Consider the following 245,630-nt stretch of genomic DNA (forward strand, 5'->3'; position numbering starts at 1 on the left):
AAGGCCTAATTTCCAGGGAAAACAAGCTTTACCACAGCTTTATCCCATCTGGGGATGGGCTTTTTCCTGACTCCGACCCTTCTAGCCTTCCTGTATCACATACGGGGCACAATAAAACTAAAAAACACTTGTGAAGATCGCAGCCCAGGTCCACTAATAGACTGAAATTTAATCATAAGATTGCATGTATATGCCCATGAAACCATTCTTTATACAACCAAGATAATGAATATATCCATCACCCTCCCAAAGTTTTTTGTGCCCCTCTGAAATTCCTTCCTCCCAGGCTACCTTCCCCTCCTCCCCAGGTAATCTGTGGTCTGCTTTCTGCCACCATAGAGTTTGTATTTTCTGTAATTTCATATAAATGGAATTATAACAGTATATTCTTTTATGTCTGGCTTCTTTCACTCAGTATAATTATTTTGAGAATTATCCACATTGTAGTATGTTTATCAACAGTTCGTTCCTCATTATTGCTGAGCATGAATTCCACTTGTGGGTATCTCATAATTTGTTTACAGTTTGGGGCTATAGTGAGTAAAGCAACTGTGAACATTCACGTAAAAGTCTTTTTGTACATACTTATTTTCATTTCTCTTTTTTAAATACCTAGTAGTGAAATAGATGGACTATGCAGTACGTGTATGTTTAACTATTTGAGAAACTGCCAAACAGTGTTACAAATTGTTAATACCATTTTTATTTCCACAAGCAATGTATGAAAGTTAAATTCCTCCACTTCCTCGTCAACATTTTGTATGGTCAGTGTTTTTAATTTTAGCCATTTTAATAGGTGGATAGTGCTATCTCATGGTTTTAATTCGCATTTCCCTGATGACGATAAAGGAATATTAAGCATCTTTTCATGTGCTTATTTACTACCACCCATTTTCTTTGTTGATGTATTTGATCAAATGCTCCATCTATTTTTGTTTTCTAATTTAGTTTAGAGCATTCTTTATATAGTCTTGATACAAGTCTTTTATCAGATATATGATTTGCAAATAATATCTCCCAGTCTGTTACTTACCTTTTCATTCCCTTAAGAGTGTCTCTCAAAGAGTTTTTAACTTTGATAATGTTCAACTTATCAATTCTGTCTTTCATGGATCATACTTTCAGTGTCATACCTAAAAGTCCTTTGCCTATTTCAAATTTAGATTATCACTCACTGAGATTCCAGATTATCAGAAAGAGACTTGCACCTGCTGTCAGGCACATGCACACACTTGTGTGTGCATTTACCTACACCGCCAGCTTCTCTCGTGTTCCCTAAAACAGGCACAGGTTTTAGTCTCCCTTACTAACATTCAATGAAAATTTTATGTTTCTCTAGAATTAATAAAAGCAAGTAAGTCTAGTACATAGATGGGGTTCAGGACAAGCTACCCCAAAGTAACCACCATGGCATAATTGAGTATTTTAAGGGAAGGAGCTTAAGAAAACAGGAAAAACACAGTCTATTTGACCTCCCCCCACAATCTTCTCCTCTGACACAGGTCATAAAAGCCTCATGGGAAAGGTGCCCTCCTATACCTGGAAGAAAGGGGCATCCTTATCTCTATAGACCAAGAAGAATCCCAGCCTTGCCTAGGTTCCCTCCTGTTGCTATAATCTTGCCTCTTCCATCCCTAAGCCCTTCTTTTGTTTCACCGTTTCCAGCTTTAATAAACATACTCTCAATATCACAGGGACTCATGTCATGAAATCTTTCCTGCACGAAGTCAAGAACCCACACATTCTGGACTACGCCAGGGCAGACCTGCTTTAGTCCTGGTCCCACTCTGGTGACAAACCTAGCAGAAAAGACTCAGGAGTGTTTCTTTGAGTCTCTATTTCCTTAATGAAGGCTTCATGTCACATAAAACTTGTATCAAATGTTTGCTTTTCTCCTGATAATCTTGGTCAGTTTAATATTCACACCCAGTCAGAGACCGTAAGAAGGTCAAGTAAAACTTCCCTACCCTACAATATACAAATAAAGGTGATGCAATTGAAAGGCATTGATACTCAGCAGGTATAGGTAACTGAGGGCCCACTCATCCCCACTGATTTAAAAAAAAAAAAAAGTCTGTGAAAATGGCCATCTTCTGTGAACGGTGACTGAATGTAAGTCCGATTTTACACATTCAGAGCACTTTGTTGGATGGTGATGGTGTCTTTCTCCTTCAAAACGCAGGGGAAACTCTCCATGAGCACAGCTGCATCTCTATAATGGAAGGCCTGCTTTGTAACGGAGTCATCTGGCTGAGGGCTGAGTAAGAGAAAATGCTCCTTCTTTCCCGTCTGTATTAAAGTGCTGCTCCTTGACTCAGTTATTAAAATGAGGGAGCAAATAGCTCCTTGTTCTAATTTCCCTTATCAGCCTCCACAGGGCCCATTTCAAGCTGCCTGTGAAGCGCTAGAATGCAATTGTGTGCTTGAATGAAAAGGAGAGACTGAATTAGAGCCTCTTAAGACCATTATACTGTCTTATTTAGTGACACTGTTTGCCTCGCCACTGCTAAGCAATGACCTAAGTGTTCTTCCTGAGTAATAATAATAATACCCATGTTTAACTAGCACTTTACACTTCGCAAAGCACTTTCACATGCGTCACCCCTTTTGATTCCTGCAACAACGCTGGAGCAGATCAGCGGTGTGTGCTGATCATCAATTTACAAAGGAGGGGACTGAATCATGCATGGTTAAGTTATCACTTCCAAACTTCAAAGCCAGGGTTTGAAAGCAGATGAGCCTGGTTGCAGCAGAGCTGTGCTGCCTTTGGTGGGAGCCACAGACGGCCCTTAGGACCTCAATGTTGAGACTCTCTGCAACCTCTGGGTAGAGGCCTCTGGACCCTAACTTCAAGGATTAGTCCTTGAGAGGACAGAGGACAGAAATGAGGCAACTCAGAAGCCCTTCATGTGAGCGGGCATAAACATGAACAGTTGTTATAAATCCATACATTATGGAGAACAGGTCATTTTTTAAAATTTATCTTTATTGTTGAAAGTATTACAGATTTCCTCGTTTTTCCCCCTTTGGCCCCTTCTACCTCGCACCCGAGCACCCCCGCCCAGCCCTTCACCACACTACTGTCTGTGTCCAGGGGTCATGCATAGATGCACATAAGTTCTTTGGTTAATCTCTTCCCCCACCCACCCAACCACCCTGCTTTCCCTCTGAGATTCCTCAGTCTGTTCCATGTTTCTATGTCTCTGAATCTATTTTGTTCATCAGTTTATTTTGTTCTTTAGATTCTATGTATGAGTAAGATCACGTGACACTTGTCTTTCTCTGACTGGCCTATCATTTTTAAAGGGTTTAAGTGTTTGAACAGCTATTTTAATGTGCTTTTTTTAAAAATTGACTTCAGAGAGAGAGAGGGAGAAAAAGAAACATCAATGTTCCTGCACCCCCCCTCCCCCACTAGGGATGGAGCAGAAACCCAGGCATGTGCCCTGACCAGAAATCAAACCGCGACCTCCTGGTTCATAGGTCGAGGCTCAACCACTGAGCCACGTCAGCTGGGCTTAATGTGTCTTTATGTGAATATTTTCATAATCTGTTTAGATATTGTCATATGTTAAGAAAAGTCCATGTTTTATAAAACATTTCAATGTTGTCACAAATGATATTTGATTGTGAACAACTCTAGCAGGTATATATGCTCTTTTAGAAATAAACATAATCCTGGAAATATTTGTATAAACCAATTTCATGACAAACTAAATTTTATGAGTTTTTCTTATTTTATATAATTCCTTAAAGATGCTATTTAAATGATGCAAATAATCTCTACTTGACCCACTTCACCGATCAATTTGCATGTTGAGTAAGTATAAGATTCTCTTCCAAGAGGAATGCAATATATGACTGTTAAATATTTCAGTTGTTCAGTTTAAATCAGGGATAGCATTTGTTGAGCCCCTACTACATACCAGGACTCTGCTAGAGACTGGGAATTCAAATATAAAAACACAAACCTTGTGCTCATGTTACTCACAACCCAAGGTGGGGGAAAAAATTAATTAGGAAAATGATCTACTCCATTTGATGGTTTGCAAGTCCCCAGAGATTTCTAAAAATATTTTTGTCATTACTAAAAATAGCATCTTACTGTACTTAGCCTGGGGGCTCTAGAAAGTAGAGCCTTGTCAAGGATCAAGATGGTCATACATTTGTTAGAGGTTGAAAGGCCAAGGCAGAGGGTAAGAGGAAAGGGAAGGGGGGCGAGGAAAGATGCGATGAGATACAGTAACGCACACTGTGTGGGCTCTCACTTCATACTGAGCCAGCAAGTTGTTGAGCAGGTGTTAAAAGATAAACAGGGCATATTAAAAATTGTAAGAGTTTATTTGAGCAAATATTGATTGGAAATCAGGCAGAACCACACTGGGAGTTATTAGGAGCATTCCGACAGGAGCCAGGGGAAAGACTATTCTAGAAAAGTGGAAGCAAAGCAAGGAAATCATTTGCTTGGCTATAGCTTATGCGTTGCCTTATCTGGGAAAGCCTCTTTCGCTGTTTGTGAAGGGTTGTCCTTAGGTTTTGATTTCTTAACCTTGAGGCATTGGCTTATGTTTGTTTAGTAGGCTACTAAGGTATTACAGCCACCTCAGTCTAATGGCCCCCTTGTTCAGTTAATTTAACACAGGCCTGTTTATACAGAGACTTCCTTGGAAAGGTTATAAGAAGGAACTATCCCTCAAAGTAGTCCCTGGAAGAGAGAAAGGAAGGGGAGTTTATGTTTCAGGCTCCCTTAAAAAAAAAAAAAGCTGATCAAGGTTCACCCCATGGAGAGCTAGATGGTGCAAATCAGGCCCTTCTGTTCACTCAGGAAGCCAGTCACCACTCCCAGGGGATGGTGTGTGAGTTGAGTCCAAGCATGGATGGAAAATTTTATGAGGGTGAGGCACCAAAAGAGTGAGAGTGAGAGTAAGAGAAAGAGGGAGGGAGGGAGGGAGGGAGGGAGGGAGGGAGGGAGGGAGGGAGGAAGGAAGGAAGGAAGGAAGGAAGGAAGGAAGGAAGGAAGGAAGGAAGGAAGGAAGGAAGGAACTTTGAGATAACCATTTATCTTTGATCCCAATGCAGTATCCTTTCTTCATTTCTGTTTCAGACTCAATACATAAAATAATTACACATCTGGTTTTTATCTCCATCATGTCTTCAGTAGCTGGCACTTAGTAGTTGCTCAGCAGACACTGGATGGATGGATGAATGAATGGATGGATGAGATGAGTGTGCTTAAGACTTTGTCATTGAGTTCTTAGCATTCAGCGACACCTCGGCTAGCTCTCTGGTGGTGCTATTGTATAGATTTATAATATTTTTATTCTTTGTCATACTTTTGAATAGTCTTTTCTCAGTGTGTATAAACATTAAATCGTCTTTCTTTGTGTGTTTTTAAAGTCTTCCTCTCCTCTTCTATTTCTATCTCTTGGGGTTTTTGAACAAGGGAAAGGAATTAGAAGGGGAAAAAGTGTATTTTTAACTATGGATGCTGCTATGGTCTCCCAAAGACATGAATGCCCTCTGGTGTCCCAATGCTGGCTCCCTCACGAAGCACATGTGTGCTTCCTTTGGCAGGGGGAGAGGGGGAGTCCTGCCAAGGCCTCTGCTCTGCAGAGTTCCTTGATGTAGATATGCTCCAGCTCGACTTCCCCCAGCACCCCCTAAGCTCCCACTTCTGGTGGCCCAACCCTCAGGCTCATTCTCCTGGGGTCCCCTCACTGGCAACCAGCCTCTTAGGCAGATGAGGGGAAAGCATTGTCCACACCGCTCAAGCCAAGCTTCCTCTAAAGTATCCAGTTGTAAGGAGGCTTCCTTCACACTGTGATGCAGTGAGAAGGGGTCAGCGATTCCTCTCCACAAAAATAAAGGGGAGGGGAGGGGAGTGGGAGGGGAGGGGAGGGGAGGGGAGGGGAGGGGAGGGGAGGGGAGGGGAGGGGAGGGAAAACATAAAACTGGACAAGGTTATCAAAAGCAACAGTTTCAGGGCCTTAGACCTCCTCACTCCCAGCTATCGATCTTTGCTAACCCTCCCCTCCATCTGATTTTCTGGCCTTTGTCCTTTGTGCTCAAATCACTGCCAGGTGATTGACGACTAAGCTAATCTAACTGCCGTTGTGGTGGTATTGATAAGCATGAGTGATCCCATGGTTTAGTCTATCTGGATAACACATTTGCAGTTCGCTGGGTCCTTCAAAGTCTTACCTATAAGGAAGAGGGGGAAATGATAATTCTGAGCACTCTTGCAAACCAATGAGGGGGATATTTTAGAGAGGAAAGTAACGAGTTCTTCTTAAATCTGTCATGTACCTAAGTTGCCGCTTCCTCTCCTTCCTAAAACCATTAAAATCTGTATTTGTACTTAAAGAGGATTATAACAATTTCACAAGATTTTTGTGACACATTTTGAGGTAACCAAAGATCTCCTGGTGTGACATAAACCCGAGATTAAAATTCCCTGCACTAAATGCCATGGTAGTTTGTGAAAAGCTTATACTTCCCAAACGAGACCAGATTTTCAAGTTCTCCCTCCAGAGCCTTGGATCTAATTCTTAAATTATTCTGCTTCACTTTCACAGAATACATGTGACAGCCGAGCTGCAATTGCGAGAGGTACTATAGATGACGTGGTGTGCGGCCGTCTCCTGGACAGTGAAACGCCCCCTAAGTCAGGAGCTGACTGCGGGTTCAGAGCACCACCTGCTGGTACAACATGTAAGGGCATGCAACTTCCCTGATAGCCAGTACTCTGGGCAGATTTCTATCACCAAAAGCAAAAGGATAAAATTTAGTTTCAGAACAAAGGGAACTAATATATGTAAAAATATGTGTCTCCTTCTCCTGAGATTATTTGAGAACTCCTAAGGGAAAAAAATCACTGAACTGGAGTTAGAAAACCGGACTTGGCTCTTCAATTTTTAGCCAGGGGGCAATGAGCACATTTTTAATATCACTGAGCCTCAGGTTCTGAATCTGTAAAATATGGGTTAAAAACACTGTTCTGGGTGAAATAAGCTACCTCACTGAGCATGCTGAGGAAGGATGGCAAAGCGCTGAGGCTGTGGAGTCAATGCAGAATGAGGAATTTACTTAAGCATTGAGCCCAAGCCCTGTAAGATGAGATTTGTAGTTTATGGGAAAATAAGAGAAGGTCCTGATAACAGAACAAAAGACACTGTTCAAAGATGTAGCCTGGTAAGGAAAAAAGTAAAAGCGAGACTTGGAAAAAAAAAAGGCAAGAGACGATGAGGTGAGAGAAAAGGTGAACTGTAACTAGGGAAGGGAGAGGCCCAGAAGAACGGGTGACAGAGTGCAGATGCTAAAGACACGAGAGTGGATAAAGGTAAATCTCACAGGGGCAGAGGTGCCACGAGGCTGGGGGGCGGCTAAACCACCCAATGAGCACTGAACGGCCCATGGCAGCAGAGAGAAAAGGCCATCAGCAGGAGTCAAAGTCTTTACAAAATATAAGAGAGAGGCCGATACAACACAAAGGGATACAGGGCGGGGTAGGCAGGTGGCATCAGTGTCAAAGCGGGTGGGATTTTTGCATGAAGACTGCAGCTTCCTCCATCTCTCTCTACAGATGATGATGATAGATGATAGATGATATAGACAGATGATGATAGGTGATAGGTACATGATAGATAGATGATAGATGATAGATAGATAGATAGATAGATAGATAGATAGATAGATAGATAGATAGATAGATGATAGATAGATGATAGATAGAGAGATGATAGATGATAGATAGATAGATAGATGATAGATAGATAGATGATAGATAGATAGATAGATATAGATGATAGATGATAGATAGATAGATAGATAGATAGATGATAGATATATAGATAGATAGATAGATAGATAGATAGATAGATAGATAGATAGATGATAGATAGATAGATGATAGATAGATATAGAGGATAGATAGATTAGATAGATGATAGATGATAGATAGATAGATAGATAGATAGATAGATAGATGATAGATAGATAGATAGATAGATAGATAGATAGATAGATAGATAGATAGATAGATAGATGATAGATAGATGATAGATAGGTAGATGATAGATATAGTTATCCCAAAAGTCTTAGTGCAGTTTCAAGCTTTAATAACTCCAAAATTAGCCTGGCCGGGTGTGGCTCAGCGGTTGAGCATCGACCTAGGATCCAGGCAATCAGGGTTCGATTCCCAGTCAGGGCACATGCCCGGGTTGCGGGCTAGGCAGCTGATCAATGACTCTCTCATCATTGATGTTTTTTTTTCTCTCTCTCTCCCCCTCCTTTCCTCTCTCTAAAATCAATAAAGATATGTTTAAAAAATAATAACTCCAAAATTATAAATGCCACCAACTTCCAAAACACATCATTTGATGGTTTAACTATTTAAATATTATTCACTCTTATTTACTTTTTGGCTTTCTAAAGATAAATTTCCAAATTTAATTTGTAGTTTCAGTCAACATTTGCCATCTTCAATCAGAGGGACAGGATGTATTTATTCAGTCAAGACTGGTTAAGACCATCCAACCTACTAAGATTCACAAGTGCCACCCCCACCCCACCCCCAGCAACAGTGGAGGCAGTTTTGATTCCTATTTCATAGAAATAATTATTTGATACAAGAAGGCTGAGTCTCCTTTCCTTCTCAGTGTGACCAAGCTCACTCAGAAACACATATTTTCATATTCACACATACACAGATCTATACAGAGACCAATTCAAAAGCTCTGAACTTGGGAAAGCTTCCAAGTTTGTTGCTGGAGGTACACAAAATAGCTGGTCAACTATTAAGATGTAGCATCATTTCAATTTAAAAAATAAGGTCTTACTCCTGGGAAATTTTGCTAAATGGCCCAAGGAATAGCTTAGATTCCCTGTGTTTTACCTTGTCCTTTCTCTCTTGTAAAAAGAAGTAAATTATATCAAAAACATACTTTAATAAAACTGCAATTTTATTACCTATATGGTATACATTATATATGACGTTGTATCTGTATGTTATTATATTTTATGCTATGCATGAAACATATTTTCTTTAGCATGTGTTCAGGGGTGATAGAGTAGAATTAAAGGCAAGGACTCAGGTTACCTGGGTTCAAAATGTGATTCTACTACTCAGCCACTTTGGTTAGTTAACCACTTCTTTCTACTATGGGATGGGGATGGTAACCCCGTGGCTCAACCCGAAGGATCGTGGGGAGGATTTAAAGAAATAACACCAGGGAGAGAAACAAGCTGGTGGCACAGGTAACAGCGGCACCCCCGCCTCCCGCAACCACACAGAATGACAACCAAACACACAACCACGGTCACTCAGAGCCTCCTGAGAGCCGGCTGCACAGAAGCCCCACAGCCAGGGAGCTGAGGAAGCACCGAGACCGGGAGGAGGGGGGAAACGCAGGCGGGGGGGGGGCTGGATCCCGGAGACTCAGCCTCGGGCCCACACCCGGTGCCGCGGAGTAAACCTGGGAGGACATCTTGGTGGAGGAGGTTTCCCAGAGGAGTGAGGGGTCCCAGCCCCACAGCAGGCCCCCAGCCGAGGGCTCCAGGCTGGGAAGAGACATCCCCACAACTCTGGGCTGTGAAACCAGCGGGGACTGTCCCTGAGGGTCGTGGAGGCCGCGGGAGCCCCAGCAGCTCCTCTCAAGGGCCCGGCGCGGACTCACTCGGACGCTCCCTCTGAGCCCAGCGCCGGGCAGCAGCCTGAAAGGACCCGGGACACTTGGGGGGAACTGACCTGCCTGAGATCCGGGCGAGAGGCGGAGGGCGGCTTCCTCCCAGGCAGAAGGGCTGGCGGAGGCCATGGCTCCTTGGCGAGTCCTCCCCGCACACAGCCCGCAGGCAGGCGCCATGTTTGAATCGCCAGCACCTGACTCACACCTTTGGCCCCGCCCCGTGATTCCCGGAGGCCCCGCCCCTCCCCACCTGCAGCTCATCCAGGCCATTTCCAGGGGCTTTTCTGTGCAAGTGGCCTCTGGAGCCTCATGCTTAGGACTTTCCTAAAATCTCTCAAACAAGCAGCAGCGGGCCCCATACGGCTTGATAAGCGGCCCCAGGCCTGGCACTAGCGGCAGCTGCATCGGCTCATAGCTGGGCCTCTCCTGGGCACCTCTAAGCCCAGCACAAGTAGCAGCAACTACAGTTTGCGTGCAGCTCATGCTGGGGGGCCCTGGGCAAGGCACTGGCACAGGCTGACTTTGCACCTCCCGGCAGGCACCAGAGACAGTGCACCTGGTGGTCAGACTCGACCACGCTGGATTACAACCCTAACATAGCCACGAGTGACACACTCAAGGGGCTCATTGGTGAACACCAAAGCCCCACTGAAGTAAATCCTGCTCCATAGGGGTGTCTCCAGCACAGCAGCTCTCTGGCTGTAGTTGCAGCTGGTCCTCACAGCTGACTGGCCTTGGGGCCAGTTCCTCCCAGTGACACCAACAGCAACCAAGGCTCAACTACAACAGACAGTGCACACAGCCCACACAGGGGAGCACCTAGCAGGCCCAGCTCAGGGGACTGGGGAGGCTGAGCCACTGGACCCTACAGGACACCTACTACACAAAGCCACTCTACCAATTCCAGGAGACATAGCAGCTCTACCTAATACATAGAAACAAACGCCTGGAAGCAGCCAAAATGTGGAGACAAAGAAACGAGTCACAAAGGAAAGAACAGAAGGAATCTCTAGAAGAGGAACTAAATGAAATAGATCCAAGCAAGCTAACAGATACAGAGTTCAGAATTTTGTTTATAAGGACGTTTAAGCAGACTATTAGGGAAATAACTGAGAAACTCGATAACATAATAAAGTACCAATTTCAAATGAAGGCTTCACAAACTGAAATGAAGAATAATTTATAGGGAATCAACAGTAGAGGAGAGGACACTGAGAATCAAATCAGCAATTTGGAACATGAGGAAACAAAAAACACCCAACCAGAAGAGCAAAAAGAAAAAAGAATCCAGAAATATGAAGATAGTATAAGGAGCCTCTGTGACAACTTCAAGAGGCCCAACATTTGTATAATTGGGGTGCAAGAAGGGGAAGAAAGAGATTAAGAAATTGAAAACCTATTCGAAAAAATTACAGAAAACTTCCCCTACCTGGGGAAAGAAATAGACTTACAAGTCCAGGAAATACAGAAGGTCCCAAACAAGAGGAACCCAAAGAGGCCCACAGGAAGATATATCAGAATTAAAATGCCAAAGGTTAAAGACAAAGAATCTAAAAAGCAGCAAGAGAAAAGCAATTAGTTACCTACAAGGGAGCACCCATACGACTGTCAGGTGATTTCTCAACAGAAACTTTACAGGCCAGAAGGGAGTGGCAAGAAATATTCAAAGTGATGAAAAACACGGAACTACAACCAAGATTGCTCTACCCAGCAAAGCTATCGTTTAGAATTGAAGGTCAGATAAAGAGCTTCTCAGACAAGGAAAAGCTAAAGGAGTTCATCACCACCAGACCAGCACTACAGGAAAAGCTGAAGGGTCTTCTTTAAGAAGCTAATGAACAAAAGAATCTGACCAACTAAATAGATTCAGAGACATTGACGCATGCAACAGACGATCGTATTTCAGAGGGAAGAAGGAAGGGGGTGGAGGATGGGAAGAGATTGACCAAAGAAGTTATATGCATATAAGCATAACACATGGGCACAGTCAATAATGGGGTGAAGGCCTGGGGACGGGGTGGGAGCGAAGTGGAGGAAGTCAATTGGGGGGGAAAACGGGACACCTGTAATACTCTCAACAATAAAGATAAATTTAAAAAATTAAATGAAAATAAAGAAATAGCGTACAGAAAGCCATAGCAATACATCAGAAAGGTCATCTTTTACTGTAGAAGCTCAATCTTCTTTCCATCACCCGTCTCCGTCTCCTTTCCCTCTCCTCCTCCACATATTAACCTAGACTGCCTCTGAAATACTAGGAAGTGAGAAGTTAAACCTAACAAAACACCCTGAATTTTCTTTTTGCAAATTTGCTGTAGAAAACAGTGCTCCCTTTTCTCTGTTCTCCCCTCCCTACGCAAGAATTTAGGACCAAACAGCAAAACAATTAACTTCATCTGAATTTCAGTGAAATCTTAGCATATTTGAGCTGTGTCTACTCATTGTAATCGACTTTAAATGTTAAATTCTAGTTCTTAAACCAAAGAGAAACAGGGATTTATTCTTGGCAAACCAAATTCTGTATTTTGGTGTTCCCTGAACACAAATGAAATGAAGAATATTAAAAGTTTAAAATATTTTTGAAAACCATACTATTATGCCTAGCTTAAATAATTTATTAACCCTTCCATTGAATTAATAATGGGGTTAATTAGCTCAAATGGGATGCATCATGTACTTTGGAGGAAAGCAGCCTTGGAGATTAGTCTTTCTCTTGCCATCTCGTGGTTTCAGTCCCACACTGCAGTGTGTTAACTAGATGTCTATAAAAGCTGGATAGATGCATTGCTCATGTAAGTAAGTTTAGTATATCTCAGCATGGTATTTAAAGCTGCCACTTAAAACTACCAGAGGATTGCATTTGGTCTTTTTTTTTTAATGCCAGGTACTAAAATATTGTCTTGATTAAAAGGGAGAATGTTTTCATATATGGCTGTCAATAAATGAGACAAGATGATGTGAGGAACAGCTGAGTTCACAAAGGCGGGCTGAAACTTGCACAGTTCTCTGGGATTCTGATGTACGAGGTACTTTCTCTGTAAGGGTATCATTCCTACTTTTTATCAGGACAACTAATGATATCCCTGAAAGGCACCATCAACGCAATTCAGACTACTCAAGTTGGGGACAAAATATTGTGTTATGCTGTTGTTTTTGTTAACTTTCTATTCTCATACTCAGCCATTCCCTTCACCTCCCTCACTTCATTCAAACTGCTGACAAAGAGAACTTGAAAGTTACCCTCGTGTGCAGAGCCCTCTGCACTGGTGAGGAAGACACAGCGTCAGGATATCAGCGACAAGTTTCAGAAAACTTTAAGTTCTCTAATTCCTGGTTTACTTTTATTTCCACCACAGGCTTAAAATGTAATCTTATTTACATAGCACATATAAAACAAAAATTCTCCTGTTTCCATTGCTCCGAAAAAGCATTACCAGAGATAACCTTTGAAGCTAAAATAGAACCCAAAACTAAAACAAGCAAGTCCATAATGTTCCAACTGAAACTCTAACTGAACATTGGACTACAGGTATATCCATCCTTAAATAATGCCCTGCTTTGCCTCAGAGATAGCGTTACATACAAATTCACTAGAAAAAAATTCCTAACCTGGATCCGTTAGGTAGTATAGCAAGTGGTTAGCTGAGTAATCTGTATCAGTTAGCTGCATAACAAACCATGCCAAAGTTTAGTGGCTTAAAATCCTAATTCTGCAGATCAACAATTTGGACTGGGCTCAGCTGGGTGATTCTTCTGGTCTCCCCTGGCCTCATCTATGCATCTGTGCTTATTGGCTGGTTTGGCCAAAATGTGGTTGGTCCAGGATGGCCTTGGCTGGTACACCTTCTCTCTGCTGTCCATGGTCTCTCAGCCCCCAGCTAGCTTATTCTCAGTGTCTTGGGTAGGTTTCCAAGGCTTGTTAGAGGTGAAACTTAGAACTCGGTTGAGAACCATTTAAGGACTCTTGAAGCCTAGGTTTCAATTTGGAGCACTGTCACTCTGTTGCATTCTGTTAGCAAAAGTGAGTCACAAGGCCAACAGGGTCCCATTGTAAAGGGCATATATTCAGGGAGGAGTGAAGGATGATTGTGGCTTTTTTTTTTTCCCCAATCTGCTGTTTTTATACTGAACATATAAAATTGCATCATCCTTATTTGAATACTTCCAAATTTGCTCCCATTCAGTCTAGGACGGTGATGTAATACAGCAGACTCCCAATATTACCAAGAAGCTAATAATTTTCCATGGAGACTTACTCAAGTCATTTTCACAAATTTTCTATTCAATACCAAACCTGTTTTAACCTGACCGTATGTACATTAACTCCATAAGTTGTAACTGGGAGTTGATAGTTAATTTCAATGCCAAACAGAAAAATAGTGCATTCCAGTGGGGAAAGCAGTGAACTAGGAAGCAGATAAAACAGTTGTATTTTGGTTGCACCCATTACTCTCTAGGTGGTGTCTTCATGATTAAACCTAAGGACCATGTAGTTACCTGAATTCATAAACTCCAAAGTAAAACAAACGAACGAAGTTAGAGGTGGTGACGGAGAGGAAGGAGGCAAATGATTTTCCTGAAATATTCTTATTGGGAGGTAGCCTGATAGATTAGAAAGATTACTGGCTTGAGAAATAGAAAACCTAGGCTCTACTCCCAGATCTACCACTTACTTGTTGGTGACCTTGGGAAAGAACCTGATATCTTTAGGGCTGTGTTTGCTCATTTCCATAAATTAAGGCAATGGATCTCCGAAATCCTTGTCAGTGCTTAAAAAGTGTGCTGACCATGGAGCTCAGCATATAATTACTATGCCTAATTCCTATCCTTTCTTACCCTCCCACTCACTCCCACTTCCCACTCATGCTGGGGGAAAAAATTCCAGAAATATATATGAAGAATGGCCTCAATCTAGTTGGGCTAAGAGGACTTGCAATGCAAACAGAATTCAGTATGCTCGAGTTGGCAGTGGGTGAAACTTGCTTGACATCAGATTAAATGACAAGACAATGCTGCTAGCAGCATCCTTTGTGTGAGACTGGGAGTGGGGGGCTGGGAAGAATGACAGAGACATGAAGGAAATAAAGGTTTTTCTCAGAAAATAGGTGACCCAAAAGAGTAAATATGAAGCCATTTTGAAGAAGGTAGATAAAAAAAGACTTCTAGATAAACTCCTCAAACAGCTACCAGGATTGGTTAGAAAAGGTTTAAAAGCCAAAGTCAAACTAGGACAGTGTATATACAGCTCAGGGGAGCTGAACTGGGATGTGAGCCAGAAAAGAGAGATTCAGGTAGATTTCCAGGAATGGAGGTACAGCCAAGAACCAGTACATTGGTACCTCGGTTTTTTAATGGAATCCGTTCCAGAAGACAGAGTTCTGAAACGTTGGAAACCCGAGGGATCCACAGCCGACAGCTAGGCCTCAGGATCTTGCCCTCAGTGGGAGCCCTGTGGCACATCCAACTTTCCAAATGCTTCGAAAACAGAAGCATTTCCTTCCGAGTTTACGGCGTTCATAAACCAAAATGTCTGTCAATGGAAACGTTCGAGGTACCACTGTACTCAATTTAACTCAATAATGTCATCAAATGTGTATTGAGAGCCTACTTTATACCAAGCAATATTCTTGCAGTGAAAGAAAAATTTTAAATACATATTCTTGTCTTCATCAAGCATGTTAGTAAGGGCAGACCACAAGCAATATAAATATATATGAATTAGAAAGTGCTAAGTGTTATGGGGATAAATAAAGTAGGAAAGGGGTCCCTGGTCAGGCAGGTTGCAATTTTAAACAGGGCAGTCAGGGAATGTTTTAAGAAGGTGGCACTTTGAACAAAGACGAGGAGGAGGTGAGGGGGTTATGTGGCGAACGTCTAGGGAAAGATGTTCCAAGCAGAGCCTGCTTTATATAGTTGAAGACCTGCAAAGAGACCAATGTAGCCGGAATGGAGGGGGCAGAGCAAGAGCTGTAGGAGATCAAAGAGAAGAGCTGCTGTGAGGGAAGGCTGGACGGCCATCGTAAGGCTTCGAACTTTTACTCGGAGCATTCCTCCAGGAAGCCAGGGGACGGCTTTAGAAGGAAGTCCGACTTGATTGCCATGGGGCTTTGGACTCAACCTGGTCTAGTTGGTTACAAAAACTTGTTTGTATAAAAGGGCAAATATTAAACAAAACCAAGATTTCCCAATCAATTTGTTCTTCATTCAATGAACAAATATCTACTGAGTGACCAAACATAAGCCTAAATTCTAGGGATACAACATTGAGTATAACACAGGCCTACCACAGGAACAAAGACTTAGCGGGAGAGAGAAATATAAAAAAGTCACAACTCAGATGTAATTTTCTTTATTCTTTTATGGATAAACCTAACTTGCTCATAGGCCTCCACTTCTACACAAATCTCCCATGTGGGACTGATAAATGCCCTGAAATAGCCTGTACTCTCCCTATTCAATACCGAGGTCTCAGGATCCCTTTACACTCTTTAAAAAATTGAGGGCTTCAAAAAGCTTTTGTATGGGTAGCATATATTAATGTTTAATGTATTAGATATTATAATGGATAATTTAAAATCATTTATTTCCAAATTATTTTTAAAATAACAATAAACATATTAACATATTTCAGGGGGAAAAATATTACATTTTTTAAAACAAAGAACTTAGTGGAAAAGTAGCACTGTTTTAAATTTTTGCGAATCTGTTTAATATCTGATTATAGACTAGGTGACTTAAAAAAGAGAAATTTATTCCTCAGTCTGGAGGCTGGGAAGTCCAAAATTAAGGCATTGGCTGATTCATTGTCTAGTGACTTAGTCCTGCTTTCCAGGCGGACACTGGCTTGCTCTGTCCTCATGTGGTAGGAAGGGAAAGAGAGAAAAAGGGAGCAAGCTCTCTCCTGTCTTTTCTTGTAAGGGCAGTAATCCCAGCATGGACTCCCAAAGACTCCATCTGCACATACCATCACATTTGGGATTAGGGTTTCAACATACAATTTTGACCACAAAGATAGTCTACAGCAATAGAAGATACCTGCTTCTGTATTCAATGTATTGTAATATGTTGTTTTGGTTGAAATAATATGAAGAAAATCTGATCACATAGATATGTAGTTGGATATCCTTTTAATAGCCTTTTCAAATTATAGGGTATATTCTTTAATACTATGACAAAGCTTGGTAAGTGGTAGTGTCTTGAAGATTAGTTGCAATGTTACATCTGAAAAATCGTATTAGTGAGCCTTTTTAATTCCATTGTTAAAATCCATTGTTCTCTTACACTTTGACTGGATCTTTTACCCATACATGATTTTGTTTCACAAATGGCTCATTTGAAAATACTGGTTCACTGGCGACATTGCAGATCTTTCACTGGTTACCAAAAAAATTGCTTTAACTTTCTTGTCCAATTGCAATTTATTGTTCTGATGCAAAAACACAACTAGAAAAATGAGATACTAATTCACATGTACTTGAATGGCAATAATATAAATAGAGTACAGAAAATAACAAATGTTGGCAAGGATATAAACAAACCGGAACCCCAAGGCACAGCTGGTGGGAATATAAAATAGTGTATCTGCTGTGGAAAACAATCTCAATAAATGTTAAAACATTAAAAGTTGTATGTTTTCTGTCTACATCAAGGGCTGACAAATCACACCCACAAGCTGAATCCAGCTCACTGAATTTTGTATATAAAGTTTTATTGAAACATTACCATACACAGTCACTTGCCTACTGTCTATGACTGCCATGAAGTTTCAACAGCAGAACTGAGTAGTTGCAATAGAAACCATATAGCAGGCAATGGCTAAAACTGCAGAAAAACTTAGCAAATCCCTAACTTAATAATCAATGCACAAAAACAAATTTGAAAAATTCTAAAATATTTGGAATTTATCAGAGACACTTCCAAATAACCCACTGGTCAAAGAGGACATCACAAAAAAATTAGAAAATGTCGAACTAACTAAAATAAAAACAACTTTAAATAAAACTTTAAACATTGCTTGAAATGGTTGAATTAGAGAAGAAAATTCTAAAACAATCTAGCCATTTACCTTAAGCAGCTACAGAATAAAAGAACAAATCAAGTCCAATTTAAGTGGTATGCGGTAAGTTATAAAGATCAACAATCGATGAAAAAGAAACAAGAGAGAAAAATCAATGAAACAAAAGTTAATTATTTTGAAAGAGCAACAAAACTGATAAAAGCTTAGCAAAACTAACCAAGAAAAGAATGAAAATTAACAATTAGATAGCATAATTTGTGCTCGAGATGTACTAAGCACATTTATATCAATTTGAGCATAAGACTATTTAAGTCAAATCTAGAGAAAGCTGTTGAAAGAGAAAAATATTATAAAATATATACAAATCAAGTGGAAAATTTAGGCAGATAAAGGCAAATTCTTCAAAAAACAAATTTACCAAAACTAGAGAGAGAGAAAAATCTGAATATTTTGATACTTATTGAAGAAGTTCGAGTCATAATTTAAAATCTTCCCATAAAGAAAACTCAAGGTGTGGACAGTTTTACTGGTAATTCTTTCTAACATTTGAGAAGAAAATATTACTGATCTTGTGTAAACTCTATACCAGACATTACAAAAAGAAGAAACCATTTCCAGTTCATTTTATAATGCCTGTAACCCTTGATACCAACACTTGACAATGTCATTAAAACCACACCCACACCCACACCCACAACCACACAGATCACTACTCCCTTAAGGACCTACACACATACAAAAAACTGAATATATAAACAAACTAGTACATCATATCCAAGTCGCTGTATCCCAAAATGCAAGATCAAAATTTTTTAAAAAATTAAAAACGTAATTCACCAAGTGGTGTATTACAAATGAGAAAAACATATGATTATTTCAATAGATAGATTCTGAGTTAAAAAAAAAAATCTCAGCAAACTAGAAATGCAAAGAACTTCCTCAATTTAAAAAAATCTGTAAAAAGTTTATACCAACATTATATTTTAAGGTGAAATACTGAATGCTGTTAAGATTGGGCACAAGATGGGATGGCTGTTCTATTTCTAGTCAACACTCTGCTGGAGGTCCTAGCCAGAACAGTAGGTTAAGAAAAAGAAACCTATTCCTAGAAGTGAGATTATGGGGCCAAATAGCAGTTCCATTTTTAATCTTTTGAGGAAACTCCACAGTTTTCCATAGTGGCTGCACCAGTCTGCACTCCCACCAGCAATGTACTAGGGTTCCCCTTTCTCCACACCCTCGCCAGCACTTGTTGATTTATTGATGGCAGCCATTCTGACAGGTGTGAGGTGATATCTCACTGTCATTTAAATTTGCATCTCTCTGATGATTAGTTACATTGAGCATTTTTTCATGTCTCTTGGCCATCTGTATGTCCTCTTTAGAGAAGTGTCTATTCAGGTCCTCTGCCCATTTTTTAATTGGATTGTCTTCCTTTTGCTGAATTGTATTGAGTACTTTATATATTTTGGAAATTAACCCCTTATCAGATGTATAATTGGCAAGTATGTTCTTCCATACAGTGGGTTCCCTTTTCATTTTGATGCTGGTTTTTTTGTTATGCAGAAGCTTTTTAGTTTGAAATATAAGGCACAAAGATTGAAAAGAAAGAAATCCAGAAGTCTTTATCTATAGATGTGACAATATATATAGAATACATTCAGAGAAAATCCTAAGCAATCTTTAAAGAAAAAAAAAGAACTAATGACTGAATTTAGCAAGGTCACAAGAATATAAATCGAGTACACTCATTCACCACTTCATGATGGAGAGAGGCGCCACAGGGTGGTTTCATCATCGTGTGACCATCACAGGGTGCACTCACACAAACCTAGGTGGCACAGCCTACCACACTCCTAGGCTGCATTGCTTCTAGGCCACGCGCCTGTACAGATGCTACTATATAAAGCAACATGAGATCAGATCTAAGCCCAAGCGAAAATAATGCAATCGAGATGTGGTAAACAGGAGATGAAGCTTCTACCTGTGTAACAAGTCATACTGTTTTATAGCAAACTTTTTTACAAGTAGAAAAAGTAAAACATTTAAAAAAAAGTATAGTAAATACGTAAGTAACATGGTCACTTATCATTATCTAGTATTATGTACTGTAGATAATTGCATGTGCTATACTTTTATATGACCAGCAACACAGTAGGTTTACACCAACATCATCACAAACACATGAATAATGTACTTCATTACGTTAAGATTGCTACATCAGCACTAGCTGACGGGAAATTTTCAGTTCCATTACAATCTTATGGGACTACACTGTAGTATATACAGTCCATCATTGACCAAAAACATCATTATGTGGCAGCACATGATAATATATAAAATGCAATTGTACTTCTGTTTGTTAGCAACAAAAACTTGAAAAATGAAATTAGAGAAACAAGAGCATCAAAACATTGCAATGCCTAGCAATAAGCTTTTTTTTAAATTAGCAACATCTCTACTTTGAAGTTATAAAATAACATCAAGAGAAATTAAGATCTAAATAAATGGAGAGATATGTCATTTGTTGAAGAGTATATAATATGGTTCAGATGACAATTCTTACCAAATTGATCTACAGTCAATGCAACCCCAATGCAAGCTTTGTAGTACATATTGAGAAGCTAATTTTAGAATTTATATGCAAATACAAAGGACTACAAGTGCCAAAATGATCTAGAAAACTTACAGAACTTGGAAAACTTTTCTACAAAGACAAATGGATATCCACATAAGAAAAAAAATTGACCTTGACCCCTACCTGACACTACACAAAAGAAATTAATTTGAGTTGGAACACAAAACATAAAACTTAAATATAACATAAAATTTCTATCTTCCTGTCATGGCCAGTGTGGTGCAGTTGATTGGAGCATTGTCCCATGCACTGAAGGGCAGCAGGTTAGATTCCGGTCAGAGCACATACCCAGGTTGCAGGTTCAATTCCCAGTCGGGACATATATGGGAGGCAAGTGATTGAGGTTTCTCTCTCATATAGATGTTTCTCTCTCTCCCCCTTCCTCTTTCTCTAAAATCAATAAAACCATATCCTCAAGTGAGGATTAAAAAAAAATTGTATCTTCCTACTAATGAGATACCATTTCAAACCCACTGGAATGACTAAAATTAAAGACTGATAATACCAAATGCTGCCAAAGATGGGAAGCAACTTCAATTTGCATAATTTGCTGGTGGGAGTGTAAAAATCATACAATCACTTTGGAAGTGTTTGGCAGTTTCTCATAACATTAACCATACACATATACTTTAACCTAGCAATTCCATCATAGATATCAATCCAAGAGAAACGAAAACATATGTCCACTAAATAACTTGACAAAAATATCCATAGCAGCTTTATTCATAATAGTTCAAAACAGGAAACAACCCAAATGTCCATCAAGAGGAAAATAAAGTGGTATATTCATATGGAATTCCACTCAGCAATAAAACATAAATGACTGATACACACATCACAGTGGATGAATCTTAGATATTTACTGATTTAAAGTGTATTTTATGAGTCCATTTATACAAACTTCTAGAACAAGTAAAACCTACCTACAGTGATAAAATAGAATAGTGCTCCAAGAGGTGAAAGTGGGGTTGGCAGGAACTGACTTAGAAGAGGAAGGAACTTACTGGAGTGACAGAAATTTTGTGGGTTACTTAGGTGTAAGATGTGCTCATCAAAAACTCATTAAACTGTAATTAAGATCTACAAATTTGACTTTATGTAAATTATATCATTAAAATAAATGCTTCCCTTATGCCCGGTTGGGCGTGGCTCAGCGGCTGAGCATCGACCTAGGATCCAGGCAATCAGGGTTCGATTCCCAGTCAAGGTACATGCCCGGGTTGCAGGCTCGATCCCCAGTCGGGGGCGTGCAGAAGGCAGCCAATCAATGACTCTCTCATCATTGATGTTTCTCTCTCTCTCTCTCTCTCTTTCCTTTCCTCTCTCTGAAATCAATAAAGATATATTTTTTAAAATAAATAAATAAAATAAAATGAAATAAATGCTTCCCTTAAGAAAAAATAAATCAAGCCATTAGAAGTGACAGACCAAATTTTGGCCAGTCTAGGTAAACATGGAAACACATATAGTCATATAACTCTTGACTTGGGAAAGCAAGTACACCAGTTTCTCTAGTGATAAAAGGTTTATTCACATATCAAACTGAAACTTCTTATAGAGATACTAGGAAATACAATAGTAAAAACATGCTAGCAAGCTTCACATGAAAAGTGATACATCTACACTGATTTTTTTTTAAATAAAAGTTAAAGCACACTGTTGAATTATAATTCTGACAAACAGAACTAAGATTTTAAGATTAGTATGAGAATATTTAAATTCAGGAATAGCTGCTAGCAATTTGTTTCTAACATTTAACCACCACCCCCCGCCCCAATCTCTTCAGAGTTCCACATATCTTTAGTGCATGGTAATATTAAGAAGAAAGCCTGAGTCATTCTGTAAGGATTTTTCATACTGACTCTCCTGTTAATACAAAGACAGTCTAAGCAGAGGCATTATTATGTAACATACAGGTTTCAAGAGAGCATGGTCCTGCCAACATAGATTTCAAACTTCTAGCCTCCTAGACTGTGAGACAATAATATTTTGTTTTAGGCCACCCAGTTTGTACTATTTTGTTATGAAAGCCCTAGGAAAATAATACAGATGTACCATTTACCACAGTTCTCTATTATTATATTATTTTCATTAGTGACTTAAGACTAATAATTGGAAAAGATTTTTAAATGAATGGACACATTAATCAGATCTCTTCTGACAAATGTCCTATATTTCATTGTGGGAAGTGTGATTATGTTATTAAAATACTAAGAATATAGGCATCCCTACAGGCTTTGTGTATATTTGTGGAGAAATTAGAAGATACATACAGGAGTTTGAAAACTAAATAAAATTTTTATTTTAAAACATCACAAATAATTACAAGTTAAATGTCCCAACTACACAAACTATTACATATGTATATACATGTATGCATATATATATATATGTGTATATATATATACACACAAACATATTTAAACTCATCTTTTTATCTGAGTAAAAAGAAGAACACTTTCTTCATTCAGGAGATTTTTGATGTTGTAATAATTACCTAGAAGTAAGTGACAAGAAAATAAAATTAAAAATTATTTCCATAAGATCATTTCCTTTTAATTAAATGTTTAGCCATCACTAAGGCAGTTAAAGTATATAGTACCAAAATTCAATTTATCTAACTCAAAGAACCTCTTATTTAACTCCATTAATTAAAAAAACCCAACAGTGATTCACATAAGGCTTGAAAGAATGTAAGTTCCACATCATTTTGAAACTGAACACAAAGATAAATTAGACAAGGGTTCAAGAAAAGAAAATCTCTCTGAACCCAGTGGTTATTAGGGTCTTTGGAACAACTGTGGATTCCCCTAAAACAGACATATGTATACATAGGTAAGTATAAAATGTAAAATATTAAGTAAAATAAAATCTCAAAGTTAAAAAAAAGGCAAATGTAACTCTTAAAATAAATTAGATAACAGCAAAAGTGAAATACAAATTAACAAACAGCACACAAATGCAGATTTATAGCACTCAGTACAATACTGCGACTTTCTATATATTAGAAATTGATACATATTAAGATTAACTGAGTTAATAAATGTAAAATGTTCATAATAGTTCTTACACACACAAAAGACTATACAAATATAGCTACTATTATTGTCTCCTTTCATTAGAATGTAAGGTCGATGAGGGCAGGGATTTTTGCCTGTTTTGTTATATATCCACATTCTTAGAGCAATGCTTGATAGACTCTCAGTCACACTTGTTGAATAAGTGAATGAACAAATAAATTAAAATTCCTATTCCCAAAGACTTGTGTTCTTCAATAACCGACGAAGCATACTATTCCATATGTTTAAAATAACCTACTAAAAATTGTTAGACTACATAATGTCTTAGAAATAACACAAGGAAAATAATTTTCCCTCTACCCTGGATGCAACGTATTTTCTAACTAGATATTTTTATATTCAGCAATAAACTAAACAACTCTTGCTCAATTTTCATGTATCAAAACACTAATACACTTACCTAATGATAAAATTAAAGGAAAATATGTACCAACCTCTTTAGCATCAGTCACATCAGCTTCATTTTGACACTGTAGCTTCCATTTTTACTGTACTCATGAGCAACTATATAAATATTTAACCACGTGAAAAAAAAGTCTTTAATTATTCTTACCTGAAGGAACATAGAATGAATCTCCAGTTGTTATTACATAAGGTGTTTCATGTAAGGTACATAAAAGGTCACCAAAATTAACATAAAAAACCTGTAAAATTAAAAATTAAAATCTCATTTCAGTTTGAACCATATCACAACTGTACTCCAAAGAAACTTACAAGAAAAGTGGTAAGCAGAGTAACTGCCTTCGAAAGATGTCCATATGCTAATCTCTGTAATTTGTTATAGTATATAGCAAAAAGGAGCATGAGGTGGGGAGATTACCCTGAATTATCTAGATGGGCCCAATCTAATAACATAAGCCCTTAAAAATGGAAAATTTCTCCTGCTGGAAGCAGAAGAGAGATGAAAGCAGAGGAGAAGTCAAAGAAATGTGAAGCATGAGAAGGCTCTGTGGTGTTGCCAGAACTGAAGATAAGAGGACCATGAGCCAAGGAATGTAGGCTACTTCTAAAAACAGAATGATATTCTGGCCAGCCAGTGAGGAAAAGGGAACCACAGTCCTACAACCACATGGAACTGAATTCTGCCAATAACCTGAGTGAACTTGAAAGCAGATTCATCCTAAGAGCCTCTGGAGAGAAATACAGATGCCCCAACATCTTGATTCCAGCCTTGTAATACACTACAGAGTACTCAGCCAAGCCCACCAGACTTCTCACCTACATTTTAAGTCACTAAATTTGTGGTAATTTGTTAAAGCCGCAAAAGAAAACACAGTAAAAATTTTGTTCTTCCTTATTATTTGTTAGCTTATGGAAGTTTAGAACTACTATAAAGAATACCACTTACCTATACTAGAAAAATAGCTAGGTATTATGTAACTTCTTTAAAAGTTATACGCTTGAGACATGAAGCTAAATCTAATGAATCAAAGGAAGAACAAAAAGCAAAAAAATAAAAATAAAAATAAATAAAATCATACATTTAGATAAGCATCAAGATTAAGAAAGTAAAAAAGGAAAAATCTAACTTTTGGTCATCAGGCTTCCATATTCAAACAGCAAATTTTATATTTCATACACAGAAAGCATTTGGTAATGATGTTTTGGGGGGCAAATAAAAAACCTAAGGCCTTCAAACACTGAGGTTCAAATTTTGACACTTAGCCATCAAGAATTTTTCCACAGAAAATTATTCCTCCTCCTTTTCCTTCTATTTTTTTTCTTACCATTTTGTAAAATGAGCCTAAAATACCAGAAAAATAGCAGCTAGTAGCTAGCACCTATACAGCACTTACTCCACACCAGCCACTGCTCTGAGCATTTTACTTTTATTCATTTAATGTGAGACCAGTACTATTTTATAGCTTTTCAAAGAAAAAAATGAGGCTCAGAGGGGTTAACTTTCCAAGGTCACAATGTAAACGGTAGAGCTGGAATTTGAACTCAGGCACTTTCCTAAATTTATGTTCTTAACCACTATATATACTAATTCCCTAAGTAGGAAAAGAGCTCTTGTAGTGGTTCTAAAGGTATTTTAAAATTTAATAAAGCAAATATATTTTTTTATCTAAAAATATTTTGCCTCAATTTAAAAGACAAAATGTAGTAACACTACCCAGAAAGTCAAGCACATACAGGGTGTCCCAAAAAAATGTATACACACTTTAACAGCTGAAAGCTCAATTTTGAAAATGAAATGTATTTTAAAAATCACTTCCTTTATAATTATTCAGTGTGTGTATACATTTTTGGGGGACACCCTATATTTCTAGGTGGTTTTGTTTTGAAATATATCTTTATTGATTCAGAGAGAGGAAGGGGAGGGAGAGTTGAAACATCAATGATGAGAGTCGTGATTGATAGGCTGCCTCATACATGCCCCCCATTGGGGATCAAGCCCACAACCTGGACATGACTGGGAATCGAACCGTGATCTCATGGATCCTAGGTCGATGCTCAACCACTGAGCCACACCCAGCCAGGCTAGGTGTTTTTATTTTATTTATTCAGTTTGGCTCTCAAAGCACACCACATTTTTGCAATCAGTTTACTAAGAAGGCTTTTGAAATACCTAATGGAATGATAACTCCCATGAATATCTAACACTAACAACCAGCCATATTCAGAGTCTCTTTACTTCCCCCATTCCACATTACTTTGAAGTGCCCATCAACATAAATCATCTGTAAATATCCCAGTGTATAGTGAAAGATCAGGTGCTCTTATAAAATATGACCACAACACTGCCATCACACCTAAAAATAAATATTTAATATCAAATACCCAGTCACTATTCAAATTTCTAATTATCTCTTAAATGTCACATTTTTAAGGGTTTGCTTAAATTGGGATCCAATTTAAAAAATAAAGATATTTCTTAGAGATTTTTAGAGAAGGGGGAAGGAGAGGGAAAGAGAGAAACATTGATGTGAGAGTAAAACATCAATCGGCTTCCTCCATCAATCGGCACACACTATACTGGGGATCGAGCCAGGAATCCGGGCATGTGCCTTTCGGTGCACAGGATGGTGCCCAACCAACTGAGCCAAACTGGCCTGGGCTATTTCCCTTTACGTACCATACTTGTCAAAAGGAGTTGGATTCCTAGATTTCTCCAACAGTGAAATAAAGAAACTTCACTTTTCACCTCTACCTATTCGATTCTAGTAGTATTCCTCTAGTTTTTCTTTTTGTAGTAGTCTTACAAATTCATGGATTTGGATAATTGATGTGTATCAATCCATTGAAGTTGTTTTTTAAAAATTTAAATCATTTTTAAGTTTTCAATTACATATAATATCATGCTAGTTTCAGGGGTACACCCCAGTGGTTATAGAACTAAGTTATTCTTACTGAAATTCAAGTTTTTGAAAATCATTTTTATTTTTCAATTACAGTTGACATGCATTATTAGTTTCGGGTGTACACTGCAGCTATTAGACATTACATAACTAAGTGAGCATCCCGATAAATCCTGCACCCATCTGACATATAGACAGTTATTAAAATATTGACTATATTCCCTATGCTTTACTTTACATCCCCATGACTATGTCTATAACTACCAATTTGTACTTCTTAATCCCTTTACCTTTTTCACCCATCCCCCCAACCCCCTCCCACCTGGCTACTGTCAAAATGTTCTCTGTATCTATGAATCTGTTTCTATTCTGCTTGTTCATTTGTTTTTTTAGATTCAAATGTTGATAGAGATGCATTTATTGTTCATATTTTTACATATATATTTTTTCCTCCCCCTCCTCCTCCTTCTTCAAGAGGACCCTTTAACATTTATGTAATACTGGTTTGGTGGTGATGAACTCCTTTAGCCTTTTCTTGACTGGGAAGTTCTGTATCTGTTCTTTGACTCTAAAAGGCAGCTTTGCTGATTACATTAATCCTGGTTGTAGGTCCTTCTTTTTCATCACACTAAATATTTCCTGCAAATCCATTCTGGCCTATAAAGTCTCTGTTGAGAAATCAGCTTGCAGTCCATGGGAGCTCCCTTGTAAGTAAATAACTGCTTTTCTCTTGCTGCTTTTAATATTGTTTTTAAACTTTTGCATTTTAATTATGATGTGTCTTGGCCTCTTTTGGTTCATCTTGTTTTCGACTCTCTGCACTTCCCAGACTTGTATGTCTATTTCCTTCACTAGGTTAGGGAAGTTTTGTGTCATTATTTTTTCAAATAGGTTTTCAATTTCTTGCTCTCTCTTGTCTGCTTCCGGCACCCCCATGATGCAAATGTTGGTACCCTTAAGTTGTCCCAGAGGCTCATTACACTATCCTAATTTTTTTTCCTGTTCTGATAGGGTATTTTTGCTTCCTAATATTCCAAATTGCTGATATGATTCTTGGCACCATCTACTGTAAAGTTGATTCTCTGTGATGTATTCTTTATTTCAGTTACTGTATTCTTCTTTTCAAACTGGTCCTTTTTATGCTGCTGAAGCTCTGAGTTCACTGAGCACCCTCATAACCAGTGTTTTGAACTGTGCATCTAGTAGGTTGCTTGTCTCCATCTTGCTCAGTTCTTTTCTGGAGTTTTGTTCTGTTCTTTCATTTGGGACATGTTTCACTCCTCATTTTTGTCTATTTGTTTCCATGTACTAGGTAGAGCTGCTACCTCTCCCAGGCTTGGAAGAGTGGCCTGATGTAGTCCAGTGGCACGGCCTTACCCATCACCCAAGCTGGGCACTCAAGGTGCACCCCCATGGGCTATAGTTGTGCCTTGATTGCTGTGGGTACATCAGTGGAATGGATTTACTGCCATACTGATCAGCTGTAAAGACTGGCTGTGACCTCTGACCACCATGGATCAGCTGTGTAGGGGAAACCACACAGAGCAGGACTTACTTCAGTGGGCTGTGGTGCCCGCTGAGTCCACCCCCTTGAGTGTGTTGCTTATGGAGGTGGTTGGGTGGCGATGCTTCAACATGGTCTGACATTGTCCACTGGGCCATAGTCTGAAGCTCTAGGGCTTCCCAGGAGGTGCAAGCCAAGGTCAGCCACCGCCTGTGTCTGCCTGGGGCCACCTGGCATGGCTACTACTTGTGCTGGACTTGGAGGTACCAGGCCAGGCCAAGCTGTGAACCAAGACCAGCTGCTGTTAGTGCTGGGCCTGAAGCCACTTAGCAAGAGGTATAGATACTCCAGTCAAAATGTCAAAATTACAACTAAACTACCATCATTCAAAACTGCCTGAGATTTGGCTGAATGGAAGTCCTACAACGAGAGAATTAAGGAAGCCACATCAAGACTGGTAGGAAGTACAGGGATGCACAACAGGCTATTCCCAAATCCATGTGTGGCTGATAAAACTCAGGAGGAATATCTCAGTTGCAGAGTCCTACCTGAGGAGTGAAGGGTCCCAACCCCACACCAGGAACCCCAGCCAAGGATTACAGTTTCAGGAAGAGAAGTCCCCATAACTTCTGGCTGTAAAAACAAGTGGGGATTGAGGCTGAGGGACATGGAGGGCTGCTGAAGTCCCAGGCAGTTCCTCTTAAAGGGCCCAAACAGGGACTTACTTTGACTCACTCCCTCTGAGCTCCAGAGCTGGAGCAGCAACTTGAAAAGCACCAGAGACCTATGGGGTGGAACTGAAGTATCCTGCATTAGGGCAAGCAGCATTCTCCCAGGCAGAAGTGCTGGCAGAGACCATTGTTCCTTTGATGAGCCCTCCTGCCAAAGAGCTGACAGGTGGGTACCGTATCTGATACTCCACCCACCTGGTTCACACTGGTGAGTCCATGATGCCTTGCTCCACCCAACATACAGGCAACCCAAACTGCTTCCAGTAGCTTTTCCATCGAATGGCTTGTCTCAGCTCATGCTTCAGATTTTCCTAAAATCTCTCAAACAAGTAGCATCTGGCCTTAGCATGCCCAGTACTTCCCAATTTTTATCCACCATATATGGGTGTGGGACCAGCAGTTCACTGTCTCCATTCAGTCAGATTTCAGGCGGTTCTGAATGATGGTTGTTCTGTAGTTATTTGTAATTGTGATGGGGTGAATATTCAAGTTTTCATATCTTTGTCCAGTGAGAACATCAAGTTGGATCCTGAGTCCTTATGACCCAATCATAAAGGTCTTTGATAGTTTTCTACCAGGTAGAATAAAAATATTCCAAGCTCAGTTGAAGGCCTGGAATCAGATATTTCTTTAAGAAATTCTGGTTCTGTCCGGCTGGCGTGGCTCAGCGGTTGAGAATCAACCTATGATCCAGAGGATCGCGGATCGATTCACGCGGATCGAGTCAGGGCACATGGGTTTCGGGCTCAATCCCCAGCACGGGGCGTACAGGAGGCAGCGGATCAATGATGATTCTCACATCATTGATGTTTCAACTCTCCCTCCCTCTCCCTTCCCCTCTCTCTGAGATCAATAAAAATAGTTTTTTAAAAAGCTTGGAAACTTAAAGAAAAAAATCTGGTTCTTCTAAGCGAGTTGCTGTCATTTTTTTGGTTTTGTTTTTTAGTTCTGTGAACATTTATTGTCGTTTTCAAATATTTCTATGCTTTGCTCATTTGTGTTTTTCCCCCTCTTCTCCTGCTTTTTTTCTGTTCTTCACACATCACTTAACTTTTATATTTTACTACTTCTTAATCTCTTCTTGTCTTCTGGGAAATCTCCCATAGTTAATTTGTTAGTTCTTGTGTGAATTTTGCTAATCTACTACTGCTTCCCTCTCTCTTTCTCTCTCTACCATACAGATTCTCTAGCACTAAGTTTGAAGGGATATTTAATGACCTATGCTAGTTCTCCATCTTATCCCTTTTTAATTTGTTCCTCCAAAACCTATATTTAGGCACTGGCTGGGTGGCTCAGGTGGTTGGGGTATTATTCTGTACACCAAAAGGTTGCAGATTTGATTCCCAGTCAGGGCATGTGAGGGAGCCAACCAATAATGTTTCTCTTTCACATCAATGTCTCTATCTCTCTCTCCCTCTCTCCCCCCCCGCCTTCCTCTCTTTCTAAAATTCAATTAATATATCCTCAGGTGACGATAAAAAAAACAAAAACAAAAACAAAAAAAACCCCTATATTTAAAAGTGTGCTTCATATTTAAGAAATGTAAAATTACTCCCCTTATTATTAAAAAAGACTTCAACTAATAAAAAGTTAAAGCAATATTTAGAAGAAATAAAAATCAATGATAATCACAGTAACACATTATTTTGCTATAGTTCCTTCAAGTTTCTGTCATTCCATTTTTAAATTGTAGTCAGAAAAAAATAGAATATTTTACTTTGCACAGTTTACTTAAATGTCATTCTCAAGGTCTTCTTATATGGCTATTCTTCAAAATAATATATACTTAAACTCATATAAAAATGCTTCGTACAGTACCTGGAACATGTAAGTGCTAAATAACTGCTTATTATCATATAATGGTTTAATTAATTACTAAGTCAAATGTAAATATAACCGTTTTCTTCCTGTAGCACACAACAGTTTCTAAGTATTACAATTGCTGTCAATGTTAGAATGAATGCCTACATAGGCTCAGCTTCCCTAACTTTTCCTTTATTTTCCTAGGAACTATTTCTGAGCTGAGATTTAGGTCAATGGGTACAAATATGTTTCCAATAATTTCCACTAATTCAGTAATTACAAAGTATCCTGTGTTTTTAATATGGATTCCTTTGAATATTAGCCATACACTTTCAAAGTACTTTCAAAGCACTTACAATTCAAATTTCCTTTTGTATAATAAAGGCATTAAAGTTTAATAAGTTACTGCTATTAGCTCAATGATGACATTTCATAATGCTTTATCTTCATTAATTGTTCCTTAATGATTACACAGGAATCATTTATTACTTGAGTTAAATGTGTTATTTTTACTTTTAATTAAAACACTTGGAGAACTATAACATCTTAAGATTGGATTAAAGAGTGTTTTAAAATATTTTAAATCTAGATTCTAGTTATACTGATGTAGTAATGTTACTCTTTGACTCTCATGTGCACCTTTTCCTTTCCTTGCCTTCCTTCACCGTTAAACTCAAGAGTCTTTCTTTTTCTCCTTTTTCAACTTGCTTTAATTTTTTCAGTAAAAAGAACTGTTTTGAATGTGATACCCCAGTAACCCATGATTTCAAAGGTTCCTAAAATGTTACTTACTGAAAAATATGCCTTAGATGTAATATTTTTTAAATGCTGGCATAATATTAAACATTTTAAAAATTTGGTGATTTTCAAATTCTATAATTTTCAAATTCAAAATGCAGAAATATCATATATATATCAGACCAATATTGCAGGTGTATGTATCTCCAATGAGAGACACAGAGAGACAGAGACTCACTCACCTTGAATCTCATTACATCTTCAGCCAGTAATACTACTATATACAGTAATATAATATTTAATACTTATTGAAGCAACTAGCTCCCAATTCTCAGTCTACTGCTAACTACTTACATGATTTGGAAGAAGTCTTTTAACCTCTTTATTGCTAAACTGCATGATCGAAGAAGTGAGATTTAGACCAAATCTAATAAGCCCCTCCAGCTCTAAAATTCTAATGACTTCTGTGCAAACCAATATTCTAAGATCCTTTTAAGTCAAGACCGTTCCTTAAACTTCTGAATCTCAAGGTTACAGTGCTATACACTGAAAAGGAACTATTAAATAACTATTGGTTGACTAACTCTAAACAGATATAACAAAAAAATTACCTGTGCACTATAAGATGATATCATTTCTAAGGAAATAGCATTTTTAATGCCTCATCATGTCCAATAAAATAGAAATGTACCAATAGCAAAACAGAAATATATGGAGAAATATACTCACCAAGGTATCTAGTCCAACATGCTGTTTTCCCTTTTCTTGATGTGGCCCTAATACCAATTTTCCAGTAGAAAAAAGGGGTGTATCCAATGTTTTATATACTTTCAACTCATCATGCTCAACTGAAAATGTATATGTATCTCGTGGCTTTAAAAGCTCTAAGGAAAAAATATTAATATAAATATAAAGCAATACAATGAAATTGCTAAATAATATAACATATACACACATAATTAAAATAGTCATTTTGAGATATAAACCTGCCTTAGACAAAAGTGATTAAGATCACTGACTCTGGAGCTAGAATGCCAGATGTCAAATTCTGTCTGTCTTACAAGCTGTGTAACCTTAGCCAAGTTGCTCACCCTCTCTCTATGCCTACATTTCCTTTTCTATAAAACAATAGTTCATCTATGTTAGAGTTATAAGTATCAAATGAATTAATTTGTGTAAAGTATTTAAAGCACTGGCACAAAGTAAATATTAAAATCTTAGCTATTAATAATAATAATAATAATGGCACTATTATTGTTATTTTCATTATAGCACAAATGAAAAACAAAAGTAGCTAAAAAACAAAAAAGACACATATATTTAAAAAGTTTAACATAACCCATAATACAAATATATCATCATCATGCCAATAGAGTCCTTTGCATTTGCTTCACTGATTATTAAATAACAAAATTTTTATTTATCGGGTAAAGACTCTAAGTAACCAGAGTTCTAACTGTTGCCCACAAATTACTATCTTCCTTTTGAGTTTTTTTACTTATAAAACTTTCCAGTTATGATTAATACAATCTTCTATCGTCTTCCAACTATTTCCTTGGATATTTGGGAATGTTAGTAATCCCTCATTATAGGATACAGGAAATACATGGACTCAACAACCAGACAAAAGTGATGAACGCCTAACAACACTCACAACTTTTCTAACCTGGTATAGTACAGCAATGTTTTCAATTAAGACACTACACTAAACAAAATTCTCCGTACTTCTACCTCTGCTACCCAATAATCTGAATACAGAAACAACTTTGTTACTTAAGTCAAATGCAACCTATTTCACAGCCAAAATTTTAAGTGTGAGTACTGATAGCCTTTCTAGTTGGACCTATTTGTCCTATGACTTAGGAAAAATAGTCCTTGGTACTCACTGAGACAGTCATAACAGCTGTTAAAACATTTAAATATTTCCTATATATAACTACTGCCCAGTTGGTAAATACCTTACTGTCCCCTACCTTACTCCCACCACACTATGAACATCCCTTGGGATCTCCCATGGTCATCCAAGACACTAACTGTGTAATGCCTATTCAGTACAACAGAAGGTTTCTATGACCTGTGTCAACCCTAAGGTTAAGCGTGGCATCTGTTGGCTGACTGATACACTTCTTAATCTTCCAATGAAAGGTTTTATGTCCCAGGTACCATTATTGGAATTGCACTGCCAAAAAGGCTATCTAAATCCTGCCCGCAATCTCTTCCTGGTCTCATAGTAAGAATGTATCCTAGTGTCTGCCAGCTAACTTGCTACAGTTCCCCATTACCTGCCCTTGTCCCCATGTGTCCTGGTCAAAGGCCTGGACCTACTGGGGAAGACAACACTCTTGATGGTAGCACTTGTATTCCAGATGACAAATGCTCCCTGAAAGTTGTTTACTATCAATGCTCCCCCAGAGTACTCCTCATATGAACTGCTTACTGGAATTAGACCCTCTACTGGACTTTGGCTCTGAAAGAGCTAGAAAGAGAAAGGAGACAGGCCAGTCATCAAGCCAGTAGAGTTCGTACTTATTAGCTATTAAATTAAGCATTTTCAATATTCCTGATCTTACCCATCAGAATCATCTTTCTTGTTTCCGGATCCTTTACCCTCGTTGGTTGCAAAGGATCTCCCAGAGGTATATTCAGATCTACAACTAATTCTTTCTCTGCAAAAGAACACAATTGAAATACAAACTGCTTACTTAAAATTCTTTTCAATTTAAAAAATCTGGTATGAGCCCAACCGGGCATGGCTCAGCGGTTGAACACTGACCTAGGATCCAGGAGATCAAGGTTCGATTCCCGGTCAGGGCACATGCCTGGTTGCAGGCTCCATCCCCAGTTGGGGGCGTGCAGGAGGCAGCCGATCAATGATGACTCTCATCATTGATGATTTTATCTCTCTCGCCCTCTCCCTTCCTCTCTCTGAAATCAATAAAGATACACACACACACACACACACACACACACACACATATATATTTTTTTAATCTGGTATGAAATACAGTTGTAGACAAGTTGTAAAGGAAAATTGCCAGAGGCATAACACTCTCTGTCTATTTATAAATGACCATTCTGATAAACAGTAACTCCAAAACAATAATGATTTAATATAGAAGCAAACATCCTAAATTTCTTATTTTCTGTATGCCTGTTGTAACATGACAACTCTTGAACAAATCAAGAAGTTAAATGGTTTTGCATATTCTCTAAGAGAGCTGGAACTATGCAATACACTTTAGAAAAAATTCACCAAAAAGTCTATTTTAACCATACCTGGGCATTGAAAAGGTAAGTTTCATTTGACAAGGCTATTTACCAGTGTGGAAATATTTTACACTATGCTATTAATGATTTTTGTTTTTAAGAATAAAATCAGTTTAGATTTTCAGTCGAGATGGCAGAGTAGATAAGTGCTGTGCTCTCCAACCCTGAAGCACACATCAAAATTATAACTAAATTATAGAACAGCCACCCTGGAGGACCACCTGAAGACAAGCTGAACAGAAATTTCTATAACTTAGGATATGAAAAGAAGCCATATGGAGGCTGGTAGGAGGAATGGAGACACAAAACAGGCGGGTCCCATATCCACATGTGGTATTTAAAAATGGGGAGGTATATCTCAGCTGTGGAGGTACCCCTGAGAAGTGAGAGGACCCAGACCCACACTAGGCTTGCTAGTCTAGAGCACCAGTGCCAGGAAAGTGAGTTCCCACAATATCTATCTATGAACATCAGTTGGGATTCTGTCTGGGTGAGACAGAGGGCTACTGGAGACCCATGCAAACCCAAACATGCATTCACTTATTTACAAACACTTTCCCTAAGCTCCAGAGTAAAGATAGCAATGCAAAAAGTGCCCAGGACATTAGAGAAGAAAATCAATTGTCTGGCTTCAGGGCAAGGACTGGAGGGGCAACTCTCTCTGGACAAAAGTCCCATTGTTCCTTTGTTGAGCCCACCCTACACACAGCCCACAGGAGCAGGTAGATGCCAAGTCTGAGTTTCCATTAACCTGGCTAACACTACTCCTCCCACCCTGGTGATTCCCTGAAAACCTAACCCACCCAACTCCTGCGCCAGGCGGAAACCTTTTCAGCAGTTGTTCAACGCAAGTTAACTGGTCTCAGTCAGTGCTGGGGACTTCTCTAAAATCTCTCAAAGGTCCAAAAACCACAAACAAGCAGTGGCTGGCCTTGGCATGCCCTGCACCAGTGACAGCTGGCTCGAAGCCTAGCACCAGTAACAGCTGGCCTTGATTTGCAGCATAGCCTCTCCCTGGTGTCTCCAAGCTCAGCATAAGCAGCTACCAATTACAGATCACACTATAGCTCTTTCCAAGCAGGGCACAGGTAACAGCTGACCTGGACCTGCACCAGAATACCTCTCGAGAGGTTCGAGAACCAACACACCCAGTGGCTGGTTTCAGACAACACCAGAGCACCACACAATTAGTTCCATAAACAACACACCCAAAGGGTAGATTCAGCAGGCACCAGAGCCCTGCTACACTGAATCCCACTTTGTGGGGTCAGACCCCACACAACACCTTGTCAGCTATAGTCAAGGTCATTCCTCACAGCCGGTCAGCCAGAGCGTCAATCCCACCAACTGACAAGCCAAGAGCAATCTAGGTTCAACTACAATATAAAGGCACATAAACACACACAAGGCACATACCTGGAGCAACCAGCTAAGGTGAGCAGGGAGACTGCGCCACTGGGCCCCACAGAATACCTACTATATAATACCACCTAGCCAAGACTAGGAAACTTAGAGGATCTACCTGATATATAGGGAAAAAAAGGGTGGGTGTGGGGTAGAAGGGGTCAATGGGGAAAAATGGGAGACATCTGTAATACTTTCAACAATAAAGAAAAAAAGAAAAAGAAAAAAAAAGCAAAAAAAAAAGCAGGAGGCAGCCAGAATGAAGAGACAAAGAAACATGTCCTAAATGAAGTAACAGGCCCAGCCGGGCATGGCTCAGCGGTTGAGCATCGACCTAGGATCCAGGCGATCGGGGTTCGATTCCCAGTCAGGGCACATGCCCGGGTTGCGGGCTCGATCAATGACTTTCTCATCATTGATGTTTCTATCTCTCTCTCTCCCTCCCTCCTTTCTTCTCTCTGAAATCAATAAAGATATATTTTGATAGATGATAGATAGATAGATAGATAGATAGATAGATAGATAGATAGATAGATAGATGGATGATAGGTAATAGGACAAAACTCCAGAAAAAGAATTAAATAAAATAGGGGAAAAAAGATAAAATCAGTGAGAATTTACACAAAGAGACAGAAACCATAAAAAAGAATCAGTCAGAAATGAAGAATACACCAACTGAAATGAAGAATACATTTTACTTAGATGGAATCAACAACATATTAGATGAATCAGAGGGTCAAATCAGTGATTTGGAACACAAAGTAGTAGAAAATACCCAATCAGAACAGCAAAAAGAAAAATAAATAAATAAATAAATAAATAAATAAATAAATAAAAAGGTGACAGTTTAAGAGACCTCTGGGACAACATCAAGCATCACCAGGGTACCAGAAGGAGAAGAGAGAGAACAAAAGACTGAAAACCTATTTCAGAAATAATGACTTAAGCTCGGCCAGGCATGGCTCAGCAGTTGAGCATCAGCCTAGGATCCAGGCAATCAGGGTTCGATTTCCAGCCAGGGCACATGCCCAGGTTGTGGGCTCAATCCCCAGTAAGGGGCGTGCAGGAGACGGCCGATCAACGATTCTCTCATCATTGATGTTTCTATCTCTCTCTCTCTCCTTTCCTCTCTCTGAAATCAATAAAGATATATTTAAAAAAAAAAAAAAAAAGACTGAAAACTTCCCTAACTTGGCGAAGGAAACAGACATACAAATCTAGGAAGTACAGAGTCCCAAACAAGATAAACCCAAAAAGGCCCACACCAAGACACATAATTAAAATGCCAAAAGTTAAAGACAAAAAGAGAATCTAAAAAGCAGCAAGAAGAAAGCACATAGTTACATACAAGTAAGCTCCCATATGACTGTCAGCTGATTTCTCAACAGAAACAATTAGCATGAAATATTCAAAGTGATGGAAAAGCAAAAACCAACAACCAAGACTACTCTACCCAGTAATTCTTTCATTTAGAATTTAAGGAGAAATAAAGAGCTTCCGAAACAAGTAAAAGCTAAAGGAATTCATTACCAGCAATCCAGTTTTACAAGAAATGTTAAAGGGATTTCTTATCAATTTTTTTAATAAAAAATATGAATAAAAATATAAAAAAGAAAAAATCCTCACTGACAGAAACACACATATAATAAATGCAATGAATCAACCAACTATAAAGCTAGTGCAAAAGTTAAAAGGCAAAAGTTGGAAGACCATGTATAATTACAATAACAAATTGAGAAACACACGCAAACATACACAAAAAAGAAATAAAAATAATAAGAAACATAAATGTGGAGGGAGCAAATTAAAAATAGTAGTGATTTTAGAATGTGTTCATACTTATGCAACTATTAACTTAAAATAAGACTGCTATAAACATAGCTTGGTATACACAATCCAAAAATCCACAGGAGATATACAAGAAATAAAAAGAAAAGAATATAAACAAAACCCCAGAAAGTCGTCAACATACAAGAGATGAGAGCAAGAGAAAAAGAAGAAAGAAACAGGGAAAAAACTACAAAAATAATCAGAAAACAATTAATAAAATGGAAATAACTACATACCTATCAATAATTACTTTAAATGAAAATGAATTATATTCTCTAATCAAAAGACAGGGTGGTTAAATAGATAAATAAATAAGACCCATACATATGCTGCCTACAGGAGACCCATTTCAGATGGAAAGACACACATGAACTAAAAGTAAAGGGACAGAAAAAGACATTTCATACAAATAAAAATGAAAAGAAAGCTAGGATGGCAATGCTTATATCAGACAAAGTAGACTTTAAAACAAAGGATATAACAAAAGACAAAGAGGACATTTCATAATGATAAAGGGATCAATCTAACAAGAGGATATAACCCTTGTAAACATATACCCACCCAATGTAAAAGCACCTAAATATATAAACCAAATATTCATAGATATAAGGGGAGAGATCAACAGTAATACAGTAATAGTAGGAGACTTTAACATCCCATTGACATCAATGGATAGATCATTCAGACAGAAAATCAACAAGGAAACAGTGGTCTTAAATGACACATTAGATGGAATAGATATAATTCATATTTTTAGAACATTTGACCTGAAAGAAGCAGAATACACATTCTTTTCAAGTAAACATTGTAAAATTTTCCTATATCAACCACATCATAGGCCACAAAACAAGTCTCAATAAATTTAAGAAGACTGAAACCATATCAAATCAAGCACCTTATCTGATCACAGTGGTATGAAACTAGAAATCAATTATAAGAAGAAAACTTAAAAACATACAAACACATGAAGACTCTATAACATGCTACTAAATAATGAATGGGTTAACAATGAGTTTATGGGAGAAATCAAAAGATACCTGAGACAAATAAAAATACAATTACCTCAAATCTATGGGACACAGTCAAAGCAGTTCTAAGAGGGGAATTCACAACAATATAGGCTTACTTCAAGAAACAAAATCTCAAATAAGCAATCTAACCTTACACCTAAAAAAAACAAGAAGAACAAGCAAAGCCCAAAGTGAATAGAAGAAAGGAAATAATAAAAATCAGAGTGGAAATAAACAAAACAGAGTCTAAAAAAACAACTGGTTTTTTGAAAAGATAAACAAGATTGAGAAACCTTTAACTAGATTCATTAAAAAAAAAAAAAAGACCGAAATAAATAAAATTAGAAATGCTAGAAATGAAAGCAAAGTGACGACTGACGCCACAAAAATACAAAGGATTATAAGAAAATACTACAAATAATAATATGCCAACAAACTGGACAACCTAGAAGAAATGTATAAATTCCTAGAAACATACAATCTTCCAAAACTAAATCAAGAACTATCAATAATTAACCAAAAAAACAAATAATTAACCAAAATTAACAAAAAAACTCCCAACAAACAAGTCCCGAACCAGATGACTTCACAGATGAATTTTATCACACATTTGAAAAGGAATTAACATCTATCCTCAAACTGTTCCAAAAAATTCGAGGAGGAAAGGTTCATAAGCTCTTTCAACAAGGGCAGTATTACCCTGATGCCAAAATGGAAATGGAAATAGAAATGGAAATGGAAAAGGAAGAAACGAAGAGAAAGAAAGAGAAGGGAGGAAGAGAGGGAGGGAGAGAGAGAAAAGGAAGGAGAAAGGGGAAGGGGAAGAGGAAGGGAAGGAAGGAGAAAGAAAGAAAAAGAATGAAAAGAAGGAAGGAAGGAAGGAAGGAAGGAAGGAAGGAAGGAAGGAAGGAAGGAAGGAAGGAAGGAAGGAAGGAAGGAAGGAAGGAAGGGGGAAGGAAGGAAGGGAGGGAGAGAGAAAGAGAGAGAGAAAGAGAGAGAGAGGGAAAGAAAGAGGGGAAAGGGGAAGAGGAGAGGGGAAAGGGGAAGAGGAGAGGGGAAGGGAGGGGAAGAAGGGAGGAAGGAAGGAAATTATAGGCCAATATCCATGATGAATCCATGATGAACATAGATTTTAAAAAACCCTCAACAAAATATTAGCAAACTGAATTCAGAAATATATTAAGATCATATACTCTGATCAAGTGAGTTTATTCTTAGGATGCTAGGTTGATTCAATATCTGCAAATCAATTAATGTGATACACCACATAAACAAAATATAAGATAAAAATCATATGATTATATGAATAGATGCAGAATAAGCATTTGACAAAATCTAGCATCCATTTATGACAAAAACTCTCAGTAAAGTGATAATAGAGGAAACATACCTCAACACAATAAAGACCATATGTGACAAACCCACAGCTAACATCATATTCCACAGTGAAAAGCTAAAAGGCATTTTCCTTAAAATCAGATAAGGATGTCCACTTTCACCACTTTTATTCAACATAGTACTAAAAGTCCTAACCACAGCATTCAGACAAAAAGAGATAAAAGGCATCCAAATTCAAAAGGAAGTAAAACTATCATTATTTGAAGATGACATGATACTATATATAGAGGAATCTACAGATTCTACCAAAAAACTTTTAGAATGATAAATGAATTTAGTAAATTAGTAGGATACAAAAATAATATTCAAAAATCAGTTGCATTTTTAGACACCAATAATGAACTATCTGAAAGAGAAATTCTTTTAAATTTACAATTGCATCAAAAAAAATAAAGTACCTAGGAATAAATTTAACAAAGGAGTTGAAAGACCTGGACTCAAAAAACTGTAAGACATTGAAGAAAAAAATTAAAACACATACAAATAAATGGAAGCATATACTGTGCTCACAAACAGGAAGAATTAACATCTTTAAAAAGTCCATACTACCCAAAGCAACCTACAGATTCATTGTAATCCCTATCAAAAAGCCAATGTCATTTTTCACAGACTAGGACAAACAATCCTAAAATATATATACAACCATAAAAGATCCCTAACAGCCAAAACAATCTTGAAAAAGAACAACAAAATTGGAGATATGACAATACCTGATATCAAACTACACTACAAGGCTATAGTGATCAAAACAGCATGCTACTGGCATAAAAACAGACACACAGATCAATGGAACAGAGTACAGTCTTCAAAAATAACCCATGCCTCTATGGCCAATTAATCTATGACAAAGAAGGCAAGAATACACAACGGAGTAAAGACAGTCTCTTCAAAAAATAATGTTGGGAAAGCTAGACAGATACATGCAAAAAAAGGAAACCAGACCACTTTCTTACACCATGTACAAGAACAAATTCAAACTGGATTAAAGACTTAAACATAAGATACAAAATTATAAAACTCTTAGAAGAAAATATAGGCAGTAAACTCTTAGACTTCCTCCTTAGTAACAACTTTTTGGGTATGTCTCCTCAAGTAGGCAAAACAAAACAAAAAATAAGCCAATGGGTCTACATCAAACTAAAGTTTTTGCACAGCCAAGGAAACCATTAACCAAACGAAAAGACAACTTACTGAATAAAAGATACCAGCCAATGATACTTCCAATGGCTTAGTACCCAAAATTTATAAAGAACTCATACAATTTAATAGCAAAACACAAGAAATCCAATATAAAAATGACCAGAGAATCAGACAGATAGGGCCAACAGACACATGAAAAGATGCTCAACACCACTAATCATCAAAGAAATGCAAATTAAAACCACAATTAGGCATGCTCTCCTTGGGGCACACCCACTCAAATCTCCTTTTCAAGTAAATTTTCTTTCTCTTAAACTCTAAGGGTTCCCAGGAGCCTTGCAACCATGGGAACAATGGGCAGTGTCAGCTTGTCCAGGGCTAGCCTCCTGAACCAGTCTCTAAGGCCTCCTTTTCTCTGGCTTTCCAGTGAGCTGAGAGCAGCTCCGTCTTGGCACAGTTCTTTCTCATAACGTTCCTAGAGAGCCAAAGCAGCCCTGCCTAGTTTCCTGTTGCTTCTTCTATCCTAGGCATTTCCTTGTTTCACTGTCTCCAGCTTTAATAAATGTACTCTCAAAATCAAATAAATAAATAAATAAAACCACAATGATACCACCTCACTCCTGTCAGAATGGCTATCATCAATAAATCAACAAACAAGAAGTATTGGGAAGACCATAGAGAAAAGAGAACATTCATGTATTGTTGGTGGAATTGCAAACTGGTGCAGCCACTATGAAACACAGTATGGGAGATTCTCAAAAAATACAAATCAGAACTACGTTATGACCCAGCAATTTTACCTCTAGGTATTTAGTCAAAAAAATCCAAAACACCAATTTGAAAAGATATATGTGCCCCTATAGTACTGTGGCATTATTTACAATAGTCAAGATATGGAAGCAACCTAAATGTCCATTGATAGGCCAATGGATAAAAAAGATGTGATACATATATACAATCAAATATTACTTGGCCATAAAAAAAAGAATGAAATCTCACCATTTGTGACAACCATGGATGTACCTAGAGGATATTATGCTAAGTAAAATAAGTTAGATAGAGATAAAGACAAATACCGTATGATTTCACTTACATGTGGAATCTAAAAAAAATGAACAAAACAGAAAGAGACTCACAGATACAGAGAACAAACTGTTACCATGTTAGGGGTGAAGGGGGGTATTGAGGGGATGGGTGAAAAAGGTGAGGGGATTAAGAAGTACAAATTAGTCACAGGAGGTAAAGTACAGCATAAGGAATATAGTCAATAAAATTGTAATAACTATATATGGTGCCAGGTGAACATTAGACTTATCAGGGGGATCATTTCTTAAGTCATATAAATGTCCAACCACTATGCTGTTGACCTGAAACCAATATAATATTGAATGTCAACTGTAATTGAAAAAATACATTAAAGCCCTGCCATAAAGTGGCTCAGTGGTTGAGCATCAACCTAGGATCCAGGAGACTGCAGTTCAAATCCCAGTTAGGGCACATGCCCGGGTTTTGGGCTCGATCCCCAGTGTGGGACATGCAGGAGGCAGCCAATCAATGGCTCTTTCATCATTGATGTTTCTCTCTCTCTCTCTCTCTCTCCCCTCCCTTCCTCTCTCTGAAATCAATAAAAATATATTTATAAAAAATAAAAATTTTTAAAAATTAAAGAATCTAAAAATTAAAAGAAAAAAAATTAGTTTACTTTCAAAATTTGGGAGGGAAAAAGTGGACATTAAAAAGTGAATTTACCCCCCAGCCGGCGTGGCTCAGCGGCTGAGCGTAGACCTAGGATCCAGGAGGTCATGGTTCAATTCCCCGTCAGTGCACATGCCCAAGTTTCGGGCTCAATCTCCAGTTGGGGGAGTGAAGGAGGCAGCCAATCAATGACTCTCATCATTGATGTTTCTATCTCTCTTTCCCGCTCTGAAATCAATAAAGCTATATTTTTTAAAAAAAAAAAAAAGTGAATTTACCCACCCTGGCCAGTGTGATTTGGTTGGGCATCGTCTGCACAGAAAGGTTGCTGGTTCAATTCCCAATCAGGGCACATTTCCAGGTTGCAGGTTCAATCCCCGGTAGGGGGCATGCAGGAGGCTGCCGATCAATGTTTCACTGTCACATTGATGTCTCTGTCTCTCTCTCTCTCTCTTCCCCTTCCTCCCTCTATGTGAATTTAATCTAACACCTTAAGTTTTCATAGGTAAATCTCAAGATTAGCAAAAAGCTACTTTTCAAAGCAGTTATTTATAAAATAATCTAAACGTTACTTTCAAAAATAAGCTCATACTTCTTTCATTGTTATCAAGACAGATCCTTTTCCTATTAACTGTTTGCTTGACTTTTTTCGTTTCTCCTTTGGCCTTCCTTTTAGATGATACTCTTTCTGGGGAAAGTATTCCACCAATCACAAATCCTCCTGAAATTAACAACAAAAAAGACAAAGTATCATACCTGGGAAAGTGAAAACTTTAAAGCAGAACTCTTTAAATTATTACATCAATTTCCTTACAAAGTACAAAAGAATACATTACTATATTCTACAGCTACTACTTCAAATAACACAAAATACCAGCCCATTTCACTAATGTCTCTACTATCGTAAACCTAGAAGCATTGATTAAGTGCTTAAATGGAAAAAAAATGATAAAATGACCTCTGTTGCTTGAAAGCAACAGTCATTGGTGGAGGTTTATAATAAACAAACAAACAAAAGGAAAGCAATGAAATGTTTATAGTAATCTACATCTGAGTTTAGTCCTTTGACTTAGATTTATCCATCAAAGAGAAGAAGTAACTTCAAGATAACACTGACTACTTTCTTGCCCACCCTCTACCATTTCTGTAGAAATATATGATGACAAAATGGAATGAGACTAATAATGAGGAATACTTAATGTTTGCCTGTTATAATTTTCTCATGTTCTGATTTATGCTTAATTTTATGCAATTAGAAATCTTGTTACATAGTATTGAAATAGTAACACTCTATAAAGCCCCACACCTCAAATTACTACCAAAAAGAAAAAGAAATTAGCATCTCCATAATAATTAGAGAAATCTGGATTTCAATCTATTCTTGTTACATTTAGGGGAGATGATGATTAAATCAGATAATGATGTAAATATGTAGGACAGTGCTTAGCACATAATATATACAAGTAAACTGTAGAAATCCTCATGATTATTTTTTAGTCTCAGACATTAAAGAGTAAATTTTACCTGATTCCCTTTCTTGGTAATGTACTCGCTCCCCCCGCCAGTATTCCAAAGGTTTCAATCGTGTTCTCTTGGTCCTGCGCACATTTGGTGTGTTGGAGGGCAATACTGTATAAAAATATTAGACAAAAATGTAGACATATAAATGTTTAGTTGAATGATACTTTGCAGTGGAAAGATTGATATTACCTTCTAGAACACGAATAATGCTTCTAGACAAAACGCTAGAAAAACAAAATGTTAAGACATATTTGTGCTAATAGAGAAATGCCAATGAAAAACTAGGCTACTAGATTGCCAAAGATTTAAAAACTTGATAATACCTAGGGTTAATAATGGTAAAGGTACACAGGAACTCTCATATATTTAGGTAGAAATGTAAAGTAATTGAAGACAATTTGACAATACCTATAATACTCTTTGACTCAAATTTCATTTCTAGAAAATGAGTTTTTTCACAAAAATATTCACAGTTTATAATAGAAATAGAAAACAAAAAATTAAACTGAAAACCATCTAAATGCTTCAGAATAGGAAATGTGTAAACGTGTGCATGTTTGTGCATGTAACACATATATCCACTCATTTTATTTGAACAATTCAAAGTTCTATATACTAAGTTGGCTATATAATCACATTCCTATGTTATTATTTTTTTGTTTGCTAGAGTTGTCCAATTTTAAAAATGGTTTATCAAAGTCTCCGTCTAACTGTATTGTTTAAAAGAAAATCTCCTTGCTTTTTCTTAATTTTTCTTTATATATTTTAGTTGATAAGTCGTTTGACTTTTCTTTCTTCAAAAATTATTCATATTATCATTGTATGTTCTTCTATCCACTGCTCAACACTTTTATTTTAACCTTAAATTCTACTTTGCCTAATATTAAAATTGCACTACTATTTTATTTTTGTTTACATTAACCTACCTAATTCTTTGACAACTTTTTCTATTAAAACTTATTTTAAGTGTTTCTTACAAACATATAGGTTGTTTTGTATTATTTAACTAAATCTGAGTATCTTATGAGAGAAATTCAATTCATTAATATTTATTTAGTGTAACAAGCTTTCTTTTATTCCATCTTACTTTATATTTACAAGTTATATTAGTGATTCTTCTAATTTTTATTGGTTTGATCAAATGACCATTTCTTCCCTCTCTCCTGGTTACTTCAAAGTTGTACTGTGCTTTTTCACACTAATATTGATTACCTTCCCATTCCTGACACTTGAAAATCAAACTCTTATTTTTTTCGTGGTTATATAAAAACTATATTCCTTACAAAGATATGCTATCCTCTCTTTTTTCTCATTTGATAAAATGAAACTTTTAAACTACAGTAGTCCCCTCTTTTCCACTGGGTAGTTTCCAAGACCCCTAGTGGATGCCTGAAACCATGAATAGTACCAAACACCATATATACTATGTTTTTCCCTATACATACACACCTTTTCACTTAAAGGAAGCCCTTTACAGCTTCTCTTTTGATTATCCGAATTGCCAGCATCACCATCCTTGCACTTTGGAGCCATTATTAAGTAAAATAAGGGTTACTTGAACACAAGCACTGCAAAGCCACAACAGTAGATCTGATAACGCAGACAGCTACTAAGTGAATAATAGGCAGGTAATGTATACATCATGGATACCCTGAACAAAAGTGATGACTCACATCCTGGATGCGGAAGCAGGACAGCACAAGATTTCATCAAACTACTCAGAATGGCAGGCAATTTAAAACTTATGAGTTCTTTATTTCTGAAATTTTCCATGTAATATTTTCAGACCATGGTTGACCACAGATAACTGAAACTGTGGATAAGAATGGACTACTACATTTTAAAATATATATATATCTTTATTGATTTCAGAGAGAGGAAAGGAGAGGGAGAGACAGAGATAGAAACATCAATGATGAGAGAGTCATGGATCGGCTGCCTCCTGCACGCCCCCCACTGGGGATCAAGCCCGTAACCCGGGCACGTGCCCTGACAGGGAATCAAACCCCGATCACCTGGATCCTAGGTTGACGCTCAACTGCTGAGCCACGCCCGGCAGGGCTGGACTACTACACTTTTATTACCCCTTTTCTGCCCCTATTTTCCTCCCCACCATACCAACTTTTAAGATAGTCTGGATTTTTAAAGTACTATTACAAAAATCCTGACTTAGCACTTATAAAGCCCAAATCACATTAGCATTAAGTAGTAGACACACCCTACAGTAATCAGCATTGGCTTAGGCCCTTGTATAATCCCCTCCTGGAGAATGCATATGGGACCTGTGACTTTCTTCTCATCAACAGCATATGACAAAGGTGATGGGAAATCACTCTTGTGATTCCATTAGGGTTATATATATGACAATACATGATATTATACATATAAGACACTATCTAGCAGAAGCAGAGAGAAAGTCTTCCTTGGTGACTTTGCTGCCATACTGAGGGGCCTATGAAAAGAGTCATCTGGCAGGTGGCCTTAGAAGCTAAAAACAGTAGCCCATGGCGACAGCCAAAAAGAAAACAGGTAACTCAGTCCTACAATTTCAAGGAACTAAATTGTACTAACAAGCACATGAGCTTGGAAAAGGACTCCAAGCCTCAGATGAGACTACAGCTAAGGCTGACACTTTTGATTGCAGTCTGTGAAACCCTTGAACAGAGGACCCAGCTAATCTGTGCCTGGGCTCCTACTCCATGGGAATCATGGGATAATAAAACATGGTTGTCCAAGCCACTAAATTTGTGGTAATTTAGTATAGAGCAATAGAAAACAAATGCACATTATTTAAATTTAACCACATATATTTCAAGAATCATTCCTCACTACTGTTTTATCTCTTTGGACTCGACTCTGATTTATATGATAACTTGGTTAGAATGTCTAACATGGGTATTTCACATGGAGGATACCAAACTTCAACCCTGCATTATCTAGAAAATAAATTCAACTATCAAAAAGAAAAATATCTTGGGTAGTTATAAGATTGAACGGATTGTAATATATTTCTGAAAGTAGACTATAGATGTTACTTTATTCTCCCAATTGTTACACAGATAGGCAGGCTAGTCATTTAACTTTTTCTTTCTATATGGAAACCTCTCTCTATCCTTAAAATTTAGGAATTTTATTCACTTATGTATAGAGGTGTATCTTTTTCAATAATTCTGTCTGCCAGTTCGTAAACTCATTCAAACTGCAGATTCAAGCTTATATTTAATCCAGAGAAGTTTTCTTTTTTCTGGCGATCCTATTATTTGTATGTTTTTGTCTGTTGTCTCCAATGTTATTTTCATTGGATATCTTTTTTTCTCATGGTTTTCATCTTTTGTATTTCTGCTTTGAGTAATTTCTTCCTTGTCAACACCAGCTACTAACTGAGCTCTCAACAGTGACTATTTTTACATTCAGTTCATTTGCTGACTTTTAAACTCAAAAATTATAATAATCTAGTACCAGAAAGTCTCCTCTGCTATAACTGGACCTCTGATACTGCTCATATTTCTTTTGTCAACTGTTGTCCATCTACTATAAAAGTTCTAGCTCATCAGAGGTTGCCTACTGTTCTTAGGGATAATGCTTGTCTTCCTCTCTGATTGCTGTAGCCCCTGCCCAGGGACAATTTTTTTCTTCTGTTTGCCTATTCCTGACTCTAGTCATCATTCCACTCCAAGACAAGCAGTAAGCACTGCAAGGTATAGCAGTATCTCTTCAGATGGGCTCGCAAAATACTGAGATGTGAGTTTGTGGTTGAAGCAATTAGAAAAAGCTTCACTCCTATTAGTTCTCTTCAGGTACAGCACAGGAGCAATCACAGCCTCAAGTACAGGAAGAAACCTAAAAAGCCACTCCAATTCCACAAAGGTAGGAGGTCCCATGAATCTCAATGGGCAAATATCTCTTTGGGGAAGAACCATGGAGTTTTAATCCTCACACAGGCTTCTACAGGCGTGCCACAGCTCCCAGCCTACTACTTAGCTATCCTAGCTAATGCTTCGTTTAGGACTGAACTAGATAAAAATGGGAGGTGAAGTTCTCAGGGATACCATCTACCTAGCAACTATATTTTATAGAATTGTCCATCCTAGATTCTTATCCTAGGTAGGATTGTGTTCCTTACTCTGACACAAAGAAAGAGAGCCACAGGATTTACATATTGACAATAAAGAAACTCAGGTAGCCTGTGATGATTTACTGTGAAATTCATAAAAATTAAATATGTAGTTTTAATTTATCTGCCAATTAACGCAAATATTCCCCCCTACTTGAGAAAAATTAAGTTATATTTAGAAACAGGTTTCATAATATGAAAACATTAAAAGACAGAAATAATCTTACCTAATTTGTGATGTATTTTGTTCTCTTGTGTTACTTTAGATCTTTTTACTCCTGCGTTATCTGCAAAATGCAAAAGACAATTTCATAAACAATGGCACTAATTCCATGTTGAACTAAAACGTATTACTTGGTTAACTTCAGCATAAGTATTTTAAATAAAGTTTGACCCGAAAATGCATTTTATTACTCCTTCTGCTTTTCACTGTTAAGGAACAAAGACTAATGAAAGACAGTGTAACATTTCTCTAGATTTTGGTACGATGAATATATCTAAAGAACATAGGAGTTAAAAATAAAAAACAGGTTTTCTATTGCTCGTGGACTTCAGGTGAAATAAGCTATTGGTGGATAAAGATGCAGGGTGTAATAATTAACTATGAATATGTTAATAATGTATAATCTATGATACTTAAAGCCCTAAAAGAGTATAACTGTACTGAATTTAGCAGTGTGTCAATTATGTCAAAGGCTCTAAACTTTGATGTGGTAAATAGCATCTAAACATAGCTGCCATCAATTCTATCTCTTCCTATGCACAAATGTTCTGTATCGAGAAATGGAGTCTCCTTGAATCTCTCTTGGCCGTAGTGACTTGCTTGATTAACAATGCAGCAGAAATGATGTTCTGGGACTTCAAAGACTATGACTTAAGAAGATACACAGGTTCCACCTGAACATCTTGATCTTCACTCTAGGGATAGACAGCCACCATATATGAAGACTCACTACCCCAAGGTTGCCACACTATGAGAAAATCCACTCTAAGCATATGGAAAGGTAATGTGGAGGAAAAAGTGCTTGGCCAGCTCCCAACTGTTCCAGCCACCCTTGTTGGATGCCAAATATATATAAAGAAGCACCTTGGACTTCCTGTCCAGTTGAGCTTTCAAATTACTCCAGCCCAGTAGCTTGCACCTAAGTACAAATGCATGTAGAGCCCAAGTGATAACTGCCCAGCTAAGCCAAGAAAACCCACAGAACCATGAGAGATAAAAAACAATTTTTTCATTAAGCCACCAAGTTTTGGAGGGTTATACTGTAATATGTAAATGGAACATTTAATGTCCATGAACCAGCTAATTTTTGATACAATTTTGTATGTAATATGCATTTCCTGAAAAGTAGATCTAAGTTTTCATTATATTCTCAGATGAGTCCACGATAGCAAAAGATTATTAAGAATGACTCAATTAGATACTTTATAAAACTGGTTTGGAAGAAACTTTATTGATCATAAAATCTAATTTCTCTGCCCAAAACAAGCAAATCTATAGAGATCAAAAGCAGATTAGTGAATGCCCAGGGAAGGGGGTGGGAGATGAAAGGTACCTGCTATCTAAGAATATAAAGTTTCTTTTTTGGGGTAATGAAAATGTTCTAAAATTTATTGTGGTGATGGCTGCACACCACTGAATTATATACAATACATGGGCTGATTGTATGGTATGTAAAGACTATCTCAATAAAGCTTTTGCCAAAAATTTAAAAATTTAAAAATTCAACTTCCCATGCAATCCCCTCTAGAACAAGTAGAAGACTAGTCTCTGCCTGAAAAATTTCCCACAGCAGTGGGTCTTGGAGGCAGCTGGTGGGGTCAGAGAAAGAAGAAAGCAAATAATAGAAGCCAGGTTTCTCACTACCTAAGGGGTTTATAAAAATGGACTGAGGTCAGATGTACTAATATGAACTCATAATTTCTAAATTTAAATACAGAAAAAGACATAGATGCTTGTGCATATACAGTGTAGATATATAGGTATGTGTGTATCTATTTTGTATATCAGTTTACTAAAAGAGCCTAGAAGCAATGATATCCCAGCAACAATAAGCACACCAAGCCCCCCGATCTGAGCTTCTACAAGGCCATCCTCCACTAAAAAGGTTCCTTAGGAAAAATAATTGATTCCAGATGGGACAGGGGTCCTAGAACTCCCTATGCCAAAAAAAATAAGACAGTATTCAAAACATGATAGGAACACAACAAAAGGAAATAGGGACCAATTGAAAGGATATCTACTAGCCAAATATGGCATAAATTGAGTATCAGAATAAATGATAAAGATTACAACCCACAAAAATAAAATAGAAACCCAGTAGTAGCCCATAAAAATAATAAATAAATATTGAATAAATAAATGGAGAAAGGGTAAGAAAAACTATTTCTTAAGGAATGCTAACTAACAGAGGAGGAATTAAGGAAATAGAAAATAATTTGGTATCACTAATGGCTGATGATTCAGGTGGGAGTGTTAATAGATGCTAAGATTGGTGTGGAGGTTTGAAAAGAAACAACTTATTAAAATAGTATCAGAACAACACTCTACAAAATACTTATCAATTATGAAAGAGAAAAATTGTATCTTTAGAGAAATCTGGCAATAACTTGAATAGGTGATCAAGACTAACATCACCAATAGATGTGTCAACACTGTGCACCTCCTAATGTGATGTGCAAAGAATACAGCATCATTTCTGTAGTATTTCTGCCACATATGCATGGCTGGAGTCTGTTCATGAAGCAACATCAGGCTGAAGGTCATTCTAAATAATGAAAAGCTGGTACTTTCTCAAAAAATGTAAAGGTCAGGGAAGTTTAAAAAAGGCTAAGGAAATGGTTCCTTATTGAAGGAAACTCAAGGGACAGGAGAGCTAAACACAGGCCATGATTCTGGACTGGATCCTGAACCAGAGGAAAAAAGAAACACTGATGGAACTGCTGGTGAAATCTGCATGGAGTCAGTGAAGGAATGCAGTAAGTCCTCACTTAATGGCATCAATAGGGCCTTGGAAACTGTGACTTTAAGTGAAACAACATACTATAAGAAAACCAATTTTACCATAGGTTAATTGATATCAATAAGAGTTAAGTTTTTACGGCATATTTTTATTCACAAAAGCCAAATCCCCAAACTTTTAAATTAAGGCCCCAAACAAGGTTCTAATATTAAACCTTGATAAATGTGAGCTATAGATTCATTTAAGAAAGATTAATTAAAAAAAATTTTAAAAAGATCATTCTTTTGCAATTCTCTTAGTCCAGCTCAGGGTCACAGGTGGTTAGAGCCTATCTTGAACACTCAGGACATAAGGTGAAAACCAATCCTGGTCAGGATGCCTTTCGATCACAGGGCATACTCACAAATACCCACGTTCATCAGATAGGAGCAATTTAGACATGCCAATTCACCTAATGTATACATCTGTAAGATGGAGGAGGAAACTAGAGTACCTCAAGAAAACCAATGCAGACATGGGGAGAACGTGCAAATTCCACACAGACAGTAGCCCTGGCTAGGAATCAAGTTTTTTTCTCATAAACATTACAATGAAACGATGTTATATAAGGACCTGCTGTACTAGTGTTACATTAATGCTGATGTCCTGACCTGGATGTTTGAAGGGTAATTATGTTCTTGTCTTGTATTAATATCTGCATATACTCACACGTTGGTATGTCTGCAACTTGCCCTCAAAAGTTCAGAATAGGCTAATGATAATTAATATGTATGAACATATATGTAAGCAAGGCAGGGAAGAAGATGAAACTAATGTTGTAAAATGCTGACAACTGTAGAACCTAGATGAAGGGGATATGAGATTTCTGGATAAGTTTGCAATTTTTCAAAAAAAGCAGCACAGACACAACTCCTGAATTTCAAAGATTAAAGAATCCTAATAAGCATGGAGATACAAGAGAACAGGTTATCTACAAAGGAAAAAAGAAATAAGACTGCCTTCAAATTTGTACTCCTAAGCACTAACTACGACAAGGCAAAAGAGCAATAGCCAGATAGTTTAAAGGAAAAAAGATTATGACTCAAGATTATTTTTACTACTCGATTAGTTGTTTATTGTGTTTTAAAAAAATTCCTGAGTTCTTGCAAGCATATGTGAGAATATCTACCAACTTTACAAAGAAGTAACCAGCACACCTGTTTGAGAATAAATATAAATATGTTAAACATAACAGAAAAAAATACTGACAAAGCAAGTTAAAAATTTGATCATGTGCTATTTCTAAGTCACTTCATTTTAGTTCTGTAAAAAAGTTTAAGTAAAAGGATAAACAAAAATGTAAGAAACAACGACAAACCAAAAGAAAGCAAGGATCACAATATTAATATTAGACAAAACAGACTATGAGGTAAAAGCATTGTAAGAGGATCAAGAAGATAAATTTGACCAAAGCATGTACATTCCATATGAAGGTGTACATGCTCACTAACAGCAATGAAACATGTATAGCAAACGCTGCGGTAAACAGAGGGAGAAACAGACAAGACCATTGCAGTGAAAAACACTTCAACTGTGGCAGATCTTAACAAACTTCACAAATCAAATGTAAGGACATAAAGTCAGAATAATAAAAAAGATAACATGACCAAATTTAAGATCCTATTCTTTTTCCCAAAATCTGCTCCTTCCCTAGTCATCTCAAAATCAAGCAATGACACCACCATTCTTTCAGGTGCTCAGGCCAAAAACCTTAACATAATCCCTGATACCTCTTTCTTTTATACTCTAAATCCCACCCATCAGGAAATCGTGTTGACTCTATCTTCAAAAATACCTAAAATCCTATGACTGTTCTCCACCTCTCCACTACTACCATTCTAGTTCAAGCCACTACCTCTCACTGGGGTTATTAATGTCTTACAAACTGATCTCCCTGCTTCCAACCTTATACCAACCCCCACCGCACCCCCAAACTCATCAGTCCATCCCTAACACAACAGCCACAGTGACCCTGTTTACAGGTCTGTCATGCCTCTCCTCGGCTCAGAACCCTCCATGGCTTTCCCATCTCTCTTAGTAAAAGCCCAAAATCCTTGCAACAGCCTTTAATATTCTATGTGACTGATCTCATTCTTGTCACCTCGTGACATCATCTCCTACTACTCTATCCCTCTTACTCTGCTCTAGCCCTCCTGGTTTCCTTGGTGTTTTTCTCCATCAGAACAGACTCTACCACATTAGAACATTTATCCTAGATCTTCCCTCTGTCTGGGGCACTATTTCCCCATATAGCTTCTCTTTCATATCTTTGCTCAAATGATCACTTCCTCGGTGAGGCCTTTTCCACCCATCTACCTAAAAACATAGCCCCCATTTCCACCCTAAAATCCCTGCTTTATTTTTCTACTCTCAACATTCAACAAATCTTAAGTTCTGCTATTTTGTTTTTATTGTCTTAAATCCTGGACCCCATAAAGTAAGCTCCATGAGGGCAGAAATTTTTGTCAGTTTTGTTCACAACCACATCCCTAGCTTCTAGCAGAATACATAGCAAGTATCCTATAACATTCCATAAATACTTATGAATTCCAAAAATATTCAAAGTATATTCCAAAATATATATCCACTTATATTATCAGAATAATGAATACATATTTTTAAATCCATATCTCTACACACAAAAATAATATTCTCTTGTTCAAGCACCCATAGAAGAATTATAAAAAATTCTTCCATGAATTTTATGTGTTCTAAGCATACCTCGGAACACAAAGAAAACCTTAATAAATTCAAAAAATAAATAATATAGGCCAAAGTTCCCAGAACAATGAAATGAAACTAGAAATTAACATAAAACAAAACAAAACAAAACACAACTTCATAAAATCACAGCCAACATTACCTATTTAGCATATACCAGCTATTAAACTAAGCAAGGGATGTGTACTAATCCTTATATCAATCTATGGGATTAGAACTGATATCACAATTTTACAGATAAAGAAGCTGAAGTTAAGACCACTGAAATTTCTTACTCAAGAAAACATAGCTAATAAGTGGTAGAGCTGGATTCAATCCTAGATTCCTAACTCTGGAGACCAGGTTCTTGACTAATGTACTGCTAAATAACTACTAAGTAAAAAAAAAAAATCACTATAATTTAGAGTATACTACAATAAGAAACTATTTTTAAAAGCTATAAAATTAAGCTATAAAAAAAGCTATAAAAGCAAACCAAAAAGTAAGCCAAAACTATACTCAGGAAAATTCTCTGCTTTTTCTTTACCAAATAAAAAGTAGAAAAATAAAGCATTCAATTTAGAGGTGAAAAATAACAAAATATATGTAAACACAGGGAGAAACCATTTTTTAAAGGAAAAGAATTTAGTGAATTAAGAAAAATATAGTATAACAGATTATATTCTATCACACATTGTTTAGAGGCATAAAAAAAATTATAAAACTCTCCATTAAGATGCATTTTAAAATCTTTATTATGGAACATTTCAAACATATTCAAAACAGAGAAAATGGTACAATAAACCTGATATGGCCATCATTCAACTCCAGGGATCATCAATACATGACTAATCTTGCTTCATTTATACACCCTTATCAACACTTTTAAATACTGAAGTAGATATCTTAAGTGTCAATTACTTCATTATGTTCTTTGAAAGAAAGGACTGTCACTCACTCTCATTCTCTTTTATCTCCCTCCCGCTCACCTAGGTACAAGGTCTTACAAATCTCTAAACATATAGTAAGGCTCATAAGAGTAAGTACTCAATACACATTTACCAATGGTGTTAATTTAAAAAAAACATAGCACACCTAATTACATATGCATGGTGCCATAAAAATCAAGACAGTAGAAAATGAACAACTTACCTGAATTTTCTTGATCTTCCTCATCATCTACATCTGAATTATTCTTTCCAGACATTAAATAATTCTCGAGCCTAAAAGGTCCACTTAAGAAAAGAAAGTAAACCATGAAAATTGTGCTTTTATAATGCATATATCTAATTATCTACCTTAAAGATCATTTTTCTCCTAAAACTGACAAAGGTTTCTTTCTTATAAAACCAATAACAATGTTATAGGCCATCAACAATATATTTACTAGCTGCATAAAACAAAGAATCTACAATTCAATTCTATAACTGACTGTCAAATATGACAAATTCTGAATTTTATAGTCCTTTAAAGTAACTCAGGGACCGGAGTTATGAATTTAACTCAAATCAAATAACATTCTTCAATAAAAATCAAATTATAAGAAATAAAATTAGATATAAATCAGCTTAATGTTTAAAAAAAAAAAAAAAACACAAAAAAAACTATTACCAAAAAAATGGAATTTAAAATATAGTCCAGAAATTGTTCAGAAATGATTTAGCTTATCTCGGTCCTAGAGTCCTTTCCTATTATGAACCTATTATAGGTCTAGTAGTCATAACCCACCAAATAGTAAAGAAACCTTAGCCCTTAAGTCTGAGAATAATTTATAATTCCTTCATTTTTAAAAAGGATATATGGCTTCAGATATTATAAGAATAGGTTAGTTGGCTTGCCCATTGAGTGCGCCATATCTAAGAATGCCACAAATTCTTAGATATTCCTCTTTCAAGAGGCAGGGCCTAATTCTCCTCTCCTTAAATGTGGTCTGGGCTTAGCGCCTTGTTTTAACTAACAGAATGAAGTGGAAATGACAGCGTGCAACTTCAGAGACATTAAAAGGCACTATGACCTCCATTACAGTCATACTTTCTCTCAGATCACTGGCTTTGAGGAGCTAACTGCCTTATTGAACAGCCCTATGGAGAGGAGCAAACTGCAAGAAACTGGGGCCTCCAGCTCACAGCCCTGTGAGGAAGCCACCTTATAAGTAAGTCCTCCGGTTCCAGTCAAGCCTTCAAAGGACTGCACACCAAACAGGTATCTTGAATGCAGCACCTCATGAGAACTCCTGAGCCAAAACTAGCCAGCTAAGCCCCTCCCAGATTTCTGACCCACAGAAACCATGAAACACTGAATGCTTTGCAAGTCACTATTAAGCTCTGAGGTAATGTGTTACACAGCAATGAGTAACTGACACAGTGAGTAAGTCCTATGGTTCTTAGAACACATGCATACCTTCCTTCCAAAACTAAAGTCTTAGGCTCTCCAGAATCAGAGTCAGACTCTGCTGGTGTCTTGCATGGGTGTCCACTGCTCTGAGGCTTTAAATGAATATTTTTTGCAGTCACAATGTTATCTTCATCTTTTGAACTTCCTGTAACTCTATAAAAATATAAAGTTTGTAACTGTTTACATTTCTTCATAAAATAGGACACACAGGTGGGTAGACAATATAATATTGTTAACAATTAACCCCTAAACCCGTTCAGATCCTAGAACTTACAACTAGCCCAGGAAGGCAATATGATTCTAGGACCTACCAAGAGAGTTCTAATTTGAAAAATTCAGATAAGAGAAATGGCACACACCTAGCCTAAGATGGAAATGATGACAGGACACAAAAGACATTACCTACAGGCAGCTTATGATATATACTACACAGTTAATCTATCACAGTTTTTTACAAAATCCACCAACAACTGAAATTGTTTTCTTTGATACCCCCAATCAGCCTATTGAGGAATAGGTAAGGTGTCCAAAGGGACCCAGCTCCAGCTCTTTGGTAGCTACCAGCTAATTAGTTTATCCCCAATATATGCAAACAAGATACATTATTCCTAGACTGTATAATTTCTTCTCATCTCTCTTTTAAGTCTTAACGCTTTGTTTCTTGACTCAGTTTACCAGATGGCACTTATCATATGTGAGAAAACAATTCACATACAACATAATTAGCAAGCATGCAAATTTCTGAGTATTCTGATAATTTATTTTTAGAGGTTCTCTTACCCCTGAGGGTCCTACCATCACAGTCCAAAGAAATAAAAAGGATTATAAGAAAATATTATGAACAATTATATGCCAACAAATTAGGTAACCTAGGAAAAATAGACAAATACTTAGAAACAACCAAATCACCAGAACTGATTCAAGAAGAAATAAACAATCTCAAAAGACCTATAACAAGAGAGTGAATCAGTAATCACAAAACTACCTAGGAAGCAAAGCCTCGGCCCAGATGGTTTCACTGCTGAATTCCACCAAGCACTGAAAGAATACAAATTCTTCACAAACTCTCTAAAAAATAGAAGAGTACTTTCCAACTCACTTTCGAAGTCAGTATTATCCTGATACTAAAACTAGACAAAGACACCACAAGACAACTACAGATCAAAAAAATTCAACAAAATACTGGCAAACCAAATCTTGCAACGTATAAAGAGAACTATACATCATGACTAAATGGGATTTATAGCAGAGATGAAGTTTGGTTTAATATCCAAAAAATAATTAACATAATACATATGAATAATAAATAAAATTCATATAAGCGCCTCACTAGGTGCAAAAAAAAAATGTACTTAACAAAATACAAAAACTTTTAATGGTAAAAACACTCAACAAACTAGTAATAGAAGGAACTTCCTCAACCTGGTAAAGGGCATCCCATGAACTGCCCACAGCTAAAAGCATACTGAATTGTGAAAAAATTAGATGCTTTCCCCATAAGGTTAGGAACAAGACAAGGAAATCTGGTAATGCCATTTCTATTGAGCACTGTACTGAAGATTTTAGCCAGGGCAATTAGGCAAGAAAAAAATATAAGAAAGCATTCAGATAAGAAAGGAAGAGGTATAACTATCTCTATTCACAAATGACATTATCTTACACTTACAAAATCCTACAAAATCCACTAAAAAACTATCAGAACTAATAAGTCAATTCAGCATGCTTGCAGGATACAAGATCAATATACAAAAATCAACTGTATTTCTATACATTTGCAATCAACAATCCAAAAATAAAATTTAAAAAACAATTCCATTCAAAATAGTATCAAAAGTAACACAGTACTTAGAAATACATTTTTTAAAAGAAATGTTAAAACTTATGCTCTGAAAACATTAAGAGAAATTAAAGATCTAAATAAATGGAAAAACATCCCATGTGCATGGATCAATAGACTTACTGTTAAGATGGCAATATTCCCCAAATTGATATAAAGAGTTAATGCAATCCCCATCAGAATCCCAACTGACATCTTTGTAGAAATAGAGATGCTGATTCTAAAATTTTTATGAAAATTACAAGGAACCCAGAATAGCCAAAACAACCTTGAGAAGAAGAAAAAAAAGAGGACTCACACTTTCTGATTTCAAAACTCACCATAAAGCAATGGTAGTCAAGACACTGTGGTACTGGAACAATAACTGACAAGTGAGAATCCAGAAATAAAGCCATATACCTATGGTCAGCTGGTTTTCAACAATGGTGCCAAGACCATTCAATGTGGAAAGAATAGTCTTTTCAACAAATGGTTATGGGATAACTAAAAAGTTCACAGCACATACAAAAATTAACCTGAAATGGATTCAAAATCTAAACCTAAGAGTTATAAGTATAAAACTCTTAAAAGATAGGGTAAATTTCATGAACTTGGATTGAGCAAAGGATTCATAGATTTGACACCAAAAGTATAAACAATAAAAAATAAAATAGCCCAGCCAGTGTGGCTCAGTGGTTGAGCATCGACCTATGAACCAGGAGGTCAGGGTTCAATCCCAGTCAGGGCACATGCCCAGGTTTCGGACTCGATCCCCAGTTGGGATTGTGCAGGAGGCAGCCAATCAATGACTCTCATTATTGTTGTTTCTATCTCTCTCTCCGTCTCCCTTCCTCTGAAATCAATAAAAATATATTTTTAAAAAAGATAAAATAGGTAAATTGGATTTTATCAAAACTAAAAAATGTTTGTTTCAAGATACCATCAAGAAAGCTAAAAGACAACCCACAGTATAGAAAAATATTTGAAATCATTTACTTGACAAGGGACTTGTTTCTAGAATATACACAGACCTCTTACAACTCAATAAAAAAAAAGCAGCCCAATTAAATATCAGCCAAGATCTTTTTCTAAAGATATGCAAATGACCAATAAGCATATGAAAAAATTTGTTCATCATCATTAGTCATGTGGGAAATACAAATAAAATCCACAATGAGATAATATTCAATACCAACTAGAGTCTTATGGAAATTAAATGATGTAAGAAACAAGCTGATATAAATATGGAAATCTAAGACAAGACAGAGGACACTATGCATCAGTGGGGGGAAACGCACTATTCAATAACCGATTAGACAACTGATTATCTACATGGAGAAAAAGAATTTAGATTTCCTATTCCACATAAAATACAAAAATAAATTACAGATGGTTTAAAAAAGTAAATATAAAAGAGCAAGCTAAAGTTTGTTTGGAGTTTTTTTAATTGATTTTTAGAGAGAGGAAGGGAAATGCAGAGAGGGGGACAGGGAGGGAAAGAGAGAGAGAGAAGCACTGATGTGAGAGAAAAACATGGATCAATTGCCTTCTGTATGCCCCCCACCAGGAATCAAACCAGCAACCTGGGGATGTGTGCTAACCCAGAATCTAACCAGCGACCTTTCAGTGCATGGGACAATGCTTAACCAACTGAGCCACACTGGCCAGGGCACAAGTTAAACTTTTCAGAAGTATAGAAAATAGGTCTATATGACCTTAGAGTCAATAAAACAACAACAGCATGGCTAAGCGGTTGAGCATAGACCCATGATCCAGGAGATCACAGTTTGATTCCCGATCAGGGCACATGCCCAGGTTGCAGGCTCAATCCCCAGTAGGGGGAGTGCAGGAGGCAGCCGATCAATGATTCTCTCATCATTGATGTTTCTATCTCTCTCCTTCTCTCTGAAATCAATAAAGATATATTTTTTTTAAAAAAAGAAAGTAAATAAATAATAAAACAATTGTTCAAAACATTGAAAGGATGATAAATTCAACTACATTAAAATTATATCTTCCATCTGAAAGACACTACAGACATCCTTAAAAGGTAAAAAGACAACACACTGACTCAAAGATGATGTTTATAATGCATGTGAACCATTAAGGATTAGAAGCGTAAGTATATAAAGAGCTCCTAAAAATCAATACTGGGAAAAAAAAAATAGAAAATGAGCAAAAGGTATTAACAAGCAATTTACAAAGAGGCAATCTGTTTTAAAATGGGCATGAAACAAATGAAAAAATGTTTAACTGTTTAATCTCACTAATAATTAGGGAAATGCACATTAAATCCAGAAATACACCCCTTTAGACTGACAAATAGAGTTGACCCTTGAACAAGGATTTGAACTGCACAGGTCCACCTATACAGATTTTTTTTGCCCAATAAATACATCCTGTACTGTAAATGTATTTTTTCCTTATGATTTTCTTAATAACATTTTCTTTCCTCTAGCTTATTTTACTGTAAGAATAAGTAAATAATACATTTACCATATAAAATATGTTAAACAACTACTGGTATATATGTTATCAGTGAGGCTTCCAAGTCAACAGTAGACTATTAAGTTTTGAGGAGTCAAGTTAAAATACAAATATTCGACTGCAAAGGCTCTGCCACCTCTCCCCCATGTCGTTCAAGGGTCAAGTGTTAATAGCAATTCTAACATCAACACATTTTGGTGAGAACATGGAGCAATGAGAATTCTTCACATTTCTGCAGGACTGTAAATTGGCTCAACCTATTTGGAAAGCATCTGGCAGGATTTAGGCAAGTTAAATATATACATACCCTAAAATCCAGCAACTGTACTTCTTGGTATATATATAATACTATTGGAAGTCTCTTACATGTGTACACAAGGAAACATATATAAAATGTGCACAGAAAATTTGTTTTTAATACTGGAAAATTAGAAAGCCTTATTAAGAGACTAGATGAATAGATTTTCATATATCCATATAAAATGATACTATAAATTCAACCAGCCACTTGGTGTTTTTTTGTTGTTGTTTTTTAATATGTTTTTACTGATTTTAGGGAGGGAGGAAGGGAGAGGGAGACTGAAACATCACTGAGAGACAAACATCAACGTCTATTGGCTGCCTCCTGCATACACCCTGCAACCGGGTCATATGTCCTGATGGGGAATTGAGCTGGTTACCTCCTGGGGCATAGGTCAATGCTCAACCACTGAGCCACTCTGTCTGGACACACTTGATTTTTTAAGTCCCAAGAGCTAAGAATAATTTTAACATTTTTAAAAAGTTACATTTTAAATGGTTATTTCAGTATCTACATAATAGCCTTGATTTTGCCTCTTGACCCACAAAGCCTAAAATATTTACTACCTGGCCCTTTAAGGGAAGTTGCCAATCTCCACTAAAAGGAATGAAAATAAATCACTTATCAACATGAATAACCTCAAAAGTATATAATGAACAGTGGAAAAAAACAAGACAGAATAGGACATGTATAATCTGAAACCATTTTTACAAAGTTTTAAAACAATGAAATGTATACACACTTTAACAGCTAATAGCTGATAAAAGAAAATGAAAAGCTTGGCCAGGTGTGGCTCAGCAGTTGAGCGTCGACCCAGGATCCAGGTGATCAGGGTTCGATTCCCGGTGAGGGCACATACCCGGGTTGTGGGCTTGACCAATGATTCATCATTGATGTTTCTATCTCTCTCTCCCCTTCTCCTTTCCTCTCTCTGAAATCAATAAAGATATACTAAAAAAAGAAAAGAAAATGAAATGTATTTTAATAAACACTGCCTTTACAATTATTCAAAGTGTGTGTATGTATTTTTGGGGACACCCTATACATATATGCACATGTAGGAAAAAGTATAAAAACATCCATGAGAAAGATACCTATCTAATTCAGTGTAGTGGCTACCTCTAACAAGGGAGAGGAGTAATGGGCTTGGCAAAAGTACACAAGAGATTTCAATGGTCACTATAATATTTTATTTCTTAAGCGAGATCATGGGGATTCAGGTGTTACTTTTTTTGTATACCTGAAATATTTCATTTAAAGAAACTGAATAGCCTGGCCAGGCATGGCTCAGCAGTTGAGCATCAACCTAGGATCCAGGCGATCGGGGTTCAATTCCCAGTCAGGGCACATGCCCGGGTTGCAGGCTCAATCAATGACTCTCTCATCATTGATGTTTCTATCTCTCTCTCCCTCTCTCCTTTCTTCTCTCTGAAATCAAAGATATATATATTTTTTTAAAAAAAAAGAAACTGAGTAGGAAAGAAGATATGAAAATGGTGTGACAAAGTTAAATAGAATGTGTATGGGATTTCTTTTTTACCATAACGACATACATTAATATATTTTAGGGCACTCTTATAATTTATTTAAGTACATCCACAACATCCTGCAGTTTCTCATACATGTGTGTTATTTGTTGAACGAATAAAAAAATGCTATATCATAAGCAAAAATGCGTAAGAACAGTACTTATGGGTCAGAAGCTTAGTGTTGTGACCTGTTTTAAAAATAAAGTACCTTGAAAATTAAAAATTAAAAAAAGACACCAGTACTTAACTCTCTAGGTTGTTAGGACTGATAAGAATTCATTGAAAACAAGTACTTGGTACATGATAAGCACTCAAAATGTTAACTATTATCATCTTAGGAAAAGTATTATGATGTATTCCTAATTATGAAAATCACATTAACCTCATTTAAAAGGAAGCAAATTAAACTGTATGCTCTAAATGATTAAGATGATAAATTTTATGTTATGTGTTTTTACCACAATAAAAAAAAAAGGAAGCAACTCTCAGGCAACAACAATACCTTATTAAATTTATCACTACCTCCCATAAGCCATATAATTAATCCCCATTTTAATATGAGCAAACAAATTCAGAGTATTACTTGGCCTGGGGTGTCACCTAGCTAATGGCAGAGCCTGGCTACCAGGTCTGTCAGGCTACAGAACCTTTTATGCTAAACTGCCTCTCTATAAATGGTCAAACAACATGGATAAACTATTAAATGCTAAACAACAGAAATAACTATATTGTAAACATAACAGACATTACCCCGAATGATCAAGATTTTTCTTAGCCATGTCTGCTTCATCACATTCCAAAGACTCATTCTGGGAAGAACCAGAAATTTCATCATGGTCAATAATTTCTCTGGAATCTTTTGCATTTAAAATCTTATGTGCTCTTGAGCGGCCTCGATTAGCTCTCTTCTGCCCTTTAAGTGGAACATTTTTTCCCCCAGTATTCTTAGATGATTGATTTGTTTTTTTAGCAGGTTTTCGCCCACTGTTGTGATGCACTGACAATTCATTTCTTACTGGAGAACTGGTATAAAAAAGACCTGAAAGAATCAATGATAACTTAAAGTTAACATAATATTTATCTAGACGATCTGGCTGACTGAAATACTAACATTAATTATATTTACATATAAACACACACACAGGCACACACACACCAATCCCATAGGCTACATTTGTTTTCAAATTAAATTCATAAACTATGCTGCTCTTCCATTTATTGATACATGCAAAAAACTCTAAATTTATCACAAGCTTCCAAAACCACCTTCTCTGGCTCTGCCCACTACTCTTCTAGGCATCCTTAAGGTCCTGTTATTCCCCAAGGTTCCAGCTTCATCTTCTCACTCTATGTACTATCTTTGAGGGGCCTATGTACCCATAACTTTTATTACTATCTACATGCTGATATCTTCACCTACCCCTCTTCCCTAAATCTGTCCCTCTGGTTTTATTTCCTATCTTAATGAAAAGTATATCTATCTACCCAGATACCTAAATCAGAAATCAAAATCATCCTAGACTCCTCTAATTCTAATTCTTTAGTAGTTCCCGTGAGTTACCTTCTAAAAACATGAATCCAACCACTTTTCATTTCTTCTCTCCAACAATCTAACTAGGACCCATGCTTCCATTTTACCCAGCCTTCATTTCCTCTCTACATAGCAGTAAGAATAATCACGTAAGATGAGTCAATCAAGTCACATTAGGGCTTAAAATCCTCTAGCAGCCTCCCAATACACTTCTTCTAAACTTTATTATAGCCTGCCTCTCTGACTTCTCCCCTGACTTACTCTTCTTCAGCCAAACTGGCCTTAACATTCCTCAAACATGCCAAGCATGCTCCATCAGCACCTATACAGATACTGCTCCCTTGGTCTGGAATGCCTCACATAAAGTTCTTTGCATGGCTCCCTCCTTCACTTTTTTCATATATGCCCTCTAAAATGTCATAATGGACTCTCATCACTACCTTTTATAAAACAGTATTCTGCTCTATCCTCTTATCCACCCCCACCCCTGCCATCTATTTCCCATCTCTACTCTTTATCTGCTTTTTCTTATTACCTTATCACTTCATGAATTACGTATCTGTACTGTTGGTCTTCCCCAGCTAGAATGTAAGTCCACAGAAAGCTAGAATATTTTGCTTTTTGTTTTGTTTTTCCATAGCCGAACCCCTATATCTAGAATACTGTACATGACAGCCTTAATGAATATTTTTTAATTAACAGATTTAATATTTCTATTGAAGACCCAATTTAACTTTGTCAATAGGTTTTCTCTGAAGAATGAGTATATATAAATCAACATAAAGCCTCTTACAGAATAATTTTGGAGGAGCTCCTAATAAACAAAATTTAAATAAAAATACTTACTCTGCTCTGATTTTACCACCCACCAATTAGATGGACGCCTGGAAGTTCTTTGGCTTTTCGTGACAGTCAAAGTCACTTCTTCAAGTACAAGATTGTTGTTCTTGGATCCATGTGAAAAATCTTTCTTTCCACATTCCCTATTTTTCCCCTGATTTGCTGTATGAGGAACATTGGTGCTACTTTTCTTACTTCCTAAATTAAAGAAAACCATAAAATCAATTCATATTCTACTGAACCAAAGTATTTTCAGAAAACCACTACCGATTGGGGAAAAAACAAAACCCTCTCAATTATAGAAACTTCTTAAATATATCCTGTGGGCTTCTTTTCATTTCTATTTTTAAAAAGTTACATGTTCTCAATAAGATCTCTAACTTTCGTCAGTTGCTTTTCACATTGCTTAATAACTAATATATACTCTTGAACCAAAACAATAAGTATATTCTGAAAAGGAAAAATAAGAGATATGGTTCCTTTCAACTACTTACCAATGTCCCAAGTAAAAAAAGGTAACTACTGCTTTTCTGTTTTGAAATAATGATTTCTGTCCATCAAATTATTTGGAAGAGAAGACTTAAAGTGAATTTTCAATAAAAAGATCTTTCATATACAAAAGAAAGACTGTGAACAAAATTTTTAAAGAGGAAACAGGATGAAAAGAAACAATATGGCAAGCTAAATAAATAAAATTGACAAGATTTGAAATCAATAGTAATTTCATTTTACTACTAAGGCAAATAGGTAAAAAAAGAATCTAACAAAAGAGACAGAAAATTGTAGTTTTATTTTTGTGACTAACAACCAGAAAGAAGGGGAAATCAGGGAAATACAGACTAATTTAATATAAATATTGCAGCTGAGATGGGCAAACCACCAAAATGGTTTTAACAATGGAGAATTTCACTTTTTTGAAAATAGGTTTAAAACACTAGATGTTAATAGACAAAATGAAAATTTTTCTTGCATAAAATAAGTGAAGAAACCAGCATTTATTAAGCATCTGAGACAAAGATTAGTACAGAGCCAAAGAAGGAATTAAAAACCTAATAGGTAAAAAAATCATAAAGTAAACTGCATAAAGGTATGTAAGACCAATACAGTGGGTATTACATATAATCACATAATTAGTTATTAAACTATATAGAATAAAAAAAGAACATAATAGGAGCTGAAATCTGAAAACTAAAGACCAGAGCTTTCACTAAAAAGATAAATTTGGGGAAATAACTCAAACAGATAATATCTAATGCAAAGGGATAATTTTCTCAAGGTCTGAATGTAAAGGAAGTACAAACGATTAAACTTGGGGAATATGGAGAGTCACAAAAATTTACAGGTGAAACAAGGAAAAGTAATCAATAAAGACACAGAAGGAAATCAAACTAAGAAACAGGGAGAGCCAGAATATTACAGAATCAGAAGTTAGCTAGTATTTAACTAGGCTGCAATGAAACTGCATCTCAGTCATCCTTAGTATCTATAGCATATAACATGGTGTTTGGGATATATAGTCTCTCAATAAATAGGCCGTGAAATAATAAATTCAGACTGAAGTCAGTGTTTCACTAGGCAATGACCTTGGCAAAAGTGCTACCCAGCATGAGCTATTTTAGATAACATCTAGCTTTTTGATACTCAAAGTATGGTTCACAAACCAACTATACCAGAATCACCTGGGAGAGACTGCTTAGAAATACAGAATTTTGGGTCCACCTCTGACCTATTAAGTCAGTCTATTAATCAGTATTTTTACAAGATCCACAGAGAATTCAAATGCAAATCCAAGTTTGAAAGCTCTGTTCCAAGGGATTCAGTCATTCTCCCAGTTAAACTTGATTGAGAAGTCGAGAAATAGAGAAAATGAGCCAAATTAGGTCAAGATCCCTTACAGCAGTATGACTCTGATTCTATTTTGATAGTAAGTTATAGAATTTGGCAGTTCTTTGAATTTGGGATAAAGAGAATGATTCATGTTTATAAAAGGAGTAAAAGAAAAATACTAGCCTTGATACTGAATAAGGCACAAAAAGTTGATGAGAAAGTAAAGAATCTACCAATATTTTGCATAATAATAGTATCAAACAGTACTTTGGAAGTGATGACAATGGGAGATGTTGGAAGAACCACCACATACAAAGTAAAAATTCAATAGTAAAGATCTTTCAGGGAGTGAAAGTAGAAAATAATAAAGGGCCAATTTACAAAATACCAAAGCAAAAGGTACAGAATTATCAACATGGCTGCCACTGATTTGTAATTTAAGAAATTATTTGTAAAACTGCAAGAATCTTAATTGATGAACATCATTTTCCTGCATTCTATTTCTCTACCCTCATCTAACTCCTTTGTCTTCTATTTCCCCCCCTTTTTCCCATCCTTTATGCTTGTCAAAGTATCCTCAGGAACTGCTCTAACAGATGAAAGGTGCTCATGACGACAGAAATTACTGCCCATGTTCATGAATCAACTTAAAAAGAAAAAAATAATCAATGTGAACAATGACTAAGGGGAAAAGAATCTGAGGGGGGAAAATGTTATCAACAAAGACTTATTTAGACAGTGGTACAGAAAAAGAATATCATACAAAGTCAAAATTAAGCCAATTAAGAACATCATTTCAGAAACCAGTTCAAGATCAGGAAAGATTAGAAAATGAATGACAAATAATTTAGAAAACTAATAAATGAGAACACATACAGAAGATACAACTGATATATGAACAGTTGGTAATGCGAACAGAGTTAACTTAGAACTGCGGGGACATGTCATAAGCAAGGCAATAGTTAGAAAAAGAGGTGACTTGTAAAAGTGATCAATTTTTACTAGTGCAGAAAATTTTACATATTTACATGTAAAGAAGTAGGATTCAAAGGTGGGTCATATTTTAATAAACACAGCAAAATTATTCATCCACAACAGAGTCATACTTCTGTCACTGATGACAATGTATTCCAATGACCCAGAGATATGATAACTGCTAAGGCTAATAAGTTCTGGGGTATATTTTAGAAATAGGAAAGATATAATCCCTGTTCTTGTGGAACTTTCAGTCTAGACTCTAAAGGAAAATACAGAAATTCAGCAACTAATCATGTTTGATATAATAAAAAGGGTACTCTTGGAACACATATAGGACTATATCAGGGTGGGGTAATAATCAACTAAAGTGATAACTAAACTGCGTACAGAGCTTGGTAGGAAACAGAATACATTTAGGAAAAATTTTCTAAGCAAAAGGAACAGCACATTAAAACACCCAGAGTTGAGAAAGTAAGGAGATTATATTGAATTACCCAGGTTGACCCAATTTCATTACATGTGTTCTTTTTTTTTTTTTTTGATTGATTTCAGAGAGAGGAAAGGAGGGGGAGAGAGAGAGATAGAAACATCAATGATGAGAGAGTCATTGATCGAGCCCGCAGCCCAGCCCAGGCATGTGCCCTGACCAGGAATCGAACCCCGATCGCCTGGATCCTAGGTCGATGCTCAACCGCTGAGCCACGCCCGGCCAGGCTACATGTGTTCTTAAAAGTAGTACACAGTGAGAAAGACAGGCTGATGGAAGCAGCAGCAATAGAAATTTGAAATGGGAAGGCTGGCATTGCTAGCTTTGAAGACGCAAAAGGGGAACAATGATTCAAGGAATACAGGTGACTTAAAGAGGCTAGAAAAGGCAGTCTCTCTCCTAGAACCACCTGAAAGGAATACAACAATGTCAACACCTTGATTTTAGCTCAGTGAGATCCATTTCAGCCCTCTGACCCACAGAACTACAAGATAATAAACGCGTGTTGTTTTAAGCTACTAAATATGTAGTAATTTGTTACCACAGCAATAGAAAATTAATACAATTGGTATGATAATCATATGTTGTATTTCCTGATCAATCTAGATAAAATGGAATTTAATACATCTGAAAGTTAGTGTGCAAAATATAGTAGGTACTCAATAAATGTTTAACATTTACAATTAAAGAAAATATCCTTCCAATATACTTTCTTGATATGTTTCTTCCTAAGAAATTACGGATAAATCAAAATTTTGTGGCTTCAAATTTTGTGAATTCATATTCTACTTAGGGAACTAGTAAGAAAAAAAACTTTCTTGTAACTATCACCCTCACTTTAGTCAGATTCTTTACGTTATTTTCTTAAAATGGTCAACTGCTAATTAGAAACTGAAGGAAGCAAAAAAATTAAGAACAATTCAATAAAAATGTGGCACATGTCTAACATTTACAAAAGAGGTCCACAAAATAGAAAAGGTTGTTTTTTCCCTTCTATTTTAAGAACATTTTTTCAAATACACAAAGGCACACACAGACAAAATTGAAATCTGACAACTATTAATTCCTGTGATATAAAGCCTATGTTATAGGATATATTTTTTAAAACACCAAAATAATAAGTAATTAAATAATAACTATATTAAAGTAGAATCTGTTTTTCTAAAAACTAGCTTAACTATTGTGCCTTAATATGATCTTTCTCCCCTCTAAATCAGCAATATAGTATAGTCATCTAGAGCCTTCAGGGACATATACAATTCTGGTCAAGAGTTTTCTGGTTGGCTGTTTTTCCAATTTGAGCATCAAAAACATTCTCACTTATTTTAAAACTTCTTGATATAGCTGAAAAAACATGGACTCTAGAATGGGACAGGTCCTGAGACGGTATTTTTTAGCGTCTTTTAAGTGTTACCTCCTACCTTATAGGGCTGCCAAGGATAAAATTATACTACATACAAACAAGGTGTCTAGTACAGTTCATACGTGTTTTCTATTCCACTCACTATTCCGAAGAAAATTCCTTCTATAAAAACAACTACCTTTTCTCTCTTACATACTGCCTGGCTGGTGTGGCTTGGAGACTCAGCAGCAACCCATGAACCAGGAGATCAAGGTTCAGTTCCCAGTCAGGGCACATGCCCAGGTTTCGGGCTCGATCCCCAGTGGGGGGTATGCAGAAGGCAGCCAATGAATGACTCTCTCATCGCTGATGTTTCTATCTCTCTCTCTCCCTCTCTTTCCTCTCCCTGAAATCAATAAAGATACATTTAAAAAAAAACAAAAGTGGTACAAAGAAGAGAAATTGATCTATTCTTCATGACAGTGTCATCACTAAAAACCTCAATCACTATACAATAATGACATGAGGGTGGCCATACTTCAGGTTTGTCTGGGACAACCCCATTTATGCTTACTGTCCCTGACATCATCTTTCACCCTCAAGTGTCCCAATCTGGATGGTAAATGATAAAGTGACGCAAGATAAAAAGATCTCTTGAGATATTTGTTAAGATAATTGTTCTCTGTGCTTCCATTATCATCCTATGGACGTTATGTGTTCTGTTGGTATAGAGAGCCCACCAGATTGATCTTTTTTAATGGTGAAAATTGTGTCTTAGTAATCTTTGTTATTTCAGTGTTTAATACCTTGCTTGGCATTTAATGACCGTTAGATAAACGAGTAAATGATGGAACAGAAGAGTATGGATTTTTATCCTACAAGAAACAGCCCCACACCATCCTGGTTTTTTCCCCCCAATTTATATTTAAATAAACCTCAAGAATATATGATGCTGTTTTATTTGTGTTCTGTAACTATCTCTTTACTAGCCTTTCCCTCTTATTTCTCCCTTTATATGTGCTTGCCATGTTAGAAGTTACACAAAAATCAAGCAAGTTGGACTTGAATTACATATAAAATTCTAGAAAACAACCTATAGGCTTTTGAGGCTCTTTGTAGATTTAGGTTTACTTTGCCTATTTTCCAAAGCTAAACAGGAATATAACAAAAACACAGAATAGTAGAATAATGTTTGTAGTTATAGATAACATAAACACTTACCTACAGGTGGCATCTGTTTTTTGGAAATACGGACATTTCTCTTCTCTTTACATGCTTTCATACTTCTGTCTGAATTTCTCTGTGACTTGTCTTGGGCAATACGTGACATATTGATACTTTTATCTTTAGCTTGTTCCACATCAACCTCTTCTTCAACTACATTGGCCTTAACTTTTTTTTGTTTTTGCTTTATAGTCCTTTTGTTTCCAGGTGATTTTTCTGCATTTTTAGAATACATTTCATTTTTTGTAGATTTATAATTATCTTCCCCTTCATCTGCCAAAGTACAATTCCTACCCAGTTTTCTTTGATTAGAGGGCTGAGATTTCTCTACTGGATGAGCTTTGCCAGAATGTTTGTCATTTGTCAAAGTTGTAGTTGTTAAGTTGTGATGTTCTTCTCTTGACTTCTTACTTTGAAGGAGTGCAGTGCTCTCAGGAGGGGATATCGTGTGATGTTTGTGAGGCACAGCCTTTCTTGGTATAGTAATCCAAGACCGACTGGCAAAACTATCTGATTCATCAATTATAAATTCATCCTCTAAATTCATATCATTTGCAGGAGATGATTCAGGTGGAGCAGTTGCTATATGTCTAAAAACAGGGCTAAAGAAAGATGTTACAATAAATAATAGCTAAAAAAAAAGCTTTTACCTTTGCTTAGTGAAAATAATCTATATAGTAAATAAAATATATGTATCTTTTAAACAGCAGTTCACGTTTCCTCAGTTTTCCTTTACCCTTAAAAAGCTTTCCCTGCTTTTATACTTCTATAATATGATCACAATCATTTATAACAATAATGGAATCACAGAAATGTAGAGCTAGAAAAAAGCCTAGATATCAAATAATTTGATGCTCCCGCCACCCACTGTATATTTATTAAAAAATTGAAACCCAGGGATGTGTAAATATAGCCCAGATACACTGACCGACAGTTCAAAAATGCATGCTATTATTATATATAATGTTATATTAAATTACGTTCGTATAGATGTCTCCTTAGATTTTTTCACACCCCAATTCTAAGACACCAGTAGCATATCTGAGAATTCAACTCAATTATGACATTCCCAGAGACAGTGTCAGATGCGACAGTTAAGAGTTCAGTTCTACAAACCCCCCCCCCCACCCCACACACACACACTTCAGACTCCAACCACAATGCCATAATACCTGTGCTTCTGACCAACGAGCTACAGACTGGAGGTTCTCAACAACCCCCTCCAAGTCAGAATACCAAATGCAAGTCCGATTTTTACCTATACTTCTGACCAACTGGCTATAAATGAGAGGTTCTGACAAACCCCTCCTTGGGTTTGACTCATCTGCTAGTATAGCTCACAGAATGCAGGAAAACATGTAACTAGATCACTGGTTTATTCAAGTTACTAGATCACTGGTTTATTGTAAAAGACATAACTGAGGAAAAGCCAGATGGAAGACATGTACAGGGAAAGGTATGTGGAAAGGCACTCCAGGCTTGTCACATCTCCAAGTGTTCACCAACCAGGAAGCTCTCAGAACCCCATCCCCTTGGGTTTTTAATGGAAGCTTCCTTACGTAGTTATGATAGATTAAATCACTGCTCACTGGTGACTGACTCAACCTCCAGCTTCTCTCCCCTCCCTGGAGGTCTGGGGTAGGGCTGAAAATTTCAACGCTAATCACAAGGAAATTTCCATTGGCAACTAGCCCCCATTCTAACCAAGGCTTTCCAAAAGTCACCTCATTAACATAACAAAAGACCCCTCCCTTCCTTCCTTCCTTTCTTTCAGCTTTCAGCACTTAAGAAATTCCAAGAGTTCTGGGAGTTGTGAACCAGGAATTGTGACAGAAGACCAAATATATATGAGAAATATATTTTAGTCATCTGATGACCAAATATTTATTTATTATAAATCACAATATTGCAACATCCAAAACAAGATTATTTCTGAGACACCTTGGGAAAGCTTTCCAGAGAAGGAAGAAATTATTCAAAGGATGGTATCCCTTCAAAATTCATAAATTAAAACCTAATCTCCAATGTTATGGTATTTGAGAGTGGGGCATTTAGCAGTTGATTAGGTCATCAGGGGGAAGTGGTCATGAATGGAATTAGTACCCTTATAAAAGAAGCCCCAGAAAGCTCTCTTGCCACTTGCTGCCATGTCAGGTTATAGCAAGAAGAGAACCATCTATAAACCAGGAAGCAAACTTCACCAGATACTGAATCTATTCAAGCCCTGATCTTGGACTTCTCAGCCTCTAGAACTATGAGAAATAAATTTCTGTTATTTATAAGCCATAGTCTATGCTAGTCCATTATAGCAACCTGAATGGACTAAGACAACACTATTAAAGTACAGAACAGAGAAAGATGACTTCTGGCTCGTGGAAAAAATCAAGACAGGCTTTGTGGCATTTGAGCTGGATCTTGAAGAATGGATAAGATATGGTCATAAGACAATGCAAGAAAGACAATCAGAAGGAAGAGCATAAGCAAAAGCAATGAAACAAGAAAGCATTAAGAATAGTGAGTAGTTACATCTGACTACAGCAATTAAACATAAAATTAACTTTACTCACCAGTTTATTTAAAAGAACATTTAAAAATACTTATTTTTTTGGACATAGATATAATTAGCCCATAAGTGTAACATATTTGTATTGGATGGTGGGGATAACATCCATAAAGAGGGTAAAAGATTCCAGAGAAAGAGAGATCTACTATAGAACAGAGACTGAACAAGAGAGGAATTTCATTCACTCATCCAGTATGTTTTTATAAAACCTTCCTAACATATTCACTAGCATTTTGATACATATCGCAGAAAATACAAAAGGAACTCTAAACTAGAATAAACAGTTTATGTCTTAATCTACCAAGAAAGAAACACATAAAATAGCTGAAAGGCATGAGACCAATTAAAAAAAACTGGAGTTGGGACTTGGAAAAAAACTAGAAGCCTAGCATGAACCTTAATATTTTTTTAAAAATGGAGATTGGTATGCCCGGCCAGGCATGGCTCAGCAGTTGAGTGTCGACCTAGGATCCAGGCAATCGGGGTTCGATTCCCGGTCAGGGCACGTGCCCGGGTTGCGGGCTCGATCCCCAGTAAGGGGGCATGTAGGAGGCAGCCGATCAGTGACTCTCTCATCATTGACGTTTCTCTCTCTCTCTCCCCCTCTCCTTTCCTCTCTCTGAAATCAATAAAGATATATTTAAAAAAAAAATAAAAAATGGAGATTGGCATATGACAAGGAAAATAAGTGTGCCAGAGCAGAGACAACTGCAAATATGTATGACCAAGTTGGTAGAAAAGTTAACAAGAGAGAGTGAAAGCCTTAACTACCAGTCGACAAATCTGAAGTTTCTTCTATAGACCAGTGGTTCTCACCCTAGTGGCCATTATATCTAGTTAACTCTAATGTGCAGCCACAGTTAAGAATCATTGTTTTGAAACTGTAGAACCTCTGAAGGTTTTTCAGTAATCAGAACATATTAAAATTTACTTTACAACTAACTTTTTATTAACACAAATAGAAGAAACAGAAAAAAAGATTTAAAACCCTTAAAAGTGAAACATAGACACGCTGACATAATTATATTTCTAAATAATGCCTTCACCCTTTGATAGCACACAAACTAGAAATGAAAGCTGAATAAACTTATTTTCTGTTATATAAAATTTAGTTTCTATTAAATAATAGTTTTAGGGTGATTTACTGATAAGAAACTACACTCTCCTTACAGGTTAGGCATCATTTCAATTAACATCAGTGTCAATAAGATTCACTTCTAATTAAAAATAGCATGCAGAATCTTTAGATATCGTTGTTCATGGAATGTAAAAGAAAAAAACGTCTCAAAGAACAGTTTCTCAATAACTCACTTGGATTCACTTTTTCTCTTCAAAGTTTCTAAAAACATTGTTGAAAAACTCTTCTTAGCTTGCGATTGAATTTCATGTTCTGAATCTTGTATTATTTTCCGCGATGTTTCTGATGGTTTTCTCTCTGGTGGTCTTTCTGATACGTCATCCTCTGTTTCTACTTTCTTCAAAATATCTTTATCTTCAAAGTCTAACCTAAAAGGTTAAAAAGAAGGTAAGCTGAATACTCCCAGTTTGTTGAGTTATTAGTTTTCCTGAACTACCTTACAGTGACAACACAGACCACTTACAAAAATTTCTACGGAGCCTTCATTTAAAATTTATAAATGCTGATTTGCAACCTCTTCCACTAAATATACCAGGCAAATCACTCAGAAAAATTAAGTTTTGTATTTTTCAGTAGAAAAAAATTAATAAGAAAAATCATACACCAAGGAAAAGCTCATATATATAGCTGATAGCAGTTCTCAAACGTTTAACATAAATTTGAATCATTTGGAGAATCTTATTCAAATGCAGATTATGATTCAGTAGGTCTAGGGCAGAGTTTGAGATTCTGTTGAGCAGATTCTCAAATAATATCATTTTATTCAGCATCATTTCATTATAACACTGATGAGATGCCATAGGAGGTTAACTCCTGTTTATATCAATTAGCCTACGGTAAAACTGCTTTTGTGATACTTCAGTTCACTTAAGTCACAGAACCTATCAATGACATTTAGTGATGACTTACTGTATTACTAATAAGCTTCCAGATAATGCCACTGCTCTGATCTTTAGTCATAGACCACACTTTAAACAACAAAATCTTAGAATGCACAGCAGACCCTAGACAGAAATTACACTCATTGCACAGGTCCCCAGTAGCAAAAGACGTTGAATGATTTACTTTGCCTCTTAAAGGCCAAAGGGAGAGCCCCCACAAAATGGACATGAGTTTACCACAACTCATCCTTAATAATCCTATCCTTTGCTACCCTAAAAATGGTCTGATACATACCTACCCTTGTAATTACAAATAACATAGAGGAAATGCAAACTGCTTCTCTTAGGAAGTTAGAGAAAATTTATTATCAGGGGGAAAAAAACATTTTCCCACAGACAATAAAAAAGTTATTCCCAGCTTCTCTGAAGTACACTTTAAGGCCTTCCTCATTAAATATAAATGGGATATATACTGAATATATGCTACATTCTTCTCATAACATGTTAATATTCTTCAATACATACTGTAAAATACATAAAAGATTAAATTACATACTTTTTAATATAAAAGGTAAAACGTTTATAGTAGGATTAATATTTAAATTTTAAAAGTTCACCTTTTTTTGGTTTTAAGGGAAATCTCTGTACTTGAAGACATCATATTTACTGAATCTTCAAAAGTGTAGGTCTCTCTCTTTTGGCCAATGGACGAAATAGCATTTTGTGGTACAGATGTTTTTGCATCCAAAAGAACAAAAGGTGAACCAACAGATAAGTAAAATTCCTCATTGGCGTCATTGTGGTGATCTTTGAGTTTTTTATTTGACATTTTTCTTGAGTCAGGTGTTTTAGAACCAACATCAGTTGCCAAAATTTTCTGATGAACTTCATGGACCTGAACTAGAAGAAAATTATATGAAGATATTTAAAAATTTTAAATAGTACTAAAACCTTTCTAAAATTCATCAACAATTTTATTGAAAATAATTTTCAGCCCTAGCCAGTTTGGCTCAGTGGTTAGAGAATAGGCTCTTGGACTGAAGGATTCCAGGTTCAATTCCAGCAAAGGGCATGTACCTCAGTTGCACGCTCGATCCCCAGCCCCGGTTGGGGCACATGCGAAAGGCAACCAGTCGATGTATCTCTCTCACATCAGTGTTTCTCTCTCTCTCTCTCTCTCTCTCTCTCTCTCTCTTCCCCCCCTTCCACTCTCTCTGAAAAGCAATGGAAAAAATATCCTCGGGTAAGGATTAAACTATTAAAAATAATAACAATAATAATTTTCAGAAGAGTCAAAGATCATTAAATTTATAATCAAAGACCTATAATTAAAATACAGCAAATTCACAATTTTATTGAGAGTCAATTTATTCAAGATATGAATAAATCTATACATGGCTGAAACAATGAAGTAATCTTAGAGAAATTAAGAGATTCAATATTTAGGTTAAGAGTCAGTAAACTAGGGCAGCTAGATGAGCACATATTTATACATATACATACACATACACAGAATAACAGATACAGAGAGATATACAGTATACAGATATAGAGATATATAACAGATATGTGTGTATAGAGAGAGAATACTTACATATACGTATCTGTATATCTATATCTACCTATATATGTCTTTATATATATACACATATATATTCTCTTTATATACCTCAACCTTCAAATATCAAAGAAAAAGTAGAATGCGTAGTATTCATACTAATTCATACACTTAAAAAGCAAAGATTAAAAATTAAAAATATAAGCAAAACTGGCTTTTGATTCTGGAACAAGACGGCATAAACTCACTTTTTCCTGCTTTTCACTCTAAATACTACTAAATTCCCTATTAATTATCCATCAAACAACAATAACAGGACTCTGAAAACTGGAAAGAAGAAGGTAATTTGCTAGAAACCTCAAGCCTTAAGCAAAAGAGACAATGTGGTTAATCCCCCCCCACACACACACATACCCTCATACTGGGCTCCAGAGAGGCCTGCAACCCAGAATAGCCAATAGGTAAGGGGAGATGGGGTGGGGAACCTGCATTCTCTGGTCAAAAGATTTAGAGAAGGGAAACACTCAGAGACATAATGGAAAGCTCCAGTTCCCACCCCACAACCCAGGCCTTGGAGCACTCCACTCCGCAGAAGTGGCAGGGCAGCAAAGCCTTAAGCAGCGCCAGGACCTGCTCCATAAGTACTATGGGACAGCAGCAGGGGAGGAGCAAGGCTTGGGACCAGCCAGTCCCTGGACCAAACCACTCCTCACTTTAACAAGTAAAGATGGTAGGCCGTATGATCCACAGGAAGCTGCAGAGTAGGTAAAGCCTCTGACCTTCCCAGCCACTGATTCACAGACCAAGGTGACGTTTTGATCCACTGATAGTACTGAAACCCCAGACTCTGCTTCCAACAGGGGCACCAATGGAGTTCCAATCCCAGCAGCTTCTGACACTAACTTCCTTGGGTTAGTAAGGACATCAGGATGCTTAGGAAAGCACCTTCCATCCACCCACACAGCACCAGCAAGAACTGAGATGGAATCACAGCATTATCAGAAAATTAAACAGACCAAAATACCACTGCTAGGACACTAAACACTTAACTGTCACTGGAAATAAAATACACAAAAGTAGGCAAGTATACATTAAAGCAAAACAGGGCAACTATGTGCTACAACAAAAGTTGTCCGCTAATATAATAACGAAAATGTCAAAGATACATTCAAAATGACTCATCGTACCAAAAACCAGAAAAACACACAACTTGAGCAAGAAAATATAATCAGTAAACACAAATGACAGAGAGGAATCAGATGTTGTAACTATTTAACAAGAATTTTAAAGCAGTCATCATAAAAAATGTTTTAACAATCACTTATCAATTCTCTTCAAATAAATGAAAACACAAAACTCCTAAAGATATAGGAGTTACAAAAAAGGGCCAGTTTTTTGGATTTTCACCACTTATAGGTGTGCAGTGGTATCTAAATGTTGTTTTAACTTAAAATTACCCTATGACAAGAATGATGAACAAATCAAAACCACAATGAGACACTACTTCATACCCACTGAAATGGCTATTATCAAAAACAAAACAGAACAGAAAATAGTAAGTGTCGGTAAGGATGTAGAGAAACTGGAATCTTTGTGCACTGCTGGTGGGAATGGAGGCAAGAGCATACAATGGAGTAAAGGCAAGTCTCTTCCATAAATGGTGTTGGGAAAATTGGACAGGTATATGAAAAAAATAAAACTAGACCGCCAACTTACACCATACACAAGAATAAACTCAAAATGTATGAAAAACTTAAATATGTCGTGAAACCATAAAAATCCTAAAAGAAACCATAGGCAGCAAAATCTCAGACATCTCTCATAACACTATGTTTACCAACACATCTCCTAGGGCAAGGGAAACAAAGGGAAAAATAAACAAATGCACTACATCAAAATAAAAAGCTTCTGCACAGCGAAAGAAACCATCAACAAAATGAAAAGGGAGCCCACTATATGGGAGAACATCTGCCAATGATACATCTGATAAAGGGTTAATATCCAAAATCTTAACACAAGGAAGACAAACAATTCAATTAAAAAATGGGCAAAGGACCTAAATAGATGCTTCTTCAAAGTGAACATATGGATGGCCAAAAGGCATATGAAAAAATGCTCAAAGTCACTAATCATCAGAGAGATGCAAATTAAAATGACAATGAGGTATCACCTTAGACCTGTCAGAATGGCTGCCATCAACACATCAACAAATGACAAGTACTGGCAAGGATGTGGAGAAAAGGGAACCCTAGTACACTGCTGGTGGGAATGCAGACTACTGCAGCCACTATGGAAAATAGTATGGAGCATCCTCAAAAAATTAAGTATGGAACCAGCCTCAGTGACTCAGCGGTTGAGCATCAACCTATGATCCAGAAGACTGCAGGTCAATTCCCGGTCAGGGCACAAAGCCCACGGCTCAATCTCCAGTAAAGGGCATGCAGAAAGCAGCTGACCAATGACTCTCTCATCATTGATGTTTCTCTCTTTCTCTCTCCCTCTCCCTTCCTCTCTCTGAAATCAATAAAGACATATTTAAAAAAAAATTAAATATGGAACTGCCATTTGACCCAGTGATCCCACTTACAGAAACATATCCTAAAAAACCCAAAACACCAATCAGAAAGAATATATGCACCCCTATGTTCATAGCAGCACAATTTACAATAGCTAAGATCTGGAAAGAGCCCAAGCATCCATCAGTAGATGAGCGGATAAAAAGGCTATGATACATTTACAACATGTAATACTATACAGCTGTAAAGAGAAGGATCTCTTACCCTTTGAGACAGCATGGAGGGGCCTGGAGAGTATTATGCTAAGCTAAATAAGCCAGACGGAGAAAGACAAGTATCACATGATCTCACTCATATGTGAAATCTAATGAACAAAAAAATAAACTGATGAACAAAATAGATCCAGAGACATAAAAGTATGGAACAGACTGACGAATCTCAGGGGGGTGGGGGGAGTGGGAAGAGATTAAATAAAGAATTTATGTGCATATATGCATAACCCATGGACACAGATAGTAGCGTGGTAAAGGCCTTGGGGTGGGGCAGTCAATGGAGAAAAAAGAGGGACATCTGTAGTACTTTCAACAATAAAGATCAATTAAAACAAAACAGTTTGCTGGTTCCTCAAAAAATTAAAAATAAAATCACCATATGACCCAATAACTTATCTTTTGGGTATATATCCAAAAGAACTGAAAGCAGGGACTGAAAGACATATTTATACAACTCTGTTCATAGCAGCATTATTCATAACAGACAAAAGGTGGAAACCACCCAAATGTCCATCAATGAATAAATGGATAAAACAGTATGTGGTAAGTATATACATACAATGGAATGTTATTCAGTCTTAAAAAGAGGAAATTCTGACACATGCTACAACATGCATGAACCTTGAAGACATTAGCTAAGTGGAATAAGCCAGCTGCAAAAGGACAAATATTTATTCCACTCATATGAAGTACTTACAGTAGTCAAATTCAGAGACAGAAAGTAGAAAGGTGGTTCCAGAGGCTGGGGGAGGGGGGGTTGCTTTTTGGGTACAGAGGTTTGGTTTTACAGATGGTGGTAATGGTTGCACAACAGTGTGAATGTATGTAATTAACTGTACACTTAAAATTGGCTAAAATGGTAAATTTTGTTATTTTACCATAATTTTTAAAAACTATTCTTAAAAAGGAAAAAAAAACAAAGATCATGATGTGTGTTTAAACATAAACACTGTTTAAAACAAAAATAAAGTTTTATTGTGTTGAAAGATGTCAAAATACATAAGTTTTTAAAATACAACTAAAAGGAATAAAATATATTTTATTTTAATAAAATAGCATGTCAGTTGGGAATTGTTCTAGTTACTATGTGTGCATAATAAATAACTCCATAACTTGATTGTAGAGAATAACCATTATTATGTTCATGGATACTATGGGACAGGAATTTGGCAGGGCACAGTGGGGATGGCTTGCCTCTGTTCCATGAAGTCCGGGGCCTGCAATCATCTGAAAGTTTGTTCATTCACATGATTGACATCTGAGGTCGGCTGTATTTCTGTCTATGTATCTCTCTCAGCAAATGGGCTAGTTTGGGCTTCTTCATAGTAGGGTGTCTGGGTTTCAAAGGGGCAGAGGAGGAGGAGAGGGTCCTACCCTAAGAGAAAAGTGAGGGAGCTAAGCAGAAGCCATATAGCCTTTTATGACCTAACCTTAGAAAGTCACACGGTATTACATATGCCACATTCTATGATTGATATATGATATGATATAATATGTAAAAACAACCTCCCTGAAGGGGTGGAGGAAAAAGATGCTGACCTAAGATCACATATATTACCTTGCTCTCAGTTGAGATGGTCTTAAAGCAACAACATCCCAGAGTGACAGCACATCTAGCATCCAGATCTTGATTCCTAATACATTTCTCTAGTAAAAGGAACCATTAGCTCCTTGGAGAAATGACTGATTCTAGCATAGGGGAAGGAAATATATAAGATGAGCCTGGAGCATCCTGTAGTTCCAGAAGGTAAGAAAGTGCTCAAAGACAAAAACAAAAATGAGGCATGTCAAAGAGGCATAGAAGCCAAGGAAATAACTACTAATAGCCAAAGCTAGAACAATTTGAGTCATAAAATTAATAAAATAGTATTAGATTACAAGTCAAAGTATAAAGTTCCTACCTCACAAACTAGAAAAAGAGCAAAATAGGCCCAAACCAAGGAGAAAAATGAAAAAAATAAGAGCAGAAATCAATAAAACTGAAAACAAGAAAATACAGAAAATTACTGGAAGAAGCTAATTCTTTAAAAAAGTGAATAAAGATGATATACCTCTAGCAAAATTGACAAAGATAAAAAGGCAAAACACAAATCACCAATATCCAGAATAAAATAGTGTTTATCACAACAGATCCTGCAGCCATTAAAAGGACAATAAGGAGCCTAGCTGGTGTGGCTCAGTGGCTGAGCATTCACCCATGCACCAAGAGGTTGCCAGTTAGATTCTGGTCAGTGCACATGCCCGGGTTGCAGGCTTGATGCCCAATAGGGGAGTGCAGGAGGCAGCCAAACAATGACTCTCATTGATGTTTCTGTCTTTCCCTTTCTCTCTCTCTAAAAAAATATCAATAAAAAAATATATGTACTTTTAAAAAGGACAATAAGGAAATACTACAATTTTATGCTCATAAACTCAACAATTTAGAAGAAATGAAGCAATTCCTCAAAAACCACAAACTATCAAAATTCTGTCAAGACTAAATACTCTAAATAGTCCTATAACTATTATTAAAGGATTGAATTTCTAACTTAAAAGCTCTTGAAAAAGAAATCTCATAGACCAGATGCTGTCATGGAAAATGTTATACCAAACATTCAAAGAAAAATTAAAACCAACTTTACTCAATCCCTTCCAGAAATTAGAAGGAATAATTTCCAACTCTTTTTTTTAATAACATGAACATTACCTTCATACTAAAACCATACAAATATAGCATAAAAAAGAAAACCACAGATGAGTATCTCTTATTAACTTATGTGCAAAAAATTCTCAATAAAATTTTAGCAAATCACATCCAGCAATGTATAAAAATTAGTAATACGTTAAAATTGACTTTTATAGACAAGCACACTCAACAACAGAATATATTTTTTCAAGTGTCCATGAAACATCCATAAAGATAGACAATATCCCAGGTCATAAAGCAAATGTTCACAAATTTAAAATTATTGAAATCATAGTGTATTCTATGCTATAAAGAAATCAAGATTAGAAATCAGTAAGAGAAAGAAAATAGGGCAATCCCTAACCACTTGGATTAACACAAGTGTTATTTTGTTTTGCTAAATAAGCAATGGGTTAAAAAGAAAGACTCAAAGTATATTTAAAAATATATAGAAATAAATAAAAATGAACAGAAAACACATCAAAATCTGTGAGATGCAGCTGTAGCAGTGCTAAGAGGAAAATTTATACCACTAAATGAATATACTTGAAAATTGTATTCACTTATTAGCATGTTTCCAAGGTTCTTCCACGTTATACCATGTATTAGAACTTCATTCCTATTTTTATGGTTGAAAATATCCCACTATACATATAAACCACATTATTTATTCATTCACCTGTTGATAGACACTTGTTTCCATCTAGTATTGTAAATAATGCTACTATGAACACTGGGGTACAAGTATCTGAGTCCCTATTTTCTTCAACTATTTTGAATATAAACCTAAGAGTGGAATTGCTGGGTCACATAACAATTCTAGCTTTAATATTTTGAGAAACTACCAAACTATTTTCCACAGTGGCTGCACCATCTTACATCACCCCCAGCAGTGCACGAGGATTCTAATTTATCCACATCCTCATCAAAAACTTTTTTCTTATTTTAAAAAATTAACAATAGCCACCCTGGTATGTATAAAGTGGTTCCCGTTGGGGTTCCGATTTGCATTTCTCTAATGACTAGTAATGTTGAGCATCTTTTTATGCATTCATTGGCCAATCAGAGAAATGTCTATTAAAGTCCTTGGCCCATTTTTTAGTTGGGTTATTTTTATTGTTGATGAACTGCAAGAATTCTTTATACATTCAGAATGTAAATCCCTCATTAGATAAACCTTTGGCAAACATTTTCTCCCATTCTGTGGGTTATCCTTTCACACTATGAACAGTGTCCTTCAGACTAAGACTTTTGAAGGACATAAATATGTAAGACACATGTTCTCATGTAGAATATCTAACACAAAAATGTAAATACTCACAAAATTACTATACAATTAAATGCAATGCTAGTTAGAATCCCAAAATTCTACTGGAAACGAAACAAAACTAAAATTTCATATGGAAGGAAAAAAAAGGCCTGATAATGGCAGGGGAACAGTAAATATAAAGATAAGTGCTTTTGTATCAGCACATATTATAAAACTATTAGTAAAACAGTATTGTGTTGACATTAAGAATAAACAAGCCCGGCCGGGAGTGGCTCAGTGGTTGAGCATCGACCTGGGATCCAGGCGATTGGGGTTCGATTCCCGGTCAGGGCACATCCCCAGGTTGTGGGCTCAATCGATGACTCTCTCATCATTGATGTTTCTGTCTCTCTCTCTCCCTCTCCTTTCCTCTCTCTGAAATCAATAAAGATATATTAAAAAAAAAAAAAAAAAAGAATAAACAAGTAGACCAAAATTCAAAAGTACATTGAATGATATGTGAGATTTAACACATGATAAAAGTAGTATATTCAGAAGGAAATGAATTATTTAATTAATAAATGGACCTGGCACAATTGACCATCTGGAAGAAAATAAAACTGCAACATTATATCACATTATTCACCAAAACATATTCCAGATGGATTAAAAGTTTTAACTAAAAAAAAGATGTTGCCCGTCCAGGCGTGGCTCAGTGGTTGAGCATCGACCTAGGATCCAGGAGATCAGGGTTCAATTCCCGGTCAGGGCACATGCCCGGGTTGCGGGCTGCAGCTGATCAATGACTCTCTCATCATTGATGTTTCTATCTCTCTGTCTCCCTCTCCCTTCCTCTCTCTGAAATCAATAAAAATAAAAAATAAATAAATAAATAAAAGATGTTAAGATGCAAACCTACTATATTATGTATACCATTAGATAAGATAGACCTTTTAACTAAAACAGGACACTCAAAAGCTATAAAAGTCACACATTTTGACAATGGAAATTAAAAAATTTACCCATCATATGGTTAAAGATAGTATAAATAAAATCTGTAATTGTCAATGAGTCATTTGGAAAAATATCTGTCATACAATTTACTGATAAATGATTACAGATATTCAGTTCAAAGAGCTCTCACAAACAAGAAAAAAAGATGGGCAAAGGATATGAACAGACAACTCAGATAAAAGAAAATACAAATAGTCAATAAACTTATTAAAAGGTGTTCAGTCATAATCATGAAAATGCTAAAGTAACAATGAGATGATTTTATGCTGATCAAACTGACAAAAAAGTAGAATAGTTAGAATAGTAAATCACCTGTCAGGTAAAAAGTACTTTCTTACATTGTTGGTGTAAAAGAAACTTGTAAAAACCTCTTCTCAAAGTGTGTGCACGTGCACAAACACACATTTATTTATGTTTTCATTTAGGTGCACTAATGAAGGTAATATAGGATTCAAAGGTTACCTCAGTGGGATGATAGGAGTAACGATTAGAAGCTTTGTCTTTTAAATCTTTGACTCTTACATCAAATGAAGGAGTTTTCTAATTTGAAAAATGTGAACAAAGAAAACTTAAAAAGAACAGTGAACTATGTATATAGGAAGAACGAATGATTATGATGTACGTCTGAAGCTAATATAATGCCACAAGTCAAAAAAATAAATAAATAAATGATGCTCAAGAAGCCCATGGAAATGCCCACATGGAAAAAAATTAAGTCTTCCTGCCGGCAACCAGCCCACATGAGTGAGTTATCTTAGAGATATATAGCCCCAGTTAAGCCTTCAGATGATTAAACCCTGGCCAACTTCTTGACAACCACCTCATAAAAGGTTTTTATGTCAGAACCATCTAACTAGGGTGCACTGAATTCCTGACACAGAAAATGTGAGATAGAAAAAATATACTTATTGCTGTTTTAAAATAAAACTCTATTTGAAAAGTACTAAAGCTATACAGTCCCCATAATAATTCTTATTTAGTTAATGTCTCTTACCACATCCTAGTAAGCAATGTTCCTACCACTAAAATAAACAAATAATCACACAAAACTTACTATTATTCATGTTTAAAAAAACAAAACACTAAAAATAACTTGAGAGGGAATCAAAAACAACTTCATTTCACAATTCTGCCTAGAATGGCCATGACCTTGTCAATCTAGCCAACACATGCACCACCTTCAGCTTTTCTAACTTTTTATATATATCTAATGTATTATAGAATTGTACAACTGAAACCTATATAATTTTATTAACAAATGTCATCCCAATAAATTCAATAAACAGATAAATAAATATGTAAATATATAAATCTAGGCAAATAACACCCATGGGCATACCACCAACCTGATTTGTTGACAGCTTCAATTGGTTCTATAGTTAACTGCTGAAAGGCTCCTTTCTGTCTTGAAGAAACTGGAACCGACTTTGAATGTGACATCTGGCACTGAGCCTAAAATGAATACAACATTAGATCTACTCTATTAAATTACCAATTTTGATTAAACACATTTGTTTTTAAATTGGAAAAAAGCCCGGCCAGGCGTGGCTCAGCGGTTGAGCATTGACCTAGGATCCAGGCCATCGGGGTTCAATTTCCGGTCGGGGCACGTGCCCGGGTTGCAGGCTTGGTCCCCGGTCGGGGGAGTGCAGGAGGCAGCCGATCAGTGACTCTCTCATCATTGATGTTTCTATCTCTCTCTCTCCCTCTCCCTTCCTCTCTCTGAAATCAATAAAGACATATTTAAAAAAATAAATAAATAAATTGGGGAAAAAACAAGTATTTAAAAATAGTAAACCAGCCGGTAGAGTTGCATACTTAAATAACTACTTTAGAAAACAATTTTGCATTATCTAGTAAAGTTAAAATTTCATATAATCTATTCACAGAAACAATGCTGCTCTAAACAGCAAAAACCTATTCTGACAGAAGACTGGCTAAATAAATTATGGTATAGTCATATAACATACAAGAGTGAAATGAATAAATTACAGCAACATAAAAAATGAGATCAAAAAGGCAAGTGGCAAAAGTACATAATAATCCCATTTGTATACAGTTCAAACCGATGCAAAACCATGTTAAGCCATATATACATATAGTATTTAGAGAGACTGACTTTATGCAAGAAGCAGTTAACATAGCAGGCATACTCGTTTAAAGGGCCAGCTTACAGGGCTAACCCTTGGTTGGCACCTAGGGGCTTATCACTTTCAGAATATTTCCTCCATTGCCAAATGATGAGGTTGTGCCTAATTATGCCAGCCTGCCCAGACTATTGTATAAACCATCTAATTTATGATGAACACCTGCCTTTTTTTTTGCTTCAAGGAGTATAAAATTTTGGTGGGGAGAGGTACCTGTGTAACCTGTTACCAATAAAAATGGGCTAAGTCTCAAAAGGCTTCCCTAGGCAGAAAGACTGTACATGTTTTAGTGCATTTACTACTGACGGCAATGAACACCCTGTGTGTGGCTCTTTTGGGGAGCACAGGAAGAGGGACATGGATTTCTTCAGATTCTGCCTGATGCATCTTCTTCCCTCACTGATCTGGCTGCATATCCTGACTATGTGGCTCTAATAAACCTCAGTCACGAGTACAACTATAAGGTGAATCTCATGAGTCCTTATAGTGAAGCGCCCAACATGTGGATGGTAGTGGGACCTGTAACAAGTAGTGGAAGAAGTACAAATGTCTGCAAACACCATATGTGGTAAAAACTATAAAGGATGGGAATGATGCAGCTGAAATTCAAGATAGCGGTTACCTGTGTGCAGAGAGGAAAAGCAGAACACAGATGTTTTTAGAAGCATATAGATGCTTCAAAAATATTGCTGTTTCTTACACTAAGGAATGGGTACACAGCGTCCACTTATATTATTTTTAATACCTTACATACAATACATATTTTGTTTGGCAAGTGTGAAATATATCAAGTCATAAATTTTAAAAATCTAGGAAAAGGACATCTCTTTCACTTATTGCAAGTGGGAAAGAAAACTAGTAAACTACCTTGTAGAAAAAATTGACAGTATTTAACAATTTCACTTCAAATGTGCATACCCTAGAGAAATTCAGTTTACAACCTGCACAAAGAAGCATGAACAAAGATGTTCACTACATCACTGTGATAATGAATAGATGAAAACAACCTAAAAATACTGAGAGAGGAATATAAAACAAGAGAGCCACTGCACTACTGTTTAGTGGAGACACTATGGAACTCAACCACATAAAAAAAGGAAAACAAATTTTCATTATACTCTGCTCCCTCTTGAAACCTCATTAAGGGTTTTTTTTACATGTATAAACCCAGGGGAGTGGGGGGTGGATGGGGGTGAAACAGAATATAGAGGGATAAATGCTGATTAAAAAAATAAAGTAAAGCCTGGTCGGGCGTGGCTCAGCGGTTGAGCATTGACCTAGGATCCAGGCGATCGGGGTTCAATTCCTGGTCAGGGTACATGCCCGGGTTATGGGCTCAATCAATGACTCTCTCATTATTGATGTTTCTATCTCTCTCTCCCTCTCCTTTCCTCTCTCTGAAATCAGTAAAGATATATTTTTAAAAATAAAAATAAATAAAGAAAATAATAAATATAAATAAATAAATAGAATGTATAAACCCAGGAGGATGAAGGGAAAGAGGAGGGAGTACATGAGATGTCAACAAGTTTTTTAAAGTTGGAAAACAAGCCAGTAGAAACTAATCAGCCCAGAGAGAACAGAGAGCAGAAACATGCCAGCCATGGAGAACGACGAGAAGCAGACAGATTTATATTCATGAAGAAACCCATAAAATCAGTAATTAGAGGTACAAGGCACCTATAACAGAGGGGTCCAGGTGGGGGCTGCAAACAGAAGAGTTATTAAAAGGATGTATAGGAAGTAGTAAGAATCACAGTCTCTCTCTCCTCTCCCAACCCTAACAGAAGATTAGATGTTTCAGAATCAGATAGACTATGAACCAGTGGCATGAGAAACAGCTGAAGGTAAGAGTCATACACTAAAAACAGACATTAAGTGGAAAATTTCAAATTGCACCTTCCCTTTGCTCACCCCGGCTGAGAACACTTGCAGTTAGAATCAGACCTCCAAACAAAAGAATATTTGTCAGAAAAACCTACCAAGCCAAGAGAAAAAAACCCCTGCAGATATTAATACCCAGGCATCCACAATGACATGGCCCAGACTGATCATACAACAGTGAAATTCTACCAATGTACAAATTTTACTATGCAAACAGAGCTTCCAATTGCGATTTTTGTTTCCCACTCTTTAATGCGGAGACAGCCAAGGATCACTGGACCTCTGACAAAGGGCTCTAATATAAAAGGCAATGTGCAAGGTAAGCAAAAAAGGTACTTGTAGTACTTGTAGGAAACATAAATAGTAAAAAGAAATTTTTTTAAAAAAGGTTAGGGGAATATAACATCAAGGAATAACATGAAATTTCAGATAATTAAAGACAGATAAGATCCTAAAAGCTTGCAAAGACAAAAAATAGTCACAAAAAATCAAAGAATCAGAATGATATTCTCAACACAAGAGCTAAGAGAAAATAAAACATGTCCTTAAAAATCTGAAGGAAAGCCCCACCGGGCGTGGCTCAGCGGTTGAGCATCAACCTAGGATCCAGGAGATCAGGGTTTGATTCCCAGCCGGGACACATGCCCGGGTTGCGGACTGCAGCCGATCAATGACTCTCTCATCATTGATGTTTCTATCTCTCTCTCCCTCTCCTTTCCTCTCTGAAATCAATAAAGATATATTTTAAAAAAAAATAAAAAATAAATCTGAAGGAAAATAATTTCCAATTCAGAATTCTGTACTCATCCAAATTACCCATCATGAGGGTAAAATCATGCTTTTCAAATATTTAAGGTCTTAAATTCTCAGGAAGCTACTAAAAAATGAGCCCTACCGAAAAAGCAGAGGGCAAGAAAAAGGAAGACTTGAGATCCAAAAAATGTGAGCTGCAATACAGGAAAAAAGAGAAGGGACTTCCCTGGATAATAAAGAAAACCACACACCTATGTGACAAGCCTAAGGGTAGAGAGGTGCCCCAAAAAACAAGTACAAGAATAGAGAGATCGCCTAACCAGCATGGCTCAGCGGTTGAGCATTGACCTATGATCCAGGAGATGGAGGTTCGATTCCTGGTCAGTGCGCATACCGGGATTGCCAGCTCAATCCCCAGTAGAGGGTGTGCAGGAGGTAGCCCATCAATGACTCTCTCATCATTGATGTTTCTCTCTCTCTCTCTCCCCCTCTCCCTTCCTCTCTCTGAAATCAATATTATTATTAATAAGAAATAATAATAAGACTTATAAACAACTAAAATGTACTTAAATACATTGTGTATTATTTCACTCATTAAAATATTAAACCTGTACCAGTTTTTCTTTGTGACTTACCTCTCTGCTTGGTGACTGAAGACAAGTATCTTTTATTTTAGGTGTTGAACAAAGCACTGATTTTGTAGAATTTGTGCTAAACTCATTGGCAAGACCTAAAAATGAAGTAAGAAATTTTTAAAAATGAAATACAGTATAAAATATTTTGGTTACAATTAAAAGCAGCCTTATATGACACATAAGGACGTCTGTTGACTCTTTAACACAATTAGCTTAAATGAAGTACAGACAACAATTCAATATTCAAATATTCATAGAAGGCATCAGGAACTAAAGACAAACAAGATGCTGAAGAAATATGTGCCAGCTCTTTCAGAGCTTGTACAGAAGATATTTTTCCATTATCTGTGTTTATTTCTTTGATTGGCCTCTTTTCTCATTCCAATACCTTCGGACGCTGACCAGTACTTAGAAAAGCTTTTGCCATCATTCGCCATTTCTTTAGAAACTGGTACAAATAACCAAACATTATTTCAAGCTCTCCAATGACCCCAATAATTCTGTACATCTATTTCTATTACATGAAATACTTTCCTTTGTGTATGATAATTATGAATTTCCAGACTACAGGATCTACTCTAAATTAAAAAGAATGACAATTGTTCTCATTTTTGTCAGTATTATCCTCTGGATACCAGAAGATACATGAAGAATTGCACATTTACTCAAACTCCCTGGGAAAATATTTTGCAATATTTAAATGCTGAAACACATTTGCTGCATTTGACATTAATATGACAAATTTATGTCTCCATCCATCCAGACCCCCAAGGTCCATTTGGAATGAAGCCTTACTTTTATCTTCAAAGCAGTCTTGTAAGATTACCAGTATATTCTGGTCTTGCCTCATATTAATGTCAGGTGCCCTAATAAGAAGGAAAGAAGGAAAAATGTTAACATATTTCTAAAAGATATTTGTTAATTAGGTTACCATCTACTTTAAAAATTCTCTATCTCCTTATTATAAATTGTTAATTTACTTAATGAGAAAGTATCACCTTTACTATCTGAGGTCAAAACAAATACTTGAGAGTTCAAGAGTTCCCAGAAAAGTATGTGAAGTAGTGTGTCACTATCTACATTAATAATTATACTCCTTGATCAAAAAGCCACATCTAAAGTTGTGTTAGGCTACTGCTGTATCAAAACAAAAACATTAACTTTTTGAACAAATCCATTCAGTCCTGAAATGCTTTTTTAATAAGGACTCTAAGGTCACAAGTCCTAACAGCTCCAAGTAACAGTTTTCTCTACAAGTTCTCAAATGCACTTTTGATTCAATATCATTAGTCTTAACAGTAGCTTATGAATCAGTATAAATTTTTAATTAAAAATGGTATTGAAGTAATTGTAAATTCACATGCAGTTGTAAATAATACAGAAGAGATCCCTTGTTCACTTTTGTTTCCCCAAAATTTCAAAACATTTTGCAAAACTTTATTATCACGAGGATACTGATATTGATACAATCCACCAATCTTAATCAGACTTCTCAAGTTCTACATGTGCTCATGTGTTTATATATTTAGTTCTATAGAATTTATCATATCTTTAGGTTCAGACACCACCACCAGTCAAGATACGAACAGTTCCATCACCAAATAGATGCTTCCACTGCCCTTTTACAACCACACCCACCTTTTCTTTTAGCCGCCACTGAACAAGCTGCATCTTTCTATTACCATTTAATCCATTCTATAGAGTGCTTTCTTTTCCCATGGCTGTCATCAGTCATAACTGAGACTGCCTCTCCTCTCCCTGGTCCATCATTCATCAGGTGAACTTCATTTCTCACTGCCACTAAGTCATTCATTGCTTACATTACTGTTTCTTAAGATGAAATAACTAAAATGAGTATACTTTGTGGACACAGAAATCATTATTTTAGTTAGAGCTAATTTTTCCTTTCTTCATTTAAAAATTCTAATTTCTGAAGATGGTAAGAAAAGTAATCTTAAAATATATATAAGTATATAAATCACCTGGGAGGTTGGCAAAATCTTCTTCTGTAGCCATTTTTGAGATGATCCTAAAAATAAAGTAAATTGTCAATTGGTTTCTTTGTTTAAAATATATTCAGATACAACTTACCTTCAAAGTAATTTCACCCCCAACATGAGCATGCAAGAAATCTGTTATTCATTTATTCATTGAGCAAGCACTTGTTAACTGCCTATTATAATACTACGAAGAGGAATTCTCTACTTTGTCCAAACCTTCACTTGTACTATTTTCCTCACTCTGGGATTTATTCCATCTTCTTTCTCCTCTTTCTTCACATCTTCCCCGCCCCCCCAATACCTTTTCCATCATCAAAATCCTAAATATATGGGCTTCCAAAAATTAAAATTGGTTGACTAACAATATCTATTTATCTCCTTTCCCTGTAGATCCCTCTAAAATAATAGTAAAGAACTAAAATGGCATAAAACAACAATGAAAAAGAATCATCTTCTCTTCCATAGGAGATCATCTAAAGACACACAAATTTAACAACTTTCTGGAAGATGGAAAATAAATGAAGCATGATAACTGAAGAAACAGAATGAAAACAGTAGTAGCCTAAAGCAAGCTCAGAGAAAACTGTCCTTGATAAGGAATGAAGCTGATATGTCCTTCAGAAGGTGAATGGATAAGAAGACTATGTACATCCAGACGATGGAGTACTGTTCCACACTAAACAGAAATGAGCTATCAAGCCATGAAAAGACATAAAGGAACCTTAATGCGTATTACTAAGTGAAAGAAGCCAATCTAAAAAAGCTACATACTGTAGGATCCCACCTACACATCCATGACACTCTGGAAAAGGCAGAACATGGAGAGAGCAAAAAGATGGGTGGTTCCCTGGGAGGCGAGCTATGAGCAGCAAGCACAGGGAATTTACAGGTAGTGAAAATACTCTGAATGATACCATCATAATGGATACACGTCATTCATGAGACACCTGTCCAAACCCATAGTGTCCAGCCCCAAGAGTGAACCCTCAGGAAAGCTATGGGCTCTGGGTGATGCTGTGTCAGAACAGGTTCACCAATTGTTAAAAAAATGCACCACTCTGGAGGGCGCTGCTGACAGCAGAGGCGGCCGAGCAGGAGGGGGCGAGGGTACATAGGGAATCTCTCTACACCTGCCTCTCGAGAATGCTGGAAACCTAAAAAAAGAAAAAATTGTTTTTAAACGGTAAATTTGATTCGCCTTCTCTTCCGCCAATATCCCTTTGTTTCTGGTATAATGTGAAGAACGTGTGTGCTCACAGTGAAAAGCGCGCATTACGGCGCCCTGCGCCCATCTCCGAGCGCGCCAAGGGCGCTTCGCACCGACGGGAGCGCCGGTCCCGAAGGCTCCTTAGGGGGGCGGCGCGGAAACAGGCCGGGCCGGGGTGGCACCGGCGGGGTGGCACACGGCAACCGCAGGCGAGGGTGGACACAGAAACATGTCAACAAGCAACGAGTCTCCCGCCCCGCCCTGCACGGCGGCCCCGCGGGAACGTCACCAGCGGCGGGTTCCCCACACGCGAGCCGCCGCCCGGGGCCACGGCACAATTTCAGGGCGCTCCACGCCTCCCGGACAGAAAATTACTTAGAGACTCGGAGCTGGAGTCAGGCTGAACGGAGCCGTCACGAGACTCCCTGAAGAGAAAGATGTCGTCAGGGCCGAAATTACAAGACACTGACAAGACAATTCAAGAAAATAAACTCCGCTACCAGCCAACCACCGCTCCGATCTCAAAACACTCGCGAGGCTTTTCCCGAGCGCAGACTGGGCCCCAGCTGCGGCTCCCGCCCGCCTCAGGAGGCCCGGCGCACTTACCAGCCCCGACGCAGCCATGCTGAGGCCCCGCTCCGCCCGCGCAGCCAGGCGGCGGGGAGGGGGAGACGGAGGGCCCGCCCGGGCCGCGGCGCGGGAGCCCGGGACCGACGGAGGCGCGGGAGGGGCAGCCGGGCGGCGAGCCCGTGGGAGCAGCGGCGAGTCGAGGCAGCCGGAGGGCGCGCCCGGCGCTCCTCGCCCATTGGCTCCGACGGTCACAAACGCCGGCGCTCAGCGGTCTCCGCAGTTTGAAATGAGCCGCACATGCGCAAAACGGGCCGCGCAATCCAATAGGAGGAAAGCCGTTATAGGCCCGCCCCTCGAGGCCCCGCCCACAGCCCCGCCCTCGCGGCCCCGCCCCTCTTCTTCCCGTAGCCCCGCCCCCTCCGCCCTCGCCCGCGGCTGGGCGGCCGGGCTGCCGCGGGGTTTGGAACCGCCTCTGCGCCTGGAGCGCAGGGTCAAACTTCTCAACGCTTCTGTTACAAAGTAAAAAGTAATACTTACCATTTTTACTAAGTGTGTGGGAAAGTTTCATGATGCGTTGCCAGCAAGTGAAATGTAAACATGGGTCGTTTGAGCGTGACGTCCTAAGGGGAGCCCAGATCAGGAGCCTCGCACCCCCGGCCGACGCGCTGCGCCCGCGAGAGGCCCGTGGCGCTGCCCCGGGGAACGCGGAGCCGGGGGCTCTGAAGACCTCTTGCTACCTGACCGTTGTGTTTACACGCTCTTTGTTTGTTTGCTAACCCTCACCCGAGGATGCTTTTTCCATTGATTTTTAGAAAGAGTGGAAGGTGGATGCGGGGTGGAGGGGATCAACGGGGGCAAAAAGGGGACGTCTGTAATATTTTCAACGATAAAGAAACAAAAAAAAAAGAGAGAGTGGAAGGGAGAAGGGCAGAGAGAGAGAAACCCCCTGTGAGACGCGCCCGGGTTGGCTGCCCGGGGACCCCTGCTGGGGGCAGTTCACCGCAGCCCAGGTTCCCGCAGGACCCCTGCTGGGGGCAGCTCCCCGCAGCCCAGGCCCCCGGGGACCCCTGCTGGGGGCAGCTCCCCGCAGCCCAGGTTCCCGGGGACCCCTGCTGGGGGCAGCTCCCCGCAGCCCAGGCCCCGCGGAACCCCTGCTGGGGGCAGCTCCCCGCAGCCCAGGTTCCCGCGGGACCCCTGCTGGGGGCAGCTCCCCGCAGCCCAGGTCCCCCCGGGGACCCCCTGCTGGGGGCAGCTCCCCGCAGCCCAGGTCCCCCCGGGGACCCCTGCTGGGGGCAGCTCCCCGCAGCCCAGGCCCCCGGGGACCCCTGCTGGGGGCAGCTCCCCGCAGCCCAGGTTCCCGGGGACCCCTGCTGGGGGCAGCTCCCCGCAGCCCAGGCCCCGCGGAACCCCTGCTGGGGGCAGCTCCCCGCAGCCCAGGCCCCGCGGAACCCCTGCTGGGGGCAGCTCCCCGCAGCCCAGGTTCCCGCGGGACCCCTGCTGGGGGCAGCTCCCCGCAGCCCAGGTCCCCCCGGGGACCCCTGCTGGGGGCAGCTCCCCGCAGCCCAGGTCCCCCCGGGGACCCCTGCTGGGGGCAGCTCCCCGCAGCCCAGGCCCCGCGGAACCCCTGCTGGGGGCAGCTCCCCGCAGCCCAGGCCCCGGCTCAGCGGCGCTGCTCCAGCCAACTGAGCGACCAGCCAGGGCCCTTCCTGACCGCGCTGTGATGCTATGAAGCGGTGTCCTACTTTTGTGACTTAATAAAAATTTGAAAGGGAATTTTAATCAGAAAATACATTAGTTATTGAGTAAATTTATTAAGAATTGAGCACTGGCCCGGCCGGGCGGGGCTCAGCGGTTGAGCATCGACCTAGGATCCAGGAGGTCGGGCTTCCATTCCCGGTCAGGGCACCCGCCGGGTTGCGGTCTAGGCAGCCGATCAATGACTCATCAGTGATGTTTCTCTCTCTCTCTCTCTCCTTTCCTCTCTCTGAAATCAATAAAGATGTATTTAAAAAAAAAAATTGGGGAAAAAAAAGAATTGAGCACTGGCCAGTTTGGCTCAGTGGTTGCTGTTGGTCAGCCGACCAAAGGGTTATGGGTTCAATTCCTGGTCACCGCCACATGCCTTGGTTGCAGGCTTGATCCCCAGCCCTGATCATATGTCTCTCGACACATTGATATTTCTCTCTCTCCCTGTTCCCCTCCTCCCTTCCTTTCACTCTCTCTAAAAATCGGTGGAAGAATATCCTTGGGTGAGAATTTAAAAAAAAAGAATTGAGCCAACACCATTTTTTGTTTTTCTTTCTCTGTGTGTGTATATAAGTAAGCGGTGGGGGGAGGGAACTTCCCTTATTTGGAAGTTTTAAACATTCAGGTTTCAAGGGCTTGCAGTGGCCACACCTATTCTGGCCAGTTACCTGCTCCAGGTGTGACTGACCTGCAAGCACTTTCCCAAGTCACTAAGACCTTACTGGGCATGTGTCCACCTAGTCTTCCCTTTCCCCCTTTCCTGTTAAATAATTACCAGGTTATTATAACAGCATCATGACTACATAAAACTATATGAACAAAAGTGAGATCTCTGGGTGCCGGGGATGAGGTGGGGTGGTGGAGAGAAGGTACTGACAACGAAAGGCCATGAGGGAACTTTTTCCATCGCCATTTACGCCCCATGTGCCGCCTTCCACCGCCACCCTCCGCCCCTCCCCAGCAGTCACCACACTGTTGTCCGGGTCCATGACTTCTCTCTCTCTTTGTTTTTTGCTCAATCCCCCCTAACCACCACCATCCCACCTCCACCAGAGCTGTCTTCCTGCTCTCTATCTATGAGTCTGTCTCTATTTTGCTTGGTAGTTAAGTGTGTTAATTAGAGTCCGCATATGAGTGAAATCATATGGTACTTGTCTCCGACTGGCTTATTTCACTTATGAAAGAACTTTTTGCAGTAGTGGAAATGATCTAGGTCTTGATTTTGGTGGTGGTTACATGACTATATCTATTTGTCAAAATTCTTAGAACAATACTCATAAAAAAGGGGTGACTTATCGGGTAAATTATACTTCAATAAACCCCATTTGAAAAAATAATAATGTTAGAGATGACACAGGCAGTTAGACAGACATGAGCAGAGCAAGGACGATGGGCCACGTACAGAAATTCACCAGGGCAGAAAGCCCAGGATGCCTAGCAAGGGGCAAAACTGGGAAAACAAGAACCTCACCCCCAGGGTAACCTAGCCTCCCCTAGCGTACCTCTAGTCATGCTGTATAGACCCTCTGACCTTTTCGTCCCTAAAGATAACATCTAGGTCTCAGTCATATTTCAGCTCCAGGCCCAGAAAAGCAGCAAAACCAGACAAGTGACACAGTGGCTGCCTCAGGACCAGCTACTTTTACTAATGACCCCTTGCCTTGGCACTGAACAATCAGTGGAGACCATGACCCTGCAAGAGCACACCTGGAAAGCTGGTGAATATTCTACTGAGACCCTCCCCTGAGACCTTGCCTAAGATTTTCACCTACACGAGAGATAAATACACTCAGGATGAAGAACCCAGGGCACACTCTCCCCCTGAGGAGCATGCCCACACCATTCCCTTCCCTTCCCTCTTTCCTCTAAAGGACCCCACGAGACTTGCAACTAGGGAAGCAGTGGGCAGCGGCAGCTCCACCTGGGCTCACCCCCTGAACTTGTATCCAAGGCCCCCTTTTCTCTGACTTGGCCAAAGCAGCCCAGCCTAAACTCTCCTCTTCCATGCCCTTCCTTGTTTCACTGTCCTAAGTATATTTTTGCTGTGGCCAATAAATTCTCACTTACTTTGCTACACTTTGTCTCTTGATTGAAATCTTTCATTTAAGAATACAAAAACTGAGGTCTCATCCTATCCCCAGTAACAGAGATAGAGGAGAGAGAGATAGAGGGGAGAGAGAGAGAGAAACAAAACGAAATGCAATGTGAATTTTGACCAGTCTGGCTAAGAAAAGAGGAAAGTGCCCTAACTGGTTTTGCTCAGTGCTTAGAGCATTGGCCTGTGGACTAAAGGGTCCTGGGCTTGATTCCAGCCAAGGGCACATACCTCAGATCCCTGGCCCCGGTCAGGGAACGTGCAGGAAGTAACCAATCGATGTCTCTCTCTCTCACATGGATGTTTTTCTCCCTCTCTCTCCCTTCCACTCTCTCTGAAAAGCAATGGAAAAAATATCCTCAGGTGAGGATTTACAAAAAAGAAAGAAGGTATAAAGAAGATGGTATAAAGAACATTAAGCAATAGGGGAAAACTTAGGATGTACATACTGATATACATATTGAAGTATGGAGGGACAGAGTGTGATGTTTGTGAAGTACTTGGAAACGATTCCGTGGAAGAAAGAAAGATATGTCAGCAGTGAAAAGCTAGGAAAATTCCAGGGCCTAAAAGAGGAACAGGGAAACTGAGACAGAAAAGTTAAAACAAGGCCTAACAGAGTAGGCAATTTGCAGCTGGCTTGCAAATAAAACGCCATTGTAGGACCCAGCCAAGGACACTTGAGAGCAAGTGGTGAAAAGCCTCCCTACAGAGAGAATGCAGGAAAGGAGGGGGGAAGGGAAAGGAAAAAGGGGCAGTTTTACTCCCTACGCAGAAAAGCCAGCAGTCGCTAAATAAAACTGCCAGGTGCTTCTCAAGAATTCTGGGAAGGCCACGACAAAGGAAAACGGGACCTTGAGGATTAATCTGTGCCAAGATATTCAGCAGAGGAATTCTGAAACCTATAGGCAGGAGGGTGTATATCACCTCAAACCCCTACCCACCTCGCTCTTCAGATTAGTTGAGAGCCTGTCTGCGTTTCATAAGCCAGCGGTATAGATTTGCTTGCTTCTTTAATAAAGGTGCATGCTTTATTTGCTTTAATAAAATTGGCTCCATCACAACACAATCATCTGGAGTTTTCTCATTTAAATTCATTTATATGAGAAGACAGGAACTGAGGTTGGGGCAGCCCTCTTCCTCCAACTCAGGAGGCTGTCCAATAACACCTCTCCGGTGTCTGTGAGAGGTGCTTGTAACAAGATAGAGAGGCAATTAAAGCAAATACGACAAAATGTTAACAATTATTGAACAGAGATGGTAGATGTGTAGATGTCTATGAACACTACTTTTTTTGCTTCTCTGTATGTTTAAATCATTTCCCAGTAAAATGATAAGGCAAATGTAATCAGCCAAAGAGTTTGTCCAACCAGCACTGCAGATAGCCAATTAGGCTGGCACAGGGTTCAATGAAATAATTGGCACTTACTGTATAGTGCTATACAATAGAGAACAGGCGGCCTGTGCTGGGAAAACCAGAACTCTCTGATGGTTTACAGACAAGGGGTGTTACAGAGCAAAAATAACACGTCATCATGGGCAAAGCGTTTGGGGTCCCAGGTCTTGCTGATAGGTCAAGGGCAGTAAATCATTATTTCAAGTCTTGAGGTCAGCTTCTGGGTCCCTCAGTCTGGTATTATGGGAAGGTGACCATGGGGTCATTCAACTTTAGGGCTCAGGAGCTGAAACACAATTTAGGGTATGGTGTTATCTTTAGCTTAATGAAACACATTCCTGTGACCGTTTTAGGGCCTGGCAATTACTTCTGGTTTGGTTAACAAATGCAAGGAAGGCCCTGGCCAGATAGCCCATTGTCCCATTGTCCCTATAGCCACAGTAGGGGTTCCATCCCTGGTCAAGGCACATACAAGAAACAACCAATGAACGTATAAATAAGTGGAACAACAAATCAATGTTTCTCTCTTTCTCTCTCTCACTCCCCTCTCTCTAAAATGAATAAATAAAAATAAATAAATTAAATAAATGTAAGGAAAAGGGATGAGACTTACTGGGATGACTGTGAAGAAGCTGAATTGAATTCTGGGGCTACATGTTAAATCAAAATCATACATTAAATCAGGCCCCTCAATTTCACAGTAATATTAATAAAATTGCTGAAGTTCTCAAATATTTCACAAAAAAAGTTTATTATTCTTCAAAAGTAAAAAATGAAAATCTTAGCAAATTACTATCAGAGAATTTTGTCATAAAAATTACACTCCAGAAATCAATTTACCCTTGAAATTATAACATAGCAATTATAACCTAAAATTTACTAATGTGAAATAAACTTATTTGTATAACTTTGAGTTTTGTTTCATATAAAATTTCATTGTATTTTTTTACTCTTCACTGTCAAATGTTGGTTCATTTGTTAAGTACATTCACTTGAAGCAGCCTTTTCTTACAAAATTATCCCCAGGAAGAAAGGTTCTACCAGACTATAAAATATGCTTGAAATATGCCAATAGGTGGCAGCAGTGTTCACAAAAAAAAATATTGCTATGCAATGGGTCTAAAAGTCTTCATCAAATCCTTAATTTTAAAGTATTGTATAAATTGACTGACCTTTACCTTCCTTTACCTTCCTTTTCTAAGGTGACTACCATTTGATTCTTAGTTGCAATTATATTCTATTATATATACTTTTTTTTCTCTTAACAAAGACACAACAAATACACTATTTTCTGGGCCTCCGTTCTGTATTTCAGTTTACTTCTAGTCAATGTAATTCTTACTTCATAAAAAAGAGGTTTTGTCATTTAAAACAATGCAATGTACAGATCACGTGTCATAGAAATCTACACTTGAAACCTACATCTTATTAACCAATGTCACCCCAATAAATTTATTTTAAATAAATAAATAACATAAAAATAAAAAGCCTAAATATATAAAAATAAAGCAAACTTAGATTTTCAAAAGCTTAAAAATACAGTTCTGCACTGTAATTTTACCCTTGCAAATACTTGAATTATTTTGATGGTGCTAAGCAAGAATTTAAATAATGCACATTTATATTTATTTTCATAGAAATGTGCTCTAGACACATTATATAAAAAAATACAATTTATTACCCTGGCTGATGTTGCTCAGTTGGTTGTGCATCATCCCATGTACTGAAAGGGCACCAGTTCGATTCCCGGTCAGGGCACATATCTAGGTTGCAAGTTGAATCCCCAGTTGGAGCACCTGTGGGAGGAAACCAATCCATGTTTCGCTCTCTGCCCCTCCCCCTTCCTCTCTCTCTGGGATCAATAAAAACGTATTTTTTAAAAATGTAGTTTATGGCCCGGCCAGGGGTGGCTCAGCGGTTGAGTGTCAACCTAGGATCCAGGCGATCGGGGTTCGATTCCCGGTCAGGGCACATGCCCGGGTTGCAGGCTCGATTAATGACTCTCTCATCATTGATGTTTCTATCTCTCTTTCTCCCTCTCCTTTCCTCTCTCTGAAATCAATAAAAATATTTATATATTTTTAAAAATGTAGTTTATGAAACAGTGTTTATTGGATTAATCTGATTACATAAATATATATAGAAATAGAAAAAAAGTGCCAAAAAAGTGATGGTACTCATCCAAAGAGTGCTAATGGCAGGCAGTAGATCAGTATGTGATTTTCATTTTCTTCCTTGTGCTTTTCTGTTTTGTCTAAAATTTTTGTAAGTTTTCCATTTATAATAAAAAATAAAAATTTATTTTAATTTGAGTATGTATAGGACATGATATATAAGGTGTTTATAAATTCAAATGCCTATAAAAATTTGTAAACAATAAAATGCCAAAATTGTAGCTTGCAGGGGGTCCCTAACAGTAAGAGATTTACAAGGTGAAGGAAATAGGAAGATAAACTGCAAGCCAAGACTTGAGGCAGGAATGATGTACAGTTGACTCAGAAAAAAATTTGTCACATATTGTAGTGTCATGTTTTCAAAATGGAACTAAATTATGGAGTACCTTCAATGTTAGGATAACTTTTCACTTACTCCTATAGACACTAAGGAACTGTATCAATGAGGAGTCTGTTACATAAAAAAAAATCATGATAGCTAATTTAGATAAAGAGGGATCTACTAACAGGCATTTTATCAGCTTACAGAATTGTTGGGAGGGATGGAGAAATAATGTATTTCGGGCTTTCAAGAATGATTCCCAAAGACACACTGCAAAACTGATCCACCAAGAGTCATCAGCCTCATGTATAGTCGGGAAGCAAATTGAAAAGTTAGAAAGTTGATGCTAATGCTGGAATTTCCAGAACCATACTGACACTGCAAAATCAGGAAGCCATCACAGTTACAAAACTGCCCTGTCAAGGAAGCCACCGCAGATCAGAAGCCTCCAAGACCCAGAAGCCTCCTTCCTGCTTCTGGTTCCAGAAGCACACCATGCCTGCCAAGACAGACATTAGAAAACAGGTTCCAGACCTTGGCTATCAACATCCACGAAACTAATGATCACACCCTGGGGCTTCTGGTAACATCACCACAGAAAAAATCAGGTGCCAACAGACTATACTTGCTTCCAGAAAAACTAAAGGCAGCCTAAGAATGAATACTGTCTCCGTTTTGTCTTGCTAATGTTGAATGTATCCCAATTCCAGCTGCAAAGAAGTCTGGGAAATTTAGTTTTTAGCTTTTCAGTCTCTGCAGTAAAAAATGGCACATTGGAATGGATGTTAAGCATTAATCTATTTTATCCCCTAAAGACGCACTAATGGATCTTAAATGAAGTGAAGGGGAAGAAAAATGTAGGCCTAATCCTCATATATATTGTTTGAAGTCATTACTCCCCCGCCCCCCAACTATCATCGCCTTATCTGGAATTACCAGCTTCTATTGAAACTGCCATTATTCTATTATTTATCTCACTTAGAAATCTGTGAGTCCTGTATATATGTGGCATCCAAGAAATATTTCTCAGCAATGTAAATGTTTCCCTACACTACAAAAATAGTGTGAACATATAACTAGAAAAACTCTTTATCATCCTAGAAGAAATGCTTTGTACTGAAATGAAAATTATAAGGTTAGCAAATTAAATCATTCTGACAGAGCTACTAATATCACTTCTACAGCAGTGATTTGACACCTTTAGTCTTCTGTCCCAAAAGACATACATAGTAGGAGTAACCATAGAGAAGAGAGTATTTTTACAAAGTTTTCATTTAAAAGGGCTCTCTTATAAAATACCTACGTGACATGCTTGAACACACTGCTGGTGCTCAATAAGTACTTAGTGTTCAATGAAAAAATGAAGTTCAAAAGCAGTGAGAATCCTTTAAAGTGTTTTAAGTAGGGGAATGACTTAAAGAGGCTGGTTTTAAATTAATCGGAAAAGAAAAAGAGTGGTAAGTAGCCTGCTTAGAAGCCTTTTGTGACTCCAGACAAGAGGTCATTTAGTCCATCCTGTCATTTCACCTCATTTCATATTAGTAAGCTGTGATCCCAGAGAAGTGAAGTGGTTTGTTCAAGGTCTCAGAGCTGGTTAGTGGCAAAACTGGCTTTTCTACCTATGCCCAAACACCTCTCTTATGACATTTCCTAAGCTACAAATTCATTACTCAACACCTAAAATGTGAGATATCTGTAAGAAGATTTCCATTGTAGTGGCTCAGTGGTACAATGATACTGGAAATTGTGGACAGGTCTAACTGGTTAATAATGTTTCAGTAGGACTTTTGCATTGTGTAGATTTTTGGGGAATTTTGTTGTTTGTGTTTGTTTGTTTTTGAGACAGTATTTGAACTTTGGTATATTAAGGATTAATTTAACTTGCAAATCAGCAAACCAACGCAAATTACAGAGGTTGATGAACTGGCTTTTCTTAAAATTTATTTTTTTAAGATAAGAAAAATAAAATTAATTAGATCATCATTTCTCAAAATATTTCCTTTTTACATTAAAAAAATGTTTTCATTGACTTTTTAGAGAGGGAGAGGGAGAGAGAGAAACATCCATCAGTGCCTCTTGCATGATACCTACTGGGGATCGAGGCCCAAACCCAGGCATGTGCACTGGTTGGGAATTGAACCAGTGACCCCTCGGTGCATGGGATCACGCTCAACCAACTGAGCCACACCAGCCACAGCCCTACTTTTACATTTTTTAAGAGATTTTTTTTCTCCCATGCAAGTCTCTGGCCATAAAGCCAGTGACTATTTTTCTCGTATTCCAACCACTAATGATTCCCTGCATCCTCCCTCCCTCTCTGTTTATTATTATTATTTCTCAGTTCTCAGCCCTCCTTTCACTTTCTTCCTGTGTTACACCAGCTGCCAACAGGTAGATTTGGTCACTTATCAGATTGGGAGGTTTTGTTTTGTCATTTAACTCATTTTTTATTACATTGAAACAAACAAAAAAAATAGTGTGGTTTTATCTCAAAAATATTAAGTTGGGCTTAGATTTTATCATTTGAAGATTTGGGTAATAGGAAGCAGGTCTCAATATAACGTAAAGGCAAGGCAGTAATTTTGAATCTTCGACTCCTTATTTCTATTTCAAACTATTTTAATTTTGATAACGCACTTGAACACTCTTCTCTAGTTTATTAATAATCAGTCTGTATTGTTGAACCTCACTTTATAGACAATTTGGCTTCCCATATCTACTGCTGCAGATCCAATGGAGCCCCCACTGGTGGAGGAAACCATGTGGTCTCTCCATTAGAAAGGGAGGCTCAGACTGAAGGGGCCTGGCTTGTTCTGATTTCTGAGAATAGGCTGATTTAATTGTGGAGAATGCTCAGGCCCAGACTGCTAAATCAAGAGGTTTTTCTGAAATATTGAGAGTGAAATAGCAAATAGTGTAACTTCTCAGGACCCCTGCAAAACAAACCAGAATTCCTCCTATGTTCCCTTCCCCCATTATCCCTTTTACTGTATCATGCTAAATCCAGTTTCTCAAGGACCATTTCCCACATGGAACTATTAATTGCATTTTGGCCTCAATGTAGCTCTGTAAATCTTACTAGATAACTGTAGGTACCCCATCTATCTATGCATCATAGCTTCGGTGATCCCCAGGTCAGAAAGCGTAAAAGAACAAAAAAGAAGTTTGAAAATGTGTAGCTTTCTCTGCCAAACATATTTTGCCAAACATCCACTGGTAACCCACGAATTCAAAATACTGACAAAAAAGTGAAAAATCCCACTTTCCCAGAACTCTGTTTTATATTTAGTGGACCATCAAAATGGGCATGGACAGCAAAAGAAAACAGGCTCAAAACACAAAGGAACCCCACGGTCTGGGAAAACATATTTGCCAAGGATGAATCTGATAAGGGGCTAATTTCCAAAGTGTACAAAGAACTCATACTACTCAGCAAGAGGAAGACAAACAACCCAATTAAGAAATGGGCAAAGGACCTGAATAGACACTTCTCCAAAGAGGACATACGGATGGCCAAGAGACACACGAGAAAATGCTCAACATTGCTAATCATCAGAGATGCAAATTAAAACAATGAGGTGTCACTTCACACCTGTCAGAATGGCTCCATCAACAAATCAACAAAGGACATGTGCTGGCAAGGGTGTGGGGAAAGGGGACCCTAGTGCACTGCTGGTGGGAATGCAGACTGGGGCAGCCACTATGGAAAACAGTGTGGAGGCTCTTCAAAACATTAAAAATGGAGCTGCCTTTTGACCCAGTGATTCCACTCCTAGGAATGTATCCTAAGAATCCTGAAACATTCATCAGAAAGGATATATGCACCCCGATGTTCATAGCAGCACAGTTTACAATAGCTAAGATCTGGAAGCAGCCCAAATGCCCATCAGTAGGTGAGTGGATATAAAGCTGTGGGACATTCACACCATGGAATACTATGCAGCTGTAAAGAAGAAGGAGCTCATACCCCTTGGGACAGTGTGGATGGACCTGGAGAATATTATGCTGAGTGAACTAAGCCAGGCAGCGAAAGACAAACATCACATGGTCTCACTTATATGTGGAATCTAGAGAACTTAATAAACTGATGAATAGAATAGATTCAATGACATGGAAGCATAGATGAGACTGACGAAGGTCAGAGGGATGGAGGAGGGTGGGTGGGTGGAGGGGGAGAGAGTAACCAAAGAATTTATCTGCATATATGCACAACCCAAGGTCACGGACAACGGTGGGGAGAGGGACTGGGGAGGGGGAGGGGACGGGGTGGAAGGGGTCATTGGGGAGAAAAAGGGACATCTGTAATATTTTAAACAAAAAAAAATGAGCATGGGATAATGAGCTCCATTTTTCATAAAATTTAAACCAAGCTTGATCCTGAAATGCAACAAAAATAGTCCTCATAAAATTATTCCATGAATTCATTTTTAGTGGAGTTAATTCAAGTCATGCTTTCTGGGGATAAAAATGGACAACGATTAAAACAAGAAAGCAAATGTGACCTTGATGTCCCCTCTAAGGCCCATAATCTCCAAACCAGTTCCTTTCATCTTTTGGTGATGTTAACCTTCTGTTTATTTTGTTATTCTAACTGTAAGCACACCAGCTTACTCAGAGACTGCGTTCTCAAAGTGGGTCTGTGCCTGTTTTATCTTACCTCCCAAAAGTAAAGGAAACGTGCGTGTGTGCGTGCGTGTGCGCACGTGTGTGTGCTTGTGTGCTTGTGTGCGTGTGTGTGCGCGCGTGTGTCCCGTCGGTGGTTTAAAATCGAGCCGGGACTTCCTCCTTGAACAGCTGCCTTTCCTGTCACACAGGCAGACCTCGCTGGAGGCTGGACACGGCCGCAGCGAAGCCCCCGGGGATGCTGGCCAAGAAGCCCCCGAAGCCGGCCCCGCGCAGGGTCTTCCAGGAAAGGCTGAAGATCACCGCCCTGCCCTTATATTTTGAAGGGTTTTTATTAGTCAAGCGCCCAGAATACCAGGTAAGCCTGCAGACGACACTGTTAAACCAGAGGCTCTGTCTCACTGCAACATTTAGGTCACGGTGTTCTGATGTGAGGACCTCCTTGTTTCTGCGGGGGTTAAACCCTCTTCTTGGGGCTCAGAAATATTATTCCACTTTTGCATAGTTTAAGTGCAATATGTGACTTAACCATATGTGTATATAGGTATGTATTATACAGGCGCGGGCAAAAGCAGGTTTACACTTTTTCGTATGGAAAAGTATATAATGCAAAAATAAATAACAGTACAAGAATAAACTCTGAGTTCCGCGTACTCACAACTGTAAACCTGCTGTTGCCCATCCCTGTGTATAATAATATAAGGTTCTAATATGAAGTTACTAAGGTAACAAAGTTCAGTAAGCTAAATTTCTGAAGAATTAACTTACACATCACAGAAGATTTTGGCTTAATAGATGAAATGTTTCCTGTATTTTCTCTGCAATTTACTACTGTGCTTCCACGATAACTTGTATCATTAAGATAAAATGTGATGATTGAAATGAAACCTTCTGCTCCTGTTATCAGTTGTTTGAAGCTTATAAATAAGGATCAGTTGCTTTTTAAAGTGGTAAACTTTTGTGAAAAATTGTGAAAATGATAAAAGTAATACTGTTTAACAATGTATCATATGTTCTAGAAATACTGCTCAAGGCTGTGAGTTTAAAAGATAATACTTAGGAAACTGAAGAATTTTAAAAAGAAATAAAAAGATAATACTTAGGGTGCTTTGGGGATGATCTGTACTCCATATGACACGAGTACACTCTGTAAAAAAATTCACAAAGCTTCCCATATTTTTTAAATGTAAAAATGAAAACTTATAGTTAGTTAAAATCAGTGCTTTTAGAATAGTAATTGTAGATAATTTGAAATTAATGAAAGAAATACACACAAAGTGCCTGTTACTAAAGAAAAAAAAAATCACTAACAACTCAAATTTTATGAAATGTTAATATTGAAACTAAAAAAAACGTGTTTTGAGAAATGCCATTAAGGAATATTTAATAATAATTTAAAAATTATTTTTCTGTGGATTTATTATTACTTGGGGGGAAATTGTGTATACAAAAATATCTATAATAGCACATATTTCTTGCATAAATAATCAGACCATTTACTATTTTGAGACGTGGTAATTCGTATTCTGTTATGGGTGCTAAATACATATTTTTAATATTTGTCAGTTACACTGGAATATTTTTTGCTTGATCCTATGTGCTTTAAAAGTGAATTCAGTCTTGTCACCATGGGTAAGCCACATGGTTACCCTTTGCCAGGAAAGAGAAGTTGAGAAAAGGAATTTCCAATTTGTAGTTTAAATTTTGTCATTCATTGATTGTTTTCCAAAGTATTTATACTTACTGTCTCTGATATCAGATTCCTTTTCATGTTTAAAGAAGGCATTCCACTGGTATGCTTAGGAGAAAGAACAAGGATTTTAGAGTGTCAGTAAAACATGACTTTACATGATGGTTTTGCTACTCAGAGCTTAGGATCTTAAACAAGTTACTCAATACCCTTGAGCCTTGATTTCATCAACGATAGGATGGAGAGAACACAACTTGCCGCCCAAGGTACAGCGCCAGGGATACGGTGGGTGCCCAGTCTACTTATTCATTCAAGCATCATCTACTGAGTCCCCTATGCACCAAGCTCCACACGCAGTTCTGGACAATATGAAGAAAACACAAAGACCCTACCTTTAAGAGGCTAAGTTTAGTAAGGCGTGCTGACGCCCTTACCCAATTACTACTGGGCCTTTTCTTAGAAAGCATGCTGTGAAATGGAAAGAATAAACTATAGGCATAAATATTCCTGATTAAATTAACTTGTGCTTCCACTTGACTTCATAGCAAAGTATCTTTTACTTGTATGTCAGGGAGAAGAGAGCAAAGGGTGACAATAATGTCTACTGATAGGGTGGTCTCAAGGGTTAAAGGGATATCATGTAAAACACCTGGCTCACACCAAAGGTTAGATTCACGCTCTTCCCACTATTTATCATATTCTTATCACCATACTAAAATCACTTTTGAGTCCCCAAGTAATATGGCTCAAAGGAGAGCTACGGTGATAGAGGGCTTGGAAATGGAAGCTGTGAGAAAAAGCTAAGGAAAGTAGTGGGATTTCTAAGTTTGCAGCCCCTAAGTGGCAGGGAACCTTTGAAAGGAAGGTGAGCCACTGGTACACAGAAGGTTATCTTTGGAGCTAATGGTCTGGAGAGTTGGGAGGCTCTGCAGAATGTTAAGGGAAGTCGCTGCTGAAGGAATTCAGAACATTTAAGCTAGAGAACCTATAAGGAGATTACATGTTAAGAGGTGTGTCTTAGCTCTTTTTGTGACAGGGCAACATTTAAAAACTTAAGGAATTTTGACCCCAGGAAAATGTGTCAACATACATCGTATAAAATGCAATTCCAGAAGGTTAGTGGATCCCAGGTCAAGGACCCATTAAAAGTACAGAATCTTCGTGGAAAAGATAATGTGGGAAAATTTGCTTAAACTACAGCACTAGAATTTTCAATTAATCAGGAAGATTTATTTATGAGCTATTAAATGCCACAGTGGGACACCAACAGCAACACCATCCTTATAAATGGAGAAAATTCTCATTTATCTGGAACTGTTTGAAAATAAGATAGAGTTTGGACAACATCTCACAGTTTCTTCAATCTGTGATGTGCTAAAATTAAAAACAATGTGTGTAATGTCTTATTAGCCTGAAAGAATGTGGTCATCATCAAAATATCAAAATAACATTTCTCTGACTGGTCCTCTAATTGCCACTAATTTATTTAGAAAAATTTCAGGGCTATCTCAGGTGTGCTCTCTAACATAGTATGCTGTAATCTCCAATTTTTAAAAATAACACACTCGCCCCGCTGGCGTGGCTCAGCGGTTGCGCGTAGACCTATGATCCAGGAGATTGCGGTTCGATTCTAGGTCAGGGCACATGCCCGGGTTGTGGGCTCGATCCCCAGCAGGGGGCGTGAAGGAGGCAGCCGATTAATGACTCTCTCATCACTGATGTTTCTATCTCTCTCTCTTCCCCTCCCTTCGTCTCTCTGAAATCAATAAAGATATATTTAAAAAATAAATAAATAAAACACACTCTTTTCAAGATTTTTAAGCATAGGTCTCTAATATAAGACTATTAATTGATTTAGAAATCATAAACTTGTACTTCTGTACTAATACTCCAGACAAATTATTAGAGATATGCAAAAAAGCAATTAAGAAAGATGAAATAAATGAAATATAGTTAGATATTCTAAAAATTTCTTCCCCAATGGGATTATCTTGCACACCCCTGGGGTTATGTGCCCCACTCTGGAGACCACTATACAACATCGTTCCTTAAGCAAAGGCACTTTGCTTACTCAGGAGAAAAAGAATGGGAGCTGTTTACTGGGGACATAGGACAGAGAGGAACTTAACTGGCTTTTGCATTATAATTGATTTTTACTAGTTACAGTTCAATGAGAAAGAGCACTGGGGAGCCAGAAGATAGAAATATGAGCCCAACTATGGAACTTGGGCAATTCTTTTAAATGGAATGGGTTGCTGTGATGATCGAGTGCGCTATGTAACAATGGGTATATTTTCTTAAGGTCTTGATATATGGCATCTATCATGCTGGGCTCTCCATGTCCCGTCACTTTGATCTTTACAGTAACTCTTCTGGATAGAAATTATTTTAGCTCCTTCAGATGAATGAGTGGTGGCTCACAGGTGCGATGGTCAAAGTTCCTCACTCAGTAAGGGGCCTAGTTTGGATTTTATTGCCAAGCACTTGAGGTCATCATGCTGCCTCTCAAACTAAAGTTCTGATCCCATTTGATTGTAGGCTTCCAAAGGTTGGGGATGTCTAATTACTAGATTCTTTATCACTCTCAGCTCAACAGTAAGCTCAGTAATTTCAAACATTTGTTTAATTGCATGAAAATGAGAGAGTGACCTTAAACTCTAAATACAGGTCATATAATGATTATGAAGCTAGCAATAAATTCAGTAGTCCCATTTCAGTCCCTTTTCTTACTTAGCAACTTAACACAAGTGATTGCTAAAAAAATAAGAAACTTGGGGCTAAATGTATTTCATTCAAAAATATGTCCTTCCAAATTAATTTTTAAAATATTTACATACCTCTGTAAATATAAATATATACTTAGATGTTGATAATTGAGAGTAATATTTATACATGACTCAGATTATACTGATATTCATGAGAGCTTATCAGAAACTAAATCAAGATGTGGCCCACAGGTCTCTGCCTACCAAAGGTAAGTTTGATCTGATCTTCAGTTTGTGGCTGCGGTTAGAGTTCACAAGTCCTAGTGTTATTTATAATCTTATTTTTTCTCCAGGCTGCCTTTACTCTCAACTCAGTGTCTTTTTTCTTGCTTCTTCCCATATTTTACAAGTCCTCCTTAATCTTTTCCATAAACCTATCTGTTCATTTACCAGTAAAACTCCCATTTTCCCCAGTTAACTCTACCCAGCTCATATCATTCTGTCATGACTGAACACCTCTGCAATTTTTCTCAGGAGCACAGATGGATGTCTGCATGGACAGACAGAAGGAAATCAGTAAACCCTGACTAGCTATTAGTCACTGTCATTTTTCTGTCTGATAGTAGGTTAATACTAATGAAGCTAATTTAAAAAGGTGAACATGGTGGCAGTCTTTGACTTCAGGCTTTTCTCTTGCTTTCCTTTCCTCCAAGAATCAGGAGGCATCAGCAGGCTCATTACATTACATGACGGTCAGCTCTCAGTGGGGAGGCAGGATGGAGTGGAAAGACCACAGGGCTCGGACAAAGAAACCTTGCTCCAAGTTCCAACTCTGCCCCTGAGGTACACTGCTGCAGTAATACTACCAATTTGTTCAAGCCTCGCTAGCTATACACACCCCCTTTTGAAACAGGACTTTTCCGCTCCTTCCATAAAGAGGCTGACTGTAGTTTTCTATAGCTTGAATCTGGCCTGGGTCATGCTTTGGTAAACGTGACAAAGGCAAAGGATTAGAAAGTACCCAAACATTGGGCTGTGCTACCTCATGCACCTGGGGATCCCTCTGCCAGCCTGTGAACAAGTCTAGGCCAGCTGGAGAATGAAACCGTGTGGAGGGAGACTCCACTTGTCTCAGTAGGTGTTTCCCAACACCAACAGCCATTTGTCTGATTCTTTGGACATCAACTGATTGTTGAACAATTCAGTTCAATTCGGAAACTACCTACCTACTCAGATTTAGTGCAGAATCCACAGCTTAATTAAGGGTTCAGACACACAAGACTGCTCCCCAGCAACTTCAGTCACCAGTTGCAAGTCCCTGGCCTCCCACACTTCTGACTGACTAGCTATAATTCAGAGGTTCCTATGACACCTTCCCTAAGATTCAACAATTTACTAAAATGGCTCCCAAAACTTAGGAAGACACTTCCCTTACATTTACTGGTAAGGAATATAAATGAACAGCCAGATGAAGCAGTATAGAGAGCAAAGTCTGGAAGGGTCCCAAACACAAGTGAGCGCTTCTGTCCCTGTGAAGTTGGGGTGCACCACTCACTCAGCACGTGGATGTATTCACTAATTAGGAAGCTCATCAAATGTCACTGTTCAGGAGTTTTTATAAAGCTTAACCTCTAGGCCCACCCCCACTCCCATTCCTTCTTGGAGGATGGTGAGTGGGGCTGAAAGTTCCAACCCTCTAATCATTTGTTCTTTTGGGGACCAGACCCATCCTGAAACTCTCCATGGGTCCCACCCCAAGTCACCTCATTAATATAAACTCAGGTATGATGTAAGGGGATTCATTATGAGTAACAAAAACACTCCTGTCACTCAGGTTTTAGGATCTCTATGCCAGGAACTGGGGAACAAGGACCAAATATATTTCTGATTATCCCACTCCCAGGCATTCTGCATGCCCGGCTAAGAGCGAAGGGAAGGAAGTGAGGCCGCTCTAGACCATTCGGTCTCAGCCAAGTATCATCATTTATAGAATCATCAGCCAGCCACAGAATAATAAAAAAGGAAAACATTTGCTGTTTTAGTCCACCAAATTTTAGGGTAGCTTGTTACACAGCAAATGTTGGCTAATATAGCACCTTATCAGCCCTGAAGACAAAGGGAGGAAATAGTTCTACTTAGAATATGAGAAAGATGGTGGTTGTAACTCAGAATGAATTTGACTGTGAGCTTCCTGGGATCCAAAGCAAATAAGAGCAATGGGTTATAGAGCTCCCATTATTTGAGAAAATAAGTATATAAATTCTGAAGAGGTGACATTTTGCTGGTCAAAAAAGGGATAAGTGATATGTCAGCATTAAAGAGACACAAAACACCATAATATATAAAAGTGTCTTCACATTTATAAACAAATGAAAAAATTTCATGTGATTTTTCTTACCTTAATTCTCAATATAAGCTCAGATAATCCAGTATATTACAAAAATTCAGTTTATTAAGCCCTAAAAAGGGGAATGATCAACGTGTTCATGAAACTGACTGGAATTTTTTAAAACATACTTTTGGAAGGAGCTGGGTATGAGGTAAGTCCTTAGATGTGGAAGGATTTTATTCCTTAAACCCCCTTCCATTCTTTTGTAACACAGAACAGATAATCTTCATAGAATGTTAGTTCCTCTTACTTAAATAAACTTTTACTTGGGTGAAATGAGAGTTATTTACATTTTTAAACTTAAAAAGTTGTATTTCTATAGAACCCATAGCAATGTGGATGTATTAATAATAAAATGTTTACCACTGGAATGAAATTTGGACTTCAAAGTTTAGCTTTGATGGTGTTATTATTTTATCATTATCAGTTGTTCACATTTCCTTGATCTATATCAATATATACTACTTACTGAACCCAAACTATGAGTCATCTGCTATGCTATGTGCTTTATATGTGTTAATTTATTCAACCCTTTCAACTGTCCAGGAAGGTAGATATTAAATGTTTGCCCTATCCTGGTCCCTTAAATGGCCCTTCATATAGGTGCAAGCTTCCATTGAAACTGCATTAAAATCAAATATCTTAAATCAATGAGGAAGTTTTGGTAAATGATCTACTTAAACACAGATCAAATTACATCCTTACCTCACAAGTTTTTTTTTAATCTTCACTGGAGGATGTTTATTGATTTTAGAGAGAGAGGGGGAGAGAAACATCTATGTGGGAGAAACATCGATGGGTTGCGCCCGGACCATGGATAGAACCCACAACCTAGGAATGTCCCCTGACCGGGAATTGAACCTGCAGCCTTTTTGGTGTAAGGGAAGACGCTCCAACCAACTGAGCCGCATCGGCCAGGGCTTTACCTCACATCTTACACTGAAATGAATTTGTGAAGGATTTAATCGAGAATTAAATGTAAAATTAAGCCATAAAAATTAGCTGACTTATCTCACGAAAAAGAAGAATCTTATATCTCACAGCAGTTAATAAAATTACAAAGTAAAATGTCAATAGGAACATAGCTGAATATTACACTGATGCTTATGGTTTCTTTCCCACAGGAATATAAACTTTATTGGACAGAGTTGAGAGGAACGACGCTTTTCTTTTATAACGACAAAAAAAGTACAATAGTAAGTAGTTAAACATATTCAGCTGACTCAGTTTTTTCCCAATAGACATTTGTCATATAGTCTATTATTCATTTGGGATTTTCTGTCTTCCAAAAGTAAAAATGTTTTAGTAAAACCAATTCAAACAAGAATATTTATATTTGTGAGGGCTACTAATTATAAGACCCACGGCAATAAAAATTTCTGGGCAACTCAGAAGCACGTATTAACTCATATTTTAAAGTCTGTATTCTTTTCTTTCTGATCCTGATAATAAAAATTGGTTGAAAAGTGAAAATTTTAGCTATACCTTTGGACACAATTGCATAATACTAAGTGATAACCTTAAGTTTTCCCCTTTTTATCTTCCTGTCACATGCAATTATAATCTGAAAGAAACTAGATGATCCCCAAAGCCTCATAACATACACTATGTCATAACTTTTTTCTTTGGAAAGACAAAAACATACCCCACCAAACAGGATTTCTAAGAACTCAAGCATGAGAATAACAATGAAAGATTCTGATATTTATTTATTCATATTAATTTCAAATAATTAGTCAATATTTTAATTTTTCCACACAAAAAAATTGAAGGGTGGTTGTGGATTTATTTTTCCCCCCACAAATAAAATGCAGTATTTTAGTAGAAAATTCTTGCCTACCATGAAATGCTATGCTTATAAGAGATTTTATGATCCAGTAACTTGTTTAAAGAAAACCATTCTGGACCTTGGATGTAGCAGCCCACACTCCTTAGAGCATCATTATTACATATCCAGATCTTATGAAAGAAACAGAAAAAGAGCCTGTATTCCACCTGCAGACAGCTCAGCTCCATTAGTGATAAACTAACCAGAAGTCATTTTGAATAAAAGCAAAACCAAACAAAATATTTATCTTCCACCAGAATTCTGGATAGATAAGACTTATATAAAGGTGTTTTCAAACACTGTAACAAATTTTAACAGAACTCATTTCTCTGTTTTGCTTCCTACCTTCCCACTGATGTCAGTAAAAATGTAAAGAGCCCGTTCCGACCTTTGTATAACGCACACTGTGAGTGAGGGAGTCAACAGTCCTGACTGCAACAGGCAGTACAGCTTAGTGCCCGAGTCTAGTCTTCGGGTACGCTACCTGGGTTTTACCCTGACCCTGCCACTGTTCACTCTGCCAACTTGGTTTCTTGGGCTGCTTACCTAACCTCTCTTTATCTCAGTGCATCAGGCAGGGAACTGGTAGGAAACTGTTGACACCTCAAATTAGGCAATTTGAAGAGAGTTTAATAAAGATGCAATACTCAAAGCAGTGGACAGGATGTAGAAAAACCACAAAGGACAGTACAGAAACCTGAGACTAGTGACAGTGCCCCGTACGCCCCCTAGGTTTAAAGGAGAGAGAGAGTAGTGGTGAGAGTTGTGTGAAGATGACTGTCTCGAGAGGAGTGTGACCTTTGCTTGAGGAAGCAATTGCACGAATGCCTGACTTCACTCGCATCACTGCTCTGTCTCCTGCCAACGTTCACCAGCACTCAGGCCCAGCGGGAAGCCAGAGAGTAAGGGTGCCCACAGTGTTGTCCACATATGTCCCTATCCTGGCGCACAGGGTTGGGTGGTGAAGGGATAACAGTGAATCTAGGGGAGCCAATAAAAGATCACCAACACACTCAGGTTCAAAACTCTAAAATGAGGGTGAAAAAATAGCCTCTCATAGGGTTATCAAAAAGATTAAATGAGATAGTAAATGTAAAGCACATAGTGAGCATTCGTGCATCTTTATGTGTATTATTTCATTTAATTCTCATAACCACCCTGTAGAGTAGGTACTGTTTTAACCCTCACTTTAGAGAACTGAGTAGGCAAGTTTAAAGATTAAGAAATTGTACAAGATCAGACAGCTAATGAAAGGGGTACAATCCGAGTCTTGCTCCTGAGCCAGCATTCTTAACCAGTGTGCCATGAAGAGACTGTTATAATAAACTGGTATAAAAAGCGGATGCAGAATTTGGGGGGAATATTTTGGGTGACAGTCTCAGAAGACGGCACAGAAATGGAGCAGGCGGAAGCTGTAGATATTCAGCCTATGAGAGGGAAGAATTTAAAGCTGCATTTAAATATTTGAATGGCTGTCAGGAAGTCATGTGAAAGAGTCATGAATTTGTTTAGTGTTATTGCAGAGAAAAGAGACTAGGACCAGTGGCTGAAAACTGCCGGAAGGAAAACTGTGGCTTAATTCAAGAAAAACAAAAAACAAACAAACAAAAACTTGCTAGCAGGCAAAGCTGCATAGCAGCATGAGTTGCATGTTTTTGTGATGTGCAAACACAGACTGGATGACTACAGGGAGGCATATCCCGGAGGAGATTCAAGCATCAGATGGTAGCTAGATTAGACAGGCGACCTTCAAGGCTCTTTTCAGCACTACAACTGAAAACAAAGAGTTATGACCTCCTTTTTTCTAATCAATAGCTCAGCTTACAGGTACTCTATCTAACTGGGCCACTTCTTCCTTTGTTGCTTCCTCTTGTCTCAGCAAAATTCATTGAGATTAATCTAGACAATCCATCAAAAAAGATTCTTGTGAAATTTTAAATTCTGTTCTCCTTCTATGTTGAATATCTCTTTGTTCATTGAAAAATAAATAGCCCAATCCAAACTTACCCTAAACCTTATCAATATAGAAATAGCTCTGGAAAATTTTACTTACTATTTTTATGTTCTGCTTTATTCAGAAAAACAATGCAGGATTTACAAGAATATAGTAAAATAAGTTATATTAGGCATAACTGAGAGAAAAATACAAGATAAAAAGAAGTCAAGAATAAGGCTAATTTAGTTAAAAATTACACCATAAAAACCCTACTATCTTTTCTAGAAGTGGTCCTAATCTTCCTAATACTAGAGAGCAAGTCTGGCTAGTTACATACAAACCAGTCTATATAGACCAGTTACTTAGAAGAAATATTTTTATTGTACTGTGATAAGATAGGAATTTCTTAATAGGATCCTTATAACCAGTAGTATGTGGTAATTGTTGAAAATGGCTTTCTGGAAAAAATATATGTATCAATATATGTATATAGATTATAAATATTATTTATAAAAAGAATGTGAAGCATAGTTAAAAATACATAATACTCTTTATTGTAATTTTCATATAAGCAATTGATTCTCATAGAATGTTTTTGCTGATATTTCTGAACTCATATCAGAATTGCAATTCAATCATGATATGACAACTGGAGTTGTTTTCCAATATACTGTTTTCCTAATAAATTTATTGTCATTAAATATATTTGACATCAATGTTGGCTAATATTTTTGTTTACATTAACAAGTAAGAGGAAAGTAAAACAATAATTATGTCAGAACTTCACCTATATTTCAATGATAGGAGCAACCTCTTTGCTGAATAACAGTTTTTGAATTATAGAATAATATTTTGTCAATTTTTTGTTTTGTTCAAAATACAAAAGTTTCAGACACAACAAATTTTAAAGTTTCATCTGCATTATTAATCTTATCTCCTTCACTGTCTTAAGTCTAGACCAGGAGCTAGCAAACTATGGCCCTTAAGCCAAATCTTGCCTGTGGCCCAATTTGGTATACTCTATGAGCTAAGAATACTTTCACACTTATAAAGTGTTGTTAAAAAGGAAGAAGAAGAATTTGCAACAGAGACTGTATGTGGTTTACAAAGCCTAAAACATTTACTATCTGGCTTTTGCAGAAAAAAATTGCTGGCCTCTGGGACAATTAACAAAACCATAAATCAAGCCCTAATTTATAAAGTTTGCCAATTTCCATGGTGTAAATACTCCCACCATGGCTGATTTCCACCTATCGTGTGACTTCACTGAAAATGCGGTAGGAGAAAAGCAAGGCAGCACACCATTATATAGTATTTCCATCACACAGAAATAAAGATGTAAGTAACTTTAAGAGCATAGAGAATATCATGTGGTAATATAATTAGAAAATGATAAATTTTGAATTTTAATTACCTTTGTTTTCAATTCATTTATTATATGTCTATATAATTTAACTTTTAATAAAGGCTGTATTTAACAAATAGCTAGCAAAATTCCTGAAAATTTAACAAATCATCTTTTGTAAACCTGTATGTGCCAGTTCCAGCACACCACCACATAAGACATTTTCACATGGGAAGGGAAGGGGTGACACATTGAAAAACCAGGATATCATGCAAAGTATAAATTAGTTGAAAGGAAAATATTATTTATTCTCCTTTCTACTAAAACTAGTGTATGTTACCCATGAAACAATTAAATGGGATTCCCCTTTGTCTTTGCAGTATGTTGACAAGTTAGACATAATAGACCTCACATGCCTTACTGAGCAGAATTCAGCTGACAAGAATTGTGCAAAATTCACCCTTGTTTTGCCAAAAGAAGAAGTGCAACTGCAGGTGAGTGAGGAGACGAAATTAGTCTGAAACAAGTTGTGGTTATAAATAGTATTCACCTCGTCACAGCCCAGTGGCTGAGCTAAAGAGGAGTTAGAGGAGTGCCAAGTCTTGTACTTTGTTAATCTTTCTTGCCTTTTGCCAAGAACTACGCTTTCTAAATAGGGACTTAAAAGGGCATGTTCACTTGTTTAGTATACAAGCACACTGAAACCATATTCTTTGTCCTGTGACAAAGTCAGGGATCCCACCTGGTGTTTTTTAAAAGTTGTCCTTGAATTGATATTCAAGAACTTGGCATTTACCAAGTTCTCAGATGATTCTGAGACATGTCCTACATGACACATGTTTAGAACCACTGAATTAAACAAGCCCATATTTTACAAATTGAGAGCCATTCTGCAAGGCCATTGGCTTATATGCTTAAAAACTACCAGTGTAAGGAAAGCCAAAACCAGACTGAACACCTGTTCCAATTATGGAAACTAGAGTCATGACAACTAAATGCAAAGTGTGATCTGGACTGGATCGTGAATCACACAAGGAAAAAACAAGCAAACACACAAAAGCCCAAAAGCTAATAAAGAGCATTACTGAGACAATTAGAAAAATTTAAAAAAACCTGTATACGAGATATACACAATTTGTGAAATATGGTATTAATATCTATTAATTAAAAGTCTAAACTCCACACCGACAGAGATCTGTACACCCAGATTTAAAGTGAGCCAATTAAACTCAACCAACAACAACAGTAAAAACAAAGAGAATAATTTGCAATTCAAGAAGATACAATTGGAGTTGACCTTAAAAGCACTGGTCATTAAACTTCAGTGCGCTACGAATCACTTGTACTTAGGAAATCCAAGCCGCACCCCACAAACCTGCGCCCCAGAATGAACGTTTTAAGCAAGCGCTCTCCCCAGGTGATCCTGATGTGATGGTTAAGAGCACAGGCAGGGCCAGTCATAAGCCGAGGTTGAATTTGGCTGTTCTATTTGCTGATTGTGTGATCTTAGGTAAGTTACTTAACTCCCCTTGTGCCTTGGTTTCTGCACCTGGTAGTAAGTCTGCTCAGATGGGCCCCTCTCACTGAGATCTACCGAGACTACTTTGTTAAAATGGCAACCTTTTCCCCGCCACGACTTTCTCGATCTTTTACCCTGATCTACATTTTATCTTTCTGATTATTTCCTTCTGACATCATATAATTTACTATTCTGTTTATTATTGATTGTTCCTTGCTAGACTGTAAACTCTATGAGAATAAGGATGTTTTTGTTCTCTGATCTAAACCAGTACTAGAATAGTGCCTAGCACTAAAAGGCACTCGATACCTGTTAAATAAATAAATCTGTAAAAAAAATGATAGTACCTTTTGCTATGGAGATCAAATACGATAATACATGTGAATAGAATAGTAGCTGCTACTTGTAAGAACTTAATAAATGTTGGCCATATTTGAAGTTTTTAGAGCTAACAACTGTTAAGTGTCTAAGGAATAACTTCATTGGTTCTACCTGGTTGCCCCAAATTTAAAGCCAGTCATTGTTAAATACCAACTGTGGGATTGACCATGAATTGACATACTGCAGAAATAAGTGGGCTATCATTTAAATTTTTCTAAGTTAAGTAAATTTGTATAATTTTACTTGTTTACTAAGCAAACACATTAAAGCTATATACGCTGTCTTCTGATAAAAGCAATATTAAAATATTCCACAACAAATACACATTAACAGTTCTAAGCAAAAAGAAAAATGAATTGTTTATTCTAGTCAACTGATTCTAAATGGTGCAAAAAATTACAACTGACTGTTTTAAAACAATGTGCTTCAATAGAAGAATATGCATTTTTGTTGACCGTGCTGATTTTTGATGGCATACACATCTTGAGTTTTTTCAAGCAATCATGAAATTTGGAAGTTATTTGAAGTTAATGAAAGTGTTAACATTCATGGTCATTGTCTTTTCTTTATCTGTTTTTGTCTTCATCTTTAGACAGAGAACACAGAAAGTGGGGAAGAATGGAGAGGATTCATTCTGACAGTAACAGAGGTAGGAAAAATCACTCGGTTGATTGTTTCATTCATTCAACAAATATTTACTGAACATTTACTATGAGCCATGCAGAGTGAAAGGGGTCAAAGATATAGCCGTTGAAGAAGATAGATATAAATCTTCAGACTTACTTGTGAATTGCTATTTTTATCCAGTGGATGGAGAGGGGAGAAATAAACAAGTAGACAAGCAAGATAATTTAAAATGTGATTATTGCTATGAAGAAAATAAACAGGGCAGTGTGCTAGCTAACAAATAACAAGTGGTCAGGGAGATTCAGTTTTTGGTATCATCCTTGTGATACAATGGTCCTTTGAATATTCTGATATTTTAGCTTAAATGTCATTCTCTAAAATACTTTCCAAGTCCATACTTATTTAATACATATTTATAAAATGCTACCTGAGATGGATTGTATGAATAACATAGACAATGTAACAGGGAGGGACCATCAAAACAAAACTCACTTTGAAAAGTTTGTTTAGTGACTCTTAAGACAAAGGGATGCTGATCTGTTAGACTCTGTGGCATCTCATTTGAGATCAATAGTAAGATCTACTGCTTATGGTTTACTGCTGTAGTGAGATAACCACCATTAGTTTAAATAAAGCCACTGTAGCAACTGTCTTAGAAGCAAGGGGTACTTTTATAATCAGCCCCCCAAAGAGCACCATATTTTCTAATACTTTTAGCAGATAAGAAAATGTTCTGTTTTTTAGGGTAAGTTAAACACAGACTCTCTCCAAAGCTAGTTCCTAAGTAAAGGCTTTGCAGTCACCTGAAATAAGCACTGCTCTTTACTGAGACGACAGAGGATAGTTCTTTATCTTAGCCAATAAAAGTTGGAGGCTCAGCTACTGTGTGGGTAAATCATAGGTGGCTTCAAAAGTAGGCCCGTTAAAGGTGTGAAAGACATGCTGACTTTGGGGGAGGGAGAACCCCTCTGAGGCGCTGCATTCCTGCGGAAACAGGTACCCCGGCGGTGTCTGAGTGGGGGTCAAGGAGCACAGTAAAACCACTGGGAAAGCTTCGGGGTGCATCTCTCTGCTACACTAATTATACTTCATGTTTTGGCCCCAAAGTTTTGTTTTCATTTTTTTTTCCCCCTTGAAGAAAGGATAAAAAACATCATTTTTAAATTAAAATATATGTAGGTATATTACAGAATATAAAATTTATGTGAATTTCCAAAAGAAGAGATGTTACCTTAAATTTTGGGCTCTATAAATGTTGTTTTTGCACAACAATCCCAGATCACTCTGTGCTGTTGTTAGAACTTTAGGAGAAGTTTGAGAAACACAGACTATGGTTGAAAGAGCTGAGATGTTGCTTTTGAATTAAAGAAAATGGAGTTTGAATCTTGGTTTTACAATTTACTAGCTATGTGACCCTAGACTAGTTATTTAATCTTCTGAATCTGTTTTTTGTGTGTTTTTTTCATTTGTCAAGTAGGATACCTATCTTGTAGCATTGTTCTGAGGATTGGCAATAATACAATGCTTGGGGTGTAATAGGTAATTAGTAAGGAGGAGCTGTTTCATTAGCTTTCCCTCATTCTATTATTTTTTTCTGGATTGGTATATAAGAAAATAACCTTACTGATTATTAGTTAGCTTAGTTATCCAGGAAAATATTCTCTAAGCCGTTTGATTATGTGCCCTTATCAGTACATTTTTATTTCAAATTTCATATATACGTACATACATGTGTTTTAAAATATAGATAATTACATGAATTAATTAGATAATAAGTAAATAGAAAATGAAGTTTCAGTGTTTTCTTCCCAACACCCCCTGGAAAGCAGGGACCCCACTCTGGAGATGAAGATGTTAATTAGGCACGGCTGCCCCAAAATGCAGGCTAGGTAGTGTCACATAAAGAAAGCATTCTACCGTTCAGGTTGCACTTTCCAAGAGCACACAGCTGGCCATAAAGAGGTCTAACCAGGGCTATAAACGTAGACCAGGAAGGTATAGGTCACACAATCCAAAATACATCTCTAGTAAAGGTTAAAGAACAGTAGTAAGTGAAACGGTAACATAACCCTCATGTGTGAGTAGAACTATGAACTACACACAAGCACACCAAAATACACACCTGACTGCTGAGCTCAGTCCCCAGTGGAGTGCCATTTCAACGCCAGGCTACCATACAGCTGGTGGAGTAATTCTCGGTCACCTGGGGGAGAGCTGTGCGCTTTGCAGGTGCTCTGGGGCTTCCCTGGCAGTGAGAACAAGCACACTCAGAATGAAAACACGACGAATCTGTTGTTACGTCAGTTAGCCTGTAGTGCAAGGTGGGTGTGCTTTGCTTTGGGGCCAAATCAAAAGGGACATTTCTTGGAAGAACATTGTACACCCTGCGCAGGTTCTAGTTGGTTTAGAGGCTGTTCTAGGACACCTAACCTTCCCCCAGATCGTCTGTGCATGCTTCTACCCACCCATCTCCGTCAGGTATCTGAAGCTCCCTAGGACCAGAACAGGCTCCTCTTTGCTAAAAACTGGTTAGTGATTTTGCTGTCTTTCTTGTTTGCTTACTGTTTTAATTGGTTTCAGCTGTCAGTTCCCCAACATGTGTCACTCCTGCCTGGACAAGTCATTAGGCTGCATGAAGTCTTAGACAGAGAAAAGAAAAGGCGGCTTGAGACAGAGCCGAGTACATCTCTGGAAGAAGAGAGGGAACCACTTGAGGACTACGTGGATGTCCTGAACCCTATGCCAGTGTAAGTGCACCATCAACTCCAATTTATTTATGAGTGTTAATATTCATTTCTTTTTATCAATATCAAGGAGAGTTAGTCAATGACCTCATTAAACAAGGGCATAAGCTGTCTGTGGACAAACGGCATATTTCTGAGTGCATGCCACATTTCCTCTTCTGTGTCATGATCAACAAAATGCAAAATGCAGGTTGGTACCAACTCTCTTACCACACAGGAAATCCCCTTCCACCTACACTTCAGACCAAACAGATATTCTTTCCAAAGTTTAAACCTAAATAAAAACTGCTAAGAGGAAGGAAGGAAATTACATTTTTTCACCCTGCAACTTTCTGATTGACTGATTTTCTCTCAGAAAATTATAGCAAAGAATTAAAAACACACACGTGTATATACACATAAAACACATAGACACAGACAATAGTGTGGTGTTAGCCAGAAGGAAAGTGGGTTGGGGCGTACGTTTAGGTGGGTAAAGGGGCATGAATAGGGACGGAAAGAGACCTTGCTTTGGGCAATGGGTGCACGAGGCAGTGTGCAGGTGATGTTTTGTTGAGTTGTACACTTGAAACCTGTATGAGTCTGCAAACCAATGTCACCCCAATAAATTCAGTTAAAAAAATAACTGGAAGTTCTATCCAGTTGTTAGTCAATCAGTGATTAGTCATTGAGCTGTACTTTGAGGATGGCCCAGTGTAGAGTGTATGGTATTGTTGGAAAAATGAAGAGGCACAGAACATGCTGAATTCAGCAACATCCTACATCTGTTTTTTACTATTATATTGTTAAAAAGTGTGACTAAGATTGTGAACGCCTTCCTCCTGGAATCATGGTCGAGTTCTTATCAGTAAACTTGTCTTGGTCCCACCTTTGACATCAGGTTCTGATTCACGTTCTTTCTGTGCTATAATCACCGAAACCTGCCCACCAAAACATTTAGCTGAAACCAATGACTGATAGGCTGATAAGTTAGAAGTCACAGACTGCTTCTTTTTCTTTTGTGCTCAATAAAACAATATATGTTTTAACAGATAAATAAAAAGACTAAAATTATTCCTTGTTCCACAACTCAAAGACATTTGCTGTTAGCATTTTGATGTATTACAAATCCTGCCAGATATTTCTCTGTGACTGTATAGTTCATGGACTACAACATTTACTATAAAAATGAGAAGTGCTTTCTTAAAAATTTGACACGTAAAAACATCACCAATGTCATAAGAAAGCCATATTATACCAAAAGGAGTGAGTTAAGACATCCCCTTAAATATGATTTAAAAGCAAGACCATGCAAGAGAAGCATGTATAGAGGTGTTTTGTATCTCTGGAAAGAAACCACCAACAAATATTATTTACCCAAGAGCCTATCATTATAAACTGAGACTTGAGATACATTGTTAATTCTTGTCTTAGATTTTTGAATGGTAATGGCAATTTTATACTGATCAGTAGATAACTTTTCAGGTCCCCTTTAGTTAGAGAAAGAGGCTTTGGAGGGATGAGGGATGGAGGGCTTTAAGCATACACACACTCACAGTGACACATAGTGTAATAATAGTAATTATAATCATATTGTAATTGGAATAATGAAGCTGGGATTTTAAGAAAAGTTAATGACTGCAGTTCTTAAAGTTATTTTAGAAGCATTTTTTCAAGTAATGATCTTTATTAGTTTAAAAAATGTCTGTTTTTTATCTCACCTCTGTAGATGTTTTTATACAGTGTCTCGAAAAGAAGCAACTGAGATGCTCGAGAAGAATCCTTCCTTGGGAAATATGATCCTGAGGCCTGGGAGTGACAGCAGAAACTTCTCCATCACTATTCGACAGGAGACAGAGTATGTTTAATTTAAAAACATGTGAAATCATTAAAAGCATGGTATCACTTTAGAAAGCAAAGTCATAAAGCTCAGGTCAGCACCAGCTATGTGTTTTGTTGGGGCTAAAAATATGACCAGAACAGGGAGGGAATGTTACAGGGATAAGCAGTGCTGAAGGCTCAGCCAAGTAGGAGGGAAGAGGAGTGAACTACTTTGGTCCTGGATACACTTCGTTCATTCATTCATTCATTCATTCATTCATTCATTCATTCATTCATTCATTCATTCCAACAAATAATTTTTGAGCAGTTACTATGGGCCAAGTAATATTCTGAGGATGCAGCAGTGAGCAAAACAACATCCCTGGTTTAAGGAAGCTTACGTACCAGCAAGGAAACACAAACTATAAATACATAACCAAAAATGTCATACACATGCTAATAAGGCCTATGGAAGTAAAATACACCAGGATGAGGGGACTCTCAGAGGCAGTAGAGAAAATTACATGCATTCTTTGGTAGCACATACTCTAAAGTTGGCATGATACAGAGAATGCCATGTGTAAGGATGACATACAAATTCATGAAGTGTTTTATATTTAAAAAAAGAGAAAATTTTTTAGTTGCTCGTTTCAATATAGGGTTGTCAGGGAGGGTCTCCTTTATTAACCTGACATTTCAGCAGAGATCTGAAGGAAGTGGGGGAACAGACCAATTCAGTATCTGGGACAAGGGCATTCCAGGCAGCAAGCGCAGGCGCCCAGAGGCAGGAGAAGGCTTGGTTTGTTTAAGAAACAAGAGAGGCCTTTGTGACTGCAGTGGAGCTAGGAGAAAGCGGCAGGAGATGAGATTACAGAGGTGGGGTAGGGACCGATGTGCTAAACCCGACAGATCATTGTGGGGACATGGGTTTTACTGTGAATGACAGAAGAGGCCATTGGGGTGTGATGAGAAAAATGACATGGTTTGGTGTATCTATGAAAAGGGCCATTTAGGGGCCTGCTGTCAAGGGTAATAATTTCTTTCTGGTAAAATGGTTTATGTTTGATAGAGAAAGTAACATTTACACGTACAAGTTGATTTTTCTGTGTAGCTACGGTGGTTGGATCTTTTAAGTTTCACTGCAGCTCTCAAAGTCTATGAAAACGTGCATTGCAACAGTAACTCTGGTTTAGTTAATATTTTCACAACTAATAATACAATTAACATAATAGAGGTTTTTGTTCCATATGAAAATATTCAATAAGTGATTCTTATTCAGAAAAAAGAATAAACAGAACTTTCCTTTTTGAATTTTTTTTTTCCTGAGGGTAACATTCTATTAATTTTTTAGTTATAACATATCTATCAATGAATCTACCTTCCAATCTACCATAAGTATCAATAATTCTAAAGAGACTAAATATGAAGACGCTGACAATGAATAAAGGCCGTAAAAGAAAATAATCACAGGAAAAATTAAAATTATGACATTATGGCTGCATTGCCAGTAGGAGCCATGCCAATTACTTGCCAATTCAGCTTCATTCACTTGCCGATTGCTCTGCATACACTAGCCACATACACTGAATAGTTGGCCAGAATGTTAGATGGTAAATCAGATCCTGGGTCTGTGTGTGAAGAGAGTATGAACATCTATGTCAACCTAAACTTTTGGTTTCATTATTTTTTCATTTATTATAGGATAACATTTGGAGTTAATGATTTTCAATTAATATAGTAGAATATCATAGATAATTCAGTTATAATTTATTTATCATCTAATTGGCTACCTTGAAACAAATCCAACCTAAATAAAAATTATGGCATCAGTGGGCTCAGAAGAACTCCTGGGAGAAAAGTGGATTTTTCTGTTTAGTATATTCTGATCAAGGAGATTATCCTCTTTCAGAGTTTAGGAAATTAGATACCACATAAAAGATAGAATGTCTTTAACTGTTTATTTCCATGCTAAAAAATATGAATACACAAAAGCGAATTAAAATTTTTATCTTGCAGATTTTTTAAGAAAGATACCATCTAACTGGTTGGAAAGTAAACTAGATCACATACGAGAATGATAAACTTGTTTCCTTCATATTATTTTCTTGGTTGGATAGGATGTTTGACCAATTTGCATGTGAACCCCGATTTGCATGTTACTATTTTGCATGAAACAAACAAAATCCTGAGACCTAATGGCTCTTTAAGGACTGTGCATTTCCTGCACAGCAGCAGCTGGGTCCCTTGGAAGGTAGTCTACATTAGCCCAACTTTTGCATTGCACTGTACAAGGGAGCTATGGGAAATAAAGGTTTTTTTCTGTTGTAGATGTGGTTTTTGACCAAATGCAAGTAGTTTCTACACTTAGGATATGAACTTATAGTTTTTATATATATTTGTATTTTATTTAAACTCATAAGAATCTGGCAAAGGAGTACATTTCAAAGTTATTTCTCATTATAGTATACTCACTTCCAGTTTGAATTCATGTAGTTCATGCTTTTGTACTGATAGTCATAAGAATATAATATTTCATAAAACTAATAACCTCCCCACCCTAAAAGTTCGTATTTAGAAAGCAAGGAGTGAGGTAGAATGGTTGAACTAGAGCATTCTAAAACTGGAGTCAGTATAAGCTTATTTGGACTTTGCGGCATGAAAGCTGTTAACAATTTTTTAACTGTTATTGTACAAATTTTTCTTATGAGTCAGAATATAATGTTACATATTGTTATATGTGTCCTCTAATGTCTCAAAATGGGTCTTTTAGAATCCCCAGATTCCACATCTTTCATTTAACAGTTCACTTAAAGGATAGCAATTGCAGAGGGTAGTAGAATTGTAGCTTGTTGGACTGTAGAGCTCAGTATTAAGGTTGGCAGGAACCCAGACTATTAGGAAGCACCTGCTCCCCACAGAGCCAGCTCATGTCTTACAGGTTGCAGGAGACACGCTCAGCCATGCACGTTCAGATGAGTGTGTCTGGTAAAACACTAGCTGAAAAGGACAAGTTGGTTTACAAACACATCATGAAAGGAAAATTATCTCCATCTGTTAACAAACCAGCTGTGGGAGGGAACACTAGTCCTCAGAAAGAAGCAAAAGCCATTCAATGTCAAACTATCAGGTGATTCCTCTTGTAAAATCTCATCCACCTTTATCCAGCTCAGTGGTATGTGAATTCGTAAGACCTAAAGCTATTCTTACAACTAAGGTCATGGCTTGGCAGGGTTTCCTAAACATCGTTAGGACTATGTGGCAAGCCAGCAGTGTAACCACTTAGGAAAGCCATTAACCAAGGAAGCAGTAGAAAACATCTACCCCAAATTCATTCTTTTGCAAAAATTGAGGTCAGAAGCTAAGAACAAGTATTTATAACCACACTGAAGACCACACATTCTTTTTTAAAGACAGGCTGCTGCTTTTTCTGAGGTCATACACATGAAACCGCAATATACTAAACTTATCAGTCTCATTTTTCCTGCTCCCTTTATTCCTTTGGAGAAACAAAATATGAAAGAAAAACAAAGGTCTAAAATGAGTCAAAGCCTCAATGACTTCAATGGAATTTTTTCCTACCTTTCTGCTTCAGAACTCAGTCCTGTTAGTCAAAAGTTCCAGGAGGCCCTGTTAACCTTTGCTACCTCTCCGGTCGCAGCTTTGCCGTGATGATGACATGATGGTTATTACTGATGACAAGCACTGCCCCCACTTACAGGGTACCATTTGTGGGCGCCGTGTGGAGTGCTTGGCACGCATTTTCTTCAGGCACAATAAAAACAAAGACAGTATTTTCCATGAAGAAGCTGAGACTTACAGAAACTGCTAACTTAAAACAGTAAATTTTTAAAAAGTATAAAAAATAGTTATAATTTACTGCCAGACACTGTACGAAGGACCTTTCAAACAAAATTCACCCAACAGCTTTGTGAGCGAAGCACTGCCATCTCCGTTTTATAGACGAAGAAATAAAGGCTGAGAGCTTACAGGGCAGAACCAGCGTTTGAACCTAGGTGTTTGTAGTTATAAAGCCCACGCCTGCAAGCTTTCCATCAGTCTTCCAGGTCATGGCAATCCCTTATTTCATAGGAATACAGGAATTCTAAATGGAATTGCTGAGAGTTTCCGTAACTATGATTCTAAGGCTTGGTTTTCACGGTAGGGGTAAAGATGAAGCCAGAGCCACCCACCCCAACAGAGGGAACTTGTAAGACCGCCTCTGTCCGAAAGTATTTCCTTCACCAATCTGGAACTGATGGCTGAAGGTTCAGCATTAAGAAATAGTTTTTTTCCTTTTTCCCCTTTTTAGGAGGGGAGAGGGTTAGGTTTTACTGCTTGTTTTGAAGTAAAGCTCTAGAATAAGCCACTGGAATAAAATTAACTGTTTTTCAACATGATATACAATTGAGAGTAGGTTTGAATGTAACAGATGAGGAGAGAGCCCCTTGAACAGACGGCAGTTCAGTCCTAGAGACATGTGCTGGGCAGTGGGGAGCAGTGGGGAGAAAGGCGGGAGGCCTTGCGGACAAACTTCACCTGGTAGACAATTTCCTTCAGCCAGCTTCTGTAAATCTGACAGGTGCTCAATGTCTTTCAAGTAAATGGCAGTGTAATAAATGCTGTGTACTTTTCAATACCAGAAAAAGTCTTGGTCTTGACACTGTTGCCATGTGAATCAAGGGACTTCAAGGCAAGTATTCTGTTGTTCAAAACTAACTGGCATGGACACCGACTTAGCTCTCAGTGTAAGTTAGTTGTAGCAAATAGCACTTTGAGGTGGGCTCCTAAAGTTTTAAAAGTCAGTTTCACAAATACTTACTGTATGCCTGAGGCTGGGATACAAAAGTGAATAGAATGTGTTCTTAAGCAATTCAGTCAATAAAATAGCGCACGTTCAGGGTAGTATTAGAGTGCTATGTGACCTAGAAGAGGGAGACATTACGACTCATCTACTGCACTTACATGCTCACTTACGTGTTCACCCAGTACCTAACTCCTAGCATTTTCCCCATCTCTAAGTCTAAGGTGGAATATATTCAAGCAGGAAGAACAGTCACTGAGAGCTTTCTGACTGGGTTAGAGAGGAGGTGGAATAGAAAGTAATTTGCTTTCAGTAGTTCTTTCTACTTCTTTTAACATAGAGAATTCGTATTTGATTTGTATATGCCCGCCAAGGATTTTCCTAAGTTATGGCATTTGAAAATATAATTTCTGCCTAAAAGATTTTCAGTTGATTCCTTTATTTATCCCTGTTATTTTTTCTCACCGAACCACTCAATGACCCAGGTTTCCTGTATCGCTAGAGCGTAACCCCGCAAAAGGGAACACAGAGAATCAGTTAAACAGAAAAACACACACCACCTTTTTTGCTTAGTCTTTGAAATATAGGTTTTATTATACAGGTGACATTTTATACTCACTTCAGTTTGATTTGACCCAACAGTACACTCAAACAGATATTAACTTTTTTTTTTAATATCATTTTAGCATGCCAAGAATCAAGCACTACAAAGTGATGAGCGTTGGAAAAAACTACACTATAGAACTGGAAAAACCTGTAAGTAGCTATTCTATTTCCTTCTTGTTGATGAATTTTCTCCTGCTTCCTTCCAAACTTACCTTGTAGAACACAAAAAAAGGTGGAAGAGTAGACTCCTTGCCTAGGAACACAGTGCTGGAGAGAAAGAGCCATGTCGAGCAGCTCCGAGGTGGCAGATACCCAGGGCGAGAAGTGAGATGTAAGAGCAGGTGGATGAGGCAGAATAGGACATAATCTGCTAAACATTATTCACACTTCTCTTTTTCTGTAAATCTTTATAGTCATTTCAGGGAGAGATATATTTTGTTAAGCGGTTGTTTTATGTCCTCCAAATTACTTAAATATGCTTATTTCTTTAGCATATTTTTTATTTTTCCATTACAGTTGACATTCAACATTATTTTATAATTTCAGGTGTACAGCATAGAAGTCAGACATTTATATAATTTACAAAGTGATACCCCCAATACGTCCAGTACCCACCTGGCACCGTACACAGTGATTACAATATTGTTGACTATATTCCCTGTGCTGTACTTTACATCCATGTGACTATTTTGTAGCTACCAATTTGTGCTTCTCAATCCCTTCACCTTTTCCACTCAGTTCCGCAATCCCCTCACATTGGTTGTTCTCTGTATCTGTGAATCTGTTTTGTTTGTTCATTTATTTTGTCCTTTAGATTCCACATATAAATGAAATCACACGGTGTTTTTCTGTCTCACTTACTTCACTTAGCATAATACCGTCTAGGTCTATCCATGCTGCCTCAAATGGTAAGATTTCTTCCTTTTTATGGCTGAGTAATATTCCACTGTATATATGTGCCACACATCTTCTTTATCCACTCGTCTATTGATGGGCACTTGGGTCGCTTCCATATCTTGGCTCTTGTAAATAATGCTGCAATGAGTATAGGGGTGCAAATCTTTTTGAATTAGTGTTTTGGGTTTCTTTTGATAAAAACCCAGAAGTGAAATTGCTGGGTCATCAGGTAGTTCTATTTAATTTTTTTAGAAACTTTGGTACTGTGTTTGATGGTGGCTGCACCAATCTGCATTCCCACCACAGTGCACGAGGGTTCCCTTGTCTCCACATCCTGGCCAACACTTGGTTTATTGACGACAGTCACTCTGACAGGTGTGAGGGGATATCTTGTGGTTTTAATTTGCGTCTCTCTGATGATTAGTGATATCGAGCATCTTTTCATGTGTCTCTTGGCCATCTGTATGTCCCCTTTGGAGAAGTGTCTATTCAGGTTCTCTGCCCACTTGTTAATTGGATTTTTAAAATTTTTTTTTTGGTGTTAAGTTGAATGAGTTCTTTGTTAAGTTTTGGATACTAACTCCACATCGAATGTATTATTAGCAAATAGTTTCTCCCAATCGTTAGGCTGTCTTTTCATTTTGTTGATGGTTTCCTTTGTTCTGCAAAAACTTTTATAGTTTGATATAGTCCCATTTGTTTATTTTTCCTTTTGTTTCCCTTGCCTGAGGAGATATATAAAATATTACAAGAGCAATGTCAGATATTTTATTGCCTATGCTTTCTTCTAGTTCTATGGTTTCAGGCCTTACATTTAAGTCTTTAATCCATTTTGAGCTTATTCTTGTATACGGTATAAGGTGGTGGTCTAGTTTAATTTTTTTTTGCATGTATCTGTCCAGTTTTCCCAACTCCATTTATTGAATAGACTGTTTTTACCTCACTGTATATTTTTGCCTCCTTTGCCACTAATTGACCATACAGGCATGGGCTTATTTCTGGGCTTGATGTTCAATGTGCTTATTTCTAATGGGAAAAAAGCTGTGGGTGCCTAGTCCTCTCATACCCACCACGCAGAATTTCAGGAATCTCCCTCAACAGCAACCTAACAGTGAAGAGAGGGTTTGGCCCTGGCCGGTGTGGCTCAGTTGGTTGGGCATTGTCCCATGCACCGAAAGGTTGTGTTTGTTCCTGGTCAGGGCACATGTCCAAGTTTCGGGTTCGATCCCCAGTATGGGGCATGCAGGAGGCAGGTGATCGGTGTTTCACACTCACATTGATGTCTCTCTCTCTTCCTTTCCTTTCCCCTCTCTAAAAATCAGTAAAATATATTTAAAAAGGGGTTTTGGCCTCTTCTGCAACCCCCTGCTCCCCCAGCCAACATATCATGGGGCCAGAGATGCAGGATCATAACCACTACATACTCTCCTTGGCACAGAGCTAGTACTTTACGTACGTCTAATTGGTTCTTTATCACAATCCTGACGCAATGCCTGTTTTACAGGGGGGAAAGGTCGTATTTACACTGGTCTCTACCAGTGAGAATGTAGTCATGTAGCCTATTGTCCAGGATGCTGAAATAGGGTAGATAGGCCTATGATCTTAGGTTGCAGTGGTGAAAAGACTGGGCTAGGAAAGTAGTATCACTAAATGGAACCTATGGTTCTTGAAGATGTTGACAGTATCTTTTCTAAAACTGAGCTTCCAGCTCTCCTGCCCCTCCAAGCCCACTGTGTTGATCAAACAGAGAAAGGGTATGGTTGAATTAATATTTTGACCATAACCTTTAGTGACCTTTGCCAAGAGCAAGGCAGTTGCTGGTTCACATACTCCACTTAAACCTGTGCTATAAATGCTTCCCAGAGGCTCTCCCATGTCCATTCCTGATGGGGATTTTTCAAAAATTCTAAGGAAGGAAACAGAACTAAAGAAGGGAAATCCAAATGACCAAGTGAATGGAAGCAACAGTCAGGCAACAAGAATGTGTCTCTGCAAGTGGTAAACTGGGCTCATTTATCTGTCATTAGCCCAAACAGTTCCCCACATAAGGAAATCCAACAGCCTGGATTATTCTTTCACCTTTTACATTTCCCAACCCTACCCCTCAACCAGGTTGTCCCTTTCTGAAAAGTTTTCCTCTTTAAGGTTACTGGGGATGTTCAGCTTTAATCTGATTTTACTTGTATAAAAATATTAGGGATAGCAACGCATTGCAGTTATTCCTAGCCAAGCAAATTATCCTGTTACAATGAGATATTAAAATGCTAATTTCTGTTTGTTCCAAGCAGAAGAAACCAATATAGTTAAATTAAGCAAAAATAAATTTAAGAACATAGGAAACACATAGCATGACTAGAAGGCATGGAAATCAGGGACTAGGAAACAGTTACTTACAAAAACCATTGGATTAGGAATGTACTAGCCTTCCTTGTTCCTCTACTCAAGTTCAAATTTCAGGAAGGGAGCATTTCTGACCTAGCTTGAGCTGCATTCTCATGTAATAACTGGGGAAGAGCAGAGTACCTAATTATTGTCCACCAAAAGGTATCCAGTGGGAAAGGGGTAATTCCTCAACGGGAAGTCAGCATGATTATAAAGGAGAAATAAAATGTATGGGTAGGCAAAACCATTCAGTAAGCCACTGAAGTGAGGTATGGCTACGATTTTCTGGAGGTCAGGAAATACACAGTCATCTCTTATTAGATTTCATTGAGCTCCCCTCACGCTACCTTTACACAGGTGACACTGAACCTTCTCTCATGCTCTCTTTATACAGGTAACACTTCCAAACCTTTTTAGCGTTATTGATTATTTCATGAAGAAGACTCGAGGAAATTTACGACCATTCATATATTCAACTGATGAAACCCTCGGTATGTCCTTCATTTCATTGCCGTATTAAGGAAAGCAAAGCAGAGCAAAGCAAAACAAAACCCTGCCTGTGATTTGTAATACCTCCCAGGTAGCAGTGTAGTTCTGCTTTTAAATTTACCCAATTAGACATAATTTTGTCCCTGACCCTGTGAAAATAAGGGCGTACCAATATATCCTGGTGGACAGAGGATGGGCTCACAGTAGAAACAGAAAAACCCTGAGGCATGGGTTATGACTGTTAACTTCACTGCATTATTCTACTTGCCTTTATCAAACAAATTCAGAGAAAAGAAGGAAACCGTAACAGCCCTGGAAACCAAAGAGGACATATAAAGGTAGGGTCTGGCAACAGTGTCAGGCGCTCCAGACACGCTAACAGGGACAGGGACTGACCAGGGGACTGGCCATGAGGCAGGAGACGGCCAAGACATCCCGTTCACTACAAAGGCAGAAGTCAGAGCACGGAAACGAGGGGTGGAGGGTGGTAAGAGACTACCGATCAAGATTACAGATAGCAGGCAGCACCAACCACAGAACTTGGGGGGCCCCTTGTTCATAAACAATTAAGAAATTTAAAACACTGATAGGAGATCATTAAACCAAACATGAGACCCTGTGCAACTGCAGTTCACATGACCATGAAACTGGCCATTTGTACTCATATTTAGGCAGAGCAGGGCAGGCTGGTTGTCTCTCTTTATCCTTTGAAACAATCCCCGGTACATGGGCATTTGAGAAGCCATAGCAGGAGACATAAAAAATATTTCCAGCTTGTTTGGATTCAGTTATCAAAACAAGTTCCTGTTCCTGCAGACTGCGAGGAAAAACAACTTTGGCTCCCTACAGCTGGGCATATCTGAGAAATCTCCTTAATTAAAAGGGCAGCAAGTTTGCCCTGGCTGGGTGGCTCACCTGGTTGGTGTGTTGCCCCATACACTAAAAGAATGCAGGTTGGATACCTGGTCAGGGCACATACCTAGGTTGCGGGTTCTATCCCCAGTTGGGGTGCGTACAGGAGGCAATCGATCAGTGCTCTCCTTCTCTCTCAAGTAAATAAAAACATATCCTTGGGTGAGGATTATAAAAAAAAAAAAAGGGTAGCAAGTTTAAGATTTAAAGCACGTCTATAAATTTTGTGATGCCAAATTAAAAAAAAACTTTGAATCTGAAGGAACTTTAGAAAATTATCCAGTATAGTGTTTTATCTACACATTCAGTACAGAAACCAACTCTAAGATGTGACTATTCAGGATGCTTGAAAATTTCTAATTATAGTCACCTCACTGATTTTTGAGGCAGCACAGTTCACTTTTGGTTAGCTCTCATATTAACAGAATTCTTCCTTAATATTGACTATGAAATATCCCTTCTTTTAACTTCTACATATTAATCCAATTTCTGGCATTGAGACAACACGGGATTTAGCCGCATACCCCCCCGACCCCCCCCCCCGTCTCTGTCATCTATAAATTATTGGTTCCTTCAGCACTCTCACTCTGGTCTTTGCTCTTTTTTTGTACACTATTTTCTGAGCATCTCTCTTAAAACATAACCACAAGGGATGAACACATTACTATAGATATGGCCAGCATAGTACATTACTTGGGCTTTATGCAGGTAAATACCACCTAAGAGAAACCTCTGGGAATGAGCTATTAATACTATTAATAAGCCTTTTTTTCTTCTTCTCTAGAGACCGAAGGATTTCCTGTAACATCTCTAAAATAAAATAAAAAAGAGAGTGGGGGGAAATCCAATGTAATTTGCTTCTTCCATGGATGATACTGTGTCAGTTACCTAATGCTCTGTAACAACCACCCCCAGAACATGGTGGTTAAATCAACAAACCTTTTATCTGCTCATGATTCTGTGCATCAGCAATTTGGACTGCACCATTCTCTTCATGTGGTGTCTAATCCTCAAGGAAGTCAGCTCAGGCTCCCACATGAGATCTCAGAGCAGTTACGGAGAAAAGTGTAACTGCATGTCCTTGAGCTAGAAATTCTTAAGTGTTGAGAATAAAGTTCAGAAAGTCCTTACTTAAGCTGCTGACAGGTTCTGCACTATTAAGCAAAAGAATGTTTAAACAAGTTAAGTTCCTACAGCATCTCATCAATGTTTTAACAAAACAGACATTGAACTAAACCATACTGAGGACCTGCCTTCTTGGAGCTTTTAATACAGAAGCTGTGAAGTGCATAAATAATTCCAAGTGTAATATGTTTTATGTACAGGGGCTGTATTTCTTTCTTTAAAAAAGTTATTATTTACGTACAATAACAGTTTTGGTGTAGTCCTACCAGTTTTGACAACCACCACCACAATCAAGATACAGAAAGTCCCACCACCTCAAAAAATACCATGTTCCTCCTTTGTAGTCAGCCCTTTTTATTGTCAATCTCTGGCAACCACTGTTTTCCATTCCTATAGTTTTGCATTTTCCAGAATGTCATATAAATAAAATCACAGTATGGAATCTTTTGAGACTGATTTCTTTCACTCATCATAATATCTAGATTCACACAAGTGTAGTATGTATTACTCGCTTGTGTGGTTTTTTTTAAGGCTGAATAGTATCACTGTATGGAGATACCAGTTTGTTTATCCACCCACCAATTTAAATGAATTAGGGGTTTCCAGTTTTAGGAAATTATTAAATTATATAAATATTATTATACAGATTTTTGTGTGAACATGTCTTCCATTCACCTGGTTAAATATCTAGGAATGAGATAAGTGTACATTTATCTTTATATGAAACTGCCAAACTCTTTTTCACTATGGTCTTTTATGCATCTCTGCCATCCATGTCTGAGAGTTCTAGTTGCATTCTCACCAGCACTTGATACTATTTTTTAAAAAAGATTCCAATAAGTGTGTAGTGGTCTCATTTGGTTTATTATGCATTTCCATAATGATTTATTATGTTGAGCATCATATACTGAATTAGGTAAAATATCTGTTTAAATTTTTTGCCCATATTTTTATTAGGTTGTTTTATTGAGTTTTGACACTTCTGTGCATGTTCTGAATACAGGTCCTTTGTCAAATGTGATTTGCAAATATTTTGTGGTTTTTTAAATTTTTTTAACAGTGTCTTTCGAAGAGAAGTTTTCAGTTTTGATGAAGTACAAATTATCAATTTTTGCTTACTTTTGTTGTAGCTGAGAACTCTTTGGCTAATCTAAGACCACAAAGATTCCCCCCCCCCCCCCCCCATGATATGTGTTACATTTAAGTCTCTGATGCATTTGGAATTTTTAAGATTAATTTTATTGGCATTTAGGCATGTAATTGTTCAGAACCATTTGTTTAAAAAAATCATCCTTTATTTATTAAATCACCTTTGATTACTATATTTTTAAAGTAATTCTTAAAATCAGGAGGTTTAAGTCCAACTTTGTTCTTTTCAAAATTGTTTGGACTAGTCTAGTTTCTTTGCCTTTCAGTACAAGTTTTAGGATGCACTTGTTATCTACAGGAAAGTCCTCCTGGGTTTTGATTTGGATTTCGCTAAATCTGTAGATCAGTTCAGGGAGAACTGACAGAAGGATGAGTTCTCTTTTGGGGTTTTAGATGCTCATGCTACCACAGCTACAGTGCAGTGCCTTGACTAGGGGCCATCCTCAGAGCAGGAGTGGAAAAAACAGAAAATGGAAAAAAAATGACCAAAACGGGCTGTTCACATAAAATGTCCATACTTTTAGAAACAGCCAGATTACTATTGCTCTGGTGGCTGAACTGGTTCAGTTTGCTTTGCGATTAGAACAAGTTACTCAACTTCCCTGCACTTCAGATTAGGAAATGATATATGAACAGATGGAATCAGAGGGACACATGGAGAGACATTTAAAATAATCAGACTATCTTTTGTAGAATGATGTATTTTTCTTGCAAAAGCAGAAAGACAATGGAAGAGTAAACTGGGAAAGTAAATGAGAGTAGAAATAGAACTTTCTAAGAAAAATTATGAAAAGGTAAAACCGATCTTGATAAATAGTGCTGAAGTTTTAAGAAAACTGTGGGGAGCCCTATAATTGTTTCAGGAGTTTGGACTCATAGCTGAATGGGGCACAGGAAGGAATGGCTAGAGTCCTTAGTTTAAGTTGCTTTGAGCTGGGAAATGGGAGTTGTAAAGCACTAATGGTTAAAATCAGGAGGTTTGTAGAAAGGATGTTTCCAAAGAAATATTATTAAAAAGAAAGTAAGATTTATTTGTTTCATGTTAACCCATGTCAGCATTCAGCTTTCTCTCCTGACACAAGAAGGCAAGAGCAATGACGGAACCAGAATAAAGATATTACCTCAATTAATTTTTCCCAACTTCAGAAATTAGCAGTATAAATTAAAAGCCACTTCAAAATATGATAGAGTAGGTAACTGATATTAAGCTAAGTAGGAAAAAAAAGTGCTCCCTAGAGAAAAATTTATTAAGAACCTAGTTACAAGTCAGGGATAAAATAAAAACTAAAAAGCACCTGAATAATTCAGTATTTAATTAACTAACACTTATTAAACACACAACCAATGATCTAGTACAAGCAGGAAAATCAATTCATGTTGCAAATCAAAAACTGCCCTGTTCCTTGACATTGGATCTTCATTGAATCAAGCTTTTCCACCCACAATTCCTAGTCCAAGAACCCACCAGAGAAGGGTGAAGAGAGAAGTTGAAGAAAAATTTACATATTGCATGAAGTAAAATGGGGAAAACATCTTTACGAATCTTGGTAATTTATTATTTTCAAAAGGAAGACCTTACTTTTAAAGAAAACCACCTGTTTTCCTGATCCTGATTACCAAGTCACTGACCTGCACACAAGAATTAACACTGTAGCATGTAATTCATTATCTTATCAGAATGAAACCAGTACATTGGGAAACCATGGAATGTGGCTAAAAGAGTAACTTGCAGATATACACATTCCCGTATACTGATATAAGTTGAAAACATATGGTCCTTTCTCTAAAGGGAATTTTTATTTTCCTAGGCTTCAATTAAATATATTTCCCTCTATACAATTTCCACAGCAGTTTCTCTAGTTTCCCCAAAAAAGTTCTTTTTGGAGTCTGATTTGACCAATTTATCAAATGTCATTCTAATTAGAAAACAGACATGAAATGTACTAGGAGGAGCCTTTTTCCAATTGAAATACTCTACACCATAATTTTTGTTACTGGAAATAAATGAAATTTACCCATTTCCATGTTTTTCCCTAATGTGTTTTTGCTACCTCCAAATCAACCCATACCTTCTTTAGTAAAAACATTAGTCTACAAGGATGGTATATGTAATCCCCATTTCACAAGTACGACACAGTATGAAACTGATTATAATGGCTTCAAAGTACTGATTGCTTAGCACTACACTAGGTCTACTAAATCAAAACCTCCAGGGTATTTTTTGGTAACTTATCTTCTTCAAGGAAGCTTCTAAATAGTTTTGATGGTCATTCAATTTGGGAATCACCTGTACAATCAACTAAGAATCAAAAGATATGTCTTATATTCTACTCCTGGTTCTAATCATTTGGATGTTTAGCTACTTTGGTTTCCTTATCTGCAAAAATTAAGAAATTAGAATGGATTTCAAGATCTGCTTAGTTCCAATGTGTTATAATGACGTGTCCTTGTAAGAAGAGATTAGGACACAGGAAAAACTATGAGACTAAGGGAGAAGACGACCATCTACAAGCCAAGGAGAGGCCTCAGAAGAAACTAAACCTGCTGAAACCTTGATCTTGGCCTTTTAGCCTCTAAAACTGTGAGAAAATAAATTTCTGTTGTTTAAGCCACTCTGTACTATTTGTTATGGCAGCCCCAGCAAACTAATTCAATTTGGGATGTCTAAAAATAAGCAGAATCTTAAAGTTTGCTATCAGTTAGCGACCTACTTCTTTAAAATCAACTGTGATTTCAAGTGTGTCAACAGATTCACAAGATTACAAAAGATCTATCTAATTTACATCTTTTTCCAAGGATCTTAAAATTAAGTTAGTCCAAATAAAGGAGAAAACAAGATTCTAAAGAATTCCAATTTGCTACCATTTTAAAATGTTGAGTGAAATCTTGCATTCGATAAGAAAATACAGTGCTTCATATATAACAAAAACAAAAAGGACTCTTAAGAAAAGAAAAAAAAAGGACTCCTGAGGATAGTGAGGCAAAGTGGCTGGACTGCAATGAAATGAAAAGGAATGTACAAGGGAGACAGAAAGAACCACAAAAACTGCAGAAAATAAAATTGCCAAAGACCATAAAATGGCGCTAGAGCTTAAATGATAGATATTAGAAAATATTTGCCATGACATAAAAGGTGATCTAGCAGTTTTAAAGAGAACCAAACAGAAATTCTAGGACAACCACAATTAAAAAAAAAATCAATGCATGCAATAGTAAGTACATAGGAAACAGATGAAGGTAAGTAAACTAGAATATGGGTTAGAAGAAATTATACAGAAAAAGCATGACAAGACAAAAACAATAGGAAAATATAAAGGAGAGGGTGATAAAATATGAAAAGCAGAGTAGGTCGGCCATTGCTGAGTGACAAGCCCACAGAAAAAAAGAGAATGGTAAAAGAGGTAACATGTGAAGGAGAAATAGCTGGGATTTTCTAAGAACTAACAAAAGACACAAATCTAGATCCAAAGAGCTGGAAAAAAAACCCCAAAACAGGATTAATAAAAGAAGTCTATATCCAGACATATAATAAAACTGCATAAAAGGATTACCTTAAAGAGATTTCTTTAAAGATCCAGTATTTAGCCTGATAGCTGACTAAAATATCTCCAAAATGCTGAAAGATAATAAACATCAAATTAGAATTTTACATTCAGCAGAAATACCTTTGCAGAATGAGGAAAAAAGTTTGTTCATACAAAAAAAATCAGGAGCATGTGTGCCACAGTGAACTCTCACAAAATAAAATTCTGAAAAAAATATTTCCGGTAGAAATTTATCCCAGATGGTAAACCTGAGTTACAAAAGAGAGTAAAGAGCAAAGAAAGTGATATATGTGTCGGTAAACATAAATACTGATTCTATAAGCAAAATAATAAAGTCATGGAATTAAAAGACATGAAAACAGAATTAAAATACATAACACAGCCCAGCTGGGCGTGGCTCAGCGGTTGAGCATCGACCTAGGATCCATGAGATCAGGGTTCGATTCCCAATCAGGGCATGTGCCCCGGTTGCGGGCGAGGCAGCCGATCAATGACTCTCTCATCATTGATGTTTCTCTCTCCCCCCCCCACTTTTCCTCTCCCTGAAATCAATAAAGATATGTTTAAAAAAAAAAAGAAAAATACATAACAGAAATAGAATACATGACTATAGTATGCAAGTAGAAATTACAGAATTGTTCTAGTTATGTCTGTGTCTGCATAATCAGTAATCCCAAAGCTTAGCTGCATAAACAAACAATCCATGTTCATGGATTTTGTGGGTCATGAATTTGGCAGGGCACAGCAGGGATGGCTACCTCTGCTCCAGCGAGTCTGGGACCTGCAATCTGAAAGTTAGCTTATGCACATGTCTGACACCCGATGATGGCAGTAGGCTGGGGCTGTTCTCTTCATGTGGACTGGAGTTTAGGCTCCCTCACAGTATGATGTCTGGATTCCAAGGTTTAGCTTTCCAAGAGGGAGATAGCAAGCAAGAGAGTGACAGCCAAGAGAAAGCCTTTTATGACCTAACCTAGGAAGTCATAGAGTTATATATGCTTCATTCTGTTATATTAGTTGAGGCAGTCATAGCATTTTGTTCGGGTTCAAAGGAAGTGGAAACAGATTCTATCTCTTGATGGGTGGTGTTGTGTATGGAAAGCTTCTAGAAGAGCATGTGAGATTGGAAATACTGCTGTAGCCATTTATGGAAATTATAATCTGCAAAAAAGGGTAAAGATAATGATTAACTTTAGTCTGACTTAATCTGAATATGCATGTTGTAAAATAGGGTAATTATCAAAAGACAAAAGCCACTAGTAAAGACAAAAGTACACTAGCAAAGAAAAAAAAATGTACAGCTTAGGAGAAGAGAAACCATATCATTTATATTAAAAAAGAATTTAGCCTAAGGTTTTGGGAAAACTGAAAATGTCAGCAAGGCACATAACTATCACAGGGCAGAGGGTGAGATTATTAGAACCTGGAACCCTAGATGAGATACCCTGCAGAGTGCCAGAGAAAAGTTAGTGAATAGAAACCCACCACAACTTCTGGAAGAAAAGCCATGCTGACAATATCAGGAAGCAAACAGCAAGGGTAAAAGTCTCTTCTCCCTTTGTCCAGCATCCCAGCCTCCTTTTAGTGTTCCCTGTTTATAGAACCTAAAGAGAGCCAAACGGCAAAGGAGAAATGTAGTTTGCAAAACTTCAGAATACAAAAGGGTGTCTAGATTGAGAGAATAATTGGCATAAATGGAATAAAGAAACTAAGAAAATACAAATTTTAAAAGATAAGAAATTAGAGAAAAACAATCACAGAACAGGCTAGAACAACAACAAAATCCCCCATACAATGACAGAAATAAATCTAAATATATCAGTAATTACATTAAATGCAAATGGCCTAAGTGTTCAGTTAAAAGATAAAAATTATCAAATTGGATATAAAAAGCCCCCATATTCAAACTCTAGGCTGGAATGAAGAAACACGCTCCTAAAAAAAAACCGAGTCAAAGAGGAACTCCTAACGAAAAATAGAAAAATATTTTAACTAAATATTAACAATAATAAACATATATACACATACATACACACAGGGTGGGGAAGAAACAGATTTACAGTTGTTCATATAATAAATAATACAAGTTAATAAATATTAATACAAGAACTCTGTTTCACATACAACTGTAAACCTACTTTTGCCCAACCCTATATATGTATCAAAACCTGTGGAATATTGGCTACAATAGCAATTAGAGTATAATATAGTAATAGAGATATTTACAACTCTATTTTATTTCCTTATTTTTAATCCTCACCTGAGGATATTTTTTCCGTTGCTTTTTAGAGAGAGTAGAAGGTAAAAAGAGAAACACCGATGTGAGAGAGACACATCAATTGGTTGCTTCCCAGATGTGCCCCAACCGGGGCCGGGGATCGAGCCTGCAACCGAGGTACGTGCCCTTGTGCCTGGAATGGAACCCGGGACCCTTTAGTCTGCAGGCTGACATTCTAACCACTGAGGAAACTGTCTAGGGTGAGATATTTTTAACTTTTAAATGCATATGTTTGAAGACAAGCTGAAAATGAATGAGGTAAGCATCCATCTCAAGAAGTTAGAAACAAGAACAGTAAAAAAACCCCAAAGAAAATAGAAAAAAAGTAAGTAATATTGATAGGAGCAAAAATTAATGGAGAAGAAACATAACAGAGAAGATTAACAAAAACAAAATTTGGATCTTAAAAAAGACTAAACACTGTTGGTCTTTGTATACAGGATATCCGAAAGAATTTACAAATAATTTATAAAAATCACAGCAGATCAAACCAGATACAGAAGCAATGCAAAGAAATCAATTATATTTTACACTAATCAACAGTTAAGAAATGAAGTGGGGGCTAGGTAATTTGGTTTAACATTCTCATTTGAAAATATTTAGATAGTTGGACAAAATATATTAAAAAGTGTTGGGAGGACATCAGAGAGTCGTTAGTGAATAATTATCAGGCTAATATCTGGGAAAAATAGAAATTCATTACGGTGAACCCTTCACTTGGGACCACTTGTTCCCTGGGAGCTTTTGAAGAACTGAAAGAGTCCACTGAGAAACTGAGTATAGCTAAGGGACTAGGGAGTCAAAGGTTGATTGACTATAGTGCCAGGCAAGGGCGGGGCTAGTAACCCTAGCTCACTCTGCAACCCTTAGGGTTGCAGGAGTAAGGGTTAACAGGAAGAAAGAGTACTAGGACAGTCTACAGTTCAGCTCTGAGTGACATGGATGACTCAGTCTCTAAAACTGGGTAAAAATGATCCTGAACTACTAGTGCCCAAGTGTCTGGAAGAGCACACAAAAATATTCTTTAGAGGATGAAAATTACTATGTTGGGCATCAAATTGTTCGTACAATTTTTCAAATATAATATTGGCAATCACTGAAAAATAGTAAGACACACAAAAATATATAATAAAAAAAGAGGATTAGCAGAAACAAAAGAAAAATAAAAACAGACCCAGAGAATTTCAGATTTGGGAATTATTAAATACAGACTATAAAATAATGCTTTTCATGTTCAGGCAGACAAAGGATTAAATTACAGCAAGACAATTGGAAACTGCAAGAGGGACAGATTTCCACATGTGCAAACAGAAATGTGAGAACTGAAAATACAAAGGCTAAGAATAACCAAGACACTCTCACAGAGCAACAAGCTGGGAGCACAGCTCTGCGAGATATCAAAAACAATGTATCAGCCACGGTGACAGTACCAGGAGCACGAGCACAGAAAAGGGACAAAAAGTTCAGAAACAGAGGTATAAATATAATTATATACAGAGTGGGGCCAAAGTAGGTTTACAGTTGTTCCTATGGGCAAATAATACAATATTAACAAACAGTAATACAAGAATAAACTGTTTCGCATATGTACAACTGAGAAACAGGATGTCTGTACTGCTCAGGAAAAATTGTTATTCTCTAATAAGATTTAAGATAAGAATACCCTATGACCAAGCAATTCCATTCCTAGGTCATACCTTACTTGCACGAGGAGATACATATAATAATGTTCAATGGGGAACTGTGATTGTCCCAAACCAAAAGCAACAGAATTGTCTGCAGTCAATAGAATGAATAAATGGTGGTATGTTAATGAAAAGTAAATTATATGACAATGATGATGAATGAAGTATAGCTATAGGCAACAACATAAATTCCTTGTTCAATGAAAGCAGCAGCCAAAAAAGAATACAGTTTGATCCCATTTACATAAAGTTCAAAACCATGAAAAAGTAAATGGCACTGTTTAAGTACATACATAGGTGGTAACACTAAAATTAAAACAAAGACAGAGTTATCACAGAAGGTGGGGTAGTATTGCCAGAAGGTATGTTGCCGGAAGCTGGTTTTGATTGGGAAGGGACTACAAGGGGAGTTTCTGGGCTGCTGTCAATGTTCTATTGATTTGAGAGTTGGTTAGACAAGTCATTACCTTAAAATGATTCCTAAAACTGCATATAAATATTTTACGTACTCTTTTCAATATATTGTTAAAATATTTGTTTCTCAATTAAAAAAAACAAAGCTAGGATGTGGCAAGGGAAAAGTAAACACAAATTACCTACTCATTACTTACTAGGATCTCCAAGATCTCAATTTCCTGTTGAATTTGATAAAAGCAAAATAGCCAAACTCATACCCAGTGATTTTATACTAAATAATTACATATTTATGATTACAATGAATTTTTGGATAATATTCACTGTTGAATTATTAGATCAAGAGGTTTTTCCTCAAAATCTCAAGAGAACAATTTTCTGTCTTCATTTTACTAATTATAAAATAGTGGACTTAAACAAAGAAACATATCTATATTTCTGAGTTCTACCTTTGGGACGATTTAGAAGAACTTACAGATGAGTTAACATAACTGCTTTGAACTCCAAAATGGAAATTAGAAATCTGCAACTAACAGTCTAGGATTTAGCAGATCTTCTAGGTCTCACATGGTCACCACCATTTATCCCCAATTGTTTTAATAGTATTTCCAGGAGCCAAAAGCACTTTGAAGTAATGTCCCTCCACATCTCCATGACTACAAAACTTGAAAACTAGGAAACACCAAAATTACCCACAAAATAAATAGTAAAACTGGAATCTCTGGAGTCAACTATGGAACAGGATTTACAAAGATAGTCACATTTCTTAATTTATTTTTAATAAGTAAAAAATTACTCAGTGGTACTATACAAAAGCAAATTGTTAATTTTTGCACCTGGTATTGCAATCACCAACAGTAATCTCATAGTACAGAAATAAACAAGACAGAGAATGAAAAAAATTGTCATCATTAACTTCGTCTTGGCTTTCTAGCTTAGAACTAAACAGAAGAAATTAATGGCAAAAACCATTACTTACAGAAAAAAAGGCAACAAAAGGGTTTCACGTTTAATCACAAAATGAACTTAACCTCCGTTGATTTTGTTTTGTATCTGCTAAAGCACTGGTCTCTGTAAGTAAGAATTGATAGTATGGTTCTAAATTTACTTTTGAAGAGATCTGGAGGTTTACATCAAATGATAAGCAAGCTCTTTACTTACTGAATGGCTACCAGGAAAATATCAGTTACTGCCAAGGAGCACAAAACAAGATAAAAGTGAAAAAAGGCATTTTACAGAAAAGCCCTTTTATTATTCCTGGCCTATAAAGTTCCAAGCCATATAACTCTGCTGCTTCTGGGTTCAATTTTAAGTAACATTAATTTTAAGCATTACACTTGTAATATGCACAATGAGAGAGGGTAGGATATGGGGAACCAAAAAATAATTGCTTATTTCAAAGGGAGCCACTTCCTTTAAATTTATCCTGTCCACTTCTCTCCACCTCCCAATGCACAGATTATCTGTTAACCATACAAATTCACCCTCCACTTCTAAAGAAATTTATTTTCTCAAGAGGATAATTTTACAAAATAAAATAATAAAGCTGGCTGACAGAGTTGTTTAAAGTATTTGTAAATAAAATAAAAGTTAAGTAGAGGGTATAAAAATATACCAAATTGGAATAATACTGATGTGAATTTGATTTTTAGTTTATCAGATACCTATTAATGGTCTGAATAGGAAAGCAGAAGAAAAGCAGCTAGAGGAAAATGGCTTCTGGTGCTTACATTTGCTTTAGAATACACGACAGTCTTAGAAAAAGGAAACACTTGCTGTTTTCACTGAGTTTACAGTGCTGAGTACACTTTATGTTATTTTAATGAAAGCACTCACATGAACATCTGTAACAGTTCATATCAGAAAACAGAAAGTATCAATAAAGACCTAAAAAAATAAAGTTTTATTTTCATCAACTCCCTTTCCGGGACTGCAGAATAAAATAATATGTTCCTCTTTAAAATAAAATATTAAATTTTTTTTTCTGTCCATCAGGTTGCTGGAAGAAAAAAATCCAAGACTCAAGTAGTGATAATTTTTTAATTTCTAGTTTTCACCTACTTCTAAAAAACACTCCCTTCCCAAAGACCTTTTACTCTTACATACTACGACAACCAGGTCTAGAGTTCCAAATAAATAAAATGGCCACATCAGAAGGCATATTGAAGAGTCAAGTGATTAGCCACATTTATCTGTCCCCATTCACGGATTCTCTAAGAGGGTTGTCAAGGCTCCATATAATACTGTTAACGTTTAGTCCAAGTTAACATGTCATCCGACCTACTGCTCATGGCTTACAACACTGCTGCTATCAACAAAGATCCTGATTCTTGGGAGACAGCAATATAACAAACTCTGGTTAAACTAGTAGAGGTAACAGGACAATAAACGGCAACTGTACAAGTTAAAATGTCTACTCTTCATCCACCATTGCCATCCCTTCGTTTCCCACTGGTCTTAAATTCAACGCCTAATCATGAACGGTGCGGGATGCCTGACATTATTTGTATAGAAAAATGGGCCTCAAATACAAAACAAACAAGAAATTCATAAAATAGGATTAAACTTTTCAGATAGTTGCATTTGTTACTTTCATTTTCTTGAACTTTTATCTCTTGTCATGGATACATATTTTTTCCTTCTACTCACCCAGAGGTTATTACACAGATTTGTTGTAAGCATTATAAAATGGCATTCCAATTCAGTTGCTTGTGATCATATCCACATATGAAGCACTAGACAAGTGTATACTATGCTCCAAAATGTTTTGCAGTTCTTCAGTGTAGTTTCCTGATGATATTTCCCTTAAATTAAGGCTTCCTCAAAGAGAAATCCATAGTAATATGAGCTCATTTTTCAGCTTCTGAATTAAGTGCACTCTTTCCAAAATCAAAGAAGTCCTGGAGCCTACTTAAGACAACTTCTGTTAATCAGTGTCATGACTAAAGTAGTATCTTACTGGAGGTCCAGGCAAATCTTCATCTCCATCAGTGTCTGGGGCAAACGACACAGTAAGATCCACATACTTCTTTTCAGTAGAAGGTTTCACAAGTTTATGCATTCTAAGAAAAATAACCAAAGACAAATAATTTGGTAAATTTCCAAAATGCATGATTTGCTGACTAACTGCCCAGAGAATCTGGACTTGTATCTAAACTTTAATTTCATTTTTAACCCTAATAATCCACTTGGTTTCAGATACGTATATATTGTTTTTACTAAAAGGTCTTAAGACACTCATTTACCTAACAGTGAATCATTTTGGACCACTGCTGTCAGTGATAAAGAATACAAACCATTTATTCAAAGACAAAAACAAAAAGTGAAACAAATCCCCCAACACATACAAAAAAACATTAAAAACCCAAAATGCTTTTTGAAAGCACTGATTTCAAAAGACAAATTTTCCTATACCTCCTATAAAGTTTAGCGAAATCATAAATTCTTCTCAAGCATGTCTTTGTAAAGAGTAAAAAGCAAGCAAGATTTAATTCTTCAAACGCAAGCTAGAAACATTATGGTAAAACACATTAAGTTTTACCTTTCCCTTATATCCTATATTTATCCTATGTACCAAAAAACCATTTAGACAGATTGGTAGTTAAAAAATAGTCACAGGGATGTAAATTACAGCACAGGGAATATAGTCAATAATATTGTAATAACTACCTATGGGGCCAAGGGGTACTTAAAATATAGGGGGAGGGACACCACTTTGGAAAGTATATGATTGTCTAACCACTGAGTGGTACACCTGAAACAGGATAATACTGAATGTAAACTGTAACTGAAAAAATAACTGATGAAAAAAAATTCTAAAAAAAAAATAAAATCTACCCTAAGCTGAAGATTTGACTTAGCAGTTTCCATGGTACTCTGTAAAAACCTTTATTGATTATTCAATTACATTTTAATTATTGTTTAACATGCCCCATTCCCTTAGACTGTGAACTCCTTGAGAGCAAGAGCTATTTGATAAAGATGCACGATGACAAAATATTAAAAGGAATAACATTTATGGAATACTTTTTACTTGCCATTACATCACTAGTCCTTACTCTGAGAAATATCATTCATAAAACATATCATGCTGGAGGTTACAAATACTGGCCAATTCTATACAGCATTTTTGTGAATTATTCACAGCAAATTTTAAATTTCACTAGCTAATACACTTCAGGACTAGGCAAATCAACCTTATCTAGGTAGTAATCCAATAACAGAATTCTAAATACTAATCTTTATCCAAAAGATACTAAGGGATCTGAAAGAAAAAAACAATATAAGCCAAATTAATGGCTTAGCTAATATAACAGAAATTTTGTTTGTGAAGTATAGATAATTAAGACTGGATTATAATAATAAAAACCAGTGAATAATCTCATTAATTGATGATCATAGTTAAAGCTGACGCATCTTTATAGCACCAATGCGGAGATTTATTTAATCATATGACAAATATTTATTAATGTTTATTTTGTGCCAGGCACTGGTCTAGGTGCCTGAACTATGTCAGTGTAAATAAAGATTCCTACCCTTTGTGAAGCTAATGGTCTAGGTCCTAGGGGGAGACAGATAATTAATAACACACATTAAAAATAGCCCTAGTTGGTGCGGCTCAGTTGGTTGAGCCTCATCTTGTGCACCAAAAGGTTTCCAGTTCGATTCCCAGTCAGGGCACATGCCTAGGTTGTGGGTTCAGTCCCTTCTTGGGGTGCATACAGGAGGCAACCAATCAATGTTTCTCTCTCACATCAATGTTTCTCTGTCTCCCTTCCTTGCTCTCTAAAAATCAATAAAAACACATTAAAAAATATATATATATGGTATCTACAAGTCAGTGATAAATTCTAAGTAAAAGAGAAAAAGCAGAGCAAAGGAGACTGGGCATGCTAGGAGGGGGGAGAGGGTAGGATGCAGTATTTAACAGGGCACAGGCAGGCCTCTTCAGAGAGTACAAAACCAGAAGCGAGAGTCAGCCAGGGCCATCTCAGCTAGAGCAAAGGTCTCACGCTGGTGCACGACTGGAGCGCTCAAAGGAACGGGAGCCTCGCAGAGCTAGAATTCTGTACAGAGTGGAGTAGGAAGGAAACTCGGAGTGCCGGGGCAGGTCACTCCCGGCGGCACACCTCTTTGAACACCGGCTTTGTGCCCATTGGTTAATCCTCACCTGAGGGCATTTTTCACTGATTTTCTTACAGAGAGGGGAAAGAAGGGGAGGAGAGAAACACCGACGTGAGGGAAACGCATCACATGGGTTGCCTCTCGCACTCACGTGGATCAGGTATGTGCTCTTGGCTAGAATCAAAACCCACGACCCTCTGGCCTGCAGGCTGACACTCTGACCACTGGGTCATGCCGGCCAGGGCAAGACCTGCTTTTTTTGTTCCCTTTCTTTCTTTAGATCCCTACTGAAATGCCACTTTATAAGGTATTCCCTATGACAAGCAGAGGAAATACCTAGATTACTCAATACAATACAGCGATTTACCCCTTATTCTGCTTTCTTTCCTCACTGGCACTTAACACTATCTGACACACTTGTCTAGTTGTTATGCAAACTCTCCAAGTAGGACAGGGACTTGGCTTTGCTCACTGCTATATCCCTAATGCTTACAAAAGTACCTGGCCCGTAGGAGACGCTCCAAGTCTGTTCAATGACTGAACATAACAATTTGGTATTTTTGTTTTATACTTCAGTTTAACATTCCTGGTAATTATGTGTGTCCACATGAGAAGTGGATCTATTTTCACTTGGTGTATTGACCAAATCAGGTTTCTAAGCCTATTGGCTGAAAAGTTAACTCTGAACTACGATAAATTCACAAGGGTATTATAATCTTACGAATCTCTCTTGAGAGGTAGCCTACTGAGCTTGATGGATTTATGTTCTTTTTGGCTGCCACTGGGAATAAGTCACATACTTTTATCTGAACTTTGATAACCTCTGTATTTAAATTTCAAGTGTGCATCCAGCTTATATGTTCTGTGAATCTTCTACATATAGTGTGATACTTACGTTAATTTCAATCTTTTTGCATGACCAGGCATTACAGGAACATAAAGCATTTTGACGCCCTGTACCACCATCGTTGGCTCAATGCCGTACTTCTCCTGAAAGTGAATATCCAAAAGAGAAACAATAATCAAAGTTCTGTCTAAATATAAAGTTAGGGGTGACAATGTTTTACAACCACTAAAAAGAGATTAAACAAATTCGGGCTCAATATTTATAAAAACCTCCCATGAAATTATGTGTAAAAACGAAGGTTCCAAGCAACTAATGTATAAAAAGTAAACTCAAAGCAACTAAGTAAATTGTCTTATTTTGAATAAGCAACTAATGTATAAAAATTAGCAGACTCAAAGCAATTAAGTGTCTAAGTGTCTCACTTTGACTGCATTTATGAAATCCAAGAGGGTGAAATCTTCTTTTCCATGTATAGTCCATCTGTCCCAAATTGTAAATGATATTCCATTTCTGTTGCAGAAAAATATTCAGACAAAAACATTTCAATTTTCTTCCCTTTAATAATAAAAAGCCCCAGAAGTCCATTATTTGTAATTTAGCTAGATATTAATATAGGAGGAAAAAGGAAAATACAACTTCTAAAATATTCCATAAACTTATTTCCCCAACACACCACACAGGTAACCACTTTTATCAGTTCCTTGTTGATCCTTCTATTGTCTCATTATAAATCAGTATGTCTTAGTGAGAAAGTTCTCTCCCTCTCTCTTTTTAAACACGTGGATGAGTTTCACTGTGTGGATGTTCCAGTGTCCTACTATTGAACACCTGGGTTGCTCCAATCTTTGGCTATGATAAACAATGACAGAATGAGTATCTTGTACATTTATCATTTTATATGAATGTAAATGTGTCTGCAAATTTGAAATATAGTGCTATATTCCCCATATTATGGGCTATACTATTTTATACTCTCGACAGTAAATATGGGAGGGCTTTTTCACACTCTTGCCAAGATAGGTGTTTTCAAATTTTTGGTTGTTGTTAATCTGAAAAGCGAAAAATGAAGGTCCAGGGCAAGTGTTTTGCTTTGTCACATAGCTTTTGGAACTAGATTCTAAATCGCATGTTCCATTAGTCAGACACTGAAGTGTGTTTTAATTATCTGGGTTAGGTATATGAAACCATAAGACAGCACAACACTAAACAGTGTGACAGATTAAGTGTTGTGAGAGTTCTGTGGCTAGTTTAGTGAGAAATACTTCATGAAGATAGGGTTTTCACCTGGCCTTGAAGAGATGGCCAGAATTTATACATGTAGAAAAGAAAGGAAATGTGAAGCTGATATTTTTCCTTTTTGAAAGGTAAAAATTTTATTTCATTTTCATTATGCAAGAGAAATAGACTTTCATGCATACCTGATTTCAGTTTTTCTTACTTCAGATGTTTCTGTAAACACTACAACTGGAATGGCTAAGTTAAGGAAACAATTTTTGTAAGCTTCAAAGGGATAGCCACCAGCTACTTTGATCATCTCCAATGTAATCTAGATTAAAAAAAAAGGTGAACTGATTATATAAAAAGCCTAAAAGTATTCATGACTTTAAGTGCCTCTATTTAATTTTCCTAAATTCTTCTCAAGCATTTCTCTGTAAAATCAACTATTGGACTGGAGTAACATAATTTTCTTATAAGTCTTTCCACTTTTAGCATATTTTATACTTTTTCTTTCTTTCTTTTTTAATATGGTTTTATTGATTTCAGAGAAGGGAGAGTGGAGAGAGAAACATCAATGATGAGAGAGAGTCATTGATCAGCTGCCTCCTGCACACCCCCTACTGGGGTTTAAGCCCACAACCCAGGCATGTGCCCTGACCAGGAATCCAGCTGGTGACCTCCTGTTCATAGGTTGACACTCAACCACAGAGCCATGACGGCCAGGTGATATTTTATACTTTTAAACTCTCTACCTGTTCTATATATAGTGACCAAAATTATTACAACATTTATTAACTTGACCAGGTAATCTTCCTACTTTGAAAGCAGACAGCAGAACTCAAGAATACAATAGTCTAAAAACATATAATATAGGAGCAGATAATTACATAGCTTCTAACAATAACACTCTAGTACAGTATAATAACTAGGGCCATCCTAAAGATTCTGAATCATTAAAGAAAGATTAAATTGTAAGAAACTTGAATCACAAACAGTAATTACATATTTTTTAAGGCAAAGAACTAAAATTCAAGAGGAAAGACTAGGATAGTCCATTTTATTCAAGAAAAAGAGCACCTGCTTTGTATGGAAGGCCCAAAGATGATTAAGAGGGTTAGTGCCTGTAAGAAAAATTAGACTATCTTGACAGAGCTTATTTTTTTTACATTAAAATGTTTATATACCTGTAAAATCTCAAAATGCAGGTTACTTATTTTAAAAAATACCTTGAAATTTAAAATTCTAAGATCAATATGTATCCCCCTCCTTTTCTAAGATCTCTGAGTGACTAGTTGGAGGTAGTAATGGGAAAAACGGGAAAGAGGCAATGAAAAGGAAACATTTTCATTGAAAAAATAATAAACTCACCAAGCCAGAAACTGCAGCAGTGGTTGTTGCTATAGCAGGTATAATTTTACCAGCTATGAGCTTTGTTTTGAAACGGTCGGCTGGTTCAATGCTATACATTGCAGCACGAAGATTTGATGCAGCTGTGATGAAATCTATGTGTCCATTATGATCATCATCTTTTTCAAATGAAAGCACTGCCATCTGAAGGTCACCTGATCATAACAACCAGAAAAATAAAGTTTCCTAGTAAGTGATAACGGTTTTACTAAGTGAAAAGCAGTGTGTGTTCACTACTCCTACAGAGTCCTTTTTGTTTGTTTTTGAATGACTGAAACATACAAGAAAAATGCAGGGAACTGGAGGTACTGAAGGACATGAAAATAATGGCTTTTACATTAGAGAAGCTTCTGTATTATAAAAACTTTCCCAAAAAAATAGAAAAATAAGAAAGCCATGTACCACATCTGCTAGCAAGTGGTTTACAATAAAAAGGCAACATTGGGTATTGTTCGCAAGTTGATTTGAAAAATACTACTCTGAGCCTGGCCGGGTGTGGCTCAGCGGTTGAGCGTCCACCTGGGATCCAGGCGACTGGGTTTGATTCCTGGTCAGGGCACATGCCCGGGTTGCGGGCTTGATCAAATGACTCTCTCATCATTGATGTTTCTATCTCTCTCTCTTCCTCTCTTTTTCTCTCCCTGAAATCAATAAAGATATATTTTTAAAAAAGAAAGAAAAATACTACTCTGAAACATTTGACCTCTGGTAACTAAGAATAGGTTAACTTGGTCAAATAAAAATATGTATCTTTTAAAGATTTCTTTTTTTTTTTTTAAATATATCTTTATTGATTTTGGAGAGAGGAAAGGAGAGGGAGAGAGAGATATAGAAACATCAATGATGAGAGAGTCATTGATCGGCTGCCTCCTGCACGCCCCTGACTGGGGATCGAGCCCGCAACCCGGGCATGTGCCCCGACCGGGAATCAAACCCCGATCGCCTGGATCCTAGGTTGATGCTCAACCACTGAGCCACGCCCGGCCGGGCAAAATATGTATCTTTTAAAAAGATTTCTACATCAGAGGTTCCCAAAATCATTTTGTAGGTAGGTGTAGTTTGATCTGTGATGAAATGAGAATGTAAGAAACAATAATATGCTTTTTCCAGGACTATAATTAATAAACTAAGATAACTACCTTTTATTTATAAAATAAATAGTTCGCTAATCCAGGTTCTTTTCCCTGAATTTTACTGGTCTGTGCATAAAATCCAAAAGTTTGGGAACTGCTGATTTATGTAATAAAAATATGATGAGCAGGTCTAACAACATGAGCTAGTAACTCCGTTTTTAAGGAATTAAATGTTCTTTCCCTATACTTAAGACCAAGGATTTAGGCAGGTCAGTTTGTATTACCTGTGCGTAATTATGGAGACTAAGAAGCCAAGAAAAAAATCTGTCTATGCATTTTATTCTGAAGTGACTTAACTGAATTTGTCTAAAAGTTAGTCTCCATAAGGACTCGTTTTTGCTAATTATGCTAGTCAGTCATAAGTTAAAAAGGAATCACAATAGAACCTCAAGGATTAAATTACTCAGAACAATAACAAAGCAGGCTTCCATTTGAGCATTTGAAAGTAGGACAATGGTGGAGAAAATTTTGAGTTCAGTCACAGTTTAAGATGAACAGTACCTTTCATTACATCATAAAATCAACTAACATCATCATTATTATTGCTATTACTTAATCCCATGAGCTTTTGGGTATAGAACTTCATAAAAATAAAAATTCCTCCAAGTTCAAAACATTTTAATAAAGATTTGCCCTGCCCAGGCGATCGGGGGGTTCGATTCCCAGTTGGGGCACATGCCCGGGTTGCGGGTTTGATCAATGACTCTCTCATCATTGATGTTTCTCTCTCTCTCTCCCTCTCCTTTCCTCTCTCTGAAATCAATAAAGATATATTAAAAAAAAAAAAAAAAAAAAAAAGATTTCCCCTTACTTGTGGTAGCTTCATTAGATGAAATAGTCTTTTCAAGCTGGAAAACAGCATTCCTCTCATCTTCACTGCTGATAGGAACATGGTCTGGTTTCCGTGCTGTTTCATCTGTTTGAACAACCTTTAAATATATGTATATATGTTCACTAATGTATCACATCCTGTACCTAAGTTTGGTTACCATACCTGTTTTATTAATTAAATCACAAGAAAAAAATATTCCCCCTATCTCATTTAATCAGATTATTAATTATTATGGTGCAATGTATTTTACACCTTCCACTAGTAGATAATATCATGGTGTTTACTTACGTTTTCTTTATTATCTGTCTCCTAACACTAACACCTAAACTCTACGAGAACCTATTTTCTTAGGGATCTTTATCTTGTTCACTGAGAGAACCTCAATACATATATCTAAATCAAACTTGTTCATAATGAGTGTAAAAAAACATTTACTGAATAGCTTATGAGATCTGAATTTATATGGTTCTCTTTTAAAATTCCACTCTAGCCAGGCTGGGTGTGGCTCAGTGGTTGAGCATCGACCTAAAATCCAGGAGATCGCGGTTCGATTCCTGGTCAGGGCACATGCCCAGGTCGCGGGCTCGATCCCCAGTCAGGGGTGTGAAGGAGGCAGCTGATCAGTGACAACTCTCTCATCATTGATATTTCTCTCTCTCTCTCTTCCTCTCTCTGAAATCAATAAAGATACATTTAAAAAAAAATCCACACTAAAATATAGTTAATAATAATCGAGAGTTTGTGATTCTCACAAATCTACCTTAAAACAAACTGCATGGCTCTAACTAGTGCAGAGCTGTTTTCTGTCTTCAAAGAAACTGAGGAAATCCATAAAATATATAACATAGGCATCCTTTAAATATTTGTTGATTGCTGACAAGCAAATATTTCCCAATGCAGGGCAACACATACAAGTAACTCATCCTTAAGGAATTACTTATTGATACGAGGGCAGTGAAGTTAATATTCTCAAACTAAGAAAACTACTTATATAATCACTAATTAAAATACTGTTTCTTATACTAAAAACACATCTAACTCATATTTATAGATTACTTAAGAAATATTAAAACGTCAAGGAGAAGGAACATGTTTGCTAGAATGTCTAGTTAATATTTTTGGTTGTGGCATCTTTTAACTAGAAGTGCTAGATGCTGAAGGTTTGCTGTGAATTGCTTGGAGTTTTGGAAAAAACTTATATAATTCACATTAAAACTAGCTAAGTTACTAAGGATAATTTATTACCCCAAAAACACTGATTTAAAAAAAGGCAGGCCAGAAAACATATTGAAGTGCAACAAAGACTAGTAAAGTTATTGATGCATGATTCCTTGGTTTCAAAGCACCTTTGCTCATTTGCAAAACATGGGCTAGGAATCTTCTTTATATAGAAATGCTATTTATCCTTTCTGTACTTTTATTCTTAATAAGCTACAAGTCATGAACATTTCATTCCCCAAACTCATCTACTGCACAAAATCTGTCTACAAGTTTTCCTTTTCCTGAAAATAAGAATGCAGAGTGGAAGATTGCACACACCATGTCTTTTTGAACTGAGCAGAGAGACAGTCATTATTCCACATTTTCCAGTATAACTAAAGGGTAAGGGGAACAGAAGGCTGTTTTCTGGATGACTTTTAGAGTGCATATAAAAAGGTACAGAATGAACATGTGGGGGGGAAAAACTTAGTATTTTCAAACTTCCCTATTTACCCTGCCTAAATTTCACGTTCCCCCATCTCTCTCTCTTTCCAACATATTTGCCTGGCAAAATCCCAACCCTTATTATATCCAGTTTTCTGTCTGTTCTACAGTAGCGCCAAAGCAGCTAACTGCCTTTTCTCCAGCCACATTCAGTGGAACACATTAAGTTGATCAACATTAAGTGGATCTGCAGTGCCGTCTCACAATTCTACATCTTTTAGTTAAGTGGCTTTCCCACTACCCTGGGCGATTATTTCACATCTTTTTGTGGTCAAACTTCCTTTTCTCTCCTCCTTCAACCCCTTGCTCAGCTATTAAGCTTGCTTATTTCAAATAAGAAAGTGACAATCTTTTATCTCCCCCCCCCCCCCACTCCAATTCCAATCCCTTATACATCCGTCAGGGCTACTGCAAAATATACACAGAATCCAACCCCTTATCGCAACTCTCCCGTTACCTATTACTTCATTCAAACCATCATCATCTTTTGCCTATAAACCTCTTAATACCTTTTCTTGTTTCCCCTCTTTTGTCTCATCATTCTTATCACAACAGCCAGAGTCATCCTTTTAAATATGTCACATTGTGTCCTCTGCCCAGAACTCTCCACTGGTTTATTTCACAATAAAACACAAAGTACTTATCACAACTCCAACTACTTACTCTCCAATCTACTGTCTTCCACTCTTATCTTACATATTTCTCCTCCAGAAAAATTTTGGTCTTTTGAGTCCATCCTCTGCACCTGTTCCTGATGCCTGCATTGCTCTTTCACCAGGTAACAGTATGGCTCACTCCCTCACTTCTTTCAGGCTTCAGCTCAAACTTACCTTGTAAGAGAGCCTTACCCCTTTTATTCCATATGCAGTGTCACCAGGTCCATCATGCTTTGTTTCTTTTCCTGTTTTATTTTTAGTTCTTAGCACCAATGCCTGCTTTGCAATATTATATAATTATTGCCTCCCCCTTTTTTTAGACCACCTCTGGCCCACTAGAATATAACTTCCACAAGAGCAAGGATTTTGCTTTGTTCTTTCACTGAAGGATTCTCCAGGTTTAAAATGGGATTTGACACACATAGAAGTTCAGTAACTATTTGCTAAATAAAAGGATTTTTAAACATACCTTACTGGAAGGTTTGAATTCCTGAATCTTTACTTCGGAAAGAATATTCAAGAGGGCATCTGCTGATATGTCCTGTTGTTTTAAGAAGTAATTTTATCAACAAACTTATTCTTTTAATTCTGAATTTGAAGCTAAAAACATCCTATAAAAAAATCCTTTTTCATACAAAAATACTCAATTTATCATTTGACTATTCAGACTACATCCATTTATGATATTTACCTTAATTTCTATAGAAGTATCAACCATAAAGTCTAGGGGGAAAGTGGTACGTGTGAAAACTACTTATTTGTCAAAAAACCTGAAATCAGTTCTTTCCACAAATTTTTATAAAGGTAGTTTTATGACTGGCTGTTATCAAACTGAGTGCTTTAAGATCCGGGACTATCTCTTCATTGTTTCAAAATGCTCCCTGCATAAAGTTATACTCAATGAATAAATAAGTAAGTAAATGGAATTCATACCTTTGGAAATAGGAAAATATTTAAATGGTTCAAGATGAACTTAGGTAAATTTAAGGTTATCAGATCAGTATTTACTACTAAGAAGCTGCTTAGGAAAAACTGAGAAAAACTTTTGAGGTCACCTATGGCACATCACAAAACTACAACTCTTTTTACAAAAAGAATACTAGAATGAATGCCACTATTTTTATGGGACATGTACGGTATATCTTATTATATATTAATTCTAAAAAGGATTAATCTACAACAGACATTTTTATCTGGATCCTAAATAGCTAGATCCATTTGGGTCTGGATCTAAAATAGCCAGTATTAATTATGAATCTGGTTCATATTTCCCCATTCAGCCTACATAAAAGTATAACAATTTATTTAGTTCTAATATGCATTTGTGGGGAAACATTCACTAATGCAAATTTGCCTCTCAAATAAAACCGTGTTAGATCCTTTAGTCAATAAAGATAATGCCTAAGAGAATAGATATGATAAGCGTTAAGAAAAGTCAATATGAGGTGGCATTTTCAAATTTCCTGAAAAGCATATAAGAAAGTATCATAAAGTAAGCCAAATAAATGTTAACAATGAGAATCTTTAAGGAATATTTTAAATTTGCTAAAAAAAATAGTTCCCTTTGGGTTTTCAGAGTAACTACAATCGAAGTTAATAGGTTATAAATGTTTTAAAGTTAAGATTGCTTTTATAAATATGTTTCACTACTTAAACTCAGGAAGAAAAATTAACTTTCTTTTACTTAGTAAGGCTGCAATGCGATTTAGCTTTTGCTATGTTAGAATGGGCAACAATACAACATAATAAAAAGCTTGTATCAAAGAACAATTCTCATAATATATAAACACCTTTTGACGATGCAAATAGCTGGTAAGTCATTTAATTCTAGCTTGGCTTTGTATCATTTGCTAAGGCTTGAAGAATATCTTACCTCTTCTGTAAATGGAATGCAATAGATTGCAGCATATAATTTTGCAGCATTAAGGAGGAAACTGAAGTGCCTTTTGAAATTAAAAATATAAAACAAAATGTGAATACACAGTTTCAAATAAGATGTTTAATTCATCAGAAACGACAGCCTTTTAAGATGCTGAAGAAAAATAACCACAGAATTTTTGTTACAGGATTTTTTTAAGTCAGGCAGTGAAGTTCTGCCTAACTTAGACCTAAGCATTGCAGAAGCTATAGAGAGAAATCATCAGATGTTTATCCTCATAAGCACTGATATTTAGGTAGTGATCAATTATTACTTTGGGGATATAAGTGGCCGGAAAAAGAAAAATTAGACTAGGGAAAGAAAATTCATTTTAATTCATAAAAAAATTACACATTTGGTTTTATAAAGTGTGTATCAGGTTTAAACTAAGCAAATGAGTTTGTTTAAAAACAAAGAAAGGTAAGTTTAATAGGAGAAGCAGTCAGGATTAGGTGAGTAGAAGCCTAAAATAAGCACCAGATGAAAAACTAAGCATAAAGGAAAGCTTGCAACTGTTTGTTTATACATAGATATGTGTGTGTGTGTGTGTGTGTGTGTGTATGTATATGTGAGTGTATAAATAAAGTATATATCTCATATGGATAGGTATACAGGTATTCACTCAAAGACCAACTCTTTGAAAATTAATTTGAGATTATTTAGGGAGGAATTTAGTAGTAATCATTTTTACCCGCAAATAACTTAAGTTTCTTATATACTAGCTTCATTAAATAGAAAACATCTGCTGTCACTTAACTTTATGTATAAAGTCAAAGAGGTGACCCTTCAGTTTCACTTTAGAAAAGATAAAAATAATGAGGTTATTTACCAAAGAGAGTAAATAAATAGATTGTGAGGAAAGGGTTGTGACTGGCTTGACTGGACAGCCTATGTTTAACATTAAAGAGTCTGAAATTTTCTCCCAGTAAGATAAACCTATACAAAGTTAAAGATTTACAATAAAAATACATATAAAACTGGATAGAAATACTTACAAAGGTTCATTGAAATCAAATTTTATTGGACAAGGAGGCCTCTTTGGTGACTGCCAAAACAAACCTAAGAAAAGATATAAATATTATTTTAAATGGAGGCAGCCAGTAATAAGTTACATTAAACTTTCTTCTCAACACTGAGTTATACTTACTGCCATCTTTTAATCGAGTATCCAAAGGGAAACAATAAAGAAGCTGAAGAGCCTAAAGAAAAAAAAAATGAAGTTAAAAAAAAAATTAAAATGCACAAAGATACACAGTGAAGTCTCCCAGCTACTCTTGTACTCTATCTGTCCATTCTAGATTCTGTCACTGCCCCCTCCACGCTGCCCTACCCCAGCCCAATACCTGGAATAAGCTCTATTGTTATTTTAAAATCAACACTTAAAACAGCCCTGTCGGGCATGGCTCAGCAATTGAGCATTGACCTAGGGTCCAGGAGATTGCAGTTCGATTCCTGGTCAGGGCACATGCCTGGGTTGCAGGCTCGATCCCCATTAGGGGACGTGCAGGAGGCAGCCGATCAATGACGACTCTCTCATCATTGATGTCACTCTCTCCTCCTTTCCCTTCTTGTCTCTGAAATCAATAAAGATATATTTAAAATAAATAAATAATAATGTACACAAAGCCATTTCAAAATGGAGTCTGAGTGGCCATCCCAGAGAAACTGACTCGCAGGTCTTAACCCTCAAACCTCTGGAATAATAAAATTGGGCAAAATTACCACTGGACTGGGCCTAAGGCAGTACTGTATTCCAAACAACTGTTTGCAAAGCTAACAAGGAAGCATTATGACCACTAAACTGAAAATTAAAAAGACATTCTTTAGAATTAGTAACGCTATGGTGGTATCTGCATCTACAGAAATTCCTTCTTTAGAGTACTAAGACCCACAAAAAACTTTCCCTTCTATTCATGTAATCTTGCCCCTTCTCCTTCTCATGAATACCCCTGGCCTTCACCTCCTAATAAAAACACTATTCTAGTTTCTGCCTCAATCAGTGCTTCCTAAATAGTTATTCTTTTGGATATCATCTAAATGCTTATTGTCTCTCAATTTGGCTTTTTATTTTCAGGGTAACAGCATTTACAGCAAACAAAAATATAGATTATTTCATCCCTTTTTACAGAAATAGTGGCATAGATTACATTTATTCTGTGACTTTCAAAGAGCTAATCATTAAAACAAAAAATTAAACCAGTAAAATATATATTATTTTGTATTTTAAAATATGTTTGAGATTTGCTTCAAAACCATCCGGGGAAGGGTATGTTGGGCGGCGTTATAGATGAAAACAAGATTATCTATGAGTTGATAACTGTTCAACCTTAGTAACAGATACATGAGGACTACATGGGAGTTCATTACACTATTTTTTCTATATTTCTCAATTTTTCCATAATAAAAAAGTTTTTAAAAAACCTACAAAAGGCAGGGAATAAAAATAGGTCTTGCAAGCTAGAAACGAGAGGGCACTGATAACCAGGGTAAGAGTAACTTGAACAGCGATGGGAAACAGACATTTACTGGACGAGGACTTTGCAATGGTGAGTGGAGACCACTTTTTCCAAGCAGCGGGGCCAAGAAGAAATGGAAAAACAGGGATTAGTGTAATCAAAATTTTAAAAAGATGAACTTAATTTATATCCCAATAGGTAAAAAAAACCTAAAGAGAGGAGGAGACTCAACGAGAGTGCAGGACACATTCTAGCCACTGTTGCCAGAGGTAAGAATAACAGCTAATGTTAGTGTTTATGGGTCAGATTCTGTTCTAAACACTTTACTTGTATTAACTCATTTGAGCCGCATCACTGCCCTATGAACTAGGTATCAATTTATTACCCCCATTTTACAAATGAGGAAACAGACACAAAATATGATTATCAGATAGGATGGGGAAGGCAAAATTGCAACAAAATTTATGATTGGATGTCTATTTTTTCAGCCTCTTGCTTTACTCTGAAAAACAAACTACTTTTAGACTACTAATGAAATGTATTTCTTATACTCCCGAAGGAATTGCTACTAAAACCCAATTTTGCAAATGGAAAGGATCAATTAAATGTATAACTAACGAGCCAATGAGTGAAGTTTAATCAGTAACATTCAAAGAGAAATTAGTTGTGTGCCCAGCATCTGTTCTCACCTAATTTACTTCTTATTTCTGAAAAGCTTCCCGAAAGAGTAGACATTTCAGTCAATGAAATTAATTTGGTAGTAATTAAATAAGCCAAGGAGAGACCTTTTCTTAATGTTTTATAATGCATACTTACCTTATGGTTAAAATATTTTTCAAACTTTAATCTTGCTAATTCTACACATTGGGCCCAATTTCTAGGTCTTCTGCTAAGTAACTTAATAACTTGAAAGGAGCCTTCTAAACTGTGTCCAGTTTGTAGCTTCTAGAATGAGAGAAAATAAAACAAATGCATTTCCAATTAATCTCTCAGCTCCCCCCACCCCCGGAAGTATTAAAGTGCCACCTCCTGCTCCTCGCCACTGCCTTTCTTTTCTTTTTTCTCTTTTTGGAGGGGAAACAGAAAAAAATAGCACATGAAATTTTAACTCTAAAGTTTCTTGTCTCCCAAGTATTCTCATGTCTTGCTAGCTATTAGTACTATATTATGTTCTGACTAAAAGAAGTAACAAGAATAATGTTTCATACTAAAAAAGCTAGCATTTAGTATATAGAATTAAAGGAACATAAGAAAACATCTTTGAAGTGCCCTCACCATGAGAGTAATAAGTCTAAGATATTACTGTCCAATTGTGAAAGTTTCATTAGAACTCAAAGAGCTTAACACGCCATTTTATTATTTGTAGCTCTCCTAGCATTATTGTAACATGCTTTTTAGGTTGAACCATATGAACTGATGTTGTGTGGGTCAAACATGGTCAAATATTGGCAACTCCATATAGTTGAACCAAACTAAAAAGAAAGAAACTAAAAAAGGTCATTTGTGACCTGCTAACTTTAACATTCCTTAGTTACCTACTACAAACAATAATAATCTCTTTAATACCTTTTTAAGGAGGTAAAATAAACCATTTGCAGGGAACTTGAAAATAAGATTACACAAAGTGTTGTTTCTATTAAAACATATTGATTTTTACCTGTAAGACTTCTTCTGCAGATGAATACGCTTGCCAAAATTTGTTAAATAACGAAGGCTTGTGGGAAAAGGAACTTTCAAACTATTATGGAAAAGAGGGAAAAAAGTTATAAAAAGAGTCTAATTGAAAGTTGGAAATATCTTTTCTTATACAAAAATAAAAATTCCTTAAAAAAAAACACCTTTCTTACCTTATCTCTTGCCCACTGTATAGTATGTTCGATAGCAGCTGGAAAGGATTTTAGAGTACAAAAAGGTATTTCCTCTTCTGGGGGGTCCCGCTAATTTATAAAATGTGACAATAGACAGTTAAGAGAAGAAATGGCAATTTTTTATTGAATGTACTTGAATGTTTTAAGACCATTAAAAAAATAAAGTTCAAAAATAAAAGAAATCCAACATTTTTATATCTTCTCTCTTCTGGGCACTAACAAGGCAAGTTATTCTTTTGACACTTAATCTACTTGTCAATAGCAATGTAACAACAAACATGAATTCTATTATCACTTTTATCTCTGCACTCATTTGGCACCATGTAGTACTCATGGCAGATCACCATATATAACTAATTTTTCCCTTCCAGGAATCAAGGATACATTTAAAACTTTATACCACTCCCTATTATGAAAAGTAATTCAAGAATCCCCAATATAGTATAGTGCTCAGCATACCATGAGTTCTCCATGGAGGAAAAAACTGGGGAGCATGAATGTGTCCTTGATGCTTGGTACAGTTTTTAGTAGAAAGTGTGTAAAGTAAATGGCAAAAGCATATGCTGTCTCATGTAAAACAGGAACCACTGAAAAAAATCCATCCTATATAGGGTATATTTGGACTATGCTTATTGGTTTACCCAATGTAAAATAACTCACTTTGTCTCTTTTTACTTGTAGGTTTATATTTTAGTTTGTTCATCTCTGAAATACCATGAAACATAAGCCAAAAGAGGTAAGCTATAGAGTATTAAATTCTCATTTTGAGTATGAAGTCAGAGAATACAGGAGAAAGTCTGGGAAAGATGTAGAACGAGAGAATCAAGGGAACTTTTGGAATTTTATAATATTCTCTACTTTGAAAAATTTCCCATATGACACCCAACATATCATGATTTCCTTCATCTAATTTCTTTCAAATTAAACTTATCAATTTGTCTACTATAATGTTTTTATTATGTAAACTTCTGATTTCATGAGAGTAAATGGGAAAACAAATTTTGGAAAAAATTTGAAATTTTACTAAACTAAACATTTTCATTAAATAAAGGGATATTTATATTTACACTTATAAAAAAATATAGTTCTATTTTATGACTTGGGTTGGTCTTTCTTTAAATCCTAAGGCCTATAATTATTTCTTAGGTAAGTGGTATCCAACTTCATCAGTATCTTAAGATTATTTGTGGGGGTTTAAAAAAGTTATATCTATATATCATCTATAGAAAAAACATATATATTTAGCTTGGTCCCTAAGATTTAGTGAGTTACAGCTGAATGGTTGTTAGAAATCTGAGAAATAAATAATAAACAAAAAATAGACTCCAGAAAGCCCTAAATCAAAATTTTTATGATTTACAAAAATCAGTTCAGCTATGTTCTTAAAATTGTACATACACATATGTATGAACATCACTGGCATCGATGAAAATAGGATTAGAAAAACTAAATCAAATTTTTGGACTGATGAAGACAAAAAAATTATGATATAAAGAGACATTACTTTAAAAAAATTGTTCACTTACATGACTATTGTAAGATTCGGTCAAACGAGGTACAATAACTTCAGTGTGTCCCTTAGTGCCCATTGTTCCAGAATCCAGGAGGGGCAGTAGATTTGCTACACAACGGCTATTTGAAAAGACAATAGGAAACAAGCAACATAAAAGTGAGCAATAACAATGTAAGCAGAGGAAACCCTACCACTTTCTACTGACGACTTCATACACTGGTGACTTCTTGACTACAATATTTTAGGAAACAAACACTACCACCAAACAATGCATTCATCATTTCTCCCTTTTCCCCAGTAGGGGAGTGCAGGAGGCAGCCCATTGATGTTTCTCACTCACACTGACCTCTCTCTTTCTCTCGCTCCCCTCTCTCTAAAATCAGTAAAAACATTAAAAAAAAATAAAATAAAAATCTAAATTTCAGTTACATACCTGTCTACATATCTCCTGGCTTCCACATTATCTAATGCTGTAATAATTATATCTTGTTTATTGTAGAACTCATCATTGTAAATAGCCTCAGTGGCTGGACATACTTTGTTCAAGTGTGCATCTATCTTTACTTGAGGATTTATTTTCAGGGTTGCATCAGCAGCAGTATAACTTTTAGGTTTCTACACAAATAACAAAAACAGAAGAAATAAATGTTAAACAGAAAAGACAGCCTATGATTGAACTTACACATTCTTGTCACTCTGGAAAATATATATACGGTGAGAGTAATGAGATCAATTTCCATTTTTTAGTTTGTCGAAATTGCATTCATTGCAGTCATATTACATTTAATAGTTCATATTAGTCTAAATAATTTACACATTATTAATAGAAATCTAAACAACTTCTCTTTTATAGCTAACTGCTCTAGAGTTCTTAAATTAGTTAGGCTCTGGCCGGGTAGCTGAGTTGGTTAGGGCATTGTCCCAACACGCCAATGCTCTGGGTTGGACCCTCGTTCAGGACACATACATGAATCAACCAATGAATGCATAAATAAGTGTAACAACACATTGATGTTTCTCTCTCAAATCAATTTAAAAAACAAACCCCAAAAAAACAACTAGTTAAAAGTCCAACTGAAAAAACATTGTTCTTCCTAGTTATGAGGTTTGAATCAGCTAAGTGCCCAGAAAAAAAAGAGAATACATTTAGAAAAATATCAGAAATTCAAACTGCATAAAATAAGCTCTCACAGGTATGATAATCTAACACATGGGGAATAAAATAAAATAAAAATATTATTACATATGTTTGAGTTTTATTAAAAAAAGAGTACCCTAAATATAATTCACTCATTTCTTAAAGATCATTAGTATTATTTGAAGTGTCATCAAAGTTCATTTGGAAGTACTGGCTCTGACGCTAAATATCTATAGACTATTATGTTTGAATAGCTTGGTCCATAAGATTTAGTGAGTTACAGTTGAATGGTTGTTAGAAATCTGAGAAATAAATAATATTCTCTAAATGCATCTAGTTTTGATGGTATTCCTGTCTCTTCTCACTGTTCCACTCATGTTTTTACTTCTCAGTGCTGTTAGTATACATACAAAGCAGAAACTTTGTTAAAAGTCAGTAAAATAAGAATAAATAGGCCAAGTTCTTCTATAAGTTAAATGCACAGTTAATTAATTTTGTGACATACATTTTAGTTCATGAGAGAACCTGTTACTTAATTCTTTATATTTGGATAGGTGAGGCAATTAGGTTAAATATGCCACGTACTTGAGTTACTTTTCTGTTTATGACATTCTAAAGCTTAGTTAGCTATGATTATATGAGTTGTTAAAAAATAAAGTGAAAAACCATTTCTAAAGTAAGAGCAAATTTGCTTGACTGACTAAACTGTTTTTTTCTCTGACTTAAATATTTTGCTCTCTATGAAAAAGACTGAAAACAAACATTATTTTACAATATAAAAGGATGCTAGTCAAACAAGATCAGAAGATCATAAAATTGTAAGTGCTGCATGTGAACACTTCAAATGAGAGAGTCGGTTTCTATATACATACTTATTTTCTAAAATTCAATATGCAGACATATTTTGGTAATTACAAAATGGGAAGAAAAAAAATACTGCCCACAATTCCCAACTCAGCTTTTAATATCCAAAAATCAATGCAAAACCCATTTTTACATTAAAAAATAAATTTTTGTCACTAATCATTCCCATTATTTGATAATTTGAGGTTTTAATAAAGAACACACTGTCCCTGTCAAGCGCCCTTTTCCATGTATTAAGAGACAGCTCTCCTGTCTGCTAACATGCAGATGAGTAAACCTGAGAGCGCAGGTACCTGTATGTGATGAGGGCGAAACAAGAACTGTCTGTTCAAGTTGGATTTTTCTATCAAGTCAGGATCCGTGACTGTAACCTAGTATCAAGAAAAGAAAACGGTGAAATTATATGACAAATAAGCGTAAATCTACTCTTTGCTCACGATGACTAAAACAACTCCTACAGTTATTCTAAATTATTTTGCCTGGTAAAAGTTATATGAATACAAGTACTCCAAAATGATTACCATTACTATTCTTTTTATACCTACACTTAATTATAATTAATGTTTAGCAAAGAAACATGTCAAACAAGTTAAACATCTATTTTTATGTGGTTATATTAAAAATTTTAACATGCATATGTGACTTATCTAAAGTTAATTAAAATATCTTGCTCCTGATCAATTAGAGGATATCTAAAGTCTCCTGTCTACTTTCCATGTTATCAATGAACATTTTACTTATTTTTAACAATCCCACTTCCAAATCAGACAGTATTTTAATTAAACGTTTTAAAAATCAATCCGAGAATGTTGACAAATGCCTGTACTTACCCTTGCTTCATGCACTGCTCATGTTATCTAATAACTCTTTCAGCGAGAACCAATGAGTGGTAATTTTTTCACCATTTTACTTGCCATGTACCTTTACTTGTCTTGAAAGATAAGCCAGGTATAGAAATCTGGGTTGATAGTAATTTGCCTTTGCACTGTGAAGATCTGCTTCCCTATCTTATAGGTGTGCATTTCTTGTTGATGAGAAGCCTATTAGGTAATCTCTCTTTTCATGTTTGCCTCTGATTTACTTGAACACACCTGTCTCTTTTTGGCTTCCCAATTAATTCACACTGATAGTCTTAAAAATTTAAACTGTATACCATGTTTACATTATTCCCTCTTCTTTTGATAATCACTAACTGAAATTATATCTGAATAGTCTTCAACTTTCTAATGTTAGCTTCTCCCATTTTAAAGATTTACTTAATAATGAACAAGTGGTATCTAATAAAATAGTAACTATTAATGCGCTTTAGAATTTGCAAAGCCCTTTCACATTTGATCTTAACAATAACATTATGAAGTAGGTATAAATATCACCTGCACAGTATTAGAGAAAGAAATTTAGGAGCAAAGAATTAATTTGCCACAGGGTCACATAACTTTTGACAAGTGGCCAGAGTAGAATCCAAATCTTCCAATTTCTAGCTTAATGATCAAAAGCCAATATTTCAGATCTATGTAGTTCAAAAACAGACACCAACAGAAATATGTATAAACTTTTAACTCTTAAGAATTTTTATCTTACCATTCCCTTCTCTTTGCTTGTGCCAACACCAAGTAAAGCAAAATTTTTTAACATTTCACAGCCTATGGCTCCACATCCTACCTATGGAGCAGAAAAATATATCAGAGATTCTCCTTAATAAAGAGCAATTTCATCGTAATTTCATCAAATGCTAACTTGTAATAAATACACACTTTTAAAAATAATTTGAACATTTTGATTCATTTTAAAGTATTTAATTGGTTTACAATGCCATTATTAACTGTCTCAGTTACACACAAAAAAAGTATAAACCAAGTAAGAAAAAGCACAATATTTACCTTTCCTTTAAACAGAAAACATTTTAAAATTCCAAACAAAAAGTGAGCTCATTTTTCTATCTAAGCTAAAAACAAACAGCACAAAACATCAGAGCAACATTTTAATTTAAAAAAGATTCCTTGGATATTTAAGAAAGACAGAATCCACCTCCATATTTCTTCATCTCGTGAGAAAAGAAAAAAATGACAGAAAAAACACCCCAACGAATATTAATGTATTTCTAGAAAATTATGTAATGTTCAAAACTATCATGCTCATATTTTCATTTTAGATATATTAATTCATTAGATCAGGGGTTGGCAAACTTTTTCTGTTAAGGGCCTGACAGAAAATATTTTCAGTTTTGCAGGCTATATGGTCTCTGTTACAACCACTCAAACTACTATCATAGTATAAAAGAAATCCTAGACAAAACATAAATAAATGAATGGGCTTGGCTGTGTCTCAAAGAAACTTCATCAACACACAGGAAGATGGATTTGGTCTGCCAACCATAGTTTATAAACTATGTTCTAAAGATTTACCGAATGTCTACTATGTTAGAAACTGTACTTATTTAGACTCAAATCTGCTTTAACAAATTAACTTGATGATATACAATAGCAGTTTGCATATACTATCTCTTTTCATCATTATCATACTTACTAAGAAGATACTCAAATTTTGTAACTTCTGACACAAAGTGTTTCCAATGCAGGCTCGTAAGGCATCATATCTATCTCCTCTGAAGAAAAGAACATACCAAAAAAATAAAGACATTTAAAACATTATTAAGACTAGTTTCATTGTTAACACAAATTTAATGTACTTTAAATTGAAGGCAGAAATTTTGGGATATGTATATTTTGGGGAGAATGAATCCATAAACTTTTATCAGATTCTCAGAGATCTGTGACTCAAAAAGGTGAATGACAGATACAAATAAAAGTTGCAGATAGTACCTGTTCATCAGAATGGTATTTTGAATGTTAACCATTATCAAAATATATATAATTTAAAAGTTTATATTCATTATTTATAAAGTGGTAAAGACATATGGCATTATTATGACATGTCACCTCTAAATAGGGAAGAAACAACTGCGGAAGTAAATGAGCTAGGCTTCAGAAAAGACATTTAATTTAAATAAACTGCATGTTTAAACAAAAACTCTTTTAAACTAATTGCCTCTTACAAATATACAACTAAGAAAAAAGCAACAGAAATTACAGTTTTACCGTGGGAGAAAATCTTCACGTTCAGGTTTGCTTAGGAACTCGACAATATCTGCTGCTTCAATGTATAACTTAAAGTAGAAGATAAAAATATAACTTACTATGTATAAAACTTAAATTAATAGAAAAATTAGTTTTCTTCTGTAGTTATTTAATAATTAAGGAAAATAAGGATAAAATATCATTTTAGAATAAAATAATAGATTAAAATAACAATTTTTAATACAATACACACTCCTGTATTCTTTCATCAAAACAATGATTAAACTTGCAGGATTTGTTAAAAGATATAATTTGATTTGTGTAATTTAGCCATCTTGAAGATATTTTTTTAACAAACAAAAGGATACTTCACCTCCAAATCTATTTTATATAACTACATAAAAACTCTGGAAGCACTATTTAATTTTAGGTATATCTGAATAACTAATGAAGGGGACCAGTTTTGTGACCACAAAATATACTCTTTGAAATATTGACTTTAAGTTGGTTATTAGGACACAAAAGACTCAGAAAGAACCTTTGACCCTCTCTCCCTTGATCTGCCTAAAGGAATTGAGATGGAAAAACCTGCTGAAAGGCAGGAAGCATTACCTTAGCAACATAAACTAAATGTGGCAGAAAGGTAGAAATGTAGGAAAGCCTGTTTGGTGAACTTCCTGTCTCCTAGCAAGAATTTGTTTACCACATGTTTGATCTTTCTCATCTATCTATACACTGCCTGCTTTCCCTTTGAAATCCCAGGCTCCTGTCTCCCTCTCCTTTGTCCAGATGGCATATAAGTCTCAACTGCCCAATGCCTCTTTGGGGTCTCATACTCTTATGGCACCCCGCACGTACATACTTAATGAATTTTGGACATTTTTTTCCTGTTAATGAATCTCATGTTAATTTGACTAATAACTCAGCTAAAAGAACTTGGAAGGTAAGAGGAAAATTATTTTTTGTGCCCCCCATAGTAATTTGATTACTCTTTGATAAGAAAATGCCTAGTCTATATTTATTTTCCAGCTTGGGTATACTATATGTCACTTATAATTACATTCACTATAGAGGAAATGATCTAGGAAGCCACAATTTCAGCACTTTAAAAAATACTAAGCAGAATTAGTTAAAGTTAATGAAAAAAAGAACTAAGTTTCACTCCTGTTTTCATTTAAGTTACTTAATGTGGCTAAATTTGAACATGACCAAATGGTTACTACTTACTTATAACACAGTATATTATTAACATAATTAATATTTCCCATGTTAACAGCTATTTAATCCAGACTTTTTCAAATGAACTGTACTGTGTTAAAATAAATCAAATAATTCAGCAACAAAATAGCACTGTGCAGGAGATTAAAGATGGCGGAGGACTGAGTGAAAGCTACACTGACACTGTTCTGGGACCAAACTGGAATTACAACTAAAATACAGAAAAACCACTCTGAATAATCAACTACAATTGAAGACTAGCTGGAGAGCACCGTCATAACCAAGGATGAGAAGTGGAGATCACAGAGACTTGTAGGAAGTACGGAGGTGAGAGAGCTAGCGGGGCCCCCACAGGCAGCAGTTGAAGGTCCGGACGGATATCTCAGCTGTGGGGGGTTCCCACTGACGACTCTGGGCTTAAACCTCAGGCTGGGCTCCCCAGCCAAGAGCACCAGAACTGAGAAAGGTGCCCACATAACATCTGGCTGTGAAAAGCAGCTGGGTTTCTGTCTGCGAGATGACTGGAACTGCAGGCACCCTCTGAAAGAGCTAATACACAAGGTTTTGTGTGCAGCCACTCACCTTGGGCTCCAGCAGAGGGAGGACAGAGTGGACTGGAGCTGTGAGGAGAATCTAGGGTTGTGGGCTCTGGAGATAGAGCTCAGAAGGCACCCCTCTGGATTCCTGTACTGGGCCATTCCCCCATACTGTAGAGGACATCTTTCACAGGCAGACATTTACCTTCCAAGCAGCTTTTGCCTAAAGGGGAAGCAATTGCCCCACCTTGCTGGAAAACCTCTTGCCCTACCCAGAGGAGTTTCTACAGCCTGAGGCTCATTCAGATAATCAGATTAATCAGACTGCAGGCAGAGGCAGACCTCAGAGTGCTATGAGTCTTTGCCTGATTTACTTCTGGACCCAGGGCTTGAAAAAGCAGACCTCGGTGCACATCTTGGTCTTGTCCAAGCACACCCAGCCCCAGCAGAGGAAACCAGAAGCTATGAAGTATGGAAAACCTCAAACAGGGTTCTCAAGGCCAGTCACAAACAGCGTTTAACACTGGCCTGCACCAGAGACCATCCAAAAGACTGGAACTCCTAGCAGATACAAATCCAAACAGGCAGCCAAAATGGGGAGACAAAAAAACAAGCCCCAAATGAAAGAACAAAAGAATTCTCAAGAAGAACAGCTAAATGAAATGGAGATAAGCAATCTATCAGATATAGAGTTCAGAATACTGATCATAAAGATGCTCAACAACATGAAAAAAAACCCAGAAACTATAAAGGAAATTAAGAATGACATAGTGGAAACAAAAAACATTGGAAGGAATGAACAGCAGCTTAGGGGAAGCTGAGGATTGGATCAGTGAATTAGAAGACAGGGTAGAAAAAAATCACTCAATCAGAAAACCAAAATGAAAAAACAATTAAAAAACAGGAGGACAGTTTAACGGAGCTGTGGGACAACATGAAACGTAACAATATTTGCATCATAGGAGTGCCAAAGGAGGTCAAAAGTAAGTAAGGGTTAGAGAACCTGTTTGAAGAAATAATGGCAGAAAACTTCCCTAACCTGGTGAAGGAAAAAGCCACACAAGTTCAGGAGGCACAGAGAGTCCCAAGCAAGAAGAATCCAAAGAAGCCCAGACACATCATAATTAAAATGCCAAGAATTCAAGACAGAGAATATTAAAGGCAGCAAGAGAAAAGCAATCTGTTACCTACAAAGGAGCTCCCATAAGGTTGTCAGCTGACTTCTCATCAGAAACTCTACAGGCCAGAAGAGAATGGCATGAAGTATTCAAGGTAATACAAAACAAGTATCTGAAATCAAGACTACTCTATCCAGCATGGCTATCATTCAAAATAGAGGGTGAAATAAAGAGCTTCCCAGACAAAAAGAGGCTAAAGGAGTCTATCAACACCGAACCAGCATTGCAGGAAATGTTAAGGACATGTTGTAATAATAATAATAGAGAAACATAGGCATAAAGATTTAAAATGGCAATAAATAAGGACCTATCAATAATAACCTTAAGGACTTTAAGGAAGAGATCAACAGCAATACAGTCATAGTTGTGGACTTTAACACCCCACTGACTTCACTGGATAGATCTTCCAAACAAAAAGTCAACTGAAAAACAGTGACTCTAAATGGCACATTAGATCGGAGGGATTTAATTAATATTTACAGAACATTTCACCCCAAAGCTGAAGAATATACATTCCTCTCAAGTACACATGGGTCACGCTCTAAGATAGACCACATGTTATGACACAAAACAAGTCTCTACAAGTTCAAGAAGACTGAAATCATATCAAGTATCTCAGATCACAAGGGCACAAAGTTATAAATCAACTACAGTAAAAACACTCAAAAACATTCAAACACATGGAGGCTAAATAAGATATGTTATTAAACAATGAATGGGTTACCAATAAGATCCAAAAAGAAATCAAAAACTTCCTGGAAACAAATGAAAATGAACACACAATCACCCAACATCTATGGGACACAGTGAAAGGAGTACTAAGAGGGAAGTTCACAGCACTACGGGCCTACCTCAAAGAGCAAGAAAAATTTTTAGTAAACTATCTAACCCTACAACTTAAAGAATTAGAAAGCTCTCCTGTGAAGCCGTCAGGACCAGGGCCTTTGTTTGCTGGGATTTTTATTACTGCTTCAATTTCATCTGTTGTTACTGGCCTATTTAGGTTTTCTGATTCTTCCTGATTCCAGTTTTACCTGATCCCACTCATATGTGGAATCTAATAAACAAAATAGACTGAGGAACAAAATAGATCCACAGATACAGAAGCATGGAACAGACTGATGAATCTCAGTGGGAAGGTGGGGGTGGGGAGAGATTAATCAAAGAACTTACATGCATGTATACATAACCCATGGACACAGATCATGATGTGCCGAGGGCCGGTGGTGGGGGAAGCGGGTGCAGATGAGGGGTAGAGGAGATCATTGGGGGGGAAAAGGGTGATATCTATAATACTTTCAACAATAAAGCCGGGCATGGCTCAGTGGTTGAGAATCAACCTAGGATCCAGGAGATCGAGGTTTGATTCCCAGTCAGGGTACATGCCTGGGTTGCAGGCTCGATCCTCAGTGGGGGGCGTGCAAGAGGCAGTCAATCAATGACAACTCTCTCATCACTGATGTTTCTCTCTCTCCCTCTCCCTTCCTCTCTCTGAAATCAATAAAGATGTATTATTTTTTTTTTTTAAAAAAAAGATTAATTAATAAAGAAAAAAATAGCATTGTGCAGCCCTGGGCGGTGTAGCTCAGTTGGTTGGGCATTGTCCTGTGCACTGAAAGGTTGCCAACTGGGTTCCTGAGGCCAGGGCACATGGCTCAATTCCCCAGTAGGGGGTGTGCACGAGGCAGCTTGATGGATGTATCATCACAGAGATGTTTTTCTCTCTCTCCCCCTTCTTCTCTAAGAAAAAAAAAAAAAAATCTTAATAAAAATAGCATTATGTGGATACTTCTTAAAACATAAAAGGTGATACGTGTTATAGTCACAATGTTTTAAGTGTTTCAAAAAGTAAAGGCCTGAAGAGTATCCTGTGACACCATCTGCCAATTACTACTTCTGGTAACAGAAATGAGTTTTTTTAAAAAAAATTTCATCTTGTGTTCTTACCCTATCTAGTTCTCAAATCTACCATTCCCTTGTTTTCTACCTTTAAAAGCTTGCACCTAGAAAAGGAATCTGAAGACTCATGATGCCAAAGATTCCAGAATCCTGAGAGCCCATGAATGCTAAGGTAATAACATAGGAGACTAAGTATAAAGATAGAAAATTCATTCCTTCATTCTCACAAATGAAAATACTTCCTAGAATGCAACACTGGGTTACAGTCCAATAACCTCAATATATGATTGTATCAGTTTCAATCATAGAATTAAATTTTGGATGGCATATTATATCTCTCTCATGCATCAAAAAATATTTTAAGGTTGCGTTTATTCTTATCTATTTATTTATTTAAAAAAATCCTCCCCAAAGGATACTTTCCCCATGGCTTTTCAGAGAGTGGGAGGGAGAGAGAAAGAAACATCAATGTGAAAGAGATACATCAACTGGCTGCCTCCCACACATGCCCTGACCGGGGCGGGGGACGAAGTCTACAACCAAGGTATGTGCCCTTGGCCAAAATCGAACTTGGGACCCTTCGATTAGGTCAACACTCTAACCACTGAGCCAAACCAGCTAGGGCAAGGTTGTTTTTATAATACATTAATTTTAAAATTCAAAACAGAGATTCATTATATAGATGGGTAATTAATTCTTAAATATAAGATAATATTAAAATACAGAACTAACCCACTGGCACAAAGGAGAAAACTTTCCTGTCACAGCTTTCAATACTTCTTGGCTGGCAACACCTCCTACTGCGGCAGCAAGTGGGGGTAAAAAGCCTTGAGCAGTCCTCGAGAGCCAACGTACAATGTCAGCATTTATGTCAGGCTGAAATATAAGCCATGAAAGACAATAATATTAACAATATTCACATAGTACACTCAAAATTTTAATGACAATGTGAGAATTTTTATAGCTTAATTTCAAAAAAAGTCACTCAGTTTCTCTACTAAATAGTTTTTAAGTCCTAAAGAAGTTCTAATCTAACAATAAAAGACCCAGTTGCATGTTAGTTTCCTAAGCATTATTTCTCTTTATCAATACCTGTTATTTTTGCTTTTTGACTCTTTATGTTACACAACAGCACCATTTAGAGTTAACTGAAATAGGTAAGATTTATAGTTTTTGTTAAATAACAGTTCTCTGATGTCTGTCAATATTTAGAAACAACCTGAATTTTAAAAAAAGGTTCTAATGAAAACGATGGAAAATCCTTGAACATAGATAAATGTAAATAAAAATAAAATGACCCATAAAAATGGTAAGTTGCTATTAGTTTGTGCTCTAAGTGGTAAACTAAAAAAAAGTAAAAGTGTGAAAAGCAAGACATTGTTAAAAATAAGGCAGTTTAGAAACAAATTGAGCAGAGTGGCACTTTTGCATACTAATCTAAGAGCTAATCACAAAGTTCTCATGATCATACTTAAAAACTGAGATGTTTCTAAAAATAAGTTTCTTAGTAAGTTTTTTTTCAAGTATGAAAGTTATAGAAAAAAATTAAAACATGTAAGAACTGAGGGAATATTGTTACTCTGGTCTCTTTCTGAGAAATATACTAGAGTCCAAAATTGATTTTAAGATTTACTATAAAGCAAGAGTAATCAAAATAGAATGCTACTAACAAAAGAACTGAAATAATCAATGGAAGAAAATAGTGACTGGACACTGAATTCATTGTGTACAGCTGAATTAATTATATACAGAATTTTGTATAACTAACTGTACACCTAAAATGGGTGGAATTTACTTTAAGTTTTATCTCAATAAACATGATAAATTCCTAATCACATCCTTCCTTTTAATCAGACTTCAACAATCTATTTCTAGCTTTCATATTTTCTTAACTTTATCAATAAACATGATAAATTCCTAATCACATCCTTCCTTTTAATCAGACTTCAACAATCTATTTCTAGCTTTCATATTTTCTTTTTAACTTTATACTTTGGCTATTTTATTGTATTTTAAAATTAAATTTATTTGGTTAACGTTGGTTAATAACACTACACAAACTTCAGGTGTACAACTTTGTAACATGACGTGTGTATACTCTATTGTGTGCGCACCACCTGAAGCCTAGCCTCTCCCATCCATCACCTTGGATTTGATCCCCTTTATGCTCTTCACCCCGCCCCGGTCCCCTCCACTCTGGTAACCTACTTTTCTGTTGTCTGTATGTAGGAGTCTGTTTTTGTGTTTGTTTATGTTTGTTTAATTGTTGCTTTTTATTTTATATCCCACATATGAGTGAAATCATACATTTCTCTAACCACTATATATGCAATAAAAGGTGTTTCACTTATGACTAGTGATTGTTTTCACTATATTTATTATTTTCTTGTTTTAATTACATAATATATGAGATATTCTTACTAATGTTAAAACTTTCATTTCCCCCTCATTTTTATAAAATAAGAACAAGACAACACGATTTTCAAATAATTGCACAAACATTGCTCTATTTACATCTGCTAAAATGACACTGTTGGCCAGCAGGCTGTGGTACCATAACATGAAAAAGTTCATTTTCTAGGTGATATGTCCACACATGACAAGCAAAATGCAATTAAGAGATATGAATATATAATTTATAAAAGAGACGATTTATACATAGGAAAGTAAATGACTTTATATAGTGGGTTACATATACTTAGTTGACAAACCAAATCAATCAGAAGAGAAGATACTGACACTAAAAATAGAGCAGCAGTGGCAAATTCTAATTACTACATGCCACATACTGTTCTAAGTATTTTACAAAATTAAATTATGTAATGTTCACAACAACCTCTGAGACAGGTTAATCACATTTTATAGATTTAGAAATTAAAGCAGAAAGAAGTCAAGTAACTTGTTTATTGTCAGAATCAATAAGTAGCACAGCTGGATACGTTACACATTTTTTGATAGCCATAACTTTGAATATTCACCTTCTCTTCCAAGGTTTCACTTATAGATATTGCTAGTTTCAACAGCTCTTCTGAATCTTTTTGGCATCTAGGATTCAAAACAAAGTACCCAAATTTAATTTTCACAATTGTTATAAACAATAGGTCATATTCAAATCTAAACTTTAAGAAATATGTCTTAAAAATGTGGAATTTGCTAACAGGTAGGAGCACAAGTGCTTTACTGACTTAAACACTGGCTTATAAAAACATTACTTCAAAATCATGCTCACCTAAGGACAGTATATAAATAAGATTTAGTTTTAAATTTATAAGGAAAAAACACTTTGTGACAGTACTTCTGATTTAATAGGCTAGAAGGTAAAAAATTTACAAAGTGCATTCATAATTCAATTAATCTCAGACTTTATTAAAAGGTTATATAGCTTTTGAAGAATTCAGAATGGGAAAATTCTTATTTAATTCTAATTTTATAAATTAATCTCACTGTTCCAAAAGAAAACAGACCAAGAAGTCATAAAAATGTTTATATAGTTGAAGTATCTACTGGTATTGCAATTATTAAAGGCTTAGTTACTTTAAAAATTTTTTAATCTATAATTTCTGAAATACTGTTTTTAGAATAAAGAAAAGTTATTTTAAACAAAGAATGTTACCCAATATTTGGCTTGCGACTGTAGTTCTCCTGAAACTGGTCCAAGGCAAGCATAGCTGTGTGAATCTCTAAAGGTGCCTATTTAGAACATTAAAAATTGATCAACGTTATATGCGCCAGGCACTGTGCTAGTGCTTTTAAAACATTATTTAACCTGATCATTACAATAAATGAATTAGCTTAATATTATTATGATCTCTATTTAACAGAAGAGGAAGCTGAATCTTAGAGAAGTTAAATGTCTTGACTTCAAGGCAGTAAAGAATATTTAAGCAATAGATCTAAGTCTCAATCCCGGGTGGTATGACTAGTTTTTACTAGGTTATCTATATGAAACTTAAGAGTAATAGCAATTAAACAACAGCAACAGAACATTTGTACATGATCATTTTTTTCCCTTATCAACATTTATATATTTGGAAACTGTTAATATAATTCTTTCCTTATGACAAATACATTCACTGCTACAAAATTATATCCAGTGGTTTGAAAAAACAGAACAAATGCTTCCAAGATTTTCTGGGGAAAATGAGTTATTATATGAAACTCAACATAGTTCAGAAAATCTTTTAATAAGATCACCTTTGCATTAGTTATTGAAATTGTCTTTTAACTATCAAAGCTAGTGTATCATTACAAAACTTTTTCCTATTACTCTAACATTTTTCCATGACATAAATTTGTTTTTAATCCTTGGGAATCCACTTTACATATGTGAAACCACCTTTATCAAGAAAATCTTACAGAAAGATATACATGGTTACTCCATTTTAACTTTATAATCTCTTACTAATCCCAATCCCCCACTCTGTTGCCTCTTTTAAAACCTCTGAAGTGTTTATTTACCTCAGGTTTGCTAAAATCCGCAATAAGGCACTTTGGGTGTTTTATCTGCTTCTCCAATGATTCCTAATAGAAACAAAACAAAACAATTACTCCACTGCAAGTGAACGATCACTTGACAAAATATACCGAGCATTAAAAGCAATGATCTTTCCAAAAAGTCTAAAAGTCTGAAATAAATAAGGTTGGGCTACTAAGTTTGTGTTTTTGGTGTTTTTTTAAGTAGTATTAAGAATAACTTATTCACCGATCCATTGAGCAACACTGACTGAGTTACTAGGTGCAAATCAATTAAGTATGACGCATAATGCTTTGGTATTAAAAATCTACATTCCACAAGAATGTTGCCACGCTGCCAATCTTGACCAGAAGCCTGGGCTACTCCTGTTACCCCGGTCTTATTACCACACTTTTTTTTTTTTATGTTAAATGCAATTAGACAACCTGAACCACATAAATAAATCTGGAAAGATATGGTAAAAAAATCTCTATAATTGAAAAAAAAATCTATTGTTTTAATTGAAAAGCTACCATGTTTTTTCTGATATCAAGTTATCATGACTTGTTATGCCTGACAAGTCTAGAGAACTCAGTTAAAATTTTCTGTGTGGAGCTAAGGACACGCAAAAATCAAGAAAACCAACCAACCAATAACACAAACAAAAACCCCCCCAGGAAACAAAACCCCCAAACCACCCACCTGAAGCATAAACTATCTAATTAAAAATTGGGGAAAGGAGCAAGAGGAAGTAAGGCAGGGGCAGATTTGACTAATGGTAGTTATTTTAATCTGTTATTTTATTCTAACTTTGGCTTGAACAAAGTCTTGTAGAGGACGATAGTTGTTAATAATTCTGGAAAGAAAAGGCAGTCAAGTTAAAAAGCTTGAAAACTTGCAAAAAAAAAGATGTATTATACTGAGAAGTGGGCTAAAGATTAAGCAGCAAGAGATTTCTCAGTTTCTCAATACAAGTAGCCTCTACATTTTGTCTGTTCAGATCCTTTCAATTCCAGATGATAGGAATTACTTTATTTTTCTAACATATACACTGTTTCTTGAAATTTAAAATATTAAATTTTAGAAAAATTTTTCTTTAAAAATGTAAATAAATGAATAAAATATACATTGTTTCAATGCTTGTTAAATCTTTCAAAAATATACTGTTTCATCTTTTGTTTTATAAAGTAACTAAGTATGACTGACTTTGATGATTCACAAAAGTGTAGTGCCTTTGAGGAACTGAATTATATGCATATGGTTTTCTAGCTGTAAATCTGTTACCAGTTTCTTAGATTGATACCATTTTCCTCAAAGTGGGTGCAAATTAAAAAAAATAAAATCTGTTCAGGCTTTAAATTATTTACTGTTTGATTAACTGACTATTCATTTTAATAGTCCCCCCTCCCCTTCTGCCATTCTTCTTCTGTAGAGAAAGAAATTTTTTTAAGCAGGAAAAAAAAAAATACTTACAAAGTAAAATGTTTTAGGAGTCTTAACTAGGACAGCTATGCCTCCATGTAAATAAGGTTCCAGTCCTGTAGTATCACCAATGCTAAAAGAAAATGGTGATACCACTAAAAGAAAAAAAAGAAAACCATTATTTACTGATAGAGGTACTGAAGTGTGAAGAATTATCATCAAGATTTTAATTTCCCCTAATTTACAAAATTATAGACGATCCCAGTAAAAATCCATTTTTTTTGGTGGGAGATAGGGGGTTAGGAGTGGGAGGAAGTGTGGAGAGCTAGACAAATTAGTTTTCCAATGTGAATTTAAGTATTTAAAAATAGTCAAGAAAACTCAAAGGGAAAAATAATAATGACAGGTAGTTATTAGATATTTAAATATTTTATAAAGCCTCAATAATTAGTAGTAATTACACATAATAATTAATAAAGTGTGGCACTGGCTCAAGAACAGACAGGCAGACAAACAGAATAAATTAGAGAATTCAGAAATAAACTCATAAGGTATACAATTAAGGAAGGTGATAAGGAAACGATAAGATTATTTAATAAATCTTTGGGGAAAAATGCCATCTGGGAAAGTATCTATTCCAAATGGGTAAATGTTTTAAATGTCAAAGATGATGCCAAACATATATTAAGATAGAAGCACGGGAGAAAAATTTCTTTAAAACTTTTCAGTGAGGAAGACTTTTCTAATTATGACTCAAAATAAAAATCATAAAATAAAAATTTTTAAATTCCATATTATATGCACACAGTAAAAACCAATCACAAGCAAAGTCAAACGCCAAACCAGAAAAAATATTTGTTAATTTATATTAAAAAAAACAAAACACCCAGCAACTATGCCTTATATATTAGGAGTTCCAAAGAATGGTTAAATAATCAACAACTCGATAGGAAAAAGGGCAAAGGATAGGTGATTAACATTAAAGAGCAAATAGCACTAAAACTTAAGTGTCTACTTAATCTCATTCATAATATTTAAAATGCAAATTAAAATTATACTCTGATACAATTCATTCATAGCATGAAATACAATGCAGCCATGAAAGAAAATTTAAAGGAAAAAAACAAAAAGAATGTTCTGCAATTACTGATGTGAAAAGATCATGTAGCTATTTTGTTTAGTAAAAAGGCAAAGGGTAAATGCATAATATGATACATTGCATGTAGAAAAGTATAAGAAACACCTGGAAGAACATACAATAAACTAAGAACCAGTAAATGGATGAGAACTGATTGGGAGCCACAGGTAGGCAGAAAAGTTTTCACTTCAAGCACGTCACTTTTATTGTTTTTGAACAATTTTCTTATTAAAAAATTCAGTGAAACACACAGTAAGCTCTTTCTCCCCACAAGCCTCATATATTAAGTAACGAGAAAAAGATCAGCAGAGTAAATATCAAACTTAGTGGCTGTACCTCTGGAAAGGGGAGGAGGCTTGAAATAATACTTATTTTAAACTCTATTTAAACATATATACATGTCTCCCTCTCCCTTCCTCTCTCTGAAATAAAAAAAATTTTAAATAAAATATTTTAAAAAGTTTTTCAAATAACAGAAAATTACCTTGGATGAGTAAATACCAATAAATGTTATTTAAAAAGTTTCATAAACAGTCACTCTATTTAAATATTTCATCTCTGCCCTAAAAATTTTGGGGACAAAATGTGGGTTTTGTTTCTTTTCATTCCTTCATATTCAATGGCTCCTCCTTTTATATGTATTCTCAAGAGTTTGATCCATCATCATAATCCACCATGGCTTGGACCCCAAAATAATAAATGATAATCCTAAATGATCAATTGAATCATTATTTGCAAAAACAGATACAAATTCTTTAATACCAATGATGTGAACCTGTAGTTTACATATTTAGAGGTAGACTGGGAAAAAAATCCAATAGTTTTGTTACTAAAGGTGCTTAAGTTCAGATCCAAAGTTGTTTTTCTATAAAGTTTATAACAGGGACTAATTTTTCCTAAGGATCCATTCTGTAGTCATTGAAAGAAAGAAAAAGTAATCCACTTACTAGTCTATACACTAATCACATAATTATACTTTAAAATGCTCTAAAGATAAAACTGAATCACTCTCAGCTAAACAGGTACAAACTTGCTCCCTATAAGATGTCTAGCAATGTCTTTAGCTCTTAGACATGGCTGCAGGAAAATAGCAAACTATGCAGACTAACACTGCTATAAATTCATTATCTTCAACTTCAAATGGGCCCTAAATGATGCCTGACAATCCTATTTTTTAAAATGTACATTCTCAACTCTCTGGTCTTGGTACTTCTACTCTCCACCAGGAAATGATCTCATCTTTGTCCACTGAAAAAACAGATGTCTTCTATTTCTTGCCAACAAACCCACAAACTTGTCTGTAGTAACATCCATTCATTTCTTCATTCCAAGCAACTGAACAAAAACATGTATTTCCACCTCACTCTAGAAGCCTAAACAGTACTCATTATCTGTTCTCCAAAACCTGTTCCCTGTCTTGTATTCCCTAAGTGAGTAAGTCGCCCATGCTGGAATCTTCACTCACCTGAAATACACGATATATAAAGTTTTCTCCTAAATGTCTTAGATTCTTGCTATCTTCAGCTCCCACTGCCAGCCCTACCATAGTATATGTTTCAGTTCCTTGAATTCTGTCTTGCCTCTTACTGTTTGTCTCTGCATACAATAATCTTTCACCACCTTCCTAAGCCAATGCAATCTTCAAATTTTAATCAAGAAACCTTGTCTGTACTACTGTGGCACCATAATTGGGTAGGTTTCCTTGCTAAATTTATAAAGACATTAAAAATATATATATTATTTTGAGAGAGAGAGAGAAAGAAACACTGATTTGTCGTTCCACTTATTTATGCATTCATTGGTTGTTTCTTGTATGCGCCCTGACTGGGAATCAAACCTGCAACCTTGGTGTTTCTGGATGAAACTAACCAACTGACCTGCCTGGCCAGGGTCTCCCTGCTAATTTTAGAGTTCCCAGAACACCTGTTATACCATCATTACTTAATGTTAATATCTCCTCACGTAGACTGAGTGTTTCGAGGCCAAGAACTGGATCACGTCTGTCTGAGTTGATGCTGTGTTCTCAACACTGAGTATAGTGTCCGAACTATAAATGTGCAGAATGAATAAGTATAAATCAATTAATAAAACACATCAACTTACCAGTTATTTGTTGTGTAGATCCATTTAAGCCTGTCATTCCATTAATTTCTCGAAATGTTAGAAATTGTCCTGTCTCAAGTTTGTGAGGATGATTTTCAAGGCAAGTGACAATGCCAGGATTAGCCTAAAAAAAAAGAGTAATCAATTAACAAACAAGTTCATGTGTTACTTTTTCGTACAAATTACGAATCTCACACAAAAAATACCATGCAATCATAAAATTCTCAAAACTGCCCCCTCAGAATTCCAAGCCATTCTTCCCCTTCCTTAGTAAAATCAAGCCTTTAAATAACTGTCACAAAACAGTTAAAACAGTTAAATAACTGTCACAAAACAGTTAAAACTTATTATTTTATTATTCATGTTTAAAATATAATTTCTAGCTAGGGGGAAACAGAGATGCCACATAGGAGTTCCAACACTTTAAAGCAAAGAAACACTGTGCAGCCCGGCCAGCTTCTCAGGATAAAAATAGAATCAAATTAGCTTATTTCACCAAAGAGGATGGATGAGACAGGTCAAGGCCCAGACAGTACCTAACTGCACATAATCCTATACACTGCTTGATTAGAGTGATTAATACTTTAATCTACATGAAATCTAATGGAATTATCTCTCTTTTATAATTGTGTAGATTCTAAAAATTCTCTTGCTGCTTAATGACTTGGATAAGAATAAAATTATGATCATAAACATGTAGATAAAATTAATGTGATGTGGTTTTGCTAATATCTCATGAAGAATAGAACTGACAAGGAACTTATTAAGAAGGAGAAATAATTCCTTGCAGGTAACTTAAATGGGTACATTTATGATATTTTTTAATTCTTTAGGGATAACTGCCATATTTCCTGCTCTATTCAATAAAAGGAAATACCAATGCAATAGAAGAATTCATAATCTCCTTTGGAGCTTATTCTAAGTGCATGATATTCTCAGGAACAAACTGTAAACAACTACAGAAGGTAAATAAGGCTAAATAATAAACCATTCTATAAGCAGAGAGACACACAGAATTTTTCAATAAATTTTTCTTAAAAAAAGGCAACATTACATTGGGTTTAAAAATAAAGCAAAAAGTGAGAAGCACAATACTATTAAAAGTATATTATCATTCACTTATGTTGGCTTCTTTGGAGCTTTCAATGTAAACTGTTTATAAAAAGTGCAAATGAAGTTAGTGATACAGGCTAAGAAGAAAGAGTAAAAATAAATCATAATTTTTCCTTTTTAGGGAATGAAACCATTAAGCTGACATGATACCAAAGACCTTTCGACTTGAAGATTAGTTAATTCTTAAAACATTTTTCCTCCTCCAAATAATGTTTTAAAAATATGACAGGTTTTGTCTATGATAACTTAAGTGTGCATCTTCCTGGAGTCACACTGTAGGGCCAGGTGACTTATGACATAGTACATCTATGATCTGACACAATGAATAATTCAGCAAACACTGAATCACAAGTCATGTCCCACAGCAACATGACATAGAACAAAATTAAAATTAAAGTTTATGACATAAGCAAATATTGGTCTTCCAGTTATTAAATAATGGTAGAAGGAATCAGAAATACTCTTTTAGTAGTCTAACTTAAATTTAGCTTTAATATAATGCAATCAAGAAATTAACAAAACATTCCTTCATGAATTACCTTAAAATCTTGTACAACTGAAAAATACTGCATATTACAATATTTTGCTAATACCACCTTTAAAAGAATAGTATTCACATCAACTTAAAAAATTAATCCTATACATATACAATATACATATACAATCATACTTGCGTTATATTTGAAATGAAGATTTCTTTTGGTTCTTCTCCTGTTGTATCTAAAACTTCAAATTCATCACCAAAATCACAAAACAACTGTGACCAAATTCCATGTACATCTGCACTAATGAACTGTAAAATGATAAAAACAAGTTCATCTATTTATATAAAGGAAAAAAATAGCTCAACTATCTTAGGCCCTTTTATGATAATTTCACTTATAATTAAGTATATCATTTGGGATATAAAGTAAAACATAAATAGAATAAATTATTTGACTGTAAATTGGTTCAGGAATCAAGGATTTTGGTATCTGGGACTAGATATCTAATGTTACCAAATTAGAAGCAACATCAGCACATCATAATTACACATTCTATGACTTTTAAATAACAAAAATTCCTACCTTGCCCTAAATGTCAAGCACAGTAATGTAAGAAGCAGATGATCTTGATTTAATGGTCTAGCAGTGAATTCTTACTTTTCATTTTAGAAAAGAATGGAGTGTCCATTCACCAAAAGCAGTAGATAATGAAAATAAAACAGAGGTAAAAACTGAGAATGGAGTCATCAGAAAAGAGGATGAGGAACTGACAGTGTACATCAAAATAATGAAAGGTAAAAATCAGATTCTTCAACAGAATCATAAATGTGTTATTAAAAGCGATTTTTATTATACATTCTTCTCTATTCTAAATCTGTAAAGAAATTGTTTCGTGTTCAGTTATTTTTAGAGTTGTTGACACTGTCTCTTACTTGATCATGTACTGCCTTTACTAACAAAATAGGTAACATATAGCCATTTTTATGAGAAATAAAACTGAACAGAACTTTTATATTTAAGTTTAAAAGCTCAGACTTGAGGACAATTTCTTCCTTTTCAAAACAACTTTTAAAATGTAAATATGTGTGTCAACTACATAAATAAGGATTTTAGTTTATAAACTACTGTAATTATTTTTTAAAACTTACATGACCTGTTATAAGTTTACTGACCATTCTATATCTTACTCATCTGCTCAATTTAAATTGTGAACCACAGCACAAACATTCTGCAAAGTGTAAATATGCTATGTAAGACCACAATCCAAAAATTTTCAGCACACCCATTTTATATAGTTTAATTTTGGCTCAGTGGCCATTTCAAACTAGCTGTTTCTAAAGAAACAAATGACCCACAAAGGAGGTGAAGTTAGTAATACGTATTCAATTGCAGGGGAAGAATTTTGAGTTTTCTCATCAAACCTCTTTCCAGTATTCCCAATGTCACCACTACCTACGTAATTGTCTGGAACAAAAGCTAGAAGTTACTCTTCATCATTCTTTTCTTCACAGCTCACACTGATCTACTCTCAAGTTCTGGCAGTCTTTTTTTTTTTTTAAACAAATTCAGTAACTCACAATCCCTATTCACACCTCTCTTGAATAAGGCACCAGTATCTCTCACCTGGATTAGTGCATTAGTTCCTAATTGGCCTCACTGCCTCTATTTTACTCTTGTAATTCAACAGTTCTCTTTCTTTTTGATTTAATGACCCTTCATGTTCTTAAAAATTACTGAGGACCCAAAGAGCTTTTATGTCGGTTATACCTATTGATATTCATTGTGTCAGAAATTAAAATTGAAAAACATTTCAAGCACAAGAACACGCGCGTGCACCCACGCCCCCCCGCCCCCCCCCCCCCCCCCCCCCGCACACACACACTATATTAGCTGTCAGAGCAATGTCCACACATGAAAGACTGGAAACGTCAATGTGTAAGAGAATCAATCAGAGTGAAAAAGGCAAATAACATCTTAGTAACATGAAATATTATGAAAGGGTCTCAGTGTCCTTGGACCACACTTTAAAAACTGCTAGTCTATTCTCCATACAGCACAACCAGAATGAACTTTTAAAAATATAAAGTAAACAAAAATTCACAGTCTTAAAGCTCAGACATTCTCAACTCTGATCTATAAGAAAATGGTCTTCCAACTACTTCTCCAACCTAATCTTCTGGTATCTTTTACTCCTACTACTCTCTCCTCTTTACCCAAACTCCCATTCTGGTCCTGCTTGCTTCCTGCTGTTTCTCAAACACAGCAAGTGAATTTTTACACTTGTACTTCTCATTGCTTTTACTGCTCCTCCCCAGATGTGTACTTAGCTGGCTCTTCCTCATTATTCAGGGCTCTATTCAAGCATCATCTCAGAAAAGACTTTCTCTGATATTTAATCTAAGAGAACCGGCACGGGTCCCTGTCCTGACATGAGATTATACTCTATTCTTTACCTAGCTCTTTTCTTGATAGGACTTGAAACTATGTATTGTTTTTGCTTGTTTATCATATATCTTTCCTATTAGAAAGTAATTTTCAAGAGTAGAAAAATTTGTACATCCTATTCACTAATGTATTCCTAGTGTCTAGAACTGTAAACGCTTAATGAATTTGTTAAAAGAACAAACATACCATCATCACACCACATTTAAAGTTGGATGATGAATTCAATATTTATCATCCTTTCTATTTCTAATCTTCATTCTTCCTTAGTTTTGGCAATCTCCTTATAAACCTAATTTAGATCTTAGTTTTAAAAATATAAAATAATTGTGACAACAAACTTAAAGAAAAAAATATTATTGTGATTGTCCTCATATAAAAAGAGCTTCTTATATAACCCAATGAAAAGCTAGAAATTGTAATAGTGCAAGTGTTCTTCCTTTGGTTAATTACATGTCATTATTAAATGATACTATTACCTTAATTGGAGGGCACTGAGAACGGCAAAACTCATTGATTTTCTTTCGCAATGGAAGTTTGCTCTCAGTCAATACCACACACTGTTGAGAAGAAAACAAGGAATTAAAGAGTAGAGAGTACACAATTATTTTGGTAATGTACAACTTCTAAATTGGAAGCATTTCAATTTGCATTACGCTAAAAATACACTCTTTTCCTTATAAAAAAAATTATTCTATTGTAGTCCGTTCTAAGGTTAGTGTCTTCAGAGGTATGGAATAACAAGCGAAGATAACATAGACAAGGGAAAACCTGCTCACACTAAATCCAATTACCCTCATAGGCTTCATAACTAGAAACAAACTTTAATTTCCTATGTGGTTCTTATGTACTCCAAATGGTTAGAGTTTTTGTTTTGTCTGTCACTGCCATGAAAACACAAACCTAGTCACCAGGACGCTATTTAAAAATGCTTGCTTAAAGGGGTAACAGTAACACTTTTAAAGAGATACATTAGTTGGCTTAGCTTTCTTTTATTTCAGAGGTTCAACAGATTCACAAATATAACTACTTTTGCTTTACTACAGTTTCATTAGTGAAACCACCAAGTTCTGTAATAAATAGCAAATTATAATTTTCAATGCTTAATTTATTTTTTATCATTACCCTGTGAGATAAGTTGAGGTTCTATAATCAGATTTTATCGTAAGTCATTCAGACTGATAAAGATCAAATACTTTCTTAGGATCATTAGCAGAGCCAGACTCATCCAGGGCTTTCCCTGCTGCTGGTTTCCATGACTTGTATAACTTAGTTTCACTACAAATATCCAGGTATTAATTTAGTGTTATTTATCTAGCTCAGAATATGGCGTGCTTCCTGCAAGGAGATATTTCTCCATGGGTGCCTCACTTTTCATACATCTCACTAGGTACACCATGAATTCAAGGTTCTGATCATTTTTTCCTTGCACTATTTCTCAGGAATAGTATATGTCTCAAACAACTTGAGGAATGAGGTAACATCTCCCCCCTTTGGGACACAAAGAAGCAAGCTTGTTTACTGCTTGCTGTAAAACAGTAAGACCAAGCTCAGTGTTCCTCTCTCCTAAAGGAACCCACTACATGTGCTCTGTGCATTTCACTAGTAGGATCTGGAGGAAGGCAAGGAGAAATGAGGCAAATATAATACTTGTAGTTCTTACCATGTTCTGAATAGTAAAGTCCTTAAGTCTGTAACCCAAGAACCTCATGTATTCTGCCAGCTCCATCAAATAGAAACAGGTTAACTTAGCTTGTAAACAGGGTAAAACCAAATTCTAACTGAGTACAGCCCTACTGGGGTGGCTCAATCAGCTGAACGTCATCCCAGGCACCAAGAGGATGCTAGATCGATTCCAGTCAGGGAACATGCCTGGGTTTTGAGCTCGATCCCCAGTAGGGGGGGTGCGGGAGGCAGCAGATTGATGTCTCTATCTCATTGATGCTTCTCTCTCCCCCTTTCCCCTCCTCTCTCTTTGAAATCAATAAAAACATGTTTAAAAAAAAATTCTGAGTATATACTGAATCTAACTTATCCCATCAACGCTACAAAATTCTCAGCCAGAGTTGAGAATTGCTTGTTGTGAGGACACACAAGTGTCTAAAGTAGAGAGCCTTTTCCTAGACAGTAACATAATAATCTAATCACAGGAAAAATCAGGGTAAATCTAGTCACTTTTAGAATATCCACGGTGCTTAGAATTTTTATTTTTTAAGGTTATTTAAGGTAGATCCCCCTTTTTTACTCTTCTGTAATTGGATTATATGCCACCTTTTACCCAAAAACCTTAGGAAGAGTGTACTTTCCTGTTCCTGGATTTTGGGCTTGATCGTGACTTGCTTTGGCTAATGTATTATTAATGGAAGTAACACAGAAGACTGACATATGCTTGCCCCTTTGCATTTCTGCAATTGCCATTGAGACTACATCCTAGGTAGCTCCCTGATCCCAGAGAGAGGCACAAGAACTCAGACTTGAGTTCAAGTTCAACCTAGAATAGCTGAACTCCAATTGACATGCAAATACATAAGAAATGCATGATGCTATAAACCATTGCATTTTGGTGGATTTATGCACATTACTGTGAAAATAGCTGACTGATGTAATTGCTTTGTCCGAAGTTCATAGGCCCTTTGCCAAAAATGAAACAATTGAAATATATTATTCTAAAGGAAGTCTTTTGTCCTAAAATTTTTTGTTCTGCTCAACAGACTAGGTTAAATTAGTTATATCACATTAATACTTAATAATTTGCCTTGAAATATGCCAATAACCTTTGATATTAAATGGGGCACCAACCTGGTATTTGTCTAAGAAGGAGAGATCTGTGGTTTCATTTAAAGGAATAGAAGATGATGTGACATGAACATATGGATTTAGTTCTGCAATATGTTGAAGAACAGCTTCAGCCCTTAAAAAAAAAAAAGAAATGACCTTTAGTATTCTTTCATTCAATATACTCAATCTCTCAAACTTGGACACTTTTACATCAGAGGAATCTAAATGTTACAAAATTTCAATGGAAATTTAATAAACTGTAGAAGAAAAAAGCTGAAATTTATTTATATTTAGAGATAACTACACAACCTTGAGATGTAGCATATTGTTGTATTCCATAGTAAGACACAATCTCAAAGTGTACCCTTATAGTTTCAAGCTCCAAACTCCTTAAGTCTTTTAATGATTCAGCAATAATAAAGGCCTCCTTTAACAATCTTAAAGAAATTCATTCCCATCCAGCCAGCATGGCCAGTGGTTGAGCATCGACCTAGGATCCAGGAGATCGAGGTTCAATTTTAGTCAGGGCACATGCCTGGGTTGCTGGCTCAATCCCCAGTAGGGGGCATGCAGGAGGCAGCTGATTAATGACCTTCTCATCATTGATGTTTCTATCTCTTTCTCTCCCTCTCCCTTCCTCTCCCTGAAATCAATAAAGACATATCAAAAAAAAAAAAAAAAAAGGAAAAAAATTCATTCCTAGGTAGCAATGTGAATGTATTAAAAATCTGACAAATAGAAGTAATTAAATAAGTATATGTCAATACTTATTTATTGATGGTAGTGTGACTTCATGGTAATGAGCTAAACAACTACAACTGAACTAGTGTTCTGGGAACAGATAATATTCTAAGTAATTGCAAGAATAAAAAAAAAATCCTATGATAATACATCAAAATATCTTCACCTGTTTCTCATACTAACAACATCATCTTCACAGAGAAAGAAGTTGGTTCCTAGATCCCATGCTTGGCATTTTTCTACATCATGAATTGTAAGTGCCTTCAAAAAAGAGGAAAGTATGTATTAAATTCAAAATAAGACAAAGATGTTCACTATCTACAACACTATGTACATTATATTACTGTCCTGTGTAATTAAACAACAGAAAGTAATTAAAGGTTTAAGAATTAGGAAAGAGGTAAATTAGATCTATTCACAGATGAAATGACTATACCTATCGGGAAAACCAGAAAAATTAATGAAAAAAGTACTTTGAACAGTAAGAGAATTTAAATTTAGGAAAAGTAGCATGTTAGATAAATCAACATATAAAAATAAAAAAAATTCACATGAACATTTTTGAATGTTCCATGTTCAAAGTAAGAAAGATAACTACCTGGAAAAAATTTTTGTAGCTTGTATTACAGGCTACGGATATTAATTTTAAAAAAGGGGGCACGGGCTCTGGCCAGGTGGAGGCTCAGTTCATCGGAGCAATCATCCTGTATACCAAAAGGTGGTGGGTTCAATCCCTAAGAGGGGTGTGTACAGGCTAGGCAACTGACCGATGTTTCTCTGTTTCTCCCTTCCTCTTTCTCTAAAAATACATAAAAACACATTCTCAGGTGAGGATTTAATTAAAAAAAATTTTTTTATTGACTTTTTAGAGAGGGAGGAAGAGAGAGAGGAGAGAGACATTGATGTGAGAGACACATCAATGGTTGTCTCCCATAAGCGCCCTGGTAGGGATCAAACCCTCAACCCAGGCATGTGCCCAGACCGAGAAATGAACCCATGACCTTCCGGTGCATGGGAGAATGTTCCGACCAACCGAGTCACACCAGCCAGGGCCCTCCCTGGGGTGAGGATTAAAAAAAAAAGGGCATGGTATATGAACACGAATCATACTGAAAAAGAAATGCATTTGGCCCTGTAAAATATTTAAGCGGGTTCAATCTTGCTCAAGAATGAAGTATCTTTTCTCATTCTTTAGAATGGCATAAATCCAAAAATTTGACAATATACTCCATTGATGACAATGAGGTGAATCAGGCATTTTCAATCGTGGAAATGTTAAGCTGCACAACCTCAATGGAAAGGAATTTTGCAATCTCTAGCAAAATGACATGCACATTTATACTTTGATATAGCAATCCCACTTTTAAAACTCTATACCCAAGACACACAGGGAAAAATACAAAAAGACATGTATAAGAGTATTAACTGCAACATTATTTATAATAGCAAAAGACTGGACATAATCAAAACACCCAACACTGAAGAAATGGGCATAATAATATATGCTACATCAACAAAATGTATATCTATGCAGGTATAAAAAATGAACTATATATTACCACTATGGGGGTAATCCCAGGATATGCTACTACGTGATGAAAAGCAAGGTAGAGGAAAATACCGCACTTTATCTAAGAAAGGTAGGTGGGAATAAATATGAACAAACATATAGATTGTGACATTTATCTGTATACATTTGCTTATATTTAAAAACAAATGAAAAAAGGGGGTTACCTAACAAGGAAAGGAGGGTATAGGGTACAGAGAAGCTAGATTTATGTGAATATTCTTTTTTTTAAAAACTGACTTTGAATTATTTAGTATAGTAATACTAAATTAAATTTAAAAAGCAATCCCTAAAACTTCAAAGCAAAAATAAATGGATAAAACTGTCTATTGAATTTGTTGCATAACTACCCAAAGGAATGATTTAAAGTGACTTAAAAACCCCCAGTTAATTTCTCTGACAAATCCAGATGGGATATATTCTAAGGGTTAAAAAAAAGTGTCTTACACTGTTTTCAACAGTAATCATTATTGTTATTAATAATACTGTAATTGTTATGCTGAAAAAACTTTACAACCAGTGACAATCAAAGACTAGTGGGATATGCCAAAGGACTCAAGAACTTGAAGAAGATCCCAATAAGCAAAGATGAAACAATCTGAGCATCAATGAGAATAACAACTACAATGGATCAAAACAAATTTGTTTAAATCGATGAGTCTGTCATGATGTTCACACACACACACACACACACACACACACACACACACACACACACACACACACGTGTTCACTGGCCACTGTTGGGGGATGATAGGAAACCACTGATTTGCAAACTGGTAAAGCAAGAGGGAAAATATCAAACATTTACCTGCTCTTCACATATGTACACTTTAGTGGAACCAAATATGTAATGAATGAAAAATTGCCTTTCTAAAATATTACTCCAGATAATAAAGGAAAATGGCAGAATTAGAGTATTACTGCCCCTAATAAAATAATGAATCTAGGCAATAATCATTAATAGCTAGTAATAACCACAAAAAGAGAGATAACATATTATTATTTCTTCCTGATGGTAGAACAAAACATGACCTGTGAAGTAGTGGCGCCACAAGAATCAAATATGAATCTGTCTTAATATAACTACCAGTTTATAGGAAATACAGAGGTAGAGATACATGTGATAAATAACCTGCTTTCTTTAACAAATTGCAAGGGAAAAAATCAGGGAAGGGAAATCTATAAATTAAAAGAAAACAAGTTTAGTATATGGACTTTACTTGGATCCTGATTAGAACAAAAAAAATTTTTTTTTAAATCTCATAAGATAATTGGGAAAATTTGAACTCTAACTAGATATTTAATGATTGTGGCAGGTATGCTTCTAAGATGGCCCCAATAATTCTCACTTCCTGGTATTCAGGCCTTTGTATAATTCCCTCCCCTTGAGTGTAAACCAGACCTAGTGACTTGCTTTTAAAGAATACAGCACAGGGGATTGAATTTCACTTCTAAGATTAGGTTACAAAAGACTAATTGTTCTTGCTACAACATTCCCTTTCTTATCTTGTTAGCTTACTCTGATGAAGCAAACTGCCCTATGGAGAGGGCCACATGGCAAGGAATCAAGGATGACCTCTGATTAACTCGTTTCCAAAAAGAACTGAGGTGGGAATGTGAAGTGGCACAACTTCGCCACTGAATCCTGTCAGTAACTACTTGAGCGACCTGGGGAGGCAGATCCTTACCTAAATGACTGCAGACCCTGCTAATATCTTGATTGGGGTCTTACTAGAGACCCTCAAACAGAGGAACCAGCTAAGCTGTGCTGATTCCTGACCCACAGAAACTGAGATAGGTTCTGTTGTTTAAGTTGCTAAGTTTTGGAGTAATTTATTTTGCAGCAATAGATGACAAATACAATGAAATTCCATTATTTAGGTGAGAAAATGGTATTGTGGTTACATTTTCAAAAGGGACCCTTATCTTTTAGAGCTATATACTAAAATATTTAAGGATTACATATTAGGATGTCTGGGATGTACACAAAATAATTTGGTATGGGGGGGGTAGAGAGGGATGAGAAGGACATACATGAAAATGTAAATTTGTCTATGAGTTGATAATTGTAGCTGCGTGATGGGTATATGGGGTTTTGTCAAAACTGTTCTATTTTTATTTAATTAAAAAATTTTCTACAATAAAAAAATTTTTTAAAAGGACTGAAGTAGAATTATTAAAACAATTTTGCTACTAAATGAAAAAACAATAACTAAGTCAAAGTGTAAACAGTATTACCACTACTGATAAGCAAAAAAGAAAAAAAAAGTTTATAACAAATAATTCTTCCTACCAAGGATATTTACTCACCTTAATTCCTGCAAGAACAAGATTCTTTGCTAAAAGAAAAAGAAAAAATAGCTTAATATTAGGAGTACACAATAGATATGTCTTCACGGAGCTTCATCACATCTTTGACTATATAATTTTAACTTTTTTACTACTTAAGAAATATAAGTCCCTAAGAAGATACAAGTTAACAAAAAATAAAATAAAAATTTCCACAATCATATCACACTGAGATAATCACTCTTAAAATCTTAGTGTGTTTTTCCAAACATATTGTTATAAATATATGTATGTATGCTCTACCAGAATGAATTAACAAGTACAGAGAATGATCATAAATGGTTATTAACATCACAAAGAGAACCAAGAGAGTCATTACTGGTTCCTTGTGGAAGAATATAACAGTAATGTGAAGTAGTTTTGCCAAAAGAATCAAAACTAAACCAGATCAAGGTTTTGAATTTAATTTTCTTTATACAAATAATACATAGGGAAGGTGTTAAATCTTTAAATTATGCTCGAAAGTGTCATGTAAAATTGTGAAAAAGTACTACTTACCAATTTCCAAACCAAGACCACCCATACCACTTAAGAAAACATGGGACTTGGCCATCTTCTGCATTGCTGTGTCTCCAAGAACGTACCTCTGTCGACTATATGTAAAAAACAATGAAAAACAATAAATTACTTCATCAAAATTATATGTCCCTTTAAAGTTGTTAGCAAACAGCCTGGCAACTAGAATCTGCCTGCAGACTTGTTCTGGATCATTTGCATGATGTTTAAATTTTCTGAATTAATTGCTAAATATGACACATTTTCAAAAATTATATTTGGCACCAAGGTCTACATTCCTTCATGACAACAGACAGAATGGAGTAGGAGTTGCCTAATTAGATAGGAAGGACTCTGTGCTCTATAGAGACTTGCCACAATTCCCAACCGGCTTCTCTCATTTATTACTTCATGGCCACAATAGGCATTCGAGTTTGCCATTTCCACTTTAGGTCTTTCACTGTAAACATAATCTCAGAAGCAAACAATTGGTTCCCTTCTTAGAGTTTAGATGACTTAAAAGTAAGCAGTTTTCAAATATTATTTTAACTATAAAAGCTGACAAAGTATATCTTTAAAGGACCTTGTTAAGTCACTCATCCTAACAGTCACAAGTTAGTATGAGGGCGGGAATTTCAAAAAATACACATTGGCAATTTTTAAAGTTAGATACAGTAATAAAGCCAGTAATAAGAGTTTATTTGAAAAACAAAACAGCGATACATTTGATACTACACCAGTTTTTGAAGATAATGGACATTCCAACGGATTCGTAATGACAATCATTTGACAGATGAGTTCAGTATAAGTAACAAATAATTCCAGAACTCCTTGGGTTGCCAGTATTTCTTTTGGAATTCACACACACACACACACACACACTGGTTTAATGTATATTTGTTTAAAAACAGATGTTTATTTAATTTCCGTATTTCAGATATTCATATTCAATAAAAAAAACCTGAAAAGGGATTTCTTGTTTAGTCAGAAAAAAACTTCATAAGCACAAGCTATTTTTATTTCCTTCCTTCCTCCCTACAAAATATAATCAAACCCAAACTTTTCTTTTGAAATTGGTAATAACCATGTATTTCAGAGATAAAAATTATCCATTTATTCATCAAATATCTATTGAACATCTACTCTGGTATGTATGAAACAGTGTATTATATAGTCTTACCACCTTTATTTGTGTATCCCTGAACTGTTTTGGAACTTTTTAAATGGAATCATTTTGAATGTCTTCTATGTCTTGCTTCTTTTGAATGAAATTATATTTATGTTTTACATGTAGCTATTCATTTTCATTTCTGGTGTATTCTATTGTATTGTGCCATTCTACTGTAATAATATATCATAATTTAACTATTCTATAGTTTTGCACAGTTGCCTATAACAAGTCCATGAACATTCTCATATATGTCTCCTGGTACACGAGTCACAGTTTCTATAGTGCTTACACTAGAGAAGAAATGCAAGATTAACTTTATTAGATAATGCCAAACCATTTTTTAAAGTAGATATATCAACTTACTCTACCTTCCTGGTAGTGTATCAGAGCCCTTGTAGTTTCACATCCTTATTGAGCAGGAAAAAGTTAACATAGGTCTGAACTTTAAGCATGCTTACAGGGCTAGACTTTGGCCGGCTGATGTCCCTGAACTTGGCCTTTGAAATGTTTCCTATGCTAGTAAATTCTATTCTTCTATTTTCTTTTTTTCCTAGTTTCCTAAATAAGAACACATTGATTTTCAGGCTTTCTTTTCTAAACTACACATGGAAAACTTCAACTGATCTTAAACAGTATCCCAAATTTTGATACAGTATTTATTATTTTCCAATTTTAACTGATTCTTTTTTGACTTACGGGTTAATCTAAAGTGTTCTTTTAAATTTCTGATTTTAAGGGGGAATTTTCTAATTATCTTTTGTGTTAACATCTAGATTAAAAGCATTGTGAATAGACATCATAATCTGTGATTTTACTCTTTAATATTTGAAGATTTCTCTGGTCAATTTTATAAATGTCCTATGTGTTCTTGAAAAGAATGCATATTCTACAGTTGTTATTTTTTAGATAAAACGTTCTTTACATATGCGTTAGGTTAATTTTAATAATCATGTTGATGAAATCTACACCTGTTCTGATTTGTCTGCCTGTTTTCTTGATTATTAAAAGCAACATTTAAAAAATCCCCCGCTATGATTGTAAATTTGTCTATTCTCCTTGTATATCAATATTTGAATAGTACTGATATGTAACTTACTGAATGTTTACTATGCACCACACATTGTTTTAGTGTTTTACTTGTACTAACTCATTTAATCCTCACAAACATTCTACAGATGAGTTCTATTATTACTCCCATTTTTACAGAGAGGAAAACTTAAGCATAGGGAAATTAAGTAACTTATAAAGAGTGGGGGCAAGATTCAACCCAGGCAGTCTGGTCTTAGCATCCATTCTCTTAACCACTATGCTACACTGTAAGTAGTCAAATCCCTCTATAGTATTTATAGGAGTAAAAAAAAAAAAGAAAGTCAGTTCCCTGACCTTCCTCTTCCCTACCCCAACTCCCACTCCTCATTCTTCTAGTTATTTCGTCTAATATTTACCCCCTTATTTCTCAATAACCTGTTTATAATTTTATTTCGTGATTTTTTCAATTTTACAGCATTACCAATTAACTTCCTGCTAAGAAAGATGAATGATCTTTCTAAAGTGCAAATCTGGTCAAATCATTCTCCTGCTTTAACAAATCCAATGGTTTCTTATTTTCCTTATGATAAAGTCTAGATTCAAACATTAGTCACAAGGCCGTTCATAATCTAGTCTCTGCTTGGCTCTTTAGTCTCAACTTTTGTCACCCCTCCACTGAAGTCCATGTTCCAAAAGTACTAAAGGTTTTCAGTTCTCCAAACATGGCATGTTCTTTTTGTCTGGTAGATATTTTTCTGGAGTATTCCACTTCCCAATATTCTATGCCTGAATAACTCCTACGGGTCCTCAGGTCTCAGCTTATACATTACTTTCCCCCCATGATACTTCACCTGATACCCTAAGCTTTATTAAGACAATGTTGGATAATCTTCTATGTGCATCCGTAACACCCTACATTCAATCTATTATAACATTTATCACAGTGTATTTTCACTATTTGTCTGTTTTTTCCTAGGAGATTGCAGATTCATTATTTACTATTGTATCCCCAGTCACTAATAGGGCCTGGCATATTACAGACACATCAAAACAATTTGCTAAATTAACAAAAGAAATAAACTGGCACACGAGAACAACACCTGTGCGCCCTACGAAGCAGAGAACTTGAATTTTTCTATGCTCACGGTCACAAGAAGTATATGAAAAATGTTTTTCATCTCAGACTTAACCTCGTAACTTATTTTTAAGATTACTTAGGAAAATAATAAATAGCTGTAACATAAATGTGGTAATAAATGACAAAGAACATACAGAAAAAAAGAATAAAATTAATATATACAAACCAAAGTTTTCCAAAGAATCGTATCATCTCAGACAGATATACTCGTTACCTAAATCACCTCTGAAAACTGAAAATACCTTTTCAATGTTTGGCCACCAAGAGGAAGGGTACTAATTAAGTGCCTACTTTGGGCTAGGCAATGTCAGATACTCTGCAACTGACACTTAGATTCTACGATGTTCATATTGTTAGTAAGTAGTAGAGATGGGATTTAAAAAGCCTAGAGTAAACTTCAAGTCCAGCATTGTTCCATTACAGCTGACTCTATTAAGTGGACATGCGACGTCAGTGATTGTATCCAGTAAAAAGAAATTACCAAGGAAATCTACTCTACTTTTAGAGAGCCCTATTTATTAAATATTCTCTCTTTAATGAAGACACAGTATCTCCCTATAGCCTTCACCTACTAGTCCTAATTTTACCTCCTTGGGGCCATAGGGAACTCGTCTAATCCCTCTTCGATGTGACAGCCCTCAAAACATTTGAAGATGGTATTCAGGTTCCAGAGTCTTCTTTCTCCAGGCTAAACATCTCCAGTTCCTTAAACAATTCCAAAATGACATCATTTTGAGTCCCCCTCAACACTCTAATCACTTTCTTCTGGATGTACTTCAATTATCTTCGTCATGCATTCATAAATTTTATTAAAATATCTATTTCAAGCCAGGCACTGGCACTCTGAGGGGATCATAAAAGCAACAACCTCATATGTGTACTATGAGGTTTAAATTAAATAAGATAAAATACTTAGCAGAATGCCTGTAACATGTTATTTGGAACAAAAGATAAATAATTCATTACAAAGTATTATATAAAGAAGTACCAGAAACTAAGGGAATCTGAAATACAGAAAAGGAAATAATTATCTCTATCAGTGGAGATCATGGAAAGCTTCATAAATGAGGTTCATCCAAGTTAAATTCTGGGCTGAACAGGCATTAAAAATTTAATCAAAAAGGAAAGCATCCTACGCCAGAAAAAAGGAAAACATGAAAAAAATGGTATGTAAGAGATACATTATGTATGTAAGGCTTCCCCTTCTGGCCATGGTGAATTAACAGGTATAATCCTTCTCCTGCCTTCAATGAGAACTGGAAAATAGAAATGGAAAAACAGATTTCAGACTAGACAGTAAGAAACTCAGGAAGTAATCTCAGGTAGGCTTTATGACTGCCCTACTGCTTGGACAGTTTCCAGGCTGCAGCGCAGGAAGGAAAACCCAGAGAGCCTGGTGGTCTCCCTGAATTAAAAAGACAGGGCTGTGACCTCAAGTAGGCTAGAATTTGAAAGCAGAGAGATGAACGCAGAGAGCACCAGAGATCTGTAGAAGGTTCTCTTTGAGTCATCCATCAGCTAAGTAAAATCAGCACATGCATATGAGGAAACAACCTCAAACTGGGGAAAGGAGCATGTGAACAATAATACCACTCAGTAATGGGGAAAAATCAGTCCTAGATTTAAGTCTCTGCTGGCTTCACCTAGCAAAGCTTAAAAGTCTTTAAAAAATAAAATTGTTTCCAAGTAACTTAACTGAGCCCCTGAACAAAGCTCAAGAATACTTAAAAGAATTCAAAATTATCCAGCACCCAAAAAAGCAAAAGTCACAATGTCTGTCATGCATTAAAAATGACCAGGTATGCAAAAGCACAGAAGAACACAACTCATATTGAATAGAAAAATCAACAATAGAACAGACCTGGAAGTAACAAAAATGATAGAATTTTTAGCTAAATATATTAAAACAATTATAATTATAATCCATATGCTCAAGAAGGTAGAGGAAAGCGTTAGCAGCAAAATATCTAGAAATGAAAATTACAAAATCTAAGATGAAAAATATACCAGATAGAATTAACAATAGATTTAACACTGCAGAAATAATTTGAATATGTAGAAATAAAACAGAAATGAAAAACAAAAAAAGACTAAAACAATAAGCAGAGCATACGTGAGTGGTGGAACAACTTCACTTAGTCGAATATACATGAAATTGGAATCCCTGAAAGAGACTGGAAGGGGGTGGGGGAGAAAAATATATTTGAAGAATTAATGGCTAAAAGTTTTCTAGAAATACAATAAATTTACAGACTACAATGCAAACAAAGCCAAGAACAAAAAATATGAGAGAAAAAAAAAATGACATCAAGGTATACACTAATTGTTTAAAACTAGGGATGAAGAGAAAATATTTAAAGTAATTAGAGAAAGGAGGGCACATTATTACAGAGGAAAAATAGGAATGACAGTTGACTTTCTCCCAGGAAGTAGTATAAATCAGAACTAGGTGATAAAACATTTTTAAAGTACTGAAAGAAAAAACTGTCAACCTAAAATTCTATATTCAATTTCAAAAAACGAAAATAAAGACTTCTTTAGACATACAAAAGCTGAAAGAATTCACTGCTGCAGACCTTCAATATAAGAAATGTTAAAGTAAATGATACCAGATGGAAATCTTAATTTACACAAAGAAATAGGGAATACCAGTAATGAATATGGATAAATACAAAGACCTTTTTTTAAACTTTAAAATATCATTTAAAGATAACATTATTTAAGCCCCAAACAATAATATATTGTGAGTTTATAACATATGTAGAAGTGAAATGTAAGACAACATAACTCACATCCTGGCATAGGAGATCTAGAAGTATTCAGTCATGTGCCACTTAATCACACTTCAGTCAACAAACTAAAAGCTGGTTCTTTGAGATGACAATAAATGTGATAAACCTCTAGCCAGAATGACCAGGAAAATAGACAGAAAAATTACCAATATCAGAAACAAGCAAGGAAACATCATTTCATATTCTACAGGGATTAAAAAGGATATTCAGGATATATTACATACAACTTTATGCCACTAAATTCAACCACTAAGAAAAATGAAAATATTCCTTGAAAGATACAAACTACCAAAGCTCACTCAAGAAGAAATATCATTTGAGTATCATTTTATCTATTAGATATTAAATTTGTAGTTTAAAACTTTCCAACAAGCCCTGGCTGGTGTGGCTCAGTTGGTTGAGCGTTGTCCTGCACACCAAGAGGTCATCAGTTCAATTCCTGATCAGGGCACATGCTCAAGAGTTGCAGGTTCCATCCCTGGTAGGGGGCATGCAGGAGGCAACTGATAGATGTTTCTCTCTCTCCCCCTTCTTCTCTCTCTCTAAAAATCATAAAAAACAAAAAACAAAAAAACAAAAAACCTCAAAAAAAAAAAACCACGTTAAAAATACATTTACCATACAACCCAGACATTCAATTCTTGATGTTTATCCAAGAGTAAATAAAAGCATGTCTACTCTAAAACGAGTATATAAATTCTCATGGCAGCTTTATTTGTAATAGCCAAAACCTGGAAACAACTATAATGCCTATCAACAGTTAATAAGTGGTTAAATAAATTACAATACAGCCATATAATAGAATACAACTCAGCAATAAAAAGGAAAAAATTGCTAATACAGCATAAGATGAATCTCAAAATCATTGTGCTCAGTGAAAGAAGCTAGACCCCTCCAAAAGTGTACATGGTATATGATTCCATGTGGATAAATTCTAGAAAATTAAAACTATTCTATAATGATAAAAAGCAGATCAGTGGTTGGTTGCCTGGGGAAATGGTAGCTGGAGAAAGAAGGAAGGGAGGGACTACAAACTGGCACAAAGAAAATGTTTGGGTGTTATGGGTATGTTCATTACTTAAATTGTGTTGATGATTTCATGAGTATAATACATATGTCAAAACACATCAAATTGTACACATTAAATATGTAAAGTTTACTATACATCAATTATAGCTCAATGAAATGCATAGGTCTTTCACACACCTATATGTCTCTTTAGATATGTAGGACCAAGCAATCAAGGTCCTGACTGCTCTTTACTTGGGTCTTTTCTCAGAGTTGTATTCGCAGCACATAACCTTGAAGGATGAGGTGAGTCTCTTTCTAAGACAAAGAGCAAGCTTGCTTACTGCTTGCCATAAAATGGTGGGCCCTAAAAATTCAGTGTTTCTCAGATGTGATGTAAACCCACTATATATAAAAAATCCATTTTGGCCCAGGGCAATGCCCCCATTGGACTTGGAAGCACCACACTTACGTTCATGCTACTTGCTAAATAATAAAGCAATGAAATTCTTTGTCTCTGAAGCCTAAAAGTTTCATATCTTCTGTCAGGATACACTAAACAATAATAGTCTAGCTTTAAGCTTGTAAGTAGGGTAAAATAAGATCTCTGACAATATATAAACATTAAGTTTGACAAGGCTAGAAAAACATAGGATGCTGGAGAGTAAACTGGTGAGGAGTGACACAAAGGCTATAAAGAAAGATGGCCATAACTCACAGTAAATTACTGAGCTCTTAGGCACTATTTTTTATGATTAATTTGCAATTTGTACATTTTTCTCATTAAATACTTGTTAAATGAATCAATGTATTAAAAAACTGAATGAAAGAAAAGAGTAGACTTAAGAGGTTATATAACTTGATGAGGATCACACTCATAAATGGTGGAGGATGATGCAAATTCAGATCTCACGCCAACGTTTATACTTAGCCATTACATTATGCTGCATCCAAGAGGGCTTAAGTGCACACTATATAGCTTAGCCTCCCCAATGTAGATGACAGGGAACCATTTAGAGATTTTACATTGAGAAGCCATAAGCTCTGAGATAAATTTCAAAAATATCACTTTGAATAAAGTATGAAAGCTGGGTTAGAAACAAGAGTAGCTCTAAAAGATCACATAAAAGAGTATTATAACAGTTCACTGACAGATGCCAATTGCAGGGAGAGGGAATGGAAGATATGGTATTAAGATTTGTTTGGTAAAAGAAATGGAAAGATTAAAAATAATTAACAATTTAGAGGATGACAAATAGGAAAAAATCTAAGATGACACCACATTTCTAGCTTAGGTTACTGAGTGGTGTAATACCATTTAATTAAGCTTGGGAAGAGGAAGGAGAAAAAGGGACCCACCCAGCCAGTGTGGCTCAGTGGCTGAGCATCAACCCATGCACCAAGAGGTCACCAGTTCAATTCCAGGCTCAGTCCCCAGTGGGGGTGGGGTGGGGTGCAGGATGTAGCCGATGGATGTTGATGTTTCTCTCTCATTGATGTTTCTCTCTCTCTCCCCCTTCCTCTTGCTAAAATCAATAAAAACATATTGATAAAAAGAAAAAGGATCCAAATGGTGTTGAGTGCTACTTTACGCCAAAACTACTTCACATTAATAGTTTTTTCATAAAACTTTTAAGACTAAGATATTATTCTTAAGATATAACAATTATTATTCTCATTTACACTTGAGAAATATGAGGAAAAGAAAAATTTAATAACTAGTTTCAGTTTATAAATGTCAGGAATAGGATATGAACATCTCCAGAGACCATATTGATTTCACTGTAGTACAATGTTTCCCTAAGAAGTAGATATTCACTGAATATCTTACCTGGTTTACATTTACGTGCTTGTATGCATTTAAAAACGAGGCTTGAGCTTGGACAGAAAAAGCTGAAGAAAGAGCCTCAAGTATTACTAGAATAGAGAGTAAAAATCATGGAAATGGATGATTGTAGTATGAACTAAGAGAAAAATCCTAAAGTTGGAACCTGGCATTTATGATGCAAGCAAAGCAAGAGCAACCTAAGAAAAAGTCTGAGAAGGAAGAATCAAAGGAGTAGAAGTAAATCCCAAAAAACCGTTATCCCAAGTCAGAGGAAGGGATTTCCTCTAGTATTCCACCAGAATAAACAGGTTTGATACTATGATTGTATTATAACCAGAGACTTAAGAGAGCCCTGATTCTGCTTTGATATTCACCCCTTCTTCATACAGTGATACTGATACAGAAACCTATATGCAAAGAATAGAGAAAAAGATACGAAAGTACCATTTTATTATTATCTGAATCAGCCCTAATTACTTCCAATGGAGAATTCTCTGTTAAAAGTAGAATTAGAGCCCAGCTGGTGTGGGTCAGTGGTTGAGTGTCAACCCATGAACCAGGAGGAAGTCATGGTTCGATTCCCTGTCCGGGCGCATGCCCGGTTCCCCAGCAGGGGGCATGCCGGAGGCAGCCAATTGATGATTCTCTCTCATCATTGATGTTTCTATCTCATTCTCCCTCCCCCTTCCTCTCTCTGAAACCAATAAAAACATATTTTAAAAAAGTAGAATTAGAAAACCAAGGTTGGGGTCCTAAATTGGGACTCATTCATTTCTTAAGATAAATCTTGGAATCAGCAGGCTCAGACACATCCTCAGAGGGAAAAAGAGAAATGGACAGATCTACAAAGCTGGGTCACATCTAACTCACTTAACAATTTGCAGGCAATAAAGATGTAAAAATAAATAGATGCATGCCTCTAATTGCCAAAACAAATGATTCTCTCTCATCACTGATGTTTCTATCTCATTCTCCCCACCCCCAAATCTTTAGATTGTGAGAACAATTTCAGATTTAGTTAATCAGTAACTATGAGGTGACTTAAGATTGAGCAGTAATAAGGAGAAAGTAAAATGTATTCAGAAAGATATGCTGTTCAACCAGGTATTGAAATTGCTCTAAAAATATTTTCTACTTAAATATATACACAAATATTAGAAACTTAGTTAATATTCAAGATTTGTAGATTTTAGAGTTTTAGTTTTGTAGGAAAGCTTCATTGTTTAGAAGCAATAACCTGAGGCTCAGTTACTCATATTTGGAAATAACCTGTACATCTAGTAAATATTAACCAGATTTCAATTATGGTATATAGGAGGCAATAAACAATATTTAAAATACTGACCTTACAAATATCAACATAAAAAATGCCAGAAAGTTCATGGGCTCAGAAGAAAACTGAAGTGGTGCCCTAATAGAGAAATTTTGAAAGTTTGGATTGCCACTTTTTATAAAACATTTAAGGTAATGGTTTAGATTTTTGTTTTAAATGACCCAGTTAGAACTTGATACCTACTGTAAAAAAACATTTTAACCATTAAAAAAATGACAAAAAGTTACACTTCCTTTTTAACTTTTAGGTAAAAATAAATTTATGTATATGTGGCCCATTAAAAAGATGCTCATTTGCTCAAAATGCCCCAATTCCAGAGAAAACAAATTTTTTTTTTCAGTTCTTCCAGTTGTCAGAATTTTCCAGATGTAAAATTGTCTTAACCCTTCTCATATCACATTCCAGCAGAGGGAATATTGTTCCTTACCCGGATGCTGGTTTTGCTTCAGGAAGAAATGTGTAAGTACCTTTTAATATCATTATCTCTTACTGTAAGTACCATATGCACTTTTTTCAGACTTTTCAGTCATATCTTTTGATTTTTCTAGTTTAGTTCCTGTTGACTTCCTTTACTTCCAACTATCTAGGGTTCCAGACCACAAGTCAATCTGAACCCACTGCCTTATTTAATAATCATTTAATGAGAATTTTCTAAGCATTAGACAACGTGCCATGGTCCCATACTTTGAGAAACTTATAGTCTGACAGAGCTGATACATGTAAAAAAAAATACTGAGACAATGCGATGAATACTTTAATAGCAACAAGAATAACATGCTTTAGGACTGAGCTGAAAAGATTAGAAGTAACTCAGATAAGATATCAGAATAGACATTTGAGTGAGTCTTAAAAGGTAAGTAGAAGGCAATTTTGAGGCACAAAATGGAGCTCTAAAAATAGACAATTTAGATGTAAAAGTATAAACTACGTTTGGTATGAAAGTAGTCTAGCATGGCCAGTGTATTCAGAGAAAACAGTATGTTGGGGTTAACAAATGGTGTTGGGAAAACTGGATACCTGCAGAAAACAGATGAAATTGGACCTTTATCTTATACCACACACAAAACCAACTCGAAATGTGTTAAAGGACTTAAGCGTAACACCTGCAATTATAAAACTCCTAGACGAAAACAGAGGAAAAGCTTCTTAACATTGGTTTTGACAAAGTTTTCCTGGATATGACACCAAAAGCACAGGCCATAAAACCAAAAACAGACAATTGGGACTACCTCAAACTAAAAATCTTCCGTGTAGCTACAGAATGGGAGAAAATATTTGCAAACTATGTATATGATAATGGGTTAATACTCAAATATATAAGGAACTACAATTCTATAGCAAAAAAACCCCCTAATAACCTGATTAAAAAACGAACAAGGACTAGAATAGACGTTTCTCCAACGATAATACACGTTCTGTGTGTTATGAAAAGGTGCTCAACATCACTAATGGTCAGAGATATGCAAAACCACAATATCATCTCACATCTGTTAGGATGGCCATTATAAAACCAAACTGAACCAAACCAAAAGACAAAAACAAAACCCCAGAAAATAAAAGTGTTGGTGAGGATGCAGAGATATGTAAACCCCTGTACACTGTTGGTGGGTATGTAAAATGGTCTAGAAGCAATGGAAAAGAGTACGGACGCTCCTTAAAAAATTAAAAATAAAACTACCTTATGACCCAGCAATACTTGATTATATATGGACTGCTATATATCATACCTAAACTGCTATACTCTATAATTTTCAGTCAAGCAAACTGCAGCCTCCTTATATAGCACTGCAAGTGAAGAAATGTCTGGCTTACTGAAAATTATGTTCATTAGTCTGCAATTACTGGGTTGGACGGATATAAAAGTTTCACAGGGATTTTAACTAAATAATGAATAAAATTAGCCAAAGAACTCAAAGAGTTGCTATCTGTTGTCTCAAGAATATGATCGAAATGATATTAAGAACAACATAATTATAGGTTAAAGAGTCGAAACTTAAGGTGACTTCTGAAGTATACTGATAATCTGGAGAACATATGGTAAAATAATTTTCACATAAGCAAAATTAAGTTAGTCTTTCATCACTTCTTCCAAGTGAATAGTACAAAGCAGATTTGAAATCAACATATTAGCTCCTTCTAAAGTGCTCAAAAATGACACTGTATTCCACAGTAAAAATACATAAAGTGGAACTAAAATACACAAAGAGCTTATCTTTCCAAATTGTACCTACATAAAATCTATTTTTCATGATTACATAGAGAGAAAACCTAAAAACTTTTAAACTGAGATTATACTGTCTTACAAACAACTTGAAGTACTAAAAAATTTCTTAGGAGTAATAGCAACATAGGCGTTTTTACTTATCTTTAATTCTGAAAAAAGTACTTTGATTTCATGAAGAAGTATGGTGAAAAAAAGTCCCACTAAATTCCATTAAAACCACAGCTCTTCAATCACACAACACTTCTCCACTATTTATATAGTGCAAATGTACAATGTTATTAATGAGATTACACTTACATAAATATTCTCTAGATGCTACTGTATGAGTAAATAAAGTAGAATGGATTGTTTTTCATGAGACTCCTGTACTATCAAGAACATAAATATGTATTCCTGTCCAAAAACAAGAGGTATATTTTGTAGTGGATAGCAGAATCATTCTGTCGTATCTCCTAAAGCAACTGAGATTTAAATATTCCAGCTTTCAGACTATATATAGTTTTAAAAAAATTGCAGAAAACCCAATTTTAACTCAAGAGCAGCTCTTAAGATATATTTACAAAATTTGGCATAGGCTTAATGGTATCCTCAAATAGACTACTTCATTATTTGAGAACAAAGAATGGGGAAAAAAAGCTTCAGTTTCCATAAGGTTCTTACCTGTATAATGCATCATCAATCTCCACAGATTCTGTTGACATGATGGGCAAATGTGTATTTGCACTGAAAAAACAAAACACAATTTTTAAGGACAAGCACAGTTATTCAATATTCACATCCTGTAATGTAACATTCAATTATACATGGGATCAGATTCATCAGTTACTAAAGGAGGTTTTACAAATCAGATACATATTTTATTATCTACCACTCTACTTGGATTTAAAAAATAGGTCAAAATTAAATTCACTGATTGCCTCCTCTTTCTGTATACTGCAAATTATAGCCCATGGCTGTTTTATTCTCAGGTGTCATTTTACCATCGATGCATATATTCTGTTGGATCTGTATTTTGGCAATTTTGTTGGAGTGTCCCATAAACCTTCTCTAATATACAGTTTCCCTAGATAATCTCATTCAATCCATGGAATTTACCATACACTGATGATACCTAAACTTATTTCTCCATGTTTGTTCTCTCCTCTGACCTTTGTATTTTACACATCTTCCAAAACAGTATCTCTATTCTGATGGCCAATTAGTATCACAAATACAACAAGCCCCAAAACAGAATTAAATTCTCCCTGCTTAACCTATTCTTCCCTAGTGTTTCCCAATTCAGTTTCTGGTACTACCTACCATTTACTTGCTCAGGCCAAAAAATCTAGGGATCTTCTTAATTTGTTCTCTAATTTTCTTCACCTGTGAATCCTGTTAGCTCTTCCTTCGAAGGAGATCTCAAATCTGAGCACTTCTCACTACTTCAATCAGTATAATCTCAGGCCAAACCACCATCATATTTTATCTGAACTACTTCAAAGTCCTCCAAACTAGTTTCTCTATTTATACTATGGCCCTTCCCCTTCAGTTAATTCTCCATATAATGGCCTAAATCTTTCAGAATATAGTCAGACTAATATTACTCCCTGACTCAGAACTACCCTTTGGTTCTACGAATAAAATTCAAATACCTTACCAGGCTTAAAAGGGCCTACGTGGTCTGCCTCCCAATTACCTCTCCAATCACAACTCCCACAATTCTTCCCCTTGATCACTATCTTCAGCCATGCTGCCTACTTGCTGTTCCTCAAAAAGCCAAGCTTGTCATCGCTTTAGTTTTTTACACTTGCTATTGCCTCTGCTTGGAATGTTTTTACTTCAGATCTCTGAATTATTAAAATACTCCCTCACAAATGTTATGCAGACCCTTCCTGATCACCCTATCAATGAAACAGCTCCCTTTCTCTTTGGTCACTCCCTAATTCACTAACCTGCTGTATTTTCTTCAAATCACTTATCATTAACTGTTTATTGCCTACTTTTCCCTATAGAATGCATGATCCATTAAGAAGTCACTAGTATATTCCAGATACCTAAAAGAGCTGGCATTTAATAGTAAGAGTTAACACTGTGCCCACATTGTTTTAAATGCTTTAGATGTACTCAGTTAATTCTATTAACAACTTTTTGAAATAGGTACTATTACCATCTTCACTGAATAGAGGGAAAAATATAAAAACAAAAAACAAAACTGAGGCTGACTTAACCTTCCTAAAGTCAGAGCAGGTAAATGGCAGAGCCAGAATCTGAACCTAAGTAGTCTAGCTCTTCAGTACCATGCTATATACTGCCTACTACCTCTTACGTAGTAGGAAAAAAGAAAACACTCAAAAAATATTTGTTGAGAAAATTTTAAAAGTTAAACATACTAGTAGTGTAACAAGACATACTTATAATGAAAACTTATAGTGATGTATCATTTACCACAGCTCCTCCCAATTTTTTCACAGCACTGTATACAAAGAAAAACGGTAATAGGATAAGCACTGGGAAACAGAGATGGCTCCCTAAGCCTCAGGCATTTGGGCCTGAGCCACAGTGATAGCTAAGATCAATATCACCTTAGTAAAGTGTAATCCATTCCAAGTTCTGGGAAGCTCTAATTATCAATTACAGGATTCTAAAAACAATGTGATAGCTCGAAGTTCGGTTTTAGAATCCATCATTTTAGGCCTGGCATTGACATATAAGCCAAAGGATTTGTAAATATAATCAAAATGTTATCACTGATCTTACCAAACATTGACTGGCACCATTAACTGATATCAGCTATCCAGTTAATTAAATGGATAACTATTAAAAACACTCATGTTTGCACTCATGAAAGCAAGCCAGAAGACAGCTGTGCTTAAGCGATCAACTAATAAATATGTACACATCCACTGTAAGAGACTGTTTTGGCATCGTAACAAAATACGAAAATGAACAAAATTTCGTTTTCTCATTCTTAGTACACTTTCCCTAGCTGTCCTCCTTGCACGGAGGGCAAAGGGCTAGTGGGTGAAGCTCTTCAGTAAAAAAAGAGCCACGTTCTCAGCAGCTCTGCCGCTTGATACGGCTGAAGCTTACTTTTCTGAAAGTCCTGCCTTCCCGGAGTGGTTCAAAAACCACTTCCGTGAGGCCCATCAGAAACGCTTTAGAGGGGTCGGGGGATTTCTGGTAGAACTGCACTGCACGCCCAGGGAGTCCGGCAGCGCCGGCAGCGGCAGCCACACCGCGGCAGCCCCGCACCCCCGGGCTCACACCCACCCTTGGTCCTCGCCGCACAGCGTTCCGGGCGTGGGCAGGGCGCGGCGATCCGCTTTTTAAATCGCGAGACGGTGCGACAGGCACGACACGAACATCGCCCCCGCCGCCTGCATTTTCCAGGAGTGGACAAGTCGTGAAGAGCCTCAGCACCAGCTGGGAACTAAGAATGGGTAACTCGGGGCTTTTTTCCTTCAGTTTTTAAAATTTTTATGTGTTATATACATATACTTTTGCTGGGGCCCACAGAGGTCCTCGGGGTGTCCCGTCACGGACTCCCGACTCCCACGTTCCCTCCGGCGACAGCCCTCAGCGGGACCGGCCGCCGCACGCCAGGCGTCCGTTTGACCGGCGGGGGGCAGAGCGCCGGGCGCGGGTCCGGGAGCTCGCGGGGCTGGACTCCCGGCCCGGCCCTCCCCGCCACGCGGCCCGCCGGAGCCGGGGCGGGAGGGCGGCAGACCCCGACCCGAACGGAGCAACCCCTGAAGCGCGATGGCGGACTTTCTCCTCGGCGCGGCGGGCGCCGCGGAGGCCGGAGCCCGGGCCACCACACCCACCCGCGCCCCGCCTTCGCCTCCCCGCGCCGGCCCCGCCCCGGCCCCGCGGCCTCCGGAGCGCTCCCCGCTCGCCCGACGCGGAGAAGCAGGAAGCCGGCGCCAGCCCTCCCGCTCGCGCCCGCGCTCTCACCTGCCGGCCCCCCAGGAAGAGCAGGACGCCTCTTCCCCCAGAGGCGCGGCCGCGGGCGCGGAGCTCTCCATGGCTTCCAGGGAGCAGCCGCCGCGAGCTGCAGGCGGCCGGGAGCGGAGCGGAACCGCGGGGGTCAAGGGGCGGTGGCGACGTCACCGGAGGGGGCGGGGCTGGGAGCGCGTCGCCCGCCGCGCCTCCCGTCGACCCCAGCGGCGCCCCGACTTCCGGCTTGGGCGCGGCGGCGGGCGGGGCTGTGTGCGGCCCGCGGCGGGGCGGGCCCCACGCCGCCCAGGTGCGAGGCGGCCTTGGCCCCACAGCCGCGCGGGGTCCCGGCGCCGAGAGCGTGGGGCTGCGGCGTGGGTGAGCGCCCCGGACACGGGCGGCGGGCGGGCGGGGCCTGGGAGCGGAGGGAGGGGGAGAAGTGGGCTAAGGGGGTCAAGAGCAGACTAGACATTGAAGAGGCGGTGGGCTCCCGCCGGCTCGGGTGGGAATCGAGGGAGAGGAGGAGCGGGGGGCGGGGCGGGGCGCTGCGGGGCTGGTGGTAGCGGGAGAGAGCACGGGAGCGATGCGTGTGATGGAAAAAAATTCTAAGAAAGATAATAAATTTTTTTTATTAAGCAAGATACAAAATGCAGTAATAAAAGAAATGCTTTATAAATTATAAAAAAGAAGTCTTGAGTTCTGTAGCGAGAAGCGGAAGGCCCTCGTTTTGTACGTAACCGAAGGCAGTAATGGGCAGCTCCAGGTGTCCCGCACGTTTGACAGGTCATTTTGGGCGCGTGCTACGGGTCCGGCGCTGCCACGGCTCTAGTAGAAGCGCGTGGTCCCTAGAGCGATCAGTGGCATGATGCCATCCAGTTTCCCCCTTCGCTTCGTGGGTGCAGTGAACTTGGTCAAGGGCGAGCAGCTGGTCTCAGAGCTGGTTACTATCAGGTTACGGACCAGAATACTTGTCTAGGGACCTTTCATCTAATTCTTTTTCCCTTGGCTCCCCTTTCACCTTTTTAGAAAACAAGAATTAGTGGGACACAATCACATTAGGACTTACCTTTCATTCTAAATAACAGCGTATAGTTGAAGAAACATCTGTAGGATTTTTTTAATTGACATACACTTTGACTTTATGTTACATCATCTTTTGCAATGTGTGATATTTTCACTTAATTAGAGCTTTTTCCCTCTGCTGTGGAGGGAGGGTCCAGACAAAACTGTATTACTCTTTATGCCTCTGTTCTCTTTTCAAAATAGTACATCTCCAATTACCTGAAAACTGCATGCTGCTCACCTGTGGCATCATTCGGGTTTCTCAATCCAATTGTGTGCCTTTCCTACGCAACCATTAAAAACAAATTGGTCTATATTCCCACTTTTTCAAGGTTCTGTTCTGGTACTAGGCTTATCCTCTGTCTTTTGACTCTAAAGTTAATAAATATAAATATCTTTGGCCTACTCCACAGATAATGCCAATTTCTCTGTGTTCTTCCAATTTCCCTTCCCCTTTTCTTTCCTTTCTGAATATTGAATGCCTATTAAACTTTTAATGACTAGTCAGTGGTCAGGGGATAGAGATACAGTGATCCCTGGTTTCATCAGTCTCATTGTGGAAAGCAAAAAAATGGAAAATAAGTGAAAAAATAATTTCAGAAAGGAAATATGATGAAGAAAATAAAAAGGGTAAGGAGATGGAGACTTGGGGAGGAGGGAGACAATTTTAGATAGTCACAGAGGGCCTATTTGAGAAAGTGAAATTTGAGCCCAAACCTAAATTATTTGAGCCCTGCTAGATATTCTGGCACAAGAATATTCTAGACAGAGGGAAATGCAAGTGTAAACTTCTTTTGTTTTCTTTTTTTAGCCTTCTGGTGTATTGCCTGTCTACCCTTAAACTGGACTTTTCCTGGAGAAAGTGGGAAGGGCAATTTGATGTGAGAGATTTTACTTTTCTGGCTTTGAAGAGTGAAGGGACCACGTAGAAACAAATGGGAATGGCCTCTAGTTGCTGAGAGTGGCCTCCAGCTAACAGCCAACAAGGACATGGGGACCTTGGCCTGCAGCTGCAAGGAACTAAATTTGGTCAACAACTTGTGTGAGCTTGGAAGAAAACCTCACGTTTCTGGTCATAACACAGCTGATACCTTGGTTTTAACCTTATGAGGCTTCGGGCAGAGAACCCAGCTATGCTGTGCCCCCAGTCCTGACCTGCGGAACTGTGAGCGAATAAATTTACGTGGTTTTAACCCACTATGTTTATGGTATTTTGTTATTTAGCAACATAAAATGAATGTAGTGTATTTCACTCATGACCCACATTTCTCAACATTTTAACAGCCCTGAAATTAGAGTGTATTTTTTCTTTTTTTATAAATACAGAAAACAATGGTGCTCTTAAAATTTAGGTCAGCTTAGATTTGGTGAAATATTGGGTGTATTTTTTCAAGGATACAGTAAAACCAATACCCAGATTTAATAGATTTTAATGTTTTGTCACATCTGCAAAATGGAAAAGAAAATAGGAATATCATCAGACTTTTGACTGAAACTTTTTTGCCAGAAGAAAGTGGAATGACATTTAGGATATTCAAGGGAAAAGTGTGGCCAAGGATTTAATATCCAGCAAAACCAACTCATGTACAAAGGGTATAAACTATTATCAACACTTGATACGATATCAACATTTGATGAGATGATTGTTCCTATGAGTCCACCATAAAGTATTATTAGAGAATGAACATCAAGATGACTAGAGAAGCATCGACCCAAGCATTGACGCAGATTCTTACAAAAAATAAATCAATCTTTTGTGTTTACTAGCTTTTGTGTTCCTTCTAGTGTATTCTTTGTAACTAATCTTCCTAATTTTCTGTCACCTCATTTCCGAGTTTTCCTAATCCCCCCCCCAGCTTTCTTGAGGTACAGTTGAGAAATAAATCTAAGATGTTTAAAGTATACAGTGTGATGATTTGATATATGAATACACTGTAGAAGGATCCTCCCATTGAGTTAATTAACTGAGATTTTCTAATTCTAAATCATGTTGTTCTTAATATCTTGTGTCCTTTTTTAATCTCATTTAGCTACATTCAAAATAGTGACATACAGTTTTGAGCTATTTTGTGGCACGTCTTTCAGGCATGTTTCCGTTACCTGTAATGATGATGCTATGCTCCTTATTCTCTTTTTTCTTGTAATAACTTTGTATGGGACATAAACCTGATACTTTTTTGTTGCTCATCTTTATGTGAAATTAATGTTCCTGAACTTTTAGTGTGAGGCAGGCTTCTTAGTCCAATAAGCCTAGGCCCATTTCTATTCCAAGAAAGTCAGGTTTCTGGCCCATTGCAAGGAGGGAGTCCACATTCCAGAAGAACCATGAAGTGTCATATCAAATAAGGAAAATGTAGGTTTATTACAGGAATTTGGGGCAGTGTGGAGTTTAGGAGAAATTAAAATGAAGTTTTAAAATTTTTTGATAGGCACAAGAGGAAGCAAGGCTGTATGTAAAGGGTTCTACATTACGTCTGGACTGCAATATGGACCCAAGGTGCTGTTTTATTGGAAATCAAAAAGTTGAAATAGGTGTATACTTGTAACTCAGTAGAAACTTCATTTGTTTAATATGACCTTTCTCCTTTCTTTTGATTCAAACTGGCTTAATCCAGCACCCTGGTGCACCTGCCTCCTCCCTTGCAGGACCACTCCCTTAATCATTAAGCCTTCTGAACAATGAGGTTCTGATCAGCATCAAATAACTTAGGAACAGAGTCTCAGGTCTGTTGACCCCAGAGATGGAGTTTTGGTCAAACTAGAGATAACATCCAGGTCTCAGTTGTGTTTCAGCTTCAGAACAAACCCATTGACCACATCCTTGAGAAAGCAGATAAAGAAATGCTATGGCTGACATCAGGACCAGATGCACTGATCAAATACCCCCTACCCTAGCACTGACCAGTCAGTAGAAAAAATGACCCAATACTCCCTTATTCACCATGATTAATGACTTGTCATCTATATAGCCTATCCCCTGATGTCATCCAGGAGCCAGGTCTTTGAGCAGTAGCTCACCTGTGATTCCAGACATGGGTCACATCTTAAACATAAATCCTTCCTTTGCTGCAGATTCCTATTTGTGTCTTTGGGCTTTGATTTGTGCAGGCAAACAGACCTCTTTAGTCCGATAACATATTATTTCCACAAACCCTTTTTCTGACTACCCCTGGATTGTAAGTAGAAGCTGGTTTTGTGTGTGTGTGTGTTTTGAAGTGACTTAGTCTTGCCTAGAGTGGGATATTTCAACCTTAATGAAAGGATTTCAAAGAGCAAGTTTTTAACAATCTATGATTATACAGAAAAGGGTTCTCTGTAAGTAAAAAAGCTGTAGTCACTCTAAGTTTGGGGGGTGGTCACACTTTTATAGCATGTTCTTGAGAGAAATACTATCTTCTGTTAACTTTACAGCTGGGTTTATCTGTGTCTATTGTCTGTATCTAATAAATGGCAAAGCAGATTTTAACTTTCTTAGTCCAAACTCATTTTTCCTTTCTCATGTGTTTCAAAAAAACTTTCCTAACTTCAGAGAGCTTTCCTGTTGTTTTCTGTATAGTATTTAAAAATATGTTGGCCTAATTTTATGGTTTCCCAGCTGACTTCCCTTCTCCAGTCTCATCTGTCAAAGATTCACTGTCTTCTTTCCTTCATTTCTGTTGCCCCTGTGCTATCTATGAACGCGCGCTCACACACGAGTATGAGTGCATAGTTACATTCTAAAGGCCTAGCACAATTATATTTCAAATACATATTTTGGAATAATTTTAAATTTAAAGAAAATTTGAAAACGAACACAGAATTTCTAATTTTAGCAAATGTACCATGATTATGTAATGTATTTTCACTAGTGGAAGGTGGTTGAAGAGTATACAGAAATTCTCTGTCTTCATTTTCAAATTTTCAATAAAATGTGCACAATACTATGAGCTTACTACACACTTTATTCATATTTCACCGGCTTTTGAATATTCACCAATATCCTTTTTTCTACTCTGGATTTAATTCAGGATAACACAATGCATTTAAAATCCCCCATCTTGGTCACTATACAGATGTACATAGATTAACAATTGAAATATAATTTCCAATACATTTTATTGTTTATTTAACTACTTAAGCAACAGTAACTAAAGATAAAATATGATAAATTATGCTCTCAAGTTTACCTTTCTGCTAATAATGATAGAAAATAGATGACAAAACTGAAAATCCTTAAATGGGGCATCCAGTCCTCACAGCTTTCCAGATAACATACTGTAAATGAATCAAGATGCCCTAACTGGGGTAAAAACACTTCAGTCCCTTTATGAAAGAGGACATTCAGAGCCCGATTCCAGAGGTCCAAAGTCAACCACAGTCATTGTTCACCGTGAGACCCTATTGACATCTCAACTAGGCTGTTGCATTTTACATCTTTTTTTCTTGACTGAAACAATGCTCAGTTCATCTTTCTTCTCATCTTTGGCTTCTTCCCTCATCTTTGTTTGGTTTGATAGCAGACCTTCTAGCCCAGTGACCATCAAACTTTAGCTCTCATCAGAATCACCTGACTTGTCTGTTGAAGCACAGAATGTTGAACCACAATGTTTGCGATTGGTTTTTCCAGCAAAGTTAACTGGGATATATGTGTTCAAGGTGAAGTAGATATGGATATAGAGAACAAGCTGGTATGGAATTTTGACATATAGATATTCAAGGCACTATAATCTGAGGGAAGCAGTGATGATACTTGCACTCTGGATGATAATGTGGTTAGGGCCATTGTATACTGGGTGCTTGATATCACAGTTTCGACACAAGTATTATAGATAGCTCCATTATCTAATATAAAAGTACGATCAGAGTGCTCCAGAGTAGATGGAGTTGAAGACTTTAGCTACGGCTAAGAAAAACTAAGAGCTAGGTAAATGAGGAACTCTATTCTTATAATCAAGGATCAGCAGACAGGCAAAATAGAAACTGGTTTTACAACCAACTGGCAGAAATCCAAGAAAGCCTGAAAACCTGTACTTCGGTCAGCTAGCGTCTGAATCTTGTCCAACACTCGACCGACGTTTTCCTTCTCAGTGGTGTAGTGCCTTCAGGCACAGCTATCTGCACATCTTTATTGCCTGTGCCAGTGACGGCACCCTAGGGAAACTTCACCACTTATAATTGCTTCTAGGCTTACAAACATTCCTGTGGGGACATACTGGACAGCACTAGTCCCACTGAAGAAGGTTTGAAGGACTCATCTTCTCTCACAATGCTCTTACCACTCGACTTTGGGTGGTAGGCTAGATTTTATATTCCAGGCAATAGAGCTCCTAGCAGGTACTCCTAATCTGGACAATAGCCTCACCAATGTGGTTAGAGATGGTTCAATGCAAGGAGGTAGAGACAGGACGCAAAGGGATGGGAATAGATAATGAGTCTGGGTTATTCTCTCAACTAAGGTAGGAATAGGGGTATCTATTTTTAATAATCAGTGAAATAACAATTTTAGAATGCTAGTCAAAAGAGTTTTTCTACAGATTTTTTTATTATCAATTAAAGATAATATTAAGAAGTAATAATAATAGCAAATTGCCTACATGAATCAGCTCTCTGATGGTGAGATTTTTGTTTATTTCCAAGTCTTGGGCAATTTATGATGGATGGGATAGGCAAGCAATAGATTTGCCCACCACCAAGTTTCATGGATTGATCTGGTGATTGCTTCAATTCCATCAACTTTAACACTTCCACTGGGCAGAAATGATGGTCATTGATGACATTTAATCACTTCTCTTTAGGATTTCAAGTTGCTGAAAGGCACATACCCCCTTTTTTCTTATTAAGAAATCTCCTTTCTTGCTAACAGAATCTCAGTTTTTTCAGATATAGGGTTGCCACAAGCTTCATGGGAAGCTGGATTTCTCCTTAACCCTAGGTACTGAGTTATCATTGGTCTAAAATAGTCATAATCCCAAACTCCTTGCAGTAGACTGTTTTAGGCATTGGTATGTTAGGTGATTCTGGCTAATAAAAGTGAGGGGAGTCTTACGGATAGGTTACTGAAGAAGATTTTCCCTGTTGATAATAAGAGACAGATTCAAGGAAATAATCTCTTTTGTGCCTTTGGACTTGTTCTGTGAGGAGGTGACCCTTGCAACTGTGACAGGTTTTACCTGACCATAAAGGACAAGCTCTGAGATTAAAAACTAATACAGTAAAAAATGCCAAAATCCTAAATTCACTTGAGCTCTGTCTGCTTCAACTAACCTCTGGGTTGATTGTTATGTGAAATAGTGTCTTTTTGTTCAAGCCATTTTGAATTGTTTTTCCCATTCTTGTAGCTTAGAGCATCCTAACAGATAAAGGTAACACTTTCCTCCATTACTAATAGAAACATTAAGGCCTCAAACTTGTATTATTTCTGCACACACAGAGATATAAAGAATTTTACAGGGCTTTACATATTTTATTTCATTTAGCAAATATAATATTTTATCTATAGCTATGCTTAGAACCTTGCTCTGATGGTAGGCGGTGACTTAACTATACATGAAAGTGACCAAGAACCACAAAATATCCCTCTAGGTTCCACATAAATATATCCCTAATTCAGCTTCCCCTTGCTTGGATCCCAAAAATATCCATGGCCACTACTTCATCTGAGGGGGGAAGTGTGGCAGAGGGGAAGTAAAAGTGAAAAGAGATAGTCTTAACTGATTGCAATTATAATATCTTATTTTTGTGACTTACAAAACATGTTGCTACATGAAGACTTCTTTACCAGGGTCTCAGGAAAGGGCTGGATAAATGGAGGAGCTTTGAAGATAAGTTTCCTTAACTTCATGGGAAATCTGTCTCAGGTTGCCACGTATTTAATTATTAGTTTACTGGACAATTAATCGCTGGATCTGAAGTGATAGCCAGAATTTTAAAAAGTTATGCACATTTCTTACCCAACAAGCTAGCTATAAAATAGGAAAACACCCACAGGGACCAAGAGTTTCCAAAAAAGTCAATAATTGGGCAGAAGTAATCCTCTTTTCATGGAATGAAGATTCCCACTACTAGAGTTTAAAATGTTTGGATTTAGATAGTAATAAACAAAGAAAGAAGTTCTGTCTTTTCCCTTACAGCTACATTTATTGTACAATGACTATGTTCCAAGAACAGCATTTAATCTTTATGCTTTGTATTTAAATGATGTGCTGTTTAAACTTTGTGGTACACATAGTCTCAGTTAATTGGTGATTGTGGCAGCTACTGCTAGCTTCGACCCCAAAGCATTCCCCTTCTGCTCTCTCACACACAACAAGTGAGAACAAACTACAATTATTTTCAGTTATCAGGTGGCTAAAAGTTCAGGGAAGCTGAACCCTGCCTCCCCTGGGTAAAGCATCCCCTTGAGGTGTTCAGGGTGCTCCCCTTCTCGGCTGGCTGGCAGGCAAGGGTGTCATGTGCTCCTGTTACTGCCAATTCAAGAGGAAGGGCTGAAGCTCTGGGGAGGAGAGATGCTCCATGAGAAGCCGCCCTTTCTTCCTGCCTCTGACACTTCCAGTTGGCTGCAGCTAACTTCTAGTCAATCAAGTAAAGCCGAGTAGAAGCAGAAAAAATGGCTCAAAGCTCTGAATTAACCAGCTCTCCAGGCTTGCTTCTGGATTTTCTGTAACATGAGTGGGAAAAAAAAGCCACTTCTCGTCTGACATTTCTATTACAGCGGAAAGCATTCTAACAGTAACAGTAATGCAGAAAATGAAAGTCATACAGGCACACTCACAAATAACATTTATTGTATTTTTTCTCATTACAAAAGCAACATATATATTAATTTTGGAAATTGAGAATTATAGGAATTCACAAGAAAGAACATTTAAAAAAAATTATCACTCAGATAACTATTTCAACACTCTTTGCATATATTCTATTGTTCCTATGCATGCACTTTATATATTATATAACTTTTAAAATTAGACTAATTCTTTTAAACATGATGTTTAAAAACTTAATAACCATAAGAATTAAACTGAACATTTAAATTAATTAAACTTATTTAGAGATTAAATGAAACCTTATTTAGCTTCTTATGGATGCAATTTATAATAACTAGACAAGCTCAACAAATTGGCTTAACATTTGAAACTAAGCTAAAGGCAAAAAGATGGAATTCTACATATATCTCAACCACCACAAATACCTCTTTGTGACTACCAAATAAGTTCTGAGATCAGGCCACTCTAAGGAAATTTCTAACTTACACTGATTTATGATCCCTGGAAGGTAATATTTGTGGTACCATCCTCCCTCTCACTGTTTTGTTTTTTTCTTTTTTTTGCTATTATATCTCTTTCTTAGGCCAGAATTGAATTAGTGCAGTTCATAGTCATTAGTTCATGTACTTTCTTTACTAAGTTGAGTTACAAGAGGAAATCCAATTTTAAACCAGTTTTATATGTTAAATAAAGGAGACAACAAAGATAGAATCTTAAGTATCTGATACATTGGGTTCTCTCTCAGAATATATCCTTTTACAGGGAATTCTCATCTTTTGTTATGATTAGAAGTAGAATAAATGACTATAATATGAAATGTTAAATATACTTTGTTGAGTGGTGTATCTTTAATTTAAAAGCTACATTTACTTTTTGGACTATGAATTTTAATTTATATCCATATCCACATTATAATTTATGGACCATAGTATTCATATAATATACTTATTTCTGCTAAGTTTTCATTATATATTGAGCCTTAAGAGGGTTTCTCTGTTTGATGTGAAAGTGAAATGGTGAATAATAAAATGGAAACAATACAGTTTCAATGTTAACATTATTATGCATGTACATAAACAAATGAATATATTCTGATACATTTTTCTTGTAGTAACTTTCTTACAAATATGTAAGAGTCAGGGAATTCTTAACCTTTTTTGTGATAAGGGGTCCTTTGGCAGCCTGGTTTGACCTATAAACTCTTCTCAGAATAAGGTTTTTAAATGCATAAACTAATACAAATAGTAATTAAAGAAAAGCAGTTGCATTTAAATATAGTTTTGTGCATGGACCATAGATTAAAGACCCCCCACATCAAGATTTTGAATAGCCCTTTACTTAATATGTCAAAAAATGCCTGAGAACAGTTTCTTGAACATATAAGAGCAAAACTTACATGTGTTCATTAAACACATATTTTAATAAAGCCCTTAGGTTGTATTTTGTGTATGTGTATTATTTTTGCCTTTAAATCCAGAGGTAAGAATTGTTATCAGTTTAGAAATAAGTATATGATACAGAGACTTGTAGAAAATTGGTTTTATTGTGACATGTATATTCCTGTATTATCTAGCAGAACTATAAAATCTTGATATCAATATACGTGCCTTTAAAGCTAAATTTGAGCATTTTAGTACATTACAAATTTTGAGCCTTGCCCAATTCAACTGTAGAGTTGGAGCATGGATTGGTTAGTTAAAGGTATGAATTTAGTAAAAAAGAAGATATGAATGAAAGGCGCTCAGTGGTGACAGAAATAGGACCAATGGAGACAGAAATTAGAAAATAAAGTAGGATGTGGGGGGGAAAATCACACACTACAGCACTGAAAAACTGAAAGTGCAAGAAGAGAAAAATAAGGAAAAGAAACATCTACCATGAGTCTAATTAGCAATTTACTTCCCAAAGTCTACATGCCCTGGAATAGTTGGACATTACATTTCATCTTTTGTGTGGCACTACATATCTTAGATGAATATAATGGTATTTTACCTATTTCTTTTTTAAGATTTTTAAAATTGATTTTTAGAGAGAGAGGAAGGGAGAGTGAGAGAGAGAGAAACCTTGATGTGAGAGCGAAACATCAATCATTGGCCTCCCGCACGCTCCCTACTGGGGACGGAGCCCACACCTGGGCACGTGCGCTGACCGGGAATCGAACTCGCAACCTTTTGGTGCCCCGGATGACTCCCCACCAACTGAGCCACACTGGCCAGGGCTATTTTACCCAATGTTTAAAAAGTAAGTTAAACAATGGTTGAATTTCTTTTAAGTCCCTCATGTAGTTTTCTCATTTAGTGGACATTATAATCCCATTATTTTCACCCTCTCCCTTTTTCATGAAGTGGGTAGGTACAAGCCTGAATTAAAGGGGGTATTGTGCTGATATATTTTGGAAACCACACCACTTAATGTGACTGCCAGTAAGTGTTGGGTACCCGTTTACAGAGAGTTTTTCCTTTGCTTTCTCCCAGTACTCTGCTGTCCTGTTTGACATGTATATATTGAAATTGTGGTTTGCAGAGTTTCTTTTACATATCAAATATCTTTTGCTTGTGCATTTGCTTGATTTCTTATTTAAGATCAGAAGATAGAAACAAATCCCTCACATTAAAACAGAGGGTATAAAAAATAAAGACCAGGTGTGGGAAACACAGATTCTATATGAAAAAACATCAGAGGGCATCTCACATAAAAAAATAACTGGTATAAGTCTTTAAGCGATTGTATTTTAAAACAACGTAATTAACACTGTACTTAATCCCCACAAACTCCATAGACTGTACAGCTTAGAGGACCGTTCTAACCCCTACTTACAAGTCCTGTCGGGTTGGCAGAGTGGGTGGTGGACAGTTGCTGAGTGCTCCAAACATCAGAATGCTTTTGAGGCCAAACAAAAAATTGGATTCATTGCATTTTTTTTAACCATAGGAGGGAAAATAAATTTGATGGGGAGGGGACGTACTGTCCCTGTGCTCCACATACTATCGTAGCGTAAGGTCGGAATTGCCGCTAAGCCCTTCTGGAGAAAAACTCTCCAAGGATTGCTGAGGATAAGACTGTGTTGCGGTTTCTCAGCCTCACTTTTTGGTATCTTTTTGCCTTAGGCCAAGGCTATTTTAAATATTTATACATTATTATACGAGAAGAAAGTGATAGGAAACCCATATAATGTGCCCTCAGAAAGGGCAGAAATTAATTCAGAAGGTTATGATTAGGGAAAAAATTTCAAGATTTTTCCTGAAGGTTTTTTCCCTTGTAATTGAGTCTCTGACAATGCGTGTGTTTTTGTTGTTGTTTTTTAAAAAGGATGATAGCATAACTTTAAACTCATTTGTTTATAAGTATGTATGCTTCAACTGTTTATCATTCTCAAACGGGGAAGCCCATTGCCTTGCTCTTCTTTACAAGACTTCCTGTGTAGTCTAATAATCACAGAGAGAAATAGCCATATATAAGTGGATCGAAGCATGGATTTAAAAAAGCAAAGAGAAAGAAGAAGTGATTCACTGGGTCTGACACCCTGTCCAGCATTTCAGGGTCAAACCAATACCAGATCCCTAGGACGTAGTAGGGAGTCCAGCAGACGGTAAACGAGGTGGCAAACGCGACCGTCATCTTTAGGGTCCGCAGCCGAGCGCTCGGTATGTTATCCTTGGATCGATTCAGTCGTAGTTCTGTCAGAAAGAGAAAAGAGTAGGTGTTTAAAGACGCGTTTTATTTCAAAACTAACATAGACAAAAAGGAAGAGAGAGTGACTAATTCAACCCAATGAATATAATGAAAATATTTCCAATGTTTTTAATAACGATACTTTGTTGAAAAAGCATGTTTATACTTCAAGTTTTCCACTATATCATACAATGAATAGAAACTATTAAAAATGATAGTGCTCTTAAAATTAAGTTTCTACCAAACTAATTTGGATTTGAAATATGGGGCTATTCAAATTCTTAGAGCATAAGTTTAAGCGCGCAGACTGAGGCTGAGCGGAGTTCAGTTCCCTGCATCTTGGCTGTTGTGCCAACATAACCATGCTTGCTTTATACAGTCATAAATTTTAGTCTTTGAGAATACACCAGGTTACTGAAGCAAAAACGTCACAACCACATTTGTAAAGTTTCAGATGAAACAGTCAATTACGTATTCAGCAATATTCCGCATATCCAGCACATACACACTCACGCACATACACATACAAATGTGCATAGTTATTTTTTGTGAATATTGGGGATTTGATGTGACACAGAACAGCTTACTTTTAACAAATACATTGGCTACCATTCACTGAGCTGTGCTTTGCTCTATTCTAGATATGGGGGGTCTGATACAGTCTTGTGACAGCCCAGCAGGAAGAATTTGCCAATGCTTATGCTGGGTAAATGGGGTAATTGTCCTTTCATCTTCAATTCCATGGTGCAAATTTAGAACATTAGGAGATAGAATCTCATCTGTACATTGGAGATAATAAAAGTATTACCTCCTGGGGTGATTTTGCATGTTAAAAGAGTTAATCTATGTAAACTGCTTAGAACAGTATCTGGCCCATAGTTAAGTGCCACCATGGGCATTGCTTTTTAAAAACTGTTTACCCATAATTAACACCAAATCTAAGGACTACATACTGTGGGGATCCTGATGAAGGATCCTAGTGAGGGTGAAGATGATTTTTGCGTTGCAGATCAACATGATGAGAAGAGGGATGATGAAGAGGCAGCTGAAGGTGAAGAAGTTGTAAAAGGCTTGATGCCACCGCTGTGGAAAACTGCAGTGTGTTACACATTGAGAGAAGCCTCCCGACTGTCCAGAGCCATCGGCTAAATGAATCATTCTGAAGATATATAACTGTATAAGGAAATAAAAAATTAAAAAATTGTGTTATTTAATTCAAACAGTATTTGTATGTTTTCTTGAAAGTTTTTTCTTTGCATCCTGCTAGCCTTCAAGCATGTTGTTGCCCAAAGCAATTGCTAAGGTCCTTGATATTACCCTTTTGGAATTTCTATGAAAGGTTTGAAGTGGATCTTTACTTAAAATATGTTTGGATAATGTGAATGGATCTATGCAATTTTGGATTTTTTTGGAAATTATTTCAAACTTGCAGAGCAACCCTCAACCAAGGATTTAAGCCTTGTTTGTAGTTGAATTTCAGGTGCAATTATGCTGAGTAAACTTTGCAAATAATTTTGTTCACCATCCCATCTGCAGCACTTAAAACTGTATCTGGCATTTGGAATGTGTCCCCAAGATACATATTTAAATTTTATTTTTGAGACAGAAAACCCCCCAAAAGTGGTCAAAAGACATGAACAGACAGTTCACAGAAAAGATCTGACAGTGGCCCTCACACATGAGGGGTGCTCAGCCTCCCTCACGGGAGAGAATGGTCGAGGCTGCGCTGAATGCCTTCTCACTGTGAAAACTGGCAAAGATGGCAAAGCATAGCCGCACAGCCTCACGCGAGGCTGCGGGGAAGCCGGAATCTCCAACGTTGCCAGTGGGAGCCCAAGTTGGTACAACCACTCCGGGAGGGTGTGTGGCTGGAACCGGTATAGTGCGTCTGCGTTTACCTGTGATGGAGCCATCCCAAGCCCAGGAATTTACTCTGAAGATGCGCCCCTCCCTCCATAGTATGAAAATACATTCACACGGGTCCTCCTCTGACGCGCTGTTCGTAGTCGGAAAGCATTGAAAACGTCTAAGTACCGATTCACAGAACAGTAGCTGAATGACTCTGGTGGCCCATGTGATGGAGTGCTATCTGGCTATAAAAAAAAGCAAGGAAAATATCTATCTGTATGTACATATATGGGGAGCCCCAAAAATGTCCACACGCTTTAACAGCTGGTAGCTCCATTTTGAAAATGAAATGTATTTTAATAAGCACTGCCTTTATGATTATTCAAAGTGTGCGTATACATTTTTGGGGGAAACCCCGTATATATCTGTGTGTGCAGACATGTGTGTATTTTCACTTATTTTCCAGCTCTGTCTGTTGAGAGGCTCTTGGGACAATGACACATTAGTGCCCAGATCTTGGTTTCTAACTGTCATTCTCTTCCAAAGAAACAAGAGCTCCTCGGAGCAGAGGGTGATGCCAAGAGGGGCAGGCAAAGCTTCGAGCAGCGTGTGGGGCCCAGAGCCGGGGAGCAGAGGCCCTGGGGCCTGTCCAAGGCGCTGGGGAGCCCGCGTGAAGGGGCGGCTCTAGGGCAGTGTGAGCATGAAAATGAGGGGACCCTGACAGAAAAGTGACACACTACCGAGTCAAGTAAGAATACATGAGACCACGCTGAAATAAATTGCAAAGCAGAACAAGCAAACGAGGGGGAAAGTCCTTGGTCACTGCAGAAAGGAGCAGCGGAGGACAGTGGTGGCCACTCTAAAAGAATAAGTGGTCCGGGCAAGAACCGGCAGCGCATTGTAAAAACTGGCGAACGTTTGCAGAGAACAGGTATTTACATTATCTAGAAACGTCTACCTGCAGTATATTTAGTCATTATAAAGAGCAAAATAACTTTATAGTAGAGAAATAACCAAATCAATTAAAGTTCAGATTGCCAGTAATGGGCCCAGTCGGCAGCACCTGCTTCTTCACACAATGCGGTAGGAAGAACCCAGCACCGCTTCTGTTGCATTTCTGCTAAAGGAGCATAATCTGAATCTCACCATGAAAAGACATCAGACAAGCACAACCTGAGGGGCGTTGTGCAAAACAACTGGCCTGCACCCCTAAAATGTCCATATCATGAAACACAAAAAAGAGCCTGAGGGAAGGTGGTCGTGGAAACGGGACTGAAGAGACCTGGCAACTCAGCCCACCACATAATCTTGGATTTTCCTCTGTCAAAGGGACATTATTGCAACAATTGGTAAGATATGAACAAGGCGTAGAGATTAAATATCAGCACTGCATCAGTGCTAACTTTCTGATTTTGATACCTGTGAGAAAAGTCACACGGGAGTGTTGAAAGGGACATCCTGTCTGAACTTACGTTTAAACAATTCAGAAAAATTGTATAAAAGAGACAACAAAGCAAATAAGCAAATGTAGTAAAATGTTAATATTTGGGGAATCTGAGGGAAGTGTATGCAAGAAGTCTCTGTACAATTCTTGCAACTTTCCTCTAGGAAATTATGTCTCTTAAAAATGTACAAACTGAACCAACTGTTAAAGAAATGTTACACGTAGTTTTCATGAACAAGTTGCAGTGGGCGTTTATTCTTCCTTTCCTCATTCCTCAAGCCCACTCCAAGCTTTTCCACTGAGAAACTGTAATTTACCAGGAAACATTAATAAAGTGAAAAGATAAGAGTGCCCAGCACGTTAAAACTGATAGCAAGTAAATTCAAACAAAAATATTACAGGATTTTTTAAATCTGTAGACTTTTATTTCTTCTTTTAAAAAAATGACTTATAATTGACATATAACATTATATTAGTTTCAGGTGTACGGCATAATGATTCTATGTATATATTCAAAATGAGGACCACAATAAGTCTAGTTAACATGTCACCATACATAGTTACAAATGTTCATTTTATTGTAAAAACTCTCAGCAACTTTCTTAGCAACTTTTATGTACAGTAGAGTCACCATGCTGTCCATTACGTCCCCATGACATTTATAACTGGACATTTGTATGGTTTGATCCCCTTCAGGCCATTCTAACAGGTGTGAGGTGGCTTTGATTTGCATTTTCCTGATCATTAGTGATGTTGAGCACTTTTCATGTACCCATTGGTCATTCATAGATCTTCTTTGGAAAAATGTCTGTTCGGATCCTCTGCCCATATTTTAATTGAGTTGTTTGGGGGTTTGTTTGTTTTTGCTGTTGAGTTGCATGAGTTCTTCATGTACAATCCTTGCCACCTGACTACGGGGATCTGTTCTGAGAAGCGCGTTGTTAGTGGATGTCCTTACTGTGGGAACATCATAGAGTGTACGTATGCAAACCTCTGGAGGGGAGGGAACATTTCTGTCAGCTAGTGAACGCTGTAGCCTCCTATCACAATGCAATTCACAAATACTTACCGCTGTGTTACAATTGTCTGTAGTATTCAGTACAGTAACATGCTGTACTGGTTTATTGCCTAGGAGCTGTAGGGGAACAGAATGTCACCCCAAAATATGCCATTTTGGCATAAGGATTATTTTAGGCTGCTTAATTTTAAGAAACAGCAGGTATGGGTAAAGCTCTGAAAAAAACAAGAAGTTACCCTTTATAAAAAACATTTACATTTGTAAGGATGTCTCTTTCCCAGTACCAAGAAAGAATGACTATCTCTAGAAATTCTTATCAATGCAACAGGCATTAAATCTGCATAACATAACTCGGTCTCCCCACTCTCAACATCTTTTCTCTTCAGCTGAAGGTGGAATGTAAGGTTACCTGTTTTCGAGAGTCTCTCTCATGTAGACATGAGGTATGCATGTTATTAAATGTTTGTTTTTCTCTTATTAATCTGTCTTTTATTACAAGGAGTCTCCACTAAGAACCCAGAAGGTTCATTAGCTGACAAAACATTCACTAGCTGATAGAAATTTTTCAGCTACATTAAAATCTTATGGGGGCCACTGCCATGTATATGGTTCAGGGAGAATTACTGTATTTTGGATATTAACCCCTTATCAGATACCTGATTCACAAATATTTTCTCCTATTTGGTAGGTTGTCTTTTAATTTTGTTGATAGTTTCCTTTGCTGTGTAGTAGCTTTATAGTTTGATATAGTTCCACTTGCTTATTTTTGCTTTTGTTGCTAGGATTTATTTTAAACAAATGAGGGGCAGCATTATTTTTTTAAGTGTTTGATTGAATTAGTAAATTTAAATTAAATTTAATTATTTAACAGTCCCAGTAGTTGTTTCCTTTTTCAGGTGATGGAGCAGGAGTGAAATATGCTTTATAAAAAAAACCCTATATTTCCTTTCTTTGATTTTACAGTAAAAAAATTTTAATAAACTATAAATGTAATAAAAATATAAGTAAATATAATATAAAATACAATCCTGTTTCTTTTTGTAATTAAAATGTTGTCTTTTAGTTTCAAAGGCAAAAATAATTTTAAAATTCATCCACTAGAGGGCGCCCAATGATCATCTCAATACTCTTAAAATCAGGAAACTCAAACATGCCGCCTATTTTATGATCCAGACCAACTTTTTCCTCAGTACAAAGCGATTCTTTCAGTTTTCCATACTTCTTTTCAAGCAACCTTATTTAAATTGACCCAACAGATGTGAGCTGAAGTCTTTGGAAGGGTTACTTTTCATAGAACCTGAGAGTCTTACATTTCCTTAAGATCTTGACTTCTGTTTCCACTTTCCCAATTGTACTTGGAACCAGATGACTTGAGTTTGACTTTATGCTCTGCACTGGGCCACATTTTCACTTTAACATTTTATACTTTTAAGTTATAATGATGAAACTTTCAATAATAGTGACTTTGAAATATAGTACTATAATTTGAATTTAGGTTATCATCTTTTTTTTATTTAACAAATGATTGTGTGTTTTTTTTGGTTTTTGTTTTTAAACCTCAACTGAGGCTATGTATTTTTATTGATTTTAGAGAGAGGAAGGGGAGAGAGAGAGAAACATGAATGTGAGAGAGAAACATTGATTGGTTGCCTCCCATACACGCTCCATTTGGGGATTGAACCCACAACCTAGGTATGTGGCCTGACCAGGAATCGAACCCCAACCAACTGAGCCACGTGGCCAGGGCAACAAATGCTTATTTTTAAAACAACTCCTTGGTAAAAAACTATACTAGGTGCTGACTGTACTAAAAAATAAACCAGATATATCCTGCTATCAGAGAATTAAATATTTGGTAAGGAAGATATAGCATGTATGTGACACCTGCAATACAAGATAGGCTGTGATAAGTTCAAAAAGAGGGGTATAAGAAAGCGATATGGAAAAGCAGAGTGTTACTTGCCCATTAACTAGTTGTTTGAGGCTTGGTTCAGTTTATTTTATGCTCAAGGTGATGTCCATTTTAATGATTATTAGAGGGATCACTTTACTTCCAGTGGTTCTTTTGTCCTTGGATTATATTGTTTTAATTTTTTTTATGTTTCTCTCATCCCTGGCCCCAGTTTCATCAGCGTTTGCTTTATTTTACCATAAACAAGAGCAATCTGTTTTTCTTCTTTACAGTCAATTGCAGATGCTCATTTCTTTTTAGAATATTATTTCTAACCCTCACCTTACCTCACACTATTTACACCATTACCTAAACTTTTCCAAAGGTAATTATCTTCAGATGATGTGCTTCAGTTTCCCATCTATGAAATGGAGATGTTAATACTATCCACCCCTACAGGCTGTCATAACAATGAAACAAATCAGTACTTGGAATGTGCTTAGAATAGTGCCTGGCACACAGCACTCTATAAATTATAACCATTATTATAATAAACTTTTTGAGGCACAGAACTTATAAATATGCATTCATATGTATTTATTTATATATTTACAAATATATGCCATATAGTTATTTCCTGAAATCCCTTGACTATCTATTCTCACCTTAAAATTTTCTTGTCTTTTCTTTCTCCAGCCTCCTACAGGAAAAAATGAAGCAGACACTGTTGCAGAGTGTGGTATAGTGTAGTAGTTAAAAGCTCTGGGTATGGAGTTAACTGAATGCACTGACACCTCCACTTACTAGGTGGTAATGTTGGGCATGTTATGTAATATATTCTTATTCTTAGTTTCTTCATGAATAAAATAAGGAGGACAATTGTATCTAATTTATAGGGTTGTTGGACCCTTACATGAAATAATGCACACAAAAGCATTTAGCAAATTCCTGTCCAATACTTGTCCTCCATACTATTATTTATTTACCATCACCATCATTGTTGTTATTTCTGCTATTAGTAAGCTATTATGGTGTTCCAGTACAGTTCTTGGCACACTGAATGTGTGTGATGAGTATTTATTGAATTTAAGCTGCCTGTCAAGTTCAAAAGTGCATGCATTCTAGGGCTGAAAATTCTCTGTGCCGAGGCAAGCCTCCACACATCTTCAGACCACACATCTCTACACCAAAGACTAAAGGGTGGCTCGTATGCCTTGCCTGCAGGCCTAGGTTAACTACAGAATTTAAATACTGTCAATATGTAATGTTTCGTATTAAGCAGTGGTACGAGCTAGTGGTATGAACTCTTTCTGCAAATAATCTGCTACCCTGGAATTCTTGTGGTCTTAAATGACTGTCATTGAAAACCATGTAATTTTTAATTATATACGGACACACCTAATTCAGGAAATGTTTTCTCTTCAACATGTACTTACCAGCCTGACCACAGATGCTCTTAAATCAGATCTTCTTTCAGGTCATGTTTGTTGCCTTTTTAAACTTGTTTTCACTTTGAAGCTTTCCTTCTTTCCCTGCGCCTTTCCCTCCCCTTCTCCCCTGCGCCCTCCCTCTGCCTTCCTTTAGCATGCCGCCTCCCAGGCCCGCTTCCCTGCGCCGACACTCGCGCCTTGCACGGTGAGTAGGAGAGCTCGGTGGCTAGGCCGTCGGTCGGCCAAATTTACTTCTCGGTCAGCAGAAACTTGAGAAAGTTGAAATTGTCAGCCTTTAGATAAGCAGTTCTCTTTGCGGTTTTCAAAGAACTGTCCTTTTTTTCTTTTTTAATCCTCACCTGAGGATATTTTTTCCATTGCCTTTCAGAGAGAGTGGGAGGGAGAGAGACACACACACACACACATCGATCTGTTGCCCCCCTGCACACATCCCGGTGGGGCCAGGGAGCGAACCTGCCACCAAGGTACATGCCCATGGCCGGAATCGAACCTGGGACACTTCAGTCCGCGGGCTGGTGCTCTAACCACTGAGCAAAACAGGCTAGGGCCATTTTAATAACCGTATTTCCCTATTATTTTCTTTTTTGACTCGATGAAAGAAGGAATGAAGACAGGAGGAGGGAAGGAATAAACGTTAATTGAGTGTTTGCAAAGTCGTATACTAGATGGTTTTCTATATCTTATTCTTTATAATTTGGTCTTTACAATTGTGTTTAAACTTAGTAAATTATACAGAATCACATAGCTAGTAAGTCTATCACACAGGTAGCATTGAGATTTGAAGCCAACTTTATTTAAACCCAATACCCATGCCATTCTACTGTCCCGCAGCCTATCATACTTTGTTGCAGAGAAATGTGAGATATTCAGAGAGGCTATGACTGGGGCTAGTGAAAGGCCAAGCAGAGGACTGGGCCTCCCTTGTCCCGATTCGACTAGAGTGGATCCACTTATATCTGTTTTATTTATTAAGGATTTACATAGAATTTTTTATTTATTTCATTACCAGTAAAAAGTTTGGAAGTTCCTATAGTACACTATGCTAAAACTTTTGGAAATATACCCCCAATCCATCATAGAATTTAGTTTCTGAGGTTAGTAATAAGGAAGGTGGAAAACCAAGGTGGCTAATTTGAAATTTGGTCTTTCTGAGCTGTAGTGAAATGTTATAAATTCCCAGGTTGCCGGGCCTAAATTTTGACAACGAACTTGTTAAATTTTTTTAACCTAGTAATGAATTACTCAAGTAATTGAAAATTAATATATGCACCAAGGGATGAAGATTACAGTCATCCTTTCAACTGTAAATTAGCCATGACAGAATGCATCTTTGCCAATGGGCTTGTCCACAGAGTGTGGTGAAGCATGACGTACACTCACCGTGTGTCAGAGTCTAGGAATAAGAAGCCCTCTCTGTGTCTTGTCTTCCTCATCAGATGTATGTAACGTTAGTCACAGGGTGAAACCCCATTCATTCGGAGAGAGCAGACAGCCATAATAAAAAGACAAACTGGCCTTAATAAAAAGACAACAGCCCAAGTGACGCTGGGAGAGCCAGTGAATCCCTTTAAACCACTGGTTTCCAAACTGCAGGGTGAGCCTATCAGTTAGTTGTAATCAACAATAAAAAAATAAAATGGAATAAAGTAGATACTTATTTAATGAAAATCTTTTCTCAGTTATACGTGTGTGAGAGAAAGACAGACAGACAAAGCACATATCTATGTAGTATGTATTTTTTACTTTGGGTTACTGCCAAAAAGGTTTGAATGTCATTATTCTCAAAGGTTCTCTTTGGACTTTCTTTTAGACATGAAATAGGGATAATAGCATGGTTCTAATATACTTCATAGAGTTAATGTAAATATAAAATAAGATTACATATTTTGAGTTTTCCAGGAAACTTCACAAAGTTCTTTACAAATTTAAAGTGCTGCTGAAAGTAAAGATGGGTCATTTGTTTTGTGAAAAAATATATAACACCATTATTCTCTGTGGCCCATGCTCACATGAATCTCTGAGAGTAATGTATTTGAGGTCAGGCTATCTACTCCTTGAAATTCCTAAACAATTTAAAGTTAATTCTATATATTTTTTATTACATCAAGCTAGATAAATATTTGGTATTTTCTTCCTATTATTGCTGTGATATACTTATATGAAAATAATTGAGTTAATAAATAAATATTTTATTTACAGCCTCTCAGAGAGTTTTTTTAAAAGAGTCAAATTGTGGGTTTGTGTTTCAGTCATTATCATAAATTAACTTATTTCTACTTCTGTTTCCACTTTCATCTACATCAGTATTTCAAATTTCCAACTACTTTCCAAATAGCTGTACTTATATAAAGACCTTATATTGCCAATATCATGTCATAAAGCAAATGTTTTTAGCTTTTTTCAAAGCCTGCCTTTCCTCCCCTTTCAAATAAACAGACAGGCAGACAAAGGCACTAGCACTCTTCTTCTCAACCTGACTGTCGATTTCTGTGGTTTTACAGTTAAAAGTCCTAAATCAAAAATATTAGAGCTTTACTTTACTCCCCTCTATTATTAACCCCCTATTACTGAAGCCAATTTGTTGCCAAGCTTTGCTTTTTTTTGAAATGTCCCTTGCAATTACTATCAATTCCCTCTGACACCACCCTAGCCCCCAGGCTGATCGCCTCTTTGCTAGATGATCTAAAAGAGCTTCTTTGTCTCTGTCTTCTCTACATAAATTTTCTTAAAATATTTTTGTTAAAAATTATTTTAGTAATGTATAACATGATGACTGTACTCAACACTGCTGTATGATGCATAGGACGGTTGTTAAGAGAGTAAATCCTACGAGTTGTCATCAAAAGAAGAACTTTTTTTTTTCTTATTGTATCTGAACGAGATGATGAATTTTAGCTGCACCTATTGTGGTAATCATTTCACAATATATGTAAGTCTTTTTTTAAAGATGAAGTGTTACATTTATTAAGATATCATAAGTTCAAGGAAATCACTCAAAGTGCTAGAACAACATCATATAAATAAATGTCAAAGGTTACCTTTAGAAAATTGATAAAAATATTCAAATTAATTAGTCAAAATATTAGTAACCAAAAATACGAAAAAGAGCCCTCGTCGGTGTGGCCCAGTGGTTAGAGTGTTGGCCCACAGACTGAAGGTTGGATTCTGGCCAAGGGCATGTAGCTAGGGTGCAGGCTCCATCCCCAGCCCTGGCGGGCCTCCTGGGGGAGGCAGCCAAGCCATGCGTCTCCCTCACATCGCTGTTCCTCTCTCTCTCTGTCTCTCTCTCCCTTCCACTTTCTCTGTAAAGCAATGGGAAAAATATTCTTGAGTGAAGATTTAAAAAAAAATATATATATATATATATATGAAAAAGACACTATTTTGTGTATTTAAATTCAAGAGAATTCAAAAAGACTGGCACTTTCTACATGGAGGGTGTCACAAGAAACAATATACAGTTTTTCTGGAAATCAATTTCACATTATGTTTTAAGGGATCTTAAAAATATTTGTACACTTCTACTCAGCCGTTCCAACGTCAAGAACGTGCTGAAGCACAAGAAGGCACTTGGCAGGAGATTGTCATCGTGAGGTCGCTTTACAGCTGAGAAAAGGGAAGCGCGCTGCATTGGGCCAGGCGGCCTGGCTGGCTCAGCGCCCGGGCTGGAGCTGGGCGCAGTGGGGGAGCCTGGGCTGCGCAGAGTGAGGCCCTGCGCTCAGTGCCCCGGGGGCGCACCGGGGGCAGACGGGCAGAAGGGGGCAGGTAAGCGACCCCCTGGAAGGGTGCATGCTGGCTGTGACCCAAGGGCGACTGTGAATGTCATGTGCCAGGCTTTTGCATTTGCTTTTTTTTTAATCCTTACCTGAGGCTGTTTGACTTTAGAGAGAGGAAAGGGGAGAGAGAGCCATCCACCAGTGGCCTCCCCGACACACTCCTCCACTGGGATCAAACCCGAAACCTAGGCGTGTGCCCTGACCGGGAATCGAACCTGCAACCATCGGGTGCGCTGGATGGCTCTGCAACCAACTGAACCCCCTGGCTAGGACTGCATTTGAGTTTACATTAAAATGAAGAAGCTCCCAGTGAAGGAAAGGGCACCCCATTTTACATAGCTTTTTATGAAACAAGAAGGGCACAGCAATGTATATGTCATGATAGCTTTGTGAAATACTAGGCTTAAGGAAAAATAAGACTTGTTCTTTATAGCTACGTACCAATATCCTATGGTAAACAATTTTATAAGCGCAAAAACTGCATATTTTCAATATAATTTTACAATATATGTAAGTCAAACTATCATGCTGTACACCTTAAACTGATACAGTGATGTATGTCAATCCTTTCTCAATAAAACTGGAAAAAAGAAAAAAATCATTTTACTCTTTATATAGGACTCACAAGAGCTACGTGGCTCCCACATTAATTTCAGAATTTCCCCCGGCTTTCAATGTCTTCTATAATATAAATCCATTTTACTCCCATTCATTAATTTACTTATCCAAACTTTTTGTTAGTAAAAGGTGAAAGATTCATTTGATCTGGAAAAACCCTAGAGTATCCAAACATTTTAAATTTCTATTTTTGCTAGGTATCTTATTAGGTACTGTGAATATGAGATAAGTTGAACACAACAGTCTCCACTATTTAGGAGCATATTCCTTAGAGGAAAAGGCAGACAAACAGCACAATCACATTCCCTTATGACAAAGACATGGTGTCCTATGAGGTTAAAGAAAATCAATAGCCAAATCTAGTTTTTTGCTAGTCCCAACTCTCAATTTTTCACTTTAGCCAAACACATCTCAGGATGAAAATCACACTTTCAACCTTTGCTGAAAAACATACGTGATCCTTGACTTATTTTTTCCATCCAAATACCATTCCTCTTTAAAAACTTGGCTTATCCTACCTTTACCCTAAAATCTTCCTTCACCATTCAACTCAGACTCATCTTTCCCTCTTCTTATGCTTGCAATAGGTTTAAAACAATTTAGTATATAGTTATATTAGTTTTATGTAAGTTTTGTTCCCACAAATGAATGACATTTTCTTTGAGGGCAATTTCTTTATTTCATCAGTACCAGGCTCAGTGTTAGGAACCTAACTTGTGGTTATCTTCTCCAAGAAAACAAATAAATAAGCAGCACTCATACTTTAAAGAAACAAAATGGAAAATTTCAGGACCTAAGTCTTAGCTAAATAACTTCATTTCAAGTAACATATTTGCTAAACCTATTCTTGTATATTTAGTCACTGTGAGAATAGTTGTAATATACTTTTCTTCAGGGAAATAAAAACACTTTGTTTTCCCCATTTTTTCGTATCATAAAACACACTAATTAAATTTATCTAATATCGAAAAAATATTAGTTAAGTGAGGAATTAGTGGGAAAATTTAGTTACCCTACTTTCCAGGGTCTTGTAAATCCTGCATGGCTCCCCTCCCCTCCCCTCCCCTCCCCTCCCCCCCCCTCCCCTCCCCTCCCCTCCCCTCCCCTCCCCTCCCCTCCCCTCCCCTCCCCTCCCCTCCCCTCCCCTCCCCTCCGCTCCTTTTTTTTTTAACCTTCTGGCCAATTTAAAATGCCTAGATAAATTTCCATTTGCAGTGACAAGGTTTGGGAGGATCCTGGCTAACTGACTTTACTTCTTGACACATCCTAGTACCTTGGGTTAATCATATAGTATATTTATAAGCATACAGATAATTTGTTCATTTGTTACTAAAGGATCTTTCTATTTGCAAGAATGTGTCCTTTCCTTCAGAGGTATGAGTGCTGACAAAGGCAGATTCTGTAGATTAACCAGGTAGAGCCTCTGTTGATAACAACCTGGCGATATATCTATCTGCCTCCTGGAGGAGAGGGCCTGTGCCTACACCAGCAGTCTTAGAGTTTTGCTAACAGTCGGTTACAGTCTAACTTGCCTCAAGAAAAGTTCGAGTCAACCTCAGGAAAATATTCAAAATTTCAAAAGTTCAAGATTTCCCACATTTCCTCCTTACTCAGTCCCATTCAGCTGCAAACTTCAGAACAATACACTAATCGAGAATAATTCTCTGAACTGCAATGACAGCACTCTTAGCGTTTCCACTCAAGAAGTCCCAAATAAGACAAGTCACAAATACTTTCCATCTACGCAAAGTTCATAGTTCCTAAAGATCCTCTCAATTTACCATGTCAACCAGAGCAAGAAGAAAAATAGATGGAAGACTAAGGTGGGGATGAGATCAAGTTTGAGAATTGCTACATTTTGGGGGAGTATTTACTACATACCAGAGATTATTCTAGACGCTTTAATACATTACTTATTTAATCATCACTAAAGCTGCATGAAGTAGGCATTACCTCTATTTTATAAATGAAGGAACTGAAACCCAGAAAGGTTAAGAAATTTGCCCAAAGTACCAGCGCCAGGATTGAACTCTACTCTCTGACTTTCAGCGCCCAGGCTCTTAACGGTAATGCAATACTGCCTCTGACTTACAATAATACAATGTGGCACTCAGGTTTCAACAGGAGATCTGTGATTGCCATGGCCTGCCAAGTTCATGATAATGGTACCTGTGGTCCAGCAAAGAGGCTACTGAGGAGCCATGCCAAGCCAGTCAAGGACGGTCCCAGCTTGCTGCTGCTCGCAGCGAGGGGTCTCGTGATGGCCAGGGAGCGGTCCAGGCTGATCACTACCATCATGAAGGCCGGGGCGTACATGGAGAAAAGCTTCAGGTAGCTGAGGACTTTGCAGAGGAGCTCTCCCCCATACCACTGGACTGTGATGTTCCACATCCCATCCAGTGGCATGACAATCAGAGTCTCCAACAGGTTGGCTAAAGTCAGATGTTTTAAAAGCACCTTCATTCTGGAGAGCTTTTTCCCTTTCTCTTTCTTCTGAGTCCACTTCTTAAGTTTCAGCAAGAAAGAAGCGTTGAAAGTCGTGGAGAGTAGAAAAAGGAAGAAAGTGACCGTCACCCGGATCTTTCCAGATAAGGTCAGTGTGGGGAGGGTGCCCTGCAGCAGCGGGCTGCTGCTGTTGATGGACGAGCAGTGATTCTGATTCTGTTCAGGAGAAACACTGTTTGCCATATTTCCCAGCGAGCAGAGCTTCCAGGCTTGTGTTTCTGGCACTTCTGGTGTTTTATTGTAGTTGAGCCCATTTTATTTCTGCCACTGGTTTAGATTTATGTCAAATTTTGTCCCTGAGATATTTTATATTTAATGTGAAAGATCAAGGTGAACTTGTTTGCGGGTTTATAATCCAACGGAGTGCTGAAATAGAGCATGCCAAACACATTCTGAGGCCAGATGTAACTGTAGCACCTCAGCAGATGGCCTTGCTGTCACAACATTTTCCCTGACGGATGAAGGACACTTGAAGCTTGATTTTGAATTTAAAACTTACTCAGGATATTATTTAAATAACCTTAATGAAGAGATTTTCTAAAAACGAGTGTTAGTGTTCCATCCAACAGATGCAAGATGAAAATGAAACAAAAGAAAAATAACTTGATCCAGTTAAAATCTGTTGTTTTGACAAATTAATACATTTCTCAAAAACATTTGTTTTTTTAATCATACACTACTGTGCATTCAAACACTAGACAAATGTGTTAACTTAAAACCAGCTTCCACAAAACACCAAATTAATACCTTAACAGAATCAACTTGATATAATATGAATTGAGCTGCATTCAAATTTATCAGTCAGTCTTAATGGTCAAATTATCCATGCTTAAGTTAGAATAAAAATGACCAACTGTTTTAAAAAATTATTGTCTTGCTTTTATAATTGTCTAAATGTTATACTTACCATTATTGTACATTATTGCATATAGTAAGTAAATATGGGAGAGAATACTGTATAAATTCTATAACCACATTTATACGTTTTCATAAAATATGAATATTTGCTTGTATTCCTTTATATGCTATCTGATCATTTCACATTGAGGCCACTTAGAACTTTCTCTGTACTGCTGTTTTCTTTCATGGTGAGTGTTTGATGATGCTATTTACCAGTACTGATGACTTACACTGGAATTTTTATTTTGTTTTATGAAGCCTCACCTGAGGATATTTTTTCCAATAATTTTTTTAGAGAGAGCGGAAGGGAGGGAGGGAGGGGAACGGGGGAGAGAAAGAGAAAGAGAAACATTCATGTGAGACAGACACAATAATTGGTTGCATCCTGCAGGGGCCCCAACTGGGGCTGGGGATTGAACCTGCCACCCAGATACATGCCCTTGACCCAGAATTGAACCTGGGAGCCTTAGGTGGGGAGGCAGTGCTCTGACCACTGAACCGCACTGGCCAGGGCAACGTTGGAATTTATTAAATCACCAGCTTGATTTACCTTATGTGAACTAGTTTGCTTCTGTGGCAGCCAAAGCTGGAAGAATATTAAGAGTAAAGCTGGTTCTTCTGACTTAAATGGCTTATTCTTGTTGGTTCATTTACTTGTATTTTTTTGTTTTATATTCATTCGTTTAACAAATAGTTAATAAATACCTGTTGTTGCAAATGGCATGATTCCATTGAGCAAAGGGGTGCATATATTCCTTCAAATTAGCATTTTGGATTTTTTCAGATATATATGCACATGTAGAATTTCTGGGTCATAAGGCAGTTCTATTTTTTATTTTTTTGAGAAATCTCTGTACTGTTTTCTATAGTGGTTGCACCAATTTGCTATCCCAGCAATAGTGCAGAAGGGTTCCCTTTTCTCCCATCCTTACCCATAATTCTTTGTTGATTTATTGATGATAGCCATTCTGAGAGGTGATATCTCATTGTGGTTTTAATTTGCATTTCTCTGATGATTAGTGTCATTGAGCATCTTCTCATATATCTATTGACCATCTGTATGTTTTCTTTGGAGAAATGTCTATTCAGGTCTCTGCCTACTTTTAATTGGATTATTTGTTTTTTGGTGTTGAGTTGTATCAGTCCTTTATAAATTTTAGATATTAACTTCTCATTGGATGTATTATTAGCAAATATCTTCTCCAATTCAGTAGATTGTCTTTTTGTTTTGTTGATGTTTTTCCTCCTGTTTGTTTCTCCTGGTCTACAATGCAGTTATCACATATGCAAGGCTTTTATTACAAAGGGTAATTTTATAAATAAGTGTCTGTATCTATGAAATTGATGATATAGTATTATTGGTTATATAGAATTTTTGTTTACTGGGTTATCAAAGCATCCATAGGGACAAGTAAAACTTTTAAAGCAAAAGTCTTTGAATAGCAAAACTTGATTAACTGGTGTTCTAAACCCAGTGTATGGTTAGTACCTGGAAATGTTTTTGCATTACACTTCCATGATAAAGAGACAAATAAAAAACAAAACAAAGTGATAAAACAGGTTTAGTTAAACGCAGACTTTATGTCCTAAAATCAGTATAGTTACATTTAAATGCTTAAATTACCTGCATCTAACTTTGTAGTATAATACAAAGAAACTTTATGTTTATAATGATGAATTTGGGCAAGATATTCTGAAACAATAAAGTTCCAATTGGTTTTACTGTACTGGATTTATTAAATTAGAGAAATACATCATGTATTTTAGGAAAAATATAGGAAACTTTTCCCCAACAATCAACTAAGCTGAAAATTAAATCAACCAATGTATTAAGTAGAGTTCCACAGAATCAGAGCTTGATGTGGGGATTCTTGTGCAAGTGGTTTCAGGGAGTGCTCCAAGGTGAAAATTTCAAACGAGCTGATGGAAAGCAAGATAGGACAGAGGCGAAAGGGAGGCAAATGTGGCTTGAGCTGACTTCCAGGCTTAGTTTGATCCCTCGTGGAATGCTGGTGTGTAAATGGCACCACAGCTGTCCCACCAGCAGGAAAGGAGGTTAAGCTTTTGTACTCGTGTATAAGTTACCCATTGACTGAGGACCACTTGTTAGGTGGGAGACATGTTAGCATCTCAGGCACATTTGGGTGGTGTTTCCCATAAGCTGAGGGCCTTTCTCCGAAGAAGAGGTTAGTTCAACAACATATTTGATGGAGAGGTCTAGGTGAAGGACTAATAATGTCTATTACAACCCACATAATCTATTCAAAGAACATTCTAAGAAGTAAATGTGTGAGGGCAATAGGCTTTCTGTAATGGCATTTAAACTATATTTTCATTATGAATATAGTATAGAAGAAAGAGCACTACATGCATTGGGATTCAAGAGATTCCTGTGTTCTCTCATGACCCTTAAGCCTCCTGGGTCTCAACTATTATCTGTAAAACTCATGACATAGTTTGTGTGTTTTTTAAAATCCTCATCTGAGGATATGTTTATTGATTTTATAGAGAGAGGAAGGAAGAGAGAGAGATAAACATCAATGTGAAAGAGAAACACCAATTGGTTGCCTCTCATATGTGCCCTGACTAGGGATTGAACCCACAGCCTAGGTATGTCCCCTGACTGATAATCGAACCCACAACTTTTTGGTGTATGGGATGACACTTCAACCAACTGAACCACCTGGCCAGGGCCATGACACAGTTTTTAAGTTCTCTGTCACCTTCAAAATCATTTTCTATTATTCTCTTTTATTATGCACATATTCCTACTCATTAAATGAAGTATTTTTGTTTGTCAGCTATGACTTATTCAATACAGTCATAGGAACTACAGTGTTCAAGCTCTTCTCATTCACTCATTCTTTTATTTATTTAAAAAATATTTTTATTTGCCAGACAGAGTTCTAGGTGTTGAGAATATAAATAAGACAGAACCTGTATTATTATGGAGTTTCCTTTTTTTTTTTTACAATGCAAAATTTTAAGAAATGTTATTTGAAATATATAAAAGGTAAGACATTTTCCTGTTAGAAAAAGAATTAATTTAAATTTATATTAAAACTCCCACACAGTAAAAGGTTAAAAGAGAATTTGATAAGGCTATCCTTTTTTCTAGCACTTGAAAATGTATGTTGTATGGCTCTTTTTTTAAACAGAGGGTCCACAAAAATGAAGAAAAAAAAAACAACACACAAAAAACCTCTTTAGAAAGGTTTTGTTTTTGTTTTGTATTGTTTACTTAGTAAAGTCTTGTTAGTGAAAATCACTGAGAAAGCAAATCTTTTGCACTTAGTCTCTGAGAACTTCTGAAGGAAACTCAACAAATTATGCCAGGAAGAGTTTGAACAATACTAAATGCATTTTCCAGTGGCATAAACAAAAAAAGTAGACTCAGCAAAAGAATTCTGAAATTCAGCAGTATGAGGAAAAATGAGAGAGATCAATGTGAAAATATTAATTTGTAGTAAGCCAGCTAATAAAACTAGGTTTTACTTGACAAAGGAATCTCTATAAACCACAGCTGAGTAAAATCACAAAGATGCTGAAAGAGATGCCAAATAATTCATATGGTAGCAGTCACAAAGGCTTGAGGTTTAAAC

General features: G+C 36.8%; 4 protein-coding genes and 1 long non-coding RNA gene across 8 annotated transcripts; 2 read left to right on the top strand and 3 right to left on the bottom strand.

Annotated features, from left to right (window-relative positions):
- Positions 1-21,847: 21,847 nt before the first annotated feature.
- On the bottom strand, positions 21,848-94,688 carry CENPC (centromere protein C). 2 transcript variants are annotated; one of them, XM_081141733.1, is made up of 19 exons: positions 94,422-94,688; positions 92,591-92,637; positions 91,404-91,474; positions 90,609-90,703; positions 86,536-86,641; positions 76,533-76,815; positions 75,208-75,402; positions 71,331-71,935; positions 65,482-65,673; positions 63,855-64,143; positions 56,978-57,124; positions 55,730-55,812; positions 49,103-49,162; positions 44,765-44,869; positions 43,833-43,961; positions 34,067-34,162; positions 32,226-32,380; positions 23,972-24,062; positions 21,848-22,835 (listed from the first exon to the last, which is right to left on the bottom strand). In XM_081141733.1, exons 1-19 carry the CDS (start codon positions 94,437-94,439, stop codon positions 22,765-22,767), a joined length of 2,838 nt encoding a protein of 945 aa, XP_080997859.1. In that variant the 5' UTR covers positions 94,440-94,688; the 3' UTR covers positions 21,848-22,764. The 2 variants fall into 2 exon arrangements, with proteins under 2 accessions (XP_080997859.1, XP_080997860.1); XM_081141734.1 differs by lacking the exon at positions 56,978-57,124.
- A 12,069-nt stretch (positions 94,689-106,757) lies between these two features.
- STAP1 (signal transducing adaptor family member 1) lies at positions 106,758-137,473 on the top strand. The gene is made up of 9 exons (XM_081141921.1): positions 106,758-107,099; positions 114,650-114,721; positions 119,015-119,128; positions 121,127-121,183; positions 123,742-123,908; positions 125,614-125,742; positions 131,193-131,262; positions 134,786-134,882; positions 136,577-137,473. The coding sequence occupies exons 1-9, from the start codon at positions 106,980-106,982 to the stop codon at positions 136,609-136,611; spliced, it is 861 nt and encodes a 286-aa protein (XP_080998047.1). The 5' UTR covers positions 106,758-106,979; the 3' UTR covers positions 136,612-137,473.
- Positions 137,474-146,742: 9,269 nt separating this feature from the next.
- On the bottom strand, positions 146,743-214,255 carry UBA6 (ubiquitin like modifier activating enzyme 6). Of its 2 annotated transcripts, XM_081141731.1 has the most exons (33): positions 214,120-214,255; positions 210,847-210,909; positions 197,667-197,761; positions 197,130-197,158; positions 193,416-193,510; positions 192,530-192,641; positions 190,210-190,290; positions 187,474-187,596; positions 185,691-185,814; positions 182,501-182,604; positions 181,033-181,095; positions 180,188-180,264; positions 179,553-179,619; positions 177,307-177,450; positions 171,765-171,832; positions 171,193-171,271; positions 170,248-170,328; positions 168,960-169,037; positions 167,098-167,279; positions 166,678-166,783; positions 165,131-165,220; positions 164,941-165,021; positions 164,100-164,228; positions 161,975-162,026; positions 161,823-161,886; positions 160,783-160,852; positions 159,379-159,450; positions 156,529-156,646; positions 154,546-154,739; positions 153,378-153,505; positions 152,382-152,469; positions 152,008-152,102; positions 146,743-149,050 (listed from the first exon to the last, which is right to left on the bottom strand). In XM_081141731.1, exons 1-33 carry the CDS (start codon positions 214,188-214,190, stop codon positions 148,915-148,917), a joined length of 3,159 nt encoding a protein of 1,052 aa, XP_080997857.1. In that variant the 5' UTR covers positions 214,191-214,255; the 3' UTR covers positions 146,743-148,914. The 2 variants fall into 2 exon arrangements, with proteins under 2 accessions (XP_080997857.1, XP_080997858.1); XM_081141732.1 differs by lacking the exons at positions 210,847-210,909; positions 214,120-214,255 and adding an exon at positions 201,589-201,687.
- A 405-nt stretch (positions 214,256-214,660) lies between these two features.
- LOC308559322 lies at positions 214,661-218,621 on the top strand. Of its 2 annotated transcripts, XR_013999129.1 has the most exons (3): positions 214,661-214,884; positions 215,975-216,328; positions 217,593-218,621. It is a non-coding gene; the product is annotated as an uncharacterized lncRNA (long non-coding RNA). The 2 variants fall into 2 exon arrangements; XR_013999130.1 differs by lacking the exon at positions 217,593-218,621 and having other exon boundaries at positions 215,975-216,361.
- Positions 218,622-226,337: 7,716 nt separating this feature from the next.
- On the bottom strand, positions 226,338-241,311 carry GNRHR (gonadotropin releasing hormone receptor; the record flags this gene model as incomplete). Its single annotated transcript, XM_081141907.1, has 3 exons — positions 226,338-226,582; positions 227,531-227,750; positions 240,793-241,311. 3 exons carry the CDS (start codon positions 241,309-241,311, stop codon positions 226,338-226,340), a joined length of 984 nt encoding a protein of 327 aa, XP_080998033.1.
- Between the last annotated feature and the right edge of the window lie 4,319 nt (positions 241,312-245,630).

This window comes from Miniopterus schreibersii (assembly GCF_964146895.1).
Source record: "Miniopterus schreibersii genome assembly, chromosome: 1".
Taxonomy (NCBI): domain Eukaryota; kingdom Metazoa; phylum Chordata; class Mammalia; order Chiroptera; family Miniopteridae; genus Miniopterus; species Miniopterus schreibersii.

What these genes read in the sequence shown, in the direction of transcription:
- CENPC (XM_081141733.1), bottom strand. An exon ending in TGAAGCTGTCAACAAATCAG is followed by an intron (nt 76,816 to 86,535) that starts GTTGGTGGTATG and finishes ATTTTCTTCTAG; the next exon opens with TTCAGGTCCATGAAGTTCAT. An exon ending in AAAAATCTTGATCATTCGGG is followed by an intron (nt 57,125 to 63,854) that starts GTAATGTCTGTT and finishes ATATTTTTATAG; the next exon opens with AGTTACAGGAAGTTCAAAAG.
- STAP1 (XM_081141921.1), top strand. Translation starts at nt 106,980, where the DNA reads ATGCTGGCCAAGAAGCCCCCGAAGCCGGCCCCGCGCAGGGTCTTCCAG. An exon ending in TCAAGCGCCCAGAATACCAG is followed by an intron (nt 107,100 to 114,649) that starts GTAAGCCTGCAG and finishes TCTTTCCCACAG; the next exon opens with GAATATAAACTTTATTGGAC. An exon ending in ACTATTCGACAGGAGACAGA is followed by an intron (nt 125,743 to 131,192) that starts GTATGTTTAATT and finishes ATATCATTTTAG; the next exon opens with CATGCCAAGAATCAAGCACT.
- UBA6 (XM_081141731.1), bottom strand. Translation starts at nt 214,190, where the DNA reads ATGGAGAGCTCCGCGCCCGCGGCCGCGCCTCTGGGGGAAGAGGCGTCC. An exon ending in CTGCAGAAGAAGTCTTACAG is followed by an intron (nt 164,229 to 164,940) that starts GTAAAAATCAAT and finishes CTCTCATTCTAG; the next exon opens with AAGCTACAAACTGGACACAG. An exon ending in GCAAAAAGATTGAAATTAAC is followed by an intron (nt 149,051 to 152,007) that starts GTAAGTATCACA and finishes TATTTTTCTTAG; the next exon opens with AATGCATAAACTTGTGAAAC.